Source organism: Natator depressus, chromosome 4, assembly GCF_965152275.1.
Source record: "Natator depressus isolate rNatDep1 chromosome 4, rNatDep2.hap1, whole genome shotgun sequence".
Lineage (NCBI taxonomy): Eukaryota > Metazoa > Chordata > Testudines > Cheloniidae > Natator > Natator depressus.
This window is the reverse complement of record NC_134237.1, coordinates 52,191,323-52,448,471: the sequence shown is the minus strand read 5'-3', so window position 1 is coordinate 52,448,471 and position 257,149 is coordinate 52,191,323. Positions and strand designations below refer to the sequence as shown.

Here is a 257,149-nt window from a genome sequence, read left to right as displayed (position 1 = left end):
ACGGGGCGGGCCAGGCCGGGGTGAAGGGATCCAATGGGACCTGGAGGGGCGCTGCAGGTAGGTAAGGCTGATCGTATGCAAACTGGAATTTGGCTAGCCCTGCCGGCCTGTCTCTCGCTACAAACATAGTGCCATGGAAGATTTTGCATTGCTCAGCGTCAGGAGAGCTGACATTGGCATGAGATCATTTATCCCGGGTAACTGGGGCCGGGCAGCGTATTGATTCCATGCACAGAGAGTCCCACTTTCCACCAAGCAAGCAAGCGTCTGTCGTCCTTTACCATTTTCAAGAGGAAAAATATAAACAACTGCAAACTGTGTTTTCATGCTCCTATATTATTTGTAATAATTTGGGGGGGTCCCTTTTAGGTCAAAATTAAAAACAACCCTCCCCCTGCCAAATCCAATGCGCCCGTCTCTGTGTTTAGAAAAAAGCCAAGTGCAGCCCAGCCCCGTGCCAGGCGATTGTCTTAATGAACTAGGGGGACTGTCTCTGCAGTGACCGTCTAGCTGCTCTCTATGGCGCGGGGGCTCGGAAGGGACACCATGCCGCATCTTCCGCTCCACACTGCAGCCATTCCAATGAGAGGCCTTGGGGGGATTTTAAAAATAAAATAAAAAAAACCTTCCTCCAGTTTATGCATCGTTCTTACTTTATGCAAATAATTGCTGTAAAGTTCTTTTTGTTTTCATTTTATGTGTGTAAATATTGTCTTTAAATGTGTAACATATTACAAAGAATTTATAAGGATTTTTTTAAGAAGTTTCGCTCATTTGAAGAAACCCAGAAGAAAACCACCAAGTGCTCTAACCGTGTAGAATTTTTAAAACCTTCCTGAATGTGTCATTTTTTTCCCTTGATGTGTTGTAAAAGGTCAGCCATGTATATGGAAGATGCAAAACTCAAAAAACCACAAAACCCACCTGGTTTGGAACTAGCCCTCGCCGACGTACAGGTCTATATGTTGGCAATAAAGCGGCGTATTCAAGGAACAGACTTTCGGCTTTTATTGAACTGGTCGGTTGGCTTTTTAGCAGCCAGACTTTCCCGCGTGGGCCAGGCCATTCCAACATCTGACACTGTCCTGAGCAGCTGGCTGGGCTGGCCCTGGGCGAGGTGGACCCTTGGATGGTGCATTACGGCAATTCCCATGATGACACTCGTGTGCCTTGTGCACCTGGTTGGCTCGGGGCCTTTGGACAATCCCACAGGGCTGCTAAGCTGATGGTGGCTCAGTGAAGTCATATGATGTGGGGAAGAGGGGCAGAGCTCAGGGGAGAATAGGGGACGTGGCATGCTTTCCTGCTGCACCCACAAAATAAACTCCCCCAGTTGGGGTTGATCAAGGCTCCCCACCTTGCGTCATTTTCTCTGCAAAAAGGGGGCGGTAGGCTGCAGCTGCAATCCCTGTTAGCATCGTTATCATTATTACTTGTCTTGCAGGATTACCCGGCAGCCCCAGTGCTGGCCCCACGGCGCTAGGCGCTGTACAAACACCGAAAACGAGGGCTGGGGGGGGCTCGTCTGCACTGCCCCACTGGGCTCACGTTCGTACCCGTGTTCTCACATGACCAGAGTAAATCCCCTACACGGCGAACAGCTGGAGGGACTGGCTGAGTGGTAACTCAGGCCCTGTCTACACGAGGGGCGCCGCACCACTGGCATGGAGATGCTTCTTAAAGCGATGACTGGGTCCCCCTCCCATGCCCCCCCGTGTTGCTGTAGCAACGCCACCTCCCCAAGGGATGGTAGCTAGGGCAACAGGCGTGTGTCTGACGGGGGTGAGGCCAGCACAGCTATGGGGCTCGGGTGGGGGGTGATTTGTCACACAGTGATCAAGTTTAGATGTAGATGAGCCCACAGGCTGCTGCATCCCCAGCACGGGCTTCGCCCCTGCCCAATACCAGCCGCGCCAGCCCCTTCGTGATCCGGGGCCGCACCCGCTGCTCACAGCACAGGGCCTACCTAAGCCTCTGCCCGTGAAACCTCCAAGGCAGGGACTGAAGCCTGAGCCCCAGATGGGGTGGGGCAAAGCCGAAGCCCCAGGGCTTCAGTCCGAGGCAGGGGCCTGTCATCTGAGTCCCGACGCCCAGGGCTAAAGCTCTCGGGCTTCAGCCCCAGCCAGTCTAAGCCAGCCCTGATGCCCCCCCAGTTTGACAACCGCTGCACCAAGGCCCCTTACGGCGCCAGACCTGACGTCCCCACAGCTCCCGCCGCTTCTTGCGATGGTTTTGCTCCGTCGCCGGGCGCGTCAGCAGAGAGCGGCTCCGCGGCTGTCAGGGGAGACCTGGCCTACGGCAGGGACCCCGGCCTCGCCCTCCGCTCGCGGAAACCGACAGCCCGACCTGCTCGCCCGCGCGTCACAGTGATCAACCCATCGCGTCAAGCGTCCTGCTGGGCCAACTCGCTTCACTTTAAAGCCCAGGGTAACTGGAGCTAGCGGGCTGTGTGCATGTGACCGGGAATCGGGGCAACACGCCAGTGCGACCGAGTGTGAAGACTGCAGCCCCCTGAGGGAGGCTTTCCGCAGCCCGGTGAGGATTCGGTGGTGGTTGGTTAAGAGGCAGTAACAAAAGACAAAGCCTAAAGGGAAGAAGGGCTATAGAGAAAAAAAAAAGTGTTTTATTAAAGCCAGACACGCTGATAAAAAAGAAAATAAGAAAGGAAAGGCAAAAGAAAACGCAACCCTTTGTCATTTGGAATTTTTCAAGTTACAATGATCACATTTCTCACAGAACGATCCATGGCATCCATATAGTTTATACATAGACCTACGCTACAGACAGAAGCCAGAAAAAGATTTTCCAAAACATACAGACTCCAGACCTGTCCTTTACAACCAGCTTTGTTTTGTTTCTCAAAACAGTTCACAATAAAATTCATGCGAGAGAGAGAGAGAGAGAGACACACACACATGACGTTGTAGAAACCCTGAAAACAGCATCTAAAGTTTTCTTTTGTTGTCCTTTCAAAATCCCCCCCCAACATACAGCCTCAGACGACGAAAGCAAGGGGTGGCATGCAGCAGCGACTCCAGCGAGGCATGCGTAACTCGGGTGGTGCCTTTTGAGTTTTTTTTAACTTTTTCTTTTTTTAATTTAAAAGTCAAATTAAAGTGGGTTTATTGTTAAATCAACACGCTGTGATGGTTGGTCTCACACACAAGTGGAGTGATGCCATGAAAATGACACACACACACACACACACACACACACACACGCGTAGAAGACTAGTCTGCTTAACCGTGGCGGGGCTGGGGCAGGAAACGAAGCTAATCGACATTAAGTCAGGCCTCCAAAGCCACAGCCTAGCGTGGCCAGTCGTCGCCCGGTAGTTAACGGGGGCAACCAGGAGGGTATTGGCCGTGGCCCCCGTGCGAGGGGAGCCTTTGCAGCGCACAGGAGGCTGCAGCAGGTCACCTCACACAGCTGTAAACATTTAAACACGTGCACCTTTGGGGCAGCTGTTCAAAGGCGCCCAAGTCCCCTTAAAAGCCAATGGGAGTTAGGCACCTGGGCCTACGTGCCGCGTGAAGCATTCTCAAAAGCCCCTTGATTTTTTTTCTTTTCTTCCCTATCGCCCAAGACACTCAGGCCCAGAACCTGAAATGTGCTTCGCTGCTGAATGCCCACTGAAGCCAATGGGCATTAGTTGCGAAAGTCACTGGGCCTTAGGTGCTTTTGACCATGTTCCCCCCGCCCCCGCACCTTGTGCCTTAGGGGGGAAAAAAATCTGCCCCCAGATGCAACATCTGTTGCTTATGTAGTGACAGCTGCCTGGGCCCGCGAGCCAGTTCCCGCTGGAGCGAGGCCAGGATGCACGTGAGTCACGCACGCCCAGGTGAGGCCAGCCGGGGGGGGGGGGGAGGGGGGGAGGGGCTGTGGTTTACCTGACTGGGTTTTAAAAACACCTCGTCCCCTCCAGTGGGGAAGGGGAAGTGCTGGCGGGGTGGGGGGAGGAGGACCCTAGCCCTTAGCTACAGGGGTGGGGGCTATGCCAGCATTTCGATTGTAAGCCTCCCCACCCTTGCGACTCACACGCCGGCAGGAGCAGTCAAGTGCGGCACTGGCCCCCAGCAGCAGCATCGAGCTGGTCCAGCCCCCTACCTTGAAGCACAATGGGGGTTGTGCCCCCCACATGGGAGCTGGAAGGCCTTCACCAGGGTATCTGGCCCTCCTTAATACTGGGGGCTCTGCCCTCAGGGTTCCCCCCATCCTGGCAAGGCCTGGTTGGTGGGCACCCGTCCGTCACTAGCAACGGGCTCAGTGGCCACGAGACAAGCCATGACACTACCTCCTCTTGGCCTTTGCAGTGATGGGTTTTTTGGCCTGGCCCTAGGCAGGCTGTGGCAGGGGGAGCCAGCGGGATGGTGACTGGGGGGAGGAAGTGGGGGGGCTGGTGGAGGGGGGTGGCCGGGGGTGGGGGCGAGCCAGGAGCGCGCTCAGTTTTGCTACAATGTTTCGCTTTGGTAATGAAAAATAAAATGAATGCTTCAACTTCCGGCTACTGCTGCGAGGAAGGAGCCTGGATCCGGCTCATCTCGCGTCCCGAAAGGCCACGCCCGAGCCTCTTGCCTGAGCGTGTGAGGCCGAGCCGAGCCGAGCCGTGCGGCGCTGAGCCAGCCCCCCTGGAGCAGTCGGGTGCCCGGTGCATGGCAGGGGCACGGGCGCAGAGAGGGGGGTAGGACTTCGTGGGGCTGACATTGGCCCGGCCGTGGGAGGAGCTGGCCCTGGGGTGGGGAAGGGCTTGGACAATGCCAGGCAAGGGGGAAATACTCACGATGTAAAACCAGCCCCTTCTTTAAGAGCTGGGACGGCTCCTTCCCCTCCCTGCCCAGTGGGTGGTGTTAAGTCCCCCCCTAAACTCCGCCTCTTGCTGTTCCTTTTATCTTGCTCCTCCCAGGGGGAAAAAACGACCCACCAGCCCAGTGTGTGCCTGACTCTGCCTACAGCGTGTGGCCCCCACCTCTTCAAAATTGCTACAAGGGAGCTGGGGCAAGTGCAACCGGCTGGGTGCTCCGTTCTAGCCCCCTCCCTTTCCCCACTGGTGGCCAGGCCACAGCGGGTAAGAAGCCTGCTTGAGCCCCAAGACTTGGGCTTGAAAGGTCATACTTTACAATCCAGAGGTCGCAGGTTCAATCCCTGCCACCGACACCCTGTCCCGATGCTTGGTGTCACACACGGGCACCAGGGGCTTGCTCCAGATGCATACCAGCCTCTCCCACCGTGCACACAAAATGTAAGCGGGGGGAGGGGGGGAGTGACAGGCAACGGGGAGAGGTCTAGGAAAAACAGGATGGTCAGCTGAGCGTTAGGGTTAAAGCTGCGTTTCTAAAGCAACAATTTCACCAGGGAAGAAGATCCACCCCCCTCAAATACCAGACGTGAAGAGAGTTCTTTTACTTCTTCTTCGTTTAAATATTTATATATATATATATATATATATATATCACGTATATTTTATATATATATATATATATATATATATATAATATGTAAATATATTTTTAAAACAATATAAAATGTTAAGACACTTCACTTCAATGTAAAGAGTTGCTTTTTGCAATCCAAAGAAATTGCATTACGGTTCTTTTCTTTTTTTTCTTTTTTCTTTTCTCTTTGTTATTCAAAAAAAGGCCCGTTCTCTTTGTACACAAATGATCGCCATACAAAAAAGAAAGAAAGAAATTAAAAAAAGAGAGAAGGAACTGAAACCCGACGACGAACTAGCCAACGAAAGAAGTGATTTGATTCCGTACTCTGGTTGCACATGGTCCGCACTCTACACGACAGCATTTGGGATATTCACACGCACGCACAGCTCGCATAGATTCCCCTAGGTATAATCTGTGCTTATGTAACCCTTCTGCCCATCAGAGCTGGCAGCAACAAGGGCCGGGTTCAATATCTAGGGGATCCATTCCAATAACACAATGCAGACCGGCTCGAGCCCCCACCCAGTGACCTGGGACAAATATATACCACCCCCGCAGGGCGCCTACAAGAGGCAATACTTCCCCTCTCACAAGCACATAGTCTGAGTGTAGCAAAAAGCCTTTTAATAACAGAGAGAAACAATGTGGCATTATGTTGGGGAGACACCACCAACAGGATTCATAACACAACCCATGAGCAAAAAAAACCCACCCCAAGCAAATTGGGGCATGCCCCTTTCCCTCGGGTTCTTGAGTCCCAGCACCCAAGCGTCTCTTGAGTCCAGCAATCCACAAATCACCCAAAGTCCAAAAAGTCCAGCCCCAGAGTTCAAAAGTTCATCTGCATAGTGTTTCTCCCCAGTCTGGCTAAAATGTGCCTGTGTGTGGGGGAAAGGGGTAAGGGGCACCTTACGTGTCCTGAAGCTGGCTGCCCCACAGGGCTCTGCTCCACCACGACCGGCTCCGCTCTGCACAGCTCGCCGTCTCACGAACAGCTCTGCTCAGCTTGCCGTCTCACGAACGGCTCCGCTCCACCACGACCGGCTCTGCTCTGCACAGCTCGCTGTCTCACGAACAGCTCTGCTCAGCTCACTGTCTCATGAACGGCTCCGCTCTGCACAGCTCGCCGTCTCACGAACGGCTCCGCTCCACCACAACCGGCTCTGCTCTGCACAGCTCGCCGTCTCACAAACACGCCGCTGTCTCACGAACAGCTCCGCTCTGCCAGCCTATCCGCGAACAGCACCACTGCACTCTAGATCTTCCGGCTCCCCACTACTTGACATAGTGCTCAGTCATTTCAGCTCATAGTAGTGGGGGCCTTAGTGCTGGTGCATCATGAGGCCAAAGTGAATGCAGCACAGTACCTGTAGCAAGACTCTTAATAGACCCAAAATTAGCTCTGACATTCCACAGTGGAGAGAGACAGAGGTGCAATTGGTGCTTCAGGCCCTCACAAAGGGGCCCACACCACCAGGTACTAATACCTCTCTCAAGTCTCTCCCCCTTCGCAGAGTTTTGGAACCCATGTCCCTTGCCTAGCGAGTGCTACTCAGTTGATGGTGAGTCCCTCCATCATAACAAAAGGCCAAGTACAGTTCCAAGCACAGTTCCCATAATCAGGGTAATAACAATTTACTCTTCCCGCCCCAATAACAAAGACACTGGGGATCCCACAACAGCCAAAGTGACCATTTGGGCAGTTATGGCCTCATTCTAGGCGGGGTGGGTGTGCCTATACAAATTGAGATCAGCCCCTGAAGTTCTTTTCCACTACTTGCCACACCTCACCACCAGATGTCAGGGTGGAGCCCATCCTGACTCTGCTTACATCCTCCCCCCAGCCGAGAATTTGGAGTCCCGACAAATCATACTCCCTTTATACCAACTCATTGGTTTCCTCCAAAGGGCCTCAGGAAGCCCACTTTAGCTTCCACAAGCCTGTGTGCTAAATGTATTGGCTCCTCACTAGTCACCCCAGGTGCATCATAAGTTAACCGTTTCACTGGTCTTATCACCCTGTCTCGTCTATTGAGACTCTCTGTTGCCGAGATAGGGGGAACATCCTCTTGAGTGACGGATGGAGAGGCTTCCCTGGAGGGTCCCTCGGCTACTGGCGTAGGTCCCTGCACTCCTAGTTCTAACGCTGGAGGGTCCAAGGTGCCCAGGGCATCCTCTACCTGTGTGTCTCCATTGTCCAATAACCTGTGTGTGTCATCACAGGGGGGTCTCATCAGCGGCACCGGGGTGTCAGAAAGGGGCATAAATAATTCCGCCATGGGGTTTAGGGCGGAAGAGGGAAAACTCTCGTTTGGTTCAGCTGATCGAGTCTGAAATCTTGTCTCCATCCCAGGATACACCAGGGTTGTGTCTTCCTCCTCAGACTCACTCTCAGATGTGCAGAATAGGGGTAAGTTAGCTGCACGGGGCCTGCTGTCTGTGTTGGATGGCGGCTTTGGTCTAGCACCTCTGTTCTGCCCGGCTGCCCTATCGTGGCCCGTCTCATAAGGGATGCTTACCAATTCCCCCACAGGGAGCAAAAGGTTTCTATGCACCGTCTTTATTTGCCCTGGGCCGTCTTCAGGTTTGATCTTGTAGACCGGCAGATCTCCCAGCTTTTCCAGCACCAGGTAAGGTATTGCCTTCCATCTGTCAGCTATCTTGTGTTTGCCAGCAATACCCAAATTTCGCAGCAGGACTCTGTCCCCCGGCTGGAGCTCCTGCGAACGCACTCTAGCATCATATCGATGTTTGTTGCGGTCTGCGTTCTTCCGAGCCGCAGCGGTAGCTAAGCGATAAGCATCCCGCAGCTTTTCTCTTAGTCGGGATACATATTGCTGGTGAGTTTCATAGCTATCTCCATCCTCTGATACACCAAAGCACAAGTCTATGGGTAATCTTGGTTCTCGCCCAAACATCAAGAGATATGGGGTGACTCCCGTAGCATCGTTCTTTGTGGCATTGTAGGCATGCACCAGAAATGCGACATGCTGGCTCCAGGTTGCCTTCTGCTCTGGTCGCAAAGTTCCCAACATATCTAATAGGGTTCGGTTGAACCTCTCTGGCTGAGGATCACCTTGGGGGTGATAAGGCGTTGTCCTAGACTTTTTAATTCCTGCTATCTTCAGCACCTCCTTCAGAAGGTGACTCTCAAAATCCCGCCCCTGATCAGAGTGTATCCGAGCCGGGAATCCATAGACTGAGAAATATTTGTCCCACAATACTCGAGCGACGGTGGTGGCCCTCTGATCACGTGTGGGATATGCCTGTGCATACCGTGTAAAATGGTCAGTCACTACTAGAATGTTCCCAACATTCCTCTTGTCTACCTCTACAGACAAGAAATCAATGCATACCACTTCCAAAGGTTTGTTGCTGGTGATGTTCTTGAGATATGCAGCCCTCGTGGGCAGAGTTTTCCTTTGAACACATCGAGCGCAAGTCTCACATTTCCTGCGAACATCTTCAGCCATTCGGGGCCAATAGAACCTACTACGAATAAGTTCCAGGGTCCTCTCCATCCCTAAATGCCCAAAGTCATCATGCAGGGCCCTCATGGCCAGGGCTCTGTACTTTTTTGGCAGCACTAGTTGTGCTCGTTGTTTTTGTAAAGGGTCAGTGGTCATTCGGTTTAGCACTCCATGAATCAGTTTTAGTTTGGTCCATTCTCTCAATAGTAGTTTACCCTCCGGGTTAGGTGGGACAACCGCAGCTGGGCTTCGCCCCTCCCTTTTGGCAAGTAGTGTATCACGAATGTCAATATCTTGCCGCTGGCCTTCTTGCCAGTCAGCCGCATTGAGCATGGGCAAAGGAGATTGGTCCAATGCAATATAGTTCACTGAAGCAGAAGGCATGCATTCAGGGGGCAGGCCCAAAGCTTCTGCAACACATCCCTGAAGGCTCTCACGGGCCTCTGGCTCTCGACGACTCACACTGCAAATAGCTCTCACTCCATCTGTGGGTATCACAGCAACTTCTGGAGCCTGTGGATGCCTGGACAATGCATCTGCATCTACACTGCTTCTCCCTGATCGGTACTGAATGCTGAACTCATAGCTAGCCAAGGCGGCCACCCATCTCTGCCCTGTAGCATCCAGCTTAGCACTTGTTAACACATAAGTCAGTGGATTGTTGTCTGTCCACACCTGGAACTGAGCACCATACAAGTAGTCTCAAAATTTCTCAGTGATGGCCCATTTCAGGGCCAAAAATTCCAGCTTGTGGGTGGGATAGCGAGTTTCACTATCAGACAATCCTCGGCTGGCAAAGGCTACAGGTTTACGTTTGCCTTCCACTTCCTGGTACAGGACTGCTCCCAGACCCTCCAAACTGGCATCAGTACGCAGGATAAATGGTTTGCTTGGGTCAGCAAAAACTAGGACTGGAGCATGAGTTAGGCAAGTAATGATTTCTCGAAAAGCCCTTTCACATCTCTCATCCCACCGTGGCCCAAATGGTTCAAATGGGCCATAGTGTCTCTGCACAGGGGGCTTTGGGGACCTCCCCTTATTCTTGGACTTAGATTTGTTCTTGCTGGACTGATGTCCCCTGGTGAGATCGTTCAGAGGCTTTACAATCGTAGCATAGTTTTTCACAAATCTGCGGTAGTAGCCACTAAATCCGAGAAAGGTCTTGAGTTCTCTGTAGTTACTTGGACGTGGCCATGTAGTGAGTGCTTCTATTTTATCAGGATCAGTACTCACACCCTCTTGGGACACAATGTGACCCACATACTTCACTGAGGTCCTGCAGAACTGGCATTTGTCAATTGAAAGCTTCAGACCATAATCCTCCAACCTATCAAGCACTTTAAGAAGTCTTTCTTCATGCTCCTCTAAGGTTCTTCCAAACACAATCAGGTCATCCAAATAAACTAACACTTGCAGTAAATTCATGTCTCCCACAACTTTCTCCATGAGACGTTGAAAGGTGGCAGGTGCTCCAGAAATCCCTTGGGGCATGCGTTCGAACTGATAAAACCCTAATGGGCAGATGAAGGCTGTCTTCTCCTTATCTTCTTCTCCCAGAGGGATCTGGTAGTATCCACTTCGAAGATCCAACACAGAGAACCACTGGCTTCCCAGCAAACAGTCTAAGGCATCTTGCACTCGAGGCATAGTGTACTGGTCGACCACAGTACGGCAGTTTAGGGTGCGGTAGTCAATACACATCCGAATTTTCCCATTCTTTTTACGGACTACCACAATGGGTGAGGCGTATGGGCTGCGGGACTCTGTAATGATGCCATTCGCAGCCAGCTCCTGAAGATGATGTCGCACATCTTCCATCTCAGAGAGAGCAATCTTCCTAGATCTCTCCTTGAAAGGTCGAGAGTCATGTAGTCTGATATTGTGCTCTACTCCTTTTGCACATCCCACATCCCACTCATGCAGTGAGAACACCTTGGATCTTTCACAAAGTTTCTTCCTCAGGCGATCTTTCCAGTCCTCGGACACTGGTGAATCTCCAAAGTCAAACTTTGCTGGGTCTATTGTGGGAACTTGAGTTTCACACTGGGGTTTTACAATCGACTCAGGCTCAAAGAGGTCTGCTATCTTTTGTCCTTGCTTCACAACAACATCACGACTCGTTTCATTAGCAATCAGTATAGTCACCCTTTCCTGGGCTTCAACGGGTAGAGTTATGACTCCACTGGGGACCAGCACTCCTTCAGGGAGCTCTCCTCCCATCGGCTGCTCTATCATTGAATCATAGAATCATAGAATCATAGAATATCAGGGTTGGAAGGGACCCCAGAAGGTCATCTAGTCCAACCCCCTGCTCGAAGCAGGACCAATTCCCAGTTAAATCATCCCAGCCAGGGCTTTGTCAAGCCTGACCTTAAAAACCTCTAAGGAAGGAGATTCTACCACCTCCCTAGGTAACGCATTGCTAACGTCCGTTTACTGCCTTTCAGACAGGTACTCATGACAAGCACTTCTTGCTCCGTCCTTGCAGGCACTACTAAGGGGGTCGTGCCCGCGTACTTCAGTGCCCCAAGCGGTAGCTCAGATGTGTCCCTTTTAGCGCTCTCAATTTTCCTATAGGCTTCAGCACAAAGCGTATGGATCATCAGGGTATTCAGGTACTGGTCCCCAGCCCGCCTTCTGCAGTAATCCGCGAGTACCTTGAAGAGACTGGAGTTGGTCCCTATCAGCACAGACATATCAGAGGTCCCTTTAGGGTCAGGACATATTAAGGCAGCTGTGTCTACCTCTTCTCTTACCCCAGCAACCTCCTCTGGGAATTCCAGGTGCACTATGACATACCCTTGGTAGGGGTATTCATCCATGCTGAGGCCACACAGGCCAAGGCCAGTCAGTGGCTGTATAGGCAGGTGCCTAAGCATCTGCTGGTAGAATGACTGAAATATAATAGTCACTTGAGATCCAGTGTCAAGCACTGCTTTACACTCCACCCCTTCAATCCTCACCGTGACCTCTGCTCGAGGCCCTATCAGTCCTGCGGGGATCCCAGCTGGACAGTCTTTTCTGGGGGAATCTTCAAATCCTGCAGACCTGGGGGGTCCCCGTCCCCAGGCCCTCTGGCAGCTACCGGATCTCTCCCAACTGATCCTCAGCTTTCCATACACTAAGGAGGGGTTTTCTTCATTACGGCACTTAGCAGCACTGTGTCCATCCTGACCACATCGGTAGCAGAAGAATTGACATTTCCCCCTTCGCCTGGGTGGGATGGTGGCTCTAAGTGCGGGCTTCTCAATTGCCACCGTTTGAGGCTTCTTATTCCTGGAAGTCTTAACTTGGTCAACGGTACTTTGCAGCTCAGCTATCCATTCCGTCAGGACCTGCATTTGTTGGGCAAGTTCCTCTCTGGTGCTCACCATCAGTACACTGGCCGCTTGCAGTGGTGTTGTGCTGGCTGGATCTGATGTTTGGGCTTCCCAAAATTCACTGGCAGCCTGCCTTTCTTCCTCCTCTCTGACCTCTTTTATCAGCTGGGAGTAACTTGGGGGATGTTCCCGTCGTTCTCTTAGCTGGAGATGAAGTAGAATCAGGTTCTGATACTGAGTTCCTCTTACAATTTGAGCCAGTCTGGTCTGATCCATCTGCTCAGCAGTCACTGCTCCCCTCATGACAGCTCTCTGAAGCAGTCTCTCCAGTCTCTGTATGTAGGCTGAAGCCTTCTCGCCCTTTTGTTGTCGGGAATTAAGGAACTTACAGTAGCTGTCTTCAGGGTCCTCTACGCTCCCAAAGTTGTGTTCAAGGGCCTCTAGGCAGTCCTTCACACTGACCCCAGGGTCAGTGAGCTTCAGGGTGCGAATCACATCTAATGCTGGGCCGCCAAGGCTCTCTATGAGGCATCTTCGCTTTTCTGCATCTGGTATGGCCCACTCTTGCAGCATTTCAGTGGTATGCTCTAACCAGGGTTCAAACTCCTCCTCCCCAGCAAATAATCTTAACTTACGACAAGAGTTTGACGCAGCATGGGACAGCACAACCTTTTCCAATGTTTGCCCCAGAGCTTTTGTCCAATCATCAGCCGAGGCTGCAGCCTCTGAGCTAGAAGCAGCTGAGCCAGGGCCCAACAAACCTGACAAATTAGCCATTATACAAACAGTAATTTCCTCAAAATATAAGCACAAACAAAAAAATATATATAAATTGTTTTCCAATGTAGTGGATCACTCAACAGGTGCTTGCGAGGGGTACTGACCCAGGCATCCCGGACGAGCCCCCCAAAATGTAACCCTTCTGCCCATCAGAGCTGGCAGCAACAAGGGCCGGGTTCAATATCTAGGGGATCCATTCCAATAACACAATGCAAACCGGCTCGAGCCCCCACCCAGTGACCTGGGACAAATATATACCACCCCCGCTGGGCGCCTTCAAGAGGCAATACTTCCCCTCTCGCAAGCACATAGTCTGAGTGTAGCAAAAAGCCTTTTAATAACAGAGAGAAACAATGTGGCATTATGTTGGGGAGACACCACCAACAGGATTCATAACACAACCCATGAGCAAAAAAAACCCACCCCAAGCAAATTGGGGCATGCCCCTTTCCCTCGGGTTCTTGAGTCCCAGCACCCAAGCGTCTCTTGAGTCCAGCCAACCACAAATCACCCAAAGTCCAAAAAGTCCAGCCCCAGAGTTCAAAAGTTCATCTGCATAGTGTTACTCCCCAGTCTGGCTAAAATGTGCCTGTGTGTGGGGGAAAGGGGTAAGGGGCACCTTACGTGTCCTGAAGCTGGCTGCCCCACAGGGCTCTGCTCCAACACAACCAGCTCCGCTCTGCACAGCTTGCCGTCTCACAAACAGCTCTGCTCAGCTTGCCGTCTCACGAACACACCACTGTCTCACGAACGGCTCCGCTCCACCACGACCGGCTCTGCTCTGCACAGCTCGCTGTCTCACGAACAGCTCTGCTCAGCTCACTGTCTCATGAACGGCTCCGCTCTGCACAGCTCGCCGTCTCACGAACGGCTCCGCTCCACCACAACCGGCTCTGCTCTGCTCTGCTCGCCGTCTCACGAACAGCTCCGCTCTGCCAACCTATCCACGAACAGCACCTCTGCACTCTAGATCTTCCAGCTCCCCACTACTTGACATAGTGCTCAGTGATTTCAGCTCATAGTAGTGGGGGCCTTAGTGCTGGTGCATCATAAGGCCAAAGCGAATGCAGCACAGTACCTGTAGCAAGACTCTTAATAGACCCAAAATTAGCTCTGACATTCCACAGTGGAGAGAGACAGAGGTGCAATTGGTGCTTCAGGCCCTCACAAAGGGGCCCATACCACCAGGTATTAATACCTCTCTCAAGTCTCTCCCCCTTCACAGAGTTTTGGAACCCATGTCCCTTGCCTAGCGAGTGCTACTCAGTTGATGGTGAGTCCCTCCATCATAACAAAAGGCCAAGTACAGTTCCAAGCACAGTTCCCATAATCAGGGTAATAACAATTTACTCTTCCCGCCCCAATAACAAAGACACTGGGGATCCCACAACAGCCAAAGTGACCATTTGGGCAGTTATGGCCTCATTCTGGGCGGGGTGGGTGTGCCTATGCAAATTGAGATCAGCCCCTGAAGTTCTTTTCCACTACTTGCCACACCTCACCACCAGATGTCAGGGTGGAGCCCATCCTGACTCTGCTTACACTTACATTTTGTTTGCCCAGTGACTGGCCATCCCCCCCACCCCCACCCCACACACGCACACGTATGTATTGTACTTTAACAAACCTCTCCCGTACCTATTTGAGTCCACGGCATGTGACCCTCTTTTGTGCCCATTCTCCGTGGCTCCAGACTGAGCCCAAGAGACCCCAGCGTTGGCCGCTGGACCTGCGGCTCTTCTCATCTCGTTCCCCCCGTCCCCTGTTCTGTCCCCTGTTCCCCTGTTCCCCTGTTCTGTCCCCTGTTCCCTGTCCCTGTCCCCTGACTGTCCCGACCCCTATAGAAGTCGCTGTGGGAAGAATCAGCAGAGAGGAGGGATTCCTCTGCATCCGTCTGTCTTAACCTCAGTAGTTGCAGCATCCGGAGCTGAAATGAAATCGGAAATAGTTGAAACACAGAGGGAAAAAATATAATTTTCATTGAATTGAGCTCAATAAATTAAATGAAAATGTCTTTTCCACACCGAAGCTCGCAAGTCACTTAGGGTATGTCTACACTACGGAATAAGGTCGAATTTATAGAAGTCGTTTTTTTAGAAATCGGTTTTATATATTCGAGTGTGTGTGTCCCCACAGAAGTGCATTAAGTGCATTAACTCGGCGGAGTGCTTCCACAGTACCGAGGCTAGAGTCGACTTCCGGAGCGTTGCACTGTGGGTAGCTATCCCACAGTTCCCGCAGTCTCCGCTGCCCATTGGAATTCTGGGTTGAGATCCCAATGCCTGATGGGGCTGAAACATTGTCGCGGGTGGTTCTGGGTACATATCGTCAGTCCCCCCTTCCCTCCCTCCCTTCCTCCCTCCCTCCGTGAAAGCAAGGGCAGACAATCGTTTCGCGCCTTTTTTCCTGAGTTACCTGTGCGGACGCCATACCACCGCAAGCATGGAGCCCGCTCAGGTAACCGTCACCGTATGTCTCCTGGGTGCTGGCAGACGTGGTACGGCACTGCTACACAGTAGCAGCAACCCATTGCCTTCTGGCAGCAGACGGTACAGTACGACTGGTAGCTGTCCTCGTCATGTCCGAGGTGCTCCTGGTCGCCTGTGTGAGGTCGATCAGGAGCGCCTGGGCAGACATGGGCGCAGGGACTAAATTTTTAGTGACCTGACCAGGTCATTCTCTTAAGTCCGGCAGTCAGTCCTATTGAACCGTCTTATGGTGAGCAGGCAGGCAATATGGATTGCTAGCAGTCCTATTGTACCGTCTTCTGCCGAGCAGCCATGAGATGTGGATGGCATGCAGTCCTTCTGCACCGTCTGCTGCCAGCCAAAGATGTAAAAGATAGATGGAGTGGATCAAAACAACAAATAGACCAGATTTGTTTTGTACTCATTTGCCTCCTCCCCTGTCTAGGGGACTCATTCCTCTAGGTCACACTGCAGTCACTCACAGAGAAGGTGCAGCGAGGTAAATCTAGCCATGTATCAATCAGAGGCCAGGCTAACCTCCTTGTTCCAATAAGAACAATAACTTAGGTGCACCATTTCTTATTGGAACCCTCCGTGAAGTCCTGCATGAAATACTCCTTGATGTAAAGCCACCCCCTTTCTTGATTTTAGCTCTCTGAAGCCAACCCTGTAAGCCGTGTCGTCAGTCGCCCCTCCCTCCGTCAGAGCAACGGCAGACAATCGTTCCGCGCCTTTTTTCTGTGCGGACGCCATACCAAGGCAAGCATGGAGGCCGCTCAGCTCACTTTGGCAATTAGGAGCACATTAAACACCACACGCATTATCCAGCAGTATATGCAGCACCAGAACCTGGCAAAGCACTACCGGGCGAGGAGGCGACGTCAGCACGGTCACGTGAGTGATCAGGACATGGACACAGATTTCTCTGAAAGCATGGGCCCTGCCAATGCATGCATCATGGTGCTAATGGGGCAGGTTCATGCGGTGGAACGCCGATTCTGGGCTCGGGAAACAAGCACAGACTGGTGGGACCGCATAGTGTTGCAGGTCTGGGACGATTCCCAGTGGCTGCGAAACTTTCACATGCGTAAGGGCACTTTCATGGAACTTTGTGACTTACTTTCCCCTGCCCTGAAGCGCATGAATACCAAGATGAGAGCAGCCCTCACAGTTGAGAAGCGAGTGGCAATAGCCCTGTGGAAGCTTGCAACGCCAGACAGCTACCGGTCAGTTGGGAATCAATTTGGAGTGGGCAAATCTACTGTTGGGGCTGCTGTGATGCAAGTAGCCCATGCAATCAAAGATCTGCTGATATCAAGGGTAGTGACCCTGGGAAATGTGCAGGTCATAGTGGATGGCTTTGCTGCAATGGGATTCCCTAACTGTGGTGGGGCCATAGACGGAACCCAAATCCCTATCTTGGCACCGGAGCACCAAGCCGGCGAATACATAAACCGCAAGGGGTACTTTTCAATAGTGCTGCAAGCTCTGGTGGATCACAAGGGACGTTTCACCAACATCAACGTGGGATGGCCGGGAAAGGTACATGACGCTCGCATCTTCAGGAACTCTGGTCTGTTTCAAAAGCTGCAAGAAGGGACTTTATTCCCAGACCAGAAAATAACTGTTGGTGATGTTGAAATGCCTATATGAATCCTTGGGGACCCAGCCTACCCCTTAATGCCATGGCTCATGAAGCCGTACACAGGCAGCCTGGACAGTAGTCAGGAGCTGTTCAACTACAGGCTGAGCAAGTGCAGAATGGTGGTAGAATGTGCATTTGGACGTTTAAAGGCGCGCTGGCGCAGTTTACTGACTCGCTTAGACCTCAGCGAAACCAATATTCCCACTGTTATTACTGCTTGCTGTGTGCTCCACAATATCTGTGAGAGTAAGGGGGAGACGTTTATGGCGGGGTGGGAGGTTGAGGCAAATCGCCTGGCTGCTGGTTATGCGCAGCCAGACACCAGGGCGGTTAGAAGAGCACAGGAGGGTGCGGTACGCATCAGAGAGGCTTTGAAAACCAGTTTCATGACTGGCCAGGCTACGGTGTGAAAGTTCTGTTTGTTTCTCCTTGATGAAACCCCCCGCCCCTTGGTTCACTCTACTTCCCTGTAAGCTAACCACCCTCTCCTCCTCCCTTCGATCACCGCTTGCAGAGGCAATAAAGTCATTGTTGCTTCACATTCATGCATTCTTTATTCATTCATCACACAAATAGGGGGATGACTACCAAGGTAGCCCAGGAGGGGTGGTGGAGGAGGGAAGGAAAATGCCACACAGCACTTTAAAAGTTTACAACTTTAAAATTTATTGAATGACAGCCTTCTTTTTTTGGGGCAATCCTCTGTGGTGGAGTGGCTGGTTGGCCGGAGGCCCCCCCACCGCGTTCTTGGGCGTCTGGGTGTGGAGGCTATGGAACTTGGGGAGGAGGGCGGTTGGTTACACAGGGGCTGTAGTGGCAGTCTGTGCTCCAGCTGCCTTTGCTGCAGCTCAACCATACACTGGAGCATACTGGTTTGGTCCTCCAGCAGCCTCAGCATTGAATCCTGCCTCCTCTCCTCACGCTGCCGCCACCTTTCAGCTTCAGCCCTCTCTTCAGCCCGCCACTTACTCTCTTCAGCCCGCCACCTCTCCTCCTGGTCATTTTGTGCTTTCCTGCACTCTGACATTATTTGCCTCCACGCATTCATCTGTGCTCTGTCAGTGTGGGAGGACAGCATGAGCTCGGAGAACATTTCATCTCGAGTGCGTTTTTTTTTCTTTCTAATCTTCACTAGCCTCTGGGAAGGAGAAGATCCTGTGATCATTGAAACACATGCAGCTGGTGGAGAAAAAAAAAGGGACAGCGGTATTTAAAAAGACACATTTTCTAAAACACTGGCTACACTCTTTCAGGGTAAACCTTGCTGTTAACATTACATACATAGCACATGTGCTTTTGTTACAAGGTCGCATTTTGCCTCCCCCCACCGCGTGGCTACCCCCTCAACCCTTCCCTGTCCCTGTGGCTAACAGCGGGGAACATTTCTGTTCAGCCGCAGGCAAACAGCCCAGCAGGAATGGGCTCCTCTGAGTGTCCCCTGAAGAAAAGCACCCTATTTCAACCAGGTGACCATGGATTATATCTCACTCTCCTGAGGATAACACAGAGAGATAAAGAACGGATGTTGTTTGAACGCCAGCAAACATACACTGCAATGCTTTGTTGTACAATGATTCCCGAGTACGTGTTACTGGCCTGGAGTGGTAAAGTGTCCTACCATGGAGGACGCAATAAGTCTGCCCTCCCCAGAAACCTATTGCAAAGGCTTTGGGAGTATATCCAGGAGAGCTGCGAATGCCAGGGCACATTAATCCTTTCACATGCTTGCTTTTAAACCGTGTATAGTATTTTAAAAGGTACACTCACCGGAGGTCCCTTCTCTGCCTGCTGGGTCCAGGAGGCAGCCTTGGGTGGGTTCGGGGGGTACTGGCTCCAGGTCCAGGGTGAGAAACAGTTCCTGGCTGTCGGGAAAACCGGTTTCTCCGCTTGCTTGCTGTGAGCTATCTACAACCTCATCATCATCATCATCTTCTTCGTCCCCAAAACCTGCTTCCGTATTGCCTCCATCTCCATTGAAGGAGTCAAACAATACGGCTGGGGTAGTGGTGGCTGAACCCCCTAAAATGGCATGCAGCTCATCATAGAAGCGGCATGTTTGGGGCTCTGACCCGGAGCGGCCGTTCACATCTCTGGTTTTCTGGTAGGCTTGCCTCAGCTCCTTCAGTTTCACGCGGCACTGCTTCGGGTCCCTGTTATGGCCTCTGTCCTTCATGCCCTGGGAGATTTTGACAAAGGTTTTGGCATTTCGAAAACTGGAACGGAGTTCTGATAGCATGGATTCCTCTCCCCATACAGCGATCAGATCCCGTACCACCCGTTCGGTCCATGCTGGAGCTCTTTTGCGATTCTGGGACTCCATCATGGTCACCTCTGCTGATGAGCTCTGCATGGTCACCTGCAGCTTGCCACGCTGGCCAAACAGGAAATGAGATTCAAAAGTTCACGGTTCTTTTCCTGTCTACCTGGCCAGTGCATCTGAGTTGAGAGTGCTGTCCAGAGCGGTCAAAATGGAGCACTCTGGGATAGCTCTCGGAGGCCAATACCGTCGAATTGTGTCCACAGTACCCCAAATTCGACCTGGCAAGGCCGATTTAAGCGCTAATCCACTTGTCAGGGGTGGAGTAAGGAAATCGATTTTAAGAGCCCTTTAAGTCGAAATAAAGGGCTTCATCCTGTGGACGGGTGCAGGTTTACATCAATTTAATGCTGCTAAATTCGACCTAAAGTCCTAGTGTAGACCAGGGCTTAGTAGGTTCATAGGTTTTTGAAAAGTCTCTAGGAAGCTTCTCAAACCTTGGAATACTAGAAATAGTCCTCATGAGGGCAGATTAATAAATAGAAACCATGATCAGAACAGAAACACATGACGTATCTAGAAGTCAGAGGGGTGGAGGGGAAGGCGGATTTCTAAAAGAATCATTTTCTATTTACAAGATTTTCCTTCTTGGAGGTTTCAGAGTTTTCCTTTCTGTTTTTCTTGCTGTTTTCTAGTTCTTTTACCACCTTTCCTTCTTCTTCTTCTTCTTCTTTTTTCGGAGGAGAGCGGGGGGAAGTGACCACCCATGGCAATACACAACCCTGTTAACTCATGTTGGATCCACATACACACAGGCATTTTATCATACATTAATTTCTATCATTTCAGAAGGTCATCCACAATTCCAAAGTGGTGCAGAAAAGACCTCCAATTCGCCGCTTCCCATTCATAATCTCCTTCATTTGAGAGACAGAAATAGTTTCGGAATATTGAAAGTTTGCTAGGCATGGAGGAAGTAAATGTGGGAGGAAAGGGTTAGGCCTCCCAAAAATTTTGGCAAATCTCAACTTTAACCATTTCCTCCAATGTAGAAGGCACATTTAAAATGTAGACAGCACAAACCATGGGTATCTTCCTTCTGTGAAACCAAAGGAGAGAAAGTGCTCTGAGAAAAGGAAACCTTCCCTCAAAGTTATTTCCAGGTCTTGATAGACACACTGGAGCTGAGTAATAGATGCAGTTGAAGGGTGTGAATATCATGTCCTGTTGATCACTCCAAGTAGCTGACAGTAGTGAAAAATTGAGAATAATTCCTAAAACAGGATGAGCAATTAGTCTCGTAACACATGCTGGAGAGGTAGCCACCTGGATGACGATGATTTACAATGTGGTCAGAAGGAGGCTATGCAGAGAAGTCACATTATGTATTTTTTTACCAAGTGTGTCCCCGGGCTGAAAGAGTTCAACTATTTTTTTCAAAAATGAAATTCAGCGGTCACCAGTTTTGCTGGTTCCTTCTCTTTTAACATGTGTCTTCCCCTCGGCTGGGGCAGGGAAATTCTTCTGGTTTGTTGAATTCTCTGCACTTCCTGTGGTCATGTTTCATTTTCTGGTTCTCAAGCCCTAGCACAGACCGTTGTGCTGGAGTTTCCATCATGGCAGGGAAATGTGTTTTAATTCAACAAGAAAACTAGTTTCACTGAAATTAAAAGAGAAAAATCACTTGAAGAAACCATGAAAACATTCTTGTGCATATGAATTTGGTTCGAGTCTCCCAAGTCTTCCTGTACTTTTATAAGAAATTTGAGATTTTAAATTTTTGACAGACACTCCGCAAAGCAGAGGAAGCAGGCTTCCCAGAGCCCCCAGATTGTCGTGGGCTATGCTCCCCCTTCTCCCATGACTTTCCAGGGGTGTTGGGCATCGTTATTCCACAGCAGGGTGAAATCCCAGGGGAAGATGTTGCGGGGTACTGAAGGCAAATAAGCAAAACTGCGAACGCAGTATGTGAATGAGAGCATGCTTTTGGTCGCTCTAACTACTTGAAGCTTCACACCCCCAGCACCCATTGTTCCAGCCTGGGGCAGACCTGGCAGGGTGGCTGTGATGGAACCACGCTGATAGGGACCAGAAGGCAGGTCTGACAAAGCCCTAGAAGTGATACCGACACTCAGGCGCTTTGTGTGGAAAGATTTTGTGTTCTGTGCAGAAGCCATCAGGTCATCTCTTTCTATGATGAAAGCGGAGCAAACTATTTCCGGTTTGAGCATTGGCCTGCTAAACCCAGGGTTGTGAGTTCAATCCTTGAGGGGGCCATTTAGGGATCTGGGGCAAAAATTGGGGATTGGCCCTGCTTTGAGCAGGGGGTTGGACTAGATGACCTCCTGAGGTCCCTTCCAACCCTATTTCCTCCTGCCTGCTAGTGGGACGATAATGGTGAGCTTAAATGGGGACGTATTAGTGGTGTTTCCCCCCTTTTTTATCCACCTGCGGTTGGCTTTCCCACAGGAAGACCTAAAGTCCTAGATGATGGACAAGATCAAATGGCTCTTCAGTAGATTAAAAGATTCTTCCACGGAGCACGGCTTAAAAACAAGGGATGGAATGATTGTCAGGAGGTTCTCCTCTGCACTGTAGGGGTAATGAAGAAGTTCGATTTGGAGGAAGAGTTTGTATGGCTCCCAGGTGCAATATGACCCGGTCAAGGCCCCTCTCCAGCCACTCCCCATAATTGAGGTTCCACGTTGCTGTGGATATTCTCGGTCCTTTCCCTAAGAAGACACCCAGAGGAAAGCTGTACATACTGACTTGCTTGGCCCCAAGGCCAGGGCCGGCGCCACCTCTGGCCGCAAGTTTCCTAAAGATGTGTTCAGCTCTTGAGGATCTAATGCTCCCAGAAGAAATGTAACATTTTCATGGTGTGACCTTCTGTACCTCCGCCACTCAGGCAGTGCAGCTCCCCCTCCCACTCTTAGAGCCGTAACTAAGTACCACATGGATAGATTTGTTCTCACATTGCATTGGCCAGGAAGCATCGCTTTGTATTGCACATGCTACATTGTACATGGACATTGCACATCAGATCATCTTTCCTTTTGTCAAGGTGTAAGCACCTTACGTAAAATTGAGCAAAATGCTTCAAACAGTTCAGGCACATTATGTGAGGAAAAGATACACACTGAAAATGTGTGGTGGTGAGAGAAGTATTTCCCAGGCCTATCTCCTTCAGTCCTGCGTCTCAGGCTCGAGGACGCTCTAGACCGGCGGTAAGCTGTAGACAGGGAGACGGTCTCAACAATGGAAATAGGTGAAGTGGTCTCAGACATACTTGCTTTTCTTGGGCAAGACCTCATAAGCTCAGGTGACATGTCCTTCAATTTTGCTCACTTTTGCTGTGTAAAAGAATGAAAGCTGGCACCTCCTCGAGTAGGAAACCTCCCAACCATTTTAGAAACTAATCAGCCACTCTATTAAGTCACATGTGCTCCCTTACCCTCTGTTCCTATACAAAACCAGAACACAAGCGGACGAGCTGTACGGTGCGGAGAGCAGGGTGTGCGCTGGGAAGTTTCTGTGCCCCTCGGACTCTGTCGTGCCTTTCTTTGCAACAGAATGGAGGGCTGCAGGCGGAGGCACGAGACAGGTCTGTGCTGCAGGAGGTGACAACCAGTGTATGAGGTGTATAGGAACCCCATTTGTCTCTCCCACTGGAGCACCAGTGCAGCTATTCCACGCCAACCCAGCAGGCTAAGGGGCCAAACAGTCCACCCAAAGCCAGATTTTTGAGCTTTGTTGAGAGGTGGCACCATTTGGCCCCACGTGTTCTGTGTTTCTTGCCTCATTTTCTTGCTAAGGATATTTGCAGACCATAATCTTCCCCTTTCTGTGACCTCCTAACTTCCAGAGCAAGTTGTTTCAAAGATCATAAGCAGTGGTGATTGTTAGGGGGCTTCTTCCTTCACCCACTTACTTCCCTGGTCCTTCTTGCATGAACAGAGAGCAACAATACCCGAAGTCCAAAGGTGCAAACAATTCGATGTTTATTGGGGGGAACTTCCAGCAAGCATGATTCCAGTTTCCTTCCTTAGTATCCTCCTTCCCAGCTCTGACACCACAAAGCCTTACACCTGTGTCCCTGTTCCCATTCCTGCCCTTAGCAAAACATGATTCCAATTTCCCCAGCCCCATTCCCTGTTCCCATTTCCCACACCCACCCACTCACTTCCTGATTGACTGCAGACTATATAATAAAACTTGAGTTCCGCTTAGCTATACCTTAACCAATCATTTTCCTGAAATTTAACTAACCAATCCTAACATGATTATGTAACCAATTATATCCCACCACCTTAATTAGTTTACACCCAGCAAAATTAATTATACAGCAGACAGGAACAATCACAGAACCAGACAGAGATTATACAGACAAACAAGAGCAAAGTGGGAACTATAATGACAAAACAATACAGAAGTGAGGATTTCACATCCCAGCTATTGATAAGTGAGTTCTTGCCAGACAGGATGCTATCAAACTAAGTTTCCTTTTATATTTTCTAGGCACTTCCCTTTCTCTGGAGGTGACAGGCATTATCAGGACAGGATTGTATTCCTAACAGCCCAATAGCACCTTCTTTCAATGTGACTAGTTTGGAATGTGAGGAGGTGACCGGTGGCTTCCCAGTTTATGGCTGCCTGTTGCTTAGCCAAAGGCCTTAGCCTGAGAACAGGGCCTCAGACTCTCACAGTAAGAGAAGGCCCTTACGCTGGCAGACAGTCATTTTGATTCTTTCTTTTATACCTCTAGAACTAGCCAAGTGATAAGAATACACCTAAATTCTTAGAGTATAGGCCTTTACAGACAGACCTGAATATCTATATCCTAACACTGATACGTGGTAGATAAGGAGCAGTCGATGAACTGAGGACATACTTTACTGCATTCGATAACGTGCCACACAGAACTGGTGTTACATTCCAGAATTGGTGGTCTATGACACTAGAATACAAACAAGGAGCATCATGGTTTGTCTACATTTCCAACACTTGGATGACCTGCTGGGGGGGAAAACTGCTCTCATGAAAACACTAGAGATTAGCATATAAAGTGTAGACGCTTTACTTTGACAGAATGGGCAAGAAAAATATTGGCCCAGCCAAAGGAGAGAAGCAACTTGATGTAACCTCTCTTCAAGCAGGCCCTTTGAACTCTTCCCTTTTACATACTGTCTTCAGAGGCTTTATATAAACTCCCCATCAGTAATGACTAACCTGGGGAAAGCATAGGATAGAAAGAGCAGATGTAGATCCTCCAAAGAGACTGCTGTTGCCAGGTCTGTTGGCATCTCTAGGAAACCAAGAAAGTCAGCGAGGCCAGGGCCGGCGCTGACTCTTTTCATGAAAAAAAAAGAAAAAATCCCATTGTTAGACCCGCTCAGGAGGTATATTTCAGAGTGGCAGCCGTGTTAGTCTGTATTCGCAAAAAGAAAAGGAGTACTTGTGGCACCTTAGAGACTAACCAATTTCTTTGCGCACAAGCTTTCGTGAGGGAGAGCTCACTTCATCGGATGCATTCCGGATGTTTTGGGGAGGATGTTTTCTCCATTCTACTGGACACCGTTATGTTTGTTGTCCTGCCACCATCATAAAAACTGACTCCCAAAGCTAGAGGTTTTACAAAATGCCAAACGCTGTTGGGCTGTCCAGTCCATAAATACCTTTTAGAAAATAACAGATCTTCCAACTCGGTCTAAATAATTATCGTCTCTATTTCCCTTACCCCTTCTGTTCATCGAACAATTCTGGCACCACAAGAAAATTCATGGCTGATTTCCCCCATCATTTCTCCTCCTTTTCCTCTCTCTTGGTCTGCATCAAGCTTGCCTGTACTTTTCCTTTTATGGACAGCTTCATCTCCCTGTGAGACCAAAACAGTGCTAGATAACCAGGAAGGGCCAACAACTCAACCCCTTTAATCCTAATTTCCCTTGAAGGGCTTTCCAACCTTGGGGAGCTTTTTGGCTAAAAGACGAGCTCATCTTGGCCTGTATTCGTCTGAACCTCTGGCAACGTGGCAACCCTTCAGCACAACTCCTTTCACAAAAGAACACTTTCATATCTAGTGGGGTGATTGTTTTCAATGACCTGACTGTGTGTTCTTGCTGGGGATGGTCAAATGCACAGAGAATTGCAGCATGTCTGCAACTGACATTTGCAAAATAATAAAATGTTAAACTATCTTCTCTGTGGAAATGTGATGACTTTCAAAAACATATACTAACTGTACAAGTCAGAATGCATCAATTCTCCCCACGTATCAATCTGTGTGGTATAAATCTGCTCCTTGAACGTCTGTCAGAGACTTCTTTGTAGAATGGATGAGGAAATGGAAGTGCACTGATATGACACACAGGATCACAACACAGACTGACATCAGTAGACGAGACAGAGGTGCTACAGTTGTCACCTAAACACAAAATCTTACACGAGGTAAAGAACCTCCACAGGCTATGGCAAAGGTGATTCCAAGTCACAGGAACCATGTTTTTCATGCTCATACTCACAGAGTAAAACATACTCTTCAGTCTAGATCTGTTTTCATTTCAGGTCAAGGAAAAACATCAAAGAGACCCGAAGAGGCACTAACCGCTTCCTGCAAGGTACTGAGCACCCTGAACTGCCACTGAACTAGTGGGTGCTCAGCACTTCTCAGAACTGGACCCAAAGACTGAACAAAGAGAAATTTTCCATGACAGAGAACACACAGTGACTGCAACATGCTGCGTAGAATCCTAGAATCTCAGGGTTGGGAGGGACCTCAGGAGGTCATCTAGTCCAACCCCCTGCTCAAAGCAGAACCCATCCCCAACTCAATCAAAACTGCGTCTTAAGGACAAGATGGCAGCTGCATTAGGCAGGGAGAAAATCTACTTTGAAAGGTGTAGTATTTAGAAAACAGCCTTTAATGTACATTGCTACCTGTCGAGAGAATAAGTAGACATCACAGGCAAGATTCCACCACCCCCCCTCACCCGGAGTAAAACCTCACTCTACCAACATTGATTTCAATGGGGCTTGTTTGTGGGGTATTGTACTAGCCAACATAAGGGTGGCAGAATCTGCCCCAACATGAGAACAATGGTCCGGATCCTCAGCTCATGGAATGCAGCATGGCCCCATTGGCTGGCCCAATCTCATGAGAAGAAAACAGATAACCCAGAGTAGAAGTCAGTTCCAGGATTGGTGTAAGAGGGTCAGAGCCAGAGCCTGACAATAGAATTCATTAATATATATATATATCTATATACAGAGCGAGAGAGATCAACGCTCAGAGATCATCCAGAGCTCTGCGCTAATAATAGAGAGCCCTTGACTAAGCCAGCCCTGATTACAGAATGGGCCCCACCTGAGAGAAATGAGGTGATTCCAGGTTTAACGACTGAGTGGGCCCAGCTGAGGAAGGGCTGGAGGAAAGAGAAGGCAGGGAGTCAAAAGGTGCCTGCAGGGTCCTGAGTGAGCACCCAGGGAGCAGATTGGGAGACCTAGAAGGGAAGCAAAGAGGTGAGGAAGGAAATGGTGCAGGGAAAACTGCACTATGGGTAGAGGATTTGACTGAGCTGTGCAGTACAGGGCCCTGGGCTGAAACCCAGAATGGAGGTTGGGACTGGATTCCCCTACCAGCCCCAAGGAAGCGGCGCCCAAGGGGAGGTGAGCCCAGCGAGGGGGCTGCAGGCTGAATGGGACCACGCTGAAGATGGGCTGCGGAGGGGGTGGAAGCTTTTCATTTCTGTGCAGAGAGTTTTGAACTTTAGTCTGGGGAGCTGACCCTGGAAGGAACGGGCTAAAGACTGTGCCCTGGCTGGAGGGATATGAGTTCTCTGAAAGAAATCACCACAGCCCCAGCGTGACTGTTGACAGGGGCTGCTCCCCTGTCATGCCATGCCTGGCCATGAGGAAGTGCAGAGTGGTGAGTAAACCCTGTTACAATGCTTTTTCTTACATTATTTTGACTGCAGCATGTCTGAAACGACTCCATGTTTGTAGTTTTGCTTGTCCCCTCTCTCTTTTCCTACACCTCATGGCAAGCACTGTATCTCAGCCCTAGTCTACATCCAGCTCATGATAGCACCTTTAGCAAACAGTAAATGACTGGCTGTCCTTGGCCACTTTTATGTTGCGTGAGGACGTGTGCTGCCAGACCCCTATCTGCAGAAGGGATTCTTTCAGCAGCAAATGGACGTGAAGTGATTTCTTTTGTCCATATTGGATACAAGGTTAACAGAGGGAAGGGGGGGAGGGAATCACTCCAGGTTGCACTGGCTTTTGAAATCTTTACTTCCATATTCCATAAGTCCTTTGGAAGAGATTTCATACCAAATGCAATCAAAGATTGCCTCTTTGAAACTTCTTTTTTGGGTGGGAAAAGTATTGCTGGTAAGTCATAGGAATAATTGTGCTGCTAAGATTTGAATTTACTTAGCTCCTGGCCTAGCCGAAATGTGGTTGTGGGTTGGTTGGTTGGTTTTTATTCTCCACAGATTGGGCTGCCTTGGAACAATAAAAAAACTCCAAACTAGAAAAGGCCCCTTCCTCTCTCCTGATTTCAGTGGGAAACTTTACTACTCAGACACTAAAAGTGTGTGCTGGAGCAGAACCGATCCCTTGTTGCCACATTTTCGAGAGCTCCGTTCCCATTTGGGTGCTTTAGTGAAGTGGCCAGACTTTCCAAAGTACTCCATGCCTGCAAGCTCCCACCATTCCAGCCTTTTGAAAATCTGATGCTCAATGTTTGTCAGTGCCCTAATTCTGTTCTTCAAAGGCAGAAGGAATGTGGGATCTTTTCTGGTAGAGTCCTTCTGAGAGGTTGCAGCTCAGGCTAATAGAACAGACTTGAGGCTGCAATTCAGCTAATTCAAATGATTGTCGTCCCTTGCTGAACTACATTTCCCAGGATTATTTCAACCTAAGATCAGAACTCTTCCCCTGCCCAGGTATAAAGGCAAAGCCCTGAAAAGTCTTGAGAGAGGGTCTGAAACAGCGTAGTGTAGAGACCGCCCAACCCTGTCTAAATGACTCCATTTCATTAGTCCCGATTTAGTTACTCCCTCCCCAAACTCTGTCATTTACATTTTCCTGTAATGATCTGCTTTCTTAAATACTCCTTTTTCACCAGCTCACCACCTGTCTGAGGTCACGACCTGCACGGTTCAGGATTGCTTGTGTGTTTGTCACTCTCAAGATGCTGGACAGCAAAAAGAAGTGTGGGGGTGGGGTGGGGGGGGTGAAGCAGAACACATTCCTGCAGACATCAGTTCCTTTGTCTAATGTATGTGCCTATTCCATACACGCCCAGGAGCCTGAGATCACCTGACTACTTTGCTCACTGGCATAGCAAGCCGTGATTCCCCAAAGGAGAAAATAAACCCAAATAAAGGATCCCATTGCCCCCGCCCCCAGTCTAAGTCACAAAATAGACACACTAGGGAATTGTGCAGCTGGGGCCGTGCCCCACTGCTGCAGAGTACGTATCCTAGAATCATAGAATATCAGGGTTGGAAGGGACCTCAGGAGGTCACCTAGTCCAACCCCCTGCTCAAAGCAGGACCAATCCCCAACTAAATCATCCCAGCCAGGGCTTTGTCAAGCCTGACCTTAAAAACTTCTAAGGAAGGAGATTCCACCACCTCCCTAGGTAACGCATTCCAGTGTTTCACCACCCTCCTAGTGAAAAAGGTTTTCCTAATATCCAACCTAAAGCTCCCCCACTGCAATTTGAGACCATTACTCCTCATTCTTGTCATCTGCTACCACTGAGAACAGTCTAGATCCATCCTCTTTGGAACCCCCTTTCAGGTAGTTGAAAGCATCTACCAAATCCCCCCTCATTCTTCTCTTCTGCAGACTAAACAATCCCCGTTCCCTCAGCCTCTCCTCATAAGTCATGTGTTCCAGTCCCCTAATCATTTTTGTTGCCCTTCGCTAGACTCTTTCCAATTTTTCCACATCCTTCTTGTAGTGTGGGGCCCAAAACTGGACACAGCACTCCAGATGAGGCCTCACCAATGTTGAATAGAGCGGAACGATCACGTCCCTCGATCTGCTGGCAATGCCCCTACCTATACATCCCAAAATGCCATTGACCTTCTTGGCAACAAGGGCACACTGTTGACTCATAGCCAGCTTCTCATCCACTCTAACCCCTAGGTCCTTTTCTGCAGAACTGCTGCCTAGCCATTCGGTCCCTAGTCTGTAGCGGTGCATGGGATTCTTCCCTCCTAAGTGCAGGACTCTGCACTTGTCCTTGTTGAACCTCATCAGATTTCTTTTGGCCCAATCCTCTAATTTGTCTAGGGCCCTCTGTATCCTATCCTTACCCTCCAGCGTATCTACCTCTCCTCCCAGTTTAGTGTCATCTGCAAACTTGCTGAGGGTGCAATCCACACCATCCTCCAGATCATTTATGAAGATATTGAACAAAACCGGCCCCAGGACCGACCCTTGGGGCACTCCACTTGATACCGGCTTGAGACATGGAGCCATTGATCACTACCCATTGAGCCCGACAGTCTAGCCAACTTTCTATCCACCTTATAGTCCATTCATCCAGCCCATGCTTCTTTAACTTGCTGGCAAGAATACTGTGGGAGACCATGTCAAAAGCTTTGCTAAAGTCAAGGAACAACACGTCCACCGCTTTCCACTCATCCACAGAGCCAGTTATCTTGTCATAGAAGGCAATTAGATTAGTCAGGCATGACTTGCCCTTGGTGAATCCATGCTGTCTGTTGCTGATCACTTTCCTCTCCTCTAAGTGCTCCAGAATTGATTCCTTGAGGACCTGCTCCATGATTTTTCCAGGGACTGAGGTGAGGCTGACTGACCTGTAGTTCCCAGGATCCTCCTTCTTCCCTTTTTTAAAGATGGGCACTACGTTAGCCTTTTTCCAATCTTCCAGGACTTCCCCCGATCGCCATGAGTTTTCAAAGATAATGGCCAATGGCTCTGCAATCACATCCGCCAACTCCTTTAGCACTCTCGGATGCAGCGCATCCGGCCCCATGGACTTGTGCTCGTCCAGCTTTTCTAAATAGTCCCGAACCACTTCTTTCTCCACAGAGGGCTGGTCACCTCCTCCCCATGCTGTACTGCCCAGTGCAGCAGTCTGGGAGCTGACCTTGTTCGTGAAGACAGAGGCAAAAAAAGCATTGAGTACATTAGCTTTTTCCACATCCTCTGTCACTAGGTTGCCTCCCTCATTCAGTAAGGGGCCCACACTTTCCTTGACTTTCTTCTTGTTGCTAACATAGCTGAAGAAACGCTTCTTGTTCCTCTTAACATCTCTTGCTAGCTGCAACTCCAGGTGTGATTTGGCCTTCCTGATTTCACTCCTGCATGCCCGAGCAATATTTTTATACTCTTCCCTGGTCATTTGTCCAGTCGTCCACTTCTTGTAAGCTTCTTTTTTGTGTTGAAGATCAGGAAGGATTTCACTGTTAAGCCAAGCTGGTGGCCTGCCATATTTACTATTCTTTCTACACATCGGGATGGTTTGTCCCTGTAACCTCACTAAGGATTCTTAGGATTCTCATGAAGGATTCTTAGATGGCCGCAAGGGATGGGATCCGATGGGATATGTTGTGCATTGATGGAATGAGACAGATTTTGAAGTTTGCCCCATCGTCCTCTATTGTCCTACACACATTTGGCCTGGAGAGTCAGACAAGAAAAGTCGAAATGTAAAAGTTGTTCCACTCATTTGTAGCAGATGGCTTCTCTAATGTCCATATTCAGCACGTGTACAAAGTGTGTCTTTAGGACGACTGTTAAGGTACCGGGTGAATCTGCTTTAAATTGCAAAATCTGTTGGAAAGAGAGACAGTGTCCCGAGTGTAGAAGGATCAATGGAATTGTTTTTAATTGTTCACTTTCTTAATATGATTTGGAAAGTAAAGTTTTAGGAATGAAACTGAATTCATTCACAAAACCAGGTACCGCAATTACTGGCTAATTGAGTTTCACTTTCAATCCAATGGCCGCTTAAAGCACTGAAACTTCCAGTGCAGAATATCTGTGTGTGTGTGTGTGTGTGTGTGTGTGTACATAGGTATCAGATATTAGTAATTGGTCTTAAATCCAATTGCGTTTATTATAATAAAGGTGACGTCATGTCTTGTCCCCTGAAAGGAAACTGTGTAGCTGTCTCCGTATCACACTACCCCGGTTGCCCCCCCCGATGGCCGCAAGTGGTTCAATGCAGTCAAGTGGTTCAATGCAGATGGCCGCAAGGCCAGCGGCGGGCCGGCCCCCCGGTGGCCGCAAGGCCAGCGGCGGGCCGGCCCCCCGGTGGCCGCAAGGCCATTTGGCTTTCAAATATGAAGATATGAAAGGAAATCTCATTTTCTTGGAGTTCATTTGTGACCTCAGGGGCTCTTTAACTTTTAAAGGCTGTAAAAAATGGTTTGAAAGGGGTCAACAGAGAGAATAAGGGGAATGAATATGTTTGTCATGATGGGATGGATCCTGCTCCATTTGAAGACATTGGGAAGTTTTGCCATTGGCTTCAACGGAGGCTGGGCCCTTCTGGAAGTCAGTGAGGATTTCTAAAGTATGCACTGATGAGGCAGTGTGCCATTGTGTATGTTAGTATGGATTTCTAGGCAGGAGCGTGTCAATGTCTGGGTTAGTGCGGATTTCTATGCATCAGTGAGCACATCATTTTGTGAGTCACTGATGATTTCTATGCATGAAGTGACTGTTTCTGTGCTTAAGTATGAACAAACAAAATCCAGAGCCTCCAGTCATTCCAAAATAGTCTACTCAAGGCTATCAAATAAATTGATTGTCAAAAAGATTATTTAGCTTGCTAATGTACTCAATGCTTTTTAGCTTGCTGAATTTATTAATGAAGTTGCAGAAACAAAAGGAAATTCAGCATTCCAGGTCCCTCCCTGGGTCTTTTCTGAACATTTCATGAAGAGCAAAGAGAAATACATGTTAACATATTCATGCTTAAGTATGTAAAATCAAGGGGGCAGCTGGCGGTGATTGTGCATCTTGAATGGTGAGAGTGGTGCATCTTTTGCAGTGAATCACTTTGGTCTGACTTATCCTTAGATGGACTGAGAATTGGAAGCAATTGGTGATGGAGGTAACTTCATATGAGCATGTGAGTAACAGACTGCAAATATTTCATGAAGGAACTTAGTAAATATATGAGAAAGTTTGAAAGTTCAGTTCTTGAGTATATGTTAACATCTATACTCTAAGTTACATCCCTGGCATACATTAATATAAAGAAATGCAGGCACTGAATCTTTAGAATACAAAGAACTAAGACACTTGGACCTTATAATAATCAAGTTAAGAACAGGCACAAAACTCAAAGCCAGTGTGTGAATATCTGATCCTTGCATGTATATATTAACTACATCTTAGATCTTTAGTTCAAGTATGTACTGTAGATAGTTTGCAACACTGAAGGAATGCTCTTGTACAAAGCAGGCTCCTCTCCAAAGTGTCTTGTTTAACCTCATCCCCAAAGCACCTTGTATGTCATGGAATGGTGGACTTTTCACATGATTAAAGAAAGTCTTGCAGAGTTTTCAGACAAAAGACTGGTAATCACAATAAAGGGCATGAACAGTAGGTGATGAGATAAAGTTGGGGAAAAACTGACAGAACCCACAGATCTCTCTCCATGCCCCAGGAGATCCTAGAAGACAGAAATCATGAGGGGAATCATTATAATGGAATTACATTATTTTTATATATTATATGAATCTAATTTTGTGTACTATAAAGCAAGACCTTCTTCAAGAGGGCATTTCTTCAGTCAGATATTTTCACTATAGCACTAGTACTGGCTAGTACAGGAGAGATTTTGTTAAATCCAAACAAATGCTAAGAGTCTGGCTGAGTTTATAAAATCCACTGTTGTAGAACTGCATCCGATGAAGTGAGCTGTAGCTCACGGAAGCTTATGCTCAAATAAATTGGTTAGTCTCTAAGGTGCCACAACTCCTCCTTTTCTTTTTGCAAATACAGACTAACACGGCTGCTACTCTGAAAACTGCAGAGCTTGTAAACTATCTGAGGGCATGATCCAAAACCTGTTTAAGTCAATGATAGGCTATGGTGTCAGCACACCAGTGCCCTAACTGTTTTCAAAGGGTTTTTTTGGCATCATGGCAAAGCAGAGTTTTAAGGAGGAATCTGAAGAAGAGCAATGAAGTAGCTTTGCAGACATTTATATGAACTACTTCCCAAGCATGAAAGCGCTTGTTTGAAAATTTAACTAGTGGGTCATGGAGGTGGGCATCATGGGTGAATGAGAGATGATAGGTCATGAAGAGATCTAGAAAATGAAGATACAATAGAAAAGAAATAGCCAATGGAGGGTGTGCAAAGAGAGGGGGCTCAGAAGATGATCTTTGCAGCAGCATTCTGAATGGATAGGAGCGGGGCAAGTTTGCATTTGCCAAAGCCAGAGAAAAGTCTGTTGCAGCAGTCAAGATCTGAGATGATGAGAGCTTGGAACAAGAGTGTTAGCTGTGCAGATAGATAGGATAGGCATTACCTTAGAGATATTATTCAGAAAGAATCAGCAAGATTTAGACATAGCCTTGATGTGAGGACCTAGAAAAAGTATGAGTCATGAAAACGTTTTCAAAGCTGGTTTGCCTTTATCCTGGTGGAACAGCCTCATGTGATATCAATAGTGGGGGAGGGACAGAAGTATTTTCATATGATATTTTATTTTTGTAGCAAAGTTGAGAATGAGACGGAGGGACACTTTCAGTTGTAGCAGCCAGAGGATTTTTCTAGAGGAGGGCAGGAACTGTCATCTTTCCTTCTCTTTGAACTAATGATCTATTTTTCTCAGTGTGACTACATGTTCCAGTCTTCCCTCCCTCATCCTTCCCAAAACCTCATTCTTAGGAATCTAAGAGCAGATGAGGGAACAAAATGACTTGAAAGGTTCAGAAAAACCTACGATATTAAAATGGGGGGGGCAGAGAATTATAAATATATTGAAGACTGGGATACAGGTTTTTAAAAGTCACCTTGATTTCATTTATTTCACAAGCTTTTAATAAACACTGGGGGTAAGATCCTGTTCTCAGCTACTCAACAGTTATACTAGTGTGAACAAGAGCAGACTCTAGCCCTAAATTTCTATTAACAAATAATAGTATGAGAGTTTTGTTCCTATGGAAGGATAGTGACCTCCTGTGGCCAGCTAGGTTAAATGCTGGTTTGTTTTGAGAGACCTGATCAATATTTAAAGGAGTTAGTCTGAATTTTGGTTAGATTAAAATCTATTTTCAGTGCTAATTAGAGTGGCCTAACCATCTTGGGGAGAAGCCATTTGATTACAATTTAAAATTTGCTAGCATTTGGCCTATTGATTCCTCTTGCCCAATACAAATTTAATTACAGCTTACTTCTGTAACCTAAGATCAATGGAAAATTTTCAATGAAACTGAAAGCGAACAAACATTTACAACACTTCGGAAGAATGTTCACATCAAACTAAACGTTTGCAACCCAAACATTGTAGCATTGTGGTAGTATAGGAGAACCAAACAGAGAATTTGACTCCTCTGTTTTCACTGTCCCTGGTGACTGAAATACAAACAGTAAACAATCAACATTGATGGTGAAAAGTAAATGAGATTTCCAAAAATATTTCATTATAAATAATCTTAGGTTGTGTTAACACTGGTAAGGATTTTAAAAATGATATTTTAACCTGATAACATTCCTTTAAGGTTCAAAACAGTTTTAGTCATAACCCTCCTGATTTTGATGCTTCTAACTTTCTAAAATATTCATATTTCTGGATGTTTGATCATCATCCAAATGTTAAAAAAAAAATCCTTTCAACTAGTTTTGATATTTATATATGTGTTTGGGTTGGGGAAAATGGCCCTTTTGTATAGCAGGAAAATCATTGCCTTTGCCTCTACTGGATAACTCAGTAATGGCAACACTTTGAAACTTGACACATTAATAGTCCTGAGTAGGTGTGTGTGCACTTGAAAATGTTTGTACTCATTTTTCTGCATGGTGGTAGCCACAGTGTAAACAGTAACGTAAAATGAGCTACATTGGTGCTGGAAAGTGGGTATACAAATTTCTAGTTTAAACATAGCAGATCTCCACTTCCTAGTTACTTTGAAAAAACGGATGGTTAGAAATGTACAAAATTCATTGCCACAGCATGTCACTGAGGCAAAGAAATTAACAAGATTCAAAGAGGGATTGGATGTTTTATATGAATAACAAGAATACGCATACTTATAACAGTTAATGCAACAGAGTATTGGAAGGGATATGAAACCTCATGCTTCAAGGTTTAAGGCAATCCCTAATTGGAAGGGATTGTGAGGAGACCACCCTACATCTATCCCATATTTCCTGCACTTTCCTCTGAAGCATCTTATGTTCACTACGGTCAGAGACAAAATGCTGGCCTAGATGGACCTCAGGTCTGATCAAATATGCTAATTCCTGTGACTGTGTGAAAAGGTTGAGCAAGTACTGCAGAAAAATTCACCACATCAAAGCATTCCTATTTCTACCCAAACCACCTCCGAAATGTATCATCAGTGCATAATCACCCTGGTGTTGTAGAAACATTGCTATCATTGGTGGGATTGCATCAGTTTAAAGCAACTCTCTGCTGCTTCTGCAGTTGCCCTGATATAGTATGCCCCTGATTTGTGTTCACACTGGTGGAACACTATGGGCATTGAACGTAAGGCACTATTTTTCTCCCCAATTCCGCAACAGGCCTGATAGTGGTTGAGTCTTAAACATAAATTGGAGCACCACTAACATATGTGAGCAGCCCAAAGTCTGCTCTAATTTACACCAATAGTCTCAAGGGGCTGTTCCAGAGCCAGGGATTAACTCTTGGAGTAGCAGCTGCTCCAGTGATTTGATGCCATCCAAAGACTCCCTTATGCTGAGGCAGTCCTTCAGTCACTGGATACCATGTATCAGAGAACTTTAATATATTTACAAAAGAGGAGAAAAGGTTGGGTTTTTTTGCATCTGCTATAAAATTGAGAGCGAAAGTTTGATAAAGTGTTAAAGAGGGTTACATGACTCTGTCCAAGGACTGGCACCCTCATGTGGAAGATGCTGCAGCAAAATCTGCCAAGCCCTGGCCACCTGAAAGAGAAAAATGCAAGCAGGAACTTTAGAATAAAATGGTAGAAAACTCAGGAATATACTAAATAGGTAAAAGCTACCCTACCCCCCAAATAAATCTTAAGGGCTCGATTCGCTGGTCTTACACTAGAGAAAGAACAGGGATAGCAGAGTTCTGCTCTAGCATATCTGTCCCTTCTTCCTCTTGCCCTCATCCTGCCCGAGGAACACAACCCGCCCTTCCCCTGATGTGGGTATTGCAGGATGAGGGGGAGAGGGGACAAAGATGCAGGTGATAGTAGAGCCACCTCCACAACCTTTATGCTGGCAGAAATTCCCCTGAGCAGGGACAATTCTCCACTGACCTTCTCTGCCACTTTAGTGACCATTAGCAGACCATAGACTCTAGCCTGGGATCTCAAACTTATCATCTAGTGGGGCTTGATCACCCCATCCCCTTAGATGAGCAGTCATGGCCCTGTGGGAATCATTGCCATGAGTGAGGCACATGAACTGACTGGACTGAGGGATTTGTACACACCCTACAGAATAATTTACTGTATTACTGCTGTTACACTTACTGAGCTGCAAATCACAACAATGAAAATGTCTCTATCACTTTCCAATGAGCTTTCCTGTCAGATCCTCAGTGTAATGTAATGTCTGGGAAATTACAGTATAGAAGATCTATTTTGGGGAAGACCATGGAAATTAGATCTGTATCTCTCCTCAGGAAGCTAAATTCCCTATCACCTCTTACTGAAATTCTCTTAATATTCATTTCTGGTTCCCTGATTAGTTTAAAAACCCCATGACCTAAGAAATGTGTTGTAATTTATGCAAGTCAGACCTTTAAATCAGCCATCTCACAACCCTTACAATGTGTGTGATGTTCCCACTCAGGAAAATCTCACTCAAGCTGAGATTGGTGGGGTTGAAGCAAATGTACAGCAAAACCAAAGAAATGTGGTCTTCTGGAAACCAGAAAAAGCTTAGCTGGATCACAAGTTATTTTTATGCACCATGTAGCAACATGAACTGAAACTTAAAGGGCAAATGCTGCCATCCATTATACATGCACAAGTCTGCAGTGGGCTGTCCACACCACACAGGACTGGAAGAAGTAAGGTGGCTAGGTAAGCCTATTAGCTCCACAGACTGCACCTGGAGGGAGAGCCAGGGAGCAGGGAATTGATTGCAAGCCGGTTCAGCTGGGCAGGAACAGGTGAGGCCTATAAAGCCAGGAATCTGGAAACAGACAAGTACAGCAGTCACTTTTGGAGCTAGTACTCCCAGGGAAAAGGGGAGAATTAGGACTGGTAGAAAACAGTCCAGGAAAGGAGTAGTGAGGGCTGGGAGAGTAAAGTCTGGAACTGCTTGGTTGAGGGTTTCTGGACCAAGGGAGATTTAGGTTAGACATTAGGGCACTGGAGTAGAGGTTGGGCCCAGGTTCCCCTACCAGCTGCTGAAGGAGTGACACTTGGGAAGGCTGCCTAGGACTGCTGAAGGAAAGACTTTGCTATACCCCAGAATCATAAAACTGTAGGATTGGAAAGGTCCTCTAGTTCAGTCCAGTCACCTGCACTGAGGTAGGACTAAGTATTATCTAGACCATCCCTCACAGGTGTTTATCTATCCTGGAGGTAACTAATTTATTTTTTTTGTCAAGGTCCAAATTTCTTGGTCAAGGTACAGTTAAGATTCAGATTCCAAAGGAAAAAACAAATTACAATAATGATGATAAAGGGTAAATAAAAAGATTTCAGGATCTGTTCAAAAGCGTCTGGCTGTCTGGATTTGGCCTATGGTCCACCTATTGATTACCCCACCTGTTCTTAAAAATCTCCAGTGATGGAAATTCTACAACCTTCCTAGGTAATTTGTTCCAGTGCTTAACCACACTGACAGTTAGGAGTTTACCTAATGTCTAAGCTAAATCTCCCTTGGTGCAATTTAGGCCAGTTACCACTTGTTATACAATGGTGCAGCTACAGTTGTGCTGCTGTACCATTTCAAGTGTAGACAAGTCCTAAGCAATTCTTAACTTGTTCTTTCCCTATTTTAGCCTCAGATCCTACCCCATTAATACTGATGTTTGTTATGTTAGTTATCTGATCACTGCTAACCTGTTTGGTGAAAACTGTAAGTCATTGCTGCATTGTTGTCTTTCCCTCCTCATTGAGTAATGGGCCTACCCAGGCCTTGGTCTTCCTCTTGCTTGTAATGTATTGGGAAAATATTTTCTTGTCACCCTTTATTTCCCTAGCTAGTTTAATCTCGTTTTGTGCCTTGGCCTTCTAATTTTGTCTCTGCATGCTTGTGTGGTGTGTGTTTGTATATTGATCCTTTGTAATATGATCTCATTTCCACTTTTGTGTATCTGTATCTCTGTGTGTGTGTGTGTATATATGTATAAAATATGTATGTAAAATTTAGGAAGGAACAGACTGAATTAAGAAGTTCACCAGCAGTCTGCATATCCCACGAGTACTGGTAGTTTACAAAAGCTCTTCTTCACTATATACCAATGGCAGATGCCATGTAAATATTAAATCATGGCAATTCTGTCTTTGAGGAAACAAGAGCACTGTCTTGCTAAGATAGGTTAATAAAATCAAAATAAAGTTCAATATATTGCTTGAATCTCCTTTTGCAATTTTTATATTAAAATGTCACCTGACGCATAAGTTTAGGGTTGTATCTGAACCTTTCACATAGCCACAGTTAGGAGTTTCTCTTGGCCAGGGCTGTGACTTTTCTGAAATTTTATTCTGGCTGAAGATTTCTTTTTAATATCAGAACATTATTGAGAATATTAAATTGAACTAAGTAAATGAAACCAGAACTTAATAGAGACTGTGAACTAAAGGTTAACTGTAAGTAATTCATAAGATATTATCAAGGAATCAACACACTATTTAAGTCTAGGGCAGGATTCTGTATTAAAGTCTATGGAAGGTAATATAGATATTAATGTTTGAATATAAAGGTGAATGGAGAATTAAAGTCACTTGGATTTAGAAAAGATTTACTGCACAGTTAACTCTGTTAATGGAAAAAGGTGTTTATATCTATATCTATATCTATCCCTGAAATAGTATTGCTATTGAATAAAGACAGGAGTTTTTGCAGTCTTTTAACATCTGCCTCTATTCTTCCCCAGTTACAAACAGGAATCAATTTCTGCCACATATCCATTGGCAGAGATTAGAGTACTAAGACAGCATGAAAGAGAGCGCTCCCCATTCTCTCCCTGGCTTGGGACACAGTTCTTCTCACAGCTCCCCATCTTCCTCAGCTGGTGTGATGAGATCTCCCGCTCCTGTTTCAATTAACTTTAATCACTGTCCATATGCACAGAAAAATGCTTAAACCTTCGTAATCTTTGCAAGAAGGTGACTAGCAGAGATGGAGTTTTCAGACCTGCAAAGAACATGGCCATGTTTTCAGACCTGCAAAGAACATGGCCATGAGGTTACAGGGACAAACCATCCCGATGAGTCGAAAGAATAGTAAATATGGCAGGCGACCAGCTTGGCTTAATGGTGAAATCCTAGCGGATCTTAAACATAAAAAAGAAGCTTACAAGAAGTGGAAGGTTGGACATATGACCAGGGAAGAGTATAAAAATATTGCTCGGGCATGTAGGAAAGATATCAGGAGGGCCAAATCGCACCTGGAGCTGCAGCTAGCAAGAGATGTCAAGAGTAACAAGAAGGGTTTCTTCAGGTATGTTGGCAACAAGAAGAAAGCCAAGGAAAGTGTGGGCCCCTTACTGAATGAGGGAGGCAACCTAGTGACAGAGGATGTGGAAAAAGCTAATGTACTCAATGCTTTTTTTGCCTCTGTTTTCACTAACAAGGTCAGCTCCCAGACTGCTGCGCTGGGCATCACAGAATGGGGAAGAGATGGCCAGCCCTCTGTGGAGATAGAGGTGGTTAGGGACTATTTAGAAAAGCTGGACGTGCACAAGTCCATGGGGCCGGACGAGTTACATCCGAGAGTGCTGAAGGAATTGGCGGCTGTGATTGCGGAGCCCTTGGCCATTATCTTTGAAAACTCGTGGCGAACGGGGGAAGTCCCGGATGACTGGAAAAAGGCTAATGTAGTGCCAATCTTTAAAAAAGGGAAGAAGGAGGATCCTGGGAACTACAGGCCAGTCAGCCTCACCTCAGTCCCTGGAAAAATATGGAGCAGGTCCTCAAAGAATCAATCCTGAAGCACTTACATGAGAGGAAAGTGATCAGGAACAGTCAGCATGGATTCACCAAGGGAAGGTCATGCCTGACTAATCTAATCGCCTTTTATGATGAGATTACTGGTTCTGTGGATGAAGGGAAAGCAGTGGATGTATTGTTTCTTGACTTTAGCAAAGCTTTTGACACGGTCTCCCACAGTATTCTTGTCAGCAAGTTAAGGAAGTATGGGCTAGATGAATGCACTATAAGGTGGGTAGAAAGCTGGCTAGATTGTCGGGCTCAACGGGTAGTGATCAATGGCTCCATGTCTAGTTGGCAGCCGGTGTCAAGTGGAGTGCCCCAGGGGTCGGTCCTGGGGCCGGTTTTGTTCAATATCTTCATAAATGATCTGGAGGATGGTGTGGATTGCACTCCCAGCAAATTTGCAGATGATACTAAACTGGGAGGAGTGGTAGATACGCTGGAGGGGAGGGATAGGATACAGAAGGACCTAGACAAATTGGAGGATTGGGCCAAAAGAAATCTGATGAGGTTCAATAAGGATAAGTGCAGGGTCCTGCACTTAGGATGGAAGAATCCAATGCACCGCTACAGACTAGGGACCGAATGGCTAGGCAGCAGTTCTGCGGAAAAGGACCTAGGGGTGACAGTGGACGAGAAGCTGGCTATGAGTCAACAGTGTGCCCTTGTTGCCAAGAAGGCCAATGGCATTTTGGGATGTATAAGTAGGGGCATAGCGAGCAGATCGAGGGACGTGATCGTTCCCCTCTATTCGACACTGGTGAGGCCTCATCTGGAGTACTGTGTCCAGTTTTGGGCCCCACACTACAAGAAGGATGTGGATAAATTGGAGAGAGTCCAGCGAAGGGCAACAAAAATGATTAGGGGTCTAGAGCACATGACTTATGAAGAGAGGCTGAGGGAGCTGGGATTGTTTAGTCTGCGGAAGAGAAGAATGAGGGGGGATTTGATAGCTGCTTTCAACTACCTGAAAGGGGGTTCCAAAGAGGATGGCTCTAGACTGTTCTCAATGGTAGCAGATGACAGAACGAGGAGTAATGGTCTCAAGTTGCAATGGGGGAGGTTTAGATTGGATATTAGGAAAAACTTTTTCACTAGGAGGGTGGTGAAACACTGGAATGCGTTACCTAGGGAGGTGGTAGAATCTCCTTCCTTAGAGGTTTTTCAGGTCAGGCTTGACAAAGCCCTGGCTGGGATGATTTAACTGGGAATTGGTCCTGCTTCGAGCAGGGGGTTGGACTAGATGACCTTCTGGGGTCCCTTGCAACCCTGATATTCTATGATTCTATGTGATCCTGGGTGTCATGCTGTCTGGAGTGGCTCACAACCATGAGTGCCAACCTCACAGTCAGTTTGGGGTCTCTTCCCTATGTTCTATAATTTGATTTCATCAACCCAATAACAAATGTGAACTCCTGAAGCACTAGAACTGTCTTACCATAGAGTCACTCTATAGTATTTCACTTTATCTTGCCACCCAAGCAAGCTGGACTTGGTGATAGAGGGTCAGTTTACACTAAAAATTACAACAGTGTTCAGGTTACTCCCAGGCCCAAAGGACCAGTCACTTACCCCAGGTCAATTTTCACCTTAGACTTAACACCAAAGACAACACTTGTAGCCAATCCTATAGTAAACTATCTGAGGATTTATTAACCTGGTCTACATTACAAAATTACTTCGGTATAACTACATCGCTCAGGGGAGTGAATAATTCACACACCAAGCGATGAAGTTACACCGACCTGAGGGCTGGTGTAGACAGCATTATGTTGGCAGGAGAGCTTCTCCCTATGGCATAGCTTCCACCTCTCCCAAAAGTGGAGTTATTAAGCCAACAAGAGAGTTCTCTCTTATCGGCTTAGAGTGTCTTTACCAGAAGCACGACACTAAATTTGTAATGTAGAGCTGCCCATCGAAAATAAATGAGAGAGTTATCACAACACTGAAGCAGGCAAGTGTATATACAAATGAGTTAATCTGTGGTTCCCAAAGGTGACAGAGTTAGAATCATAGAAGATTAGGGTTGGAAGAGACCTCAGGAGGTCATCTAGTCCAACCCCCTGCTCAAAGCAGGACCAATCCCCAACTAAATCATCTCAGCCAGGGCTTTGTCAAGCCAGGCCTTAAAAACCTCCAAGGACGGAGATTCTACCACCTCCCTAGGTAACTCATTCCAGTGCTTCACCACCCTCCAGTGAAATAGTTTTTCCTAATATCCAACCTAGACCTCCCGCACTGCAACTTGAGACCATTACTTCTTGTTCTGTCATCTGCCACCACTGAGAACAGCCTAGTTCCATCCTCTTGGGAATCTCCCTCCAGGTAGTTGAAGGCTGCTATTAAACCCCTTCTCACTTTTCTCTTCTGCAGACTAAATAAGCCCAGTTCCCTCAGCCTCTCCTCATAAGTCATGTGCCCCAGCCCCCTAATCATTTTCGTTGCCATCAGCTGGAGACTACAATTTGCCACTTTCTGTAGTGGGGGGCCCAAAACTGGATGCAATACTCCGGATGTGACCTCATCAGTGCCAAATAGAGGGTAATAATCACATCCCTCGATCTGCTGGCAATGCTCCTACTAATGCAGCCCAATATGCCATTAGCCTTCTTGGCAACAAGGGCACCCTGTTGTCTCATATTCAGCTTCTCATCCACTGTAATCCCCAGGTCCTTTTCTGCAGAACTGCCACTTAGCCAGTCGGTCCCCAGCCTGTAGTAATGCAACGGATTCTTCCATCCTAAGTGCTGGCTTCTGCACTTGTCCTTGTTGAACCTCATCAGATTTCTTTCGGCCCAATCCTCCAATTTGTCTAGGTCGCTCTGGACACTATCCCTACCCTCAAGCTTATCTACCTCTCCCCTCAGCTTAGTGTCATCTGTGAACTTGCTGAGGATGCAATCCATCCCCTCATCCAGATCATTAATGAAAATATTGAACAAAACCGGCCCCAGGACCAACCCCTGGGGCACTCCGCTTGATACTGGCTGCCAACTAGACTTTGAGTCGTTGATCACTCCCCATTAAGTCCAACAATCTAGCCAGCTTTCTATCCACCTTATAGTTCATTCATCCAATCCATACTTTTGTAATTTGCTGGCAAGAATTCTGTGGGAGACCATATCAAAAGCTTTGCTAAAGTCAAGATATATCATATCCACCACTTTCCCAATATCCACAGAGCCAATTATCTCATCATAGAAGGCAATCAGGTTGGTCAGGCATGACTTACCCTTGGTGAATCCATGCCGACTGTTCTTGATCATCTTCCTCTTCTCCAAGTGCTTCAAAATGGATTCCTTGAGGACCTGCTCCATAATTTTTCCAGGGACTGAGGTGAGGCTGACAGGTCTGTAGCTCCCCAGAATCTCCTTCTTCCCTTTTTAAAAGATGGGCACTATGTTTGCCTTTTTCCAATAGTCCAGGACCTCCCCCGATCACCACAAGTTTCAAAGATAATGGCGCAATGGCTCTGCAATCACATCAGCCAACTCCCTCAGCACCCTTGGATGTATTAGTTCCAGACCCATGGACTTGTGCATGTCCAGATTTTCTAAATAGTCCTTAACCTGTTCTTTCATCACTGAGGGCTGCTCAGCTCTTCCCCATGCTGTGCTGCCCAGTGCAGCAGTCTGGGAGCTGACCTTGTCTGTGAAGACCAAGGCAAAAAAAGTATTGAATACTTCAGCTTTATGCACATCATCTGTCACTAGGTTGCCTCCCCCATTTAGTAAGGGCCCCACACTTTCCCTGACCACCTTCTTGTTGCTAACATACCTGTAGAAACCTTTCTTGTTACCCTTCACATCCCTTGCTAGCTGCAACTCCAATTGTGCTTTGGCCTTCCTGATTACACCCCTGCATACTTGAGCAAAATCTTTATACTCCTCCCTAGTCATCTGTCCAAGTTTCCACTTCTTGTAAGCTTCCTTTTTGAGTTTAAGCTCACTGAAGATTTCTCTGTTAAGCCAAGCTGGTCACCTACTATATTTGCTATTTTTTCTGCACGTTGGGATGGTTTGTTCCTGTGCCTTCAATAAGGCTTCTTTAAAATACAGCCAGCTTTCCTGGACTCCTTTCCCCCTCATATTAGCCTCCCCCAAGGGATCCTGCCCATCAGTTCCCTGAGGGAGTCAAAGTCTGCTTTTCTGAAGTACAGGGTCCAAATTCTGTCACTCTCCTTTTCTTCTTCTTGTCAGGATCCTGAAGTCGACCATCTCATGATCACTGCTGCCCAGGTTGCCACCCACTTCCACTTCTCCTATCAATTCTTCCCTGTTTGTGAGCAGCAGGTCAAGAGGAGCACTGCCCCTAGTTGGTTCCTCCAGCACTTGCACCAGGAAGTTGTCCCCAACATTCTCCAAAAACTTGTTGTCTGTGCACTGCTGTATTGCTCTTCCAGCAGATGTCAGGGTGATTGAAGTCCCCCGTGAGAACCAGGGCCTGTGATCTGGAAACTTCTGTTAGTTTTCTGAAGAAAGTCTAGTCTACCTCATCCTCCTGGTCTGGAGAGCTATAGCAGATGCCCACCACGACATCACCCTTATTGCTCTTGCCTGTAAACTTTAACCAAAGACTCTCAAGAGGCTTTCCTCCAGTTTCATACTGGAGCTGTGAGCAATCATACCACTCTCTTACATACAGTGCAACTCCTCCACCTTTTCTCCCTTGCCTGTCCTTCCTGAACAGTTTATACCCATCCATGATAGAGCTCTAGTCATGTGAGTTACCCCTCATCCCCCGCAAGTGTCTGTTATTCCAATAACATCATAGTTCCTTGACTGTGCCAGTTGAAGTAATCTTCAGCTCTCAATCTGTCAGCTCTCAATGTCTTTTAGGCTAACCCAAGCTCACCCTGGCATCTCTGCTTCTGTTTCATAGCTCCGGTCCTGTGAGAGTCTAAACTGCAAAAAAGATGAAAAATTTTCTTGTCAGCTATTTTTATTGCCTTCTTCTAGAATTCAAGCTGATGAGATGAGCACTTTTGCACATCGCTTCTTCCCATTTCGTTTTGATAGGCCTTCTTGATGGGCAGGAGACGATCCCTCCAGACTGGGTTCAGCGATTCAGCACAAATATTTTTAACGGTTACAAAGCAAAAACTTAAATATTACCTTATAACAAGGTAAAGAAAGTAAAAGTAAGACTAATGCATGCAGCAATTTACAAGCATTTCATAAAATTTAAACATGTTGATACAGGTTCAATACCCATCTTAACCATACTAACACACAGGTGAAACAGACTGATTTCTAGCAATGAATTTGTCAGTTCTCAGCTGAGGCCTAAAGCTTTGGCAAGAGCTGGCACTTGGCACAGGCATGGGAAATAGAGATGTGGGGGTTGCTGCAGCAGCCCCATGTTTTGTGCCCAGTGTCCTGGCTGCCAGCCCCACGCCCTGGCCACCAGCCCCATGCCCCTGCTGTCTGTGGTCCTGGCCACTGGCCTCACTGCTGCCCAGGGGCTCCGCTGCTGGCCCCAGGTCCCACTTGGTCCTGTGTCCCGCTCCGCCATCTGCCCCACACCCGGGGGCTCCGCTGCCAGCCCAGGGTCTATCAGCCCTGTGGGCTCCGCTCCAGGCTGCCATCCTCGCATGCAGGGTCACGGCTGCTGGCCCCATGCCCGAAGCTCTGCACCCATCTCTAGCTGTGGCCCCAGCCTCCGCTGCCTTACCCCGGTCCATGTCCCTCTTCCCCTCCCGGAGCCACAACCCTGCTCCTGGCCCTAGCTCTGGGGGTGGTGAGGGACATGGACGGGGTAAGAGGGGTGCAGCTCAGCACCCCCACTCCAAAAACTGTTCCAGCACCACTGGCATCTGATCTGCCAACATCACACCACGATTCAGGGGACTTGGAAATCTAAAGGAGAGTCTACACTTCCTTTTCTTTCTTTTTTTAAAAGAAAGTTTGTAGCCCCTTATGACGATTCTTGTCAAGACTAATTCAAATCAAATAGTTTATAACTATCAATGTTGAATGCTTAAATTAAGGCAACTAAATCCAGTGGGGCTGAGCTACTGCAGCTCTTGTGGGTTTAATTTGAAACTGCAGGTGTTCAGCATCTCCTGAAAATCATTTAAATGGATTTAAGTGCCTTATTTTATACACCCAAATTTGGATATGCTGGCCTTAGCTTCTCTATGCGGTACTGTCGATAAGTATGACTATTCTCATTTCACAAATATGAGCCACAGAGAAGCTGTGACAATTGAATAGTTATTGTTAGTAAAGTGCTATCTTAGGGCAGGTCTACACTATGGGCAAAAGTTGATCTAAGCTACACAATTTGAGTTACATTAGTAGCGTAACTCAAGTCGATGTAGCTTAGATTTACTTACCACGGGGTCCACACCGCGCCGGGTCGGCAGGAGAAACTCTCCCGTCAACTCCTCTTAGCCCTGGTCTACACTAAGTGGGGGGATAGAGCTAAATTATGCAACTTCAGCTACATGAATAACGTAGCTGAAGTCAATGTACTTAGACTTACTCACCGCGGTGTCTTCACTACGGTGAGTCGACTGCTGCCACTTCCCCATAGACTCTGCCTGCGCCTCTCGTGGCGGTGGAGTACAGGACTCGACGGGAGAGCGCTTGGGGGTCGATTTATCGCATCTAGACTAGACACAATAAATTGATCCCCGCTGGATGGATCGCTGCCCACCGATCCGGCGGGTAGTGTAGACATACCCTTACTCTTCTTGTTCTAGTGGGGTACCGGAGTGGACGGGAGAGCGATCGGTGGTCAATTTAGTGGGTCTTCACTAGACCCGCTAAATCAACTCCCGGTGGATTGATCACCGCAGCGTCAATCCCACCGGTAGTGGAGACAAACCCTTAGTCCTATAACTCAGCAGAATACGCAGAGCACCTTACAATGGCTGGGGACCTACTGGTCCCCAGAACCACACCTTATTCAGACAATTGTCTTTTCTTGCAAAACTTTTCTAAATGTTGGTACCTATGCAAAGAACCCAGCACAATCAGCAGCGCTCCACTTCTATTGCAGCAGAAGTCCAGTGTGGGAGGATCTCTAGATGTCCAAACACACACTTAATATGAAGTACTACGAATAATTCTTTATGTAGATAATAATTCTGGATAGTGTTAGGGAGGAGCCCCAGTAATGGTACATATTGATACCAATGTACAGATAAAAAAGTGATAAGTGATGTGACAAAATTTGCAGATGAAACAAAATTATTTAAGCAAGACTAGAGAAGACTGTGAAGAATTTCAGAGGAACTGGACAAGGTAGGTGGATTGGCAGCACAGTGGAAAATGAAATTCATGGATGACAAATGCAAAGTAATACATGTTAGAAGGAATAATTTGAACTAACAATTCACATTGCAGGGTTCCAAATTAACCGTGTCCGCTCAAGGGCTGAATTGAGAACAGCTAAATGAAAAGCTCTGCTGCAATTTCAGCAATTCAGCTGGCCAATGGCTCCTTAAGGTGTCCATAAGTCTACCGGAGTATAAAAAAGAAAAGTACCAGACACTGTAAAAATGACTGGTACAGACCATGCGAACAGGGACATTCCTGGTTTTCAGGACCCCATTATAAAAATGGAGGGCTTATCTACACAGGGAAGTTAGTGTTCAATAAGTGACTGTGTGAATTTAAAGCACACTGCTTACTACACCCTAACTCCCAGTATGGATACTCTCTTACTGAACATTAAGAGTACCCTTGGCTGGCTTAGCTAGGTGAACACTCTTACTGTTTACTAAAAGTGCCTTTGTACGCAGTAGCTTACTGCACTTCCAAAGTATATTAAGCTACTCTGCATAAAAGCCCTTTTAGTATCCATATACTGAGTTGGTGTGGAGTAGCTAGGCTAGTACTTTGCACTAACTACTGTAGGCTTTCTCCCTGCATAGATAAGCCCTGAGCCTGTGCTGTTCATTCACATTAATGCAAAGTGGTATTTGATCATGCAGGACAAGAGTCACTTACTTTACATTTCTGCGAGGAGGTGAGTGGAACACAGGTCAGTCTTTTTTTTTGGAGGAGAGAGCATAGGGTAGGGTAAGGTTAGTGGCAAAATAATTTGCAAGCTTGGGAGGAATGGTAAGGCTGGCTTGATGTCTAGTTAATGGTATTATATTCCTATCCCAGAGCAAGAATGGAATTTTAAGGAGCTAGACAGAAGGAGAGTTCAGAATGATCTTGGCAACACAAAAAATAAAATGTTAAGTAGAATTGCTGTACATTTTCACTTCTCTATTATTCAACATTGAACTACAGTAGGTCAAATTAATAATTGTTTATTTTAAAGTAAGGTACTGGGAATAAACAAGTCTTGCTGTCTTTACTCCTATATTGACAGATTTTTGAGGCAAGAACGGGCTATTTAATCTAGTCTGACCTGCTATATAATATAGACCAAAGAACTTGACCCAGTTACTTCTGTATTGAGTCTTGTTTGACTAAAGCAAGTCTTCCAGAAAAGCATATACACTTGATTTAAAAGACTCCAAAAGATGGAGAATCCACCACTTCGTTCGATAGTTTGTTCCAATGGTTAATAACCCTGAATGTTTAAAAAAAAAAAGCGCCTTTTTCCTAACTTGAGGCATCTGGTTCTAGCTTCCAACCAATGGTTCTTGTTATTCCTTTCTCTGCTAGATTAAAGAGCCTTTTAGTACCAGTTTGGCTTTTTTTTTTCTTCTGTGAAGTTATTTCAAGTATACCCTATAATCAACTCACGTCTCAAACTTATTTCTGATTTAAAAATTCCTGATTGAGCTCCTGAAGTCTTTCACTGTAGGGTTTTTTCTTTCATCTTGGAATTTTTTGTATGGCTGTTCTCTGCACCCTTCCACATTTTTCAACATCCTTTTAAAAATGTGAACAGTAGAAATGGACACAGTATTCCAGTATCATTTTCACCAATGCTGTATAACATTATTCTTCAATTAGCCAGATCCAGCCTGGTAGGGCCTTCCATTTGGCCCACTGGGTTTTAGCTGGGAGCTCTGCCATAAGGGCAATCACCCTACCTCACTCCAGCTCCTTTCTGGGCTCTCAGTGGCTCTGACCCCCCCACTCCCCTGATGGTCCTGACTGCAGCATCCCCACTGGCTGCCGGGACCTGGGGCAAGCTAGAGCCAGATAGCAGGGCCCCCAGCAGGAAGGGCTCAGGGCCCCCAGCAGGAAGGAGAACAGCTGATGCCTGGTAGGCATAACAAAAGGCCCAGCAAGTGGCTCCAGTCACTGAGCTCTTCTGCCAGGTGACCTCTTTCCTTCCCTGGCTGCAGAGCATCCTCTGAGCTGGCAGTTGCTGGCCTGGGTGGGGTAGGAATGCTCACATGTGTGTCAGGGTGGAACCACTGCAGACAGGACTACAAGGGGAGTGCAGGAGCTGGAGCTGCTGGGAGCCATGGGCCAGCCAGAGCTGAGTAGTGGGACCATCCCTGGTCTGAGCTACCAAGAGCTGAGGGCGGAGCTTGAGCCGACAGCTTGAGCTGTCCATGGTTGGAGATGGAGCCAGGTAACAGGGCTGTCCTTACAAGAGACTCTCCAGCTGGGAGCAGGAGTCAGGGGCGGCAAGAATGGGACAGGATCTGGGTGGAGTAGTCCCCTGGATCTCCTCCAAATCCCCCACCGTCCTCTCTTCCTCCCAGCTCCCCACACTCAAGCAGTACTAAGGAGGCTCCTGTCTTCTGCACCTACTCCCCTCCCTCTCTCTTCCCTTGGGACAGAAAATGAGCATGGGGGACATACTGCTCATCTGAATAATCAGGATTTTGGGTTATCTGAAATTCAGATAAACAGACTTTAACTTGGCATGATGGTAATCAGAGGGGAAAATATACTGAAGTGCAGCTCAAAACCTGCCCTGATGGGACTCTCAGTCTGCGTGCTATTCAAAAACCAGCCAATGTACAATCTCTGGCATGCATGCCATTAGTTGCCAATCCCTGTCTGATGGGTGAAGAATTTATGTGCTGTCTCTAGGGAGCAAACACCTGAACAGCTCTTTGCCTCTCCAATATCTGAACATTGCTTTACCTGGCCCCTCAGAAAATATAACTGAACACCACTGCTGTATAAAGTGTTTATTAATCTTAGTCAGTTATTAATCTGTCTGCTTCATTTATTGTATAATGAGAAATTTGTAATAAGACTGTCATGTGGTACAAAGGCAACTGCCTTATAGAAATTTAAGGAAATTACAGCTATGCAGTTGTCTTTATCAAGCAAAATTGTAATCTCACCAAAAAATTAAATTTTGTCTGACAAGACCTATTTTCTATAAAATCATGTTGATTGGCACTAAGTATATTCCCATCCTCTTATTCTTTTCCATGATTTTTCCTAGGACTAGCCAGCCTATAATTATGTGGGTCATCCCACTTACCCTTTCCTGAATATTGGCATAACTCTAGCATACTCTCAGTCTTCTGAAATTTCCCTGGTAAACCAAGATTTATTAAAAAATTAAAATCAGAGATTAGAGATCTCCTCAGCCAAGTCTTTTAGGATTTTTGGGTGTTAAGGTGTCTGGACCTTTTAGTTTAAAAATGTTTATCATCATCTTTAATTATTAATGAGCAGGAAAGTACCTCATTACCCAATGTGATACAAGTTCATTGTCCTGATTCTTTCCAAATACAGAACATAAATATGTATTTGAACACTTTTGCCTTTTCTGCATCATTATCAACATTCTTACCATCTAGATCTAGTAAGGGGGCCTATACCATAGGAACAAAAGAAATGCTTACAAATATACTTTTAAAATCTCAGTCTTATTGTGCTTAGCCCTACCAGGTCTGGATTTTTCCACTGATGTATTTAGCTTCCCTGAATCAATTTTCTGTACTTCATAACTTCTAATATAGTGGTTGGTATGTACTGCCTCTTTTTCTATGTTATATCCGTCCCCCAGTTACTGCCTTCACTTCCATACTGAACAAGGATGGGCTTCTACCCAGAATTGTTCTGTTACTTGATTGTGGATTTTTGGTCACCTAATAAACTCTAATAAAGGGTGATTTAGGTTGGACATTAGGAAAACCTTCCTAACTGTCAGAGTGGTTAAGCACTGGAATAAATTGCCTAGGGAGCTTGTGGAATCTCCATTATTGGGGATTTTTAAGAGCAGGTTGGACAAACACCTGTCAGGGATGGTCTAGATCGGGGTGAGCAAACTTTTTGGCCTGAGGGCCACATCTGGGTATGGAAATTGTATGGTGGGCCATGCATGCTCAGGAAATTGGGGGTTGGGGTGCAGGAGGGCATGAGGGCTCCAGCTGGGGATGTGAGCTCTGGGGTGGGGCTGGTGATGAGGAGTTGGGGTTGCAGGAGGGTGCTCCGGGCTGGGACCAAGGGGTTCAGAGGGCAGGAGGGGGATTGGGGCTGGGGCACAGGAGAGGGTCAGGGGAGCAGGCTCCGGGCAGCGCTTACCTCAAGCAGCTTCCAGAAATAGTGGCATGTCCCTGCTCTGGCTCCTATGCGGAGACACGCTACCCTGTGCACAGGCTGCGGTTCCCGGCCAATGGGAGCTGCAGGGGTGGTGCTTGGGATGGGGGAAGCATGCGGAGCCCCCTGGCTGCCCCATGCATAGGAGCCAGAGTGGAGACGTGCCGCTGCTTCGGGAGCCATGCGGAGTGGGGCAAGACTTTGACCCTGCTTCCTGACAGGAGCTCGAGGGCCGGATTAAAATGTCTGGAGGGCCAGATGTGGCCCCCGGGCCATAGTTTGCCCACCTCTGGTCTAGATAATACTTATCCCTGCCCTGAGTGCAGGGGACTGGACTAGATGACCTCTCAAGGTCCCTTCCAGTTCTATGATTCTTCTTAAACAACTCCCAATTTTTATTCACCCTTTTGTGATTTTTTTTCCCCCTCTCAACCAATTTTGATCATACTCTTCCCCATTTTGGTAAAGCAGTCCTTCTGAAGCACCACAGATATGTTACTGGTCGGGTATATACTCTGCCCACATTCAACGTAACCATGTAGCAACATAACTGAAAAGTCAAATACTGCCATCAGTTTACATGCACAAATCCCATGTAAGTCAAAGGGCAACAGCAGAGTTTAGCCACAAGAAGATTAAAACAGACCATATATGTTCATCATGTCAGCTATCTGTTTACAATAAAGAATAAATGGCCATTGCAAAATGTAACTTTTTCTCCTTATATGCAACAGATTCTGATCTCATTTGCATTGGAGTAGATACAGAATGACTCAGTTGTGGTTTAACACTCTTTTCATACTGGTGTGAAAGAGATCAGAATATTGACTACATACTTACTCCCTGTGAGTATTTTAATTCCAATTATTATACATAATAAAGAATCAGAGTTCCAAAACATTGACTACAGCAGGTCCAGGATTTTACCCATTCCTTCTTTGCCCCGCTCTTTGTGCTTGACTCACCAATTTTAATTGCTGTTGCCTCAGAAGTTCTGGGTTTTTTTTTTTTTTTAAGTTTCACACTAAACATTCTTTATATTTGTGTCAATAGTTGACCTACTTGTTTTTGTGTTTAAATCTGTTTATTGTGCAAGTCTGTTCTGTTTTGAATGTTTGTTTCCAAATGTATGCATACACACACCTCACTATAAATATACATGCATATACATACATAAATGCTTCGCTCATGTAACAGCATAGCACACACTTGTTTATTGTTAGCGATCCATATAATAAAACAGAAATTCAGTGGCGAACTGTCCTTTATTGCTTTCTTTTCTTAGGAACATCGGAACTGTTATAACAGGTCAGAGCAGTGCGCCATCCAATCCAGTGCGCTGTCTCTGACAGGGGCTAGTAGCAGATGCTTCAGAGGAAGAGGACAGTGACCCCATTGTGGGTAGTTATGGATAATTTGCCAATCAAGAAAAATTCTCATTGATTGCAGGCAGGAAAACAAGTAAATTAATTAAAATAACAGGGTCCAAAAAGTGATTTTTAAAGTCTCTAATCCTAAACTTAAATTTTCTCCCAGACTTTCTGCTAGAGTGGTTTTCAACCTTTGCCATTGGTGGACCCCTAAAAATTTCAAATGGAGGTGCAGACCCCTGGGAAATCTTAGACAGTCTGTGTGCAGCACCCCTGCTCCACAGGCATCAGGTTGAAAACCACTGCTCCAGGGTGACAACCTTTCACAGACCCTGGCTTAGACATAGTCCTTTGCCCCCTCCCCGCAGGGGTCCGCAGACCACGGGTTGAAAGCTACTGCCCTAGAGTCTGGTATTTTCCCCTCCACCGGCTCACAGACTGGTTCTGCCGCTGTCCCGCCTGTCTCCCAGCAGGTGGCGCTGCTGCCCCTCGAAGGCTGAGCGCCATTAAAGCCCAGCCGCAAGGGCTCTTGACATCACGCCAAAGCCCCTCCTGCACGCGCCTCCCCTACCCCCCGCTCCCCCCCAGAGCCAGCATCTCCTCTGGCGAGCCGCCTGTAGAGCTACCCGGCGAGGGGGTGGAGCGGGGGAGGGCGAGAAGCAGCCCCCCCCCCGCTCCATATAGCGAGAACGCCTCCTCCTCAGCCAGCCGGAGCTCCCTTTTGAAGGGGCTCCCACAAGCTCCCGTACAGTTGCAACCACCCCCTGCCCCCAAAGGGAGAGGGAAGCGACCGCAGAGCCGGGCAGGAGCCCGAGGGGGGCGGGGTGGAAAGGGAGAAGAGGGGGAGAGAGCTGCGGAGCGAGGCGCTCAGAGGCAGGGAAAAGCCCCCAGTGAAATGCACTGCAGCTGAGGTTACCCAGCCAGCTTCCCCCCCGCCCCTGCCTCGCGCGGCCGGATCCCAGCAGCGGGAGCGGGAGCAGCCGCCGCCTCCCCCCGAGCAGGCTCCGGTACTCGCTCGCACACGCAGCCGGGCCGGAGGCGAGGGGGGAGGCCGAGGAAGGATGGCAGTGTCTCTGATCCAGGCGTGCCGCAGCCTGGCCCTCTCAACATGGCTGCTCTCCTTCTGCTTCGTGCATCTGCTCTGCCTGGACTTCACGGTGGCCGAGAAAGAGGAGTGGTACACGGCCTTCGTGAACATCACCTACGCCGAGCCGGCGGCCGGCAGCCTGGAGCTGCGCAGCGAGAAGAGCGAGTGCGGGCGCTACGGGGAGCACTCGCCCAAGCAGGATGCCCGGGGCCAGGTGGTGATGACCGCCTCCGCCCACGACCGGCTGGCCTGCGACCCCCACAGCCGCTTCGCCGCCCCGGGCCCGGGCAAGAGCTGGGTGGCGCTGATCCCCAGGGGCAACTGCACGTACAAGGATAAGATCCGGCACGCCGCCGCCCAGAACGCCTCTGCCGTGGTGATCTTCAACGTGGGCTCCAGCAACGCCAACGAGACCATCACCATGCCGCATGCAGGTGCGTGGGAGGGGCGGAGCCCCTAAGGTCTGCCTGCAGAAATCCCTGCCTGGGGGTACGCGGCCCTCCAGCCCGACGCTTTTAAGGCCAGTTTGACCCCTTCGTCCACCCCGCTCGTTAACAGGGACCATGCCTGCTGATACCTAGTGTGGTGTTACAGCAGGCGTCGCTCGCCAGTGCAGGAGTGTGGTGCTTTGTGGAGATGGGGAGGTGGGGGACATTCTCTCCCCAAATATCTGGGCTGAGCTGAGAGCTGGGGTGGGCTGGGCGGACCCTCTTGGTCAGTTTGTGTATCCGTTATCCTGGCCAGGACTTAGCTGCAACTGGGTCCCTCTGACCCCTTCTCCTTTTTGGTTCACGTTTCATTTGTGCATAGAAGATAAGTGTTTTTCTGGGCACCTGTACAGGTCGTAAATACTCTTCTGACTGCTGCCATGGAGAGAAATTGACGGGTTGCCAAGACCTATAAACAATAACATTCAATCTGGTGGAAAAGTTCGAAAGCTGTGAAGTTTTGGCCACTTTTGTGGATTTTATGGGACCTGTGGTCCCTTTATAAGGCAGTTAGGCAGCTGTAAGCATTTTGTTGGATTATTAAGATCCGGTGGCCCATGTCAGGCAGGGGCTGTGGGTGAGACTGAGCTCTTCACGATGTGAAGGATAACATTTATTTCTTAATTATTAAGAGGTTCTGCAAAGTAGGGAATGCAGTGTCTACCATCCATTTTTGCAGTTATTTTCATCTGTGGGACCAAACGTTGTGGAGTATCTGATTTTATGAAATACAGGTGCAGACAGTTGTCTCAAATTATGGTTTCTCATCCTTCCCATGTGTGCCTTCGATGCCTGGAGATGGGTGTTCAAAGAATTAATCAACTTGTGCTATCAGAGAGGGAAGGTAAACATAGCCATCAGAAATAACAGCAAAGCCAGAACAAACACTGGATTGCTATATAATGAAAACATTGTTTTTATAAAAATGTTTGTTTTGAAATTGTTGTTTTAAAGATCAGCTAATCAGATTTATTTTTAGGGACAAAGTCTTCTGTCAGGGGCCACTAGTCTCTTATGCCAAGAGCCTGACTAACATGCCACTTATTAGTGGAATCTCTGGTTTGCAGCCAGTAACTAATCATACCCAGCTCTTTCATGCCAGTTGAATCTTAGTGGTGTTGCGGGTAAATTGGAACATAATTAGGTTACAAAGCATGGATATTTTAATTAAATTTTTGTTTTGCAATCACCTAGCCAGGATGGATGAGAGGTAAAAGAATTCCTTCATTACTAACATTATAATAGTGCAGCTATTGGACAGAACATTTTGAACATCTTGCACTCAGTCCTCTATGAAGAGATTAACTGTTTGTTGGAGCAAAATGATATGCTTTTGAGAGGGTGGATTGGATCAGAAGAAGGTTTTTATGTTTTTTAATCTTGATATTGCTTAGGACTTTTTGTGCCTTTAAAATTAGGAGCTCCTAATAGTCTTAAAACTTCTCAATAAACTGCATATGGTTTAGTTTCTGTTTTGGTTGTACTCCCTATTTAAGTATTGAAGATTATTTAGCAGGCAACATAATAAGAGCTTGACATATAGAAATATAAGCACTCTTAAAGTCAAGCTCAGGGTATTGCAACACAAAATAGGATACACCATTTGTTCCTGTCTAATAAGTTTCTTTAAAACTGCCAACATGTTAAATCAATTAGTGGCTTGCCTGTTTTTAAAGAATGCACTAAGCTGTTTTCCCAGGCAAATAGTGGTTTATTTGGAAACAGTGGTAGTAAAAAAAAAAAAAAAAAAAGATTATTTATTACTGTTTGTGCCCTCTGCTTTCAGAAAAATACTAATACTATATCAGTTAACCTTGGGACACCTTCTTTAATATTACCTGGCACCTTTGCAGCTTATTCAGAAACTCCTTTTCAAGGACTGCTTTGGTTTCCCTTAGAAATGCTACTTTCTTAATCAGGAACACTCAGCCGTGTGATTCTGCCATCCCATAGGCTTAAATGAAATGAAACTTTTAAAAAACATTCTTGTAAACTATGATCAGTCAGACCATTGAGGCCTTGAAGCTAATTTATTTTTCAAATTAAATTCAAAACTCCGTTCTTTCACATTTTCTCAAAAATCAATGAACATTTTAGTTTTGTGATGCTGAAAAACAGTTCACTCTCTTATCTTAGGAAAACCCTGTCCTCTGCACAATTGAAACAGAGGTATTTTAGGGCCAGGCCTATTAAAACAGAAGAAAAATAATTATTAATTAAACATAATTGTAGGGATGTTTTGCTATCTCCTAGATACCTGCCAAGTTGATATCTGAGGAACTAGTGGAAACCCAAGGACTGATTTATCCATACCCTGCATCTGGTGTAATCATTAACACCAAGGCTTGAGTGTAAGAAGGGTATAAAATCATAACTGCTACCAATTTGATTTGTTAGCATTTTACACTCACTTTACTTTGGTGTCAATGATGACACAAGGTGCAGGGCAAGTTGAATTGGGCTTTCAGGCCAGCCATATCTGCTGTGTGTGCTGCAAACACTAAACTCCCATAGTGGGAAAATGAAAAGGTTCCCCCATGGAAAAATGTGGAAACAAAGATGGTTTTGAAGGGCAAGTGAATTCTGGCTTTCCTTATAGCTGTTACCATTTCCTGCTGTATAATGTAGTGGTTCCTGTCCCTCACTAACAAGAAAATGCTTCTAAGAGCAAGCTTTGGTTTTTTAACACATTCTCTTCAGAATGTTTTGGCTTCTTTTTACCCCATTGTTTTCTGTCTCAGTTCCTCTGCTATCATCAGTTTTTCTTACTTGCTGCTTCTCTCCTGCCTTACATGCCCCATCATTTCTTCATCTCTGTTCTCCATTCCACTGTCCCTTATTTCCCCTTCTCCCAATCCCACATCACTTCCTCTTTTCCCAACTGTTTTACACTATTATCTCTCAACTCTTTCCCCCGACCCGAAACTTTTATCTTCTCTCCCTCTAAATTATTGACATAACAAGCATGTGCTGCCTATGCATATTGATGTGCTCTTCCATTGAATCACTAAAATGTGTGTCTACTGTGCCTGCATTCTCCTCTGTAATTCAAGATAATAGTTCCCTCTGATCTTAACAACTATGAGTCAAAATGTGTTAGAAACTGCAAAAGGATATCATTTTGGTATGTAAGAGAGGTGCTTTGAAATAAAACAGGTGTTGAATATGAAACCAGAGCCTATCATGGAGCTATTCCACAAACCCTGAGACTTGTATCTGAAAGTTGTTTTTTTTTTTTTTTGTCTAGTGCCCCATTGCTCCAGACAAAAGTTTAGATTTGCACTGAATTCAAACTCTGTATTGAAATCCTTACTGTCACAGGCCTGATCCAAAGCTCATTGGAAGTCTTCCCACTGATTTCAGGAGGCTTTGGATCAGGCCCCAAGTGAACACCACAGGCATGGCAACTTCAATTCCAGTGAAATGTGCAGAAGGACATGCTGAGGATTTTTTATTTCCTGATGAGTCTGATATTTGGAAAGGAGGGACAAAACTTAAAAGGCCGGTTAGTGAAAGTCTGCTATATATTTTAGCAAAAGGTGTCAAGTTAATGTTCATTCTTCTATTTCTTATTTTTCAAATAAATGTAGAGTTAGTGAAAAGTGCCAGGTTGACAGGCCTGGAGAGTGAAGTCTTCTGTTTATTCACAAAATTGGTAATACTCATGCAAACCTACTCAATCTCTTTTTAATTTACCCTTAATATTTGATATTTGTTTTTTAAAAAAGAAGGATTCAAAATCCCAGATCCAAACTTCATAGCGTTTATAAAGGGCCGGGCCAAACCAAAACCCTAAATGCAAACCATCTTGAACTTGTGTGTTCAAAATTTGGATCCAAATCTGAACTTTCTCAGACCTAAGGAGCGTTTAGGTTTGGCCCATTAACGACTAGGTTGAGCTGCAAATTCTGATCTGAACCTAGCTTTTGGGTTTTGTGTTTGCACCCATCTCTAGTATCTGAAAGTCACAGGTGGTGATCAGCTTTTAGTACCTTTTGATGTGTAAATCTGAAGATTTTTAACCGGTATTAAAATGTAATTTGTTCTTGGGTCATTGGCTACATGTCCATAAACCAAACCTCAGTGAAACAAGGTAGTTTTTTCATGATTACTTGCAGAAATAAAAACTTTCTTGAAGAAAATGTCAGTACTGGTGCTAGCGAGACTCTCCGTATTTGCATTGTAAATTATGAAGATTTTATTAATTGTCTGTTTTAATTTGTATTGGTCTGAAGTACAGTATAGAAGCGATTAGCTGGAATGTGCTTACTTTTCATTTAAATAGTTTGTTTTTAAATTATGGAAGAGCAAAGCATCTAGAATTTCTGCTAGGTTCAGAAGCTTTTATCACTTGTATGAAAAAATGTGTTCATTAAAAGAGATTTTTCCAGGATAGTAATCCATCATGTCAAGTAGGCCTTTGAGTGTCCGCCACCCCTCATTTAAAACAAAATAGCAGTTGTTTAGGTTTGAAAAGCAGCTAGCTGCTGTGCATAATTTTCATAAAATATTATAATCTATGGCAGTCTATACCTAGTGTGAATAAAGTAAATCCAGTTGAAATCAGCATAATTTACAATATTGAACAAATGTCACAATGGGTTCTCTGGTGCCATCAACAGTGTGATACTGCATATGAATGCCTCACAAATTTTGATCTAATCACCACATGTATTTAGAATGTCATAATTGTTCTGAACAGCATATATACATGAGTCAAGTAGTCTGAATTCCACTGTATTCTGCATTTATGGTACATGTCATAACTAATTTTTAGTGTCCTGTTGTATGTGGAAAGTGACATCCAGCTCTCAACAAGAGGGAGGTACTTTTTGGATTTCTGAAATGGCTGTCACAGGTTAGTAATGATTGTCAAAATATTCTGTCTTATAATAAAAGCCAAGTATTATGATCCTTCTTTTCATTAAGAACCTGGGGTGAAATCCTTGTTCCGTTGAAGTCAATAGCAAAACTGGCAGTGACTTCAGTGGAGGCAAAATGTAATCTCTGGTCTCCTGTGCTGGAGTCCCTTTTACTAGATCACTCTTTGGAAGTAACAGTGCTTCTGTCCCACACGCTATCAAGGTCTCTGTCCAGCTATTTCTTTGAATGTGTTTTAGAACATACAGGTAAAGGTACTTTGGACTAGTAATGTGCTTTCTCCTGCTTCCACCTATAATCCTGTATTGTATTAAAACTAAATTTTAGGGCTTGCACAGATATGCAAATTAGAATTCACATACATGATCTGTAGAACAAAAGTAGTATTTGGATTACAGGGAAAACCCTGGCTGGGTATACCATACTTCAAAGAATTTTTGTGAATATTTTTCTGAATACCGTAGTTAAAAGCCTGGAATAAGTATTTGAAATTCTCAGTCTTCTTACTATAAACAGAATTTTCTTGTCTTTAGATGCAATGAATGCTGAAGAGAAGGTTATTCATATTTATTATTTAAAACAAATAATCAAAAACACAAACTGTTTAACTCATATGAAGGCTGTGCCTAAACCAGCAAAGTAAAATATATTTGGAGTCAGGGCTTTCATTCCAGCCTCATTCTTCCTGTGATATTTAGCATTTGCAGCACAATAATAATGTATACTGTGTGTAGGGCCAAATTTTCAGCCACAGTCTCTGATCTTATGCCTGTTTAAAATTTTTTTAAAAATCCTGTGTATCTTTGGTGCAAATATCCGTTTCTGCATGCCAGTCAAGTGATGTCCCAACTACCTGATTTGTATGCACAAATGCCCATTTTTACATTCAGATAATGGCATGCACATTTTTTTGTGAGTGCAAACATTTAGGGACCTGTTTCAGGGGATGCAAACAGAGAGGCTGCAGTTGAAAATGTATTTATTTTTATTTGTTGTTTTACAACTGACCTTTAACATTGCAGTAAGCTGTAGCTCACGAAAGCTTATGCTCAAATAAATCTGATAGGTGCCACAAGTGCTCTAAGGTGCCACAAGTACTCCTTTTCTTTTTTAGTAAGATAGTTAATTATTTATGCTTTGTGTGTTTTGGGTCTGGATTTTAAAGCTTTTGCTGGATTTTAGATAGTCTATTGAACTCAGTACAAATATTTCTGAGAATATTCACATTAAATATATATAAGATGTTGAGTGGATTTACGGTTGGATTTTCAAAAGTGCCTGAGTTAGGGGGATAAGTCCCACTGTCTTTCTGTGGGACTTGTGCTCCTAAATCACTTAGGGATATTAGAAAATACTTACTTTAATGAGCACTAAAAGTGGGGTCCATAATGTCTGGCTTGAGCTAAGCAGGGCCGTCCTTACCCATACGCAAAGTACGTAGCTGTGTGGGGCACCTGTGTGCTGCTCCAGCCCCTGCTCCGGCTCTTCCCCAGGACCCCTGCCCCTGCTGTGCCCTAGTCCCGCCTCTTCCTGCCACTGCTCCGCCCAGCCCTGCCCCCACTCCCCTGCAGACTCCAGAAGTGGTCGGACCTGCACTCACCGGTAAGTCAGCCACCCGGCCCCAGCCTGCTCTGCTCCCCTGGTTCCCAGCCGTGCCACCGGCGAGTGCTGGTTTCCCCCCAAGCCTGGGAGCCAGGGGAGCAGAGCAGGCTGGGGCTGGGTCACTCCACTTCCTGCAGGAAGTGGCCAGGCCCCTCCCCATCGCCCACGGAGGCCTGGGCACAGCCCACCCCCGTGTGGGGGCTGCGTAGGGCACCAAAATAGCTAGGGACGGCCCTGGAGCTAAGCATAGTGCAAATAGGTACTGTACAAACTTCCCTACTCAGTTCTGCCAGTGAACCTCACTCCTGACTTACAGCTCTCCTAGTATTCCAGTTTGGGGCTTCTCTTTAGCAGAGGCTGTCACTTATGTCTAATTGTGAGGTGTCTTTGTGATGTAGACAGCTAGTGCCAAATTCATCCCTGTGTAACTCAAAGGGTTATAACAGGAATGAGTTTGGTGTTCTCTTCCTAGTCTCCATAGTCCAAACTAACTTTAATCACTACTCTATGTTCCCAGAGGTGAAAAAACTACTCCTTTAATCTATTGCAACCCAGAACCCTATGGATAAAATTCATTGCTCCCTGTTGCTCCAACATTTTCCCCAATTTTTCCATAAGAACAGCCGTACTGGATCAGACCAAAGATCCGTCTAGCCCAGTATCCTGTCTTCCAATAGTGGCCAATGTCAGGTGCCCCAGAGGGAATGAACAGAACAGGTAATCATCAAGTGATCCATTCCTTGTTGCCCATTCCCAACTTCTGGCAAACAGAGGCTAGGGACACCATCCCTGCCCATCCTGGCTAATAGCCATTGATGGACCCATCCTCCATGAATTTCCCAAGAAAATAGATTTTTTTTTCTGACTTACTGAGAACTTGCCTCTCATTTTAATTTGGATCTTTTATCTTACACTAATGGTGTGAGCACCTGATCCAAAACCCATTGAACTCTATGAGAAGATTCCCACTGAATTCAATGGGATTTGGATTAGGCCCTGAGAGAGCGTCTGGTCAGTTCATTAAAGTAGTAAGCTCACTGAGGGATAGTTTGTAACTTTTATTGACCCAAACTTTACTAACCGATTGACTTCTTTCCTCCTTTTCACCCTTCCGTTATCTGAGGCCCTGTGTTAGCTGTTGTGCAGAATCGTGCTTGCACAGTTACTAGGTTCTGTATATTATATGTAGTTTATCCAAGAGAAATCACTTCCTTTGCAATGAAACTACATTAGCATTTGTTCTAACCTCTTGTCATTAATCTTGTATTCCATTTTGGTATACTGGCCTTGAGAGGATGGCTTACAGTTACAGCAGTAGTTCATTGTTTGTTTGTTTGTTTGTTCTAGTCCCATTGGTATTTTGGCATTAAAATGATATTTGCTAATTAGAGTTGTTATGATATTATGGCAATGCAGTCTGTCACTATTGTGTTAACACAGATGCAGCTCATTAACTCATGCAGATATATGTCTGCAGTGACTCCACCTCCCACACCCCCATTTGCAGTACATCTGCATGCGTTACCACTGGAATGTTTTAACAGAAGAAGCAAAAATGAAGCTGCGTAAAAGTTGGCACTGGGGGAGGGGGCTTGCTTTCCTTATAATAGAAAAGGGACGCCATTTTCAAATGTCACAAAAGGACTGAATGAGTCCATTATTTTGCCCAGTTGATTTGTCAGACAATGTAGTGCATTGTCATGCAAGAAGCCTGAGTTTCAAATGACCTCTAGCTCCTTATACCCTGAGCCAGCCTTGTGAAGACTCATTATGAGGGATAGCCCTGTTTAATGCTTTTCCACATTCCAATACCTTCCACCTACCTGCACAGAAACCATATTCGTTTCAGACAAGGCCTATTTCTGCCCTGTCAGCTGTATCCAGGTGCTAGGTACTTGGCTGCTTATTTGGTACAGAAGGAGTGTACAATAAAATCATTGAATCATAGAAAAGACCCATTAGTTCATGTAATCTGTCCCCTTGCGAATGCAGGATTGTTCCTTACAGTATATAATCTAGTGCTTTAAAAAAACCAAACAAACGCCCCAAAAATTTCCTGATTTATCTGACTGTGCAGGTGGTCTATGGGAACATCCAGGAAAGAGTTCAGTGCTTTTATTGCCATTGTCTATCCCAACTGTCTGCTATGCAGACAAAATATTTGTCTTTTTTCTCTTGCTCTTGCAGTATTACATGTTAGCAATATACTATCGTTCTGTGTGGGGGTTTTTTGTTTTTTTTTAATAATACCTTCAGTAGTCTGTGGACAATGGCACTTTAAATCTCTGACCATTTTTCTATTGCGACTATGTGTCTTTGTTACAACAATACCTTTAAAACATGAAGATTGGATACAGCTGTCTCATTGTGTACACTTCTTGGGTTTGTATAGAATGGTTAGCTTTCCCCTCTCATGCCTTTTTAAAGTTTGATTCATTTTTACAGTTTTACTCAGTTATATCTGACTTCATGAGCTAGGCAGTCTCCTTTCCCACTAATCCTTTCCTCCCCACATCTATAAGTAACCTCTCGTCTCCCTTTAAGTGAATCTTGACATGTCCATATATTCTTTGTTTGTCTACCTTGTCATTTCTCTCTCTTCCCCCCCCCCCCCCTTTTGGTCTTTTTTTCCCTCAGTCTCATTTTTTCTTCCTCCTTCTGTCGTCACTCTGTGCTCTGCAGCTTTTCTTTTTCTCCCTTTTTTGCTTGTCATTTCTTCATTGCTCTGATCTGTCATACATCTTTCTTTTTCTCTCCCCTTTTTTTCTCATTCATTTATCTGTGTGCTCTGTACTTCCATTTCCTCTTCTTGTTCATTCTCTCTCTCTCTCCCTCTCCCTCTCCCTCTCCTTCTTCCCCCTTCCCCGTCTCTACAGCCAGGTTAACATCAACAAGCAAAGGCTAATGCTTTATACATGGAGCGGTCTGTAAGATTGTGTGAGCCTAATCTTTGTCAGTTTCCCTTTGCAGCTGATTCTAAGTTTAAAGAGCTTCTGTTTGGTGCTGGTGGTGATACTAATTGATGATTTTCTCTTGGCCATGGACACGAGCCATACATCCATATTCATGTTCGTTACTCCTGGGGGAGTTTTGCGCCACTGTGGTGTGCAGAATTTTGCAGAATTACCTATTTCCCTGCAGATTTTCTGGCCTCCACTAGGGCCTGCTGGACTCTGCAGAGTCCAGCTCGCAGTGAGCAGAGTGCCCAACCTGATGGGGTTGGAGGCTGCCTGCTCTTTGATCCTTATTCTCCCGAGGATGGGCGAGGACCTGGGAGACCCAGCCAGCTCTGGCATAGGGTGAGGAAGGGCAGTACTGCACCACATTATGACCCCTGGCAGGACCGTAAAGAAGCTGCGTGGAGTAAAGGCTTTGGGGGGCTGGTGTCTGGGGCTGCCCCATGGCTGGGCTCTGGGGGGGCAGGGAGGAGAATGCTGGTGTCTGGGACTGGGGGTGCCCTGTGGCTTGCCTCGCGGGGGAAGGGAGTGTAGGTGTCTGGGCTTGGAGGGTACCACACAGCTCCCTCCATCACCTCCCTGGGTTGTTGTAGGAGTTTCTTTAACTCTCTACTCATGGGGGAATCTTTTTTGCTGTTGTCTGTATTGTTGACATACTTGATGACAGGTATTTTGAAATTTTTTTAAATAATTGAAACTGAAGTGATTATATTGTGTTGTTTTGACAAATAAAATATGCAGAATTTTGCAGAATTTTTAATTTTTTGGTGCTGAATTCCCCCCAGGAGTAGTTACTGAATTTTTCCTCAGCATCTGATATGGTCAGCCATGGAATCCTGATGCCTCATCTCAGAAATGTGATAGTGGTTAGTGGGTTCACGCTAAGATTACTTCAGTCATTCCTTTCAGACTATGCTCGGATGTCTGTCACAGCTCCCTGCTCCTCCATTGCCAGAACTCTTACCTATCTAGGCCTGCAAGGATCCATATCGGCCTCTATCTTGTTCAAAATCTATATAAAGCCAATAGAGAAAATTGTTATACAGTTCAGCATAAAATACCAAAGATATCACACTCAGTTCTGCATCACCCTTCTATCAAATGCAAATAGCACTGTCTCCAAGTTGTTCAAAGGTCTGGCTAAGATGATTAATAGATGAGGAGCAACTGCATAAAGCTGAATCTTGTAGAGATGAGACTATATTTGTAGGGAGGTGGAAGCTGTTAAAATATCTTGTAATCTCTAACATACCTACAGTAGAATTGAATACATAATATTTGAGTTGGGGAAATATAAAACCTCTCAACTAATCCATGTGTCATCCCCTCCTCTTTTCACTTTCCTCCTGGCTCTTGTTCCTTGCCTCAATGCCATTGCTCTGTTCCTATCCCCATATACCTTTCTCCTGTTCTTATCCCTTGCTCCATGTCTCTTCTTGCCACTTATCAAATAATTTTACAAACTGAGGGACGATATTGCTATTGGTATAGGGTGCCTGTCTGATTTTCCGCCTAGAGTTGTAAGTTTTCTTTGGCAGTATTCAGTCTGCTGCTGAAACTCTGTCTCTTTGGTCGGCCTGTGCAGTGGGGAAAGTTGCATTGATGAGAATATGGCATGAGTAGATCCAATGGTGGCATGGAAAGCTTCCACCATTGTAGTAAGGGATGTTTCTACACAATGTTTTCCCTTCTAGTTACAATCTATTTTGTCATGTGGCAGTCAAGGACCTTGAAAGTATATAGACCCTTGTCCAGCAATTATACTTATTTTCTTCTCCCACCACCATGACCTAGCAGCCTTGCTTCTTAGACTAAAACTAACGTGTGCTATCAACAAATCTCTTAATATCCAGTGATTCTCTTTTTTTATTACAAGAATACCAATCTGCTACTATTCATTACTGCTTATTATTATTCATTCTTTACTGCTATCCAACCATGCTCCCCAAAAGTCGTCTTTTTGCCACCTTTGTTCTTACAATCAGAAATGATTTCAGATGCAGTACATAACATGGCTAATAGCCAGTTTTTAAGAAGAGTTGTATTATTTTCACTATGTTGAATGGAGGAGGGTGAACTAGTGAAGGCCATTTTTCTGTAAGATGGAATAGGTATTACCTGGCTTCTAGATGGGCATGACCTCTCCTTTCTTGTCTTTTTTTGATAGTCAAAGGGCTTTTATTTCTATTATCCTCTCTGTGTAACTATATATTCTGTTCTTTTAGACTTCATGTGAGTAGAGTCATAAAAATAATACTGTTAGTGCTGAATTTTAGCATCTAATGTCAGTCACTTAGTGATTCTTTTACATACCTGACATGAAGGTTTGTGAAATTTATTATTTAGGTTTCGGCCAATGTGTTGCTTAATCAGTATAGTGGATTGTGCTGTTAGCCAATTCAAGGTGATTATCCTGGGTCATAGTCCAAGTATGATTTGTGCCTATTAAGGTATCTTTAAAGGTAACAGTGCTAAGTTTTAACTTTTTATTGCAAAGTTGTCTGTGACCCAGTAAGGTTATATACACTAATTAGACCCATATATGAACTAGCCTGCAAAGTAGAAGTTACTAGACGCACGTACATCAATAAACACACTGGGCTGTCCAGTAGTGCTGATTTGTGCAATGAGGTACAACATACGTGGTATTTCACTAAGACAGAGTCCAAAGTCTTTTACTGTCATTATGAAACAGGTGTCTTAAAATAAATTTAAAAATGAATATTAAAATTGACTCACTCTTTTGGTGCCATGTTAGTGAGTTTCTGTGGTACTTTGTGCATTTTAGAATATTCACATTAAATTTTTAAATATCTATTTAATGTTGATTAGGAAACTTGTTGGTGATTCTTGCTGAAAGCCCCAATTCAGGAACGTGTTCATGTTCAGGAAAGCTCTTGCACACATGCTTAACTTCAAGCACATGCTTAGTTCCCGTTAAGTAGGCACATACTTAAAGTTAAGTATGTGCTATTTTCCTGAATTGGAACCTAAGTGGTTAAAAATGGTTTTCATGGAAAAAATTTACTCTAAGGCAAGAAGCAAAAGTGTCTATTAGCCTAGAGCATTGTTATTACCATTGTAAACATGGGAGCATCCTTATGTTGTTGTAATGTGATCAACATCTTCTCTGTCCAGTGATCTCGTTGACTATTTTAAATCATAGGGCTAGAAGGGACTGCAAGGGTCATCTAGTCTACCCCCCTGCCAAGATGCACGTTTGTTGTGTATAAATCATCCAAGTCAGATGACTATTCAGTCTCTTTTTGAAAACCTCCAGTGAAGGAGCTTCCATGACTTCCCTAGGCAGTTTGTTCCATTGTCCTACTATTCTTACAGTTTTCCCTGAGATTTAATCTAAATCTGCTATGCTGTAGTTTGAACCCATTGCCTCTTGTCCTGTCCTGTCCTCTATGGCACGAGAGAACAATTTTTCTCCATATTTTTTATGGCAGCCTTTTAAGTATTAAAGACTGCTATCACCTTCTCCCTTAATCGCCTCTTTTTCAAACTAAACCTAACCAGTTCCTTCAGTCTTTGCTCGAATGGCTTGCTTTCCATCCTTTTGATCATCTTTGTCACTCACCTCTGGATCCTTTCCAGGTTTCTCTACATCCTTTCTGCACAGCGGTAACCAAAATTGGAGATCAGCTGAGGGCTGACCAAAGCCGAGTAGAGTGGTACCAGTCAGTGAGATGCTGTTGCACAAAAAAAAATTAAAAATTGGGGGGAAAAAAAAAAAGCCACGCAAATGCAATTTCAGGTTGCATTAATAGGTGATACCTCCTGTGGCTTGCATGCTATACCTCTGTTAATGCAACCTGAAATTGCATTTGTGTGGCTTTTTTTTTTAAATTTTTTATTTATTTTGTGCAACAGCATCTCACTGACTCATGTTGAGGTTGTAATTCACCACAACTCCCACATCTTTCTCAGCAATGCTGCTGCCAACCCAGTTGTCCCCCATTTTTGTATTTGTGCATTTGGTTTTTCTTTCCTAAGTGTGACACTTTACATTTGTTGAAATTTCATTTTGTTGTCTATAGCCAGTTCTTCAGTTGATCAAGATCCCTTTTGAACTTAACTCTGTCGTCCTAAGTGTTTTGCAACCCTACCCTCCACCCCAGCTTTGTGTCTTCTGCAGATTTGATCAGTATGCGCTCTATTCCTACATCCAGAACAGATCCCCATGGAACCCCTCTTGACACCTCCTTCCAATCTGATATCATTCCTTAATAGTTACTCTTTGACCAATTGTGTATCTATTTAATGATCGTTCTACCAAGCCTGCATTTTTTCCAGCTTGCTTGTGAGAATGTCGTGTGGGACCGTGTCACTGATCTGAACTGGCTGATGCTTTCAGAACTCCCTCCCGTTCCATATTCCAATGATAAATAAATGTCTGCCTCAACTTCTTCCTGGCCATGCTCTGCAGTCTTCTCAATACCTGTCACTCCTCTTCCTTTCCCTTGCGGGATGATTAACTTAACAGACCTCTGCTCACATGCACGCTCATACATTTTTAAAGTTAAGTTGTATTTAATATCTGGGGCCAGAGGTGCACTGAGTGTCAATGGTAGATGAGGAAAGAAGAGGTAAACCAGGTGTTGTGTGCAAATGGATTTGAGAGCAGTGCCCAACCAAATCAGAGTAATTCATAGTAGTCAGTCAGAATGGAGAAGTTTGCATAATAGGAAAAAAACCATACAGTGGTCATATTCTCTTACTAATAGGAGAATTGCATAATTGAGAAATATACATGTATTTAAGGCTTATCAATTGTACAGTATCCCTACACCTTGAATGGTTGAGCCAATTCCATTTTCAGTATAATTTTAAATGTTTGCTGATTTTTGCTTTACTGGTTACAACCCTTCCCCTTCCCTGGTGACCCCATCGGTATGTCAGCTTCACTTTGTATTGAGAAATTCAAGTGGAGGCTGCTTAATGTGCCTGATTGTATACATCAATTCTAAACGGCACTAACTCTCTGATTTGGCAGTGGATGATTTAGTTGAGGCATGTGAACAGAGGATGCTGACTGGCGTATGATCAGAGGAAGGAAAATTGACAAATATGCCATACATTAAATATTCATATTCATTGTTTAAATACCATATTTACTTACAGAAATTAATCTGGAGCTAAGTTACAGGGCACAAGATTATATTTGCTATTCTGGTATTTTAAATTTGTCCACATAAGAGTTTTATAGCACAGGAAGACATGCCAGTCTAGCCAATAGTGCTGATTAATGAACACCTTAGGTGGCTTAAGTCTTGTACCTCCAGTGCCCTGGAGACATGTATGCATCAGCAAGAGCCCAATTCTAAGAAATGCTCAGCCTCCTCAATGCAAATTAACTTCAGTAGGAGATGGGGGTACTCAGCACCTTTTTGGGGATGCTCAGCACCTTGCAGGATTAGACCCCAGTGTGTGTCCTCAGGTTTTATTAAAGGAGACACATCATTAGAACCCACCCTTCAGAGAATTACTGCAGTTTTGATTAATTTGAAGATTAACCTGGTGTTCATGCTGTTACCCTAAAGCAATACAAACTTGTTTTTAATTCCACTATTTATGATTGCATAGTAAGTCTGTCTTCAAATGAATAATACTTTTTGCAGTCAACAAAATAATTGTAACTTACTTGTTTTCAGTCATTAGTATTGTAATGTCTGTATCAGAAAAGAAGATAAAATAGGCAGTGCTTAAGTACCCTGGATAAACAACAAATGGATCATGCCTTGTACTTGTGATAAAGTTTCATTATACAGACTTGTCTTTTTGGAATGTTCAGGATGTCATGAAGTTTTAACTGAGGAGATAGCTTTGGTGCCCCATTGTCACAACTGCTTTGAAGAGGAGCACAAGCAAACTGCTACAGAGCATTATAGGAAGTTCCATTAATGTCTTGAGTGGGATTACTTGTAGCTATTCACCTGTTGGAAGAAGGGTTCCCAATCTGGCCCAAAGTGATGATAATCATTATGTGGCCAATGTATAATTTGATTGTCGCACTGTCTGGAGTGGCTCTCAATTGTGAGTGTCAGCCTCAGGGCAGACACCTCAACTGATGGTATGTTCTATAATTAGATTTTACCAACCTAGTGCCAAATATGAACTCCTAAAGTTTTACAATAGTCTTATAACAGAGTCACAGATAAACTGCAGTACATGAGGTGCTATCTTGCAGTCCAGGCAAAAGATGGGCTATGTGGTAAATGGTCACTTACACCAAAAATCACAACAATATTCAGGTTACTTCCAGTCCTAAGAGGCCAATCACTCACCCAGGTCAACCTGCATCCTAAATCTCACACCGAAGACCACACTGGTAGCCAATTCTATAGTAAACTAACTAAAGGTTTATTAGCAAAGAAAAAGGAATAAGAGTTATTGAGAGGTAAGAGCAGGTAAAATATATGTACAGGTGAATCTCAGTCTCTAATTTCAAAAGGTAGCAGTGATCTAGTAATCTGCCAGTTTCCCAAAATTATTTTTGGACTACCCGGAGTAACCCTGTGGGTCTCCGTCTTCAGTTATTCTGCCCTGTTAGAATCCAGAGGTGAAGAATTTTTAACTTGTGTCCATACTTATAGCTTCTTCTCACAGAAAAACAAGTTGACACTGGCTACCTATGTGCATTCTTTGGTGATGGAGAGAGAGGAATGGATTAGAGTCTTTGATCTCTGATCATCATACAGAATGACCATTGCTTTTCAATGTGCAGGAATTAGCACCTTCCTGCTATAGTCCTTCATTTGCATTACACAAGGCTTATTTCTGTTTGATGGGTTACTTAATTACAGGAGTATATACTATGCAAATGTTTGTTGTTGCATTATAACATGGGGCATAGTTGAGTGAGAACAATACATGCAGCATCCTACAAGCATGTTATAAAACACTGAACACATTCTTATGAACTTAACAGCTAATATTTTGGTAATGCCAACACACAGGTAAGCAAGACTGGCTTCCAGCTATGTATTTGTAAGTGTTCAGTGAGGCCTGAGGCCTTGGCATGACCTGGCACCTAGTTTGCCAGCGTCACAATTATGTCACTTCATTTTCTTCCCACGTAAGTGCTTGAGTTCTGTAGGTGACATAAGTACGTTGCTGCCACTGGTTTGTGAAAAAAAGTTTTCTGGTTTTTGGAACTTCCGTATAGCTAACATCTTGTTTGCAAGAGATCCATGGCTATTGCATCAAATGGACTGAATTCAAGCATTACTGCAGGGAGAATCTGAAAAAGCCTTGTTTGGAAGATGTACAAGTCTGCCAGGTGACCATTATGAACAGTGAGCAGATAACCACACAACAGCTGTAAGGAACACTGCTGTCAGCCAAAAGTCATAGTTCAGAGAAAATGTTTTCAAATTTCAAGCAGGCGCTAGCTGAGTACACTACAGAGCAGATGTATGCTATATTTGGAGCAAGCGAGCAGTATAGCTTTCACACCATTCCTCACTGACTGATCTACTAAGAAGAAATTGCAAGGACCTCCTTGTCAAAGGAGAAATGTTTCTGAGGTATCGGTCAGAGGAATGGCTACAAATTAAGAGTAGTGGAACACAATGAAAATTTGGAATCTAAATTCTATATTGTCTGAATTAATATGACCCATTGTTTCAATGCCTTCAATTTGAAAAGAGTCCTAGAACAGAAGAAAAGGGGTATAACTAAAATAATTAGACTGGAGGTGAACAACTACCTACTTCCAATCTGACCAAATTAAAATGGCCTTTAGTACAGTCTAAACATATTGCAAACAGCTGTGTAGCTGGTAGACTTTGAAACATACATGTTTTGTTTGCTTTACTCAAGTTTCCTTTAAGCACTGTTCAAGTAGAAGGAAAGCCGTACTGTAGCTGGGCTACACAGCAATTTAAATGCTTTAGTTTTAATGTGAATATGCTGACCACTCTGGTGGGTGATGTTGAACTGTTTGAGAAGTTGTAGACTTCTCAAAACCCATTCCCTGTTGTTGTCATTTGGGTCCCTATCATAGACTTGGTGTCACTCATTTGTTGGTGTTCTGTGACAAACATTGACTGTCCTGATCAATTAAAAGTGCACGTATTTTCATTTCCCACTACAAATGGTGCTTTGGATTGTTTGAATCTGTTGTTTCATGCTTTATACAATGGGCCAAATTCTGCCTTTGGATGGAGGTGGGCAGAATTTTACAGTTTGTCGGAAAGCCAAACATCTACTATTAATGACTGCAGAATGAATTTGGTTGCAGAAGTAGAGTTTGAAATTTTGTTTAGCTGGTCACTAAGTAAGATAGAGAAGCAGTACTGTTCAGTTGTTACAGCAAATTTGCTGAGGGCTAAAGGGAGGATAGAGCAGTGTCATTTATATGCCTGATATACCCAACAGTCCATCATTGTGAATGGATCGAGATCTGAATGTTAAAAATTAAACATGAAGCCTCAGTTTTTTAATTAGCTTTTAGAGAACTGAAATGCTTCATGTTTCTTCTGGTGGTGTAAGTTAGTAACTTGTTTCTACCAAATTGCTGCTGTGTGTGTGTGTATATATATATTTTTATAGTGGAAAAATATTTTGAATTTTCACAAGTTTTTAAATAGTGTAATGTACAATAACACATTTTATGTTTCTACTAGCTCAAATACTGTGGGCAAAATATTGTACTGTAGTCCATAAGATCCCTTATGCACATTGTGGATACCTATTGGATATCCTATAGCTGTTCTTCCCATGGAACTACTACTGGTGGCAATGGAAATTCTGTACAGAATACTATTACTGCTACTTAGCATATAGGTAATGCTTTGCATATTCAAAATACTGTACCAAAATGGGTGTAGAGTTTGTAACAGAGATCCACAATATGGGCAGGAGATCTTGTGAACTAGAGATAATTTTGCCCTATATGTTTACTAATTTTGGCTACCAGACTTAGTGAGAAATACATAATTTGTCATCTTGGGGCTTGATTGTACAAACACTCTCAGCTATTTTGGTTTCTACTTTGAGTAGTTCCACTGAATTAAAAAAGTTAAGAATTAACTCTTTCCAGCCATACTGCAACTTCTTGACTTTCATGGGGCTACTCATACCAGCAACCATTTCATTTGGTAGTGTTTACAGAACTGTATCTTTTATTATTGATAAGAATGTTTTACATATTTTCTATTAAGTGCTGTAGTTCTTGCCAACCTCTGGAATCGCAGATCTAAGTAACACTCAAGTCATTATTAATTTTGTGTGTGTGTGTGTGGGCCCCAAGAAAGTGGATATGCTGTAATTTCAAAATTCTTGGTATTTTGACTAAGATTAAATGTAGCATTAAGATTTAAATTGTACTGTTTAATTTATTAACCCTAATTTGGGATATTGCAGATTATGTACATTTTATGACTTTTTAAACCAAACTTGCTACTTTTGGATAACTTAAGCATTATACCCGGATGAATAGGAACTTTTTAATTAATCTGTGTTTTTAGATCATTTTAGAATAAGCGTTAATACATTTTTAATCAGTTTAATAACTGATAAATCCTATAACTGGACACTTGTAGAGGAACAGGCTCAGTGATTTACTTTAAGAAGTCTGTTCTATCTGAAGTAAATATGGTTCTATGGACTATGAAAGGAAGCAATATTTCTCCCAGAGACAATAGAACCAACAGTATGTACTGAGAGTTCTGAATGAATGGAATGGGAAATTGCCTCTATTCATTTGAAATTTTTAAAAATAATTTGAGTGACTGACTGTCTTTAGGATGGCCCTTTGATGCCATGTGATCACAATTATTTGCAGTTATTTCAGCCAGTCTATTTCAGTAGACTAGAATCTTAGCATATTACTTATCAAAGGATGGTCTGTATTAGATTGTAAAGCCCTGACCTCATCACTGAGAACTGTACTTCAAGCCAAAATGGACAGTGAAACATTTATTTAAAATACAAATAAAGGCATTTCCCAACACTTAAAACATCTTCACATTTAGTAAACATCACTTCTTTGGGGTAAATCCTGCTTCGTGACCATGGAAGGTAGCCTAAGAGCAGAATCAGTGCAGCAGTGGGGATAGGCCCCTCCGGCATGGCGATGTAACAAGGACAGATCTGTTTCAGCACAGATCCTTTTGTCCTTTCCCTCATGGCGTGAAAGAAACAAGGTGTGGGAAGGCTGTTTCAGTCAATTAATGGATTCCCATCCTTCAAACTGCAAACTAGCCATCAGGGCTTTCTCCTCTTCTTGCATAGGCCCATTTGGCTGGATGCTACAATGTCTCTTAAAAAAGAAAAAAATACTCTAATCTTCCTTTTAGATGATTATGTTAACATTTTCATTTAGAAGCTGGCAGTCAGAGGAAAAACAGAGATCCAGAATGGGAAATATAAGCCATAAACAAATTAAATTAAGCACTGATTATTTTATACACCACTAAATATAAAGCTTTCATTCATCTTGACTTACAGTAGCAGTAAGACCCTCAAAGAATGCATTATAAGGGATTATGGACTTCTTTGGCAAAGGATATCATTATTGTCCCAGTCTGTAATCTCTAGTAGTGCCATATCTGGTCAGTCTATTTGTATCAGTATTCAGGTTTCAGAGTAACAGCCGTGTTAGTCTGTATTCGTAAAAAGAAAAAAGAAAAGAAGTACTTGTGGCACCTTAGAGACTAACCAGTTTATTTGAGCATGAGCTTTCGTGAGCTACAGCTCACTTCATCGGATGCATAGCATATCGTGGAAACTGCAGAAGACATTATATACACACACAGACCATGAAACAAAACTTCCTCCCACCCCACTCTCCTGCTCCGTTCTCACGAAAGCTCATGCTCAAATAAATTGGTTAGTCTCTAAGGTGCCACAAGTACTCCTTTTCTTTTTGCGAATACAGACTAACACGGCTGTTACTCTGAAGCTTCTCAGGATAGTCCTTCAATGAAGTGTTAAGCGCCTTTCCTGGGCAGGGCAACTGTTTGCAAGGCATTACACTAGCCTGCCGTCAGACCGGTTTAGACATGTTCAGCACACAACACAAAATGGAGTTCATAATTTGGCAGACATCTCCCACTCTGTCACAAGTGTGACCTACATTTTTTATTCCTATATGTGTCATTGCATTTGGCTGTGTTAAAATGTATGCTGTTCAAATGATCCCACCTTACCAAGCAATCTTGGTCAGTCTGTATAAATGACATGTTTCCCTCATTTTTTTAGCACTACACCAATTTTTGTGTCAGCTGCAAATTTTACGGTCAGTGACTTTATATTCCAGGTAATTGATAAATATATTGTGTAGCATTAGGCCAAGAACAGATCTCATTTTTTATAACTATTTTCAGCTTTGGGGAATTGGCCCTTTTCAAGCACCAAGTATGCATATTGCTGTGTAGGGCTATAATCTGTTTGCTCACAGCAAATGAAATTTGATTATGATCACTTGCACTTAAGCAGCCATCTATTTTTAGCTCAGTGATCAATTCATCTTTATCCTTCAGAAAGAGGTTTAATATAGAATTACCCTAAATTGGTTGCAGCGTTTTTGCATTATAGAGGATAGCTTTCTAATTTCTAGAAACCGCAAGAATGGTTTACTAGCGGCAGCACAAGGCCTCCAGCATAGGTTGCCATTATGGAAATCCTCAATGATAGCAAAAGCTACGATTTTTGGCACAGAAACTTAGTAAATTTCGTGGCTGTGGTGCTGGGGGAAAAAATAAGGCACAGAAAAGGGGAGTGGGGGTGGAGAGCGAGCCTACTGCTCATTTGCTTATGAGGAATCCATCCCAGCTTCAACCTGGCATGTTTGCATTCTATAGTGGTAGCTCTACCTACTGAGCGACAGAAGAATTCTCCAATACTTGACACTCCTGTTCCATGTCTTCAACTACAGAGGGGCAGATATGCCAAACCTGAGTGACTGTGTGACCCTGTGCGCCAGGTCACAGCACCTGAAGCTGGGCCTGGCCCAGCCCGCAGGACAGGAGCAACCACTGCAGGGTGTGTGTGGGGTGGGCTTATCACAGATTTTATTCAGATTTACAGTTACCATGAACACGGTGACCTTGGTGCCAAGATAATAGCCTTAATGATTAGTTTTCTTTCTAAACATTGGACAGATTTTTAAGGAGCTGCTCATCCTGTTCCCTTTGTGTGATTTGGTGGTCTGTAACAGAGTCCTACCAGTACCTGTCTTGTGGTTTATCAGTTAGCACATTCATCCATGGCATTCCAAGATGCTTCCTTCTGAATTGTCAACTGTAAAGAAGATAATAGTATTGTTACTCCTTTTCATCAGAGGGGTTAGCCAAAATGTTGGTGTCTCAGATTGTTCTAGTGAGGAGGAGAAATTGATGATGGACTCTTTCATGCAATCCTGTTTATTTACAAAGAATGGACCAAGTCTTGTTGCCTGAACACAGCGGAAATCAAATAACAAGCCAGTGTCTTTACTCCCAGTTCTAAACTCCTTTCCCAGCCATCACTTAGCCCCAAAAGCGCTCTCTCCAGGCTTTTCCAAGGTCCGCATCCCAGTACTTGTTCACGCTGTCTCTGGTGCTTCCGTACTGCCTTTCCTCTCCCCTTCTCTGTACCTTTTAGTCTCTCCTTCACAGACACACAAACCTTCACAAAACAATTGCCAGTGAAACCCCTCTGCCCACATGTGCCTTTAATTTAGGCGGTGACATGCTTATGTGTTGGAGGTGGAGTCTGCTATTGTTTCAGCTATCTGGTTCCATTCAGGAGCTTAACTGTGTCATACAAGTGTCTTAAGTGAAGGTGACGGTTACGCCCAACCCATAACAGTACCTTTGACACAGAGGGCTATTACCCCCCACCTCTCCATAGCTTTCTGCCCATTCCATCTTTCCCAAATAGGGTGTATCTGGTGATTTTAATATTCCAATCATGTGATCCATCCCATCAGGTTTCAATAATATCAGTTCCATCAGATTTCTTTTAATAAATGAGTATTTCTGGTTTCTCTTGTTTATCACCCGGGCTTCTAGCATTGGAAGACAGGTTTCATGTTCTGTACTGGTTGGAATTTCCAACGTGCTGAAGGCTTCATGACCAAGTATATTGCATTCCTGTAGTCCAGATGAGAGGTGACAAGTGTGTGTAACTGGGGCCTGATCATCAACCACATCAGGATGGGACAAAGTTTCCTAGCCAACCAGAGATGGTAGAAGGTGTTACTCATGGAGACTGCTATGTCAGAACTTAGTGTCAGAGAGGAGTCCAAGGGCACTTCTAAACAACAGAGTGAATTGATGGATTGCCCAACATTACCCTCTTACTCCCCCCTGAAGAGTAGTCGGAAAGCATTTCATTTTATTTCTTATGTGGAAGAATGGAGAGAAGTTCAGCAGGGAGTAGTATCATAAGCATGCATCTGTGAAGAAACATCATGCACTTATTGTAAGATTGTAAGCAGGTTAGAGTTTAGAAAATAAATAGTTTAAAGCTATTTTACTTTGAGTACCCAGAAATTCTCATGAAGAAATTGAAAGTCTGGTCATGTGAGACATTTGAAAGCACTAGAAAATATACAAAGGTAGACCAAATAATCTCTTACTTATTCTTCTGTGAACTGGCTGCTCTTTGAGAGAGTTGAGAACAATGGCCCATCAAACACGGTTATACCGCTTAAATAGAAACAAAGTTTCCCAGTCTGTCTGTACAGGTGTCTTTTCAGAGCTGACATCTGGTCTACACTACACAGTTAGGTAGATGTAAAACAGCTTACGTTGATGTAATTATGTCCATGGACAAACTACAGCCTTGTCTCACTGCTGTAAGTGCCCCACTACGCCGATGACATAACTCCACCTCCATGAGAGGGGTAGGGCTTATGTCGGTGTAGTTAGGGTGATGCTTATGTCAGCTGTTGACTGTGTCTTGTCAATTTCACTGCTCCAGGCGGGGAGCTATGTGGAGCTGAGCGCCCTGACTTAGCCCCCCATACTGCCCCTCTTCAGTTGGTGGACTGCGGTGGCTGTAAATCGACATAACGTAGGTCGACTTAAGATTATAGTGTAAATATGCCCTGAGATGGAAAAATGGTTTGAGTGGTAATCAGAGGCACTGTTAAATAGAGGTATGTTGCTGCTTCAGTAACATTCCTGTTTGCAGTCTCCTGTTCATTGCTAGACATATTTGTAAATGTCCTGTGTGTGTTATCACCAGAAAGTGTATTCAACTAGAAGGAATTGAGAAGACCAGATAAAGTGATTAAAGAGGCTGAAATGGAAGGACTGTCTTATAGGGAAAGACTAAAAGATCTAACTGTACGGGCCAAGAGTAAAAATAGAGGCCTCAATTTAAGCTCCTAAATTCATATTTAGAGACCTAAGATTAATGGAACTACTGAGTGCTCAGTGTCTTTTGAAATTCAAGACATATATTTAGGTACCGAAATATGGATTGAGGAGCATGTCTGGCATGCTTTTTAAATATCTTGGTTGCAGAGCTTGGCTAAATAATAACTATGGGAAACACAATAGCCTCCATATTTCCTTTGTAGGCTGAATATCTGGAAAATCTCCTGTCTGAGATAAGCCGTTAAAAATTTCCCATGGGATGTAGTGACTGCCCCATCTCTGTGTCAGTTTAAAATTAGACTCGACAATGCACTAAATGTGCTGTGAGGAAAAACCCTGCATTGGCAGGGAAATGGACTGGATGATGTAACAGGCCTTTTCCATCTCTTCTATGATCCTGTAAACTCTTCTTTCCTCTCCTGCTGGCCTTTGAAAGTCAGTGGCAATGGAAACACATCATTATTGTATAGCAGACAAGTCAGTTACAACTGGTAGCTCCAGCAGTGCTGGAAAATCAATTTGTAAATATTTTCAGTAGCATCATGGGAGGTATCATGAATAAATTAAAACTGAGAAACCATACGAGCAGCCTACTGACTGGGCACTGTGAATGCTTCATGGCAAAACATACAGTGCTTCTTGTTGCCAACAGAGCTGCCCAAGTTCATAATGAACAGATTTCAAAAAGATGCAGTGGTCCCTTCTGGCCCTGGAATCTCTGAACTTACATTTTAAATGTTAAGCTGCCATTATTGAGGTGTGTGTTTGTGTTTTGAAGATTTTTTTGTTCAATAATAATAATTCTGTCACCTCAGTAATGATTAGTTCAGGCAATAATGCAGCAGTACAGACATCTTTAAACCCTTAATGCCATATTTCAGCAGGACATATTGGAAATGTACGTACTACTTTGGAGTACTGAGAAATAATCTCTTGCTTAGTCTCCTGACTACAAAATAAAAAGGATCAATTCATCCACACTGCCGTCTTTATTAGATTTCTTGCTGTATAAGTGTTGGATTCTGATATGATAGATACGACCAAATAACTCCTTCGTAAGTCCTTGGCACCTGTTGTGATGGTATATCTTTGCATGGCAAAGAGATATGCATTGAGAGAACCCTTGCCTTGCTGTCAATACGTGTTTTGCTAAAACCCATAAACATTTATCTTTTGAGCTTAGGTTCATTAAAAATATATCTCCTGTGGTCCAATTAATCCCTGAAGGATAGACATAGATATAACACATATTGGACCTGTTATAATTATATAAAAATAAGAGATGTTGAAGTTTACATCCTGCCGAGAATAGATTAGATTAGTCAGAACAGAATCGGGTATAGTTGCTGGAGTTCAGTATTTAGGAAGGTAATGAAGGCTCTGAGCCTGCAAACACTTATGCATATGAGTAGTTTAGGTGGCTAAAGGCCAGATGAAAACAGCATGCTGGTAGATGCCCATATAAGAAGCAAGATAGAATTACATTCCTTTTGATGTTGCTTCATGTAATGTGGTAGCTAGCCCATTAAATGCAACTAGGCTCAGTGCTTCTGTTCCAGTCCTGGTGCTCCTAGTTGGGCCAATTGAGAGGGCAGGGCAGCACCTAGGGTCTGTCTGGAGCCTGGTGAGATCCAGTATATCCAAGCAGACTGAGTCAGTAAGGAGGTGAGAGCTGCCAGAGAGAGTGTGGGGTTTCTGAGAGAGTGCTCAAGGGAGGAGAGCAGAAAGGGATTTGCTGGCTGACATCCCCAAGCCAGGGCTGGAGAGGGCTGAAGGCAGGAGGAGCAGCAGCAGAGGGAGATGCCTTTTGGCTTTAAGCCAGAGAGTCAGAGCCAAGGGCTGAAGGGTAGGGTAGGGAGCAGTGGAGGGGCTTATCCCCTGACATCTCCTTGCCAAAGAGCTGGGCCCCAGAAGAACCATGAAAGGCTCCCAGCGGAGAGGCTGGAGGAGTTCCCACAGGGAAGACCAAGGTTGCACCCCAGAAGGAAGGGCTGAGTTGGCTGTCCTGGAAGAGGAACAGAGGAGGACTGACAGAGACTGGGTGCAGTGGAAGGCACTGGAAAGTGCTATATGTTATGTAAATAGCCAAGAAGCTATGTGATTTCTAAGAACTATTTGCACTGGGGTGATATCGACTATGCTTTGGGACTCTTGCACTGTTTGTTTAATAAATTATGTTGCTGGGCTTGAGTACATGCTTCCATGGAGACTCAGAAGGGAAACTGAGGCAAGGAGCTGCCCTGAGGGGATGCCTGGGAGAAGGCAGGTCAGTTACAAGGGATAACACTAGGAATATTTATGTTCCAGAGTGGTAGTTCTACATACTGAGCTACAGATGAAATTTTAACTTTAGTATTCCTATTTGAGGGTGTTAAGGAAAGACTTCAAACCCTTTAAATAACGTTAGTCCTTCCTTAAGGAATAAGACAGTATGGCATAAATAGTGTCAGGAGGACACGTTCAGGGAGTAAATGATATTTAAAATTAGAGATGGGTTCAAACCAAATCCCTCAAATCCTGTTTCAGATTCAGGTTTGCAGTCTGAATTTTATCTCTGTAATATCTTAATCTTAACACTGACATTTGGGAAACTTTGCATTAAGATCAAGATTCTGAACATTTATATTTTAGATGGTCCAAAACAAGACTTTGGATTTTCCATTATAGAGCTATGAAATTCACATCAGATCTCGGCCTTTTGGTTCAGGTATATGTCTACTTCAGATTAGCAGGTTTCAGTGGGAAATACAAGCTAGGCTATATACATGGGCTGTTCATAGGGGATTTTCATTGAGGAAAAATCTCACTTGTCGGTGGATACTATCAAAAGATCTGAAAACTGTACTCATTTGAATAGAAAAACAAGGTAACTTGGAACTAATTATGAGCAGAGCCCTACCAAATTCATGGCCATGAAAAATGTGTCCGGGCCATGAAATCTGGTCTCCCCCTGGTGAAATCTGGTCTTTTTGTGTGTATTTACCCTATACTATATAGATTTCACGGAGGAGACCAGTGTATCTGAAATTGGGGGTCCTGACCGAAAAGGGAGCTGTAGGGGGTCACAGTGTTGCCACCCTTTCTTCTGCACTGCCTTCAGAGCTGGGCAGCTGGAGAGCGGCAGATGTTGGCTTGGCACCCAGCTCCGAAGCAGTGCCCCCCCAGCAGCAGTGCAGAAGTAAGGGTGGCAATACCATACCATGCCCTCCTTACTTCTGCGCTGCTGCTGGCGGTGGCTTTGCCTTCAGAGTTGGGCTCCCGGCCAACAGCCTCTTCTGCCCAGCTCTGAAGGCAGCGCAGCTGCCAGTGGCAGTGTTAAGGGTAACAGTACCACAACTCCCCCTACAGTGAGCTTACAGAACACCCCGCCACCACCACACACAACTCCTTTTTGGGTCAGGACACCTACAATTACAACACTGAAATTTCAGATTTAAATCTCTGAAATCGAGAAATTTGCGATTTTTAAATCCTATGATTGTGAAATTGACCAAAATGGACCAAATGAATTTGGTAGGGCCCTAACTATGAGTAGGGTAGCTTATCTTCAATTTAATCATTATTTTCATCATCCTAGAGATTTGCATAAGCTATCACAGAAATCCATGGAAAATCACAGCATTTATTATATATCAAAACCATAGTAACACAAAATCCGATAAGGCCAAAAAATGTTGTTTGTAATTTTGAATGAAGCCATATGTGATGAGAGCGCGCTGTGACACATTTCTGTGTTTGGAAACTCCTAGGAATCTTTAGTGTACTTGAAGGAGCCAACTTGAGTGGGACTGTGCTTCTCAGGTGAAGTTGTGCTTTCATATTCTGTTGCAGTTGTTGGAGGAATGACACCCTTTTTATAAACCTGACATCATAAAGGAGGAATCTGACTGGCTGATAAAGACTCTGACTACATGAGTATATAGTACAATTGCACAGATGGACTCCGATAATTGATTCAAATAAATATATAGATATAGCATTTGACTTGCAGCCTAAGTAATGTTCTTTTAACCTTGCATTTTGTTGAGAAAAGGGACACGTGTGTGTGAAAAGTAAATTCCATTTTTGTTAAGAAAATTCAAAGAAAATGTTTTAATGAAAATTAATTTCCCAACTAGCTGTAGTGCTTAATCTCTTGGCACTTAGAATTTAAATATCACATACATTGTGATTGTACACATACATAGTCTACTAAGTACTATTGCTCTAGCTAGCATGACCCTGGGTGAAAGCATCACACCTAGTGGCATTCCCAGATCTGGCTGAATCCAACAAATCTTGAATATCTGGGGAGCTAGGGTCAGGACATGCACCCCTTCGCATGTCAATGGAAAGTTTTGAAAGTGAGGTGTGTTGAGGTGTCTTTGTCCATCCTAGTGATGTGGTTGAAGAGCATGCTGTGCCACTTGTGGATATGATGAGTAACTGAAGGGAGGCCAGATCTTTGCAAGATTGTGACATTTTGAACAAAGTCAGACCGAATTTGATAGTCAGTAGTTGGCGCTGACATTGCATGTGGAATGCCTCTAGCCACTCCTTGTCTGTTTGTCAGAGGGTCCAGGTTTCTGACTTGCATAGCAATATAGGTAGCAAACAGAGTTGATAGATCCTGAACTTTGCCTAAAATCCTTGGGGCAGGTGGGATCGAATACCATGGGGAGCACTGACAAGTTCATCTACCTAGGCTCTGATGTAGAGTTCAAACAGTCGTAGGCAAACCAGATGTTCTTCTGTGCATAGGTCTTGCCACCTTCTGCATAAAGTCCATGTCTGTCTTATGGATGCAAAACTGTGTTTGCACTGAGACGGATTGTACAGTCCACTCATAATGGGGCCCATACGTGCAGATTATAGATATATGATAGTCTTTTCTGTTTTGATATTTTGTGTTTCATTAGTTGACTGATACATCTTCAGTACACAGTCTATGATCATTGAAAGGTAGGAGTGGGTGGGTGTGTGTCTTTTTTGGCCTGAGCGATTAGCCAGTATTAGGCTCTTGTTGGATTGTTTCAGTTAGGAGGAGAAATTAACACTGAGTTCAGGTATTTCTTTGGTGCAGTCCTGTTTATTTACAGAGAATGTGCACAAAGTCCTGTTTCCTTTTATATGATAGAATCAAACATCAACTGGCAGCTTTCTTGTTCGGAAATCCAATTCTGCCTCTCCACTGAATACTGTGCCCACAAGAAGCTTTGTCTCTTGCTATTTCAAGGGCCACACTTACCACTGCTCCTCTTGCTTTCTGCCTCTAGTACACATAGACATGCACAGCTTGAACCATTCAATACCCTAGCTCCCGTGTTTCCAATAAGACTCACGGAAACCCCTCATATTCTCCCTGAGTTAGTTGTTGATCAGGTCTTGCCATGTGGCCTAGTGCCTTGAGTAGTGACTTCTACCGTTTATCACTACACAAAGGGGAATTTAAGTACTTTGAAATTAAGTACATTCAGCCTGACCTGAAGGAAGCTTAGCATACCTAGCAGCTTGAGCCAGTGGAAGTATCTATAGATCAGAGGCCTATTTGATGGCAGCCACTAACTTTTTCTAGCATAACAGTAACTTAAATACCTTGATACTTCTGGTATTTTTAAAGTATCCTGGCTAATGAGTTTGCAGCTGCCCTTCCACATAAATGCTTATGGAAAGGGAAAAAATGACTTGGCAAAATATGGGTTTTATGACCTCAACACAGCACTGTGTCATCCCCTTAGAATCCTGGCCTGGTGGCATCACAGAATAAGCAAGCTGAAAGAGAGGAAAAAATAGACCCGAGGTTGAGGAAATTACTTCAAGTACTCCATCCAAGTGTGGAAATTGCCACTGCTTCTCTGGGCCTTAGAGTGTCTGTTCTCTATTCACTCAAATCACCCAAGAAGAACAAAAACCTGTTTAATATGGCTGGCTCTGGCCCCCCCTGCCATTTGTGCTCATGTGACCCTTTCAATGGTGGTGTAATTTAAAACTAGTTACAATGGTGATAGTGTAAGAATGACAAAAGGTTTTGGGGGGGTTTAGGACTCTGTTATGCTACACTGAGAGAAAAACATGCCACACAGAACAACTCTTCTGCAAGTCCCACTCACTGCAGTACTCTGTGACGCTCTTGTTTGCACATTTGCACTTTCGCATATAGTTCTCACAGGGTATGTCTCGGATGCAGTCGTTGGGAGTGACAGCAGCTCAGGTAGACATACCAACCGGAGCTAGCTTTAATCTAGCTAGTTTGGGTCCCAGAGCACTGAAGCCTCCGAGCATGAGCTTCGGCGCAGGCTAGCCCTGGGAGTAATTACTCAGGGTTCAAGGCGGGTTTGTACAGCTACGTTGAAGCTCAGACTTTTGCAGTTTGGTGCTCTGGGATTTAAACTAATTAAATTAAAACTAGCTCAGGTTTGTCTACTTGAGCAGCAGATATGCCCTGTGACTGCAGTCTGGACATATCCAGAGAAGGATTTGCAGTGATGGGGATTGTACCATGTAACCATATTTTCTCTCTCCGATTCCAGTATTTGTTTTATGTATAGGCCTTTGTATGGCACTCTTCGCCATAGTATCTGAGGCTCTCACAAGCATCAGGGAACTTATCTTAACACCCCTTTGTGGTAGGGAAGTATTATTATCCCTATTTTACAGCTGAGGAACAAAGATGAAGTGACTTACTCAAGATCACACACAGTTTTTGGCAAAGCTGGGAATAGTTCCAGGCCAGTGCCTTAACTACTATGCCATCCTTCCTCTCTTGACCCACCTCGACATGGCTGGCTGGCTGTCTGTTTCCTTATTGCATCATGCAGCAGAGGTGTTCTCCGGGTCCTTACTGCTTGTTAACAATTTATATCCACAATGAATATTCATTGCATCTGATTCCCAATGCATTTGTCATTCAGGTTTAAGTAGAGTCTGTAGGATTCCACTTTAAAAGCATATGCATCTGCGTTAAATTGCATGTTTCCGAGGTAAAATAATGTCCTGAATAATCTTTGTTACTTACAGCAGCAAGCTTGGACACACTGGTAACTTCTAAGAATAAAGAGAGAGAGGATATTAAAACTGGATTTGTAAAAATGACAATACCGTTTGACATGAAATTATCTGCTAAATGAGCAGCCATGATTTTAGAATTAATGGGTGAAATCGTAGCCTCATTGGAGTGAATGGGAGTTTTGCCACTGATTACACTGGGGCCAGGATTTTACTCAATATTAGAATTTCAGAACATTACAAGAAAGAAATTCCATCTGGATATGAGTTTCTTAGATTCTTGGTGCAAAACTGAAATCACTATTCTTCCCATGTTGTTCTGCTAGTTTAGAAATGAGTCAGACAAATGGTCTGTGTTCCTTCCCATCTGAAAGTTTGTGTGCCATAGCATGATCAAATATGGAATTAAAAAATTCTGATGAAGTATATATCTTCTATGCCAAAGAAAGGCTCTTTTGCCAGAAAAATGTACTGATTGGTTCTATTATTTTAGGCCCTGGTGGTACAAATACTTATGCATGTGAGTAACTTTACCCATGCATGAATTGAACTTATTGGAACCATTCACATCTGCAGTTACTCAAATATGTAAGTGTTTGCATCCCTTGGATCTCCTTAGATTTTAATGGGGTCTTTGAAGGCGTTGCAGTCCACACATGCAGATCACAATGCAGGAATGGGGCCTAAAACCCACCAAGAAATATAGTGAATATCTTTATTTAAATTTTCATAATCAATTATTAAATTACCAGCAAATGGCACTGATGTCTCTCTGTAAGAACAATGGTGCTGTCTGATGTAACTTGAGACATAGGAAGCCCAGTTCAGCAATATTTTTAGACTCTCAAAGCACTTTACAAAGGTAGGTAAATAATATGCCCGTTTTGAGTGGAGAAATTGAAGCTCAGAGAGTAACTGACTTAGCCAAATTCTCACAATGAGCCAACATAAGTCAGAAGTAGAACCCAAATACCTTCACACACAGTAGTTAGCTTTACCAACTAATTTGCACACAGATGTGTAAAATTACTGGATCAAGAAAAAGAGCGTTGGAATGCCATCATACAAATAGCTAATAGCATTGTGGAGCATTATACATAACGTCTTCTGTGGAAATGGCAACAAGAACTACAGTAGCATTACTGAAAGCAGAAGGGGAATAAGGTCATATGACAAAATTTAGTAATGCTCACTCCTTGCCGACTTAATTTTAGCATGATTCTTTCTTTCTTTTCTTGACCCAATGCAAATTAATGCATTTTTCTTGCATTAAGATCTAATTGGAAGAAACGATGTGGTTCTGACCATATTGAGATTCTGTGATAGATCTTTTTCTATGACAAATTAATAGTAAACCTCAACTGACGCTGGAGTTCAATGCCACTCCATGGTTTTTTTTGTTTGTTTGTTTTTTGTTTACCCCTTCACCCATCCTCTTTAACCTATGAGGTTAAATATTTTTCTAGTCTACATGATGTAACATTTGATATTATGAATAGCAATGTTTAATAAAGGCAGCTGTCATTCTTTGTAATATCAGAAACCTTTAGACAGAAAACAAAATCAACCAACCAACCAAAACCAGAAAATAAACCCAGGCTGCTTTTTTCTCGAAAAACATCCACTTGATATAAACTCTGAGCCCAATTCAATATAAAATATGTCCAGCATTCTGTACCATGGAAGATGAAGAGAGCCACAGAAACAGAATGTGTGTGTTTATGTAGCACAGAAGCCAAACATATTGATGCTGCACAGTTACCTTGCTTTGCTGTTGCCTACCCAAAGTGAAACGTGGAAGAAAATACAGCAGCATTTCTCACCCTTCTAAATTCATTGAACTGAAAATCAAAAACTAACCTTTCATTCAGATAAGAAAGGTTTGTTCTAATTTTATTGTGGTAAATATTTTCAAGATTTCCCTCTTTTTATGAGAGCTGAATCTCTCACTAAAATGTTTAATTTTGCTAGCAGGCCTGGCAGAGTTTTAGAGGAAATATTATGTTAACAAATCTGTGATAAAGAAACAGCATAGGATTAAAGATGTAGTCTATAAATGGATTTTATCACTTCAAATGCATTGAAAAAATAGCCAGAATCCACTCAAATGCTCAGACTGATGATTATGCATTGGATATTGCTTTATAATTATACAGTTTATAACTTTTTTAAAATCACTTATGTCAAGTTATAACAAGATTTACTTATAGAGATGCCTAATTGAATGTGAAAAGAGATAAGGAGAAAGGTTAGATAACATTAATTTTCATTTTGGTGCATAGGGGAAATTTAGCCATACATCTCATTAATGTTTGTTGAAATTGTGTAGCTGGATACCCACGTAGCAATATTTAATACTTTTTCCTAAAGTGAAAGAGTACCCCGCTCTGTGACCCTATATAAAAAGGTCTATCGTGATTTTAGTGTTATATTGAGTTAGAGTTGTATTAATTTAGATATAGTCGGACTAACAGAACTCTATTAGTTCCTATTAGGATAAATACACCTAATAATGAGTTTGGGATTACTTTTCAGGGTGCAGGCATGGTTTACAGTGTGCAAAGATCAGTTACAGAAGTGCGACTTCATTGGTCTAAATTGTATCCATACAAAGGAGACTGATGAAAATGGGAGGCTGGAGAGAGCAAAATGGAATTGTTCCCTGAATCTAGGAGAAGTAGGTAGAATTGATATGGTAGGTAAAAAAGAGGTCCTGGGGCATGTATCCTCAAAATATTTTTTCCGATTCTCTATTGAAGTCTCATGGTACAAAAAGAAATCCAGGAGCCTCTTATGACTCATTTTGATATTAAAAACATACACACCATTGAGGATTTACACAGGGAAAGGGGTTTTGAAGTTTGTGGTCTTAATACCACTAAGCTGTCATAACTCTTCTTCTGGTTTAGCTGTGCATACTCAGATTTGCAATGGAAATGGGGCTTTTCAAAGTGGGGTGGGCGGAATAGAAAAGTAGAAACTACACTCTAAATAGTGCTGCTAAAACCTAACCAGGCAAGACAAAAAATGTGGCATAAATAAAATGTTATGGTGCAGTATAAAAGATTATGGGCCACATCCTCAGCTGGTATAAGTGATCGTAGCTCCACTGACTTCAAGGAAGCTATGCTCATTTATAGATGATCTGGATATTCATTTTAGTCTGATTAGGAAGACCTGTCTAGTTTATTTGTGGCTCCACCTGCCATCATTTGTGCTGATTTTCCAAAACAAGTAGAAGAAACTGTGGAGTTTTAAAAAACATAGGGGGAGGGATAGCTCAGTGGTGTGAGCAGTGGCCTGCTAAACCTAGGGTTGTGAGTTCAATCCTTGAGGGGGCCATTTGGGATGGGGCAAAAATTGGGGATTGGTCCTGCTTTGAGCTGAGGGTTGGGCTAGATGACCTCCTGAGGTCCCTTCCAACACTGATAGTCTATGATTATTTATACTAATAATTGTTTTTAGACTCGAGAGAGGCATAAGCTCAGAGTGGCACTATTGTATGTTAGAGTCCTGTTAGGTATTTCAACAAGCCACAGCTATCGAATCTCTGTAATGAGATTAAAGATCACTTTAGGAAAAAGTATTAAAAATGACCAGGAGAGGGTAAAACATGCTCAGTAGCAGTGGTGCACTGTAATGGAAAAATCAACCATTGTTTGAGGTGGAGGAAAGAGGCTGAAAGAGAGGATGAAGTGCTGGATGGACAGGAGGTGATTGAGGATAATGAGATGGGTCAGGTGGATGTCCTAGAGGAAGAGACGAAAAGGCCAGGACAGCAGATGTCACTGCGGCAGCCAAACAGCAGGGCAATCCAAGATCTGTATCGAGGAAGCTACAACTGGCGTGAGAGGGAATGTGTCTGAAAGAGCAGGATGTGAAGTGTGAAAAGAAATGGCAGTGCAAGGAGATGTCAGCAACCTGACCCTGGAGAGGTAAGTGGGCAGGAGATAATTGTTACTCCCACATGCAAATTCGAAGTCATTTCCTCAGTGACAAGGATCTGACAATGTGAGAGGCTGACTAACAGATCAGCCATTTCTGTAGTCCAACCCACTAGGTTAAATGACAAACAAATCAATAGCAGGCCTATGCACAGGGAGAGGATAGCATGGGAGAGGAAGTGTGCCAATAGGGTAGCAGGTGCCCAGCAGTGGGTGGCTGCTGTTCTAATCATAAGGGAAACTATTTTCACCAGTCTGTCTTTAAGATGGAAGTGGGCATCAGAATCTGTTTCAGCCAGAAACTGGGGAATCTCCTTCATAAGTGCCCCTAGAATAGGAAGCAGAGCCAAGGGTTCTGGATGGTGCCTGCGCTGCTCCTCTGTTTTGTGAGCAGTGTAACAGACATAACAGAACCAGACATTGCACAAGTCCTGCACTTTGCCAGCGCGACTCCTGAAGTGCAGCTCTGAGCATCCCACATAGCTTCAAGCTGCCTTATATCAATGACCCTTGGACATACATGGCAGCATATATGGAAAGCAGACCATGTCCAAGCACCACAACACCAGCGGTTGGCATCCCAGATGATGTGGCACATGCAAAGATACCCTGGTGCTGAATTCTGGTATCCATGCACTTAGACATTTCCAGAAATTTGCATTACACACCAGTGTCATGTGCTGTACAGTAAGGTAAACGACTAAATGTATAAACTATGGAAAACAGTAGCATGCCGTCAGCAAGACAAAAAGCATTAAAGCTATTGAAACAGAACAATAAGGAAGCCTGAATAGACAGACATAAAACTTCTAACACTCTGGTTAACCAAGGAAAAAGGTCTTTTAAGTGACTCAAAAGTCCATTAAAATTCTCTTCCAAAAACTTTAAATTTCAAATTTGTTTTCCGTTTGAACTTTGCCCTTTTAAAATGATCTCAAACGATTGTTTTCTATAAATAAAGTAACCCCTTCCACCCAAGTTCTTTTATATTGACAAATACATAGAAACAATGGGAAAGTTGGATGCTACTATTTACAAGTGGAGAATGGTGAGCTACTGCTGTGACTAAAGAGTTTTTTTCCCATCAGTTAACTGTAATTTCTCATTTCTCAAATGCTGTGGCTAATGGACTCACCATTTGTTTATAATTGGGATGCAACACCCAATAATACACGGTAGCCTACAAGTTAAGTCATGCACAGCATATGAAGGGCCTCCAACAGAACCTGAGAATGGGCTTCTTTCGTGACCAGCTAGTCTTTTTCAGAAATAAATTTTAATTCTATGTGAAAGATCCTTGCTCCTCTCAAGGAATCAACTGAAAATATTGGAATGTTTGTTAATTAATGTAGTTCTTTCATTATAAACTTAATCCAGACCTTTTCACTGTTAAAGATCTGCAATATAATTTAATATTAAATCTCTATTTCTAATTACAAAGAAGCATAAACTATTTTTTAATTGTTCTAAACATAATTAGCTAGCTTTTTTTTTTTTTTTAAATAGTTAACATCCTAACAGTCTGATGTAGGCTGAGACACATTTTCACCCAGGCTTTAATCTAGCTTCCTTTTGTGCACATGCCTATATTTTTAAGGTGCAATCACCCCAAAATGCACATGTAGATGTTAAAACTATTCAAATGCAAGTGTTAGAATTAGCAGGTGCGTGTGCAATTTTTCATTTATCCAAGCAGAGATCAAGGGCTGAAATGCAGGCAGGCCCATGAAATGCAGCTCAGCAGATGAATGCATCTGTGGGGGGGAGGGTGCAACAGACCAACCAATCCCCCTTCCCCTAAGGAGAATTTCAGAAGTCAACTTCTATTTTTTGAGAGGGGGAAGCCGTAATGGAACAATAGTTTTCTGGAAACACTGACACCTGAAGTATGTGTTTCTTTCTTAGGTACTGAATGTCAAGGGTATCACCAGAAGATGCTAAATTGGTGTACCCCTGACCTCCGACTGGTTTTGGAGCAAGATTCTCAAAAGGAGAGAGTGTGATCCCAGCAATTACCACCTAGTAAATCCAACTTAAAGCCCTTGTAAAATTACACATAACGTGAGGAAAAGTGCTTTTTCACGGAATTACAAGATTAGTGAATAAAGGTAATATTGATGCATTTTAATTAAGCATTCAGGAAAGTCTTGTGAAATCTCACTTGGCAAATGAATCTAATCTAGCTTTGATAGGAGTACAGTCTCATGGAAAGAATACTAACAAGGGGAGAATAATAAATATGAAGAAGATAACAACAATGGCAAAGTATTGAGTTAGAGGAGAAGTAGGTTGTTGCAGGCAACAGGGTTAGGGCTGATGTTAGTGAGCTCTTCAGCTTAGAGAATGGGAATCAGGAATCCCATGTTAAAGGCCCAATTCAGCAAGTTACTTAAGCATATGCCTTGTATGCTTAATGTTAGTCATTCCATTTGAAGTCACTAAGACTACTCATTTGCTTAAAGTTAGGTATATGCTTAAGTACCTTGTTAAATTCAGGTCTGTGCTAGGAAGCCCTATAAAAAGCATAATAGCAAGTTGCTGGCTTTCCTTGTTGTGTAGAACAAACTTGCCTGTGCTGTGCCATCATTTCACACCGTTTCATTGAGTCATTGGAGGCTTTTTGCCAACATTGTGCTTCATCTGTTACTGCCAGGAGAATAATCTAATGATAAAGCACGTGCACGTGTTGCCGAGCTATTCTGAGCTCCAAATAGGGTGAACAGAGATGAAGAGGGAACTGAAGAACTTAGGGTGACCAGGTGTCTTTTGGACTGGAACACTCAGTTGAAACTGGACCCTTGCGGCTCCGGGCAGCACCACCGACCAGGCCGTTAAAAGTCCAGTCGGCTGTGCTGCAGGCCTAAGGCAAGCTAGTCCCTACCTGTCCTGGGGCACTGTGCTGCGGCCCGGAAGCGGCCAGCAGGTCTGGCTCCTAGGCGGGAGGCCACCGGGCTCCACGTGCTGCCCCCACCCTGAGCACCAGTGAGAGCAGAGGGCACGGAGCCTCCTGGACACCCCCCCACCCCCCACCTACTAGCGCCGGATCTGCTGGCCTCTTCTGGCGTGCACGCCAGGTGGTGTCAGGAGAGACAGGCAGTCTGCCTCAGCCCGCCCCCGCTGCACTGCTGACCAGGAGCCACCTGAGGTAAGCCCACATCCCAATCTCCTGCCACAGCCCCCCCCAAAACTGGAGCCCCCTCCTATACCCCAAAGCCCTCATCTCTGGCCTCACTGAAGAGCCTGCCCCCTAGCCCTGAGCCCCCCAATCAAGACCCCTTCTGCACCCCAAGCCCCTCATCCCCAGCCCCACCCCAGAGCCCTCACCCCCTCCTGCACCCAACCCCCTGCCTCCCCCACCCCCACACTCCCAATCCCTCGGCCCAAGCCCCCTCCTGCACCCCAAACACCTCATCCCCGGCCCCAGCTCAGATCACATCCCCTGCACCCAAACTCCTGTCCCAGCCCAGAGCCCCCCTCACACCCCAAACCCCTCATCCCCAGAGCCCACACCCTCAGCCAGAGCCCTCCGCCTCCGCACTCCAAGCCGCTGCCTCAGCCCAGTGAAAGTGAGTGAGGGTGCGGGAGAGTGAGCCACTGAGGGAGGGAGAATGTAGTGAGCAGGGGGCGGGGCCTCAAGGAAGGGGCGGGGAGGGGGCAGGGCCTCGGAGGGGTGGGGCTAGGGTGTTGGTTTTTTTGCGATTAAGAAGTTGGCAAGCCTAGAAGAACTGTTAGAGAAATGACAACCTACAGAGGAAGATCTTCAGAGAGCCAGAAGACTAAAATATGAAAGAAAAAGTAATAAACTAATAGCTGTCACAAAAGGAAAATGGGTGTAAAAATAAAGGGATGCTGTCAAGATAAAAATCCTGGGTCACATCCTGACCCCTGCATCTTTTTGTGCCACTCAGCTGTGTAAAGGGTCTAGCAATCTCCCTCTGTGGAGACGTGCCCAAGTGACATAGAGCCAGCTCTACGACAGTCTCCCTTCCTATCCCTATGGGGGAACATGGCTGGAGCAGTACAGCGCTTTGGTGAGTCCCAGGTGGTCTAATAGCCCTTTGGCAGTGAAAGTTTGAAAAGCCCTGAAGGTGCTCTGATTTGTGTGCTGGGGTAAATCCAGACCCCAGTTTGCACCAGAATGTGGGAGGCATAAAGGTAACACCTTTGCCCTGTCAGTTATGCCTCATATTCTGAAGAAATCTGATTACCCATGTTATAAGTATTACCTTATTAAAACTAAAAGTAATTTTTTAAAATCTAATTCAGATTTGACCAATTCTATTTGAATTTCATTAATTTTTTTGGTGTTTCAGTCAGATTTGACAAACTACAGAGATCCGGTCACTTCCTGTTCGTAGTCATTTTTATATTTTGGTTCTTATGGACTAGCAAAATGCTGATCTTTTTAAGGTTTGCAGCCCTGCAGGGGTTTATTTTATTATTTGTCAGTATTACATCACGGTGATATATATATATATATATATTTTTTTAACAAGCAGTCTTCATAATATGCAAGTTCTTTAAATATAAAAGGGGGAAAGTTGCTGTCTAAAGTTTATCCCCATGATAAATCCTGACTACAAAATAACTAAGTTTAACACAACTGCGGACTACCCAAACCGTCTACAGAATTCCTGCATTTTAGGTGCTCAAATGCACTCGTATTCCTTTGACTTTCCCTAAAATTCTTGCAGTGCCTAATAGTGCTATCTTCTGGAGGTCACTGATCCTGACGTCTTGCATTTTATCTTCCAAAGCACTTGCAACCCCTCCCAGATGATACCAAGCTGGGAGGGATTGCAAGTGCTTTGAAGGACAGGATTAAAATTCTCAAAATGATCTGGACAAACTGGAGAAATGGTCTGAAGTAAATAGGATAAAATTCAACAAGGACAAATGCAAAGTACTTCATTTAGGAAGGAACAGTCAGTTGCACACATACAAAATGGCAAATGACTGCCTAGGAAGGAGTACTGCGGAAAGGGATCTGGGGGTCATATTTAGCTTGTGATCCACTATGAATCAACAGTGTAACACTGTTGCAGAAAAAGCGAACATCATTCTGGGATGTATTAGCAGGAGTGTTGTAAGCAAGACATAAGAAGTAATACTTCTGCTCTACTCTACGCTGATCAAGCCTCAACTGGAGTATTGTGTCCAGTTCTGGGCGCCACATTTCAGGAAAGATCTGGACTAATTTGAGGAAGTCCAGAGAAGAGCAACAAAAATGATTGAAGATCTAGAAAACATGACCTATTAGGGAAGATTGAAAAAATTGGGTTTGTTTAGTCTGGAAAAGAGAAGACTGAGAGGGGACATAAGTTTTCAAGTACATAAAAGATTGTTACAAGGAAAAGGGAGAAAAATTGTTCTTAACCTCGGAGGATAGGACAAGAAGCATTGGGCTTAAATAGCAGCAAGGGGGGTTTAGATTGGACATTAAGAAAAAATTCCAAACTGTCTGGGTGGTTAAGCACTGGAATAAATAGCCTAGGGAAGTTGTGGAATCTCCATCCTTGGAGATTTTTAAGAGCAGGTTAGACAAACACCTGTCAGGAATGGTCTAGATCAGGGGTAGGCAACCCATGACATGCTTGCCAAAGGCGGCACTTGAGCTGATTTTCGGTGGCACCCACGCTGCCCGGCCCTGGCCACCGGTCCGGGAGGCTCTGCATTTTAATTTAGTTTTAAATGAAACTTCTTAAACATTTTAAAAACCTTTATTTACTTTATATACAACAATAGTTATATATTATAGACTTATAGAAAGAGACCTTCTAAAAACGTTAAAATGTATTACTGGCATGCGAAACCTTTAAATTAGAGTGAATAAATGGAGACTCAGCACACCAAATCTGAAAGGTTGCTGACCCCTGGTCTGGATAATAGTCCTGCCATAAGTGCAGAGGACTGGACTAGATGACCTTTCGAGGTCCCTTCCAGTCCTATAATTCTGTGATTCCTGATGTCTTCCTGAGCTGCTCATTCGTACCCTTTGGGATCTCTTCAGGTGGTCCAATAATCAGTGGGACCGTCTTTGCTCTTGTTTTCAGTAATCATTCCACTTTGCTATCTTTCCGTATTTCTTTTTTTTATGTCTGTCTGCTGATAGCTATATCAATTAATATGGCCTTGTTTATCTTTTCTGCCACATAATTGATTTTGTTTTTTGGCGGTACCCACAACGTGCAAGGTTCTGTACAAACAAAGAAGGGATATCTATAGTGTAATTTTAAAAATTTTAAATATATATTTGTTATACCAATAAAATAAAAACCAGCAGGATCTTATTAAAGGGGAAAAGGCAAAATACCACATTTATTGTGGATACAGAAAGAATCATAGTAAGCAGTTAGTTATAGCTATAACATTCCATTCAATCTCCTATTTATTCACACATTCATTCATACAAACACACACACACACAGAGGTTCTGCAAGGTTGTTATCATAGTTACCAGCCTTAGAGTTGCTCATGCCAAGCCACTGGCCAGGTGGCCTGGACATGAGGAGGGAGCAGGGCCTTGTCAGATGCTCATCTGATGCTCCTGGAAGTTGGTTTGCAGAATCAGACCCCCCCCTCAAGTTCTTACTTTCTAGAGTCCATTGTTATAGGAATTTCTTCCTATGCCAGTCTATGGGAATTGCTTCATCATGCTGTTGCTGAATCAATCAGCAGATAGCACATTCCTGACGGCTCCATGCTGCTGGATGTTATCTTGTTCTTTGGTTCTCCCATTCTTGAGGCTATTGGGTGGATTCCAGTCTGCCCTCCGGGGGTCCTCTGGTTATTTCCACTTGATGCCTTCTTCAGCCGATGGACACTGGATTCTTAGGCTGGCACCTCCCTGATCATTCAGTTATTACCCACACCAAGCATCCATCCACATACATCCTCTATCTCTATTTTAATCACAATTGTTAATACAACAAAAGGGCGGGGAGTCTCTGGGTGCTGTTTCTGTTGTTACAGAGTATTGCTTTGAGTCTCTCTCTGTGTGAATTGCTTTGAGAACAGACTCTGTCTTAGAATGTACTAACACAATTAGCAGCTTGCAAGTTTCACACATAAAGGGAGAGAAACAGTACCAAAAACCAAGAGACCTCTTAATTAGTAATACCCTGGAATTTAAACTATGGGGAATCAAACTCATTTGTGATTTTAATACAGAACTTCTTTAATATGATCCAACATATACATCAATATTTTAAAAGTCAATTTCTCTCATACACACTGGCCTAAATCATCCTCTTAAACACACTGCTTAAAAAGCCATTAACATCAGTGATGATGATTTCAAGTTCATTGACATTAATAGGAGTTGCATGGATGAAAGTGAGGTCATAATTTGCCATGTGACTATGCTGTGCAAAAACAAAACAATTTTTTCTTTTTTTCTCTTGTTAAATAAACATAAAATACTTGAAAAGGTCCCTTCTGTTTTCATATGCATCTCCCTTAATTGTGGCTGTAGGAATTGTTATTTTGAAATAGATTTTGTTTTAAAATAGTCAGTAGTCCATAGTAAATACAAAAGTGCTCTCACCACATATAATTTTGAAATCAGTGAGCTGTAGCTCACGAAAGCTTATGCTCAAATAAATTGGTTAGTCTCTAAGGTGCCATTAGTACTCCTTTTCTTTTTGCGAATACAAACTAACACGGCTGCTATTCTGAAATCTGCTGAAGTCAGTTTAGTTTCTCTAAACCTAGACAGAGCATAATTTACCTGAGCTGCCTGTGAAATTGCTTTTTTTTTTTTTAAATCAGACCGTTAAAAATAGCTTAATCAGAACTAAATGTTTTTACAGTGTAGACCAACAATTGCTAAAAATGATTTAAACCTCTCTTAATGTGACATTATTACATAAAGGCTGAGAACCAGCCTGCCAAATTGAAGCCCAATGCAAATAAAAATGGTCAAATAGTAAACCTACAAAAATTGAAATAACACAAGACAGCAGTGTTGTCAGGCACCACTATGGTAACTCTGGGCAGTTTGTGTCCTTTTTTTTTTTTTTTTTTTTTAAAAAGGATCAGGTCACAGTTAGCTCCAAATATAGATATTGTAAAAACAAGCTTGTCTAAAACTGAAGGGCAATAGAAATATTTGAGTGATTGTACATGTCCATTCAACTTCACGTGCGTGCGGGTTCAGTGCACTAGCGTTGGCGATTTTTCCCTTAGTGCTACCCATTGAGACAGTGTGTGTGCCCTTTGCTGCTTCGTGCTGCTGCGTGATGCTATACAGTAAAGGGCAGAGCCACCCTGATTCCTCCTAGTGTATATCTACACTGGAATTTAGACACCTGTGGCTGGCCCAAGCCAGCTGACTCGACCTCATAAGGCTTCGGCAAAGGGGCTGTTTAATTGCCATGTAGACATTGAATGTCCCTACCACAGTTCAACAGCCCCTTAATCTGAGCCCTACGAGCCCAAGTCAGTTGGCGTGAGCCAGCTGCAAGTTTGTGATTGCAATATAGACATACCCTTAGTTCCTTCTTACTGCCCATGATAGCTGTTGGAACGTTCTGTCTTGCTACTGCAAGTGTTTCGCTTTCTTATTGTGTATAATTTAGTTAAGTTTTGTCCAATCAATTCTCATTTAAACCAGACCAGGGCAAAGCAAAAGTAATGGGGCTGAGGATATTACCCTCATTATTTTCATCACTATGGACTACTCCTGCATTTAGTACCAGTTTTGGGACCTTGTCCAATGTCAATTGATGGTAATGGATATTTGGCTCAGGCTTGTAGCCCCAGATCCACAGAATTACTTGTGTGCCTAACACACTCAGACTTGGGTGCCTAAATCCCATCTTTAGGCACCATTGCAATCCACAAAACCTCACTCAGCTGCCACTTACGTTTTTGCAGTACAAATTCCCTAGGCACCCGAGTTTCTGTCTCTGGGCATGTGCACTGCTGCCTCCTTCTAGGTATCTGAGCACCTATCTCCCCCCTTGTTACAGAGTGATCCACGAACTCGGGGGAGACATGTTCATCTGGTACCCAATCTGGTAGGCATGCTTAGAGGCAGCCTAAATTCATGCAGAATGAGTGGAGCTGAGAAAAGAGGACCTCCCTGAAAAACTTTAGACCAGTGGTTAGAAGAGACACATGCCCCGTCTCATGTGGAGAAGAGATTTGAACAGGGATCTGCCACCTCTCAAGTGAGAGCCCCAACCACTGAACTACAGTGTCATTTTAACTCTTTCACTGGCCCAGATGATATTTAGTTATTCAATTGTTTAATCAAAGTGGAACATCGTCAATAGGAGAGATAGAGGAAGACGCACATCAGAATATTCCATAATCTAGTGGTTAGGGCACTCTGGTGGTTGGTGGCTGGCTGCTGTTCAAATCCATTCATCTCCTCAGGAGGAGGGAGCACTTGAACTGCTGCTCTCCCACATTCTGGGTGAGTGCTCTAACAAAAGGGCTAAAGGTGATAAGGGAGATCTTTGGCCTCCTCTTCCTCTCCTCCCTGCCCCCATTTGTGTGCAGTTAACTTCTGAGCAAACCAACTGGATCAGGCTCTGCACATGACGTAAATAATGCATCTATCTTCCCCTGTTTGTGGATCGCTAGCAGAGATAGGCACCTATCTCTGAGAAATGTGTGAGGTTTAGGACATATCAGGATATTAGGATTATATATATTAGGATGCTGATATCTCCCATATCAGCATCTCCCATTGGCTAGCTTAGGCAGCTTTCTGCGCCTAAGTTAGGCATTGTAACACTCGGCAACAGCTAAGTCCTTTTTATGGATTTGAGCCACAGTGCTTACTTGTGAATAAACATGTTGACTTCAGTGGGTAATGGATTATGTCCTAAATTTAGCAAACCATTGAGCTATCTTCATATGGCATTAAGTTTGTTTGTTTATTTATTTGAACTACAAGAATAATCAACAATTATGCCATGCAGTAATGCTAGCATTGAATCAGGAGATGCCATTTCCAGATATGTACATTCTTTAATTTTAAAAATATCCATTATAGTTTCCAGCTTACTTTTGTCTGTTATACTTTTGAATACACAAAAAATTGTACTGTAGACCATTTAAAAACACCAACTCTCTTCTAGAGACGGAGTATGATGCTGCTTTTGTTTGGAGATATCAACAATAGGCAGCCTAAAGACAGACACAGGTAAAGTGAAGGTTTTTCAAAAATAGTAAGTAACATGTCTATGGTACATTTTCAAGAGAACTAGTTCTTACCTTGTTGACATTTGTGCTTGAATAGGTAGGAGACACTTTTTTCGATAAGGGCATGGCTTTCTGGGATACCTTGTCTCCTTAAATTAAAGCATGTCACAGTGTGTTTTGTTTAAACTGGTGGTTGTCTTAAAACGTGATTGCTGTTTGTTGTAATATATGATTGATTTGTTGTTTTATTTGATACTAATGGGGTCTGTAACATCAGGGCTTTATATTTATTATTGTGGCTTCAATCACATAATGCAATATTACTTGCATTCCCCTTGGGAGGCCTCTGTAAGAAGAGATGCTTCATCAAAGCATGTTTTCCCCAGAAGGAAGAAATAAAATACATTTTACAAAAATACAGTAGTGAATAAGTACTGCCAGCCATCTTGGCTCCATGTCAGCTGTTACCCTGAATTCATCTCAGTCCCATAAAGGCACACCTTTTGAGTACTTCATTTGAGGCTGAGGTTTCTGTAAGAAGACACTTTCCGTTTTCTCAGTCCGTGCAATTTGAGAACCGCTTAGGCAGACATCTTTTTTTTTTTTCTTTTTCTGTTCTGTTTCTTCTCTGGGTGTAAGGCAGTGCATGCACCTTTCACAGTGTTTTAACACATGCCATACTAGACTCTGTACCATCCCCAAGAGAAGGCGAAGAAAACGTGGTGCTTTTGAAGACTGCGTACTTGTAAATACAGTACATAGTGTACATTTGTTAATACTAGAAAATGAGTTTGAATTTCGCTGAACTGTGAACAAAATACACAACAGCTCAGTAATGTAGTGATCTGAAATGCACTCGAATGCTACAGCTGTGCCTCCCTGTACATGCCAATACCACATTGTCAGATTTTAGTAGTGTGAAATCGGTTTTCATTCTAGATGAACAAGAGCTTCAATTGTAATCTATTTCAATTCCAATGACTGTACTGTGGGTAAATGTGTTGGATGGCAATTCAGTGTACAAGGGAAAAAAATTAGCTTCTTACACGTTGACTGGAATTTCAGTGCTAATTATAACATCATGCTATGCGTATAGTTATGGTAGAGAAGGTACTTCCCGTTTTATGGTTCTTATAACATTCTAACAAAAATTTACCTTCTAGGGTTAAATTTATCACAATTATTTTTAGCCCAGAGGTGAATTTGTTGTGAAAGTTTGATAAAAAATTCTATCTGGCTATTTTTGAACTATCAGAACTTTTTTTTTTAAAATGGAATTTTTTTCACCAGGAAGAATACAGCTATTTTTCTCAACCCAATAGTCTTGGAGTTTGCAAGACATAAAGCCCTTATCACCATGAATTAACTGTAAAATACATAAGTTTTCAATTTCAGTTGGCATTTTTGATCCTAGTTCTGGAGGTAATTGTTTTGCTGAAAAGTGATGTCATTTGTGACACAGAGTCCGTTGGAAGATGCTATAAACAACCTTCTGCCTTGCCTTTTGTTCTTCAGATTGATCCCAGTGGAGGTGAACCCTCAGGCCTGTACATAGTTCCATTGAAATTAATAGGCTCTGTCTAGGCAGAGGGGTCTGGCTACATGGCTCACCTCACATATATAATCATGATTTATATATTATAAATTATTACAGCTTTTAAAATTTAACATTTAAAATTAGAATTTTTTATGCTTGTTTTGAACCGTGATTAAAGCTGATTGGAAACTTTAGTTTCCAGTCACTTCTCTGGTACTCCCATGCTAACTGACAAAAATAAAACAAACAAACAAAACCCCACAAACCATATTTTTTTTAGGAAGATGGATATCTTCAGTAATGGTCTCAGAAATGCCAACTCTGGTTAATTTTTAAAAAGCTATATTTCTCCATTTATTCTTGGTGACCAGTTCTCCTTATCTTTGGAAAGCAGACCCAGTCCTGGAAACATTTATACACTTGCATAAAATTGTTTGCAGGACTGGAGCCTATACTGTTAGGCTGAAGAAAGAGTGCCATTTTTCCCTATGCATTGTGTTACTTTCTACTCTGAAAAGTGACTGTAAACATGGCACTTTCTCACTCCACAAATCAGCTACTTGTGTGTATTCAAAGTCTCATCTGCTCACCTGAGTGAGAGAAATAAGCTTTCTACTGAATTTTTACTCCTGTTGGCCTTGAATACCCAAAATAGTATTAAGGGAGACAGATTTTTTTTCACATTATGCATCATTAACAAATTTGTTAATCAGTGAAACCTATACAAACCCATGGAGTTTTACAGGTCATTAAGAGCCTAATGTGAAGACAATGGGATTGTGCAGATATAACTGAGTACATAATTTGACCTCTGGTAATAATGAGAGAGAGAACACACGAACTAAGACTGACTCTGAGGCTACATTTGCATCAGTACTAGTTGGAAAAACAATTTTTTTACTTGCAAGTTGTAAATTTAATATGGAAAGTATTGAGAAACACAAAACATTGGAACCCCACCACACCATTTTTCTAACATCTGTTTTCAGAACAGAACTGCACCTTAAAAATACTCACAGGCTATTATTACTGTGATGGATATGACAATATCTTGCAACAGCCTGGACAAACCTTATGGAATTAGGCTAAATCTTACTGAGCTGAGTTTTGGTATTTTGGGAGTCTGTTTTATTGAAAATGTAGATATTTGTGGGATTGTGTGGAACTTCTTTGGGAGGAGGGCATGGCTAATGCAATCTCTAGGAGATGTTAGAAACTTCAAAAGACTTTTGGGGACAATACATGGGGAGTAGATTTATTGGAAAGTACATTTTTAGGGGATGGGGGGTGAAGGAAATGCAAATAACCTGCCTCAGATCCATCTTTTTGAAGCTGCACTTTGAGCAGAGACCCACTGTCTGACTGATACCTATTCACAGTTTCTTCAAAGAACCAAATTGGATAAATGAGTGACTCTCAGGGTATGTCTACACTGTGAAATTAGTTCGATTTTATAGAAGTCTATTTTTAGAAATCTATTTTACACAATCGACTGTGTATGTCCCCACTAAGCGCATTAAGTCGGCAGAGTGCGTCCTCACTACCGTGGCTAGCATCAACTTACAGAGTGGTGCATTGTGGGTAGCTATCTCACAGTTCCCATAGTCTCTGCTGCCCATTGGAATACTGGGTTAAGCTCCCAATGCCTGATGGGGCAAAAACATTGTTGCGGGTGGTTTTGGGTACATGTCGTCAGTCACCCATCCCTCCATGAAAACAATGGCAGACAATTGTTTTGCACCTTTTCTCCTGGGTTACCCATGCAGACGCCATACCACAGCAAGCATGGAGCCTGCTCAGCTCACCGCTGCTGTTGTGAGCATTGTAAACACGTCGCACATTATACTGCAGTATGTGCAGAACCAGGCTAAAAGACGCCAGCACGAGGACGATTGTGATGAGGACATGGACACGGACGTTCCTGAAAGCGCGGGCTGTGGCAATTGGGACATCATGGCGGCAGTGCGGCTGGTTGATACAGTGGAACGCTGATTCTGGGACCGGCAAACAAGCACAGACTGGTGGGACTGCATAGTGTTGTAGGTATGGGATGATTCACAGTGGCTGCGAAACTTTCACATGTGTAAGGCCACTTTTCTTGAACTTTGTTGCTTTCCCCTGCCCTGAAGCGTATGAATACCAAGATGAGGGCTGTCCTGATAGTTGAGAAGCGAGTGGCGAAAGCTCTGTGGAAGCTTGCAACGCCTGACTGCTGCCAGTCAATCGGGAATCAGTTTGGAGTGGGCAAGTCTACTGTGGGGACTGCTGTGATCCAATTAGCCAATGCAATCACTGACATTCTGCTGTCGAGGGTAGTGACTCTGGGAAATGTGCAGGTCATACTGGATGGCTTTGCTGCAATGGGGTTCTCCAACTGTGGTGGGGTGATAGATGGAACACATATCCCTATCTTGACACTGGATCACCTTGCCAGTACTTCTCAATGGGTACTTGAGGGGTACTTCTCAATGGTGCGGCAAGCACTGGTGGATCACAAGGGACGTTTCACTGACGACAATGTGGGATGGCCGGGAAAGGTGTATGACGCTCTCATCTTTAGGAACTCAGGGCTGTTCGAGCAGTTGCAAGAAGGGACTTACTTCCCAGACCAGAAAATTACCGTTGGGCATGTTGAAATGCCAATAGTTATCCTTGGGGACTCAGCCTACCCATTGCTCCCATGGCTCATGAAGCCGTACACAGGCAGCCTGGACAGTAGTAAGGAGCTGCTCAACTATAGGCTGAGCAAGTGGAGAATGGTGGTAGAATGTGCCTTTGGACGTTAAAAAGCTCGCTGGTGCTGTTTGCTGACTAGGTCCGACCACAGTGCAACCAACATTCCCATTGTTAGTGCTGCTTGCAGTGTGCTTCATAATATCTGTGAGAGTAAGGGGGAGATGTTTATGGCCGGTTGGGAGGTTGAGGCAAATTGCCTGGCGGCCGATTTTGAGCAGCCAGACACCAGGGCGATTGGAAGAGCACAGCTAGATGTGCTGCACATCAGAGAGGCTTTGAAAACCAGTTTCATGACTGGCCAGGCTATGGTGTGACAGTTGTGTGTGTTTCTCCTTGATGCAAACCCGCCCCCTTTGTTGATTTTAATTCCCTGTAAACCAACCACCCTCCCCCCTTCGATCACAGCTGGCAAAGGAAATAAAGTAACTATTGTTTTGAAACCATGCATTCTTTCTTTCTTAATTAAAAAAAAAAAAAGTGAGATAACTGACAAGGTAGCCTGGGTGGGGTGGGGTGCGGGAGGAGGGAAGGACGAGGCCACATTACTTATTGTAGCGACACTACAAATCAAAACTGTTTGAATGACAGCCTTCTGTTGCTTAGGCCATCCTCTGGAGTGGAGTGGCTGGGTGCCTGGAGCCTTCCCGCCCCCCTCTCCCCACCGGGCGTTCTTGGGCATCTGGGTGAGGAGGATATGGAACTTGGGGAAGAGGGCAGGCGGTTATGCAATGGATGCAGCGGGGGTCTGTGCTCTTGTTGGCTTTCCTGCAGCTCCAACAGATTCTTCATCATTTCCATTTGCTCCCCCCATTAGCCTCAGCATCGCCTCCTGTCTCTGCTCTTCGTGCTCACTTAATGTGTTCCTGGCGCTTCTGCCACTGAATGCCTCCGTGCATTAAGCTGTGCCCTAACAGTGTGGGAGGACTGCATGAGCTTGGAAACGTAATCACGAGTGTGGGGTTTTTTTGCCTTCTAATCTTCGATAACCTCAGGGACAGAGATGATAGGGAGAGCATAGAAACATTTGCACCTGGGGGGAGATAAAAAGGGAGAGTAAAATTTAAGATGATACATTTCTGAGGACAAAAGGGAGACTCTTTCATAGTGAATCAAGCAATTCACAGTAGACAGCACATGTGCTTTAGGTACAAGGTTGCATTTTGCCTTTTATATTGAGTGCCTGCCGGGATGGTAACACATCACAAACTGCTAGGCAACAGAATTCAGTTTCCAGACAGCCACGGTAAGCCAAAGGGTACGCGGGGTTAGCTTCTTACGCCTTCATAACATGTGGGAATGGTTTCAAACTGCAGCGCCATCCTTTCCCATAGCAAGCAATGCTGGTTGGGTTTCACATTTAAAAGGAGGGGCTGTGGTTTTCGGGTGGATGTGCAGCACACACCTCCCATCCCCTGCTGCGTGGCTATTCTCTGGGGTGGTCCCTTTTAGCCAAGCGCAAACAACCCAGAACGAACAGGGACCTTTTACTGTTCCCTTACAAAAAATTCCCCTATTTCAACCAGGTGACCATGAATGATATCACTCTCCTGAGGCTAACACAGAAAGATAAAGACCGAATGTTGCTTGAATGCGACCAAAACCCAGGACCATTCGCTGCCATGCTTTGTGCTGCAATGATTCCAGACTACTTGCTACTGGCTTGGTGTGATAAAGTGTCCTACCATGGAGGACGAAATAAGGCAGCCCTCCCCAGAAACCTTCTGCAACGGCTTTCAGCGTATCTCCAGGAGAGCTTCATGGAGATGTCCCTGGAAGATTCCCACTCCATCCCCAGACATGTTAACAGACTTTTCCAGTAGCTGTACTGGCTGTAAATTCATCCCAATTCTTCAGGGCAAATCAAACATTAAACACTATTGCTTTTAAACCCTGTACTGTAGTTACAAATGTGCAGTCACCAGAGGTGCCTTCTCCAGCTTCAGGGTCGGGGATCCTGCCTTGGGAGGGTATTGATTGTCTCCAGGGTGATGAAAAGGTTCTGGCTGCCAGGAAGAACAGATTCACTGCTTGCCTGCTGCGCATTCTCCTCTTCCTCATCCACAAAATCCTCCTCCCTGTTGCGTGAGACTCCCCCGTTGCAGGTGTCCACGTACAGTGGTGGGGTAGTGGTAGGGGCCCCCCCCCCCAGAATGCCAGGCAGCTGATCATAGAAGCGGCATGTATGGGGCTCTGACCCGGAGCGACCGTTTGCCTCCTTTGTCTTTTGGTAGGCTTGCCTGAGCTCCTTAACTTTCACGAGACACTGCTGTGTGTCCGTTTTGTAGCCTGTCTCCACCATGCCCTGTGCTATTTTGGCATATATATCCGCATTTCTTCTTTTTGATCGGAGTTCAGCCTGCACAGATTCTTCTCCCCATACAGCAATCAGATCCTGAGTCTCCCTTTTGGTCCATGCTGGAGCTCGTTTGCGATTCTGGGGGGACTGCATGGTCACCTGTGCTGCTGAGCTCTCCATGCTGACCAAACAGGAAATGAAATTCAAAATTTCCTGGGGCTTTTCCTGTGTACCTGGCTAGTGCATCGGAATTCAAAGCGCTTTCTAGAGCTGGTCACATTGGAGCACTCTGGGATAGCTCCCGGAGGCCAATACCATTGAATTGCATCTGCACTACCCCAAATTCGACCCAGCAAGGTTGATTTTAGCACTACTCCCCTCGCCGGGGAGGAGTACAGAAGTCAATTTTAAGAGCCCTTTAGGACGACGGAACGGGGTTGGTTGTGTAGATGCATTCATTTTAAAATGGACCTAACACAGCTAAATTCGACCTAAACCCACAGTGTAAACCAGGGCTCAGTCATGGGTTGTTAACGTTCTGAGCAGCATGAACTTGATGATGTTCATGTGACTTCATCACATGTGTGATGAACTTGAAACCACAGGGAAACCCCTTGGTGAGGTTTTGAAGCCCTGCTCCTGCCAAAGCCCATATTGGAGAGGTTGAGCTCTGGTAAGCTTGTGAGCATATGTGTAGATTCTTCAATTGTTTTTAATATGTTTTCTCTTTAGTGCTTTTACCTTCAGAATAAAAAAAAATGCTTGCTTAGAAAGAGCAGTGTGGTAGCTTATAACCACAATTACAATTGCATCCTATACCATCTCTGAGGAGAGAAGTGATGCAGGGCTGCTTAGGCAGACTATCTTTTGCTGGGTGTATATCTCGGGAGACAGTTCTGCCTGGAAATACTCCAGTCAGAAGGGAGAGAGACATGGGTCTCCACCCAAAAGAAGCAATGGCTGGAGATCCAGAAGCCTGTGTCAGTGACCTTGCCGGACCACTGAGGGGAGATACTCAAAGCTCAATTGCTTTGATCCGTGACAGTTGTTTTCTTTTTCCTCAGAACTAAAAACAAAAAAACCCAACCTTTTGTTTTTAAAGAGCTTCTGTCCTTCCATGGACTTGGGTTTTGATGCAGACAAGTCTCTTTGTAAACTTTTTTTTTTAAACACAAAAATGTCAGAGTTAAAAACACTTAAATATTGTGTACTACAGTCCTGGTCATCTTCTAACTTATACTGAGATACAGCACTTATGAGATATGTGCATATAGTAACTATAATATTGCGGCTGTTTTGATCTTACATACTTTAATCAGAGGTTTTTCTCAAATTTTGACCTGAACAAATAATCCTCATCTATATCTTTTGAAAATACTGAGAGAGAGATGCTGATAAAGAACTTAAGGCTCTATGAACAGCCTCAGTACATTTTAAAAAAAATATTTTAATCTAGAAATTAAATGAGTAGGATCATCTTTTCATTCTTTGTTTTATGGTTAAATAGTCTTATTTTTCAGGTGTGCTGAGCACCTGTAGCGCCAAATCAAGCCATAAATTCTTTGGAGTCTGTTTCAATCAGAAATGTTTTTCAACAGGAACTTATTGCAAAGACAGCATTCTGCGCTTGTAAGATACTCCAGTTGCTATGACCGCTGCTATTTTAGGTAGTTTATCTATTTAGCTTCAGTGTTCAGAGCATATTTGAAGAACAAAAAAATGGCCTAAAACAAAGTCGTTCAGCTCTGAGCACTGTAATTTCTTGTTACTGATATATTGTCAAAACCTGTTATATTTGCTTCAGAGAAAAAAGCTTTACAAAAAATATCCTAACTAAAAGAAGTGGCATTTAAGGGACACACGCAGGCTTTAATTCAAGATTAAGTATGTGCTGTCTGAATGCCAATGCACTCACTTCCTCGCCATAAAAAGATCCTGCCTATCTCTTCACTTTAGTTGATTGCCAGAAGAGAGAGAGAGAGAGAGAGAGAGAGAGAGATTAAAGCAATCTGAGTTTATAGTATATGCAGATACGTGCTTGTGATAAATTAATTCCAATTTTAATGGGTGCACAGGGCATTGAGGTTTCTTTTCTTTTAATTGTGTAACAAGATCATTCTTTATTTTAATAGAGGAATGTGCTTGAAAGCAGGGTGATTCAGTAGATGAATGCTTAGTTTGTCCTCCAGTAATTGAATGTTTCACTCAACTTTGTTTCAAGTCCATGCTGAAATTGTCATGAAGAATGGAAGGTTAGCTACAAGAGGACGCTCATGGTGATTTGTTCCTCCACAGCAGGGTCTCTTGAGTTAAGGGATTGATGCACTTGGGTGATATAAAAAACAATACTGAGAAAAAAGTTGAATGAAATTGAATGTGCCAAGAACAGTAAGTTGGGGGAGCTGAAGCTCGCTAGGTGGAACAGCTAATCATAGGGAACTCTTTCAGCCTGGGTAGCTTCAGGAAATAAAAGCTGTGCTAGATTCACAGATCTTTGGTTAAGAGGTTCACATGCAGTAATATTTTTGTTTATATAATGTAGTTTTGGTGGGGTTTTTTTCTTTCTAATTATCCTCCTTTGTGTGTTATGCATGCAGTTCCTCATCTTCTCCACTGAGGCAGGAAACGCTGTTGAAGCTGACCTGGCTCCAATTGGGGAAGGGCAAATGAAGCATGCTTTCTGCAGTGGTTGCTACAGTGTTCTTCAGGGATAACTGAAGATGGGGAAAGGCAAAATCACTGTAGCACGCATGTGGCACAGCCTGTATCTACAGAAGTCAAATTGCAACATTTCTAGGGTTTAACCAGTTTATGCTGGTTATGGGTACCGTTTCTATTCAATGTTTATCTGTTAGTTTGAATTGAGTAAACAGGAGTGCTTATCTTTTCTTCAATAGCTTTGTTCTCTGAAACAACATCAGAAAGATGTAGTAACAAGAACCTTTTTTTGATTTTTGTTTTTATTTAGTTTTGATCTAGTCTCGTCTAAGAGCCAGAACTGTAGGGCTAGAGACTTGCTCTCCGTGATGACCTAAAGAAAAATGAATGTGCCACAAAATTAGACTAAATTCAGCTGAATTACTGTATCTTTAAGGGATCCCTGAAACACTCATGCAGCCTTTAAAAATACCAGGTCCTTCACACAAATCCTATTTAAATTAGTATATAATTTTACTGCAAATTCAGATGCCATCAGTGCTTTTAAAAATTTTTGATGGAGTGTGGCTTTTGTTCTTAAAGTGGTTGAGGCACGCCCCAATAGTGCATAGTCCTAGTAAGATACCATTAAGTGTGTTTTTTCTGCCTAAAATGTCAGGTCTTTAATGTTTAACTGCACATTTCTTCACTTCTTTAGTTCTGCATACGCGTAAGTTTATTTTAATTTAGTTTGTTTTTTTGAATTTCCTTTTTAGAACACACAAAGTATTAATAACATTTGTATATTGAATTTTTTTAGATGTATTTAGTGTAATTGCAGGAAATTTGTTATATCATAATTATGGCTTTAGAGTGGGTATAAGTCTTCATTTATTTTTCTTTAGCTACTCTGAGTCATTTATAAGTTGTTACATGTCCTTTTAAACATAATTACTTCAGATGGTTTTCATTTGAAGAATTTACAGTCTTATGTGTAATCTGTTTAATTTGGCATGAAATGTTGCAGATATTTGACAGTAAAATCCTTTAATAGTTGAATTGTCTGTACATTAACAGCCTATTTTCGCAATTTCCATTGACATTAATGGAAAGTGCATGCCCAGCATCTCAGAAAATGAGACCGCCAATGTACTGTAAATTAGCTATATGATTTTTAAAAGTCCATTTCTTCACAGCATTTCAAATTAACAAAAAATAAAAGCTTGCGTATGTAAGCATAAGCACTCCAGTTTACAATGGAGAGCTTACAGTTTGTTTTTAAATGTACATGATTTTTCTGCAAAGAGTGGAAGCCCCACCAGGCTGGCCTTTCTACCCAACGAATTTCTCTCGCTCCAATTTGAAGTTTAATAATATATTAAACAATAAAAACTTTTAAAATGGAATTCTTTCTAGGAAGCTCTCAACACCAGTTGGAATGAACTCTCTCTCCGGCCTCCCTGCTCTCCCAAAGCACATTTTCCTTAATGCTATTAATTAATTATGAATGTGCTTGGTGACATTGGTGAAATAATGGTGTATTACCACGATAGAATAATTTTCACCTGAGCTACTCGGAAAAGGCCACCGTTACTGTGAATAAGCAAATTAACTCTTTTCATCTAACAGTGCAGAGGAGTTTAAAACCGAAAGGTCCAAGTGGACTGGAGGATATGCAGACAAAGGATTGTGGTAGGAACAGTTTTTCTTTAAATTACTCATTAGAGTCTGCTCCACAGAAGAAGATAAAAGGCGTGCAATTAAAAGGAGACAGATTTAATATGAAAGAAAAGTAGAAAATAAATGTTTTTATATTCTTGTTGGAAGAATGTCCACAATTACACTTGTTCATATATGGCCCTAACTATACCATATTTTCTGGACTGTCGCGCTGTTGTTGTTTAATACAGATGGAACTTCCCTGGGCAGTGTTGCCACTACCAACCTGTTCTTTTTTCCCTCTGTGTGCTTTGCAGAGGTGAGATTTATGGATGAGATGGGTTCATAAGTGTGGATGTTCAGAAACAGACCAGATTTATAACATGATGATTGTGTGAATTGATGTGCATTCCTCTCAGGATGCAGCATGCGCCAACAGCTTTCCAGTGTTATGTTGACTAGGGCAGGGGCGGGCAAATGTTTTTTGGCCTGAGGGCCGCATTGGGTTTCCAAAATTGTATGGAGGGCCGGTTAGGGGAGGCTGTGCCTCCCCAAACAGCCAGGCATGGCCTGACCCCTATCCAACCCCCTGTCCCCTGATGCCCCCCCACCCCCCGGGACTCCTGCCCCATCCACCACTCCCTGTCCCCTGACCGCCCCCGGACCTGCCGCCCCATCCAACCCCTCCTCTCATTCCTGACTGCCCCCCTCCCCTCCCGGGACTCCTGCCTCCATTCAACCCCCTTGTTCCCCAACCCTTATCCACTCCCCTGCCCTCTATCCAACCGCACCCCCCCACTCCCTGCCCCCTTACCGCGCTGCCTGGAACACCAGTGGCTGGCGGCGCTACAGCCGAGCTACCCAGCTGGAGCCAGCCATGCCACCGCGCAGCTGAGAGCACCGGGTCAGGCCGGGCTGTGCAGCTGCGCTGCCCCAGGAGCTCGCTGCCCCGCTGCCCAGAGCATTGTGCTGGTAGCACAGTGAGCTGAGGCTGCGGGGGAGGGGGAACAGCGGGCGAGGGGCCAGGGGCAAGCCTCCCAGGCCAGGAGTTCAGGGGCCAGGCCGGATGTGGCCCATGGGCCGTAGTTTGCCCATCTCTAGACTAGGGTCTGAGGAGTCTCCTGGGTTACATGTGTATCCCATGTTTAAGCAACATCCTGTTGCATAGCAAGGATTTGACTAGCATATGGAAAATATAAAGAAAGTGCTTAACTGCAAGACTGTGGAATTAAAATAAATTTAAAACTCCACAGATTTGACCTCATTTCTTTAAAAAACAAAAAACAAAACAAAAAACCCATAGTTTGGGAAGCTAATATCAAGTGAAGGATATCAGGATGATCCTTAGGATGTGATGCCATTTAATATTTAAAGCAAAAGAGACCAGAAATAGCCCAAGATTACAAAAGCTTATGAGAATCCAGGGGTACTATCCTGGGTTTCATTGATAAATACTTAAGTGACCTTTTAAAGGGACTTAGTGAACAGAGAAATAGGTAGAAGAGAGGAAAAAAGAATCTTGCCATTTGATGATGTTGATGGGCGATCACTCGTTACCAAGTGTAATCATCTTCAATGGGAGTTATGGATCCTCAGGTGGCTAATAAAGCCAATCCTTGAACCACAAGTTCTATTGCAATGAGGGCAGATGTTTTCAGGCTCAGCAGGAGGCTGTTGACTGTGACTGGAAGTCAGTCTCTCCTTCCTTCTGCGCCTCTTGTCCTCTTCAGCTTGTTGGTGAACAAGTTCAAAATGCAGGGGACCATCACGTAGGACTTCACTACATTTTAAGCGATCCTGGGCAAGTGTCTCCCAATTGTCAATGTCAATATTAGTTTTTTAGGTTGTCCTTCAGTAAGTCCTTATATCGCTTCCGTTGTCCACCCATGTTACGGTACCCTTCTTTCAGCTGAGAGAACAGGACCTGTTTTGCGAGGCAATGGTCTGGCATCTGGACAATGTGACCAGTCCAGCGGAATTGCTGACGGATGACCATTGCCTCGATACTGGTGGTCTTTGCCTCTTCCAGGACACTGATATTGGTGCGCCTGTCTTCCCATTTGATCTTCAGAATCTTACGAAGGCAGCGTTGGTGGTGCCTCTCAAGGACTTTCAAGTGGTGCCTGTAGGTTGTCCAAGTTTCGGACCCATACAATAGTGTTGGGAGAATAACGGCTTGATAAACAAGAAGCTTGGTATCCGTCCGAATGTCGTGATCTTCAAAAACCCTGTGCCGTAAATGAGAGAAAGCTACACTGGCACAGCTCAGGCGATGTTGAATTTCTGCATCAATATCTGCCTTGTATGAAAGATGGCTTCCAAGTTAGAGGAAACGATTGACATTCTCCAGTGCCACTCCATTGATTTTGATAGATGGGGCATGTAATACCTCATTTGGAGAGGGCTGATAGAGCACTTTAGTCTTGATATTAAGAGTGAGACCAACACATGCGTAAGCATTGGCGCAAACATGCAAGATAGTTTGAAGATCTTTCTCGGAGTGGGCAAAGATTGCGTTGTCATCAACATACTGAAGTTCCCCAATAGATGTTGTGGAGATCTTACTCTTGGCTTTCAGCCTGCTAAGCCTGAACAGCTTTCCATCCATTCTGTAAGTGATTTCAACATTGGCTATAAACTTCCCAGCAACTAGGTAAAGACTGATCATGATAAAAACCACAAACATGGTTGGAGCGGTGATACAGCTTTGTTTTACTCCTATTTGTACATTGAAAGGTTCGCTCTGGGAGCCAGTGCTGCTCAAACAGTCACTTTCATGTTGTCATTTTAGGACATTGATGTATTTATCAGGACATCCAGTCTTAGAGTACGGTCCAGAGGGCATGGCGATTCACTGAATCAAAGGCTTTAGTTAAATCAATAAAAGCCATGTACAGTGGTTGGTTTTGCTCCCGACACTATTTTTGCAGCTACCATGCCATGAAGATCGTATCCACAGTTCCACAACATGGTTGGAATCCACTCTGTGACTCCAGTAAAATTTATTCTGACAGGGGCAGAAGGCGAGTTGCAAGGATCTGTGCCAGAACTTCGCCTGCAATGGCTAGGAGGGAGATACCACGATAATTTCCACAATCTGCTTCACCCCCTTTCTTGAAGAGGGTGACAATCAGGGCATCCCTCATTTCACTGGGTATCTCCTCCTTTATTCAGATTTTAAGGATAAGCAGGTAAAGCTGCCGAATTAGCTCTGGTCCACCGTCTTTAAAGATTTCAGCGGGGATCCCATCTAGACCTGCTGCCTTGTTGTTCATCATCTGCTTGGTGGCATTGTGTACCTCAGACAAATTAGAAGGGTCTCCGAGCTCATTCCTAAATGGTCTTTGAGGGATTTGCTCAAGGACTTCATCTGCAACCACAGAATTACGGTTAAGGAGATCTTCAAAATGTTCTTTCCAGTGAGAATTGATGGCTTCATTGTCCTTCAGAAGTGTGGTTCCATCCATCTTGCCATTTACCTCTTGTCCAAAAAGTCCATAGGACAGAAACCCATCAGGAGGCTTTGCTGTGGATAGTTTGTCCCTGCGTTGTGGTGGTGGTGGCGGCACTTCAAGCAGCCATTTTACACATTGATGTTTTGACCACAAGACAAGGGGTAGTATTGCATCAATAGTAAACTGTGAGTAATAGCCTACATGTCACAAACACTTACCCAGGGAAACAAGAACTAATATTGCATTCAAGGGAGTTAGAATTCCTGGGTTTTAAATGGGTTATTACAAAATAGTTTAGACACTGTTTTCTGTTCATTTGTGTTTTGTCTTGTTTTACTATGCTCTACACTTTCCCATCTGCAGTGACAATGTAACAAACTCCTCCCATGGATCATCAGTGGTAACTGAGTGTGGGACCATAAGCAGCAAAAGGTCTCTACCGCTTGAGCTAAAGAAGTCATTTCATTACATGTGTTGTGGGGAAACAGGCTACATTTAGGAGCTACAGAGGGACTCTGCTTCCTGCTTATTTCATGGCAGCAAAGTTATTGGGGAAAGGCCTATGGCCCGTGGGTCTCTGAGCGCACTGATCCACTGCTCATCCAGTTTAGGACCCATTCCCACATTAGCATCTGCTAGTATGGATTCCTGCTCCTGTGTGGAGAGTCAGAGATCTCAGTGGAACTCCTCATGAAGGCAGGGTCTTGCACTAGTAGATCCAGAGGTAATACTGTCCATGGAATGGCTCTGTGACTTCTCTGTCCCTTGGCTTCAGCTTAGGGGAGGATTCTGTCTCCAGTCTACATTTCGGTCATCCTGACCCCGACCCCCCAAAGCCTACTAGTGCCACCGGGTGGGGTGGGGATTCATTCCAAAGAGTCCATTTAAAATCTGTTGCCACCCTCCCAAAAAAACCCAAACAGAAATAAATACAGTAGATAAAAGCCAATGAAAATACCCCTTCCAGAAATACATTAAATTATTAAAAGGTAGCAATTTAAAACCGTGGTATGTCATGATGATGATGCAACGTGAGGCAATCAATCTGATAGGACTCATTCATTTCTGTGATGCTATCAGCCTGACTCTGGTAGCCATTCTGAATCAGGGTAATTTTCAGAGTTTATAAATCGAGTAAGCACATAAATTTTATTACAGTAATTTTCAAGTTTAAAAGTATTACACATGAACTAGAAAGAAATTTTGTTAAGTGCAGCAAGAAGCTGATTCTATATTCTGGGGGTAATTCAATGGCTGCTTCTATGTCTAGAAAAGTGTGGAGTACTCTGGATGTAACGTCTTTAATGCTGGTATAAGAGAACAACAGTGTTACTTGTGATTTCAGTTCTTTTCATAGTCATGCGATTTATATGCAGGTGAGTTTGCTTGTGTGAATAGATTGTGTGATACTTTTATTATCTGTGTGTCCATTTTGTTTCAGGCCTGACTATAAAGGAGCTAATAGCTACATCATACTGATTATATCAACTCTGGCACCAACCAAACATAATTACCTGTCACACACAGGGTTCCTATTAAAGCTAAAATAGTCTGCATTTAATAATAGTTTAGACCTAACCTTGTCAATCACAAAGGTAGAATGTTATTAGCAATGCAACATGGGATCATTTAAATAAATTATCTACCTCAGTAGTGAAATAGGATGGTTACTGGAAGGTCTCTGTAACAGACTTTTTAAAAAAAATCTGGTTTTTATTCTCCGCCCAAAGTATTTCATCTTCCCAAGTCGTGGTTTGTTAATTTAACTGAAGAAGACTATTTGGTCAAGGAAGATCTATGCTGAATCTCTGTCATAAATGTGTTCCTTACAAGATGCGTATTTTTGTTTTAGGTGATGTATGGAAGCAGGGCCCATTTAACACAGTTTTAGGAACAAAGGTGGATTGTTTGTATAAAAAAGCATAATATCATTCACTTTCTCTGGGTCTTTTTTTATTTTTTAAGCCAAACTGGATGAACGCAATATAAAAGGTGACTTGCTCAGTCTTGTGTAAGATGAGCTGTAGTCTCAGTCTATGTAATGAGACGGTGGACTGTGTAAACAAAGTGTGTGTGTGTGTGAGAGAGAGAGAGAGAGATTCTAGCTTGATTTGAAAATAAAAAATATTGTTGACCCAAATATGACAATAACATAACTTACCAGAACCTATATTACAGTTTTCCAAACTACCTTCTTTCCTCTTCCCCAAGCAGTAGCCCTTGTCTGTATCCAGTTCCTAACCAAATACAGTCCACTTTTTGCTTATCTGCTAATATGCTTCCTGGAGAGTGGGCGAACCAGCATCAGTATCTACCAGAAGTGGTATTACAAAGAGAGAACATGGAGACACTGCTACAGACTGAATAGAATAGACTATTAAGGTTAGGTTCTCTACTGAATTCATTGGGTGCAGCATAATGGGGAAGGGGGAGTACAGGGGAGCCAGTTCTGTGTTATCCGAGCATAAATTAGAACACGTTGGAAGGGGCTCTAATTGATTCAAGCTGGCTAACGCCTCCAAAGGGCTATCTGCCAGTCAGGGATTGCTAAGCACAGTGCCTTTCAGACATGCCTCCCTGCCCCTGTAGGCCATACACAAATAGAGGAAGAGGGTAGGATAGAAGCTGGCTGCGCACACTGTGATCTCCCATACAATGGGGGAATTTCCAGCAGGGGACATAAGGCCAGTTTTGAGGGCAGAAAGATCCAATCAAGCTAGAGAATCTGGGCTATATTTCTTTTAAGGTATGGAAGCCCTCCTGAGGTGAAAGGAGGAGGAGGAAATGAAAAGGAGGAGAGTGGCCAAAGGAAATGAGAAATCTTCCAGTAGCTTATCTGTTTGGACTTTGAGAAGGAGAAATCTATGGTCCATCTTGATCCAATTAGACCAGGGGAAAATCAGCAGATATGGAAAAATCTGTTTAATTATTGTTATATTTAAGACCCTTAACTCATTGGAAAGGTGGTTACCGTTGTTTGTAACTGGATGTCGTGATTAGAATATCTCTTACATTATAGTTGTCCTTCTCACTAGATAGACAAAAGTTAAAAGCAAGTAGGAATACTGGTAATTTTTCTCTTTTATGTTACTGCACTGTGTTTGGCATGTATGGTAATTTCTTCCTGGCTATAAATAGATGTTTTTCTTTAACTATTCTGTAAATAGTTTTGAAATACATATAATTATTTTTAAACACAGAAATATTGGGGGCAAGAGAAAGCAAAAGCTACCGCATGAGACTCGAGGAATGATTATACTTAAAAGATGCACAGATACGTACAAAGGAAATATTTAAGTGAACTGGAAATAAATATGTGAAAATAAAGGAGACTGACAGTGGGATAATTGTATAATTGACATGTATGTGTATTAGGGCTGCTTTTGCTACTGTTTAATAGATTCGCTAATGAGGATTCCTGTGTAGATCCTAATGATATGGGTTTGGAGCTTCTGTTCCATACTTATGCTTCAGACAGTTTTTTAAGGAACACATCTGTAGCCTGCTGGAAATGAAGTATAACAATTCTGAATCTCCCCCCCCCCCCCCCACCTCCCCCCGGCCCCTTTTTTATTGACTTTGGGCCTCAGATCCGTCTCTCCTCAAAATAGAAGGATGGCACTGGGTAAAGGTGACTCATATAAATCGAGAAAGTGAAATGCGCTGAAAATATGGAGATTCTCTAACCCATTTCAGTTGAATGTAAACAGAGATATGATGATGTATGTTTTCCTGCCTATTTCTTTAACTGATCTGTCACTGCCGTGCTTTAGTAAATTGATTATACCCTTCATCGTGTGCTAAAATGGGCCCTGATCCTACAGGCAGATTGCCGTACCTGCATAGAGCTCCACTAAAATCAGTCCGGTTATGTGCAGGTTCAGCAATCTTTCTACTCAGATTAGTATTCAGGATCAGGGCCATAGTCTGTGCAGGCCCTCTAGCTGCTATTCTATGCCAAAGAGTTGATGCTTTGAAGCACCCCAAGTTGAAATATGTCATCTCTGTCCATTGGCACTGGCAGAAAATCGCTTTTACCATTTTATTTAATCTAAAGTTAAATCAGACATCTTTGTTCTCTCCCCCTGCCCTCCAATTAATCATTGACCTCCTACTTTTACTTTCATGTCTTCATTTCCCTGGTAAAAATTGTGACTTTTTGCTTCACCCTCGTTCACTCTTCATATAGGAAAAGAAAATAGAATGTTTTTTTGAAAATTCCAGTATTCAGACATTTTTATTTTGAAGTGGGGAAGGAAGGAATCCTTTAAAGAGTCTGTTCCTTCCCCTTTCCCCATTCCTAAACTTTTTTTCTCATTCCCATCCTCGAGGGTCCCGTATGATAGAACCCCTAGCTCTTGACTCAGAATAAGTGGTCACAATCACAGTTACCTCAGGGACAATCAGCACAAAGCAACTGTTTGGGGGAGTTGGCCCTCCAAAGAGTTGCCCACCTGAGCGAAGTGTGGCACCCCCACAATGGTCCCTGGTCCTTCAGAAAGAAAAACCTCATCAAAAAACTATATGAAGTTCTTAAGACAGTTACAATAAATTAACAGGACTCTAATCTGACCTAATTTCCACATATTGTATCCATCAACTCACTGCATATTTGTTTTCCAGCTTACTGTTATGTACTCTGATGACAGTAAGGAGTCAACAGGTTTCAGATTTGAGAACACTACTTTATTGTAAGTCATTGAAGTAACAAAAATATAATGCAGTTGTCACATGTCAGAGAAGGATATGCAAGATTAGTTCTAAAGTTACAAAAAAAAAAAAAACCCTCCAAGTGGTCTGGGACATATATCTCACAGCTATTTACACATATGAGAAGAGCTGGTGCAATATAGCACACAAATATAAAAGTGAAACCATTGGGGACTGCATTTGGGCACTGAACTAAGAAGACATGCTTTTCTGAGTCCCTACAGCTTCACCTTAAAATCCACAACTATATTGATCATCGTCTCAAAGATGGTTTTTCCTCAGTATTTACTTTTGAAGACACCATCATAATTTGTGTGGCCCAGTAAAGGCCCACAAACAAAAGTACAGTCACCAACCAGATTTTTCAGGCCTAGTCAACCACTTAACAGCACCATCTTCTGACATAGAACTGCTATCTCCTAACTCCTCTTCAGTGATTAATTCTGACATGAGTAGCGTATAGCAATAGGATATCATTCCTTTAAATAGTTGTGAGTCCTGTAGTGGTACTCGCTGAGTTCCATGTTTTAGAAATCAGACACACCTGTACTACATAGTGAAGCCTGGAATGTCTATATAGACTTAATAAAACATGATTGTGGAAACCAGCCATCCCTGGTTCTTAATATTATTGTCTAAAGAGCAAAACACACCACACTGTGAAATGTTTGAAATTATTATGTTTAGAGCATATGCCAAGTACCCTTTCCTCACTGACAGACTCTGTAAAGAGAACATTGGTTTTATAATATATTGCAGAGGATCATTTAGATGAAATTGGGAACAATGGATAGGACAGAAAACCATGTACAAGTTTTGGGGGGACAGATATTTGAACCAAAATTATTACGTAAAACTTAAGCTAAGAGACATCTAGAGCCAGATTTATAAAGGTTTCTAGGCACCTAAAGATGCAGATAGACGTCTCCTAAGATTTACAAAGGCACCTAAGTGCCTAACTCCCTTTGATTTTTAAATGGGAGTGAGGTGCCTTGGCACTCTTGTGACTCCCACTAGATACCCAAATAACTGAAAATCTGACCTCTACTGGCTGGCTGTTGTACTTAAAGAACCAGATTTGATCCCAAAATATTGTAGGCATTCTAGAGGATTTGTGAAATTTTGAGTGATGTCATACAGGACTTTTATGTGGAATTTTGACAATGGGTATTTCTTATTTCTATGGCTAGTTTAGTGTAGTAAATAACCCATACCTGTCCTTTTGTCCTTTAGATTTAGCTATTGGAACATGCACAGAGTAAATCCTCCTGATACAAATCTGGAAAGTTTAAGGAGCTTTTAACATAGTCTCAACAGCATATGTTCACAGCTGTCTTCAGCACTTCTAACGTCTATCTCAAAGATGACATTTAAAGCTCATTCTGGAAATACATTACTTTTATCTTTGATAAGACAGATATATCTATGAGAGATTGAAGGTGACAAGGCTAATGAAAAGCACATTGTGCTGCTTTTATAAAGTAGACATATTTCTGGATTGCACTCAGTATCTCAGGCTGAGCATATTTCTGAGGTGATTTTATGTGTTCATTCTCCAGGCCAGTAATGTGAGACTTTTGATGCGCCCTTCCGCTCTGCCCCCCGAAAGGAGGAATGCTATCAGAATTAGTGGCAGAAGCAGCCAGGGAAGGTTCCATATTGGCCATTGAAAACCTAGAACAATGGACGTATGAATGCAAAGGGATGCATGATTGATGCAAATATGGAAACAGAAGGTTGGAGTGGGAGAGAAGAGGGAGAAATAAGAAACATCCATATTTCAGTGCGGCTTGCCTGTGGGCTATAAGCAGGAAACTTAATAACTTATTAGAGATGCTGCTGAAGTGAGGAAGGGGCTTCAGCATGCTTGTTGGTTAGCAACTAGATCCAGCTAATTGGTGACTTTTAATCCTCCAGTGGGCCTGATTTTGCACTAGTGAAGTCAGTGGTAGTTTTACCGTTGACTACAGTAAGAGCAGGATTGGGCCCATGTGTTTTCTGAAAAATGGTATGTGCCATGAGTGTGTCATGCCAAGATGTGTACTTGAGGCAAGTGAATGGAATTGCAAGTTCCTTTCTCTCTTATTGGGTGGTGTTCCCTGTGTCATTTATTTATTCCATGCATACTCTTCCCTTTCAGTAGTTCAACTCTCTGTCACCATCCTCTTTGACAACTTTTTTATTAATATATTAATACATTTGTCTGTTTGTGCAGAATCCTTTTGGATGTCCGGCCATGGAGTCTTTCATTTCGTATATCTAAATAAGATAGATGCATAGGATACTAACACATTGAAAGGAGTTTTGTGAAGTGCCAGTGTTTACATAAGCAAGATGTCATGTCTGTACAGTGATTGGTAAGCCTTTGCCAGGAAGGGAAGTGTGGTTGATTAAAACTCTTGCAATTAAGTAGATTAGCTAATTAGCACATCAAATCTTAGATCCGATTGGTATCCACTGAGGTATATGTCAGCACAATTTCTGATTTGTTGCAGCTCATTGAATAGATCACAGGAACAAAACTGCAGATTGTTTTATCTGTGGAATGAACAGCTGAAATAGCTGCTGCTACTCCATCTGGGTCACAGTGTGTTGAACCCTTTTTACTGGATAAGACAGCTGGATATATAGTGTTGTCATGTTTCCTCTTCCTTCAGCACAAGACAAAAGATTCTTTCTTCCTCATCTCGTCACACTTCTAATTATAGTGTTATGTAAAATTTAAGAAGGGAGAGTCTGACTTTAAAGTTAAAAGGAAAGATTACTTACTATAGGGAATAGATTAGCTGGCCCTGTCTGCCTTAGCCCACCTCCCTAGGTGGAGGGAATGAATACAAGAGTCTGTGACTGGAAGCATGTGACCAAGAACCAAGCCTTCTGGGCATTCTGAGGGCAGTCTGACTCCAGTTAACCAGTTTTTAACTCAGTGGTTCTGAACCTTTCCAAGCTACTGAACCCCTTTCAGGAGTCTGATTTTGTCTTGTGAACCCCAAGTTTCACTTCACATAGCACAGTTACTGAAAAATTGCTTACTTTCTCATTTTGTCTGTATGACACTTTAGTTTATACTGACTTTGCTAGTGCTTTTGATGTAGCCTGTTGTAAAACTGGAAAAATACCGAAATGAGTTGATATACCCCTTGGAAGACCTCTGCATACCCCGGGGGGATATGTAGCCCTGGCTGAGAACTACTTCAATTTTGAGTGCTTTTTAAAATCTGAACGTTATGCAGGACTAAGTCAAATGACTTCCAGAAGGCTCGGTATATTATGTCCACACAGCTACCTTTATTAACCAACCTTGTAATGCTATTCAAAACAAAAGAACAAAAAACAAACAAACCAATGTCCAGTTTGTTTGACAAGACCTATTTTCCATCAAACCATGCTGATGGGTATTAATTATGCTACCATTCTTTAATTACCTATTGATTGGATCCCATTTCAGCCTTTCCATGATTTTGCACAAGATCAGTGTTAGGCTAACCGATCTCTAGTTTCTAAAGTCATCCTCTTACCCTATTTAAATAGTGGCACAACATTGCCTTTTTTTCCCCCCGTGCTCTGGAACTTCCCCTCCAAGATTTGCTGAAAACAAACATTAGTGATTCAGAGAGGTCCTCAGTCAGTTCTTTTAATACTCTTCGGTTCAAGTTATCCAGTCCTGCTGGTTTTAAAAATGTTTAATAGTTGCAGTTTTAACATCCTCCCTAATTACTGATGAAATAGACAGTATTTCCTTACTGCTGTAAAGCAGTGGTTTTCAACCTTTTTCATTTGCGGACCCCTAAAAAATTTCAAATGGAGGTGCTGAACCCTTTGGAAATCTTAGACATAGTCTGCAGATTCCCCCGGCATCCACAGATCCCTGGGGTCCATGAACTACATTTTGAAAACCACTGTTCTATGGTAACACGTGCCTTTTGCAGACCCCTTTAGACATAGTCTGCGGACCACCAGGGGTCTATGGCCACAGGTTGAAAACCATGCTGTAAGACAAGAATACATCAGTCTGCTGCCCTCCAAATACAGAACAGAAATATTTACTGAATACTTCTGCCTTTTCTGCATCATGACTGAAAATTTTACAATCTTTGCCTAGTATTGGACCTATATGGTTAGGATTTTTTGTTCCTGATATATTTAAAGAATTCCTTCTTATTGTCCTTAACCTTACTGGTCATAGATATTTCACTGATATCCGTTAGTTTCCTGAATCAATTGTTTGCATTTCCTAATCGCTGATCTGTACTCACTGATCTGAATGTCCTCATTTTGTCCATTTAAAAAAAATTGATACATTCACTTCCTGTCTTCACCAAGGTGGTTTTAAGAGGGGCTCCAGCCCTGCAGGAAGAATTCCCAATCTGCAGCTGCTGCTCTACTGCCATATAGTCTGTGAAGCAACGTTCAAGTTTGGTTTATTGGCTAAAGTTACAATAATGGATGAATGTTACTTGAAGATTTATGTACCTTCCTTGAGATTTGTTTACAGACCATAAGAGCTGCTGCCTGGGGATGAAGTCTAGCACTGCAAATGTGTTAGTTCAGCTGTCTCCTTGCTGCTGATTATTGTTGTCAGGTGAGCATATCTTGTGATACATATTTCCATCCCAGCATTTGAGAATTCATACACGCAGATCCTGTTAGTGTTGGTCTGAGTTGTGATGAGAAAACTAACTAAATTCACATATCTTTGGGAAGGCATCCTAGCAATTTGGGGATGCAAAAAACCTGCATGCAAATGTGTAAATAGGCATTTGTGCATGCAGAATACATAAATGAGCATTTAACTACCTAACTTCCACTTAGATAAATATGAGCTTTGCACACGGGGATTTTATGTGCAGACTTTGAGGTCACTTTTTGAAAAAAGAGCCCTTTTTGTTCAATTCACACTAATTCTCAGGCTTTCCTTTTCAGTAGTATACCAAAGCACTTTCCTTTATCAGATATCCTTGGTATGGGAAACTGCTATACTGTGAGGAGTGGTGTTGTAGCTGTGTTGGTCCCCGGATATTAGAGAGACAAGGAGAGTGGAGTAATATTTTTTTAGTGGACTAACTTTTGTTGGTGAGAGAGACAAGCTTTCGAGCTTAAATAGAGCTCTTCTTTGGGTCTGGAAAACTACTAGGTTTTCCAGACCTGAAGAGGAGCTCTGTGTAAGCTTGAGAGCTTGTCTCTCGGACCAGCAGAAGTTGGTCCAATAAAAGGTATTACCTCACCCACCCTGTCTTTCTAATATTGTAAGGACTACAGAGGGGCAAAATACTCATGGCAAAAGTTTTTCGATTAAATTCACAAGTGTAAATTTTAAAAAAACTACCAGTGGAGAAGATGGCAATACCACTTTACCCTCGCCACCCCCAGAAAACAAGAAACGGGGGGCCAAATTAAGAGGTATTGAATAAAGTGGTGTAAATTAGAACATTCTGTACCAATGTGTACTGCAGTCAAAAGTGGTGTACCGTACATTTTCCAGCTGCTCAATGTGCAAGTTAAAGTACTGTATACAGAGGTCTAATCCTGGCCCTAACACTGAGGCCCAATCTCATCCAGAAAAAGTAGTGACATCACTGAACCTCCATTTTCTCATTTGTAAAATGGAGATAGTGATATTTCCCTACTACAGTGCTTGTCAATGTTAATTGTGTGTAAATGTAATGCTTGTAAACTCTTTGGATGCCCACCCATATAATTCACCAGACCACCTGCCTTTTAAGGACATTGCCTTTTTGCTGAATTTTTGTTGTTGTTCTTGCAAACTCTCAGCTAATTCTCCTCTTTCAAATTTCCTGAAAATGTGCTTTTTTTGTAAGTTTTTTTTTTTCATGCAAAAGGTATTTCTTGTGTTTTTCATATACGTCACTGTTTAAAAAAAAAAAAACTATTCAGTCTCTCAAAATCAAGGGGAAATTGCAAACCAAGTTAAAATCTTGCAAGAATTTTTGCTAAAGATTTTCATCAGTTTGATCAGTCGTAGTGAGACTTCCTTATTGTAAGAGTTTTCCTTGATCTTTACCACCGTTATAAGTGAGTCAAACCTAGAATACTTCATGCTTTTATGTTCATTATATTCATTATTCTTTGTCAATATCTCAGGCAGGAGGATTAACTGCGGTAGTTACATAATCCTCAAAGTCATTACTTGAATTTCTAGGGGTGTAATGTTAGTATGTCTTCAACCTGCCCTTTTCCCTGTGTTTCATGTTTCTTTGAAATATTTCTATTCTAAATCACATCTTCTATTTAAGAAGAAGCTAAGCTTCCAAATTAAATGTGAAAATAGCCTCTTGTCCTTGGAGGTAGGGCTCTTTTTGTCAACAAACAATTTAGTGAAATCCTGCAGGCTTTACAAATGTACAGGTCCCTTGTAAGATGAAGTGATCCTCTTTAAGAGCTCATCTACCAGAGAAACTCCATTTTCTAAGCAGACAGCATCAGGAAGAGTTTTGGCATTTTTTAATGGTTTTAGAACTGATAAGAAACTTTCAGCTGAAAGCCTCAGAAATCAAACATACAAACAAAAAATAGATGCATGCGTTGTTCTATGGCAGTGGTTCCCAAACTTGTTCCGCCGCTTGTGCGGGGAAAGCCCCTGGTGGGCCGGGCCGGTTTGTTTACCTGCCACATCCACAGGTTCGGCCAATCGCGGCTCCCAGTGGCCGCGGTTCGCTGCTCCAGGCCAATGGGAGCTGCTGGAAGCTGCGGCCAGTACGTCCCTCGGCCCGTGTCACTTCCAGCAGCTCGCATTGGCCTGGAGCAGCGAACCGCGGCCACTGGGAGCCGCAGTCGGCCGAATCTGCAGACACGGCAGGTAAACAAACTGTCCCGGTCCACCAGGGGCTTTCCCTACACAAGCAGCAGAACAAGTCTGGGAACCACTGATCTATGGCTTTAGTTCTTGTATTGCTTTCCCTGGAGAAGAGATCCTAAAATTGCAAATATGTCCAATCCTGCAACAGATTTTACCAAATGTAGGCCCTGATCCTGGAAAGATTCATACACATGCTTAAACATAATTTCACCCACACACCCCTCCAAGTATTAAGCCTGACAGGAGCCCAGCTTCTATTACTCTAACGAATTATTTTGGAAGAAAAATCAAAACTACAAATAAAATAGATTGTGAGATTTGTTTTGATAACTTTTTGTGCACCCTGGTATAAACTAACTTCAAGGTTCCAAAATAAGGTGTTGATGTCTTGTCTTCTCCTGAACAAATCTCCCCAAATCCTGAGCTTTTGTGACTCAATTCAGAAGTGAAGATGATTCCACTGAGGATTTTTATTTCTCTTAAGTAAATTCATAGTGCACATGCAGCCATTCAGTTTTTAAGGTCAGTAATTGTAATTTCGAGGAAAAGTGGTTGGAATTTCTAATACAAGTAAGCTACAATCCAGTTATGGTTGTATCCCATTACATACACATTGCTTTGGGTTTTGTGTTTTCCTGCTGAAGAAGGGTATTTCTTACTCATGTTATGTGCTCTGTGATGTTTACAAATACACTGGTGGAGGAGCTTACTCTAAGCTGTCCTTTCTTTTTGTTGATTTTATGGCTCATGCTTGCTCAATATTCTCAGTGCACCAGACACAAATATTTATTTCCCTGCAACTAGAACGTAAAGTAATGAAACATTGTAACACTCACTCCTTCCCTGTGTGTGTGTGTGTGTGTGTGTGTGAGGGTTGCCAGTCCTCCAGGATTGTCATGTGATGAGACCTCCAGGAATACGTCCAACCAAAATTGGCAATTTGCGCGCGCGCGCGTGTGTGTGTGTGTGTGTGTGTGTGTGTGTGTGTGTTTAATGCATTTCATATTGTATCAGTTGCAGGTAGTGGCCATCCTAGTAAAGGCTGCAGAACAGTTTCCATTGGAGTTCTGTGTTTACATGATCATGACTTTCCAAAGGGGTTACTTTTCCAGCTGACATTGCCCAGGCTTTCTCTGAGTTCAGAGACTAATTGATTTGGAAAGTTTCAACAGGGTGTCTCTTAGCCATTTTTTAGAAAACTGAAAAGTACTTTTCCCAGCATAAAACCAACAATAATAATTTCTAACCGTTCTTCTGAGCAGGGCTACAGAAAAATTACTTATCTTTGAAATGTGTCATGTACCTGGGCACCAATGAGAACTAAGCCGTTGTTTGGTCAGGGGGGAGGCTTTAATTTACCAACATGACAAATTTTTGATAACTGCAGATCATGTTCAGTAGAAAAATTTCCTATTTCTACAAGTGCACACTTAAGCATATGTGCATTCTGCATGCTTGCCCAATCAGCTACGTGTGTACCAGTAGCTAGGTAAGGGTTCACTTGTTAGTTTATTTTTTTAGCACATTGTTGATGCTCTGCCCAGTGCTTCACTTTTTTCTCAGCTTCCTTTATAGATGTAGCATACTGTTACTCTGCACTTGACTTATTAATGACCCTTGACTTAATAATGGACTGTGGCCCATATGTAGTCTGCCAGGAGGGGCAGAAATGTTCAGTTTGTCCCCTGCTCCAGTGGGAAACTTGGCCCACTGAATCTCTTGTTAGAAAAAGAAAGAAGCATAGGCAGAAGAAATCAAATGTACACAAATTTTCTTGTCCTAATTGTCTTTAATTCTCTCAAGTAGAATCAAGTTCTGTGTCGGCTGTATAGTAGCCCAAAGAAAATAAATCTGTGTAGTACTATCAACAACTGATCAGTTGAAAATATTCTAATAGACTGAGCAGTCAGAATGGTGATACCATTTCTGGCTTGTTAGTCATGGACAGGGTGGATTTGATTAAATCCATGATTTAAATCAGGAAGACTCGATTTAATCATGAATTTCTTCATAAAAGTGCATTCTTGTTTGTAATAACCTTAATACATATTCTTCACAACTCAGATAGATGTAGGTTTCATTTTTAGAAGGTACACACTATACGTTTTTAAAGTGATTTATTTTGAAAACTTTTCAGATTAGTTTTACAGCTATATCAGAAAATGATTGATTGTTCGGTTATTTCATTTACCAAAAGCAATTGAAGCAGATATTTATGAAGTCATTGGGAGGTGAACTATCTCCAATTCAACAGGTTAATCATTAATATTTGGAGGATTTTTTGCCATGCTGTATTAGGCGGAGAACATCACCAAACAAACATTTAAATTGTTTTATTTAACTAAAACAACAACATTATATATTCTGGATTTTTTTCTTCAACAGCAAATATATAATATTTTAACAAAACTAAATTCAAAAATTCATATGCTTAACATTCAAGTTTTTTAAAATCAGGTTTGTTTTTGTTAAAATTGTTTTTATCTAAAATAGTTAAACGAAATATTTAAAAAAAAAATTAAATTGACTGTCAGCCACGTCAACATGAAAAACTTAAAATATTGGCTTCTGCAGCTAACTCAGTCATTTTCCCCTTCATTTTCCTGTTTGTTCATAATCTGGAAAAGAAAAACAAGCTTTTCTGCTTTTTTAGGTCCAAAACGATTTCTCAATTTGGAATGAATTAGTCGAATAGAAGAAAATATTTTTTCTACACTGGCAGAAGAAGCTACTGCTGTTAAAAGTGAGATTCACTTCAATAGTCTCTGAATCCAAGTGCTTAACTGATTTTCACCAGTTCACTGGTGTGACTTTCTTTAAAAGATCACCCTTCGCTCTGAAGTTTTATAGTTGGCATTCTGGAGGGATGATTGCTGGATGTCCATGTCGTAGCCAACTCCTCTTCTTCAGCAGTTAAAGTTTGACCCTGGTACCAGGTATTGAGAATATTTGCAAGAAAATGAGCTGGAAATAGTGCTTGTCCTGTTTTTTTTTAATGCTTATAATTTAACTCTGTCATTGCCTATTTCTCTTATTAAGATCTCACCCAGTTCTTTCCAAATTTCAACAGCGTCAGCAATAAAACCGCTATTTCCCTGCATTTTGTTCAAGGCTACAGAAATAGGCTTCAGGGTACTCGGCATGTGTTCAACATTTCTCTTAAGCCCAATGTTGAGAGCTTTGGCTGTAACAGTGCCATCTATTTTTTCCACGATTTTGTTCACAAACTGTCATCAGAATAGGCCAGTTCTTGATCTAGTGCTCAACACAGTCCACTGCTGAGTTCCATCCCACTTTTTTCGGAGCAGCTGCTGCAAAGTGGATGTTACGGAACTATTTTGCAATTTCAACAACATTAGCCTTTATTTCTGGAACACTGAACTCTTTGCCTAGGAGGTGCATCAAATGAGCACTGCAACTGTATGTTGTTAGCTTGGAACTGTCTTCTAAATAATTTCTTCTCATCTTGGATACATTTGCAGCATTGTCTGTGACCAAGCTGCGTATTAGACATTTTAATTTTTTTTACACTTTGTTATAGCTTTTACTGCTACTTCTTGTAAGTATTCTGCTGTGTGTGCATTTTCTGATGTATCAGTTGTTTCTGTGAGGAAGACATTCCCTTCTTCTGTTGTCACAAAGCACATACAACAGGATCATTGTGGACATTGCTGCACCCACCAAAACTCAGGTTAACAATTTCACCCTCTAGACCGTTTGCACACTGCTCAATTTCTCTTTCATATGCTTTATCCAGCAATTTTCCTGTGACCTCTGTTCTGTTGGGAGGAATGTATCCTGGTCTTAATGACTGAACCATGTTAATGAAGTGTGGGTTCTCAAAAATACAGAAAGGAGAGTTTGTTGCATAAACAAACCAAGCAATTTTTTCATCAATTACCTCTTTTTGTAATCTGCTGGTTCTTATCACAAATTTATTATGGTTGTTCCTGGATGATGGAGGTTTTTTTCTTTTTGCTACAGGTGATATACTGTGGTTATGTGACATACATGGTATGACTGAAACATTATTGCTGGCAGATAACTCTGAAACTATAGAAAATAATGGTGATCTTGAAGGTGGATAGTCTTCAGAATCCTGTATGTTGAGGATGGATTCTCCTAAACAAAACAAATCAGTGCAGTTTTTTAATTATTATTACCATACTGCTCATTTAGTATTACTCATTGCGTTCACTGACAATCAGTACTACTATAAAGGTGAAATTATAAAAGGAAAATCTGCCTGTTTTAGCTAATTATTTTTATCACATTTGTATCTAAAATGATAGTACCATAGTAACAACTATATATTTTTTGCTCAAACATGAGAATTCAGTAATAGTCCAGAAGGAAGATAGGCAGTCCTTAAGAAAGCCATATGAAATAAAAAAAGTTTTACCAACCTGAAGATCCTGTATGTTCAGACATGTTCCTTTCATCACCTTCAACGCAGCTTCCTCCTGAGAAGGATCACTTCTCATGATGTTTCATTGGGGCAACCAGGCCTTGCATTTCTTTGCTGCACTGTTTGCATTTTGCATGCATGCCTGTCTTACCCACAGGTAGAGGAACTTCATTAAAATATTCCCAAACTGGGTCTCTTTTACAGCCTTTTTATATAGGCGATTATAGGTTTTCCCTTCTAGTGAGAGAATGGTATGATACATCTCAAATCAATGACGGCTACACACACAGACCTCAAGACTTCTGGAATATGCTGCTCAAACAGTTTCACTTTTGTTTCTACTGCCTGTCTCTCCCTTCTCACATTTATCTCCAGACTTCTCCTTGTCCAGATCTATTCCGCCCCCAACTATCTTCTATTCATTAACTTTTTGAAACTTTGCACTTTTAGAGAGAGGTAAGGGATTGACCCTATGTACATAAATTTTCAGAGGGACAATAGGATTGAGGTATGTTATATCTTTGTCTGTCTTATTTTAAAAACATTTTTGCTGTTAACAAGCATGTTCTCTGGAGACACAAATCCACAGTTTGAGAACTGCAAAACTAAGCATCTCTGATGGTATCTTCTAGACTGAGCACTGAGTCTCATTGGGTAGATAGAAAGATTAACCTAAATAATCTATGCAGAAGCCCCTGGAACCCCATAAGATTGGGTCCCTAATCCATGAACTATTGGAACTCATTTACAAAACTTTTCTTAAACATTACATGAATATATTGTCTCCTACTGTAGAATTAGAATTTATAATCCCTATTCCATGATGAGATATCTTTGAGCTATAATGTATCTGAATTAAAACTATCTTTAGCTAGGTTTTTTCCTCAAAAAGCATTTTATCAAAAACATCCAATTTAAATTTTTTAAAAAAATTCTTTTTTTTTTTAAAAATCATTTTTTATCCACCCTGGTCATGGAAGGCCCGATTCTGCCACATTTCATGCTGAGTAGCACCTTACTCTGCAAACCTGCTCACAGAGCAAGGGACTACTCAGCATGAATACATGAGGCAGAATCAGGCCTGGGCTTTGAATTGAAATCTATGTTCTATCTGGATGTAATCTTATAATTTAACATGGAGACTAATCATTTGGTAATCTTTCATCCTACATCAAAGTCTTTTACATGAATAGCATTTGTTACTGAAAAAGATAATTAGGCCATCTATTCAAATGCAATCTTACTGTAGAGAGGTACATCAAATATGTTGGTACTGGTTGAGGAACCTGTTCAAAGAACAGGTATATTGACAATGACTAAATTATCATGACCTCAAGGTCATCCATCAAATGCATAATCTTATTATAAATCTAAGGTAATCTTTCTCGGCCAGGTATGTGCTTTGGCTCCTAATAGTCTAGAAAGAATTTGTATCTAACGATTCATACTTTTTAATCAAAATCTCCAAACTTTATTGTAAGAGGATTTAAAAAGTAAAATAAAAAATCATATTTTAAATGTAACATTTTTAGAAAGTTTAATATAAAATAATATACAACAATGGGATAGAATTTTCATCACTTCGTATCTCTCAACTCTTTCACAAACAGATGTGTTCCATTTATATGGCCCGCCTCCATTACCATGGTATCTATTAATATCTGAGATTATCAAAGCTTCATTGATTGTCTTAACCAAAGTTTGTGTGCACACCTCACTGTTTTCTCTCACCCCATCTGTCATTATTTATTATACAGGATATGAAAAACTCATATCAGGTTGCATAGAAAGAAGATGGAAAATAATTTGTACCAGCTACTGGTGTCCGGATTATGATCCATACACTACTTCATTCTAGTTGCCAGAAGTAAAATATGAGGAAAAGTCAAGTGGTCTGGTTTTTTAGTATCCTCTGCATCTAATATTGGATCATAAATGGCTTTTGTAATCCTTTTTTTATGAACTTGTCTAGTAACAACTGAAGGTAAAACACAAAATCCTTCACTCACAGCGAAAATATTGTCTAAGATTAGCAGTCTGTTACTTTGTGGATGGTTTCCCCCCGCCCCCCTGCACACACACACTTTCTGGCAAGACCCACCATTTTGTTTTTCCTTTCCTGTGATATTGGCACTCAACATTTTTAGGTGCCAGTGTACCACTTATAACTGATGCAATGAGTCAGAGTCTCAAAAGCTGTTGCTGGGCATAGAATTATATTTTAAATCTGAATATTTTTAGTGTGTTAAACTATATGTAGTTTTAGTACTCCATTTTGCAGATTGTCTATCACTGCCATTTCTTCAGATTGTCGGGGCAGTGTTGATCTTAAACTGCTACTGTCCATGCTGTTCCTGTTCTGTCTCTAAACAGAGGACATCATTCTTTTTGGCTGGCAGTCTGGTACCTTTCAGACTACTAAATTTATTTGAGACAATGTTAAAAATAAGAATTCTTTGTCATGTCTTTTATAGTAATTAAAAGACATTTTAATGGCTATTTGCAACGTAAAAGAGATTGGGAGCCTTAGCAATTAACTGATTTTTATAATGCGGTGTAAACAAAAAGCCACATTTCTGTGTAGGAAGTGAAGAGTTATATTCAGTAGGAGAGCAAGGGGGGTTGCCCTATGTTTGGTGTATCCTTGGTTTATAAATCACTTTTTGTGCACATTAAAAAAAAAAAAATAAAAAAGAAGAAAAGGCTTTGTCTTGAGTATATTTGAGAGATTTTGAAGTGTGCGTGCTGATATTTAAAGATGGGCAATCATGGTAAATCTTGAGGACCTTGAGCCAAAATAAAAAAAATTTAAAAAAAACCAGCCTTCAAAACAATGACCTTATTTTGAGCTCACTTGTAAAATCTAGTTTAGGCCACTCTTGTACATTTGGTCCAATTGAGTATAGTCTGTTCTTTCTATTTGAGATGGATCAAACTTCAAAGTTCAGCAGTGTTCAGCTACAAGGTTTTGTTCATATCTAAATCTACTCGTAAGTTGTTACACGTTCCAAACTCATTGGATAGCAGGCAGGTATAAGAGACTATATCCATGAGCAAATCTGTCAAACAAAAGAACATTCTGTAATGAAAGAAACACTGTAGTCAGTGAGTCTGATTCTTCTCCCTTCAAAGTCCATCATTTTATTCCAAAAGGAGCAAGATCTGGCCCAATGCAATATAGAACCACTTTTCCCACTAACTTTGGAAATAAATATTTGCATTAAAGATGTCACAATTTTTGTGATAAAGAAAGCATATTAAATGGATAGTTTTCTATTAGTATATGAGCTTTGCTTAAAATAATCAACCTTCTTTACTTGAGAGATGTTGTCACGGCTAGAAAAAATATGAAATGAGGTTAGGTGACCTGGGATAATGGGGCGTGGGGGAAGAGGGGTTATAGTGTGTTTAAATTTAAAGTACCATTTTATTGCCTGCAATAATCCCAGTAGTACTAAGACTGCATTTCTAAAATACAAAAAGGCTTTACAGTGAATATGATTTACAGAATCCCAGACAAAGCTTGCTTATAAAGGGATACCTTTGGCAGTATGTTGCCAGTATAAAGAAAAATTACAGTTTTCAGTGCTGTATCTGTGACAGTGTAATTCACGTCTCCTTTAAGTATAAGCTCTGAAACAGTATAACTTCACTGAGTATTGTCTGTAATAATTGAGGCAAAGGGCCAGAATTTGCCAAATAAGTGAGGTGGTTATGCTTGTTTGGCTTTTTGTCTTTTAGTAACAATCTATTGGCTAAATCAAGTAGCATTGGTTGACTGACTAAATCATTTAAATATTTTTATGAGACAAGCATACACCAGTTTTCTTAAAGCGGTATAAGAAACATCTGGCTAAATGACTGAACACCATTTTAGCCATGAATATCCTGGATTAGTGATCAAGGATTCTGACTAATGAATATCAAATGTGTGCCTGTTCGTCTTTTTATATATATATATTTTTTCACATTACATCAGTGATGTTTTGATGGACAATTGCACAGATTCCAGCACAGTGTATGATTTATCCTGCAGTCTGTTTTTCACTCCTTGTTTTTCAGTGCTGTGTACACGATGTACAGAGCAGGATGTCAGCAGGATGTCAACATTGTATCAATCAGTAGGCTAGTGGCCCCACATATGCTGTAAATCAACTCTCTAACTCTTATCTGGAACTGCCTGGTTGCGTTTACTGTTCTGTGCTAGTTAACATTGTCAAATAAAAATGTGCAAGCATTTCGGAGACTATATACCACGATGTACTAAGAGATGGGCAGATTTTTTTTTTCAGATGAATAGTTTATTTGCTGAAAAATTCACTTTCAGGTTGACCGCAACTGTTTGCAAATTTGACATAAATTCACCAAATAATTCCTGCCAAAAATAATTTAAAAAAAAAAATTGGCTAGATTCACAAGGGAACTTTGGTGCCATTTGAGGAGGCGGTGCCCCCTTGTGCCCAGCCTAAACCATTAAGTCCTCCATAAGGTCTGGAATGTAGTATGGAGTCCAAGATGTTACTTTTATAATAAACCTTCCAAATATTCTTGTATGGATTGACTTCCTTTTTTAGGTGCATGAATGTAGTTGATATGCCAGCATTATCTTTAGGAGTACTTTATATATAGTTATAAAATATTGAAAGTGTCATGATCATCTTTTCCATCTGTTTTTTCTAAAGGTTGAATAAAACAAAGATTTTAATACTTTTACAAATTAATGAAGAGAAGTTAAGGAGGAGCAAATTTAGTACCTAGTTTTTGAAAGGCAGTTTCCACAGTATGCATCCGATGAAGTGAGCTGTAGCTCACGAAAGCTCATGCTCAAATAAATTGGTTAGTCTCTAAGGTGCCACAAGTACTCCTTTTCTTTTTGCGAATACAGACTAACACGGCTGTTACTCTGAAACCTGAAAGGCTAGTGTAATCCTATGGTTTTTTTCAGCATGCCCCTCTCCAGCAGCTCTGGAAAAGGGGCAGCTGCTGTAGGCATTGTCTCCTGCCTCTTTACTAGAAGGTGCTTTATATTTAAATTGCTGCTTTTAAAGAAAAGATCTTTTTAAGTCCACAGCTGCCATTTATGTAGACTAAATGCCAAGAAATTAAATAAAGTCTTTAAAAGACCAAAAAAGGGGAGAATAAGGTTAACTGATGTATAACTGCTCCAGTTAGCAAAATGAAAAATTCTGGGGGTATATTGGAGTCTGTATCATTATCTTAAACAACCAACACTATTTTGTTCTGTTTAAAATAAACTCGAGTAGTACCTTCCATTTTGATTTACTATTTTTTTAAAAAAAATCTCCTCACAATTTACGGTACAGCATATTCTTCTGTATGCTCTTTGCATCTTTTTGAAAAGTATGGTAATAGCATATGAAACCTGTTTTTGTGGGGAGGTGAAGTTGGAGAAGAGCTTTAGTATGCAGGTTCTGAAAACAACAGGAAGAACTTAATATTCCGCCTTCCCATTCATGACTCTTTTTGGTGTGTGCTTTTATCAGAGTGAAGCATGACTGGTGGGGGAGGTTGTTTTTTAAATCAGATTACCTGACAGTTAATCTGGTTTGTTCGTGCGTTCATGGAGGGCGCTGAGTTGCAGCAGCTCATTCAGGAACAGATTCTGACAGAGGGAAATCACTTTTGAGAGCCAGCTGTTTCAATCAAATGCCTTCCTTTTACTGATTTGTAGGATTTAAATTTCAGATGGTTGCCTATGGAACCTGGCATTAATAGGCGATGCATTCATCACATTAGCTCTTCTCCTCAAATTCCCTTTTGAAAAGAAAAAAGAATTGTAAAATAGTCTAGGTAGGCTGCTTTTGATAAACTGGTTCCGTGATTACCCCTCACCACCTTTTCAGTAATGTCATACATACAAGGGTCGGACTTTAAAAAAAAACAAACAACCCTATCTTATGAGGTTTTCCCTCTTATCTTACTAGATAGTTCCGAAATGAGCTGGAGTTCATAAATGTGGTTTTTAGCTTCCTGCTTTAAGAAAATAAAAAAACAAATAATTACTTCTAACAGTGCACATTCAGGCCATAAAGCAAATCCATCCCAAATAAAAGGGAAATACCAAACATCCGTTTAGCACCGTTCATTGCATTATCTTCCTCTTATTTCAGTCAAGTCCATTCCTATCGCTTGTTTGCAATAAGTGGTAGATCATGATACAATCTGACATCCACAAAGCACACGTTGGTTTGAATGTCAATACCAATGAATGAATAATGCAAGCTTGTTGTCGCCATCTTTTGTTACCAAAATAACAGAGGACAAGGGAGGCTCAAGGGATGGGTGTAGTTGATGTTGAGTGAACCTGTATGGTCTAAATGTTGTTAGTCTCCCCTCCCCCACTGTATTTATTATTTTGTATTGCAGTAGCATCTAGGGGGCCTATCAGTTTCAGGGTAACTGCACCTGTATTCCTCCTCCATGGTCCCTCCAGGGCACCCAGTTCAGGTTTCTGGCTCCCAGCCATGAGTTGTTCCAGCTGGAGACCTCTGTGTCTCTCCCTCCTGACCTGGATTTTCAGGTTGCACAGGTTCCTGCCTTGAAATGTGATATCTGCAGCAAGCCAGTCTTCCTAAAGGCATGTGCTCTGCTTTCTATCAGGGTATGTCTACACTGCACTGTAAGCTCAGGCCTAACCTCCTTCCATTGACACACAAATTGCACTCTCCCAGGACTCAAACCTAGGGTCTCAGGACCCTGTGGGGGTGCAGGGTCTGAGCCCAGGTCAAGCCCTTGACCTTGCTTTGTAGTGTAGATGCAGCCTCAGCCCCACTTGACTCAGGGCCTGGGAGTCTTCCAAAAAGTATCCCACAATCCTATGGGCCAACTTCCTTTGTCTTCTTTATCCCAGGAATCTTCAATCTACTCTATTGAAAATGGAAGTAACCATCCTTGGTGTAGTGCAGCAGCTCAGTAAGTTAGCGTTAACCCTTCCATTGTTTTCAGATGACTGAGCTGCAAACACACCATCTGAAAGCTTTCTATGTTTGCAATAACACTGAACAGAACAAGCCTTTTGCAAAGCATGCTGCTTCATAGTCATGGGAGCACAGGCCGGTTTTGTTAATCTCTGGTGCGAGGCCAGCAACACTATGCACTTTAGTAAGAGTATCAGGAATGACCACACATGCTTTGCAAATTTACCAGACTGGCAACCAGTGCAGGGAGCAGATTAAGCAGCTCAAGAGCGGGTACTGAAAAACCAGAGACCAGAACTGGCACCTTAAACAACTTGCCCAAATCATGCCCGTTTTATGAAGAGTTTGACTGGGTGCTGGACACTGCGCCCAGCATTGAGGCAACTGTGGTGCATGATGATGGGGTTGCTGGGATGGTGCCCTGCTGGTCCCAGAATCCAGCAGGGGGACTGATGGGAGCCAGCAGTAGGCCCTGAGTGAGAACAGTGAAGTAACTCTGTTTCTGAACCTGGTTCCAGAGTAGGCTTTGGAGCAGGAGCATCAGCAGCACATTCTGGGGTCATAGGCAGGGGAGCTGATGCACCCCCCGAGGAACACCCCACTGCGGAGCCTCAGCAGACCCAGATGGGACAGAAGCTGCCCCTAAGCCCGGTAAGTTTGTGGCACCATTTGAATGTTTATAATACAGTAGTGGGAGGGATTTCTACTCTGTGAACCCATGCGAAAGTTATGAGAAGCCCAGGTTAGCAGCGTGTATCTGCTAATGGTGGACTGCATTCCAGCAGCATGGCTTCCCCCCGCCCCACCACATGGAGTTCAAAAAGGTGACCAGGACCTGCAAACAATAAAGAACACCTTCAAAGTGTATCTTTATACTAGAAAGGCACAGATTTTGCTAAGGCCATTCCTGTTCCTTAAAAATAAGAACCTTACATTGCCATGCCTGTAAGTATGCCACTCTGTAACCACTCTGTGCTCTATTGAAACGCCTGGAAACAGTGAACTCTGTTTGAGGAAATGTGTTCCATCACAAATCCAGTCCATTTCAGTTAGAGGCAGTCCATAGGTGACAATCCATGTGCCCCAAATACGACTGCAATTTGAAATTTTGTCCAGAAATGTGCCAGGGTTGGGAGGGAGAAGGCTCTGGGGTTCTGTGTGTTTCCATGCAGTCATAACAGGTAAGTCACATGGGGGCTAACACAGCATCTTGTTGATTGCCTCATGAATTCTGTCCCAACCCTGGGTGCTGGTAGCTGCAGACTTTTTTTTCCTGAAATCAGGAACTGCAGATAAGTAGTCATGTTTCAGGAAGGGCCTATTTTCCAGGGCCACCTCAGTAACTGATCAGCCCACGCCACTCATAGACATGCTGTTCAATCACTGTATATTTGAATACTTTTGTTGCATAAACTGCATGTTTCTCTCCAGCTGCTTGGGATAACGTCTCCCTGTGCCTGTTGGGCACCACAGGAACCATTATGCCTTTGAAAATGTGGACGGCTTGAAATCCTAAAAAAGCATTTGTAGCACAGCCATTGATGGCAGTCCTTGCCTCCCTCCAAACCCGAGTGGCGCCGTTGCCTCGTGCATATATACCCCTGCTGGCCCGACCCCCTCCAGTTCCTTCTTATCGTCCGTGGCGGCGTTGGAACAACCCCTCTCTCTCTCTCTCTCTCTCTCTCGTAGAAGAGCAGTCCCTTAGCATTTAGAGTAGCTGTTATCAGTTAGTTTACATACAGATTGTGGACACTTAAGTCATTAGGTGCTTGGAGGCCTCCAGCACCTGTCGCGGGGCATGCCGCAGGCCCACGGCTTCAAGGCTTGCGCCACGTGTTGCAAACCTATGCCAGTTAGTGACCCTCATGACTCGTGTCTACCTTGCCTGGGGGACAGACATCAAACTGAAAGGTGTAGGATTTGCAAGGCATTTAAGCCAAGGACAAGGAAAGAAAGAGACTTTTGCCTAAAGCAACTGTTGATGGAGGCTGCGTTGCAGCCGCCGGGCCCGGAGCGCCTGACACCGGCTCAGGCTTCCTCGGTGCGGGAGAGACCTGGCACTGGCTAAGCACCGTAAACTGTTGGCCCCGGAGTGCCAGGCTAGGCCTCGGCCCTGATGGTCCTCCCCGGTGCGGCCTCTGGCGCAGCCTAAAGGAAGGCGTGGTCGTTCACCGCACAGGAGGCTGGTGCCTCCCAAGGCCCCAAGCGCCGACAAGAGCAGGCAGGCCAAGGTACCGGCGCTGACACAGGCAGTCCCGGCAGCACAAGCCCCACCGAGCCCAGACCTAAGTGAGCTCAGTGCAGACGATGGGCTTGAGGGCATAACGGATCAGCCCTCTACGCCTGGCACCTTTTGAGGCTGCAAAGGACCTCATTGAGCTGTCGGCGGCATGCCCTCTCCGTATGGGGAGAACCCTCCGGTGCCAATGCCTCGGTTGCCATCGAGGGATAAGCCGGCAATGGTGTGTTGCTCGAGGACGCCGTCCTGGCACCGCTCCCGGAGTTGGTCCCGGTCGAGCTCCGACTCTGCAGACTCGCACTTGCTAGCGGCCCAGAAGGAGGTTGCGGCACCGGCAGCGGGTCGACGCGAAGAAGCACCAGAAAGGGCACGCCGCTGTCCGGCACTGCCCAGAGACCGGCACTAGGAGGAGTTGAGATGGCCCTCGCCAGAGGTCTCCTGCAGATGGTTCCAGTCCAGGGAATGCCGGCACCGCTCCCGGTCCTGAAGATACAGGTACCGCTCCCGGTCCCACTCAGCCAGGAGCCGCTCGTTCTCCCGCCGGCACAGCTCGTTGGCACCGCCATGGCCTTCGCGATCGGCGTCGCTGCAGTCCGGTGCTGGCTCCGGCCGCTATAGCTACTCGCACTGGGGCGCGGAAAGCAGGGACCCTCAAGGGAGCTGGCAACCTCAGTGGGAGCCGCCAGGCCCGGGGGTCCAAAAGGGTCAATGGCCTATCAGGAGTGCCAAGGGGCCCCATCCAGGGCAAGTTACTCAGTGCAGCGGTCCCGGTCCAGGCACCAACGCCAGATGGTGCTGGAGGCAACAGTATCCAGGCCTCCAGCATCCCCCCCAGCATAGACCGGAGAGTCTGGCACCGAGCCCGGTGCCGTCCCATGGACTTCTGCCCTGGCCTGAACCGGAGGCCCCTACCACGGGAGATGGGGAGCAGGAGGACCACCGAGAGGGAGTGGAGCAGCAGCTAACCTCCTCGTCTTCCCCCGATGAGGCGGTGGCTGGTACAGAGGTGTCCAGCCCTCCGCCGATAGACCATAGAGCCCACCAGGAACTGCTGCGCAGAGTTGCCCAAAATTTGGGGTTGCAGGCTGAGGAGATGGTTGACAGGAGGACCCCATGGTGGACATTTTGAGCCTTGAAGTTCCATCCAGAGTAGCGCTCCCACTCATTAAGACCATCCAGTCTAACTATAAGACTATATGACAGACCCCGGCTTCCAGCGCTCCAACGGCTAAAGGAGTGGAGCGTAAATACTTTGCCCCATCTAAGGGCTATGAGTTCCTGTTCTGCCACCCGAGTCCATGCTCCCTAGTGGTTTTGGCGGTCAATGAAAGGGAGCGCCATGGTCAGCAGGCCCCGGCCCCTAAGGCCAAGGAGGCGAAACGCCTGGACCTCTTTGGTAGAAAGGTGTACTCATCTGGGGGCCTTCAGTTGAGGATTGCTAACCAGCAAGCCATCCTCAACAGGCATAATTCAACTCCTGGGTGGCGGTGGGGAAGTTTAAGGACAACCTCCCTCAAGGTTCCCAACAGGAGTTCATGGCCCTGGTGGACAAGGGCAAGGCAGTAGCCAAGACCTCTCTCCAGGCTCCCTGGATTCGGCAGATGCGGTGGCTAGAGCGATTGCATCAGGGGTGGTCATGAGGTGCTCGGTGTGGCTGCAGGAGTCAGCCCTGCCCCCTGAGGTCCAGAATACACTCCAGGACCTCCCCTTCGAAGGGTCTGGGCTCTTCTTGGACCAGACAGACGTGAGGCTGCATAGCCTCAAGGACTCGCGAGATACGCTCAAGTCGCTGGGTATCCACACCCCGGCGACCCAGACGAAGCCCTTTAAGCCGCAGCCTCCCCCTCAACGCCAGTACCAGCCTCGCCATAGGCATGAGCCTTACCGTAGACGAGGCAGGGATAACAGGCAACGGCGCAAAACAATAATGCACTGGGCTAGAACCAAGGCCAGCACAAACCCCAGCCGGGCACTAAGGTGAAGGTGTGCTCGAGGATAGCGTACCAGACCAGTCACTGGATCCGTCCCTTTTGTTTCCTGAACCACCTGTCCCGTTTCTCCCGTGCGTGGTCCACCATTAAGTCAGACTGTTGGGTCTTACGCACGGTGCGGAACGGGTACTCGCTGCAGTTCGCCCCCATCCCTCTTCAAGGACCCCTCTCACAAACATCTGCTAGAGGCGGGGGCAGTAGAGGCGGTGCCTCATGGCCTAAGGGGAAAAGGGTTCTACTCCCGGTACTTCCTCATTCCTAGGGCCAAAGGGGGCCTTCGCCCCATCCTAGACCTGCGCAGGCTCAACAAGTTCCTGGTCAAGGCCCGGTTCCGCATGGTCTCTCTGGCACCATCATCCCTTCCCTGGATCCAGGGGACTGGTACGCTGCCCTCGACATGAAGGACACGTACTTTCATATCACCATCTTCCCAGCACATCGACGGTTCCTATGCTTCACCGTGGGCCGAGAACATTACCAGTTTGCGGTTCTCCCGTTCGGTCTAGCTGCGGCCCCAAGGGTGTTCACGAAGTGCATGGCAGTGGTGGCAGCCTTCTTACGGAGGCAGAGAATCCGGGTGTACCTGTACCTCAACGACTGGCTCCTGATGGGCCGATCCGCGGCAGAGGTGCGGGGCCATGTGGAGGTGGCCCTGAGATTGTTCCGCGAAGTGGGGCTCCTGGTCAATGTCCCCAAGTCCATGTTCGTACCCACGCAGAGAGTGGAATTCATTGGGGCCATCCTGGACGCGGTGCAAGCCAGGGTAAGCCTTCCGGTATCCCGATTCTGGGCTATCCAACAAGCAGTGGCCACCCTGCGCCAGTTTCCAATGACAACAGCCAGGTGCTGCCTGCGGCTGCTAGGCCACATGACAGCGTGCATGCACGTGGTCAGGCTGCTAGGCCACATGGCAGCGTGCACACACGTGGTCAGGCATGCCAGACTGAGACTCAGGACTCTGCAGGCGTGGCTCACTTGGATGTACCGCCCAGGCAGGCACCCCCTGGACTTGGTAGTGACAGCCCCAAGGGATGTGTTGGACTCCATGCTGTGGTGGCAGTCCCAGCCTGTGGTTTGCGAAGGCATCCCCTTTGCCGCCCCACTTCTGGACCTGACGCTGGTAACAGATGCGTCTGACTATGTATGCAGGGCTCATCTGGGGGACCTCATGATGCAGGGGTTGTGGTCTGAAGCAGAGTGGTCGCTCCATATCAACGTGAAGGAGCTCATGACGGTTCGTCTCGCCTGACAGACCTTTCACGCCACTTTGAATGGTCACAGCGTGTCAGTTCTGACAGACAACACTACTGCCATGTTTTATATGAACAAGCAGGGCAGGGCTCGTTCCTCGCCACTCTGTCGCAAGGCTCTCCTCCTCTGGGACCTTTGCATAGCCCATGCAATTCACCTCAAGGCATCCTATCTCCTAGGGCTGTAGAACGAGCTGGCGGACTCCCTCAGCAGGTCGTACCGCATGCACGAGTGGACGCTCAGGGTGGACGTCGTGGTTTCGCTCTTCCGCAGGTGGGGGTTTCCCTGGGTAGATCTGTTTGCCACCAGGGCCAACGCCCACTGCCCGTGGTTCTGCTCATTCCAGGGCCGCAGCCCAGGCTCCCTCACGGACACATGTGCGATCCCGTGGAGAGGGGGCTTGATGTATGCCTTCCCCCAGCTCCCCTTGGTGCACAAGGTCCTGCTCAAGGTGCGCAGGGACAGGACGGTGGTGATCCTCATTGCCCCAGCCTGGGCCCGCCAACACTGGTACACATCGCTCCTGGAGCTGTCAGTGGAGGCCCCAGTAGTCCTGCCTCTGCATCGGGACCTCATTACACAGGACGGTGGGCGGCTTCTCCACCCCGACCTGCAGTCACTGCACCTGACGGCCTGGAGGCTCTGTGGCTAAACGCTTTGGAGAGCCAGTGCTCCCTTTCTGTGCAGCAGATTCTGCTTGGCAGTAGAAAGCCCTCTACCAGGGCAGCTTATATGGCCAAGTGGAAAATGTTCTCGTGTTGGTGTGAACTCCAACAGGTGTGGCCGGGCCAGGCCATTCTGGAGTACCTTCTGTACCTCAAGCAGCAAGGGCTAGCCCCGTCCTCACTCAGAGTGCACCTGGCAGCTATCTCCACCTTCCATCCAGGGTTCTCGGGGGAGGCTCTGTGTTTTCCCACCCAATGGTTCGGTTACTTAAGGGGTTGGAGAGGGTGTTCCTGTACTCCCGCCCCCCAGTCCCTCCATGGAACCTTAACCTCATCCTTTCTAAACTCATGGGACGCCCGTTCAAGCCCCTCGCTACCTGTTCTCTCCTCCACCTTTCCTGGAAGGTGGCATTTCTGGTTGCCGTTACCTCGGCCAGAAGGGTGTCCGAACTGAGGGCCCTCACCTCTGAGCCATCATACACAGTATTTCACAAGGACAAGGTGCAGCTCCGGCCACACCCCAAGTTCCTCCCTAACATGGTCTCCCAATTCTATCTGGGCCAGGACATTTATCTGCCGGTGTTCTTCCCGAAATCCCATACGGACCCGAGTCACCGCAGCTTGCACACCCTGGATGTGCGTCGAGTGCTGGCGTTCTATTTGGAGCACACCAAGCCCTTTCGCAAATCCACGCAGCTGTTTGTGGCTGTAGCTGAGAGGATTAAAGGCCTCCCAGTGTCGGCACAGCGGATTTCGTCTTGGATTACAAGCTGCATCCGGGAGTGCTATGAGCTCTCAAGTATTCTGGCCCCGGCGGTCACGGCCTACTCGACCAGGGTGCGGGTGACTTCCACGGCGTTCCTGTCACAGGTCCCAATCCAGGAGATCTGCAGAGCAGCCACCTGGTCCTCGGTGCACACCTTTACAACCACTGTGCGGTCAACCAGCAGGCCAGAGAGGACGCGGCAGTTGGCAGAGCGGTCCTCCGAGCAGTTGTTCTGTGACTCCGACCCTCCTCCAGAGATAAGGTTGTAATTCACCTAATGTGGAATGGATGTGAACAAGCACTCGAAGAAAAAACGGTTACTTACTTTCTCGTAACTGTTCTTTGAAATGTGTTGTTCACATCCATTCCACCACCTACCCCTCTGTTGGAGTCGCCGGCAAGAAGGAACTGGAGGGGGTTGGGCCGGCAGGGGTATATATGCTCGGCGCAGTGGCGCCACTCGGGGGGCCTGCTGGCCCGACGGGAGCCGCTAAGGCAAAAAGTTTCCAACGCTCGTGCACGCGGCGTGCGCACACCTAATGTGGAATGGACGTGAACAACACATCTCAAAGAACAACAGTTACGAGAAAGTAGGTAACCGTTTTTTCCAGGGCAACATAGTTACAACTGGTTCAGCTCCGTGCTCTACACCAGGGGTGGCCAACCTGTGGCTCCGGAGCCACATGCAGCTCTTCAGAAGTTAATATGTGGCTCCTTGTATAGGCACCGACTCTGGGGCTGAAGCTACAGGTGTCAACTTTCCAATGTGCCAAGGGGTGCTCACTGCTCAACCCCTGCCCCTGCCACAGGCCCTGCCCCCACTCCACCCCTTCCCGCCCCATCCCCTGAGTCTGCCGTGCCCTTGCTCCTCCCCCCCACCCCAGAGCCTCCTGCATACCACGAAACAGCTGATCAGGAGGTAAAGGGAGGGATGGGGAGGCACTGATTGGTGGGTGAGAGGCGCTGTGAGTGGGTGGGGGGAGCTGATGGGGGGCTGCTGATGTATTACTGTGGCTCTTTGGCAATGTACATTGGTAAATTCTGGTTCCTTCTCAGGCTCTGGTTGGCCACCCCTGCTCTACACCAAAACTCAACAGCCTTCCTTTTGACCTCCTATAGTTCCCTTCCCAATGTCGTCCCCTGTAGTTGCCCTAGATCACTCCAACCCTGCGCCAACTCTCAACCCCCTACTAAAAGTTATCTTTCTGTTCTTCTCTCACTATCATAGTCATTCCATCTCTTCACACCTTGTAGTGTTTTTCCACCGATGTGCAGTGCTCTAACCAATGAACAGCTGGTGACTTGAAGCCAGTGGGCACAAACTATCATGCCCTTCACATGACTAAGAAGCAGATGGCTGAGAGCATTGCAGCCTTTTGGCCACTTAGCCACTTCTCAGACCTGCCCTATTGAAGCTCACTCCTAGATTACTCCAAGGACTTGAACACAACTAACAAGCTGTTCTGAAAATCCCGTATGACCAAAAGTACACGGAACCCTGTTTGCAGTTAGCAGCAGGTTTCTTGCACCTGTGTAGGCTTTTGAAAATTCCAGTACCCATCTATTTGGGGCCAGTCTTGGAAACCCTTAGTCACACAACAAATGACTAAAGACAGTGGCACTATTCAGGTGAGGAACTGCTGCTAGCTTCAGAATTGAAGGATTGGTCCTCTTTTTATTTCAGTTTTCTCTCATGTCAAAGGGGAGCAGTGGGGGCAAAAAACCTAACTGGCTTCAAGACTGAGCTTGATAAGTTTATGGAGAGGATGTTACGATGAGATTGCTTACAATGGCATGTAGCCAATCTGCGACTGCTAGCAGCAAATATCTCCAACGAACTGCTGATGGGACATTATATGGGGAGGGCTCTGCCTTACTACAAAGAATTCGTTCCCACATGTCTGGCTAGTGGGTCTTGCTCACATGCTCAGGGTCTAACTAATTACCATTTTTGGGGTCAGGAAGGAATTTCCCCCCAGGTCAGACTGGTAGAGATCTTGGGATTGTTTTGCCTTCCTCTGCAATGTGGGGCATGGGTCACTTGCAGGTTTAAACTAGTATAAATGGTGGATTCTCTGTAACTTGAAGTCTTTAAACCATGATTTGAGGACTTCAGTAACTCAGCCATAGATTAAGGGTCTATTACAGGAGAGGGTGGGTGAGGTTCTGTGGCCTGCAAGGTGCAAGAGGTCAGACTTGATGACTGTGATGGTTCCTTCTGGCCTTAAAGTTTGAGTCATATCAGCAGAGAGTTTGGGCCATTGAAGCCAGCTGAATTACACAAGCACAGGGTTTGGCCCAATAATACTTACCACACAGGGATGTTATACAGAATAATTGTTTACAAATCACTACTAACTATTTATTTACTTTTGTTATAGTTTATTACTTAATTGGAAACTTCCTATACTCGATGATTGTACTTTGCCAATTTGGAATCAAAGTAAAGCAGTAACAGGCTTCTATGGCTTGAAACAAATAGCATTTTGTTAGTCAGGAGCAATGAATACCCTGAAATATAAAGTGCTCTGGCACATGTACTTCCAGGACAATGAGAGAATATGGAGCAGGCAGATCGGGTTTGAATGGAAATCCATTACTGCTATAACACATGCAGGCGTGCTCTTCTTTGTCATCACCTCTTCTGTTTTTCCCTGTCCTTGTCTCCCTCAGTCTCTTTGACAGTAGATCAGTTTCTTTGTTCTGCTTTAGGTAACAGAAAAAAACATATTATTAATGTCATAAAAGATCTTGGCACCATATTTTTGAGCATTAGCTCTTCAACAGCAAAAATAACTTCAAGGGTTTGACAGGCTCAGAGTGTTTTGTGTATTTAAGGGATATATCTGTGTTACATGGATATTGCACAGTGATCCCCAGGACTTTATTTTATCTTACCAAATGGACAAAGAAGGGAGCATTTACCTTATTTCAGAAGCCCCCTGTCTGTCGAATACCGGATAATGAATATGTCTTCAGTGCGTGTAATGGAACCAAGTTACACAGCTGACTGTTTTCATGAAACCAGCCTAATCAATAGGTAACAAGTATTAGTTGCCTGTTAGTCTAGGGCACCTCCTCATGGGAGGGTCTAGCAAGGTGGTTTTTCGTTTGTTTGGCTTTTCTAATTTGGTTTTATTTAAATCTCTAAGAACATTTAGACAAAAATGAGGATAGCCTCAGGAGCATTTGAATGTAGACAGTGTTAGGAGAAATATACAAAACACATTTTCAAGGAAGCCTGAAAATGCCTTAAATGACATAAATTAATTTGCCTGCCATTTGCACTAAAAGAGGTTTATTCTGGTTAGTATGCGGTTATAAATAGTTGTTCTTTCTTTTTATGTGATGTCATTACATCTTAATCTAGCATTATTATATACTAACAAAAACGTAGTCACGTATAGCTATTCTGAAAATCTTAGTGTAAAAAGAGCAATAACTCAAGTTAGATTGTGTTTTCTATAATCTGCATTTCCAATCCAAGTGTCTGAAAGGTTTAGAAGCATTGTACATAATCTTAAAGAAAAGTAATGTATTCTCTGCACCACTCAGTCATGAAACATATGTGACGGGATCCCCACCAGTGTGCAGCCTGGGACTGTGGGATCTCTGTGCCCCCTTAACTCTCTCCAGCCTGGGCTCTCTCTCACAATGCCTTGCTAGTGAGCAGCAAGCAAGCCCCTCCAGGCACTGTGATCACTCAGCACATCATCATGTGGAGCCCTCCACCCAGCTATATTGCATGAATGCTCCCAGAACCACTCATGAATCACACAGAGAAAGGCACCATGCAAATCTCCCCCTCCCCAGCTCCCAGTACTGTACCTCAGGAATATACCATCTAATTTATTAATTGGTTCACCACTTCAACGATGGAAAGTGTATGCACTCTAGCCTTTGTACTATGAGCAGATTTGCCCCCACACTTCATATCAACTCATTGGTAAAGATAAACAATTAAACAAATGTATTGACTATGTATTGAATTAAACAAAGGTAGATATTAAGTGATAGGCAAAAACTCAGAGTTAGTTACCAAAAGAAATAAAATATAAGCACACAGTCTAAACTCTCAACCCTATTAGACTGGGCAACATCTAGATTAAGCAGTTTTTCTCACCCCACTAGATATTGCAATCCTTAATATACAGGGTTGTTCCTTAAACCTGGGCCAATCTCCTCTGTTGGAGTCTTGTCTTCCTCTGTGTCTTAATTGCTTGCAGCATAGTTGGGATCAGGAGAAGGGCCCGGTATGTGTCCACTCTGTTTTATACCCTCAGTCCATGTGCTTGGAAAACACAAGTCCAGGCATGTCTGGGGGGGCATTGTTGAGTCTCTCCAAGCAAAGTTAAGCAATTCCCCTGGTGTGGCCTCATGCAGGTGAGTGACTGCATTGTAGCTCCCTTTCTGGACAATGGCTGTTGATGGGTTGTTTCACACCCCGCCCAGGCATTGGTTACTTTCCTTGCTGTTGCCCCTGTGGAGATAACTGGCTGATTCCCCAATTTACAGCATGTTTTAGTGACAGCCATTCAACACAATTCTCATAACTTCACATGCATTAATGACATACATAAATGGATAGAGAAATGACTTTCAGCAGATCATAACCTTTCCCCTGATACCTTACAAGGAATGCTTTAATATCACAATTATATACAGATGAGGAATATGGGGGGGTTACAGGGTGCTCCCCCAAGGTACAGAATGTCTCTCATACCTCTACAGGCTTTTATGGCAGTGATCTAACAATAAGGCTATCTTTATTAAGAAATAGAGAAACATTATGTTTGAAAGGAACACCAGAGTTACAATACCATGCCCAGAAGTTGGACCAATAAAAGATGTTACCTCACCCACCTTGTTGCTCTAATATACTGGGCCTGACATGGCTACACCACCACTGCATAATACCATGCCCATAAATATTTGGCAGTGGCAAATGCACTTTGCAAATGCAGAGTGAATTTCTTTCTTTCTCTGGAGGGGAAAGGTCCCTCAGAACAAGTCATTGGGAACAATTATAACTTTGAATTAAGATTGTGAAGTTGCATCATTGCAGTGGTTCATGTAGACGCTGAGTTTTAAAAGATGCTCCATGAAGTGCATAGTTCCGCTTTGTTAGCCATTACATCTCTTAAAACACTGGGACATATAATCATTCTTTAAAACAATGTTTAGCTCTTACACCTGCCAGGATATTTGGAGCCCTATTCTTCTGCCACAGGATGTGTGTAACTCCCATACAAAGGAGTGGGAATTACTGATATCCTGTAGTGAGAGAAGAAGGCCTGTAAGCCAAAATTTTAAAACCTGGTATCTAAGCTTAGGCTTCTAAATAAGAGTGGCCTGGTTTCATTATGTGCTAGGTGTCTTCCCCTCCCTTCGACTTCAAGTAAAAATGTGGGTACTTAGCACTTCTGAAAACTAGGCCGCTTTTATGTATTTAAATATGGATTTAGGTGCCTACCTCTAGGCCCCCAGGTATGAAAGTTTTACTTAGAAGCTGGGCGTGATTCTGCACCTTTTAAGTCAATGGGAGTTTTAATGTTTATTTCAGTGGGAGTGGGATCACACCCATAGAGATCCTGTCAATTCTAAACAGAAATCCATGTCCCAGAACCAGTCCCCAACCCCAGAAACCCAGGGTTGTATGTATGTTTGAATTTTAATGGTTACAAATGGACATTGTAGTGCATAATACTACTATTTTGCTGTCATGTCAATTTATCTGTCGTGGTAGGTTTTTATATAGCTATGATATATCTAAGCTCTGCACAAATTTTAAGAAGTATGAAAGCCCAGAACAAAATCTTGTTCTTCTGTGGAGTACGGAAAAGCATTCAAGAAGGTGATTTTTAAAATATGTGAACATTGTCTCTACAGAAGTACAAATATTTTTTCTGAGAGTGTAGCTATTCATATCCTATATTTAATTTCCTTGAGAAGATTGTGTATTAAAAACATTTTGGTCCTGGTAGGCAGTTGTAATTAGGGATGAGTGTACATTGTGGAGTGTGAGGTTTGGTAATCGATGCCAACTATTTTCTGGGTTCCAGTCTGCAACATTTCCCCTTGTATTTTAATCTGTGGTGGGGTTTTTTTTCCTTTCAGGGTCAGGGAAGGGGTGGCCTGCCCTTAAGGGCGGTTGTGCCTAGTGGCCAGCCCATCCTGCCACCTGACATGGCCCCTTAAGGATTTTGGAAGGCCAAATAAAGATATACAAGGACCTACGGAGCAATTGGGATAGAGAGGAAGCTGTCCCAAGAGGAAACAGTGGTTGGAAGAAAGGTAGACTCTGTTTCTTTAAAGGCCTGGGTCCTGGAGCCTGACAGAGTGCTCAGTGCAAGGCTCCTTTCTTCCCCAACCAATTGGGAGATGAACTGGGAGAAAGAGGCCAGCATAAAGGCTGTGTTCTCCCTCAGAGCAAGGGCAGATGCTTGCAGGAGAAGGCTGGCCTGCTGAAGCCTCCAAACTAGAAGGTTAAGTAGCGAGGATGTTCAAATGAAGAGAGCTGGCAGAAGTCTTGAAGCTGACTGTTGTAAGGAGAAGCTGTGAGGGACCATAGATGCAGAGTCCAGAGCCTTGATGAAGACATTGACAGACAGGATGCGGGTAGGTGCAGCTCAGAAGTGGCAGAGGGATCAAAGGAACACTCTTTAGCTGCCATAGGGTCCCTGGGCTGTAACCCAAAGGAGAGGGCAGGCCTGGGTTTCCTTATCTCGTCCCCAGACCAAGAGGGTGTGCATGGGTGTTGAGTAAAAAATTCCAGGTTCCAGGTAGATGTTGGGAGATGGGCTTGAAGGCCATTACATTCAGAGTTTCCTATTTTTGAACTTTTCTGTTCTTCCTGGAGGAATGGATTGAGTAGTGACCCTGGCAGGAGGGCTCGGCCAGAGAAGAAAACAGATTGCTCTGGAACCAGAACAGCTAATGGGGGTGCTAAACTGAAAAGAAAAATCCTGCAACACTTCACCTAAGCACTTGGAGGTGCTCTGGAGGTGAGAGGCTTGTCTGCAGGTGGTTTGTAGTTTTACACTACAGTCATTCTCTCTCCTTGTCTTGTCCCTATGGCTAAAGCACGATAATGAATATTAAAGGGGTTCTTTGGTGAGGCTGTTAGACACCAACAATAATAACTGTTTCTCTCTGGTGCTGTTGTTCACAGGCTAACTTCCAAGTATCACCAATCTGGGTTAAGTTAAATTGAATCCCAGCTGAAAGTTATTGCTGCCGTGGAAAGTACTGCTACCTACACTACACATGCACTGCTCCTTTTTTTCACCTAAGGGGTGGGAAAAAAAGATTAATTTGCACATTTGAGTCAAATTTCCATGCCATTGTATGTGAGTGGGTGTGAAATTGGACAAAATGAATTTATCTCTAGTTTTCAGATTCTTTTTTTTTAAAAAGCAGGGTGCACATTGTGAAAATTGATGAATCATGGACAAATAAGATTTTTAAAGCTAGAAGGGAACATTAGATCATCTAGTCTGCCCTCCTGTGCATCACAGGGCATTACATTTTAGAGTTTCCCCTGTACTGGGCCCAGTAACTTGTGTTTGGCTAAAGCCTATCTTCCAGAACGGTGTCCAGTTTTGATTTGAAGGCTCCAAGAGATGGGGAATCCACCTCTTCCCTTGGTAGTATGTACCTGTGGTTTATCACTCTCACTGTTTTTTGTTTTCTTTTGTTTTAAAAGTGCCTTATTTCTAATTTGAATTTGTCTCGCTTCAGCTTCCAACCATTGGTTCTTATTATGCTTTTCTCTGCTAGATTAAAGAGCCCTTTAGAACCTGGTATTTTTCTTCCCATAAAAGTACTATACACTGTAATCAGTAATCTGTACACTGTAATCTCAGTTTTCTTGTGGATAGGCTAAACAGACTGAGTGCTTTGTCCCTCACTGAAAGGCATGTGTCCAGCCCTCAGATGACTTTTGTGGCTCTTCTTCTGTACCATCTCCAGTTTTTCAACATCCTTTCTAAAATGGATGCCCATACTGTGAGCAGTATTCCGGTATTGGTCTCGCCAGTGTCATGTACAGAGGCAAAATTTAGAGATTGCATTAGCCCTTCTTGGCACAGCATGAGCTCCCAATGCAATGCTGAGTTTTTTGTTCACTATGACCACTTAAATACTTTGGTCATTGCTTTTCAGGATATAGTCTTCCATTCTGTAGATATGGCCTTCATTCTTTCTTCCTATATGTATAATTTTTAGGGCTGTCAATTAATCACAATTAACTCACGTGATTAACTCAAAAAGATTAATCGCACTTTTAACCACACTTAAACAATAAAATACCAACTGAAATTTATTAAATATTTTGGATGTTTTTCTACATTTTCATATATATTGTATTCTGGGTTGTAATTGAAATCGAAGTGTATATTATTTTTTATTACGAATATTTACACTGTAAAAATGAAAAACAAAAGAAATAGTATTTTTCAATTCACCTCATATAAGTACTGTAGTGCAGTCTTTGTCGTGAAAGTGCAACTTACAAATGTAGATTTTTTTTTTGTTACATAACTGCACTCAAAAACAGAACAATATAAAACTTCAGAGCCTACAAATCCACTCAGTCCTACTTCTTGTTTAGCCAATCGCTAAGACAAACAAGTTTGTTTACATTTACACAAGATAATGCTGCCCTCTTCTTATTTACAGTGTCACCAGAAAGTGAGAACAGGCACTTGTATGGCACTTTTGTAGCCAGCATTGCAAGGTATTTACGTGCCAGACATGCTAAACATTTGTATGCCCCTTCATGCTTCGGCCATCATTCCAGAGGACATGCTTCCATGCTGATGACACTCATTTAAAAAAAAAAAAGTGTTAATTAAATGTGACTCAACTCCTGTTGGGGGGGAGAATTGTATGTTCCCTGCTCTGTTTTACCCATATTCTGCCATATATTTTGTGTTATAGCAGTCTCAGATGATGACCCAGCACGTTGTTCATTTTAAGAAAACTTTCGCTGTAGATTTGACAAAACGCAAAGAAGGTACTAATGTGAGATTTCTAAAGACTCAACCCAAGGTTTAAGAATCTGAAGTGCCTTCCAAAATCTGAGAGGGACGAGGTGCGGAGCACGCTTTCAGAAGACTTAAAAGAGCAACACTCCAGAATCCGAACCACCAAAAAAGAAAATCAGCCTTCTGCTGGTGGCATCTGACTTAGATAATGAAAATGAACATGCGACAGTCCTCACTGCTTTGGATTGTTATCGAGCAGAACCCGTCATCAGCATGGACGCATGTCCCCTGGAATGGTGGTTGAAGAGACATATGAATCTTTAGTGCATCTGGCACATAAATATCTTGCAGTGCTGGCTACAACAGTGCCATGAGAACACCTGTTCTCACTTTCAGGTGACATTGTAAACTAGAAGCTGGCAGCATTATGTCCTGCAAATGTAAACAAACTTTGTCTGAGCAATTGGCTGAACAAGAAGTAAGACTGAGTGGATTTGCAGGCTTTAAAATTTTACGTTGTTTTATTTTTGAATGCAGTGTTTGTTTTTGTTTTACACAATTCTACATTTGTAAATTCAACTGTCATGATAAAGAGATTGCACTGCAATACTTGTATTAGGTGAATTGAAAAATATTTCATTTGTTTTACAGTGGAAATACTTTAAAAAATTAATATAAAGTGAGCGCTGTAGGCTTTGTATTCTGTGTAATTGAAATCAATATATTTGAAAATGTAGAAAACATCCAAAAATATTTAAATAAATGGTATTCTATTATTGTTTAACAGTGTGATTAATTGCACTGTTAATCATGATTGATTTTTTTAATCATGAGATTAATTTTTTTTAATTGCTTGAAAGCCCTAATAATTTTGCATTTCGTTGTATTTCATTTTATTTGAAATTTCCCAAGTTTCTCAAGAGGTCTAGATCACTCTGTATGACTGCCTTTTCTTCCTCATTATTTATTGCTTTGCCAATCTGTGTGTCATCTGCAAATTTTATCATCAGTAGTTTAGTATTTTTATATATGATGCAGCTCCTGTTGTACGTATCTTTCCAGGGAACATAACTAGATATTTCTGGGAGATTATAGGAAGTGAATGTAAGAACTAACATCTTTTTCAGTCTTTTAAGTCACTAGTAAATGGGAGTGCACATAAAACAAGTGTCTTGTGTGCTCTACTCTGGCCTGTGCTGTAGTAGCAAAACGAAGGGCCAATGCTGGCAGAAGAACAAAGGGGTATAAACTGGCCATCAACAAGTTTTAGGATTGAAATTAGATGAAGGTTTCTAACCATCAGAGGCGTTCTGAAGTTCTGGAGCTGCCTCCCAACGGGAGCAATGGGGGTAAAAAACCTAACTGACTTCCAGACTGAGCTTGATAAGTTTATGGACGAGATGGTATGATGGGCTACATGCCATTGTAGCCCATCTGTGATTGTTAGTAGCAATATCCCCAATGCCCAGAGATGGGATAGTGGATGGGGAGGGCTCTGAGGTACTATGGTGAACTCTTTCCCAGGTGTCTGACTGGTGAGTCTTGCTGACATGCTCAGAAGCTAACTGATCACTATATGTGTGGTTGGGAAGGAATTTTCCCCCAAGTCAGATAGCAGAAACCCTGGACTTTTGGCCTTCCTCTACAGCATGGGACATGGGTCACTTGCTGATTTAAACTAGCCTAAATGGTGGAGTCTGTAACTTGAAGTCTTTAAATCATGATTTGTGGAATTGAGTAGCTCAGCCAGAGGTTAAGAATTTGTTACAGGAATGGGTGGTCAAGGGGTTCTGTGGCCTGCAATGTGCAAATGGTCAGACTGGATGATCATGATGGTCCCTTCTGGTGTTAGTCTATGAATCTGAGTCTAAGAGAATGTGGCCTAGAGATTATAGAGCATGGGACAGAGTCAGGAGACCAGTGTTCTGCTTGTGGCTGTGCTATTGATTTGCTATGTGACTTTGTGCAAGTCATTTTGCCTCTCTGAGGGGATAAGATTTACCTACCTCATTACAGCTGCTGTAGACGAACAAAGTGTTATGATTGTAAAGAATAGCACAAGCTTTCTATGGGATCAGAACCAAGCACTTCCGGAACAAATCGAATACAGAAAAGTTGTCGATGATGCTAATCCCACCAGCTCAGCTCAGTAGTGTATTGTTAGAAGACCAGGACAGAGTGGGCTCAGCAGACATGGTATCAATAGATAATTTTAACTGCCTTATATTTCCTCCTACCAGGCATTGTTTTAACTTTTGAATCAGGTTGGTTAATTACTTACGCTGTCTAGAACAAAGGTGGGCAAACTATGGTGGCCTGTGGGACCGTCCTGCCAGGCCCCTGAGCTCCTGTCTGGGGAGGCTAGCCCCCAGCCCCTGCCCTGCTCTCCCCCCTCCCCTGCAGCCTCAGCACGCCGCCAGTGATCTGGCCCGCCGCTCCTGCCAGGTGGCGTGGCTGGCTCTGTCCAGGCAGTGGGGCTGTGAGATCCTGCTACTCTGAGCAGCATGGTAAGGGGGTGGGCAGTGGGGGTAGGTTTGGATAAGGGGCAGGGGGTTCCCGGAGGCAGTCAGGGGACAGGGAACGGGGGGGTTGGATAGGCATGGGAGTCCCAGGGGGCCTGTCAGCAGTCGGGGGTGTGAATAGGGGTCGGGACAGTCAGGGAACAGGCAGCAGGGGGGGTTGGATAGAGGGTGGGGTCCTGGGGGCGGGCAGTTAGTGTCAGGGGGTCTCGGAGGGGGTGGTCAGGGGACAAGGAGCGGGGAGGGGGGTTGGATGGGTTGGGAGTTCTAACGGGAGCAGTCAGGGAGCGGGAAGTGGGAGGGGGCGAATAGGAGGTAGGGGCCAGGTCATTTGGGGAAGCACAGCCTTTCCTACCCGGCCAAAAAGTTTGCCCACCCCTGGTTTAGAAGCAGACAGGATTAAATTAGCTCCACAGCTGAAGCAATTGGTCTGATGTATAGAAGGACGAGCAAAGTATCTTAGTTGGAAAAAATCCAGGAAAAACTATCCAGGAATCTAACTCCCTCATTAAAAAAAATCTTCAAGGTATTGTACATATCTCCTTTTAAAATGCTCTGTCCTCAATTGTATCTCTAGTTTCTGTGACTTGGTGTGTTTCTGAATCATTAAAGCTGAACACGTGCTACTGAATTTCATCCTCAGAGAAACATGTCACTAAAGATGATGTGAAAAGTGTGGGTTGGGAGTGATTTGTGCCTGATATTTCTTCTTTATGCTATATTAAAAAGGCCTGAAAGCTTTTCCCGCCCCCCCTCTAAGGTTGATCTATCAAAAGTTGATCTATCAAAAGTTGATCTTTCAATCTGTGTATGTAACCTTATGCAAACCCTTATGTAGACTGTCTTAAACTGATTTGAACCTGGTTTGCATTGGTAATAGGAGGTTTGCATTGGTTTAACTAAATCTATTTTAAAAACTAAATTTTGTTAAACTTGTGCATATTTTAATATAGGCAAGGCCTGCCATTTTATTTTCCTGTTTTTAAATTAGAAATTCAATTCTTGTCTGCTCTTGGGGATTCTATGGACAGCCATAGAACTAGCAGGCTAATGATGTTGGTGATACCAATGAAATAAAACTTGATCTACTGAGAGGGACAGTGAATTTTATTCAGACTGTACAAGACACTTTTTTACTCTTTTTTAGCTTCCACATGAGGAACAGAGCCTTTATTTTGTTAATACCTATTTAGTTAAAATAACTGGGAGAAAAGCTCTTTGTTTAAGATGTAGCACTTCTCCCCTTTCAAATAAGGATAGAAAAGTTACTGTTATCCACATCTGAGTAACCCAAGGACTCTTACAAGAAAGGCAAGACTGATATTTCTAAGATAAAATCAATCAGGAATAAATCCTTTCTTTTCTGGTTGGTTGGTTCTTTTCAAGAATCCCCAATAAACTCAAAGCTTTCAGGCTTTTCTAGCATAAAAGCCAAATAACACAACTGCTCACCCGACTAGCTGGGTTGTGGCTTTGGTGGGGGCAAGCAGTGGAGAGAATCAACTGGGAGCAGCTGAAGCAGTGTTTCTATGTGCCCCTTCTCTTTTCCTCTCTCCCACTCACCTTGCCTACAGCATGTGGGGGCTGCTGCTTCTCTCTTTTCCCTGGTGCTGGGGGCTCCTGTTTGGTGTTAGGAGAGCATGAAGCTGGTTGATACAGTTTGCTGTCTGGTGATGTAAGCATTGTTAGTAACTTATTTCAGTCCTACCCTTCTCATTCTTAACCTAGTTGCTGGATCTCTAGGGATGCTGGAACTAGGCAGATCACCAGTTCTGAGGTCTGGAAGGGATTTTTCCCACATGGTAAAACTGGCAAACTGCTGTGTGGCACTTTCACCTTCCATTCAGCATCCAGGAGTTCTGGGTTTGGTTTTTGGGGGCGAGGGGAGAGGTGTTAAATTACTGTTCCTGCAACTTTGGCAGGTTCTGGCGCAGCTGGTGAATTGGGCAAGACCCAATTGATTTCCCTATAATCCAGTTGGCTGTCTGGGCATTTGGTCCTGTGCACAGCATTACATGATGAGAGGTTGCATGTCTATGTATGGCACAGCTTGTAGCTCCCCGTATCTTTTTTTTTTTTTTCCCCTTCCCTCCAGTGTGCAAGAAGAGAGCAGTTGAGGACTCTGACTTCCGGTCAGGAACTTTTGCAGAGGGGGCATAGCCTTCACACTCTCCCCTCAGGTTTATAGTCCACTGGAGCTAGTGGTGCCACTACCAGCTGAGATCCTCACTGGAACATCCCTGCCAGGTAGTTTGGGGAGGTTACACCAGTTAGGTGATAGTTTTAAATACAGCCTCTATGTTTATCAATACTATTGTGTCGGTTTCTCATTGTTTCCATGTTCACATCAGTGCATATAACCTTTTAGAGTTTTGTACAAGTAATTTGAATTTAATGGGTTATAGTAATCGGAAATCTGGACATTTTAATTTCTGGATAGCTTTGTGAATAATTTTTAACTGGTTAACAACAAATAAAGTCGTATTTCTGCATATGGATGCTAAAACTGTAATAAAGAATAAACACTCCTTCTGAGGAAAGCACAAAAGCAGGTGGAGAATAGGGGTACTCTTCTGAAATTGGTCCACAACCAAAGCTCCATCCACATGCTGCCATAATCAGAATTCCCTCAGAAGTAGTTAGTGCAGTCTCATGGCATCAGTTTACATTCTGGTCACATTTTGAAAAATGTCTTTGTGACCACAATAACTAGAGACTCATGTTTTAAGTGAACACTTACATCTTAGAGCACAAAATGGCAGCCACTAGGAAAAAGGGGCCAGCTAGGCAAGCCACCATGAATTGACTTAATCCAGCTCCTCACTGAAAAAGTATGTAACATTATAACCCGCTTGTTAGGGAGCTTGGGAATAACTTTCACTTAAATTTGCTCACTTATAATTGTTATCTAATAGCATTGGTAAATATTTATCATCTGGGAATGCCCAAAGGTCCCATTTGGAATTGTTAGACACCCAGATTACTGAATTAGGGCTTGATTTTGTGTAGTGCTTCTGAGCCTTCAATTCTTATCAAAATCAGTAGGAGTGAAGGATGCTCAGCAACTTGCAGCAGAGAGCTCTGTCTTCCCCTGCTGTTTTAGAAGTTAGAAATGTCATTATGTCTGTTTTCTTCTGCCTGATGTCTGACTTTTGCATATTTGTCATTTTCTTTTGTTTTCCCATTTTAGTACAGTTTTTATATAAGATCTCTTTATAAACAGCTCACTCTAGCTATAGATTTCTTTCAATATTTATTCACAGTTCCTGTTTGTTTTTAACCTTCCTATTTTGAGTGATTAAGGTGCTCAGCCTTTTGAATTCTACTCAAGTAGGAAGCATCTCTGTGAGAGAGAGAGAGAAATTAATTATAAATGTTCCAGGATTGTGGCAGTGAACCAGTTTGTTGCATGCCTGTCTAAGTAGTGGATGGCTTGAAATGAAGAGCAGAATCTACCAGTAACCGCAGTGTTTTTCAGCCAGTCTAAATTAGTTCTCTAATTTGTTAATGGCTTCCTCACTGTTGGATCACCTTTGTTCTTTTACATAGCAAATACCGTCCAGGTCATACACAAGTTCCCATGTCCTTAGTAAGCAATCTTCATTAGTATTTTTGGATGTTTGTCAGTTTTCATAACCTCAAGCTTTTAAACTTTCTGGATTGCATACAGCATAGGCTTATATGTAAGGATTCTGTTTTTGGTGGTGGCTGTTTTTTTCTGGAGGGGTAGACTCTCTGATCTGGCTCTCTGTATAAAAGAGGGTGTACTGTTGTGTTAGTTTGGTTAGTAGACCTTAGGCTATGTTTACGCTAGCTAACTAACTTATGTTGCTCAGGGATGTGACCAAAACACCCCTCTGAGTGACATAAGTTACACCAACAGACGCTCTGGTGGCAACAGTACTACGTTGGCAGGAGATGCTCTCCTACCAATGTAGCTACCGCCGCTCGTTGGAGGTAGTTTAATTATGTTGACAGGAGAGCTGTCTCCCGTTGGCATAGAGCGTCTACATGAATGATCTTACAGCAGCACAGCAGAAGTAAACTAAATATCAGGGGAGAACTTTTTTGAATCAACCCTCATCGGCAGCTGCTGGTGCTATTAGTGTTCTTCTCCCATACGGGCTCCTCTCACCATAGTAGGCAACAAAGGGGAGGGGAAGGGGAAGAGGCATACGGCGGGGGAGTGGAGCAGCAAGAAGAAAGGGGAACTTGAGAGAAGTTAGGTTGCAGCCATGGTGGCCAGAAGGAAGAACTTCGGGGGAAACCCTGCTGACTGACTGCTGCCCTGCCCGATGCAAGAGATTCCAGCAGGGCTGTAGGACTCTGTGAATGGTGGGGAAAATGCATGAGTGTTACACCCAATGCAGCACACTTGTTGAGTGTGTCCACAGAGGACCTGTTCAGGAATTGGTTCAGGTTGTCTTAGCTTTTCAAGGGCTCTCTGCCTGATGTGGTGGAGAGCGGATAGGGATGGGATTAAGGCGAGACCACTACTGCTCTCTGGCACTCTCCAGCTGGCATAATAGCCACTTGGGGGTTGTTACCATCTGGTACAAGTTACAGTAGCTGTGAGGTTGCTCTAATTTATGCCAGCAATCAATTTGGCCCCAATATCCTGGTGGCAGGCTATGTGTAAAGGTGATTGTCCCATCACTGTTCTGAGTTGAGCGCATTCAACCAGCCCCATGGGTTTTAGTGGTAGTCTGACCTGTGTTAACCAGATTGAAAATGTTGTTTTAAAACTGAATTATTTAATTTTTAAATAAGATTTCTACACATGCATCAACTTTGTATTGCTCAGAAAGTTCCTAATGACTTTAGCACCCAAGGGTCAAATCTTATTTGCTTTGCTCATGCTTGTGGTCCCACTGCTTTCAGTGTCATCTTTCATCTCCTCTGAGTGGCATGAATAAAGTAAACAGGATGTGGCCCCCTAGTAAAAATATGTTGTTTTCTGACTACATATTGAGCTGCAAAGCCTATATTAATTTGCATACTAAAGGATACATTTTTATATTTGAATTTTTCTCATCCTTAATTCCAGTTTCCTTGGTTTTTTTCATTGTCAATTTTTTTCATAAAAATCAAATGGAAAAAGACAAATTTAATCATAATAAACAAGATATAATTTTCTATAGCAGATTTGTTCATACAAAAGCATAATAAAGTTGAACATTGCCAGTACTGATTTTGCTTCTGAATTTTCAGTAGATTGTTGCACTCATCGGGGTTGCATTTTTACCAAATTCAGCCCTATCATATACATATTTCCAGTGTGTGGATTTGAAGATTGGAGGGATTTGCAGGTGCGTGGTCAGTGCTCAACCAATAGCTAGCCTAGTATTCAAAGTAACATGCAATCTATACTTCAAGGGAAATTTTACTTTTTTTTTCTAATCCTAGTTGACAGTTCCCAATACAATATATATTAAAAAAAAAAAAATTCTTACTCAAGACCTGATTGCATTCATGAGGTCAGTCACTTATTATGTTTGGAAGCTTCTGTGTTTGACTAAGGCGTATAGGTATAGATTCACGTTACATAGCACAATGCATATGGGAGCTGGAATATAGAGCCATATGTACAGAGCCAAATGCATGACTAAGATTAAGATTTTCCAGAACTTCCTTGAGGACTCTGGCTGCAGGTATTTGCATTTGAACATTTTCACTTACTGGAGAAATGTGTGCAGATAACTTTAATTAGAAAAGCATGGGGAGGGCAATTTATCGTACCTTAGATGTTAAATATCACATGGACTTCAGTTAAGTGATTGTCAGGCAAGACAAAGTGAACAAGTGAGATGCTGGGCTAAAAATGCCCTCTTGGGCCAAACCACCATCAGAAAATGCAGTAGACGTGCAGCTCTAGAATTAAATGTGTTTGGATTATTTTTATGGTAAAATTCTACTGTCAGATCCATACACATTTATCTCTGAAAACTGGTTAACATGAGGCCTTTTGTGAGGATTCCATCTTTAGGAATCTTCCATACTCCCAAGCATTTATTTCAATAAATAAAATCTGTATTAAAAGTGCCATAAAATAGCAATGAAAGCAAAACTCCAAAGAGTGAAGTGTGCTACAGCAAGACTGAATGTCAGTTAGAGCTGGTTGGGTGTTTTCCATTGAAATGACTTTTTGATGGAAAATACACTTTCCACAAATCAAAATTTTCCATGAGAAAATTTCAATTTTACAAAAAAAGTCAAAACAAATTATTTAATTCCAAGTCAATTCATCATGAAACTTAATCTGCCTAAAGTGCTGCAGTGCCTCATCAGAGTTGTAGTTTGGGTATCTCCTGCCCCCATTTTCTCCTATGGGCTAGAATCGTTGGCCTGACTCCATCTCTCATGATTAAGGCTATGTTTTAGTCATGGGTATTTTTAGTAAAAGTCATGGACAGGTCACAGGCAATACACAAAAATTCAGGACCCGTGACCTGTCCATGTCTTTTACTATATACCCCTCACTAAAATGTGGGCCTGGGGGGCTGCGGATGCTCTGGGGGGCAATACAGGGGAACAGCAGGTGCTGGGGGGGGCGGGTGGCAGCGGGTGGCCTGGGATCCCTGCTGGTGTGGGGGAGGGTTGGCGGTGCTCTCAGGCTCCTGCCCAGCTCCATGTCTCCCTGCAGCTCCTAGCAGGAGGGGTGGCCCGGGGGCTCCGCATGCTGCTCCTGTCGCAAGTGCCGGCTCCGCAACTCCCATTGGCTGGGAACCACAGCCAGTGGGAGCTGTGGGGGCACAAGCAGCGCACGGAGCCCCCTGGCCCCTCCGCCTAGGAGCTGCAGGGACATGCCAGTGGGAACTGGGGAGCCTCCCCGACCCCAGGTAAGCACCGCACCCCAACCCCCTGCCCCAGCTCTGAGCCCCCTCCCACACACCCAAATTGCTACCGCTGGCCCAGGTGAGCCAGCACCGGCCACTGCAAAAGTCACGGAGGTCACAGAAAGTCACGGAATCCGCAGGTCTGGATGTAAAAATGCCAGAGATCTCTTTGTTAGGGCTCTTGGTCTTACTTCCATTGGTGGACCTGCACCATGGTAGTGCAGCAATGAGGGATTTCCCCAAAAATTGCCAGTGTAGATAAGGCCTTAGAGAATAGGATCCAGGCCTTATCACTGTGACCAGAAACAACCTTAACATCAAATATCACCACTTCTCTTCTCCCCCTCACCCCGCATATGTCCCTGCAAGGAATGAGGGCCAGCAAGCAATCCGAAACTGTCTGGGTTGGATTTGGCAGGATCAGGTGTTGGGTTTCTCCATTGCTGATGAGGCACAGCTTGTTGTGTCCACTGCTCATATGGTCTTGGGTAAGAGTAAGAACAGGACTTGAATAACTTCCCCAACATCCACTTGCACAAGTGAAAAATGCCTGCACTGTCACTCTTCCAAAACCACACCCCCACATCTACGCATTTTACTACATTGGTAATTGTTCACTCTCTGTCATAAATAATCTCTGGCCCAATCCATTCTCATCCCCCCCCCCCCCCACCAAAATCAACTGAATAAATCAATTCCTTCTCCACTCAGTTCTTCCTAGCAATTCTTGCCCCACCAGCAAAATCAGCTCCAGTTCCTCTGGGATGACCCTCTGCTTCTCACTCCTTCTCCCACTCTTAAAGGAGCAGTGGCTTCCCCTGCCATTCTATGAAAATAGCAGCAGCTCTAGCCACTCTTCTCTCTCTCTCTCTCTCTCTCTCTCTCCTCCCATCCTGTTAGAGGAGCAGCAGTGCTTGCTTCTTGCCTCCCTCTCTGCACATGAGAATGCATGCCTCTGCCTCTTGGTCAGAGCCATTCCATACCCCGTACCTCCTGCCCCCACATGTTTTGCTACGTGTGGACCTGCATAGAGTCCAAGACGTGCCTTGGAATTGGATATTCCTGTATTATATTCCTAGCTGTGCCACTATTCTCTGTGTGGCCTTGGGCAAGTCACTCAACCCCTCTGCCCTAGTTTCCCTGTTTGCGAAATGGGGATAAAAATATTTATCTAGTATAGCAATGTTGTATAGTAAAAACACCCTACGAAGATGTAAAGTTAAATTTCCCTCAGCCTCAGCATAGCTACACTGAAGTCAATGGAGTTGTTTCTGCTTAGACTAGAGCTGATTATGACCCGTCATGTTAAATAGATATATTTTAACAATAAATGATACCTTATTCTTTTAGCAGTTTTGTGTTTCACTATTAAGTTGAGCATGCCATAGTTGTAAAGCCTCTATAAAGGGTGCTATAATGCAAAATCAAACTGTATAGATTACAATCTGAAGACTTTTCTCAAAGTCGAACTTGAGTCTCAGAATTTAAGCTGGGAATAGAATAGAAAAAGAATTTATAGTGGCAGTAAATTGTTCTATTAAAGGTGTGTATAGATTAGAAAACAAAGGAGAGTTCTAGAGTGATCATCAGGGTAAACTATTAGCACGTGTAATAAAAATACTTCACTGGCTATGATAGCAACTATGGAAAGACTTTAATGGTGTCTGATGGAACCTTTAACTCTTAGATGTTTACAGCACCTTTTATGGCATTTGTAATCTGATAAAAATAAATAAGAGAATTACAGTTCATTGGTATGGTCAGTTAGTTGAACTGATGGATTGAAGTTCTTTGTGGAAAACAAAGTCCAGGGAAAATGTACCTCTTCCACTGGACGCTGGTTTGGTTTTGTTGTTTTGCCACAGTTTATTCGGGCCTTTGGCAAGACCGACGTTGATTAAAGCAACACAAGCAGAAATGTCTTTGTCCTTCTAAACAGTGGCTTAGAGACTGTGCCTCATGGGAAAGATCACTGCCAGCACAACTTGTCTATGTCTAATCATAACATTGAAAGAAATCTAATTAGCCAACAATGGGTCCACTGGGTGTTTTTATTGTTCATTTAATGACCAAGTAGAAAAATGTCATTTCAGTTGCTTAATATCGTAGCCAGAGCTCCATTGATATGAATTAACACTTATGCTGCTGTAGTGAAAAGTGGTTCATGGTAAAAGGATCGAAACCTATAGCAAATTAATAATGTAAGCAATAGATTTTCCCCCTGAAAGAACTAACTTCCTAAGAATGTATCATCCAACTGTGCAGTGGCTCCTGCATTTTCAGGAGAAAGCACTGGAAGAGGGGCAAGGGACCGAGGAGATAGAAGCTGAAAGGAGGGTCAAAGAGGAATGAGGGAGAGAGCATTAAGTGAAGGGATTTTTCTTCCTTAGTTTTTTAAAAAACTAAAAATTTTAAATGGAGAAGTCCTCCATCACTTAAGGCAAAGGCTGTGGATTTAAATAGAAAAAAGTTCCTGTTCTCATAACAACACTATGGCCATATCTATACTACAGACTTTGGTCAGTGCAAGTTAAGTCTGCATTCAGCCACCGAAGATTGTACGTTACTCAGGCACGTGTATGTTTGACTGCTTGTCAATGCTCTGTGGACTCATTCAGTGTGCTTCTGTTGATGCAATGTACAGTGTGCCATAGGCAGGTGTCCCCGTGTGCCAAGCACCACTGTCCAGCAAAATACCTTTTGGGAAACTTTTCCTATGGGATAGGGGATCTCGGGGAGCTAGGAGTCAAGTTCCCAGCATTCAGCTTTCTCCATCCCATAATGTCATCCATGTCCCAAACTTTTCACATTATTTTTTTAAATCCCGCAAACCTACGTGGCACTTTTTGGTGTCCACCTTCTCTAAGAGAATCATGGAGCCTGCAGAGCTGTGTACTAACCTCATGAACATTGCCAAGATAGGGTATACTGTTCTCCTGTATTGGCAGACTCTCACGAAGTACTACAACAATGAGGGACATGACTACTTCTTCAAGGACCATTTGCTAAAGGACTTAATGAAAAACAATTCAAACTTGGTGGTGGTACTCACAGAGCAGCTCCAGACGGGGGGCCGCTTCTGGGCCTGAGAAATGAGCTGCTGGGATTGCATTGTAAAGCAACGAGTGGTGACAGGAGAACATTTGGATGCGAAAGGGCCACATCCTGGATCTGTGTGTAAGGCTTGCCCCAGTCCTTCAGCACAGGGACACCAGAACGAGAGCTGCATTGACAGTGGAGAAGCAAATAGCAGTCTCACTCTGGAAGGCAGCAACAGGCTACCAGTCCATGGGAAATCATTTTGGAGCTGGAAGATCAACAGTGGAGGCCATTGTCCTGCAAGTGTGCAGGGCCATTAATTGCCTCTTGCTATGCAGGACTGTGACTCTCAACAAAGTGCAGGACATATTGGATGGATTTGCAGCAATGGGGTTCCCAAAGTGCAGTGAGGCAATAGATGGCACATGTATCCCTGTTTTGGCATCAGCCCACCTTGCTACAGAGTACATCAACAGAAAGGGCTAATTTTCTATGGTTATTCAAGCATTAGTGAGTCATCAGGGATGTTTCACTGACATCAGTGTGGGCTGATCAGGGAAGATTGAATGATGCTCGAATCTTTAAGAACACAAGACTGTTCAGAAAGCTGCAAGCCAGGACTTACTTTCCCGATCAGCTGATTCCATATTGAAATAACCATAGTGATTCTGGGGAACCCAACCTACTCCTTGCTCCCCTGGCTGATGAAGCCATACACGGGCCACCTTGACAGCACCAGGGAAAGATTCAACTACCAGAACAGCAGATGCAGAATGACAACTGATTGTGCTTTTGATAGATTGAAGGGATGCTCGTGGATCCCAATGAGAAAAATATCCCAATGGTTATAGCTGCCTGTTGTGTCTGGCATAATATCTGTGAGACAAGGGAGGAAAACCTGCCACTAGGGTGAAGGTCAGAGGGTGAGCGACTGTGTTCTGATTTTGAACAGGCAGACACAATTCCGTTACAAGACCCCAACATGGAGCTATGTAGTTGAGGGAGACTTTGAAAGAGCACTCTAGCGGTCAGCCACACTATTGTTCTGTGCTGGACTGTGCTCTGGACCCAGAGCTCTGGATGCTGCGAATAATTGTGTAGTGGTTGCAGGACAATTATAATCCGACTTGGTATTTTCCTGAATTGATGTATTATGTGGTGCTTGCTGTACATTTTCAAGTACTGTGTGATTTGAGTACCACAATGCATTCTGCAATATACTGTGAACTAATAAAGATAATTGTATTTTCCAAAAATAGAAATTTGAGTGGGAAAAACAGTGCAGAAATACATTTTGCAGAGAACTGCAGGTAATGTAATACAAAATTTTAACATATAAATTAACAGAGTGGAACTTTAAAATCGGAAAGTCAGCAAATGTTTCTGTCCCTTTCAGTGCACAAATGCAGCCTACACATACACCAGCCATCGTTGTCACAGGTCAGTGTGTGTGAAGCTGTGGTTTTCCTTGCTATCTCCCAATGTGGAGTGGTAGGGGTAAGGATACAGCCCATGATACCATGTGGTATGTTGGGGGATATAAGGAGCTAAATTCCCTGTAAGCTGCGCGGCCGTGCAGGCGCTCAAGGAACCCTCCCAGGGACCTGCCACCACCAAGGGAGGGGTGCCCATCCCCCAGCCCCTACCTAGCCTGGCCCCCAACCTGTTGGGGCACCTCTCTCCCATCCCCAGCTCTGCTACAGCATGGCCCAGGCTGGCCCCAAGCACGGATGGAGTGGACCTAACAGACGGGTCGCCCAGACCTGCTGGGGCGGTGCAGCCAGATTGGGCCCAGCTGCAGTTGGGCTGGGGAGCCCAGACCTGCTGGAGCAGCACGGCCCCAGGCGTGGCCGGGATGGCACGGCCGGAGCAGTCTGGACCTGCTGGGGTCAGGGGAGGGGCGCCTATCCTGCAGCCCCAACCCCAGAGCTGCCACGGTGTGGAGAGGTGCTTCTCCACACCCCCATCCCAGGTGCTTCTGCTGCAGGGAAAGAGAGCTGAGCGGAGTACTCTTTCCCCGCCGTAGCTCCTAGCACCCTACGGCTCTTCACACCCCTCATTCCCAGCCCCACCGCAGAGCCCTCACCCCTGTACCCCAACCCTCTGCCCCAGCCCTGAACCCCCTCCCACACTCCAAACGCCTTAGCCCCACCCCATGAATTTTGTTATGTGCACTGATATGAAGGTGATGTGTGACACATCACTTCCATATCGGTGCACATAATAAAATTCATTCCGCACATGGGTGGGAAAAACTAGAGGGAACACTGGTAGGAAGCAATGACTAGGGAGTTCTCCAAGGACTGCAAAGGGTGGAGAGTCTGGGATTCTTGGACTTAGGTCAACCAGGGTCTGGAGCATTTGAGTTAGTGCCTGAAGCCCCATTATGTCCTGATGCATTTCTCTCTCCTTGTTCTGCTGGGACTCCTGGTCATTGTTCCTGTCCTCTCTTTCCTTCTCCATGCTATCAGTCATATTGGCCCTTCAAGCCTTTTGTTCACAGTTGGATGCAGCACTGCCTTGCAGGATGAGCATGTCTTCCCTACTCCTCCTCTTTCTCCTCCTCATCAGGGTCAGGCATTCCGCTAGTGGGGAGAGGGCACCCATTGAGGCTGCCATGTCAAATGCTGCTGATAAAAAGAGACCGAGGTACCACTGGATTCACAGTCACAATGGAAAAGGAGAGAGATGTTTCAAAACTCCTTCCCTTCTTCCCAAAAATATTTTTAATATGAGATGTTTATTGACACTCTAGCTTTGGAGTGCCTCTGCACAGCACCTCTTTCCAGCCCCCGCCATAATGAGTATGGGGTGGGGGCCTGAATTTTCTTTTGCAATATAATTTCTATCCTTATTCATGGGTACAATATAAGGGAGTGGCACTGAATATTGGCACGGTTTCCACAAGCGTTGGTGGTTTTAGCTGATATCTCACTCCTGAGGGTAACACAGGCACAGAGCACACAGCTGCTACTACTATCTCAAAGCTGCCAGGCCCAAATGCCAGTAGCTTGTTGACTGCAATGGTGTCAGCCAAACTCACTGCAGAGTACCATGGAAAAGTGCTCTACAGCAGAGGAGGAAATAAGGCAGCCATCTCTGGAAACCTTTGAGAGAGGATTGCAGAGTATTTCCATGGAGGTTTTTCGTCCACATCTCTCAGGAGGATAAAAGGAGCAACGCTATGTACATAAACTGCTCCTCATGGCCCTCCTACCTAACCCAACAGGGGAATAAAAAGCAGATGCCAGGTCAACCTCTGTTGTATCTCCATCTCGTTTTGTATGAGTAAAACAAGCAAAAGTCGATATCTGTGTCGTGTTAATTGGGAATGGGCCAGACACCCTTACAACTTAAACATTGTAAGGAAAACTGCATGCATGCATACACTTGATGTCCCTTCCCCTTCATTGGAGTTGTTCATGCTCAGCTGGCAGGGCTGGCTATGCTGTGGCAGAATCTTGAACAGGTCCTGGCTCGTGGCATGGCTGAAACCACCCTCCACGTCTCTGTCCCCCACCCCCGTTCATCGCAGGGATCTCTGTCTTGTCTCCAAGTGGTTCACAGTGGCTTTTGTGGTGCTGGTGAGGTCTCTGCTAAGCATGGTATAGAACGTGTTGTAAAAGCAGCAGATCTGCAGGGCAACCTGTTGCAGTTCCTTTGCTTTCACACAGCCGTCCTGCTGATCCCAGTCTGTACCCGTTTGCCTGCATCCCCATCCAATATATTTACAGATGTCCACATTTCTGTGGCTGGTCCATAGCTGTGCTCACACAGCCTCATCTCCCCACAGGCCCAGGAGATCCAATACTTCATGTCTACTCCAGGCAGAAGTGCGTCTAGCATGTGTGGAGCTGGCATGGGCCGTTGTATGCAACAATGGAGAGCTGCAATCAGGAAAAGTTATTTAAAAATACATGGGGGTTGGGGGGAATGTTAAGGGGGGGGAATAGCTTCTGGTCTGTGTGATTCCCGCGCAATGGACTTTTAAAATTGTGACCAGAGTGGTCACTGCCTCAGGGAATGCAACATTGTGGGACAGCTACTGGATGACTGTTAGGATCGACATAGGTCACATAGTGTGTACACTCGCACTGCGTCAAACTCAGTAGGTTGTCTATGGCCCAATGCTGTTCAGGCAGGTGGTTTTATTGTGTGTCTGTAACAGCGTACTTGTGTCTGGTGGGAGACAAACTTGAGTGTAGTTGCATACATAAATAGGTCGACTCAAGATGACTTGCATCAACCTAACTTGGTAGTGTGGGCCAGGCCCTAAGTCTCGCACAGATCTGGTATGTCACGTTTTACTGTCTCCTTTCCTCCATCTTTCAAGAAAAACCTATAACATAATATTGTAAAGCTACCTTATGGGGAACAGGCTATAAGGCTCTGTCAGTTATGCTCTCCACTCCCATTCTTCCTCTGCACTTACCCCTAGACCAGAGAGTGAGGAGCCTGAGTCTGCTCCAGCCCCTGCTGCTTCTGATTTGCCTTTCCTACGTAGAAAGGAGTTCCTGCTCCTTTTGGCAGTATTGCACTGACTCCTGCAAGTTTCTCTGCTGATGATCTGACCTCATCTTTCATCTGCCCATAGGGAAATTCAACTTTCAGTTGCACAGTTGAGCACTTTGATAGGTATTGTGTGTCTAAGGCCTCAGGTTAATTAGGCACCCCTGTTGCACCTCCCAGACTATTTATCTATGAAATGTAATGTCTCATGGCTGATACAGGTAAAATCTAAGGAGTTGTTTACGTGATACTGTATTGGTTCTTCTCTGGAATGGCAGAAGCTCATAGAGTACAATGTTTTGTAAACTTCTTGAACTATTTGGGCTTTCAAAACTAGGTTGAGTTCACGCAGCTGTGATTTAAACCCATGTTTATTTTTCTAGGATGTTTGTTAGAAGTCAGGGGTTATCTGGTGTTTTTATAATTTCCCAGTTTAGTGCAAATATTTTGTTAAGCAGTATGAACATGGTTGAACTTTTACTGGGTTGTCATAATGAGTTTGTACTTCTCATTGCATTTGTGGAAATTATAGTGAAGAAGCAGGTTATAAGTAGTTAAACTTTATATTAAAATGCATATATGCAAATCAGATGGAAATTTCCAGTATAGGAAAGAAACAGAACAGCAACATGGTTATAAGGAGAGCACTTTTTTTTTACCAGGGGATTATGATGATGGCTTCATCCTTTATGAACAGTAAACTAAAGAATACCAGGTCAAAGATGCCAATTTAATTTTTATTCTGCTAGTTACTGACTTTCTTGCTGGGTCAGAGACTTTGTGTTGAAGATTCTATCATGTAACGAAATGTAATAATTTATTTTTAAAATACTATAATTTTGTTTTTAAAATACTGTAAAAATGATAAAGCCTACTATAAAAACTCACTCTCTCAAATGTACACCCTAGCAGCAACTGTTGAGAGAAAGAGATCCCAGGATCAGCAAGATAGTAAGTCACTGTGTACAGAACTGGCTCCACTAAACGTGGGAATTAGAACCATTGAGCTGGCTCAAACCACCTGTGATGTCCATATGGTACTTCTAGGGGATACCTGCAGATCCTACTCCATTGCTGCAATAATAATGGGAATGACAATAAGAACCTGCTGAGGTCTTCATTTGCTTTACTGTTTCAAATACTACATATATGGAAAATAAAACTATTTAATGCAGGAGTTTAAAAAAAAGATTTGTTACAGTTTCTTGCACCTTTATCTGAAGGATCTGCTGCTGGCCCCTGTCAGACCGGATACTCGTCTTCATAGACCATTAATCTGAGTCATTTTAAGTCATTAGGGCACTCCTAAATCCTAAATACAGTTCGAGGTTTGGTTACCAGCCACGTTAAAATTTGAAGAGGAACTATTTTACCACATATTGTCTCTGTGTTTGATGTAGGAGAAACCTTCATTGGCATATTAATAGGAAGATTTTGTAGAAGACTTCATAAATCTGCTGAATTTTGTTCAAATAATTCAATTAATCATTTGTCCTTTAACTAAACTTGGGCAGTTGGCAGCCTCAAGAATTACATCTTTTCTGTACTGTGTCAAACATTACATTTTTAATGCTCACCTAAAAATTGACAGAGCATTAAAGATGCAGCCTTTGTTATCCTACCAGACCAGTAACCAGGGGAATAAAGTATATTCCAAAGCACCTGTAAAGCTCCAAGAACAAAATCCATAAATAATGCCATTTGTTTGACAGCCAGCACTGTGGTCAAGGTGGCAAACTTCCATAAATCCTTTTGTCTAAAGTTTTCTGTGCTTATTCACTTCCCAAAGAAAGTGCAAAATCTATTCAGCCATTTTTGAATTTGAGGGGCTAAACCCCTCACTTTTCCAGTACTATATAATTAATACCATATCTCCCCATAGCTTTTCTTTTCCTCACTGCAGATGCACACAAATTACCCAACAATGGGTGGACTTCGAAACTTGCAATTTGGTGTGTACCCAGTGGCGTATTATCGCCTAGGCCAAAAAGGCCTAGGCCTAGGGCGGCAAATTTACAGGTGCGGCAAATTTATAATAGCCATAAGCGCCGACTTTACCCATCGCTGGTGGGTGCTCGTGCTCCTCTGCCGCCCGTGGGCGCGCCGCGTTTCCCCTCCTTCCCTCTCCCTCCTAGGCTTGCCGCACGAAAGCACTGGGAGGACGGAGAAGGGGAGCAGCGGCACACTCAGGGGAGGAGGTAGAACTGCTCCCCGCTCCAGCTCTCCTCCACTGCCTCCTCCCCCGAGCACGCCGCGACTCCACTTCTACCCCCTCCCTCCTAGGCTTGCCGCAGGAAACAGCTGCTGGTGGGTTCCAACGAATTTGTACAAAAACTAAAACAAGTTATTATGGGGCTGGTGGCGGCAATTATTTCAGGGCCTAGGGGCAGCAAAATCATTAATCCGCCACTGTGTGTACCTGTGGAGTATGTTCATGGCCAGATTTGGAAAAATGGTTTGGATAGTAATAAAGTTATGCCGCCTGCCCTTAAAGCTGTATTAACTTTTCCAGCTAATTTCCATGAGGCCAGAGGGAGAGTACCTTTCCCTCACCCTGAGCCCTGCGTCCACCCCACTCACTCTTTCCCGGACTTTCTTCCTCCTCCTCGATTCTGTCCTCCCCTCCACACAGACCCAGGACTGGATGAAGAGCATCTCCATAAGGAGGACGTGCTGCACTTTGAGCTCACTTTCCAAGTAGCAAAGAGAAGCTCTGCATGAGAAGGACCCCTTCTCCTGCAGATTGGGATGGAGAAGAAAGAGTTACTCAATATTTTGGGCCAAATTCATCTCTGGTTAACTCTGCTGAATGAATGGAGTCACTACCACTTGGTGTAACTGTATTAACATTAATGAAGATGTACCAGGGATGTATTTGGCCCACGGACTAGAAAAGAGTCTCTTTTGAGGCTAAGCCAGAACACATCTTTTCAGTATTGCCACTGTCCAATCACAATGCCCTGTTCCATCGATTACCCATTGACACAATGTGATTGGCACTCGTGTGTAATCCTAAAGTCAAGTTTGCTTTGAAACAGAAAAGTTGCTGAAAGGTTAGTCACACATCACACAATTCACTCAACCCAAACTCGTTTGGTTAGATAAGTATGTTTCAGCAAATTAAAATGATTTAAACCAACTCAAAGCCCTACAAGTTCTACCTAACTTGTTTTATGATTGATACACACAGAGGGAAGCATTAACATGTTAAATGTTTCCTAAGCCCTCCCCCCGCCTCAAAAAAATCCATTCATTGCAGCCTGCAATCGTTTGATTCATGATTCACTATGATTCACCCTGACAACTGCTTAAAAATTCATAGCAAACTCTGCACTAATGTTGGACAGAAATAGAAAAAAATACGTAGGTAATAAACTGCTAGTAGGGAATTGCAATTGTTGTTAAAGATATGGCAATGAGAGATGTCTTTTTACGTTTGGATGCATATGCTCAAGAGAAATATCTCTGTATATTATCTGATATGCTTTTAAACGTAGTGGTTAAACTGCACTGGAACATATCAATACAATACCTACATTAATTAGCTGTGACTATTCTCTTTCCTCTGCTTTGAATGGAGTCACTACCACTTGGTGTAACTGTATTAACATTAATGAAGATGTACCAGGGATGTATTTGGCCCACGGACTAGAAAAGAGTCTCTTTTGAGGCTAAGCCAGAACACATCTTTTCAGTATTGCCACTGTCCAATCACAATGCCCTGTTCCATCGATTCCATCAAGGCTGGGCCTCGCCATATGTAATTTCATATGAAACTAAAAGAAACAAATATTTTACTAAGAAGAGAAGGGGGGAATGCGAACATAAAGCTCTCGTTATTTCTCTCTTCTTTGCAATATGATAGTTGAGAATAAAAATCCAGGTATAGTGATCCAATCAATTGAACAACAATCCTTACTGTGCCTTTGAGCTCTGATCAGTCACTCGGTGGAATTTTAAACAAAGCTTGAATGCGAAGCCAGGCTATCAGGTTATTTGTCTCAGAAAACTCTCTGCTCATGTTTTGCTACAGCTGTCTTCTGACTTTCCATTTTTACACAGTGTAGCTGTGTTCAGCATATTTTTCCTGCAGTGTATATATGTAGCATCTTTGCTGCAAAATATCACAAAGTGCTTTGTAAGGGCAAGAGTTTGTGATAGCATGTACTGTCACAGAGAGAAAAAGGGGAGGCAGCAAGGATGAAGAAACAAAGCGTGTAGGTGCAATCAGATGCAAGAAGTTTTGAAGCAAGACATGAAAGGGGGAAATTGCAGAGTGGCTTGTTGGGAGGAAATGCAAGTGCCATCTTCCGACAGGTGGAGGCAACACACATGAAAAAGTGATGCTCAGCTATGATGAGCAGTGGGCATAAAATTTGGAAGTGTTGAGGGCTAGTGCGTGGAACTGAGGTCAGAGTTAGGTGGAGTAAGTTGGGACAAGACCCTGAAAATAGTTTCTCCTTCCCCCCACCCCAGAATAAAGAAATAAAACAGCCACATTTTTCTGAAACTGCCCTTTTAAAAAATAATTACTGAGATTTTGAATTAGGAGACGTTCTCTGTGCTGTCTTCAAGTATTTTATTGTTCTCAGAATACACAAAGCATAGAATGCCCACTGTACTTATAAATGGGGAGAGAATCTTTTTGGAGAACTCTTGTTTTACTAAGGCAGAATAAAACACCTAAGTGTGATCCGGAGTGTGTGTAGCATTATATCTGGCCTACTTCCATTGTGTACAACCACCATAAAATACATTTTAACTTTTTAATAAATAACAGAGCAAGATAAGACTCAGTTAAGGTATTTACACTTAGAAAATTAAATACACTTTTCTTTTTAAAGTCTTGTTTCCTTTCTCGTTAGTTTTATAAAGACTTTAAAAAGGAAAAGTTATTTCTCATAGTGTTCCAGGTGATATTAAAGACTATGTTAAATGCCCTTATTGGAGAAATGAGACCGTTAATTATATTGGTAACTCTTGGGGGGTAGTTTTTGAAGTGGAGTTCTGAGGGGGAGGTGTCTTCATTCTTACAGGTAGGTTTTTTTGTTTTGTTTTTAAATAAAAACCAGATGAAGGCACATAGGACAGCAAGAAAGGAACAGCAAAAGATAAAAGTGAAGCTTCTTTCTTGCATGTTGGCTTGAAAAATTACAGGTATGGCACCTGATCCATGCCCTTGTTAGCCACCTTGAATCCTGGCAAACTGACGAGACTGATAGGTAAACTGAAAAGAATGACCTTTCTTAGGTCACAGGAATGCTCCAAGAGTAGACCTGTCCTATCTGGTTAAGATGAGTTCCTATTAGTCAGAAGACAAAATGGGAAAAATAGGAAAGAAGTAGAAGAATTAAGCTGGGGAAAGAAAGCAATACTCTATGGAAGGGTAACAGCCGGAACCTGACCTAATAGAGGTACTGATGTCAGGTGATTCCCTCTCCTTTCCTGCTTTAGTTAGGACACTTCAAGATCTAGAGAACAATGTGATGGTAAATCCTTTCAGAGGAAGGATGGGAGCCCTGGGTTCAATTCCCTGCTTTGCAACAGCCTTCCTATGTGACCTGAAGGCAAGTCCCTTAGTGCCAAATTTTGAAAGATATCTAGCTGCTGAGTGGGATCTTCAAAAGTGCCAAATCAGTTAGTTGATTTCAATGGGAGTTAAGTGCTTAACCTGTGTAGGTGCTTTTGAAAATTCCACTAGGTGTGTATCTATACTCCATCCATAAATAAGAATGTAAGAATGGCCATATTGGGTCAGACCAATAGTCCATCAAGCCCAGTATCCTCTCTTCTGACTGTAGCTAATGCCAGATGCTTCAGAGGGAATTAACAGAATAGCATAATTATCAAGTGATCCATTCCCAGCATCTGACAGCATCTCCAGCAGCTTTGATGGTGAGTTTGATTGAGTCCTTCTTCCCCTCACTCCTCCAGAAGTTGCCAGGTAACCCCAGGAAAAAGTGTCCAAACCCAGGTGGCAAACTTGTCATATTAAAATAAATTGATCAAAACACATATCTGCCCTAGTTGTGGATACTTGCCCTTATTCCAGTACAATGTTGGTCCATTACTAAAAATGATTTGTGGCCTGACTGGAAACTCTGAAACTTCCTAATCAAAGTTTTTTTAGTTTAAACACATTGAGTTTGTTTTACCCATTTAAACTTTAGTTTATGCTAATTTTACATAATATTTTTACATTGTCTGTTTTCAGATTCACCTGAGCTTTGTTACTTTTTACCTGCCTCGTACAATTCAGGATACATGCCATTGCATAACATGCCATTCTGAAATCTTAAGATTATCTATGTAATGGGATGGTAGGAAAGAAAATCTTTTTTAAAAAACATTAATAGCGATTGCTAATGGCAATACAGCTTAACCATAGAGTCAAATTGCTTAGAAGAGAGTTTAACTAAAAAGCCCCTATACATTAGACAAGCCTATTATTAGGCCTGTGTACATAAGTTACAGATAATACAAGAAGAACAAATCAGCATTATGTAAAGGAAATGAAAAAATCAGAATAATACACACTGTGTAGAGAGAGAAACTAATACATAATCAAGGTGTGATTGATTGTCTCAAGGTAATGCACAAGGGAAATCATGTCATCTATGACACGTAGTTTACCCAACAGCTGTAATTCCACACAAAATGTCAGACCACAAATGCCCATTGCATTTATAAAATAAGCCACTTCAAGGACAAAAAGCACATGAATGCCCTGAATATGAAATTCAGGGGACTAAATAAACTACAGAAGTGCTCATGCACAAGTATGCTGTCAATTAAAACGGGGTCCATTGACCCACAGAAAAAATCAGTTGCAGGCCACACACAGCCCCGCAGTGGGGCACGGAGGCTTGGGGCTTCCCCCTGCAGCAGGGTGAGCCAGCGCAGAGGTTCAGGGATTCCCCTAGGTTCTGGGTTGGGGCCACAAATGAGGGGTACAGGAGAGGGGGTTCTGGGCTGGGGCCAAGAGGTTTGGAGTCTGGGAGTGGGCAGGGCTGGTGCAGGGTCTGGGAGGGTGTTAGGGTGCAGGAGTGGGTTCTGATCTGGGGCAGAGGGCTCGGGGTCGGGGGTCTGGGAGGGTGTTAAGGTGCAGAAGGGAGTTCTGACCTGGGGTAGAGGGTTTGGGGTGCGGGCTCCGGCCAGGCGGCTCCCCCCTCAGGCAGCTCCCAGTCAGTGGGGCTAAGGCAGGCTCCCTGCCAGCCCTGGTTCCATGCTGCTCCCAGAAGCAGCTGGCACATCCAGCCCCTAGGTGGAGGGGCCAAGGGCCTCTCCTCTGTGCGTGCTGCCCATGCCTGCAGGCACTGCCCCCACATCTCCCATTGACAGTGGTTCCCAGCCAAGGGGAGCTGCAGAGCTGGCAGTGTGGTCATGGGCAGCACGCAGAGCTTTCCTGATTGCCCCGATCCTAAGGGCTGCAGGGACTTGCTGGTCACTTCTGGGAGCTGTTAGGAGCCGATAGGACTTTTAACAGCTTGGCAACCCTAGCTTCCCCCCCACAGCGGGGCTCACTGGGGCTTGTGGCTCCAGTCCTGTGCGGGGGTGCTGAGGCTCAGGGCTTCTGGCCCGTGGTGCAGAGACTTGCTGCCGGCCGGATGAAAGTGCAGTGGCCCAGGAATCGGCTAGCTTTCATAGTCTCCAAATGGCTGGTCCTAAGGATCTAGTCCATTATGGCCAACAGTGTTTCTGTGCCTGCCTTTCTTCTCAGGCTGATCCTTCTATGGCCATCTTTTCTTGGCTTTTTTTAAAGCTCTTCCTTTATTTTGATAATTTAGGGTCAGATTGAAACAGGACCTTACGGAGGTGGAGAAAGCATAAAGAGCCTCTTCCTCTAATGCAGTTCCTGTCTCCTCCCCCTGCCCCGACTCCCCTCTAATATCTCTGTGCTGCTCCGTAGAGCAGAATTGGCACTCCCACTGCACTCTGGAAAATTCCAGAAGGCATTCTGCCTCAGCAAGGCAGAGTTCATTCCTGAGGCCTGGTCTACACTTAAAACTTAGCATACATCTCTCAGGGCTGTGAAAAATTCCATGCCCTGTGTCGATGTAGTTAGTTGACCTATTCCTCACTGTAGATGCAGCTATGTTGACCTAGTTGCCCTCTCTTGAGGGGCTGGATTTACTACAGAGACAGAAAGACCCCTTCTATCACTGAAGTAAGTGTCTACACTACAGCGGCCTAGCTGCAGCGCTGCATCTGTGCCACTGTTGCACTTATAGTCCTGACATACCCTAAACTTCTGCAGGAGTGGTACATCTCAGCTCTGTCCCTTTCTACGAGCTGCGTGCATTTTACACAATGAGCTACTTGTGGTTTATGTATTCTAGTGCTTCGTTTTGTTTGATCAGAGAAGCTGTTGATCTAGTGGTCTTAGCTTATGCCTGGACTAAGGCCACTAGATCACGCCTCTTCCCACTAGCTTAGTGGTCTTAGTCCAGGCATAGGAACCAGGATTTCCTAAGACCTAATGCTAGGTCTGACATTGTGACACCAAGTTATTTAACTTCTCTATGCCTCACTTTCCCCATCAGTACAATGGAGACAGTACTTACCTAGGGGTACTGTGGGTATTGATTAATTAAAGTTTCTATGGCGATTTGAAAATATGTAAGTACTGCTTGTGGTTCTCATTACTGTGTATGAGCAGGAGATGAACCAATGTCTTGTTGCAGGAAAGGGAATACTAATGTGATCTGAAAGAAATATTTCTACATCAATGGTCTATTGTCAGTTGGAGAAAAGACTATTGTGCAGAGAAGGCAGATAACTGTATCTGGAGAAGATCAAAGGAGTTTTTTGAGATGTTAGGGGGCTTGAGAGCAAAGGGACTGAAAATACTACTTTTCCTAAGATATGACATCTGCACAGATGTTATATTTATGCCAATACAACATGCGCTTCATGGCTGGTACAGTAATGGAAGGGGTTCATAGTAGAGGCCTGAGGAGGGAAAAAGGGCTGACAGAAATGTGGGCATGCTGACCTGAAAGGGTGAAACATAGCTTGTGGTGAGAGAGAAATATCTAGAATTTAACAGCCTGGAGTGACCAACACAACCAGTGATCTTTAAAGATATGAGCATTTCATTCTGTCTTTGCCTGATATAATTCCAAGGTTTGCACCTATTTAGGTGAAACTGAGTTCACGCTGAGGAGTATTTGGAACTATTTTACCTGTTGTTTAATCTCAGTTTCCTAATATGCTGCTTTACTGTTTTTGCAATCTGTCAAATTTTACATGGTTCTTGGGATAATTTACTGAGGTAAATTACATCTCAAAGACAGCTAAACGATTCATTAGCCCCTGAGAGATAAGAGGTGGGGTGGGGAGTGCTGTGCCCACATGTGCAGCTTCGGTTCTCTGTCAAAGGCATGGTCCTGGAGCCCAGTCTCCTGTGGTGGGGGTCAGTGCTCTGACTCTGGTGAATCCAAAGTGCTCAGGAAACATTTGAAGAGACGGATTTGAACAGCAAAGTTGAAAGTCATCAGCAATATATTATGAACAGTTGAACCCTTGATGAGATGTATATACCATCCTCCAAATGCATTTGATTGCTGGCTTTTTCCAGAAGCTGCCATTCGGAGAGTTAAGGCAAAAGTTAATAATGGTTCTTTTTTTTTTTTTCCTTTTTTCTTTCTTACAAACCTTTACACAGTGTCCCTTTTATTTCAACGAGCCCTTTGAGCAAACATGTCAAATTCATTCTGTGGGAAGGGCCAAATTACACTTTCAGTTATACCACTTATTAGATAAACTCCCATTAAGATGAATGAAGTCAGTTCACACCCCCTGAGCTGCTGTTTCGGGCTGCCTATGCCACAACAGATCACATTCAGAAGGTTGTTATTGCAACCACAAGGGCTAGACATTTTTTATTTTAGGTTATTTATTTATTTATTTGCTAGAATCTACCATGGGCACTGGATTAATACATCAAGCAGACCAGCGGTCTGACACCCTTAACTAAAGTAGAGTAGTAAAACAAAAATGTATTTCAGATGGAAAGGGAGTAAAGTTGATGGTTACATTTACTAACCTGTAATATTTTTGAAAGAAAAGATGTAATTGGATCCATCTTTAAGTCACCTGGTAAAAGGGACCTGTAATGAATCTTATCATGTTTGTTTCCTTTGTCTTTTATCCTCCTAATCACTCACTCATTTTTGAGCTCTATATTGACTGTATGCTGGAAACGTTGCTGCGAATGAATGTGGAACATTTAACGTAACCTGGCTATCATCCAGACAATACTGTTTTGCTTTCTCCAAAAGCATCAGATGCCTTTGGACAACATTAGGTCTCAGTTAATTCAGTGGAAATCCAGAGTAACTCCATTCAGTAGAGTTAATCTAAATTTTAAACTAGTGTAAGAGCAGATTTTACTCCCTTGGTCGCTTAGACAGTTTTCTTTTGCGTACTTTTTTCTCACATACATCGTGCCATCCTGAACTACACCAGATGCAGCAAGATCAGATCCCAGGATCTGATCGTATGTTTTAGGAATCCCTGTTTGAGTACTTGGATGCAGAGGGAAAACATTGTACTTGTTTCCTTTTACAGACCCGTGAAGTGTGCAGCATGCTGGTAGAGCACAATACATCTGTCTGTGCTTGTAGCACACAACTACTCCTATCTGTATTTATGCCATGGCTATATCTTCTATATAAGCCTCAATAGCAGTGGGAACCTGTGTTTGTGCCAACCCATGAACCTTCCCTTAGTCACACAACCACCCTTGAGGCTCAGTGTGCTGGACCAGATTGTGTAACTGGTTACAGCTGAAACCAAAGTTTTCTGCTGGATTTTGTCTGGCTTACCTCGCAATAAAAAACAGCATGCAGCAGAATGAGGGGAAGGTTTTATTTTGTGACTGTTGAGCTCTTTTTACTGTGCCACGGCTGACTCATCTTCTTTTGTGGCTGCTGCTGTTCCTGTTTTTTCTTATTGTTTCTCCCCCTCCCTCTCCTATCTGACAGGTGTAGAAGATGTAGTAGCAATAATGATTCCTGAGCCTAAAGGAAAAGAGATAGTGAGTCTGCTGGAGAGGAATGTTACTGTGATGATGTATATAACAATTGGAACACGCAACTTGCAGAAATACGTCAGCCGTACCTCAGTGGTGTTTGTCTCCATCTCCTTCATCGTGTTGATGATCATCTCCCTGGCATGGCTGGTCTTCTATTATATCCAGAGATTCCGATATGCAAATGCCAGAGACAGAAACCAGGTGAGGAACATGTGAATGGGCTTTGGGATTTGTCCTGCATTGCTTAAAATGACCATTTATCCTCCCAAGAGCATCACCATGTGATTTAAAGTTTAAATAAAAATTTTCTCTTGGGGGAAGCACTAATATGAGGTAGCAAAGGACGAAAAGGGAAATGGGTTGTGTTAGAGGTGCTAACATCTCTGGGAAATCAAAAGACTTCCAGAAGGGTAGACAGGACTCAAGGAAGAGAAACCTATATAAATATGTTCTTTGCATAGACAGTAGGATAGGAAGCAAGGTGTTTGAAGGACATGAGTTTTCCTTTCTTCTCACCATCACTACAACTGATAAATAATGAAAAGAGAATTAAATATTTGTGTACATTTGGCATTTACACACACACACACGCAATAGTACAAGAAATAATCAGAAAGATAATACTATATCTAAGGGGAAAAATTCCCTTAGTACATTTATCTAACTGACCTAGAAATGCATATAAATGAATCTAAGACCTAGTCAAAGGTGACTGCAGAACAGTAAGTTGGTGTACAAAAAAGGGGTGTGCCACAACTGAAGAGGGGAAAAAGAATGGAAAAGTGTTTTAATTTTAAAATATTTTATTCACAAATACTAAAACCTCTCCATAAGGGTCTTTGCATAAAGACATCTATTCTCCTCTCAGGCCGTTGACACTGACTGCTGAACATGTATATGAAGTAATGCTGGTTATTAGTAAATCATTGTCTGCAGGTATGGTATGGAAATGAATGGGATTCCAGGTGTAATTACTTGATTGCATGCACAGTTATGGTACCCACATGCAGAAACTAGGAACATATTCACTAGTATCCCCAAACTTCTGAAAACTAGACATGTTACGCCCATATTGAACCCATTGTCTTTGGTGCGCTGTCTAAATTCCAGCGGAGATAATTACATTCTTACTGCACAAAATTCCATGCTGTATTTTCAGTGGAGAATTTATTCTTTACATTTCTAAGTAGAAGCTGCTCTCCATCCCACAAACCTATCAATTTTGAACTATAACATACTTTAAAGCAGATTTTTCATTTCAATAAGTACTTTTCAAGGGTTTAGGGAGGTTGCTATGCACAAACTAAAAATTCATTTTATGAATTTGATCTACTAAAACTGTCACCATTCTTGGGAACCAAACATTTGAGGTATTACAAACAGCTCTTGTCTAGAGCTGGGCAGATAGTGGATTTTTTGGTTTGCTGGAAGTTGTGAAAAGTTAAAACAAATTTTCATTTTTGGGTCAAACCTAAAATGGCATTTTTTGAAAATTTTCAGTGAAAAAGCTTCAAATCAAAACATTTTGACATTATCAAAACAGCATATTTCAAGTCAAAATGCTCTCTGTCTCTCCTCTTGAAGCTGTTCCACTGTGTATAAATAATTAAATAGTCACAGAAGCAGGGACTCGACCTTGGATCTCCCACATCCACCATGAGTGCCCTAACCACCAAGTCTTAAAGTTATGCTCACTCTTTCCTTGGCCCGTTGGCTGTCTGTCATTATTCATAGTGACAAGTCATAGTCATTCATGATGACGATGGATAGTCATTGGGCCAGGGAAAGAGTGAGCATGACTCTGGGTTGTTAGGGCCCTCACCTAGGATATGGGAGAACCAAAGGCAAGATCCATTTATTTCCTATTGTCAGGGAATTTGTTTCTAAGAGCTTGCTTTACCATATTATGCTGGACATATGCTATATCCCTTTACTGGTTCTTAGTTACTGCTACCATCTTTCATAAGAGAAGTAAAACCAAGTCTGTCGATTTGTGGTAATTAAAGATCCCATGGCATTTTGTTTGTACGATAAGGAGCTGATTATCCTCAGAGCTGTGGCCTAGTGCCAACTGAAATAATTAACCTCTGCCTAAATAAATTCTCCCTGCAATTTTAATAGGATACAGTATTCTTCATTTTCTGCTGTAAACCATTGTGTATTGTTTGTAAGATAACTGCCATGTTCTATCTCAGGGGGCTTCATGTCAGAGGTAGGTGAAATATCCCTCCCCATAGCCCACGCACTATGGAGAGTCCAAACTCACCCACTTACTGAGCTTTAGTTTGATTAGCATAGAAATTAACAATAAGATATCAAAGCTTGGCTCAAAACTACTTTCCAGGCTTGACTGCTTCTAATGTTCCTATCGAAGGACTATTCCCTCTGGACAGGGCCAGGCCTGTCTCCCTTTTATCCAAGTGGGGTAATAAGTCAGTGAGTCAGTAGAACCCATTTAACCCTTTCCCAACAATCAAATACTGCTAACAGGGATGGATGTTTCAGGCAAGCAGTACCAGCCAGTATGCGATGATGATGATGATAGCAGTACACCAAAAAGGTTTTGAAGTAAAGAGAAGAGGTGCTAATGTTGCTACTTGGACAGTGGCATATAGGTTGATTTCTTGTCAGCAACCACTATGAATATTGATTCAACACAGTAGAGGGTCTGCCGGTGCAGAAGAGTGTAGCATGCCTCCACCCTCAGAAGCCTCAAATTGGTCTGTGATTGCTATTTAATCCTAGGCAGAACATATAAAGTGAGTGTTTTTTTAATTTATAAGTCAATATCTCATTAAGGTATAACATAAACAGGGCATGTTAGTGTGTTCGGTTGAGGTTCAAAAGCAAAGTTTCCTCAGGCAACTGATCTCTTACTCTCTCATCTCTGTTTTACTCTCTGACTATTTTGCCGCTCTTCCTCCAATTTCTTTCTCCTCCTTGGACTGGGGATTTTGACATGGAATAATGTCACACTCTGTAGCAAAAAAGGGGAGTCCATGCATGCAGGAAGCAGCCAAAGCAGTGCCTGTAGCAAGTGAGATGTTGGTCAGCTGAGATAGATAGAGGCTGCAGATTTTCAAAAATGTGGAAAATCCCAGGAAGATAGGGAAGAAGAGCACAGATGGGGAGAGAGAGTAAAGTTTTTACATCATTGGCACTTGGGCAGAGGAAACCATAGCAACATGCCTGCTTCATTGTTTTTCTCTTTCATGCCTCCTGCAATCATTAATGTAAGGAGCTGACAAAAGAGCACAACTCAGACTTGTCCTTTCTGTGAGGGTTATCTCAGTTTTCCTAATGTTCTATTTTTCTTATCTTTGTCATTTTTGTTTATGGTACAGGGATAGGCTAGCAACACTCCTGTCCTGAGATACTGTATCTTCTTGCGTGTATGATAGAGCAGCAGCTTGTATTTCTTTCCTTGGGTAGAGTTGAAATCTGACTCCTTTTGTCATGGTGCTCAAAGGCTTTTCCCATTATAATCATTGTGTGTGTCTGTGTCTTTTGTCTTTGCACAAAGATACTGTGCTTACTTGTAGAAAGCCCTGTACATGCTGTAGCGCATGCATCATCAGCCAGGTTTGAGAAGTATGCGTCTTCAGTTTGTATTTCATTTGGTCCAATAAAGTACAGCCCCATTTATCCAAAGAGCTAGGGTCACAGCCATAACCTTTTGGATAAATAGAGTTTCAAATTAAGGGGGAGCCAACCGGTTGGCCAGTTTAGAAAAGGCAGTATTCCCAGTCCCCACTCCAGAGTTACAATAAAAGCTGGCTTTACAGACTGGCTGGCTATCTCTGAAAATGCCAAGAGCTGTGACTGAGATTCATTTAACTAGGGTTTGATTAAACAGATTTGAAGTCTTTAAAATCCAGTGCATTTAAACCAGGGGCTTGGGAAAGAAGGGTTAAAATCCACCAACGTTTTCTGTGTCACAGAAGATCCTAGACCTACTGAGGCCAACTATCCATGCTGAGATCTTTCATATTTGCTGTTTCTAGGGTTAGCTGCTAACTCACTAGCTAGGCTATCCAGAGCAGCTCACACCACCTCTCTGTAGAAGGAGACTTTTAATTGGCAATTCAGGCACTGCATAGAAGGAATGGGATGAAGCAACAGACCATAAGCTGAAGGATGTGACATTAACCTGAAGGTTGTGATATTGTTGTAGGAAGAGAGCGTTTCTGAATTGCTTCGCTTGATTGCACCAACACACTATCCCAGTTGGTCCCCTCCCCCTGTGCCTTACCTTCCCCACAGATCCACCTGCACTAAGTCCTCTTCCCATTGCACTAGGTCTTCACTCCCTGACAAATGTGCTCCACCTCCTGTCTACTTCTCAAGAGTCTCCCCTTTCCTTTCATTGTGACCTTCTTTCCCAGGCCCACCTCCTTTCCTACATGCAGGGTAGTTAGTAGCTCTGCCCTAATGGGATTGAGCTCAGATTTGAGAAGGAACTGACTGTGATCCATCTGGAGAGCAACAAGTCCACATCATGATCAGCAGTCAGAAAAATGGAGGGCTCTTCCCTCATGGCCTCCATGTTGTGAATTACTTTTCTGGTTGAAATTTACAGTTTCTTACATGTGCCCACAAAATATGTGCACATTACTATTTTGTGCATTTACCAATGGGTAACTGTATGCAGGTTGGCAGTTAGCCAGGCAGTTATCCATGTGTGCATGTAAACGTCTGCCAGTGTGGGCTTTTGCGCATACAACTATGTGTGCCAGCTGCATTTGCAATCACATTTTCATAAATCCGTTTGAAAATTTGGGCCTCTAGTTTAAATTTCAGGCTTCCAAAATGTAAAGTCATCCTTACCCCAGAAGAAAAGAACATGTTTAACTGTTGTCCCTGGTACTGGTTGGACTGTGGCATGGTTTAGGGTAAAAGATAGTTTTGATAGTCTTTCTGGTAAAGTGCCCAAGCTCTACTCTTTATCAGCCAGCAAGGGCAGGAACCAGGTGGCTGTCCTGATACCTGTTTGTACTTCCGTGCTGCTGCTTGTGCAAATGAACTGAATTCTTAGAAGGAAGTCATTGTGGCTTTTGGTTCTTTGCTCAGCTTGTTGTCCTGAATGGACATCCTGTATGCAAGAGATCTTCTCTATGAAAAGCAGTGAGAATTGTTTGCATCAAGAGACATTAGGTTGTAGGGCTGAGCAGAAACAATTTGGGATTAGAAAACTGTGTTCTGGAAATATTCTGCAGAGTTACTTCTGCTGCAGCTCTTTGCCTCCTTCACAGCAGTGACATAGGTTAATAAAAATTCCTGTGTCAGTCTGTCAAACTACATTTTCCACTAGCATCTCTGGAGTTTGCTCTGTGTTATGTGGGAACCCTGGGATAGGAAAGGGTGCTTCAGTGCCAGACGGCTGATAGCAGTATATGGCAGGAGTTGTCCATTACTCATTCCTCTTCTCCCTGCTTTCTTGTTAGGGAGGAGTTGGCTGTAAGTAAGTTTTGAAACTCTGTGGGCTCCATGATATTTTGGGGAATTGCTGGACCATGATGAGATATCATCAGGCAAGGAGACACTGGAGCGAGTTCTGACTTCTGCCTGCAGTAGGGACTGCTCTGTTCACAAATGAGGAGAATTTCTATTTCCTGTGTCCACATTCAGTATGAGGATCCAGTCCAGTATGCTGTGTGTCTGTATGTTACCTGTGAGAGACCTACAGCAGAGAGCCTGAATACAAAGCTTTGGGTCATCGCATGAAAGGTATCCTCTTTGCAGCTGTGGTAGTCTCCAAAGACAATGAGCTTTGTGAACTTTGTCACCATGTCAGATGGCGTTTCTCTTCGCTTGTCTGGGAAACGGTAAGTATGGTAAAGTATGCGCCCCAGTCTGGTCTTTGAACTCACAGATAACTTGTTCAGCACTGATGATATGCTCAGTGCTGTGCAAGGCACAGAGATCAAGACAATCCCTGCCCTGAGAAGCTAAAAGAGAGCCTAAAAGACAAACATGGAGAAAACAGGAAATCTGGGAGGAAATAAATTTGAGAGAGAACAGGTGTCCCTTTACCCCTCTCACTGACCATCAGCTAGCACTCCCGCTCCAGGACTGGCACAAGGAAGGCTCTTTGCCACAGTGCCACTCCTTCTGTTTAACCACCATCGACCTCCCTTACTGGCGGGACCCCCACACCCAGTGGTGAGCTGGAGCCGGTTTGCACTGGTTCGCTAGAACCAGTTGTTAAATTTAGAAGCCCTTTTAGAACTGGTTATTCCGCGAGGGACAACCGGTTCTAAAAGGGCTTCTCAATTTAACTGGCCAAAAGTGGCGCCTTAGGCGCTGACTCCATGGGTGCTCCAGCCCTGGAGCACCCAAGGGGGAAATTTGGTGAGTGCAGAGCACCCACTGGCAACTCCCCGCCCCACCCCCGGCCCCAGCTCACCTCCACTCCGCCTCCTCCGCTGAACGCGCCGCCCCGCCCTGCTTCTTCACCCCCCCAGGCTTCCCGCGAATCAGCTGTTCGCACGGAAAGCCAGGGCAGGCTGAGAAGCAAGCGGCGGCTTCCTGCTCAGACCCAGGGAGGCAGAGGTGAGCTGGGGTGGGGGGAGGGTGCAAGGAGGTCCGCCCGCGCCGCAGCAGGTAACCCAGGGGGAGGGGTGCAGGGGAACCACTTCTCACCCCAGCTCACCTCCGCCACCCTCGGCCTGAGCGGGAGGCCACAGCCTGCTTCTCAGTCCTCCCTGGCTTCCCGCCGAACAGCTGATTCGCGGGAAGCCGGGGGGTGGGGTGGGGGCATGGAGAAGCAGAGCGGGACGGTGCCGTTCAGGGGAGGAGGAGGAGGTGAGGTGAGCTGGGGCCGGGCACGGGGCGGGGAGCTGCTGGTGGGGGCTCTGCACCCACCAAATTTTCCCCGTGGGTGCTCCAGCCCCGGAGCACCCAGGGAGTCGGCGCCTAAGGCGCCACTTTTGATGTGATCAGTGGGAGGAGCAGCCGCTTCCCCTACTCCCCCCCAGCTACGCTCCCCCACCCCTAGGAGCCAGAGGGACCTGCCGGATGCTTCCTGGGAGCTGCCCCAGCTAAGCACTGCCGGGACTCCCCACCTCGCCCCCCCGGCAGGTGCCTCTGGCTCTTAGGGGTGGGGTGGGGTGGGCACCCACTACAGTGGCCCACAAGACCCTCCTGCCCGGTTCTGGGGGCAGTCAGGGGACAGGGGAGGGGGGTGGATAGGGAAAGGGTCCTGCGGGGGGCATCAAGGAACGTGGGGGGAGTTGGATGGGGCAGGAGTCCTGGGGAGCGGGGGTGGGCAACGACCCCCTCGTGGGGTGAGGACTGAACCCGTTGTTAAGTTTTTGGCAGCTCATCACTGCCCACACCAAAGGAGTGGTAACTCAGACTAGCTCAGGATTGAATGTCCTAGTGTTAATTAGATTACGAGATTTATAACCATAAATCCCGAAGCTCCACTTCAAACATTTAAACACTGTAATGTTAGTCATTCTTATCTTTGGGGGCAGTGTTTGGTTACTGATAGCATGCGTTTCACTTCAAAGATTCTTCGAAAGTATGGTTTTTTTCTCCAGCATATACCAATGAAACAGGATTCCTTAAAAAAACAAAAAAAAACCTGATCACATTTTCATTGAAAGCCAAAAACGATGTCAGCATTTGTTAGATAAGAAAAGGCAAACATGAAAACAAACAGATCAAAGTTTTAAACCAATCTTTAATCTTGTCCTCTTCTCTTGAAGAATATACGAAAAAAACAAGACATTTCATTAACATAAATAAAAAAAATTCCAGAAGCACTACATAATGTCTCATTTTTTTTATTTTACATTAGCTGTCTGCCTTTGATTTATATTAAAGAAACAAATAGTTTGCAAGTAACGTTTACAACTCTTGTTCGATTCTTTTGTTCAAGGCAAGCTATGAGAAAAATGTGCCATAGATCAGAATAACAACAAGGGAAAAGAGGAAACATATTGATCGAGTTTGCTTCATGAGTGGGTCCCTATTTACAAGCTACATACAACCTCACGTCATTTTGGGGTTCATTTTCTAACCAACTCCAGCTGGAGTTTGCTTCCAAACTGGCATGTCTCTGAACTCTGTCACACACAACATTTGACCTTAAAAATGCGATGTCCTCACAGTCACCACCGTTCTTAAATCCCCATCCCTAAACTGTGCTGTTTCTGGAAGTAGCTGTCGTGTGCATGTACAGAGGCTGAATTCATTTACGCTGGTGTAAATCAGGAATGAGATCAATAAACGTAATTGAAATCAATAAACTATTGTAAAACAAGTGTAAGTGAGATCAGAAATGGGCACTAGGTATCAGAAGATGATGCTGTGTTACTAAAAAATAGAAAAACACTATGAAATTTCACCTGGAAAGAAATTCAGTATGTAATATGGAGGGAAAGGTGACAAGGAGCAAGAAAAACGCAAATGAAAGTAGATGGCCAAGCCATGACTGTAGGACTCGTCTGCTGTTCATGACATATAACTGCAAAGCTTGGACACTGATCCTACAATTGAGAGCATACGGGCAGACTGCTGTGCCTGCCTGCAACTTCACTGAAGTCAATGGGACTAATGTAAAAAAATAGGCTCCCAAAATAGTGAATCGTTACTTAATACATATCTGTTTCTACTTTCATGTAATGCCCATAATGCAATAGTTTAGTGTTGTTATAGGCCAGTGTCAATTCTTCACTGGATTAGCATTATAGCTGCTTTGCATAATGAAATTTAGATAACTGAGGAGCCTTTAGTCCATGCAGCATTTTTGTTTTTAAAAGGGATGTCACGCTATTTCCCACAGCAACCTGCCTGGCCCTGTCAGTTTACATTTACACAGAACCTTACTGTTTCATGTAAAACTGCTTCAGATTATTAACCAGCTATAGAAAAATAAGGTGATGGCTTCTGCCTAAAGATATATTCTTTACTAACGGACAATTTTGCATTTTCAGCGCCGTCTTGGAGATGCTGCAAAGAAAGCAATCAGCAAGCTGCAGGTCAGAACAATCAGGAAAGGTGACAAGGTAATTTTTTCCTTTCAAACTAGAACTGTGCAGCGAGGATCCTCTCAGACTGCCAAGGAGAGGGAAATAGGAGAGGAGTAGCAGTTGCTTTTTATACTAGTAAATATCCCACAGCCAGGGGCAAGGCGCTGGTAAGCAACTTAAGGATGGAATGGAACAGGGAGGGAAGGGAAGGGAAATTTTAAATAAAGATACAGTAAAGTTATTTTAGTCTGACTATTAAAGTAGCTACTGTTACAGTTTGCAAACCAAATTTAGTGGCCAAATTCTGCAGCCCTCATTCAGGCAAAACTCTCACTGACAGTAGTGGGAGTACTACTGTACATAGAGTAATTCCCAGTTCAAAGAGACATACTTGTACTAGCTCTCCTCAGGCTAGAGCACTAATGTAGCTGCAGCAGTGGGACAGGCTAGCTGACCCGAATACATGCCCATCAGAGACCCTAGGCATGTATTTGAGGCAGCTAGCCCTTCCCGCCACTTGTACTGCTGCTGCTACATTCTGTTTTGAGCTAGTGTGCTAAAGTATGTCTCTGTGAGCTGGGATTCACAACCCCAGTTCCAAGTGTAGATCTACGCCACATGTGCACAGACCCTTGCAGGACTGGATCCCTAATGAATGCCTCTCACACTTTCCTTAAGATACATTGTCATGCTTAAACACATCAATAACCATTTGAACTTTGCTCTGCTACTTAGGTTCTTGTTTGAAGTGATTAACCCCCCGCAAAAAAAATCTAATGTAATGTTCTCTTTGCTGTAGGAAACTGAGCCAGATTTTGATAACTGTGCAGTTTGTATTGAAGGTTACAAGCCAAATGATGTTGTCAGGATCTTACCATGCAGGTAAGTTAATACAATGTATGGAGGCATTTACTAATGTGTTCTTGGTTTTTAAAGTCTCTGTCCTTTAGTGTAAAACTGCAAAATTGGAATTGTCAAATTCCTGAAATGAGATTATCTGAGAACTTCAAGTTTTGGGGTTTTTTTTTCTGTACTCAAAAACTATTCCATAAAGATTTGACATGTTACTCTGATGTGTTTGAAGTTAAAATAATAACTGCAGTGAGTGACGAGCCATTTAGCATCAGAGCTTGAGTCTAACTATGTTCATGCTTGGCATGGTATATGGGGATCTTATTTGGTCAGGCTTTTTGGTTAACCATTAATATTGGCCTGACTGGGAAAGAGCAGTTTGGCTGACGATATTTTCTAGTAACGAGAATGGTTGTGAGATTTAGGCTATATGTTAAGGTAGCCTAGTGTTCAGAAGGTTTGGGCAGAGAGGCAGAGTGTTGGAGGGTAATACTTTTTGTAAGAGCCCAGTTGCTAAGTCTGTGGAATTTGGAAATATTACAAAGTCTTCAGTAAAAAGGGGGAAAAAGTTGGGGGGGGGGACTGATCCTGCTATCTCTTCCACCAGTTTAACTCCATTGATTTTAGAGGAGTTACTTCTGATTTAAAGCAGTATGAGGAATAGAAATATTGATTCTAGATCAAGGTTGCAGTTCATTGGCAGGATAGTGTAGGGACACTTGCATTGCCATTTCCTATACTGTTAGTTGTCCACAGAACAGCTATCTGAAATTCAGCACCTTTCATGAGCTTTAACTTCACTTTAATTTCTTTTTAATTGCTGTGTAAATAAAGTGGGAAGGAAACATTACACAAATCATATCTGGGATGGCTTCCATCAAAGACAGCTAGATACTCCATTTCTCAACTTGCTTTCCTTGGAAACAGGAATACCAAAAGCATGTACATGTAAAGTGTCATTTTCTATGGAGCCCATCTTCTGCTTGACATGAAGAACTGAAATATTTGTTCCTTTTTGGCTATGTTATCAATAATAGGCTTCCATGGTAGATATTTTAAATGTTAAGTGCTTACTACCTGTGATCATTCTAGTGAGTCATTGGATGTATATGCTTACTGCCATAAATTGGGCCAGCTCTAGAACCCCCAACTCTGACACACAGCACATGTACTCTTGTCAGACACAAGCACAATGCTTCCTCAGCTAAGAGTTTAGAAAATGGGACACATATACAGTTTAGAAGTGGGCTTAATTCCTAGTATGTTCCTGTGGGGCCCTAGACAAAGTTTGGAAATTTTGTGCTTAAGGTACAGGTATTTCTTTGAGGAAATTATATGGAACACATACATCTAAACCCATCTTTCACTTGTATCATTCTCACAAATGACCCAGCAGAGAGTCATCCTTAATGTTGTTCACGAGGTTAAATGAGAGTGCGTAGTATTAAATAAGGCCTACTGAATCAGAAACACATAGTTAGCAGGTGATGTTTAGCTCTTGGTTGACTTAAAAGGTTACTTGGAAATGGCTCCAGCTAAAGGTTAGCAGCAGATCTGTCTTGTAAAGTGCACATGCATCCGATGAAGTGAGCTGTAGCTCACGAAAGCTTATGCTCAAATAAATTTGTTGATCTCTAAGGTGCCACAAGTACTCCTTTTCTTTTTGCGAATACAGACTAACACGGCTGCTACTCTGAAACCTGTCATTTTGAACTTTGGCACTGTTGAACTATGAGAGATGAGGGGTTCCCTCCCAAGTAGCTACTTTATTGAAACTATCTTCCCTACTGTACAAGTTAGGAAAGGTAACATTTTACAGATTTGTAAGCTTTTGTACACCACCATAGGTGTTGGTGTTAATTATTATTACTGTTATTGTTGGTGAAATGCCAACAGTTTGCCAAATGCTATACAAGAAACAAAAATAAAGATAGTTCCCGCTAATGAGAGTCTACAATCTATAAAGAAACACCAACAAGATAGGATGCACTGGGCAGTTGAGAGGAAATAAAGAATATTGATGATAAATCAGTTTCAAGTCAATAGGGAAATCGTATAGTCTCAAGATGGAAAAGCACTCTTTGCACTGGTGATTAGCAAAAGGAAAACACAGACCTGCAAATACATATTTCGTTCTTTGTCATCCCCAGTGTATGCCCACTGTATATACCTTGTATACGCAGGGCATTGGCATAGCAGCCTGCAGTTCAGGGAAGACATTGGCTTCCCACCAAACCTTACTGAAACTTCCAATTTCTCAATTGTCGAAAAGCCAGTATCATCATGACATCAGTGCTGGGTGATCTGAACTGGTTGCCTTTTGGTATGCAGGTGAAGTTTAAGATGTTTCTTTTGACCTGTAAAGCCATGTATGCCTTAGGGTCAGCATATCTGAGAAACTGCCTCTCCCTCTCTACATCATATTGCCACAGCTTTGATCAGTGGAGGCACCCAGTCAATAGCCTCCTTAGTTGAAAAAAGAAGGAGCTGCTGGCAGGATGTTCTTCATGGGACCCTTCACCATTGATCCAAAATTACCCAAATCTGACTTTTAGGCACACTGCAAAGTCCATCTCTTTTCCCAGGCTTTTGGGGAGAGAATTTGCATCAAGTTCTGGGCTGTGTGCCAAGGCCTAGTATTTGGGATTAGGGTCATTTTTTTGTTTTCCTTCCTGGTTTAGAGGATGCTGTTGAGTTTATTTTTGTTTGAACTAATATGATTTCATTTTTAATGTATGTGAAAGATGCTTAGAGCCCTGGATAGACATTATAATGTATGTATTGAACAAATCTAAATAAGCAAGTGTATCAGCAGCTCTCCCACAGCCAGCCCTAAACCAGGAAGTTTCCAGATGCAGCTAGTAGCTATCTTGAGACTTTCTGTTGTCCTCGTCTATACAAAAATTTGTAGTGAAAATCCACTAGTCAGTATTTCAGTAGTGGATGAATTTCAAAGCCACATAAACAGCTTCTTATTAGCTCTTCGGGTCCTTTCACTGTGTCATTCCCTCAGAGCATTCTCTTTAAGTGTGGCAGAGAGTCAATGAAGGGATACCACTGGCTATTTTGGAGGGGAGATCAATTTCACATATACTTTTTTTTCCCGTCCTCCTACGTCCTCCTATGTTTTTAAATTTCATTCTGAAAAGCTCAGAATTTAAATGATCAGGTTGAGGTATAAAGTAGTGTGTGAAGTATAAAGTAGAGATTAAAGAGACTTGGAAAATAGGAGACTAAGGGGGGGATATGATAGAGGTATATAAAGTCTTGAGTGGTGTGGAGAAAGTGAATAAGGAAAAGTTATTTGCTTGTTCCCATAATATAAGAACTAGGGGACACCAAATGAAACTAATGGGTAGCAGGTTTAAAACAAATAAAAGGAAGTTCTTCACTCAGCGCACAGTCAACCTGTGGAACTCCTTGCCTGAGGAGGTTGTGAAGGCCAGGACTATAACAGGGTTTAAAAGAGAACTGGATAAATTCATGGAGGTTAAGTCCATTAATGGCTATTAGCCAGGATGGGTAAGGAATGGTCCCTAGCCTCTGTTTGTCAGAGGGTGGAGATGGATGGCAGGAGAGAGATCACTTGATCATTACCTGTTAGGTTCACTCCCTCTGGGGCACCTGGCATTGGCCACTATTGGTAGACAGGATACTGGGCTGGATGGACCTTTGGTCTGACCCAGTATGGCCGTTCTTATGTTCTTATGTGCCTTTTGATGCTGCATGTTGTGCTGATTTTTCTCTTGACGGAAATAAGTCTTAGTTTTATATCCAGGTTTAAAAGTTGACAATAGCAAATATAATTACAATTAGTTTCTAGGGCATTGACACAAGATTGAATGTAACCATGTTCCAGTGTTCCCAGAATGTTTTCACCTGTCCTCCTCCCACTTTCAACTTCAAATCTCCATCTTCAAATCCTTACTCTACAACCCTCATCTGTCTTGTTTTCTCCTCCTAGTCAGCTGATATTGCTAGCTTTGTCTTCCTCTTACTAACTTCTCCATTCATCCTCCTGTTCTGTGTCACTTTCCAGACTCATTATCAGGGTCATTCTCTCAACCTTGTCTGTACATGCTCTGGTACCCCTCCCAATATCGCATTCCTTCCATAATCTCCAGTCTATTAACAACTCTGACTTCACTGATGCTCTCCAACCCCTCCTTCCTTTCCTTGTGTTAGCCTCCCATGAGGAAACCATCATCTCCATTACTTCTCTGTGCCCATCCTTTTTGATGTTTGGCTTCTTTCCTGCATTCAGTTTTTCTGTACTGACTCCAGAGCTGATGAATGGCTCTGGAGGAAAAACAATCCAGAGACCATTCAGATTTACTGCACTACAGGTCCATCCTCTTTATTCAGTATAGCAGTCTTCCTTGAAAAGCAACTGTACTCCTCCCCTCTGAGTGTCATTACTACAACTCTCGACAACTCTTCTTTGCCTTTGACTGCCTCCTGCAAGTCTGCCTTCCTTCTCCTCCTATCTAGACTTCTTCAAAAAAGAAAAAAGCACCTTGCTAAGTGCTGTAACTCTGTTGACCCCGTCTTAAAATCTACTCACTAGCTTCTTATTGCCTCTATCATCAAATTCAAGCAGTGTGTTCTTATACTGAGGCCATCTACAATCTACCTCTCTGTCTGCTCGTCTCCTTTGCCCTCACCTGTCCTCTTCTCTTAGCTCAAACGTCTCTTCACACTTAAGTCTTCATATCCTTCTTCTAAGACCATCTGTGTGCCTTCCTTCTCACTGCCCCCATGCTTCTGAACTCCCCCTCAGCGCCTTCATTTTTTCCTGCTTTGAATCCCTTTTAAAACCTCAATTCCCCATGGAGGTATATAAACTGAAGTGTAGATGATTTTTTTTTTAATCCTAAAGACATCTACATCTTTTTCCCAAGTAACTGCATGATCCTGTTGTTGTTCTCCTGCCACACTCTTTGTCATCTTGTCCTCCTGTTCTTGTCTTGACTTAGATTGAAAATGCTTCAGAACAGGGATTCCTGGTTAATTCTTATAAAGCACCATGCATGTTGTGGTGCTATATAAATAACAGCGAATAAAACAGACCTTCAAATCCAAATTGGCAAAAATGGATTTATCACATGCTCCATCAAAATATGTGCATACCCACAAACCGGTAATTTCAGTCCTTAGGTTATCTAATTTTGGCATTCATTCTTCTGTGGTTTTCTATTTTATAAAAAAGATCCTTCAATCTAACTAATACATACCAAGTCAAAAATTAAAATTAGAACCATAGTACACTTGTAATATAGTATTTTAAAGTGCAAGGAGACTTAACCTGTCATGGTTATGGATTTAAATCTCTCAACATTGATAGCATTCCTTTTAGAATAATTTTCTTTCAAACCAATTAATTTTTAGGAACAGCCAAACTTGAGGTAAATGTCTGTAAAGCATGAAAATTCCACACACTATCTAACAAACATTATGAAATGTTGCAATGTGATCTGCAGCCTGATTAAGGCTTGCAAAGCTTGAACTTGAACACAAAGGGGGCCTTTCTCATCTGTGCCTGAATGACTTGATCTGATTTTACACATCACTCAGGTTATATATTCTTGATCAGAAACAGATTTTTTTTGTCCATTTTTTAAGAGCATAGCGAATATCTGAGCTTTTTGAAAGCTTGCACTGATTATTTTGGCCCAAATCAAGGTTAAACATTGGCAGTTAAACATATACTAGCCTATGAGCATGGGCACACTATTAAAAAAAAAATCAACACTATAAGAATATTTGAAATTGCTCCTTCAAATAGCTGAAAAGTAAGACATTGACTTTCAGTTCAGTATTCTGCATAAATCAACACATTCAAGATATTTTATTTACACATTTTAAATGTAAAACATTTCTTATTCATTGTTTCACAAAGTAGCTACTTGGGGATTATATGTAATTTTTATATCGCTTGCTTACTCAAAATGTTTGTCTGGCAATTATATGCTGAATACATATCTCTTGGGAGAAGGGGAAGGAAGGAGGTTAATATAGTGCAGAGATGGAAATTTGATGCATTGTGTTCTCTACCCAACATGGTGAATGTTGTTTTGGAAGTGGAGTTGTGAACCTTTGTAACCTTAGTAAAGTGGTGGTTTTAACTTTAAGTATCATGATGCTTCTTTTACATTAATCATGTTGACATACAGTATCGGATGAGGTCTGACAAACTTCGGTATTACAACCAAGTGATATAATTAGACTAGTTTCAGATTCCAAGAACAGATTTTCTGTGCCACAGCTGTGCGAAGTCAGTGTCAGTTTAAAATGGAATACTGTAATTTCCTTGTAACTCTTATTCCCAAGCGATCAATTTCCTGTTGAAGTAGTAGGAAAGGGAGCCAAGAGGAGTGAGTAATAGGGTCTGATGAAATTTCATGCATTTTTAGATTTGTATTTTTCATACTGTTTAGTGTTAAATCCAGCTCGTGAATGGGATGATGCCACTTAGAAAGACAGTTCAATGGAACAGATGTTAAAAATTAACACTGATGAGAATGTACCTCTGTCTCTTCCAGCTAACTGGAAGGATGGATACATCTTTATGTGTGGGATGCTGTTTTTTAAATATTGGGATGGAATAGCAAAGCAAAAATATTACTTTGCATGCAGTGTTCTTAATTTAAACATGACTATTGGATATGCAAGGTGATTCTGCATTTCTCACAGAGATAATACCTGCTGTGAAGAGAGAATTTATACTATTGATCTACTAGCTCAGTACCTAGCATTAAGACAGTTTGCAAACCTGCCCTACCGCTGTTAGTTGGTGGCTTTGTATGCATTCATATAGAGAAACTGCAAATGGGGAAGGGCTAATGCATGCACAGGGAAATATAGACCTGCATAGAGTAAAAAGACTTATCAACACTCCAGTTGGCAGGGCTTTTTTATAATACCTCAGCTGTCAACGTTGAGCTGAAATTTGACATGCACAATGTTGCACATCTGTTAATTGCTAGAGAAAAGGTATTTAGGACTGCTCTACACATAAATTTGCATTGAAATAACCAAAATATGTTTAATTCACAGCTTTTGTTATTTTGATGCAAATCTGAGTATGGGCACTCTTATTTCAGAATAAAAGCGTCCTCCTCCTGATTTTTGCTTAAGTCTTCTATATGTAAATCAGACTTTTAGGTGGGTGAGTGTATTTTCAGACTGCTACACAAAGGTTAGGTGTTGAGGCTATGGTTACATGAGAAAACTTTGTACCTGTTTTTCAGAAACAGTGTAGCTGGACCAAAGGTGTAGGTACAAAATGTTACAGAGCAGACAGAGCCACAGGGCATGTTCAAGGAGACAGCAAACATATGTGTGAGATAAGTCAATCGAATCTTACACTTGACTAAATGAATTAAAAGTCCAAGATGTTGCAAAATTGACTGTTTGTTAACAGGAAACAAACCAACAATTATTCTAATAAAAATCCACAGATGAATAATGAAAAACCACAAGCTTTCACAAAAATCCATGGGATACAGGAGAGGAAATCTCTGCTCCAGTGTCTCACTGGAGACCAACTCACTGTGCCAACAATACTCCATTCAGCTGCAGTCAGGCTTCCAGAATGTTCTTCCTCACAGCAATCTATGCACCTGGTATATCCCCTCTCCTCAGTTGAAGTACTCACAAATAACTAAAAAAATCTGGCTATAATTCTCTATATTCTATAGTGATTAAAAGAAATTGGGAGCTGTTTTCTGTAGGGATGCTCCAGCTGAGGCACAAAGACAGCAAACAACTTCCCTGTCTCGTATTTGAGCCCCCTGAGAAATTCTCTTAATTTCTTCTCCCAGCATTTCTTAAATTCTTCACCCTGCAGAACTGCAGGACTTTTCTCTGTACTCTGAGTCTGCTGAGGTGCTTATCCTGTCAAATGCAACATAACAGAACATCTTCTCAAGAATGAATGAGGTGCATAAATTACATGTTTGAGTATGCAACCTCCAGTTTGTTCAAGCAACTTTAGACAACTGACACTTGTGGCTAAGAAACTGTATTTCCCATAACTGGATAAATATGTAGGCAGAATGGCTTCACTGTCTTGCTAATGATCACTTCACATTGGCTGAAGGGATAGTATCAACCGGCTCCAGAGGGAGAAATGTTTGTCTAGAGATGCTCATTCTCATGGGTGGCTTTGAGGGGCAGGAAAATAGGTGGGAGGGGAGGAGCCTCACCCAAAAGGCCACACACACTCAAAAAAAAAAAAAAAAAAAAAAAGGCGGTGGGGTTTCTGCCTACACACTGTCATGATCCTGCAAAATAATAACAGATGCAAAATGGCTTCATGTTACAGCTATTTAAAGTTCTGGGTCACTGTGGTGGGGTCAATTTTGTGTTATGGAACCAACAGTAGATATATACATGATCTGACCTTTACCAAAAGCTGAGTTTCATTTATCTGTGTTACAGCTGGCAGTCTATAGCATTTTAAGAAAGTTGGCTTTGCTGCTACACGTACATTTGGCTCTCTGATTGTTGGTGTCTAATTTTGTACATCTAACTTTCTGCACCTTGTCAGTGAACTCTAACAGGCACGGATCGGTGTCCTTATCTGAATAAGATTTAGTACAGTGATTATATACTCCTGTCTGTGCATTTTTGTAATCCTTATCATATACCAAAAAACTACACTTTCAAAACTCCCTATTATACTACATTCAGAAGCAACTCTTGGTAATGACTGAACAGCTCTAAGCTACACTTGGATGGATTTGAATTAAAATATCTTGCTTTTTATTGCAGGCATCTTTTTCATAAATCTTGCGTAGACCCGTGGCTCCTAGATCATCGCACCTGCCCTATGTGTAAAATGAACATTCTAAAAGCTCTAGGGATTCCGGTAAGCATGTCATGCAACAGGCTAGTCAAAATAGAGTGAGAACACCTCCATCCTGTATACATGCCCATCTGTGTGTTATTTAGGTTCTCATACCACATTCATCACCATGGTACACTGATTTATTAACAGAAACACAAGCAGACATCTATTTTTCTTTTCTCCCCTCTCCTCCGTGCCCTTTGGCTGGGAGGGTGTGCATGTGTGTCTGTATTGCTTGGTTGGTTTGTTGAGGGGTTGGATTCTTTTAAGTAATTGTGGCAGGGTTGTACGTTCACACACAAACCTTTTCTATTTACTCTTTTACATCAGGGCTGGATTTTTTTTAACTACATTCCTCCTTGTTGTCTCAAAGCAAACAGTGTACAAATAAAAACTCTCCCGATGTATCATTCTAAGGCAGTTTGCCTCTGATTCTGATTGCAAAAGTCATTGCCTTTTCTGTCTGGTTCCGTTTCCTCTCTTAAGGCATCCTTGCATATCAGCAGGCCTTGCGCTCAGAATTCTAGTTATGAAACATAACATTTCCCCCAAATGATTAAACATATGAGATTCATGTAATTACAGTATAAGAAAATGTTAGATTGTTAGTCACTTGGTAAATTCAGATCTGTTTAGAAACCTGCCAAAACTTGCCAATTAACTCTTTGGATTCTATTGTCAAATATTCTTAGTACATGTTCTGCCAGCAATTAATTTCCCTAAATGTACAGGTATCTCACAGTTCAGTGTCTTCTCCACCAAGAAATTAATCAGGGTTTATGCTATGTGAAAAAGTATCTCCTGACTGTCAAGTTGAACACTGAACCAGTGGTGGTTGGTATGCCAACAGCTGCTGTAAATACACTGTCCCCAAGCTGAGGCAGCAGCATGCAGGCATTAGATATCTGAGCACTACACAAGAGAAATGAGACAAAGGCCAACAGATGAACAAATGAGGACAGCTAATGTAGTTACCCCCAAGAGCAGCAGTGAAATGACATGGGGACATATAATCCAAACAGATTACTGAAATGAAAAACGAGTCTGATACAAGTGCTGAAATTATTATTCTAGGAAATAGCGCAATAATAAAATAATCATGTAGGTGTGTCCATTAAATTAGTACAATTATAAAGCCAAAAGGAGGCAAATAATATAATTCTAATGATACATTATAATTAGGCTTCTTGATTGTGTGTGTGTGTGTTACATACGGAAAAAACTACAATGAAAGATTGTTAAAGTTGCAAAGTCAGACACTCAGAAATTAGGAAATGCCAGTGTTAAGGCTGCATGTTCAACCTTCATTCAGCTCCCTAGTATGCATTACTGTTTAATTCCATCATCACATACTATTTTTTCCGCTGACTTCCACGTGGGTCATCAGCAGGGTTAGGACCTTAAGATCCACCCTTACCACAGATCTCTAAGTAACTTGCAGCAATAGTAGGCTGTTATGCAGCATGCAGACCAGCCATTAGCGGGGGATGAGATGCACACTTTGCCAGTGGGTTTCACAGCTATTGCTGACAGAAAAGAAACCACTCAGAACTCCTGCATTCAGTTCCAGGTTCTGGAGGGGAGCGTGCTCTTTTGCCCTTAGCCTGTCTCTGTCCCCTTTGCTCCCTTACTCCTAACTCCCTGCCCCCCCAAGATCCAGCCCCTTTATCCTCTTTCCCCTTAAATTCCTGTCCCTGTTCCCCATAATCCTATCACCCCTCCCCAGCTTCTCCTCCCCTCCCACTGCTCTTCACCCCTCTGCATTCAAGTCAGGCTGATTCCTCCTTGCTGCCTGGGCCCCAGCAGGAGGAGCATAAAAAAGAGCACAGGAGAGACAGTCTCCCTCCTCTCAGTTATGGCTTCCTATGCCACAGCAGTCCTTGGCTGCCAGGGGGAACAATTGCAGGAAAGTGCTGCTCAGCTCCTGCATCCGCTGAGCTGGATCACTCTTGGTACTGATGGAATCTTCAGAGAATGTAGCTGCCAAACTTTTAACAGGTCTCTACTGAGCATGTGTGAACTGATATTTTCAGAGGCTCAAACTTGGCCAAATTTGAGTGGAATTTCATAGGGACCGGAAAAAGCACATCTGTGACAAAAAGGTCACCCTCCTTCCCAATTTCAAGTCCTGTTCCAAAGCATGAAGCCACTACAGCTTCTCAAACAGTTGTACAAAATTGGTTAACATGGGCAAAATATATTTTCCCTCCCTAACCTCATTCTCAATTCTTGCTGAACTGTTGTAACCAAAACTACCCCCACTACCCTTAAAAAAAAAAAAATCTGAGGCAAACACCTGTCTTGGAAAACTTCAACCCAAATGGTTGCAGTTTGGCAAAGTTATAAACGACTGAAAACAGTCTTATAATGGAAAGTATCGGGAAACCTTGGCTTATAGGCAGTGCTACTGGCTCCATTTATAATAGAATGTCTTCATGCCATCTATATGCTTACTTTAGTGGTGTACATTTGAAAATTGGTTTGTGTGAGTATGAATACGGCATTACATTTCCATTTTAAGAGGAATGTATAATAGTTTCTAACTGATATTGTTCTAAAAAAAACTAGATCTATATTTTTAAGTCACTGCATGCCAGTTTCATCACAGAGTTTACTTCATAGCCAAGATTTTTTTTAAATGGCTGCCTAAAACTAAAGCCTATTTAGACATGTAAATAACTAGCTTGATTTTCAAAACTGGTGAGTGCCCAGAAGCTCCCATTAAGATGTATCTCCTTTCTGCTGAGGCAGCCTGGTCCCCTGGAGGCATTCTACCCTTAATGAATTCTGCCACCATTTACAGAAGCAAATGTCTGGCCTCAGTCCTTTCGCTGGCATGCTAATGGTGAATTCAGCTCACAAAGCTGAGCTTCTTCTGGTCTTGGTGTCTAAAGGGGAAACTTTTTTTTTCTTTCAATTTCAAAGAGCTACATCATTGTTGGGGATGATCATATCAAGTAAAATAATCTCCCTTCAGTTCTGACTCCTTCCCCAGAAACATGATCTGAACAGGCAAACAACTGCACTTTTTTTACTAGATTGGTTGAGTTGGAGCCTTTTATTGAGAACCTGATGCAAAGGCCATTCAAGTCAGTGGAAAGACTCCCATTTTTAAAATCAGGCCCTAAAAGCACATATGTACAGAGAACTAGAGAAACTAATGTAACTAACAAAATGTATCAAAATATATCTGTGTCACTCTGATAGTCAAAGGTATAAATAGTAATTTTAAAAAAGCAATATTTGATATCATTAGGATTAAAGTCTACTGTTTAGTTTTTTTCCAAGTAAAATTATATTAAACCTGCATGTAAAATGGGATCAATTAAATTGAACCATGACATTTGTGGCGCTTTAGTTAGTATTTGTCAGGCTTTCCATTCTTTCCTATTTTTAAGGATTTAAAAATTGGTCATAAAAGCTCATTCTAGCAAAAACTGCGAACACAAGGGAAGAGAAGAGCAAATGGATAACTGGGGGGAAAAAACATTTATACATTTGCTTAGTTATAGTGCTAAAATATATATGTACACATATATATGCACGTGTGTGTGTGTGTGTGTGTGTATATATATTTAGACTGTTTGTTTAAATTGTATAATCCTCAAAACCAAATTTGATTTTAAAATGAACTTTCAAAGGCTTCCAACAACTGTTTGAAAAGAAATCTAATGGGAAAAAATATGGATGTTTGTGCCCAGCAATTTTTGTCCCTGGTCCTGCAAGTAAACATAATGCATAGCTTTACACACATGAATACTCCCAGTTCAGTGGGACTCGTGTCTTTGCAGGATAAAGCCTGTTCTTTGCTCAAAGTTGCTTAGAATTTTGTATGCTTGCAGATGCACTTTGTCTTCACACCAACTGTTATTTAGTCTCTTCTCCAACGCGAAAGCCCCTAAACTGTGGTTTAGGTTTTTTGTTGTCTGACTACATTCTATACTTTAGTCTGTGAACAGAAAATCATATGAAGATTGTTTTAATGAATATATTCTTTTATTATGAACCATTTTAAAGTAATGCTAAGTTTGTAACATAGAATCATAAAAATGTAAGGCTGGAAAGAACCTCGAGAAGTGATCTAGTCCAGCCCCCTCCACTGAAGCAGGACCAAGTATGCTTAGACCATGCCTGGCAGTGTTTGTCTAACCTGTTTTTAAAAGCCTCCAGTGACACGGATTCCACAACCTCCCTTTGAAGCTTAATCCAATCCTTAATTATCCTTATATTTAGCAAGCTTTTGCTAATATCCAACCTAAATCTCTCTTGCTGCAGATTAAACCGATTCCTTCTTGTCCTATCTTCAGTGGATATGGAGAGCAGTTGATCACCATCTTCATTATAACAGCCTTTAACATATTTGAAGACTGTCAGACCCCTCTAAGCTGTCTCTTCTCAAGACTAAAATGCCCCTTTTTTTAACCTTTCCTCATAGGTTAGGTGTCCATTGTTGTAGTCTCCTCTGGACTGTCTCCAGTTTGTCCACTTTTTTCCTAAAACATGGTGCCCCAAACTGGACACAATAGTCCAGCTGAGGCCTCACTAGTGCCAAGTGGAACAATTACCTCCGATGTTTTATATATGAAACCTATTAATATGCCCTAGAATATTAGTGCTCTTATTTATTTATTTATTTATTTATTTATTTGGCAACGGTTTCACATTGTTGGTTCGTGTTCAATTTGTGATCCACTATAGCCTCCAGATCCTACTCAGCAGTACTACAGCCTCGCAGTTATTCCCCATTTTGTATTTGTACATTTGACTTTTCCTTCTAAGTGCAGAACTTTACATTTGTCTTTATTGAATTTCATCTTGTTGATATCAGACCAATTCTCCAATTTGTCACAGTTATTTTAAATTATAATCCTACCCTCCAAAGAGCTTGCAAACCCTCCCACCTTAGCGTCATCTACAGATTTTATAAGCCTAGTCTCCACTCCATTATCAAAATCATTGATGAAAATGGATCCAGGGCAGACCCTGTGGGACCACACTAGATACATCTTCCTAGTTTGATAGCAAACTATTGATAACTACTCTTTGAGTATGATCTTTCAGCCAGATATGCACCCACCTTATAAAAACTTCATCTAGACCACGTTTCCCTGGTTTGCTTATGAGAATGTAACATGGGACTTTGTCAAAAGCCTTACTAAAATCATGATGTATCACTTCTGCTGTTTTCCCCTTGTTCTTGACAAATCCATGTTGGTTATTATCTATTACTCTATTATCCACTAATTGGGCAATACAAATTGATTGTTTAATAACTTGTTCTAGTATATTTCCAGGAGGGGGCAGTCAGGAGACAAGGAGTAAGGGAGGTTGGATGGGTTGGGGATTCTGAGGGGGACAGTCAGGGGGCGGGAAGTGGGGGGGGTGAATAGGGGACAGGGGACAGGCTGCTTGGGTGGCACAGCCTTCCCTACCCAGCCCTCCATACAGTTTCGTACCCTGATGTGGCCCTCGGGACAAAAAGTTTGCCCTCCCCTGCTCTAGGACCTCACCCATCCTCCATGAGTTCTCAAAAATAATTGCTAATGGTTCTGAGATTGCTGCAGGTAGTTCTTTTAAGTACCTTAAGAGTGAATTTCATCAGGGCCTGCTGGCTTGAATATATCTAACATATCTAAATATTCATTAGCCTGCTCTTTCTCTATTCTGGCTTGTGTTCTTTTCCCATTGTTAATATTAATTGTGTAAAGCATCTGGTCACAATTAATCTTTTTAGTGAAGACTGAAGCCAAATAGGCATTAAACACTACAGCCTGCTTGATGTCATCTGTTATTAGCTCTCCTTCCCACTAAGTAGTGGACCTATACACTGCATCTTTTTCTTTCTCCTAATGTATTTATCGAAGTTCTTCTTATTGCATTTTATATCCGTTATTAGGAGTAATACATTTTGTGCCTCAGCCTTTCTGATTTTGTCCCTATGTGCTTGTGCTGTTCTTTGCTATTCATCCTTAGCAATTTATCCATGTTTCCACTTTTTGTAGGTTCCTTTTTTGATTTATTTCAGACCATGAAAGAGCTCCTGATTGAGCCATGTTGGCTTCTTACTGCTACTCTTACTTTCTTTTGCATCGGGATAGCTTGCTGCTGTGCTTTTAATAGTGTCGTTTTGAGAAACTGCCAGCTTTCATGAATATTTTCCCCTTAGACTTTTTATCATGGGACTTAATAAACTCAGAGAACTGACAGGTAAAAGGCTGCAGTTTTTTTTAAGTCCATTATCCTGGCATGAAACAACAGTCAGGAAATTCACAGGAAAGGATGAAACAGGCTAAAGGACTGATCAAGTAAAGCACTTGGGCACAGGTTTAGCTTAAAAAACATAAGCTGTCTCATTTTCTTCAGTGGGACTACTCAGATGCTTGACATTAACAATGTTTAAATGCTTTGCTAGATCAGGGCCTCTGAATCAGATTTTCAAAAGTATTTAGGCGACTATAGATGCAGATGCTCAGCAAGTGGAATTTTCAAAAGTGCCTAAACAGATTAGGCACCTAAATACATTTGAAAATCTACCCTGTAGTGTCTGCTAACTTTTTTAGGCCTAACAGGATATTTGTGTAACTGCAGTTCTATCTGAATATGCCCCTTTATGCTTACAGGTGCTGTTGAACGCATTGCACACAGTACCCTAATCTTTGAATTTTCCTTGTTTTTATTATTTTATGGCATAACCTTAAGGCATTATATCTGAAGTGGGTGTGCAAGCTCAACCTCTCCCTGCTATGGAGAGAGCAGACCTGACACCTTTGCTGAAAGACTTAGGGGAGTCTGCATTCTCATGTACGGCAAAGGGAATTGACTTACACAATTTGCCATTAGTGTTCAGAGGAGAACTCTCCAGAAATCATCAGTCTGACAGTCAGGAAATAAACCAATACAGAAATGCTTGAAAGATCAGTAAATTCTACTGCAATTGGTCATCTCAGCTTGACCAGTGAGTTGCTGTCTAGAGGATATTAACAGAGGTCTTGGCACCAAAACACACAAGCTCTGTAACCATCTGCTTTAAATGCATCTGAATCACTTTTCCATTAGCCCTGAATTTACTGGGATATGTGCATTTATAGGCATGAGTTTTAATTCTGAGCTAAACAGTTATTTTGTTTTTGTTTTTTAATTCACTTGGTTTCTCTGGGACCACAATACAGGGAAGACTCCTGAAATTCCCATTACAATGAATTCTTTATTCTTTCTCATTATTTTCAGCTATAAGAAATGAAGTACAGTATAGGCAAAATGTAAGTCTTTTAATATTGAAAACATTTTTCCTTCTCTTAGCAATAGCTATATACACCCCTTTTCTACCCCTCGTACAAATGTGCACACATGCAGTTCTTATCAGTTCCTCGCCTTCACTTAAGTCTCTGATATCAGCTCTATAGTATGTATATTTCAAGAAAGCAGTGACTTAAAAGGTACAAAATCCCTTGCAGTTAGTGCCTGTGTTTATGTTCATAATCTGACTCAGCAGTGTGCCTACCTCAGGCAGATTATATCAATATATGTGCTCATTTACTCCATGACACACTCCCCCAAACTTTTTTTTTTCTGTGAGGAAGCAAACATCAATATTCTGGGCAAGACTTTTTCATACTAAACATTTCCTCTGCATACTGCAAGATAGTCTTCCTACAAATAGTATTAAGAGGATCCAGGTATGTAGAAAGCAAATAAACTATGTATTTATTGGATATTACCATTTAAGGGCCCAAAATTGCAATATTTATCATAGTCCCATTTAAATCAGTGAGGCAACAGTAATAAGCACAAGACATAATAGTAAGTGATTGCAGGATAGGGCCCTAAAAGGAATGGGCGAGAGGAAAAAAATCTAAATTAATGTTTATTTAACTACAACCACTTATGTATAAATTCAGGAAGAAAATCTAGAGCAGTTATTTCCTTTAAGACTGGTTAAAAGATAGGAAACAAAGGGTAGGAATAAATGGTCCATTTTCAGAATGGAGAGAAGTAAATAGTGGTGTCCCCCAGGGGTACTGGGCCAGTCCTATTCAACATATTCATAAACGATCTGAAAAAAAGGGCAAATAGTGAGGTGGCAAATTTTCAGATGATACAAAACTACTCAAGATAGTTAAGTCCCAGGGAGACTCTGAAGAACTCCAAAAGATCTCTCAAAACTGGGTGACTGGACAACAAAACGGCAGATGAAATTAAATGTTGATAAATGCAAAGTAATGGACATTGGAAAACATAATCCCAACTATACGTATAAAATGATGGGGTCTAAATTAGCTGTTACCACTCAAGAAAGAGATCTTGGAGTCATTGTTTTCAGAGAATGAAAACATCCACTCAGTGTGCAATGGCAGTCAAAAAAGTGAACAGAATGTTGGGAATCATTAAGAAAGGGATAGATAATAAGACAGAAAATACCATATTGCCTCTATATAAATCCATGGTATGCTCACATCTTGAATACTGGTGCAGATGTGGTTGCCCCATCTCAAAAAATATATATGGGAATTGGAAAAGGTTCAGAAAAGGGCAACAAAAATTATTAGGGGTACGTAATGGCTGCCATCTGAGGAGAGGTTAATAAGACTGGGACTTTTCACCTTGGAAAAGAGACAACTAAGGGGGGAGAAGATAGAGGTTTATAAAATCATGACTCGTGGAGTTATTTACTCCTTCTCATAACACAAGAACTAGGGCTCACCCAATGAAATTAATAGGCAACAGATTTAAAACAAACAAAAGGAAGTATTTTTTTCACACAATGCACTGTCAACCTGTGAACTCCTTGCGAGAGGATGTTGTGAAGGCCAAAACTATAACAGGTTTCAACAAAGAACTAGATAAATTCATGGAGGATAGGTCCATCTATGGCTATTAGCCAGGATGGACAGGGATGGTGTTCCTAACCTCTATTTGCCAGAAGCTGGGAATGGGCAACAGGGGGTGGATCACTTGATGATTACCTGTTCTGTTCATTCCCTCTGGGGCACCTGGCATTGGCCACTGTCAGAAGACGGAATACTGGGCTTCTTTCTTAACTGTAGTCCTTAATATTTTCTCTGTAGAATAAAAGCTCAAAGACTTTTCTTTTTGTTTCCATTAGCCAAATGCGGATTGCATAGATGATATACCTCCAGATTTTGAAGCTTCCATAGGAGGACCACCAACTAATCAGATTACAGGAGCTAGTGATATAACTGTGAATGAAAGCTCTGTAGCTCTGGATCCTCCTGTCCGGACTGTGGGAGTACTACAAGTCATCCAGGATGCAGATCCTCTTCCCCAGGTTGGGGAGGGTAACTTCACAACAAGTAGTAAGTTTCTCCTTCTGGCAGAGTTTGCCCTGACAATAGTATGCAGAAACCTGAATCACAAAGAAATGTATAGATGCATGGGGCTTGGAATATTGTTTTCACTACTTTAAATTTCACTGAAATCTAGAGGATAAATAACTTGGCTTAAAATGGCACCTTTGAATTATCATGGAGTATTACTGTATCACACATACTCTGAACCCAATGTGCAAATAAATGGATTGAATCTGATAGAATAGCAAAGTGAAATGTATGGAAGAATACTCTAGACTAAGTAGAAATAGGCCTTTTCTGTTAACACAAAGTAGACTAAAGTTATAGACATCTTTACATGTTGTTTGACTTAATCCTTTTACCAAGGCCTTCCTTGATAATCTACACCTGTAACCCAGCCCCTTTGTTAAATTCATTTGTTGGATGCCCTTGTCTGCCGAGTTTGGCCACTCCTTATCCCCTGGTCTGCCTTGCTTCGATGTACTATTTCTTCTTATACATGCAGAGTTTCACTCTTGCTTCAGTAACATAAAATAGATTCACAGATTCCAAGGCCAAAAGAGACCATTGTGATCATCTAGTCTGACCTCCTGTATAAAACAGTACAGAGAACTTCCCCAAAATAATTGCTAGAGCATATTTTTTAGAAAAGCATCCAATCTTGATATTAAAATTGCCAGAGATGGAGAATTCACCACAACCCTTGGTAAATTGTTCCAGTGGTTAATTACCTCATTGTTATAAAATCTACGCCTTATTTCCATTCTGATTTTGTCTAACTTCAACTTCCAGCCTTTGAAATGTATTATACTTTTCTCTGTTAGATTGGAGAACCCATTTTTGAATATTTATTTCTTATGTAGGAGCATGTAGACTGCAATTAAGTCGCCATTTAACCTTCTCTCTGTTTAGCTAAATAGATTGTGCTCCATGTGTCTGTCACTATTAGGCATGTTTTCTAATCCTTTAATCATTCTCATGGCTCTTCTCTGAATCCTCTTCAATTTTTCAATACCCTTCTTGAATTGTGCAGCAACAGTCACACTTGTGCCAAGAACAGAGGTAAAATAACCTCTCTACTCTACTCAAGGTACCCCTGTTTATACATCCAAGGATCACATTAGCTCTTTTGGCCATAACATCACACTGGGACTTCATGTTCAGCTGATTATCCACCAAAACTCCCAAATCTAGATTCTGTGGTTCTCATATTAGGGAGTCAGTTCCTTAACCCTTATTAATGAAAAAATCAGCACAGGATAACTATACAGCATGAATCTATTGATGTTGCTTTCCATCATTCAAATAGCAGCAGAGGTAATGTATCCCTATCGGAGAATCCTACTGAAAATGACAAAGCCAGAAAACAAAGCTAAGGGGAGAGATTCTCGCTCCTGGTCCAGAGCCCGGGGCTGGTTGCAAGGCACTGGAAGGAAGTGCCGCTGCGGCTTTTGAAAGGAACCAGAATAAGTCCTGAACTGGGCAGGGGGAAATCTCCCCTTCATAAGCACCTGCATTGATAGGATAACTGCCCATAGCACTGTGGAGATTGCAGATGGTGCTGCAGCCTATTGCCAGCTAAGGACTGGAGGTGGTAACTTAAGCAGCTCCTAAGTGCATTGAGTGGTTGCATCAACCCTCAGAACAACCAGAATCAGGAAGGCATACTGGAAACTTAAAGCCACCTTAGCCAGCTTCAATGCCCCGGGCTGTACGTTTATGTACTATGCTTCGCACACAATCTCATCCGTGGTATTCTGATTTGGTGCTTGGTTTTTCAGTTAATAATAGTTGGGCTGCAATATTATTTATTAGGTATAGGTGATTATTATACTTTGTTCTTTTCAGGATTACATTTAATGCTTGAAAATTTTTTGGCATGGTTGGGTACGCAAACGTACATCATTTCAATAACGCATCCATATGGTCTGATTCACAATAGTATTCAGCAACTGGACCATGTTCATTTTGCAAGGGGTTGGCAGTAAACTAACCCCTTCGTGTTCTGCTGGGAGTTAGGGGCCTGCGTTTCAGAGGTGATGAGCACTCGCAGTTCCCACTGAAGTCAATCGGAGTTGTAAGTGTTCCGCCCCTCTGAAATTAAGCCCTCAAGTTCTCAAATCGTACACAGTTTTAACCCAGTTAGGGGGGCACAGTTACAGCCAATACACACTACAACTTAAACCAAGTTATAAGGGGGTGAGAGGGCAACCCTGGTGTAACTGACTTGGTTATAGCTGTATTATAGACATGGCTTTAAACAACAAGAATTATGTCAGAATTGTATTCACTAATTGTATTGAATAGTTCCAGTGTAGTCAAAGACCTAGAACCACAGAGCTTCCCCCAGCGTCCCCCCATCCCACTCCAGCATGAACTTGGTTTGTCTGTGATTTTACAAATGCTGCCAGGAATCTTTGCGGAGATATTTGATTTTTGCCCCTGCCCGCTTATGCACCGTTAATGACAGAAGAGTGCTCCTAGGCTGAGTCTGCACTGGAGATTTGCGTGGTTTCTTCTTATGATTGAACCTGTGTGAGCTGAAGCCATGCAGTGTTTACAGAGTACACTGCATCCAAACCCTGCACTTGCTGCCACTGTTGTAGTTTTTGTGGATTGCTGTGCTTATCCCACAGTGCTGTTAATTTTTCTTTCTGTTACTGTTTGGGGGTTTATTTGTTTCCTGACAGGATCCAGAGGCAGGAACCCTCCCAAAGTGGGCCTGGCGGAAGGACATTTTCATACTGCTGCATACATGGGATGAAATCCTGTATCCATTGACGTTAATGGCAAAACTTCCATTGACTTCACTGGGGCCAAGATTTCATCCATGCAGTTTTGCCAGTGCTATTACTTTATTTTTGTGAATGTGCTCAGAGGACATTTCCCTCTTCTTCTGAATAGAGAATTTCTTCCTCAAGGCCCTTAGTAATGTTCCTGGCCATGGAGAGCTAGATGGAACTCATTGTAGAATCCACCTTTGCCACCCCTTATTAAAAACCAAGATCAGATTTTTTGCATGGTAGCTCAGAGCACTAAGTAAAGGACCAGGAGGTACACTCAACCAATCTCATTACAACACCCAGCACAGTGGGGCCCCAGTCTTCAAGGAAATGTTTGTTAGGTGGTGTTAATAATAGGATTTGTATGCTAAATCCTAGAGTGTCCTTTTCAATCCCTGCGTGTGTCAGCTGATACCGCATTTTAAAATTAGACAGTGAGAGAGAGAGAATTTCTTTAGTTTTATATTCAGCTCAACTATGGATTTACTGTTTCAAGAATCAGTGACCTTGTTAATCTTAAGGTCTCCAAAGTGTCAAATCTCTTTTCCCATTCCCTCACCTGTAGTAATGGTCACACTGCATTGTTTCTTATTAGTGGGCTGTTCTGCAGTAAGAGCTATCATGTCTGGAAATGTCATAGCACCTTCGAGCAGGAGCAACTCCATGCAAATGTAAAGCGGGGGTTAGATTGTGGCATTTAGCCACAGCCTCAAATAAGGGGGGATGCTGAGCTGAACTGCCCCCAGGGGAGCGGCAGGAGGGTTTTGCCTCAGTGAGCACATGGGGAGTGTACACCTGACAATGTCCCTTTGAATGGTGCAGCATGCTTCCCTTTCTGGAGACTGCCAGCTCCTTGAGTTAGTGCAGACAGCGTTCAAGGCCATCTCTCCTCCCCTCCTTACCCCCTTTGGAGCAATTTGTTCCTCTGAGCGTGGAATCCTTGCATTTCCACAAGCATAGAAATTGCAGTTATCCCTGGCTTTACATAGAGTGCCCATAGAGGTCAGCATTAAAGGATCCTTCCCACACCTATGCTTGAGCCAGGTATAATCAGCATTAAGTGTCTGAGTTAAAAATACTGTAGTTCTCTTAGGAAAAGAGCAGCTAGAGTGAGTGTGTGTGTGTGTGTGTGTATTGTGACAGGGCAAGGCCAGATGGCTATAGAAGAGTAGCGGGAGATAGATATATTAGCACCAGGCTAAATAAATCCCTGGTACCAGGATAAGTGAAATGGCAGCTGCTCCAGGTCAGTTGAGACACCTGGGGCCAATTAAGAAATTTCCAGAAGGCAGGGAGAAGGCTAGGTTGATTGGGACACCTGAAGCCAACCAGGGGCTGGCTGAAACTAGTTAAAAGCCTCCCAGTTAGTCAGGTGGGTGTGCATGTCAGGAGCTGTGGGAGAGGCTGAGTAGTACACACCATATCAGGCACGAGGAAGGAGGCCCTTAGGTAAGGGTGAAGTGGAGCTTGAGGAAGTGAGGGCTGCTCTGGGAGAAGTAGCCCAGGGAATTGTACATGTAATGTTTCTGAAAGGTCAGCTACCATAGCTGATACTATTAGGGTCCCTGGGCTGGAGCCCGGAGTAGAGGGTGGGCCCGGGCCCCCCCTCCCCCCGCCGCACCTTTGCCCCCTGATTAATCACTGAGACTCGGAGACAACAGAGACTGTGCAAGGATGGATAACTTCTCCTCACCTCCCTCGCTGGCTTATGATGAAAATGGCTCAGTAGACTGTGACCCTTGTCTCGAGAGAAAGAAGGGTTACGTGCAGGGTCACAGTGAGCCTCTGAGGCTAGCGAAATCCGCCAGGAAACGTGGGACCCACGGAGGCAAGGACAGAGCGTTGTCACTATACATATATAGTTGTTAGAAATCTGGCATTTGGAGACAAATAAAGCATTCATGTACTTTTGTTTCATCTGTGATCATATGGAAATTTCCCAATTCACATGGTGTTCGCTATTTTTGGTAAGAGTTTAGTTTGTATGCATTTTCAGGCTTCATTCACTGTTCATATTTTATTTCTTGGTCAGGCCTATAAATACCTCTGGCCTTTCAAGCTCTACAAGCCCCAAAGGGACACATGTACTGACTCCACCTGTTCAAGAAAATGATTGGCATGCTGCAGGGGGCCCACTAAATTCAACTCCCCCTTGCCCCAACTCTGGAAACTCCCAAGGCAACACCAGAAAGAGAGAGGGTCCTGAGTTGGAGTAACCACTGTGCTCAGTTTGAAGATGGCTGGGTAGCCGGGGAGGTCCACAGATTTTATGTGGACCTGAAGCTGTGAAGCAGAGCTATGTGAATGTGTTTTCTGGTTCATTGGCAATTCCAAAAAAGTAGAAGAAAAAATTGCTACAAGTCAAACAAAACAGTTTCTTTTCAACAAAACATTTCATTCAAATTCAACCATTTTAAAGGGTTTTGATAGAATTAAAGGAAATTTCTCAGTGGAAAGTTATTCAAATATGTCAAAATGAAACATTCCAACTTCTTCAGATTTTTTTTTTTTTTTTTACACACAACAATTTGGTGAAACCAACACAAATTCTCAAAATGTTTTGGTGTCACCAAATCAGCATTTTTCACCAAAAGAGTTTCAGCTGACCAATTTCACCCTCAGTTCAATTGTGAAGTCTTTCAGATAGGTATGGCAGTAAATTTCTTTTCCTGGGTTTTGTTGTTTTGGGGATAAGCTCCAAAGATGTAGATTGTCAGGACACTTTCACGCTAGTTGGGTAGTTGCTTTATCTTATCTGCTGGTAGTCACTTTGCCATTCTTCTGTGTTATTAGTAGTTTGTTCTGAGGAGTAATTTGAGGAGAGAAGAGCATGTGACAACTGCACAAGCTAACGGTGAAAGCATCGAAACACCAAACTTGTATCCTGGAGATGGAATACTCATGGGATCCACTTACTCAAAAAGTGAGAGGATTGGGTCCCAAGTGCCTTCGATACGGTGTGTGTTAATGTCCTGTTAAAACTCCAAAGTGATGCTAAACTAGACAATTAGCAGGTACTGAAAATTACAGTGGTCTGAGGTCCTGGATTTGTTATTTTAAGGGCTTGGCTACACAGTGTGTTAGTGTGCAACAGGTGAGGTGTAAATTCTGGTCCACAGCAATGTGCCACGCAATATCCAGTGTGGCGGACCCCTCTGCTACATGCTAAACATTCCTTTGTGTCATTGATGTAGTCTTGTTTCAGACAGTCCTAAGATAAGACACAAAAGAACTTTTAGTGTGTGGCAGCAGGGTCCATGCAGTCCCTTCATGCGTGATATGCTAGTCCAGACTAAAATTTACACTCAAGTTGATGAGCACTAATTGTATGGTGTCGACAAGCCTAAGACTTGCACCAGTGCCAACATAGCACTGCTGGTCTGAAAGGCTGATGACTTTCTTAAAGGAATACCACCAGTGTGAAATCGTCAGTTTCATAAAATGAGTTAAAATAGTTGGTTGCTACACCTGCCCTTGACCCTCTGCCAATGTTTGTGATTTCACAATGACATTTTCCTATTTTAAATTTTTTTCTTCTTGTCATGTTGGGGTGTGTAACCCACAAAACACAAGTTGTCTCTCTATGGCAGACAGTGAAACTGATTGTACAGAAAGTGCTATCAAATGCACAAAGTAGACAAATTGGAAAGATTGAGACAAGTATTTGTCTCAAATCTGCCGTCTCTGGCGACATTAGGGAAAACTTATAGCAATGGCATAGGTCAGGCCCTTCAGCTCCAGGCCTGGAGGGGACCCTTGATACATGGATCTCTCTTTTCCTGCACAGAAAGGCTCAGCCACCTCTGTGAGACCTGTTCACCTCTTCTGGATCTCATGTCAGCCCCTCAGCCAGTCAAAGGAGCCGTGTGGGAGAGAGGGCTGGAATACCAAGGATGGAGGTGAGGGAGGACTGTGAACTGGTTTAAATTGATATATTAGGTGCCATCGTGATGCTCTGTGAAGCTCTTGTTATGCACAGTCATTTGGAATTGGACACAGAATAAAAGAGACCACTGACAAGCTCCTTAAGCATTAAGTGATCACTGAACATCACAGGCCCCATCAGGGTCTGGATGCCAATGTGCTAGGCCCTGTATGTATACATAGCACTAGATGGATCCTTCCCTGAAAAATTTGCAGGCAAGGCGAGCTGTAACATGCAAATAAATCTAGCAGGCAATGGGGAAGGGAGGTCTAATGCAGACAGCAACAACAGAATCACCTAAGGCAAAACAAGTTCATGAGGACAAGATATAGGACCAGCATAGGTGAACTGAATGTTCTCTATTTTCTTCAAGTTATAGGGCTATTATAAAGTAAGGTACTCTTCAGCCCCCTATAGCAAATACATGTTACAACAACATACTAAATTTGATTCCATTTACAGGAAATTTTGCTAGCTGCATTCTTTCAAAAGTGAGAGATTTCCCTCAGCTTTCCCAGGTTAGTAACCATTGTAAAAAAGGTGGATAATTCCTCATGAACAACAAATCTGGGCAAAATCTCAGTGGCTTTAGCTACACCACAATTAAACAGCCCAGTAGTCTGAGCCCATGTCAGCTGACATGGGCCAGCTGCGGGCATTTAATTGCAGTGTAGATATATACCTTAACTGTCATCTCTCTGGGCAGAGACTCTCATCCACTCCTTTCTGAACAGGGGTTTTACACTGCAGTCTCCTTGTGATTCTCCCTAAGCAGGTCTGACAAACATTCAGCCCCTTGCTCTTTTAGTTTCTCTCCACAAGGACAGTGATTTACCAGCTCTTTCAAAGCAGAGTTTCTTTATTTAAGAACAGAAACATACAGAGAAAATATATAAAGGTCTAAACATCTACTAAACGTACCAGAAGTCGTCCATCAGCCCTATGGGGACCCTGACAAGTTTCAGTTCTTTCAACCTTTCAGCATAGTGGGGTGCCCCCTTGGACAAAAGGTCATATCCATTTGTTGAATCAAAAACAAGATCCCAGAAAGTTTTTTTAAAGTCAGCCTTTATCCCCAATAGCCTTTGTCTCCCAGCCTCCTGAAAACAGGTAAAAGCCAATCACTGTCCCCTTTCTCCTGCCCCCTCCACCCCCAATGGATAGCTGCATAGCCAGCCTTGAGATTTTTCATTAATCATACCCTAGTGAATTCAGATTCCACAGGATGTCTCCCCTCATGCTTTGTGAGCTAGGAACACACAAACATATATAACATGTATTCATACAAAGGCCTATGAATATTCCATGGGCTCGTTATCATCTGTCTCATCTTGGTATAATGGTCTTTGAAGTTTTCATGCTTTCAAGGTCTGGCTCTAACATACAGATAAAATTTCATAATGCTAAAGACAGTCTCCAGATAGGCCTGTGTTCATCATACCTGTCACAATGTGCTTAAAAAAAGCTTTTTCCAGATTACTTTGGGCTCATGAATTCAGGTTTTCCTGTAAAATTTTCAATACTTACTGGCTTCACCCTGGTCAGCAAAAAAGTGGTAATGTTTATCTTTTCATGGTAATACCTTATCATCACAAGATCATATTGTACTTTGCAGCATACTGTTAAAACAGCTTTTCCCTAGTTATCGTGGCACTTTGTGTTCCAGCCAAAATCAGGACATGCAAAGAGACCTTTTTCCCTCCCCCCCCAATGTAACACGTTTTAGAATCTCAAAATGGTTGAATTCAAGTTTTGGTTGAGGGTTTTTGTCAGTGCTTATTTTAACTGAACTAGTTTCCTCAGTGTGAGGAAGTTCGATGCAGTGACATCTGCCTGAACTTGCAGCCAGCCTGAAACTATAGCTCTGTGAGGGGATACTGCCCCATGCATCTCAGTGGAGGACTCTGTGTGTGGCAAGGGTTGAAGAGTGCAGCAGGCCAATACACCACCCACCCAGGCACACTCCAGCTGCACGCCAGGAAACAGCCAATTGGGAGGTGCAGGAAGGAAGGGGGAGACGCTGATTGGCGGGGCTGCCGGTGGGCGGGAGGCACTGGGAGCGGGGTGGGGGAGCTGTTGACGTATTACTGTGGCTGTTTGGCAATGTACATTGGTAAATTCTGGCTCAGGTTGGCCACCCCTGGAATATCAGATGACGATGAACATGCTTTTATAATAGATTTCTTTCTTTAATAGCATTATCTCAAGAACAAAAATGCAAAGCTGATTAAAAAATTTTTAAAAATAAAAATTTCTCCTGATACAGTTATAAAATGAGACAGCATTTTTTGAATATTCCACTGGAACATGGCCCTTTCAAAGTAACATATCAAACACGTAAGGTGGCACTTGAGGTGCATTTTGTCCAACATGCATGGTATGTTTAACAAGGCTGAGGCATTGACTTAAGAACTATGCTAAACATTGTGTCAATTCTGCTTAAAGAGACACTCAAGGTCCTAAATATCGATCTAGAAGTCCCTTCCAAAATATTAGTGATACCTTTAAAAATGTCTTTCTAATATGTGAAAAGCCAGCAATCATTAGGGCTTCAATACTCTTATCATTAGAGTTCTTAGAAAACACAACCCTAAACAAATCCTGCTCTGGAATTTCTGATGCCTGCTCTCCCAGCTGTTCAGAGGTTGATAGCCTTTTCCATTCTGAAAACACATTTTAAAGGAAAAGGTGTGAGGAAGAGCTGGAATGGAGAGATCATCTTTTGGACTGATCAGCCTGGACTACTACTAATTACTTTACTTTCCACCCACTAGCTGGACGCATTTGGATTTGTTTGAAGGAATTCTTTCTTTCTCTATCATGCTAAATAGATGTGGCAAATAAACACTTCAGGTTATCTCTCATTAGTAAGGATACGACTAATGCTTACACGTAAGTCTGCCTTCCTGGTGGAATTCTGTGCATGTAAAGGATGTTTATTTTGATTCAGAAGGTTCATATTATTTCTAAATGAAATAATTGGGCCATATTTTAACTTTTTAATTTTTTTGCAGATCCCCAAAAGGCATTCTTTTTCCATATGGAAACTGTCAGTTTAAAAACAGAGCCTTTTTTAGGCCATTGGAGCTCCACTAAAATATTTTTAACAGTTTATTTTTTAATTTTATATCTGAAAAATGGCTACACTATTTTTATAGCAGTGTTAATGACGGAAATACTAACACAGATTTAAAATTAGTGGTGCAAAGGTAGCTTCATTTATTTAGAGGTTTCACAAGTAACTTTCCTGGTTGTCAGATCATTGAAAGGTAAAATAACAAAGCTATCTTAGCTTCCCTTCAGTGGGTAGGATAACAAGTCACCTTCATTCTTTTTTCCCAAAGAATGTGTGTGAAGGTTCAGAACTTAAAAATGGTTTTAAAAACTGGAAAGATAAATTGGGAACAGAGGTGTTTCTTTAAAAATCTAGGGAAAAAAAACTTTTCCATAACTAAAGATGTATTGAAATGAATGGAATAGAGGCAGAAGCTTTTCAATTCAAGTAAAGTGTTCAGAAATGAGTTTTTGTCTTGGTGTAAATTGGATAGTAACACTTCAGTAGATTTAATACAGCTGCTTCTGTTAGAAGGTTTGTGTGCAGCAGAGCAGCAAGGTGGCCATGTTAATGGCACACCTTGGGTGACCGGATGATCTAGTTTTCTAGGAATATCTTCCTCACATTTTTAAAGGATTTGTTCACCTTTCCAGTGGTTTTGTTTGTTTTGTTATACTGCTTATAAAAAAACCTGCAAACTGAAATCCTCTCTCAATAGAATAGAAATAACGTAGGTTTCCCCATTCTGCCTGGCCAATGAGCCTTAAAGCTGATCTTGAGCTGGCCTCCTCATAGAGTCAGTAAAATCTCCCTGTTCATTATGGCTGTGATTTTTTCTTTATGCACAAGGCCTATGCATCACTTCAGTCCCACTAACCCCCTATTTTGAGGACTGAGATCATGCATAGGCCTTTTGCTGGTCTTCTGCACAGGGGTAAATTCCACCCCTGGGTGTTGCAACCTCTTGCACACAAGCAGAGTACTGCACCCGTACAGAGCCTCATTGACTTCACAGGGGTTCCACACAGGCACAGCAGTCTATCAGTGCCTCAACCCTTGGCCTTTCTAAGGAGCCTTCCAACCAGGATACTAGTTAGCGTCAAGTATAATGGATTTTTTTGTTATGTGAAACCTTGTCCACTTGGGACTGGACTGAGATGGTACACTTATTTTAAGTAGGCTGCCAAACAGTTGTCAAGTGGTAACAGCTTTCCATCACTACTGGGATGGGATGGGTTTGGATCAGTGACCTGAAACTACCTGCACTGCACTAGCTCTGCTGCTTTTTGTGGCTGTGTCCTCCCTTCGGTTTGTAATTGTCACATCTCCTTAGCAGCTTTAGATCTGGCAAATGGAATTTTTTTCTTCTTCCATTGTATTATTTTTGTTAATAGAGGGGAAAGAAAGTGAAAGAAGCTCATTAAAGAAGAAAAAAAAATCACTTGTTTAAAGATGGTAAAATAAAGAACCTGGCCTGACATTTCGTCAGATCAGGTCCAGTTAAATGACTTAATAGATTTTTTTCAACTTTTAAAAACTTAACTTTACCTTAAAGTTGAATCATCTGAAAAATGTTTTATATGAAATGCTCTTGTTACCTCGATTTCAGATCAAACAACAGAAGGGCTGCCTTTATTTTTCTTTCTGTAAGTAAACTTTACAGGTACTCTTTTAAATAAGCTTTTGACTCCAAGAGATGTGGTCTAGAAGGCAAAGGCTGTTTTTTTAATAGTTCAATAAGTTTGATTTCACCATTTCAGCATTATTAAGGAACATGTCTGTGACATTCCCTTCTGGTGTTATCCAGACCAGTGATCTGCTAGGTCACTCCAATCCTTGACTCTGGGAGCCAGCCTTACCCTGCTCTGCTGTGAGAACCCCCACTCCTGGGCTGTTCATGCACAGCCTCTGGCATGTAAGCTGCTTCTTTGATTGTGCAACCGAATGACACTAGCCAATACCCCTAGGAACCTCCGTCTTGAAGAGTCCAGTTATGTCCGCTAGACACTGCAAGCTTATATACCAGGCTTGTTATCCCAAGGGGAGTCAGATTTGGTCAAATGAAATAAAAACAGTCAAATGAAATAAAAGCAAAACACATTCTAAGCTGATCTTAACAATTTCAGTGCCCTTATAAACTTAGATGCTTCTCACCACAAGCTGGCTGGTAGCTCTTCAGCCAGGCTCTCCCCTTTGATCAGCGCTTCAGTCGCTTGGTGTAGTGTCTGTAGATGTAGGTGGAAGAGTGAGAGAGAGAGCATGGCAAATGTTTCTCCCTTTTATCATGTCCTTTCTTCCCTCTTGGCTTTGCTCTCCCCCACCCCCTTGAGAGTCAGGTGAGCATTACCTCATCGCAGTTCCAAACTGACCAAAGGAAGGGGGGTAACTCCCTCAAGAGTCTAACAGATCCTTTGTTGTTGCCTAGGCCAGCATCCTTTGCTCCTGTGAAGCTGGGCTGGGTTTTTCCCATACCTGCCCTGATGAGGTGTGAACTGCCTCTCTGCTCTTGGAGAGTTTTTGCCTGTTCTTATTTTAAGCCATGAGGATACATTTTCAGCCTCATAATTATATACATGAAATTATAACCTTACTATACCATTACTGTAAAATTACTATAACATCACTATAACAACCATGCTCAGTGCATCATCAGCCTTCCGAAGACACCCAACATGACAAACTTTGCATTGGATACCACATCATCATTTTGTAAAGATGGGGGTGTAGGGCATTCCCCCGAAGTACAGAGCGTCACAATGTCCCATTTAAAAAGAGATGTACTTTAAACGATTTTAAAGGTTTTATTTGGACAAGACATGGGAGAAAGTGCTTGATTTACAGGAGGTACTTTTCTAGGCTGCTGTTTAATAGTCATGCATGTATGTACGCACACTCTCATTTGTTAGAATTTTGTCCACTAACATGAGCACTGCTGCAAGAGATGATAAAATCTTGAAGAATTCTGATCCAATTAGACATCATTCTACTCTTGTCTAACTCCTATTCTATTTGCAGTTTCATCTGGACATAATTACTTTTAAAATTGCTTGGCTTTCCTATATAAAGTTAACTCCGTGTTTTGCTTAAATCAAGAAATATTTCCACATGCTTTTATCTAGACAGTAAAAGATCCACAAAGAAGACCCAGAAGACATTGAATGTGCTTTATTTAAGGGGAGGGATAGCTCAGTGGTTTGAGTATTAGCCTGCTAAACCCAGGGTTGTGAGTTCAATCCTTGAGGAGGCCATTTAGGGATCTGGGGCAAAAATTGGGGATTGGTCCTGCTTTGAGCAGGTGGTTGGATTAGGTGACCTCCTGAGGTCCCTTCCAACCCTGATATTCTATGATTCTGTTTTGTCCAAAACTGAAAGGTTTTGATACAGTCTCTTTTTCTGGCCTAATGAAAGGAAGCCTGGTCATAATAAAAACAGCTCTTTGCCACATGGATTAAATCTTTTACTCCTGTGGCCTGCAAAGCCTAAACTTTATAGCTCCTCAGGATTGCTAAATGTCCTTTGACCTGGGACTTTGTGATGATGTGTGTGCTCTTTGGTCTTGGTTACATATACAGTATTTACAAAATTCTCGAGTAAATGTTCATACTTAAGAAGAAAGGGTGTTGCCAGCTGTGCTGATTTACTTTACCCATCTTGCTTGTACCAGATTCATGGATAGACCATGGCTGCCAGTATAAAGTCTAATCTGTTAGTCTATGTGTTGGCCACAGCTTAATCTACTGCATTCCCCTGCCACCATCAAAACAAAAAAAGAAACCCTAAAGTGAGCTTGAGTAACTCTAATCTACATGTATTGTTAGGAGAGGTATTCAAAACTGAAAGGACGCCAAGAAACAGGAACCTTACTGTGAAATTCACCCTGTGCAGAAGGCCAACACAAAGCCTATACCCCACTTATGTCCCACTTATGACCTCAAAAGAGGATATAGGCCTTAAGTGATGCATGGGCCATCAGCAAAGGGGTAAACTTCACCTTTAGTGAGAAGCAAACTAAAAACATAAGTTTCAGTGCTAGAACAACTACTGGTAGCAGGTAAAAGTTGGTTGGCAGGCAGGATATGTGTGGCTAAATCTTTAGGTAATCAAGTGGGTTACTAGTGTGTTCAGAATTAGGACCATTTCTGTTCAACATCTATATAAATGAGCTGGAATGTAGAACTTATTGCATGGTGTGAAAGATTGTGAATGACACCAAGGCAGAAGAGAGATGTGGTTGATTAGTCATCTCTAGAATGCCAAAACTCCTTTTCTTCTTCTTTCTTTTTTTGTGAACCAGCTCTTGTAGCTTTTAGCTGACATCCAGCTGTCAGTCTGCGCTGGCAGAGGGATGGACGACATAAGTTAATTTTTTTTCTAAACTGGGTATAAACAGTGGATGATTTTAGTTGCTGCCAGATATCCATATTTTTCTCCTTAAGAAAGGAAAAATACTTCATAGCTTAAAAATCTTGTTCAACTTCTGAGCTACTTTTGAAATATAGTTGAGTTTTCCTTTGTTTAAAAAAATTGTTTGGAACCTGGAGAAAATGAAAAATATGAAAATGACAGAGCAACTTCAGGTTACTTACTGTTAGGGATGTGTTTACTGTACTTTCAGCACTGCCTGGTGGTGTATCATTTTCAGTGTTTGCTAACGAACAATAGAGGCAATGTCCTAGCTTTAGATGTGTCAATCTGGAGTTCTTTCACTTTCCTATCTGTAATCATGAGCTAAGACTGTATTTCCATGTGTGAGTGGGTGGGCTGTGCACATGCAGCAAAGGAATTATAAGCTTTGAAAATAGTACACAAGAAACCCAGCATAGATAATTTTCAAACTGAGGTTTCCTTTATATGTAATAACCATTCTATAGAATTTTTGAATCATCCTAAAGCCTTTAAAAGCAAATTATAGACATTCCATAGAAATAAAAAGAGAATAGAAAGGTCACTCTTTATGAAATACTATAGATTTTCAAAGTAATTTCTATACTCTGTTAATTTTATCCCCATTAAAATCTACAGGACTTTTCCATAAGAGATGAAAGACCTGAGAGTTAAACCATTTTTGTTCATTGCTAATTCACATATTGATGGCTGAAACAATTTTGTGGCAAATTGAATGTTGATTATTGTTCATTTGAGATTTTTCATCTACCATTAAGGTTTCTCTTGTATGTTTTCTTTTTCTATGGATTTGTGATTCTTGATCTTTAATCTAAATACTGTACTTTAGTCAAACGACTCCAGTTTCTTTTTGTTATGCCTGCCCATTGTATAAAAGTTTAAGCGCATTTAATGAGTGACATTTTTACAAGAAAGAGAGTTGAAATGGTCAAATGTGGTGAATCATATAAGTGTTCTACATCCAGGGCCGAAGCTTGCAAATCAACCCATAGACCATAGAGGGCTGTGTCATGGTTATCACAGTGGGGGTGGGGAGAAAAGGAGGCCACAGCTCAGCGGCAGAGCTGTTACTACAACTTTCAGGCTGCAGTAAATCTCTGTTGTGCCTGAACCATTCACTGCATGGGTAATAAATAGCTGGTAAATCTGGGTACAGACGGATCCCCCCCCGACCACATATCCAGCCTGCCTAGCCTTCCCAAGCACAGCTACGCAGGGTGCTCCCATGGCTCTTGAGTGCTCACCTTGCAGATGTTCCACATCCCCATCGCTGCTTCCATTTTTTATACACACACTGTACAGCAGGACCTGGTCAGTCCCATTGCATGTGAGGCCTTTTACACTGAAAAGAAAGGGGCAGGATTTGCCCTTAAGTTAATATATATTGGAATTACCTTATTTTCTTGTTAGTGATACAGGAGATGGCATGTGGGATCAATACTGGGAACAAGATGACACTCATGCTATGTTTCAGACAACATACATATATTTCCTCATAAATTATTTTTTTCTTTCCATTCTGTTTGCTTGAATCAGGAACAATTCAGCAGCACCACCACCACCACCACCCGTGGGTAGTAGTAATATTATTCTCTACTTGTGCATATTACCACACTAAATCCCATGATCCACATGCTTCCATTATGTATTTGTGTATGAGACCTTCTCTGTACTTGCTCTTGGAAAGCTGGTACATTATTTTCCTGGGTAATACTTTGCTAGTGACCTTAGCTGTTGAGAGTTTATGCAGTAAAATATACCCACTGAGGCAGATTTGAAAATCAGTGGCACATTTCCAAGAGAAGCATACATGACCAGATTTAACAACAGCTCTAAAAGTCATTCATAGTTTAAGAATTAACAAGAATTGCCTTCAAAACAAGCTATTCATTTTCTGAGGGGTTGGAGGGTGACAAATCGCAGAGGTTAAATAAAAGGGCTCTGTTTTCGGTTGCCACAGCAATCTTAAAATTCACATGATAAAAATGACTTCTCACCGTACATGAACTATAACGTAGTCAAATTTTAATTTTTAAATTAAAATTGACATTCTATAGACTATTGCTGGTGGTGCCCCTCTTTCTGAAAAAAGATACCATTTGTGATCCATAGCCGGAATGTAATGCAAGAGACATTTCCATCACATTTTCACAGATGTATCACATTACTTTCACCCTTTTACTGTTGCTCACCCAAGCTTCCTTCCTTACAGCCCTGTTTGTATCCTTCCTTTTGTCTCATCCATGTGCTTGGTGTCCACCTACCTATGCACCCAGCGCCACTTCTCTCGTTCTCCCAACGCTTCCTTTAAAAGCGCTTCTTTCATGAAGCCTTTAAAAAAATGTTTCCTTTGCCACCTCAAACTCAATCCATATAGCCAATGTACGCTGTGTCTGAACAAGACCGTAAACTTGTTTGATCAGGAACCTTCTCCCCTTGTGTTTGCAGAAGGATAAATAAAATAAAATAGACATAGTAGCCATTAGCATTCATTCATCTTTCTGACCTTGGTATACACATATTAAATTGTGATTGGAATCTTATACTTTTGGATTTAAAAAACCATCTTTTCTATAATAGTCTAGCAGTAGACTGTAGATTATGTAGCATATATTATATACTAGTAGTACATATGGGAATATGTATATTAGTAACTACCTTTATTTCACTCTTCCTATCACTGATATTTTTTAAGTGGCATGCATCACAATTAAAGATTTCTACTCCCTTTCTACAGAGCATACACATGTACTCATTTCTTAACTTAGTTATTGTAGAAATCCTTGCACTGTTTGTGATATAGTGATAAATGCTTCATAATCTATGACCAACCACTACAGATAGGTTTATTATTATTTTAATTTGTATTGCCATAACCCCTAGAAGCACTAATGATGGCCCAGGATCCCGTTGTGCTAGGTGTCATACAAACACAGAACAAAAAGATGGTCCCTGCCCAAAAGAGCTTCCGATCTAAGCACAAGACATGAGACGACAGATATATAAATAGACTGAGAAGGGAATACTAGGAAACAATGAGACCGTATTGGTCAGTGCACTGGTGCAGGCACACCAGTGACATACCCACAACCACCTTGACAATGGTTATCCTGGCAAAGGAGAGTGTTAGGGAGGATAATGAGGTAGTGTTGTGGATGTTTGAGGCGCTCCTCCCAAGTGTTAGGAGCAGCCTGGGAGAAAGCACAAAGGTGCTTGTTTAACATTTAAGCCATCAATGGAGGCTGCCATCTTGGTCCAACTGGAGGCAGGAGTTGACCTCTCTACAGGGAATGAGAGATGATAGGTGAGGTCAGATAGGCAACATGAAAGTGAAGACAAGCAGCTTATATACAATGCAACAGAGAAGGGGGAGCCAGTGGAGGGATGCAAGGAGAAGGGTGACATGGTCCAAGCGGTGGGCTAGGAGAATGAGCTAGATGGCTGTGGCTTGTTTGGCTGTTGCTGGAGGCTCTTTCTGGGTGGGGCGCTGGGCCTAGCTGCCAGGTATGTTGGTGTTGGAGCTTCTCCTTTCTGTCCTCCTGCTGACCCAATACTCAGCTCTGGGGCACTGCCTCTCCACAAGGCTGTGTAGCTGGGCACCAACCCACTGGAAGAGCTGCTTGAGCTGATCACTGTGTTGAATGAAGGAGGAGGAGAGAGTTGAGCTACAGTAGAGCTGATAAGAGTGTGGGAGGGGACCAGGAGGGAGCAGCAGAAAAAGAGAGGGGGGGATACAAGGTGCTCCTTTCTTTCCCTGCTGTTGCTCCTGCCGGATCCTCTCACCCATAGGAGTTCACTTCCCACACCCCAGCTTATGGGTGTAACTCAGCAGCTGCTTCTTACGACTCACTCACTGAGAAGTCCCTCCCTCTTGGGACTTCGGATCCCCATCCCTCACCTTTCTTAGGTAACTGCAAAGTATTATGTATTAAAATGGTCTGATTTCAATAGCATCTGTTTGCTTCTCTCCATGGGGTTGGTGGTGTGCGTACATGTATATAATATGTATAAAAGGTACTGAAATTGCCCTCGACAAAGCTATCGATGAACTGTCAGGACATGACACAGCAATATTTAGATAAGCCTAAATAGGTCAATGCCGCCAAGGTTTTTACACCATTTCAGTAGCTGGAAGTGAATTATATAGTATTTAGGGATAAACCGTTACGGCAGCCTGTCAGCTTGCGAAGTGGATCAGCTGTGCCCTGTTTCCAAGATGGCATTTCCGGACATGCACTCTGTGTTCAGAAGAGCCACCTAGCTGATCCTGCCTTTCATTTTAAAAAATGGAAAATAAGGCACAAGTCTTCCTTGACAGAATGGTTGGTGTTCATGCCCACCTGTAACCATTAACATTTGATATTTCTATATACGGCCATACAATGGGTGTACCTGGGTGTACTGTATAGAGAGATTAGGCACAGTCCTGCTCTAAGGCCTCAGTCCTGCAAACACTTAAGCACATGGATAATTTAATGCACATGAGTAATCCCGTTAACTTCAATAGGACTATGTGTCTCAGCAGCGTTACAAGGATATGGAAAGTGTTTTCAGGATCTGGGACGTTACCATGCCACAGGGAAAAATTACATTTGTCAAAGGGACGGGAAGGAGGGAAATATGCACAAAATAAAGAAAGCAGGTTTTCTTGTATCACATGTTGCACATTATGTATGTTCCTGATTGTAAATATGGGGCTGGTAGCACCTCCTATTGTTAAGATTGCCCAACACTTCCTGTTATACGACCCAGTTTACAGTTGCTTACAACTTTGCCAAACTTCAGCCATTTGGGATGAAATGTTACATGCCAGGTGTCCTCCTCAGGCTGAATTTTTTTGAAAATTTCAGCCCAAACAGTTCAGCTGTTTGTTTTCCCATGATATATATAATATATATGAGAAAGGGGAATGTCTTAGGAAGGTGGGAAAGTGACTGACTAATTTTTGGAAGGAAGCGAGTTTGAAGCACAACTTGAACAAGAAAAGAGGGAAGAGAATAATGTGGCATAAATGATCAGAGAAGACATTCCAGGCATAGGACACAGCATGGGAGAAGGCATTGAGTTGGCTGAGGGAGAAGAAAGCATACATGAAAGAGATCTGTACAATACCCTTTAGCTGCTGGTAGGTGATAGTCGATGTCAAAGATATTCCATAATTCGGTATGCTCAGGAAGGGCCGAACTGAGGTAGTATAAAGACTGATCCTCTCTCCACAATAGAATGCGTTCCCATGCAATTATTCTTGAAGTCTTTTGTGGACAACGTGGGGAACAAATGTATGTAACTTTTCCCAGTGTTACACCTGACTTCTGTCTCAATAGGACTTTTGCAGAACTTCTTTTTCCTGAGGAAGGGGTGGATTTTAAACTAAAGCCTGCTTCCTTTACACACTTGAGAGGTCCCATGGTTATCAGATGTGACTATTTCCTTGAGTAAGGGATCCAGTTTTGACACTATCTTTCAACCATAGCTGAAAATAATAACAAAAAGTATTTCACTGTTGAGAGAGTCTTAAAATAGGACCAGTAATGCTGACATTTATTGTTTGAGATGGCAGCACATAGTAGTACATCAGGACTGTTCTGGCAACTGACCTAGAAATATGCTTGCCTGAGTTATTAAGCATCTGTGTAAAAGATTATCCTTTTGTACTGTTAGACATTTCTTATGGAAGAAAATACATTCACTTATTTAAATATTCATGGTAGGGCACTAAATTTGTGCAGAATATATCAATCTGGGTGGGCAATGGGGTAGAGTCAATGTAACACATGGCTTAATAGTTTAAAGTCTAAAGTTAGGGTCCTAAATATAAGTAGCCTTAGTTTCAGGAATGCTAAGCACCCACATATCCCTTTGGGAGCCACAGATAAAAACCAGGCCATTGTTGTTTAGAAGCCTAAATATGGATTTAGGAACCTAACTTTAGGTTTGAAAATTTTGGCTACGGTGTGCAGGATTTAATGAATCATAGAAGAATGGTGTTGAGAAAGGGCAGGTGGAATACAGGGAAGATGGGTTGGGGAACACTGCTGGCTTCCCCCTATTCCACCTACCCTTCCTCAGCACCATTCTTCTAGACGTAGTACCATCATTTGATAAGATTGTCCCGTAGTGTTACCAGGACTGGGTGAATGATTAGGGCATAAACATGAATCTGTCCAAATAATCTGTATTTACATCCCTCAAAATGAACCCAACATTGAATATCAGATAGACACTTTTGTCACAGCACAGGCATCATCGTCTCCACATTACAGTACCCCGCATTCTGGGAGCCCGTTGCTGGAGTGTGGACAGGGGGAAGAAGACAGCCATCTCCCCATGTGGCCAGCCAGAAGAAAATATCCCTGTGCTCCACCAGCCCTTTCAGATAGAATAGCTGCGGGATGAATTCCTGGTCAGGATTATGGATCTTTGTGGAGAAAAGTAGAAGTGAAGTTCTGTGGGTTCACTCACCTCCAATTCTGCAGGTTGAACATAGTTTATTGCAGGGGAAGGAGTGTTATTGCATCATCATCATGTTATTAGTAAATAAAAATTAAGGATGAAATCAGTAGGAGTTTTACCATAGACTTCATTGGACCAGGATTTCACCCTAGGTGTAAAACTGAACATAAAAAAAGACAATATGGGCACATTTTCAGTCACAAATTCTGGTGGGACAACAGGAAAGAGATGTGGTGTCTGGCATCAATATATTGCTTTTTTGATAGTGCAGAATGTACTTTATGCGGGAATCATAGCTGTATGAATTGTTTCAGGTCATTATGTTCCATTCTTTCAGGAATGCCCACGATTTTATATTATATTTTTTTGGACCCTCTGTTTTCAAAGTCATCTATACAGGTCACAGAGTAACAGCCGTGTTAGTCTGTATTCGCAAAAAGAAAAGGAGTACTTGTGGCACCTTAGAGACTAACCAATTTATTTGAGCATAAGCTTTCATGAGCTACAGCTCACTTCATCGGATGCATACTATGGAAAGTGAGCTGAAAAAGATCTTCTTACTTTCCACAGTATGCATCCGATGAAGTGAGCTGTAGCTCACGAAAACTTATGCTCAAATAAATTGGTTAGTCTCTAAGGTGCCACAAGTACTCTTTTCTTTTTATACAGGTCATTTTATCCTTCAGAGCCTTGTTGTGGGTAGTTACGTTCAATTTGATCTCAGTCTCATTCAGGAAAAGATTCTAGTCTCCACCTCCATATCTCTTGCTAATTTTCCTGATATTTTCCCTACCATCAAAAAGGTTCTTTTGATATCCCCTATCTCAGAGGTTATATAGCGGCTTCAGCATTTTCCTCAGTATCTTGTATTCTGAAGCATTTCCCCCACTCCTTTGCTCTCCTTTTATAGACATCTAAATGTTTCAATCAACATTGTTAGCTCCAGTGTAGAGAAACATGTTAATAGAAGTTTTATAATCCTTCCCCCCTCACACATACCCCAGGGCAAGTTTGTAACTGAGCCCTTTTCCAACAGCTCATTAGCCTGCAGTTTTATGAAATTCATTATTGCTACTGTTGTGCAGGGAGTCACCAGATGGCATACTCTTACAATTTATTTTTCTTAGTATGTGTGCAGGGTACAGTCTGGTATAGTTGTTAGTTTTGTGATGCAGTTGCATTGAGAGTGGTGAACAGTAAACTCTCATTTTAATCTCACTAACAAAAATCAGTTCTTGAGACATAATTTCTTCCTAGGAACTGGGCATTGCTGCCTTGGTTAAGATTTCTGAAAGATGGGATTGCTTGTGTGCCATTTGTGACCACCTCTGTTGCAGGACTGAAGTATATAGTGCAAGGGTATATAGTGTACACTAAGAAAATACCATAACTCCATGGGACTGACAATCTTCTGCAACAGGAAACCAACGTGCAAGGCCCTAATATGTACACCTGCTCAGCAGAGGGGTGACAGTGACAGTAATATATAAAGGACTAGTTTGGGCCTGGCCCCTCTCTGGGTATGAAAAGGAGGGAGAGGGCTTGAGGAGTATTTTTTTCCTTTCCCAGTCCTACCTCTCTGCTTGGTGGCCAGACACAATAGATCAGATTCTCATCAAGATTACTCAGATTTTCACCAGAATAATACCACTGACATCAGCAGGGTTAATGTGGATTTATACTGAGCAGAATGTGGCTCAGTGAGTCCAAGGGCGCTGCAGAGTTAGCAATACTGTTGGAACTAACCTCTGGAAAGGAGGCAGGTCAACATCCACTCTTCCTTACACCAGCCAGAAAAACTGGCCAGACTCGGAGAACAGTGGACAAAGGTTGGTGTAGCAGCCATATTTTCTGCCCCCCGGGGCTCCAGGAGGCAATTCTATCTCCAATTTCCCTTTGGGGCAGGGTGCTTCCATATATCACCTAACCTGAGGTAATGCCTTAAAGCTAAATTTGAGCCCCAAATTAGAAATGGGCAGAAACTGCAAAGGTGGGATCTCTATCTAGCTCTGGATCCAAACTTCCCCATAGTTTGAGAGTGTCTGAGTGCAGGCTTAATTCCACCCCTATATAAAATAAACAGTTTTGAAACTGGATGAGTTTCATGAGATGGCATTATGAGATCCTGTCAAATACAGTGTATTTTGACTGGATATTTAGATTTTTAGATGAAGGGCTCCATTGACTTCCATGATCAATGTATACCAGCTGGCCTAAATAATGTAACAAACTCTGTAGTTGTAAAATGTCTGACTGGATGATGAAATCAATGTGTTTATATTTATATATATGCCTTCAAAGTCAAACATTTATTATCCTCTGTCAGGAATTGCAACGTGAATTAAAACATCAGGGGGCAACCCAAGAAAAGTGTATTTAGCACAAATAAAAGCCTACATTTTAGGGTAGGCAGCATTGTCTGCACATAATTTTAGAAGTGTTGCCCCCTGCAAGTTTTTTCTTACTTCGTAATTCATGTGACTGTCATAAGATAAAATTATTAACCCCCAGTAGGTTTTGTACCATCAGTTTAATTGTGTGCATGAAAGATTGGACTCCTTAGTAAGCTGAATTAGTTCATGGACCATTACTAAAATATAAGGGAATAGAGATCACCTTTCCACTGAATAGTTTACTGCTGTGGCCCAAGTTTTTAATCTACAAGAAAAAGAGAATTTTGGCTTGAGTTACTCTTTGGCAGCTGAATTATACCCTTGGTGACAACTTTCATTTAAAGTGTAATAAACAATACTTCCCGTGCTTCCTTAAGAGAGGGTATAATAACAGAGTGCTACCTGAAAGCCTGGAGAAGGGAAAATGGCAAAGATCTTAAGATTTATCTAGCTACCCTTTAGCATAGAGAACAACCTATAGTAGTTAAGTTTTCTGGTATATGATATTTGGGGCCATTTTTCCAGTGTGGACCCACTGGTCATAATAGCAAAAATGTGCATGCTCCCACTGGGTCCAACACTCAGGTTCTGCTACCTTTCTGCCCCACCGAAGTTAGGGGCTGCTGGGGATGGCTTGGCCCCAGGTATATGTAGGAGCAGCCTGTGGGCTGCCCTAACTTTCACTGGTTAGAAGGATCCCTTAAGGCCTATTTCAATGATCCAGGATTACTTGTGTGGAATGCTCCAGCCATACTCCATTAATAGCTACTACGCGAGGGGGTCAGGAATAAATAGGGGTACTTTTTATTTTCCTTCTGTTTTTGAGCCTTTAGCATTCAAATTTTCAAGCTTTTCTCTGCTACCATAAGGGCTAGGATGTATCTTACGCTGACTTAATAGGGTTTGAGCCAATGCCTCTTGCAGTCAATGGTTGAAACCCTCTTTGCTTTAGTGGACCAGAATCAGGCACTAAATGCATAGAGATACATCTGCTCTTTTGCATTGTTCTCACCTGTTAAAGGAAGTTCAGTGCTGAGCCCATTAAGTGGCAGTGTCACTATGAAGAAACTGGACAAAAATCCTGGTTGTCCACAACCTTAATTTCTTTCTTGCCACCTTCTTCTCACTGTATTGAAATGGGTGGCTACAGCTTTAAGTTTTTTAACTTCTGCTTTGATCGCAGATGAGCTAATCCCCTGAAAAAATGAAAAAGGAAATATTAATGCTACTTGGCACTTACGTAGCACTTTCCATCTTTGAAGCATTGTCCAAGTGTTAATTGTTATGACCCCTTGCGTCATTAGTCTGATTGGATTCTATTTCTGTAGCAAGGAAGGTCATTGTAAAATGACTGTACTTGGGCAGCAGCTTATTGTTTTTTAAACAAAGATTAATTTTACCCAGTGTATTTCATAATTCCTACTGTGATTTTTTTTGCCAAAGGAAAATAAGCCTTTTATTACCGAATAGAAGTGAACAGGTTTGAAAAGATTTCTCGCACCTCTGAACATGGGGATGTTAGGAAGTCTGTAGGTGAGTCATAGTGCTATCATCATCACTGCTCTGTCTTCCTGCTCTGGACACTGCCACGGTCTTGCCATCTCTCCCTGGAAAAAACGGCACTAGAAGTACTTATTAGATGATGATGTAACATCTGTATGGAAGGGTCAGCATGGTTGTTCAGAATACCTGTGTATAGGGTGGTGTAAATCAACTAGTTCATCTCTACCTCACATCTAGTTCAGGTTAAAATTACTTTTGTCTTGAAAATCCTCCAGCTGACTTTTAATGTGATTAAACCATATGAACAATGGAATATATTGTCAGTGAAATGTAAAATGTAACATATTATGTCAATTTGTTTTGATTATCATTTTATTTTTTAAAAATCCTAAACTATGAAACGTACATTAATATACGGGTAGTCTGGAAAGTTTCTTTCAGGCATAGGCAGTTTTTATTAATAAAGATGATGTCTGAGGTCTCAGTGAAATAAACATTTATACTTTTTCACTGATCTAACAAATAATCCAACAATCTAATGTAATTAAAGTCCATTAATGTTTGCATCCTAGATTATTCATTCAGTAAGTACTCCTTTTCCCTCCAGTGGTAATATTTATAGCCAAGGCAATGGTCTTAAACTTTTGGCTACCGTGATACGGTATTGATGGAGGTGAGTTTATACGGACAGATATACTTGTGTGTCGGATTATTTGTTTTACAATTACAAAGTGTATAAAAATTGAAGGTGAAAAGTTGCAGGGAAGAAATGGCACTCAGTAACTGTTTGACTATGCACTAACCCAGCTGTTCTTAATTTTTCTTGCCAAAATATCAAGTCTGATGGTAGTACAAACAACAATAGACACACCTTTTCTTTAATAATCACAGTTAGAATCTTGCAGTTGTTGGGAGGAGGATGAAAAAAGATTGTACTCATTTACTTTAGGGTAAATCATACTGTATTTTTTGCTTTTGTAGTTTGATTGAGGTATCATTTCATGACCTCATGACAATCTCACATCCACCTTTAGACTTTTTGTTTTAAATTTCAGTCTAGCTCAGATTCTGTGGTTCAGTCATCTGCTCTAGAAATGAAGTTTAGAAAGGAAGAACTACCACAACTTTAACTACACTGTATCATAACAGTGAAACACTGTCAAATCTGTTTGTTTACAATGACAATTATGAAACAGCAGCCTTCTTGCAAAAGATCCATACTGTCGATTGGCGTTGGCCACCCAAGTGACCTTTTGCCCCTGGAAGTCTCCCCTCCCTCTTTTCCCCCTCTCCCCCCAAGACCAGGACATGATGGTTTTCTTATTTGTCCTCAAAATAATATTAGCTTGATCCTGCAGTCTTTTGGTGTGCAGATCTCCTATTGGCTTCATCAGTGTTGAAATACATATACAGTAAGAGCTGCAGGATCATACCAAAAAAGTGGTGAACTTCCTAAACATACAGCATAAGGTGATCAGGTGAAGGTTAATTGATCTGCTTCAAATTTAGTTGGGATCAAGGTGAATTAAGGTAGAAACCCTGGGACTGATGGGTCTGGAGCTGCCAGAGTACACCTGGAAGACTGAGCAGGAGAGAAATGGGGGTAGCGGATATATATTGGGAGGAAGTGTCAGTAGAATAGCAGGAAGGTCATGGAGACTAGCAGCTCTACAGGAACCTTTTCAGAAGTGGAAGAGTCCGGCAGAAGTTTTTGTTATCAAGGCCCTTTTTAGCCTTACTTCACTCTTGGCCGGAGTTCATTGATTTTAAAAACATCTTAGAGATTGAATAGAGTGAGACTCCAGGATCCAAACACTGGGAAAGCTTGGATCTAGATTGTGGGCTTATCTCTGGATTTAAATATCTGTGGTAAACTGACATAAAGACTTGAACATTAGTCCCTTTTCTTGTCTTCTTCCAGGTGAACATGAGCCAGCAGTCAGCAGTGATTCTGATATATCATTGATTATGGCGATGGAGGTGGGACTGTCTGATGTGGAGCTTTCTACTGACCAAGACTGCGAAGAGGTGAAATCCTGAAAAACAAGCAGAAAACCCTACTAAACTAAAGGGTAGGCATGAGGGGCAGGGACAGAGTAAGCTTTCTAGAATTTGGACCAGTCACACACACACACACACACACACACATACACACACACACACACACCCTCTATAACACTATCAATCCAGTGCACTCCATTCTGAGATGGTCACGAAAAAGCAATAGCAACAGCTGTGTCTACCTGGATGCAGTTTTATCATCTACATGTGTCTATTTTGTTCACGTGGAAGATGAAAGCTTATTGTTTTCCCACATGCTTAAAAGCAATCCTGTACCTCTTCAGTGGCTCGTAAGTGTACAATTGAAATGACAGCTTGAGTGTTTTCTACTCTTGTTCATTGTTTTTTTTTTAAAAAGAAGATGATGTTTATTTATAGTTGATTATCGATGGACACTGTTTTTTTTCACTGACTGATCCCAGCTTTTCCAAGAGTTCAGTCTGAAAGTTTGAATTCCTCTTCTCTGATCATTTCATGATCTGTCTCCAGGATTTATTATTGCCTTGACATTTCTGCATGAAGTATGCATGGCTTTGAAAAGAAACAGTGCTTCAGCACTCTGTATTAATATGAAGCCTATTTTCTTTAAGATTTTAAAACCTTTAAAGTGAGTCTTGGAGATTATATCTTCAAGAAGCCTTTACCCATGTGAGTTGAAGCCCTCAATTAATTGACATTGATGTCTTGTTGTTTGAAACTGCATTATGTTGGCTTCCACTTACAGAGCTCGATTACATGCACAGACAGTAACGTGTAAGAGAGAAAAATTAATGGCACTAAACTTCTTCCTGTCCTTGCTATATTTTCTGCCATTAACAGCCTCTGGTATTAATGGCCTTCCTTGTGACTTCCTTGTTCAGTAGCTGGAAAACAAGATCTAGTTTAAAATCCGGTACTTCCTTAAATTTAAAAACAAAAATTAGCAGACCAATGAGTGAGCAGTTTCAAGAGAGCGCTTGGTAATCTTCATGTGGGTATTTGTGGCTGATGGAAATAATTTTAGAAAAGGTCTGAACTGCAAAGAGGACTACAATGTCAATTTCCAGAATAAATAGTTAAACCCAAGAGCAGCTGGATAAATTGTTTACCTTCATATTTTTAAGTGCAATTTTTGCACATCATTGTTAGCAAACACAAGGATTTAGGTGAATCTTCAGTTCACTGCTTTCTAGAGACCTCTGAATGTGGCAATACAATGAGTGAGATGAATTACTGGTATATTTGAACCTGAAAAAAATGTCAGTGGAAGAATTCAGTTTTTTTTCTGGCTAATACATTAAAAATTAAGTCGTCATATGAATGCCAAAACCGAAGTCTTTAACTATTACTAGCCTGTCTTTAACTATAACTTACAGAAAGGTGCTACTTATTGCTAATTATTCAGGTGGCAATTTTATGATTCAATCAAAATAGTCAAGTGCAAAGGAGGACTTTCAGCTTGTTGTTTATAAGAGAGGGAACATTTTCTTTTGACAGTCAAAAGATTTAAATCACATTACCCCCTCTTGAGCAGGTCAGTAGAATCAACAGCACACAGCTCAGATACAAATTGCAAGGAAAGGAAAACTATTTTCACTTAATTGTATTATAGCAGAATCTCAAAATGCCACTATGTTCTTTCAGCATTGCCATTTTAATCTCCTCTCTTCAGGCATATATACTTTAACTATAAAAGTTTACTCCCTGTTGAAACATGGCACATGAGGTCTTACACTAGGAGAAATTTGTTTCACAATATTTTTTTTAAAAGCTGGTTGATTCTTTCTTAAATTATAGGATGGGGCTGAGAGGAGGGAGAGAGAGAGTTTGCTGGACTCTTTTTTTGTCCAGTTATGACTCAAACAATTCCTTTTGTAGATGAAATTTTGAGTATTCTTAGTCCACACAAGTGAACTAGGAGCTTTCGGCAAAATAACTCAAGCTAATAACAATTCAAAAGTGTGGCCGGTGCACACACTGTTACAGTTTTTAAAATATATCTTTTTGTTTTACTAAAGGGACACAGTCAATTGGAAATCTAGTCAGTTTGAAAAGCAAGCTAAAGATTGCGTCGGACTCTTCAGCTGCTTTGGGTCACCATTGCCCATATTTGTGGTTTTATAATCAGATTTTTTTAACTTATTCTGTTCGCTGTTTCTCTGTGAAAGATCCACACTAACCTCAGGGGAATGTGACTGATTGAGGGTGAAGTACTATCCCTGGGCACAAGGCAGCACATAACCCCCACTTAAGCTCTAGAAATAATGCTGAAATGGAATGTAAGTGATGCATAGGCCTTCTGCACAGGGATGAAATTCACCTAAATTGGCTGTACAGGGGAAATAAGGAAACTGATTATACACAAAGAGCTCTCAATACACAAAGAAAACAAGCTGATGAAGTAGAGAGAGAAAAAATTCACTAATCTCTCCCAGTTATAGTCGTCTTAGGTGTTACTTGGATCAAGAATAAGTTAAAAAATGTTCAGAAAGAAACATGATGTTTAAGTTGAGTGTGACCCTTTAACATCAAAATATTTGCAGACTACTAATAGACAGAACAATTCGAATCATCCTTAATGCTGGAGCGTGGATTGCAGTGGAGCTGTCTCAAAGCATTTATTGTATTACAAAACTTTTGTTAAACTAATGTCAAGGGTGAGCATTACCAGTTATCTCTAGCCATCTGATATTGGGATGATCCCAACAGTAAGGCAGGTGAGGTCAGTACTTCAGTGAGAGATGAAAGAAAACCCACACTGGAGCAGGAAATTAACCTTTTAGTCAGTGCTAAATCACTGACCCAGCAATAGCATTAGAGGTAGCTATGCTCAAGGATGTGCCGTCTTTCCGGTCAGATATAAAACTGAGGCCTGGCCTCCTTCTGGTCATTTTCACAAGGGTTGTAGTGTCATGGCCAAATTGCAGTTTTTAATTCCCCAATTCCACCTGCTGTTGTTCTGTGCACTGTTCTAAGCCTGCCAGAGCAGTTACACTTCATTGGGGCCACAGTTCAGGTCGGCGTTTAAGCACGTACTTAAATTCATCCCTATTCAAGAAAGCACTTAAGCACATGTTGAAGTTTAGGAATGTATTCAAATCCCCTTGATTTGGTCTGTTTAAAGCTAAGTCCATGTCGTGAATGGGGATGCTTTCCTAAATCAGGACCTGATTGATAAAGTGTTCTTTGTATTTAAAATTTGTCAAGCACCTTGAGAATCTTTGGCTGAAAAATTATTACATTGCGTTATTAAACCCACAAAATCACTGAAGTTAGTGTTAAGATTGACTCTGTATAACTCATCGTTCTGTGCGGAGGTATACTGTAATACATATAGGCCGCAATCCTACAAATATTTATAGGGATAATTAACTTTACTCATGGGAATAGCCCATTGACTTCAATGAGGTTACGCACATGAGTAAAATTAAGCATGTATGTAAGAACTTGAAAGATTAGGGAATATTATGCAAGATTACCCCCTGCTTGGACCTCCCTGTAATTCCTGCATACTGTTATGTTTAATATTGGGGGTCAGTATTAAAGGCTCACTCCAGCACTGAATATCCATTGACTTCTGGGCCTCAGATGCTGGCTGTACAGCCAGCCTACCTCCTATCCAAAAAACAAGTCAGTCTGCCCTAAGGAAGTGGAGTGTTCATGGAAATAATCCTCCTCCCTCAGATTGTAACGCTCTATCTACTGTCTGTTTCTCTTCACCACTGCCATACCTGCTGGTGCTGCAAAGCCCATGGGAGTTACTAGCTACTCCTAGGACTAGAGTAACTTCCTGCACAGTGTCACTGGCTGGGGAGACAGATCAATGCTTTAAAGGTGTCTACAATAGAAATGCTACAGCTGCCGCATTGCAACTGTATCACTGTTGAGCTGTAGTGTAGACACTCACTACAGCAATAGAAGGGGTTCTTCCATTACTATAGTTAATTCACCTCCCCGAGAGGCTGTAGCTAGGTCGACAAAATAATTCTTCCACTGACCTAGTGCTGTCTACACTGAGCCTTAGGTCAGCTTACCTGCATCTCTCAGGAGCATGAACTGTTCACACCGCTGAGCAGCATATCTAGGTCAACGTAAATTTTAGGTGTAGACCAGGCCAAAGTAAAGAAAATCCCTACTGTGGGAAGAGAATCCTCTTGCTTCTCCCCTCTCTTGCTGTTCTTTTCATCCAACTGAGTGTTCCTCTGATTTCCCATTCACAATGTGGGTGAATGGTGAGAAATCTTCGGCTTCCCCCGGATGAGTTTCATACCAAAGAATACCTTCAACGCAGCCCTTTAAAATGTCTTACAGTTGCTGAGCTTGTTCAGTATTCTGCAGCAACATTCCCAAAAGCCATCGAGCTGATCAGAGACTGTGACTTCACCTCTGGGGAACGGCCAAGCTTGGGCAGCCATGTAATGCAGAGATTATTACTGAGGGGCTAGTTTCTCCTTTGGATAAGCAGCAGGCGCTGCAGCTGTGTAACTTAGGAAAGCTGAAGACTCTTCGGTTGAAGATGTGAATTTGGGCAGACAGAGCCCACACTGTGATTTTCTCATGGTTTTTGTGGGTTTAATTAAGCTACATTCCAAAAGACCAGTTGAGTGCATGAACCATGAAAATGTGCATGGACAAAACCCTGCACTTGGGGAAAAAATATGCACTCACGGGTTACCCAGTTTACACATGCTAATGCTAGTTTGTGAGCACAAATATGGGGCATGTGCCAGCTGTGCATCAATTTTTCCTGACTCACCCATTCTGCAAGGGGCTGAAAAATTGGCATGAAATATTACTTTTTTTCTGATTTACAGTAGTTTTAGAACGTGGCGGGGAGGGACTGGGTTGATCATAGGTCAATAATTTGTAGACAGAATAAATTGATATTCATCTTCCTGGTCTCTACAGTATTGAATTCTCATGTGTATGTGCACAGACAGAATGATACGATTTTTAAGAATTAATTGTAATGAAAACAGAGGGAGATAGACATTTAGTTAGTTTTTGAGTTAGAGATAGTGACACAAAAAAGCTAATTTAATAGCTTTTAAATTGTTTAATAGTTTAATTGAAAACTACTGAATTCGTATGTGGGGCAAGCAAGGAGAAGGACTTGGTTCCTATCACCAAGGTGATAGTGTTGTTAGGAGGTGGACCTAGGATCTCCATAGGAGGTTTTCCACGGACTTCAGTGAGATGTGGATCCAGCCCACAGGAAGCAGTTGTAAGAGGTTAGTATTTTAATAGAAACTTGTCACTTGCTATATGAATAATTAGTGATATAGTCTCATTTCTGCTAGAGGTGGACCCAAGTAACAGACTTGAGATCCAGATTGGAATTTGAACTATCCCAAAGTTTGTGTGTGTCAGGAACCAAGATTTGGTTTAGGCCCATCTCGGGTTTCTGTTGTTTTATTCACCCTCCTCCTCTTCTGAATCAAAACCATCTTGTCTAATTATGAATTCTTCAATTATTCAAACAGATCTGACTTGCCCTGAGAAGCATTTGCAGACTGCTTTACACCTGCATGTGGCCTTAATTAGCAAACCTCAGCTACTGATTTTCCAGAATATGGATTTTATTTGCAGTTTCTGTTCAGTGTAGAAACGTTAGAGTGCAGTAATTTGTTTGTATAGCTTTTCAGACACGCAACCCTATGAATTTTCTCTGTTTAATGTACGTTGCATTACTTCTGCCAGGAAAATTTGTGATTAAAAGGCAATGATCAGGGCACAGGCTTTTATATAACACAGGATGCAAATCCTGGTCTTGACGATTGGTCAGTGTTGCAATGACAATGCATGTTATGTTATGTTAGCCCACCCCTCTCTCTGCTTTCTGTGTTGCAGAGGGACGGTGGCAAGGCCAGGATAACACCAATCCTCAGCTGCATTTTTTGCCCAGGTGGATGTTGCCAACATAACTTAGAGCAGCCATTAGGTTGCTCTAACTCATCACAAGAGCCCTAATCTTCCCAGAATAGCAACAAACTCATGAGAGTGGAAATGTGAGCTCTTTGCCAACTTTGTATAGCACCCCTGATTTGTGCTATATGAAGTTTACCCACAGCCCTAGATCTGGCCTGTACAACATATAGGGCCTGATTTTTAATTCACACTAAGGCTGCTTTACACCACTCTGGCAGTGCAAAGAGACCTCAATGTAAACAAGAATGAGGGAGTCTTCTTTGTCTACAACATAATGCAGTTTAAATGCTCACTAAAAGATAGTGCCCTTGTTGTTTGAGGGTTTCAGGATAACCTAACCACTCATATCAACACTAATGAGGCCAACAGTCTAACACCGTGATTGTTAAGGAAAACTGAGCATTGACTAATTTATTTTAGAGAGCCAAAGAATTTAAGCATATATTGGTCAATTAGTGTCAAAGAATTTAATTGGTTTGCTTAGAGTAATAATTTAAATAATGAAATATTTTATAAGAGATAGGAAGGACAGGGTGACACTGTTACTTTAGTGAACTTTTTTCTAATAGCAGCAGTTGATCCAACACAACTGGTTCTTTTATTTTAGCACATTGTTGCCTGAACTAATTGATAGTTTTGCAGTTGAAAAAAGAACACCGGATGGACTTTAGTCTGGAATTTGTTCATGTACCAGATGGTACTTATTGATTGATGAAGTGGATAGTTAGGGAGAGGAGCGCCCTCTGCAGCAAGTTTCTAATCTGCCAGCTAGAGTTTTCAAAGGACTTACTCATTACAACCAATACTAATTCTTCAGGAACTGGGAATTTTTGTCGCCAATAAAAATACTGGTTCTTCAGCAACTGAAAATGTGGTCCATATTTTAAAAAACAACGTAAAAGGGGAAGGTGCATTAAGGATGCTGCGAAGTTTCATTGAAAAGCCAATGAAAGAACTTTTCACCTGAAAAAAACTCAGTATTTCTCAGATATGTTCTTTGTGATTCGGTGGAGTGAATGCAGGAAAAAAGGAAGAAAGAACGTTTTTGCTTATGATTTTTAAAAAGGCATCAAAATCAACATACTTCTTTGCTATGAATGTAAAAGGTTATTACGGTTGTGAAATATCAGTGTTTTGTATGTCTACATACTCCCATCCTTACTTCCTGCTTTATGTTAGTTACCTGAAATGGCTGTACCATTTTATAATTAGAAATATAAAGAGGGGATAGGGGTTGGGAGGGGTTGTTACTTTTTTAGCGAGATGTTCCTTGTATTTAGTGAACATTGAAAATGATTTTGTACTTGTCAAAATATACATTCCATCCATTTCCAGAAAATAATTATTTTTATTTAAAATAGTTTTTAAACAAAAACAAAAAATAAATGTGGCATCCACTTAGCATGTGGTTCATGAACAGAGCAAAAATATTCCGGTCTCCGGCAATGGCTCCACAGGTTTCTCTAGTGATGTATATTCCAGCAGACCAGTACCAGCAAATGCCAATAAAAAAAAATAAAAAGGAAAAAATAAAATATTTAACTCCGTGGTGTATTTTATTTTGTGTTTCAGAGAAAGACCTGCATATCTTACTGAAATGATTTCCAGTTAGAAAACTGTATTATAATAGTGAAATATTAAAAATTAGAGCATAATCCTGCTTCTCATACCTTCCTAAAAGCTGAAGCAGGATCTGTTGTTCCTACACGCAAAATGTATCTTTTGTTTTGCTGAAGACCTGCTATGATTAAGGTGTATTTTGCAGTGAGCCTCCTTAGCTGGCTTTACAATCCGTTTCTGCAGAGCCTACAATGTTTGCTGTAATGGAAGTTACCCCTTCACCTCTGCATTAAGAAAATTTTCTATCATCCAAACAACCTCACTTTGATATGTGAAACATCGAACGCAAAACCATGAAGGAATTACATGGTGGTATTTGCATAGACAATTTTTAATTAAGCATTCTTTGCTAGCTGTGAATTGTCTGCCTATACAATGCAGTTGTGGTTTGTGAAGCAAGACATTTGTCTAAGCTTTATTTTCTGTACAGTATTGCAAATGTATTTCAATTGTTAGTTTAGTCTTTGCTGTTATTTTATTATGCATACATCTCCCCCTTTAATGCACTTTATATCTCTTGAAAAATATGGGAGTCAGAGAACTATCATCTTTAAAGGGATTTGCCTGAAATCAAGAGGCACAAACTTTTATTTTGCTTTAGTACATACTGTAAATGCTTAAGAGCATAGACAGTGGCTCAGTTGGGGGAAATGCTGAAATGTTAAGGCTGATATTTGGAAACATTATTCAGTAGTACCACCTGGCTATTTTTGTGAGAGGGTTATAATGTAAATATGTGAGACTCTGTTATGTACTAGTTAAATATTGCAGCTATAAAAGTTAAGATTGTGAATTCTAAGAAATTTTATTGCGACTTTTTTTAATAAAAGTGGATCTGATTACTGTGTCATTCATATTTCCAAGCTGTAAATCTAGCTTTTGTTGATGTATGAAAATTTCTAATGCTTTCTTGTTGAGTTCTTCTTCAACTGAGTTTGGAGTTCACAGAAATCAGTTGCACAACCAGGCAAAAGTAAATAAATAGTTCTGCTGATTAAACTCGACTGCTGCTATTGCAGTCCTTTGGAGTCTTCTGATGAGAGACTACAAATTGTGCACCAGATAAATACATCCACTAGAGAGAAGTTTGAATTCATATGGCTTGTTACACAGGTAAGATCTGAACGCAGGTTTTCCAGAAGTGAAAGGCTTATTCAGTAAGCTACTGCACTAATTAGCCCCTCTTTTATATTTAAAATAATCAAATCATGTTTATGCTCAGTGGACTGGCTCGATGCTGCTAATGCACAGATGGAGAAGATGTTAAACTGAGGAACTTTCTCCTCCCCAGATGCTTTCCGTGTGGAAGTAAAAGATGTGATCTGTCTGTTAAAGTGAAGAATTGGCTTGATGCCCTGGTTATCTTTTTCCTCTCTCACACAGCCATGGACATGAGGCCTTGATCAGTGCCCCCATGATTCAAGTCTGCAAAGCTGTATGAGAGCTTAATGAGTTATGTTGGCTACGTACAGAATCATGGCATGAACAGAAACTACTTCTCTTTAAGAAAATTAAAAGTGTATTTTAGCACATATGAAAAGAGCTTGATTGAAATCTCTGGAGGGGAAGCACTGCTTAGCCAGCAAAAGAGATACTGCCCAAGCAATGGCAGTCCAAGCTTCATCTTGCCTAACCAACCCTATCCTGGACTATCCATCTGCAGTAATTTAAAGGCTGCTCATTTTCTGTGCTTCTCTCCTGAGATTGCCAATAAAGATGCCAGTTACTTCTAGTTGTGTTGATGAGTTAGAGATATGAACACATGTAAATTGGATGGAGGTCATTTCACACAGACCTCCAGAAAGCCAGCAGGTGATGAATTTCCCTGGACCAGTATCCTAAACATGAACACCTCCATTTCTTATTACAGGCCTTGAGTTGCCCAGTCTCTCAATCTATCAAAATACTGCACAAAACAGGCTGCCTAAATGTCTTCTTATGGTCTCAATTGTGAATCAGCCTATTTAGGCAGAGAAATCGGCGGCACAAAGTGTCCCTTTGCCCATGTCACAGGTTCCAACCTGGATGGCAGAGCAGCCTCTCTATGTGAGCTGCTCCCCCTCCTGCACCAAGGCCAAGGAACTGACAGGCTGGAGGGGAGTAGGTGCACCCAGGGCTCTGCTTCCTTAACACACCAGCCAGCACAGCTGAGTTGCGCCAGGGAGCTGGGAGAAGTGGGAACGAAAAAGTGTGACTACTCGGGCAATGCAACTATAAATATTCAGGGCAGCCTGTGAGGTGCCAGTCTAGCTGTAAGTGATCATAAAACCTTTGCCTTTGGGAATAGCAGGAAAATGGGGGAAAGAAATACTTGTTTGTTCACAGACAGAATGGAAGAAAATTCCATTGTACAGTAATAGCTCCTACAGTTACTGTTCACATGAGGAAGCAGCAGTTGATGCAGAACAGGAAGCCACATATGATTTAATATGGTTTTATCAACAATGCTGGGAATTATTTCTATTACTGTTACAGCTGTAGGCCAATTGGTGGATACAGCACTGGCGTTCCCCAATAGCTCTAGCACTGCCAGTAACAGACTCTGGATTCCTATTCCAAGGATGGAAGCAATAATCATAAAAATAAACCCAGTGCTGTCAATTAAGAGAGTTTTATATGTATTATCGCCAAGGAATCTGGTCTCACTTTCTCGCACTGTCCCCTCCCACCTCACTCCTTTTGTTTTTAACATTGATTTAATAAATGGTCATGGGAGAAACCAGAGCCAACTTTCCTTGGCAGACAGCTGTGCTCAGTTGCTATGTGAGCTGCACGCACAACACAGCTGTCATTGATATTATAGATCTTATGGCGGTGAAGATCTCAAATATCTTAGAGAAGCACTACAATTTGAAGCTGTTGGGAATGGCATCATTATCTAAAAATAACCAGGAGCATGGAGCTGTTAATTCCAGGCTGTAAGCACATACTGTAGGTCTTAGATTATATCACTTTATCTGTGGTATATGGCCTTAGTCCTTTTTCAAAATATAACCATAAAAACGTACTTCTCCTCTCTCTGATTGTCTCTTCTGAAAGTGATAGACCAAATTCCGCTCACATTTGCACTGCTATGACTCCTTCTGATGTAAAAGGGCCTCTAATGCCCATTGAAGTCAATGGAAAATGGGCTTTGGATTAGGCCCAAAGAGACTTACTCCTGGTTTACCCCAGTGTAGCTAAGATTAGGATTTGGCCCATTGTATTCACATGACGTACTGAACATGTAAGTAAAGAAAGCAAGCTTTGTGTTATACATTCATATAGCACCCCAAAGGGGCTACTAATGTTTGTTTGATACAGAGTCTCATGAAAAGCACCGTAAGAAAAGATCAAGGCAAGGATCTTTCTGGAACAGACTGGGAATGATAGGCCTTGTAGTATAAAGAGAAGTATCCCTCGGTCACTACAAACATATATAATTTCTTACAAACCCCCAATTCATTGACACACATGCTAAAGTCAAGTATGTGCCTAAGTGATTTGCTGAACTGGGGCTCTAAAGCACTTAGGGAACTTTAACAACTAATGAAATAATCTTTTTTCATGAGTTAAAAGGAGCACTCTCCCTCCGTACAACCTTATCATTAACGGTCCACTAATTAAAAAGGAATGTTAGCACCACGCAACATAAGGCTGTCATGCAAAACTGAGGGTCAAAAGTTGTGACTCAGCATATGTACCTGCCTGATGATAATCATGAAGTGAATGCTTTCTGTAACAGCAAGGAATCAAACATCTGAATGCTGTACAATGACCACTGCCTTTAGGAGCTTCTGGCTACACTGTGCATGGACTGTATAGCATTTCAGTCTCTTCATTACTTCTTGTCAGACTGGGATCCCAGCCTGCAGCCCAGGAGGAAGGATGGGGTTGCTTGCTGTATAGCAGAGGTGGGGAAACTACAGCCCGCAGGACCATTCTGCCTGGCCCCTGAGCTCCTGGCCTGGGAGGCTCGCCCCCGACCCCTCCCCCGCAGCCTCAGCTCACTGCGTCGCCAGTGCAATGCTCTGGGCAGCGGGGCTGCAGAGCCTGGCCTGACCTGGTGCTCTGAGCTGTGCGGTGCGTGGCTGGCTCCAGCCGGGCGCCACGGCTGCCTGTTCTGCCAGCCACTGGTGCTCTAGGTAGCACGGTAAGGGGGCAGGGAGCGGGGAAGGGGGGTTGGATAGAGGGCAGAGGAGTTCAGAGGGTGGTCAGGGGCCGGGGGGGGTTGGAGGGGGCAGGAGTCCTGGGGGGGCTGTCAGGGGGCGAGAAGCAGGGGGATTGGATGGGATCAGGGGCCGAGCCACACCTGGCTGTTTGGGGAGGCACAGCCTCCCCAACCGGTCCTCCATACAATTTCTGAAACCCAATATGGCCCTCGGGTCAAAAAGTTTGCCCATCCCTGCTGTATAGCATGCATGTATTGAGAGATGACTGCAAAGCAGATTGGGTGCTTCCTTTTGTGTGACATGGGAGACAGCTAGGAAATGTCTTTGCCAAAAGAAACAAGGGAGGGGGGCCTGTTGGATTCCTCTGTTTTAGCCAATCTTGGGGGGCCTAATCCTGGACACACTCACTGCAAAGTAGCCCCACAAACCGACTTATTACAGTTAGTAGCAAACGTTTGCACGCTGAAGCCCTCGGTTTCCTCCCCCATGTAACGTTTGAGAAGTGCCTGTGACCTGTGTAAGCACTTTGAAACATGAATTAGCCTTGGACATGAGCCAAAGAGCTCAGAGCCAAATATAACCTACCCCAAAGTTCAGGAAAGCAGCATGATCAACTCGTGTCATTTTATTGCAAGTCTCACAATATTTGATGTTTTACTTATCGCCCGGTGCCGGGGGGCAAGTGAGTGAGAGAAGCTCAGGTTTCATTTTTTAAAAATAAGTTTCTACCCGTTGCGGTTGCAGAGAAAATGTTAAAAACATGTACTGAGTGTTCCTGAAAGGTGCAAAAAATAGAAGACAAATAAAAAGACCCCCCACATTTTTTGTTTTTTTAAAGTTCGTGATACTTCAGGGCCTTATTAAAGTTTTTTGAACATTTGGGGTTGGAACTACACTGGGGAAGTCCAGATGCTGTGATTTGGTTCAGACCCATCTCTAGCATGAGCACATTTGTTTAAAAGTATAAAAGTCACAACAATTCTAATGAAACTGGGTCCCAAAAACCCAGTGAGCAACAGTCACTTGGCCAAAAGGAGGGCAAAGCAATAAAACAAAATAAAATGACAAAACCAGAATGAGCTAGTGTAACTCGCAGGAAGACAAAATGAGTAAAGACCAATTGACCCAACCTGAAAGGCCTCATGTGGACCCTTGCTGACCTCCTCAGAGAGAGAGAGTTCCAGAGCTGGGCTCCATGGAGGGCCCTGTGTCCAGCCCAGTGCAGTGGAAGTCACACTCGCTCATGTAAGAGGGCACCACAAACTGCGAACCCAAGGTAATTTAAGAAACAGTTTTTTTTAAAAAAGTACTCAGGTGAAACTTGTTGCTCAGTCTGGAGCATTTCCGTTATGACTGTATTTTAGAGAAGGCAGCAAAATCAGCTGTTAAACAGTAAACTTGTCCTAACCTACAGCCCCATGCTATTATGGACAAGACTTTCCTCAGAGAAGTGAGTAGAAAACAGTAAAAGAGAATAGACTTTTTTTCAATATATTGCTGAGTTATGTTAAAGGAGATGAACAGCAATTACCCCAAAGCTGGTAGCTGTAGAGTTCACTAAACAGTTTCCCTATAAATAAGGAAATGCCTGCTATATTTACAAAAAGAAAAGGAGGACTTGTGGCACCTCAGAGACTAACAAATTTATTTGAGCATAAGCTTTCGTGAGCTACAGCTCACTTCATCGGATGCATGCAGTGGAAAATACAGTGGGGAGATTTATATACACAGAGAACATAAAACAATGGGTGTTACCATACACACTGTAAAGAGAGTGATCAGGTAAGGTGAGCTATTACCAGCAGGAGAGCGGGGGGCGGAGAAACCTTTTGTAGTGATAATCAAGGTGGGCCATTTCCAGCAGTTGACAAGAACAGCTGAGGAACAGCGGGGGGGTGAGTGAATGAGCCTCTGATAGTGCAGCTGATGTGATTAGGCCCTATGATGGTGTCCCCTGAATAGATATGTGGACACAGTTGGCAACGGGCTTTGTTGCAAGGATAGGTTCCTGGGTTAGTGATTCTGTTGTGTGGTTGCTGATGAGTATATGCTTCAGGTTGGGGGGCTGTCCGTAAGCAAGGACTGGCCTGTCTCCCAAGATCTGTGAAACCTACTGACCGCTATGCCTACCTACATGTCTCCAGCTTTCATCCAGACCACACCACATGATCCATTGTCTACAGCCAAGCTCTACGATACAACCGCATTTGCTCCAACTCCTCAGACAAACACCTACAAGATCTCTATCAAGCATTCTTACAACTACAATACCCATCTGCAGAAGTGAAGAAACAGATTGATAGAGCCAGAAGAGTTCCCAGAAGTCACCTACTACAGGACAGGCCCAACAAAGAAAATAACAGAACGCCACTAGCCATCACCTTCAGCCCCCAACTAAAACCTCTCCAATGCATCATCAAGGATCTACATCCTATCCTGAAGGACAACCCATCACTCTCACAGATCTTGGGAGACAGGCCAATTCTTGCTTACAGACAGCCACACAACCTGAAGCAAATACTCACCAGCAACCAAACACCACACAACAGAACCACTAACCCAGGAACCTATCCTTGCAACAAAGCCCGTTGCCAACTGTGTCCACATATCTATTCAGGGGACACCATCATAGGGCCTAATCACATCAGCCACGCTGTCAGAGGCTCATTCACCTGCACATCTACCAATGTGATATATGCCATCATGTGCCAGCAATGCCCCTCTGCCATGTACATTGGCCAAACTGGACAGTCTCTACGTAAAAGAATAAATGGACACAAATCAGACGTCAAGAATTATAACATTCAAAAACCAGTCGGAGAACACTTCAATCTCTTTGGTCACTTGATTACAGACCTAAAAGTGGCAATTCTTCAACAAAAAAAACTTCAAAAACAGACTCCAACGAGAGACTGCTGAATTAGAATTAGTTTGCAAACTGGATACAATTAAATTAACTTAGGCTTGAATAAAGACTGGGAGTGGATGGGTCATTACACAAAGTAAAACTATTTCCCCATGTTTATTCCTCCCCCACCCCCCCACGTTCCTCAGACGTTCTTGTCAACTGCTGGAAATGGCCCACCTTGATTATCACTACAAAAGATTCTCCCCCCCGCCCCGCTCTCCTGCTGGTAATAGCTCACCTTAAGTGATCACTCTCCTTACAGTGTGTATGGTAACACCCACTGTTTCATGTTCTCTGTGTATATAAATCTCCCCACTGTATTTTCCACCGCATGCATCCGATGAAGTGAGCTGTAGCTCACGAAAGCTTATGCTCAAATAAATTTGTTAGTCTCTAAGGTGCCACAAGTACTCATTTTTTTGCAGAAACAGACTAACATGGCTGCTACTCGAAACCTGCTATATTTAGTTTTACTATCAGGATATGTAAGAATTTCACCAACAGAGGGCTCTCTTGCCCTTCAGATCAAAAGATTTCCTTAAAAAGCTAAGCACAGAGCCATGCTACAGGCAAATAGGAACTGAATTCACCCAGTTTTTAGGCTGATCCGTGCAAGTCTTTGAAATCAACTCTGCCAAACACAGTTGCTTCAGCATAGAGTGCGCACAGGGCTAAAGCTTATTATATTTACTTTGCAGATGCTGAGAACAGGAAACTGAGGGTGATGGGTTTCCAAACACGGGTATGCCTGATGGCAGTGCATTTTTACAGACATTACTTTGGTCAACCCATTGTTACCCCCTAAGTCCTTTTTCTCTTTTCATGGCTGTGCTTTCCTATTTGGTAATAATAAGCAAAGTGATTGGCTGAAAGAAGACAGGGTGAGGAAAAGGGACATATATGGAGAAAAAAAGAATGAGTTGCAAAAAACCAGAGAATGATACAGGTGATTGCGTGGGGGAAAGGGACAGATGTGAAGAAAAAATGAGATGAGACCATAATGAGGGAGACCAAAAAAGGAAAATATGGGCAGGGGAAAAAAGCAGCTATTAATATTCCTCTGGATGGCTACACTAAAAACCAGTCGTGAGATGTTTTATGGAATCTGCCTTAAATACAAAAAACCTGGTTACCTGATGCCAGAGCTGGTACAAGTAACTCCAGGTGCCTCTGCAAAGCTATTAGATTGGCTCTCTCTTGTGGAGAATTTTAAAAACAGCCATACCCCTTTTTCGGGGCCCTAACCTCGGGTTCCCGCCAGCCACAGATTCATAACTTGTCAGAACTCTCTCTACCTGCTCCTGTGACACCACAACATGTTGTGTGGTGACTCAGACTGTGCTGTTACAGACCAGGCAACAAGGACTATTTTTATCCTAGTGCTAGGCCTGAGAGGTCCTCTACGAGATCTCTTTCCAACCCACTCCTGATGTTGACATACAAACATGTCAGATGTGCCAGGAACTGTATAAATCTCTTCTATTCCCCACCCACTCCACCAAACCATCGAGAGCTCAGTAAGTCCCCACTCCTAAGCTGACATAATGCTCTAGAATGCAGGTTTTCCCTCAGCGTACCAGCAGCTATAACTAGTACTCACCTGGGTGTCTGTGTCTAGTCTTTCCCTTCCTCCCCACAAACACGTAGACACGGTAGTGTAGAAAAAACTCAGAGGCGCCAATCTATTTTTATTAGAAAAAAAGTAAAATTAGAAATACAATGCACTGTAAAAGGTAATGCTTTTTATTAAGGATCTCACACTCTTGTCTTATATATATGAAAGAAACAACGTTACTCTTAGTACAGTTATCCTGCTATAAGCATCACAGCATGTGTACATTGCAAAATGAATGTGTTTAATATAAACTGACACCTAGTGGCTGACACTGACAATTGCAGGTTATGCTTTGCATTCCAACACATGCCTTGCCACAGGCTCACTGTCAAACTCCAACACCGCAAAGGGGACCCTAATACTATCTTAACAGCCAATACAAAGGCCTCTAGGTGGTTCTCAAACTTTTTCTTTCGCGGACCACTTGAAAATTGCTGAGGGTCTCAGCGGACCACTTAGTGATCTTTCAAAATGTTGTTTGTACCATCAGCTAACTATTGTAAAGTGTGTTGGATAAAAGCACGATATTAAAAAAACTTAATTAATTTTTCTTGTTCTACAAATAAAAGAACACAACTCATATTTTAATATCAGTAGTCTTGCCTTTCTAATGTGACGGATGTAAACAATTTGTGTATTAATTTGAAAAGCTTCCACAGTCATGTTATCCAGGGAGGATGGCCAGGAAGCCTGTAACTTTAACTGTTTTCACATTCACTTTAGTGTTTGTGTTGGGGAGATAATGAATTAGCAGCTGTGTGTCTTTGCATTGTTTTAGAACTAGAATTAGACCAGCTGGGTGCACTTGTCCTATTGAGGGTGGAAAACAGGCTACTTATTTGGGGTGTGACTCTGGGTGTCCTCATCATCTAGAACTCTGGTTGATTGAAGTTTTGAGAGCATCAGCCCCCCACTATCACCACTGCAGTGCTTAAAAGCAATGTTATGGGGTAAGTTTCTAAACTCTTCGGAGTTTCCTACTGTCTGAGGGTAAAGAGAAAAGTGCCTGTTAACTGTATCTGAGAGGAAACTAGAAAGATGGTCTTGTATAGGCCTTGACTGCATGAGACAGTAGCACCAGTTACAGATATTATTTTAAACCAGGCAAGCCCTTGTGTGGATCCTCTTATTCTGATTTAAAAGTGGCTTATTTAGGTTTAGCTAAAATTGATTAGGAATTGGCTTTTGTTTTCTTCCAGGTGGAATGGAATTGTATTTTAACATGAGTTTGAATTGGTGTTTTTCCAACTCCAAATGCAAATCTCAAAGTGAAGCTCAGTTGAGTATGTTGGATTTCACCTGGCATCATGACCAAACTGTGAGAAACTCCCTTGTGTATGATTTCAATGCAATACCAATAATCATACCCAGCTCACTTGAAAAAGGACCCTGCTTCACTCAGGTTTAAGACACTTACCTGCTCTCTTGATGAATCCAGGCCAAGTTCTGAGTCTCTGATGTAACATGCAAATTAAGAAGCACAGTTTTAACATAGGAATCACGTCACCTTTACAGTGAAATATGGCAGCTGCTTAACAGCCACAGCAATACTATCCAGTAGTTTAAGACATGAAATTATACAGATTATTGCATCTAGTAGGCACAGGAAGTACTCTGGAGAGGGAGAATGTGGCTGGGATATGGGGGTTAAACTTCTAAAGCATTTGGGGTCACTGGATGAAAGGGGCTGTGTATATGTGAGATACTCTTAGTAACATTCCCCCTTTGCGCACTCTCTATTTTAAAAATTTATTTTCACAGAAGAACTTTGGCATGGATTTTCTCAAAGAGGTGGGAGAGTGGCTCCTTCTCAGGCCATGGACCATTATTGTTAGTTCCAGGGAACAACTCTTCTATTTGTGTTCAACTCTGTGAAGTTCTAGATAGCTGCTGCTGAAACACCCAATGTGCCATTGGTGATCCACTTGCATGAACTGACACATGGCAGCTTCTTTATATTGAAATTTGGGAAGGGGACTCCACAGCACATTAAGGAAACAAGCAATCAGAAATAGTGAACGTGAAAGGATGCAGGCATGAGCTAGAGCCATTCGTCATCTGCTGGGTTTAACCAGCAAACTGCTTCAACTTGCTCATGACTCTCCTCGTGCTGCAGTGCTTTTTCTCTTCCCTCTCGCCATGGAAGTGGCGCTGCTGGCTTAGGAGACAACACGTAACGCAACCCCACAACAGCTATTTTTCCCATATGCTTGCTAGGCCTGAAATAAATGCCCAGGAGAAGTGAGGCAGCATCCCTGCCATTCACCTTTGCGCTTGCCCTGCCCTCATCTCCTATCCCTCTTGCTGGTAGAATGCAAAGTGTGTAGCCCTGCCAGGATTGTCCGCCCCGATGTATGTTTTCTCCACAATGTGCAGCCAGTGTTGGCCCAGAGGGGCTGGCCTGGGCTGCATAGCCAAGCAGCTGCAGGAGCCCCTCACCCTTCTTAGTCACATCAGACCCACTTCCATGTATGACAGGACAAGGAGTAATGGTCTCAAGTTGCAGTGGGGGAGGTTTAGGTTGGATATTAGGAAAAACTTTTTCACTAGGAGGGTGGTGAAGCACTGGAATGCGTTACCTAGGGAGGTGGTAGAATCTCCTTCCTTAGAAGTTTTTAAGGTCGGGCTTGACAAAGCTCTGGCTGGGATGATTTAATTGGGGATTGGTCCTGCTTTGAACAGGGGGTTGGACTAGATGACCTCCTGAGGTCCCTTCCAACCCTGATATTCTATGATTCAATGAAAGGAGCTTTTGGATTAAAAAAAAAAATATGTGCATTTGTAGCTATTTGGAGGGCAAATGACAGGAATGGTAAGTGAAATGCTATTTTCCCTGAGCTAATTAGCTGTTTGCTTGCTGAGTAGTCTACCTGATTTAGGATCAAATGTTCCTCCAGTGCACTTAATGCACACAATTTGGTATGTCTGCTTTGAAGTGCTACATTCCACCATTGCATAGCCTGCAGCAGTGAAAGGGTTAATCTTAGAACTATGACTAAAGGGTCTATTTTGCTGCCAGTGCAGGGGTGGGGCAGAGGGTTTGCAAGAGTAATTCCTATTAGCATTAACAGGAGTTATGCACAGAAAATCCCCCATGTTTTGAGAGAGGCATGCAAGTTTATTCTCATATCAGTCTCACCCACCTGCCTTTAGACTGTGATCAATGAAAACGTACATTAATTAATATCTACCCCCTTGGTCCTTTTTCCCCTGATAAGTGGGAATATTGTGCCAGGGATCTTATAAAATCCTGGGTACAGTGCTTGTATGAGCAAGTGCAGCATGATAATTTATTAGATCCAAGATAATGTTCTCTTATATAAGAGATGGTAGCCCTTAAAGGTATATGAACCAGAAGAGTGACATTCCAGAGGTCAGAGACCAAAAAAACATTTGCCTAGTGTATTGCCATAGTTATTGCTTAACTAGCTAGCAGGTAGACTTCCCAGACAACAAAGCAGTCTCCTTCTAGCCAACAAGTTTCTCTCATGCATTGATGCTAATCTCGAAGGGAGATGATCTCACCACTTCATGAAATTATTAGATCTATGCTCCACTAACAAGAGAAAATGTATAACAGACTTGTGCCATCCAAACATATCAGATGTTAAAACAGAGCAATTTAAAGATACATTTCAGTGGCTCCAGGATCTGCTGACTGACTACACCGGTGGCATATTAAGTGTAAATAGTTTGTGGGACAAAAATGTAATTGCATCTGTACATCAGGGCAGTCGTCATCAATTTGCTTTTGTTTGGCTTTTCATTGTGAAGCCAGACGTTTTCCTAGCGATAATCAACTCTTGTTTGATCTAAAAAAAAACCTCTCTTTTGCTGTAATTTAACTCTATTTAGTTATTAATATTAAAAGTCAGATTTATCGCAGAAAACTTTTTTCTGGCTTTTTGTTTGTTTGTTTGTTTTTTTTTATGGACGGGAAGGGGAATTTTCATATTTATAGACCAGAATCATTGGACCTGATTCAGACCTCGCATTCACAGGCTTTGTGCTGGTATAATTCCTATACCTCAGTTCTTCCGTCTATAAACAGAAGTGATTATGCTAAACCCCCTTTGTAAAGCTGCTTTGAGATCCATACATGGAAAAATACTAGGAATTAATCATAGAATATCAGGGTTGGAAGGGACCTCAGGAGGTCATCTAGTCAACCCCCTGCTCAAAGCAGGACCAATCCCCAATTTTTGCCCCAGATCCCAAATGGCCCCCTCAAGGATTGAGCTCACAACCGTGGGTTTAGCAGGCCCATGCTCAAACCACTGAGCTATCCCTTCCCCCAATATTTTTCTTCAGACTATTTAACGGAGATGGGGGAAAAAACAAACTCTAGAATGGTTTTTGTACTAATCAACTGGCACTGAAGATTATTTTGATGCTATCTTTTCAACTTTTTCTAATCCTGTACATTTTAAAGTGAATTTTTAAAATAAGTTTAGAATATTAGCACTAAAGCTGGTATTTTTCTCTTGCTTCCTGCTATGGAGAAAAATATCCCAGCGGATAGAGCAGAAGTGTCTGTCTCTCATCAAACTTGGATTTAATTTGTTTCCTCTTCTGTAATTGCACTTCTAATGTTAATTGACAGACTCTGTCCACCCTACCTCCTCTTTCCCCAGTCAGTGCCTCAGAGGCCTTAGAACAGTTGGCTGGATGCTTTCAGCCCAGTACCCATTCCCTGTTGAGCTGTAGCAGCAAAGGTTTGGTGTGTTTTGTTTTGTTCTTCATCTTCACAACCAGCTTACAAGTGGGGTCACTAGGATATGCTACTACCACTTTTTTTTTTTCTTCTTTACAGTCAGGACCATCAGCACTCACATTATGGTCTCACATTATGCAGACTCTGGGACCTATTTCTTAGCTTTGGGGATGAGGCAAGTATATTGTACCTAAAACTACAGCATCCCCCATCTAGCTTGAATTCCTCTATTCTAACCATTGAAAGCATGGATTAAAAACCCCTCTCAGAGCTACGGTTTGGCCTTTGTTGCCAGAGCAATGCTATGGTTGGCGCAGAGCTGCAGTAGGTGTCCTCAGCATTTGTGCCTGTGCAGCACTCTGAGCCGTTCTGCCTGTATGGTGGGCAACACATTCCACCGTACCTCCTATTGGTGATCTAACAAGCAGCAGTGTGCGCTACACCCAGTGCTTGCCCACAGACACACAAGTGGGAGCTGGGCTGGACATACATTGGGCCACAAGATGTGTTAGCCAAGGCCCCTGACCAGCACGGAGTTCAGCTCTGATTTCCTTTAGGCCTGGCACCCAAGTGGGAGAAGGCCGCAGAAGAGGCTCCCTCTGCACCTTCCTTTCCCACGTGTTGAACCCACACAGTCTGAGGCAGCAATGTGAGAATATTAGAGCAGCTACAGTAAAACACACACATATCCTGCGTCTCTTGAATGT

General features: G+C 43.0%; 1 protein-coding gene across 1 annotated transcript; it reads left to right on the top strand.

The window, feature by feature from the left end:
* Positions 1 to 54,267: 54,267 nt before the first annotated feature.
* RNF150 (ring finger protein 150) lies at positions 54,268 to 241,944 on the top strand. Its single transcript, XM_074950904.1, has 7 exons — positions 54,268 to 55,030; positions 180,912 to 181,162; positions 189,904 to 189,975; positions 190,739 to 190,821; positions 199,567 to 199,663; positions 208,746 to 208,956; positions 235,388 to 241,944. Exons 1-7 carry the CDS (start codon positions 54,571 to 54,573, stop codon positions 235,504 to 235,506), a joined length of 1,293 nt encoding a protein of 430 aa, XP_074807005.1. The 5' UTR covers positions 54,268 to 54,570; the 3' UTR covers positions 235,507 to 241,944.
* The last annotated feature ends 15,205 nt before the right edge of the window (positions 241,945 to 257,149 follow it).

Excerpts from the sequence above, each read along its gene's own strand:
- RNF150 (XM_074950904.1), top strand. The coding sequence starts at position 54,571 with ATGGCAGTGTCTCTGATCCAGGCGTGCCGCAGCCTGGCCCTCTCAACA. Across the intron at positions 189,976-190,738 it reads CAATCAGGAAAGGTGACAAG|GAAACTGAGCCAGATTTTGA; the intron begins GTAATTTTTTCC and ends TCTTTGCTGTAG. Across the intron at positions 190,822-199,566 it reads GTCAGGATCTTACCATGCAG|GCATCTTTTTCATAAATCTT; the intron begins GTAAGTTAATAC and ends TTTTTATTGCAG.